The following is a 288358-nucleotide window of genomic DNA, read 5'->3' as shown; positions in this document are numbered from 1 at the left end:
ACAAAGCACTTGCTGCAAAAACAAGTTAGACGTCCTCTAATTGTTGTTGCAAGTTTTACGTGGCTGAAGTAGGGTTCTAGCAAAAACGTTTCCTTACCTACGTGAAAGCCACAACGTGATTTGTCAACTTCTATTTACCCTTCATAAGGACCCTTTTCATCGAATCCGCTCCAACTAAAGTAGGAGAGACAGACACCCGCCAGCCACCTTTATGCAACTTGTGCATGTCTAGTCGGTGGAACCGGTCTCACGTAAGCGTACGTGTAAGGTTGGTCCAGGCCGCTTCATCCCACAATACCGTTGAAGCAAGATAAGACTAGTAGCGGCAAGAAAGTTGACAACATCAACGCCCACAACAAATTGTGTTCTACTCGTGCAAGAGAACTACGCATAGACCTAGCTCTGATACCACTGTTGGGGAACGTTGCAGAAAACAAAAATTTTCCTACGGTTTCACCAAGATCCATCTATGAGTTCATCTAGCAACGAATGATCGGATGCATCTACATACCTTTGTAGATTGTGAGCGGAAGCGTTCAAAGAACGGGAATGAGGTAGTCGAACACGACGTGATCCAAATCACCGGAGATCCTAGCACCGAACGGACGGCACCTCCGCGTTCAACACACGTACGTCAGCGTAACGTCTCCTTCTTCTTGATCCAGCAAGAGGTAAGCAGAGGTTGAGGAAGATGGCTCCAGCAGCAGCACGACGGTGTGGTGGTGATGGAGTTGCAGTACTCCGTCAGGGCTTCGCCAAGCGCTATGGAGGAGGAGGAGGTGTTGGAGAGGGAGAAGGAGGCAACCAAAGGCGTGGATGAAGAAGCCCTCCTTCCCCCACTATATATAGGAGGGCCCGGGGGGGCGCCGGCCCTAGGAGATCCAATCTCCTAGGGGGGGCGGCGGCCAAGGGAGGTTTCCCTCCCCCCCCAAGGCACCTAGGAGGTGCCTTCCACTAGTGGGACTCTTCCCTTTTGTGAACCCTAGGCGCATGGGCCCCTTGGGGCTGGTGCCCTTGGCCCATGTAGGACAAGGCGCACCCCCTTACAGCCCATGTGGCCCCCGGGGCAGGTGGACCCACCCGGTGGACCCCCGGGACCCTTCCGGTGGTCCCGGTACAATACCGGTGACCCCGAAACTTGTCCCGATGGCCGAAACAGCACTTCCTATATATAATTCTTTACCTCCGGACCATTCCGGAATGCCTCGTGACGTCCGGGATCTCATCCGAGACTCCGAACAACATTCGGGTTACTGCATATACATATCCCTACAACCCTAGCATCACCGAACCTTAAGTGTGTAGACCCTACGGGTTCGGGAGATATGTAGACATGACCGAGACGACTCTCCGGTCAATAACCAACAGCGGGATCTGGATACCCATGTTGGCTCCCACATACTCCACGATGATCTCATCGGATGAACCACGATGTCGAGGATTCAAGCAACCCCGTATACAATTCCCTTTGTCAATCGATATGTTACTTGCCCGAGATTCGATCGTCGGTATCCCAATACCTCGTTCAATCTCGTTACCGGCAAGTCACTTTACTCGTACCGTAATGCATGATCCCGTGACCAGACACTTGGTCACTTTGAGCTCATAATGATGATGCATTACCGAGTGGGCCCAGTGATACCTCTCCGTCATACGGAGTGACAAATCCCAGTCTTGATCCGTGTCAACCCAACAGACACTTTCGGAGATACCTGTAGCATACCTTTATAGTCACCCAGTTACGTTGTGACGTTGATACACCCAAAGCACTCGTACGGTATCCGGGAGTTACACGATCTCATGGTCTAAGGAAAGGATACTTGACATTGGAAAACTCTAGCAAACGAACTATACGATCTTATGCTATGTTTAGGATTGGGTCTTGTCCATCACATCATTCTCCTAATGATGTGATCTCGTTATCAATGACATCCAATGTCCATAGTCAGGAAACCATGACTATCTGTTGATCAACGAGCTAGTCAACTAGAGGCTTACTAGGGACATGTTGGTGTCTATTATTCACACATGTATTACGATTTCCGGATAATACAATTATAGCATGAATAAAGACAATTATCATGAACAAGGAAATATAATAATAATGCTTTTATTATTGCCTCTAGGGCATATTTCCAACATATTGGAGGACAAAGCAAAACATGCAAGATCGATCTACGGATCACGAAGGCGTGCCACTATGCGAGACGATAATCGTCACGCCGGATACAGTAAAAGTAAGTCCGGCCGGGCCGAACACAGCGGGCAAGACTCATTTGAGCTGCGCCGCGATATAGCCCAGTACAGAGGCGCCGCACGCCCCTTATGCTTCACAGACGAAGTAATGGATCATCAAATCCCAGAGGGTTTCAAACCCGTAAATATAGAATCATATGACGGCACAACAGATCCCGCAGTATGGATCAAGGATTTCCTCCTGCACATACACATGGCCCATAGTGATGACCTACACGCCATCAAATACCTCCCACTCAAACTCAAAGGACCAGCTCGGCATTGGCTCAACAGCTTGCCAGCAGAGTCCATTGGCTGTTGGGAAGATCTGGAAGCCGCATTCCTCGACAACTTTCAGTGCACTTACGTGCGACCACCAGATGCCGATGACTTGAGCCACATAATTCAGCAGCCAAAGGAATCGGCCAGGCAATTCTAGACACGGTTCCTAATAAAGAAAAATCAAATCGTCGACTGTCCGGATGCAGAGGCCCTAGTAGCTTTCAAGCACAACATCCGCGACGAGTGGCTAGCCCGGCACCTTGGTCAGGAAAAGCCGAAATCTATGGCAGCCCTCACGACACTCATGACCCGCTTTTGTGTGGGAGAAGACAGCTGGCTGGCTCGCAGTAATAACATATCAAAGAACCATGGTACTTCGGATACCAAGGACGACAATGGCAGGTCACGTCGCAACAAACATAAGCGCCGCATTAACAGCGACAATACTGAGGATACGATAGTCAATGCCGGATTCAAAGGCTCTAAACCCGGTCAGCGGAAAAAGCCATTCAAAAGAAGCACTCCGGGCCTGTCCAGTTTGGACGGTATACTCGATCGCTCGTGCCAAATACACGACACCCCCGACAAGCCAGCCAACCACACCAACAGGGGTTGTTGGGTGTTCAAGAAGGCCGGCAAGTTAAATGCCGAAAATAAAGACAAGGGGTCACATAGCGTTGACGAGGAGGAGCCCCAGCAGCCGAACACCGGAGGACAGAAGAGGTTCCCCCCTCAAGTGCGGATGGTGAACATGATATACGCAACCCACATCCCCAAGAGGGAGCGGAAGCGTGCGCTCAGGGACGTATATGCGTTGGAGCCGGTCGCCCCAAAGTTCAACCCATGGTCTTCCTGTCTGATCACCTTCGACCACAGGGACCATCCCATTAGTATCCGTCATGGCGGATTCGCCGCATTGGTTCTAGACCCAATCATTGACGGATTTCACCTCACTCGAGTCCTTATGGATGGCGGTAGCAGCCTGAACCTGCTTTATCAGGACAGAGTGTGCAAAATGGGTATCAACCCCTCAAGGATCAAACCCACAAAAACGACCTTTAAACCAATGTCGGTGTCAAAAACGGCGGATCTCGGGTAGGGGGTCCTGAACTGTGCGTCTATGCCGGATGGTAACAGGAGGCAGGGGACACGAAGTTTTACCCAGGTTCGGGCCCTCTTGATGGAGGTAAACCGTACGTCCTGCTTGATTAATATTGATGATATGGGTAGTACAAGAGTAGATCTACCACGAGATCAGAGAGGCTAAACCCTAGAAGCTAGCCTATGGTATGATTGTATGTTGTGATTGTCGTCCTACGGACAAAAACTCTTCGGTTTATATAGACACCAGAGAGGGTTAGGGTTACACAAGGTCGGTTACAAAGGAGGAGATATCCATATACGTATCGCCTAGCTTGCCTTCCACGCCAAGTAGTGTCCCATCCGGACATGAGACGAAGTCTTCAATCTTGTATCTTCATAGTCTAATAGTCCGGCCAATGGTCTAGTGACGAGCTGGCCCTTTGAGCTTGAGGGGTAAGTACTTGATGGCGTGGAGATCATCTCCTCGAGCCATATGGATGTGGAGGATATAATCCTCAATCCAGACCCCAGGGTCTGTTGTTCCGCCGTATGCCTCTATGTTTACGGGTTTGAATCCCTCTGGAAATTCATGGTCCATCACCTCATCGGTGAAACATAGGGGATGTGCGGCACCCCTGTATCTGGGTGTACCGCATTGTTCGGATGTTTTTTGTGTTACATTGTATGCTGGGGCGCGCTTGCGTGGTCCATAGATGGATCTGGTTGTGCCGTCCTTTTGGTGCGAGCCCTCGCGTAGATCGCGTATTGGCTTGTGAGCGGCGTTCTTTGCTGCTCGATGTTGGCCGTGAGGTTGTGTATCCGGCCTGTTTTGATTTTTGGGTTTGGGGGGTCTGAGGCCTCCTCATCGAATTCAGGTAGCAACTTCCGCTTTGGGTAGCTCTTGGTGGGGCGATTGTTGCCGTACCTCGCTGCTGTTTTGAGTACTTTACTCCATCTGAGTTGGAGTGTGTCTTGCGCAGCCTTGAGCCTTTGCTTCTGCTTTTTCAGACTCCTCGCGGTGGCAACAAGCCTTTGACGGGCATTCTGCTGCTCCGGGTGCCTGTCCGGCGTTATGTCGCCCGGACTATTATCTTTAACAGAATTGGTTTGTTCGGTTTGATTCTCTGTATTGCCGTGGTCTGGTAGTGGTTCGCCCTGCTCCAACGCTGGGTCTGTATGATCGTTATTTCTGCCGAGGCGGGATTTGGGGCGGCGCTTGCGCCGCCTCTTTGACTGCTTCTCGAGGGAACAAGCCTTTGGTGCGTCCTCCCATTCCTCGTCGTCGTCTTCTTTTGGTGTGTCCACCATGTATACGTCATATGATGAAGTGGACGTCCAGCGCCCTATGGGCGGTGGTTCCTCTTCGCCTACCGCATCGTCGTCTATACCGTCGATGTCTTCGGAGTCGAAGTCGAGCATGTCGGTTGAGTCATCGACAGTGGCTATTAAGTGGGTGGTGGGTGGGCGTCGAATTTCTTCATCGTCCGCATCCCAATCCTGTTGGCCATAATCCGGCCAGGGCTCTCCTGACAAAGAGAGAGACCTTAGTGAATTTAGAATGTCGCCGAAGGGCGAGTGCTGAAAGATATCCGCGGTGGTGAATTCCATGATCGACGCCCAATCGGATTCGATTGACAGGGGCGCGGGCGGTTCGGAGTCAGAAAAAGAGTCCGGCACCTTGGAGTCACGGGCTGCGCAGAGGGGTATGCTGGTGTTCGGCTCGATCGCCGTTGAGACTGCAGCCCCTGAGGCGGTGTCTAACCACCCGTCCTCAATTGGCGCAGTTGCCTCCAAACTAAGGGTCGAAGCTGATGCGGGCGCGGCTACTGGGGTACTGTTCGGCGGCAGAGCTAGGTCATACCCATCGCGACAGTGCGGCGTGCCCGGCTGTGGCTCGAATCCGTCGAAGATCAAGTCTCCGCGGATGTCGGCCGTGTAGTTCAAACTTCAAAATCTGACCTGATGGCCAGGGGCGTAGCTTTCAATCTGCTCCAGATGGCAAGCGAATTAGCCCGCAGTGCAAAGCCGCCGAATACGAAGATCTGTCCGGGGAGAAAAGTCTCACCCTGGACCGCATCGCTATCGATGATAGTAGGAGCCATCAAGCCTAACAGCGACGACACAGAGGAACTCTCAATGAAAGCACCAATGTCGGTGTCAAAACCGGTGGATCTCGGGTAGGGGGTCCCGAACTGTGCGTCTAGGCCGGATGGTAACAGGAGGTAGGGGACACGAAGTGTTACCCAGGTTTGGGCCCTCTTGATGGAGGTAAAACCCTACGTCTTGCTTGATTAATATTGATGATATGGGTAGTACAAGAGTAGATCTACCACGAGATCAGAGAGGCTAAACCCTAGAAGCTAGCCTATGGTATGATTGTATGTTGTGATTGTCGTCCTACGGACTAAAACTCTTCGGTTTATATAGACACCGGAGAGGGTTAGGGTTACACAAGGTCGGTTACAAAGGAGGAGATATCCATATACGTATCGCCTAGCTTGCCTTCCACGCCAAGTAGAGTCCCATCCGGACATGAGACGAAGTCTTCAATCTTGTATCTTCATAGTCTAACAGTCCGGCCAATGGAGATAGTCCGGCTGTCCGGAGACCCCCTAATCCATGACTCCCACAGCGTCATACCAGGTGCAGAGGCCCATTGCACAGGCTCAGTCACATTGGAAGTGGTCTTCGGATCCCCGGATAACTTCCGAATTGAAGAGTTAATCTTTGACATAGTCCCATTCCGCAGTGGCTACCATGCACTGCTCGGGCGAACCACATTCGCAAGATTCAATGCGGTACCGCATTATGCACATCTCAAGCTCAAGATGCCAGGACCTCGGGGGGTCATCACAGTCAATGGAAACACAAAGCGCTCTCTCCGCACGGAGGAGCACACTGCGGCCCTCGCAGCAGAAGCACAAAGCAGCCTCTTAAGGCAATCCACTAGTTCGGCGATTAAGGACCCGCACACCTTCAAGCGCGCCCGGAGTAATCGGCAACAGGACCGCCTGGCACGTTCCGAGCTCGCATAGCAATGCGGCCCCCACCCCGGTCCCAGCCAAACAGCGAAATCCGTGCCACGCGTACATAATTATGCATTAAAAATACCATGGGCACAGGCGGGGAGGGGGGCACGACTACAGCACACCCCAAGTCACAGCTTAAACCGCACTAGGGGCTTCCCGCTTTGTTATTTTTCTCTTTTAGGACTTTAATCTCTGGAAACCCTGTCCGACAGCATGATTGCCGAACACATGATGCAGCAACCAAGGAGGCAGAAAGCTACGTCACACCACCGAACTCCCAGGTGGATTACGATAACGAGTGAAATATTTGCTTTAATACTATTCCTCAGCTTGCCCTTGGAAGGGACATGCCAAACAGTCCTACATTTTGCTTATCGCACTACTTGTATCATTCTGCTTTAACGCACCTTTTTGAATAAACAATGCATAGCATTAAGACTATTATTGCATTCTTCCTTTTTATATATATGTTCATTCACGACATCTAGCACCCGTACACTCTGGTACGGCCAATACGCTAGGGGCTTAAGCATACCCCATAATACGGCGTGAGAAGTCCGAACACTTTCGATAGTGCGGCACCCCGAACTTATAGCATTATATGCATCAGCTCCGAATCATGTCTTGGGTCAATAGTTGGGTTTGCCCGGCTCCCATGTTTTGGTACCTTACGTTCCGCTAGATCGGCTAAGGTAGCACTAGGAGAACTACTGCGATTGTGCCCCGGTTCTGCTGGGCTAAGCACCTCAGTAGAGAAAGCTAAAACTGATTGTCATGATAAGGTGAGAGACTGGTCGCTGTTCGAGAGGTTTCGAGTCCCTAAAGACTTATGCCGCTTAGAGCGAGGAGCCAGCTCTGTCCGGCTTAAGGCGTGTATCGCGCCCCAAATTTGGCCTTCCGAATACTAGGGGCTTCACCGAAATTTAAAATTATAGAATTCTATGGCTAAGTGAGAGTGATAACGCATTATAGTCTGATTGCCTTGTTCGTTGTGCCGAGCACCTCCCTCGAAGGACCCAACAATGGGAACAAGAGTGCTCAGGTTTATCCCGAATACCCCAGCACTCGTGGCGTGGGGGTAGAAGCCGATGACTAGCCATCTCTCAGATTTGATAAACAGCCGAACAGAAGGCAATATTTTAAATTCAGACAAGCGTTGCATAGCGCATATGGACAAGTTTTTCATAATACAGGATTACACGAGCAAGTTCATTCAAATATTACATCTTTTGCACACTCGTCTACTACAATACGGGCACCCTTCAGGACACCCTCATAGTACATCTCGGGGTGGCGATGCTCCTTGCCCTCCGGCGGCCCTTCCTTCACCAGCTTCACGGCGTCCATCTTGGCCCATTGCACCTTCACACGGGCGAAAGCCCAGCGTGCACCTTCGATGCAGACGGACCGCTTGATGACCTCCAGCCGTGGGCAGGCATCCATAAGCCGCCTCACCAGGCCGAAGTAGCTGTGAGGAAGGGCGTCGCCAGGCCACATCCGGACTATAAAGCCCTTCATGGCCTGTTCGGCCGCCTTGTGCAGCTCGACCAGTTGCTTCAACTGGTCGCTCAAAGGCATCGAGTGTTCCATCCCAGTATACTGAGACCAGAACAGCTTCTCTGTTGAGCTTCCCTCCTCGGCATGGTAAAACTGTGGGGCATCCGACACGCTGCGGGGTAAATCTGCGAATGCTCCTGGAGAGCTCCGGATTCGGGTAAGTAACAAGTAATTTACTTTCACATGCTTGCTTTGCATATAGAATGCCTTACCCGCTGCTATCTTCTTCATCGCATCATTCTCCTAGAGGGCCTTTTGGGCTTCGGCCTTGGCATTCTTTGCGATCTCGAGGGCCACGGCAAGCTCGGACTCTCGCATCTTCAAGTCAAGCTCCAACGCCTCGTTCTTCGTTACGAGAGCATGGAGCTCTTGCTGCACCTCACCAACCCGAGCCTCCTGCCTTTCCCGCTCAGTGCGCTCCTTGGCCGCTTTGTTTTCGGCCTCGGATAGCGCTTGCTTCAGGGTCGCCACCTCGGTCGTGGCCCCTGGCAAATTTACGATGATTTTGTCATTTTGCAATCGCATTCTTTTTATATATATCCATAGACTAGGTACTACTTACCTTTGTTCTCCTCGAGCTGCCTCTTGGCAAGGCCGAGCTCTTCCTTGGACCCTTTGAGGTCCTGCTTCAGTGCGGCGACTTCCGCAGTCAGTGCAGCAGAGGCCATTAGCGAAGCCTGCATACGCATATAGACATACTTATATTAGACTCCTGCGATATTGTTTGATCCTCTGTTTGGCTTTTCTTTGTGAACACCGAAAAGAGCATCAGGGGCTACTGTCTATGCAGTAATATTTTTCCTATATTTCAAAAACTTACCTCAAAGCCTGTTAGAAGGCTAGCACAGGCTTCAGTCAGTCCGCTCTTGGCGGACTGAACCTTCTGGACCACCGCACTCATAATAGTGCGGTGCTCTTCGTCGATGGAAGCGCTGCGAAGCGCTCCCAGCAGATTGTCCGGTGCCTCTAGATGGACAGAGGTCACCAGCACAGGCGTCTTGCCCCTTTTGGAAGGAGGCCGCCTGCCTGAGTCCGGAACCACTAGGGGTTCCGGCGTGGTGTTCGGCTGAGGGCCGAACTCGGAGCCCTCGGGAGCCTTGCTCCCTCTGCTCTCGGAGTCCGGAAGGTCCCCTTGAGGCACCTCCGGGACTGTCTCCCCTCGACCAGGTGCCTCTTGAGACAATACCTCGGCATTGTCCGTAGGGCAAGGGGAGGTGGCGGTCGGAAGTGGATCGCTATCCATATCCGACGAGCCCAGGGAGCCGTCCGACGAAGATACATCGATACGGGCTCGTGGCGGTCTGCATAATCATAATTCGGCATTAGGAGAAGCAGCGCGACAAAGGTATGCTATGAGTTACTCTGGCATCCGAATACTTACGACTTCGCCAGGGGCTTGGCCCCGAGCAGCCACTCGTCTTCGCCTTTGGCGGCGGTGGCGGAGTAGTCCGGAAGGAGAGTCCTTCCCTTCTTGGACCCTTCGCCCCCCGGTTGGGGCGGCCTTCCTTTTCTTGTCTCCCCCGTCTGGAGGGGGAGCATCTTCATCTTCCTCCTCGTCTTCGGGGGAGGAGTACATCACGGAGTTATCGGATGATGAGTCCGATAACACCTAGCGTCGGGAACTGTTTCGGGTTCCCTTGGCCTTCTTGGTCTTCTCCGGCACCTTGTAAGGAGCCGGAGTCAGCATCTCCGTCAGGAGAGCGTCCGCAGTGTCTTCGGGCAGAGGGGCCGGACAGTTAATCTACCCCGATGTCTCCACCCAGTCCTGTCAAAGGCATGGAGCTCAGACCCCGCACATGGTTAAGATAGGGGAAATAAATATCCTACCAGATGTATAAAACTCACCGAATGCGCTAGGCGCTTTGCGCTTAGCCCACGGTCCTCGGTGAGAGAGGGAGGGACCTCGGCGCCCTTGAACAGCACCCTCCAAACGTCCTTGTGCGTCGTGTCGAAGAGCTCGCTTAGAGTCTGGTGCTGGGCCGGGTCGAACTCCCACAAGTTGAAATCCCGTTGTTGACACGGGAGGATCCGGTGGATGAGCATGACCTGGACTATGTTGACAAGCTTGAGCTTCTTGCCTGCCATATTCCGGATACATTTCTGGAGTCCGTCCAGCTCCATCGATGAACCCCAGGACATGCCCTTCTCTTTCCAGGAGGTGAGCCGCATGGGGATTCTGGATCGAAACTCGGGGGCAGCCACCCAGTTGGTGTCGCGCGGCTCGGTGATGTAGAACCACGCCAATTGCCACCCCTTTATGGTCTCCACGAAGGAGCCTTCAAGCCATATAACATTGGGCATCTTGCCCACCATGGCTCCGCCGCATTCTGCTTGTTGGCCTCCCACCACCTTCGGCTTGATATTGAAGGTCTTTAACCACAGGCCGAAGTGGGGCCGGATGCGGAGGAAAGCCTCACACACGACGATGAACGCCGAAATGTTGAGGATGAAGTTCGGGGCCAGATCATGGGAGTCCAGCCCGTAGTAGAACATGAGACCACGGACGAATGGATGGAGGGGAAACCCCAGTCTGCGGAGGAAGTGGTGGAGGAAAACTACCCTCTCATGAGGTTCAGGGGTAGGAACGATCTGCCCCGCAACGGGCAGCCGATGCGCGATATTCACCGCTAAGTATCCAGCTCCGCGCTGCTTCTTGATGTTTTCCTCCATAACAGAGGAAGCCATCCATTTGCCTCCCACTCCGGACATGATTGGAGAAGGTTGAGGGGAAGGATGTGGACTTGGGCGTTGGAGCTCGAGTGCGCAAGAATGGATGAGCAAGGAGGAAGAAGGCGTGGGTAGAAAAAGGTTAAACCTTATCCGTTTATAAGGGCGGCCGAAACTATGCGCCCCACTAGCCTGGTAAAACTCGATTATCCCCCAAGCGCTGTAATCAATGGCGTGGTTGGGTTACCCACGCCCGTATTGATGAGAATCCCGTAATAAGGGGGACACGATCTCTGCTTTGACAATACGTGTCAAGAAACTGCCTCGCGTTATGTGCAGGGCTATTTAAAGGAAACGGTTCGAATAATCACCGGGCCATGGCATAATGTCATGTTGCCAAAACTTGTCAGCAGATTAGATTTGTGGAAATATTATTCTCTCTATGGTGGTATGTGGAACTTATTTTGCAGGGTCGGACACTATCCTTGTATTCAAATTCTTCCGTGGTGTATTCGGAGGAGGAACCCGCCTTGCAATGCCGAAGACAACACTACACGCCGGACTCATCGTCATTGAAGCCTGGTTCAGGGGCTACTGAGGGAGTCCTGGATTAGGGGGTATCCGGACAGCCGGATTATATCCTTTGACGGACTGTTGGACTATGAAGATACAAGATTGAAGACTTCGTCTCGTGTCCGGATGGGACTCTACTTGGCGTGGAAGGCAAGCTAGGCAATACGGATATGTATATCTCCTCCTTTGTAACCGACCTTGTGTAACCCTAGCCCCCTCTGGTGTCTATATAAACCAGAGGGTTTTAGTCCGTAGGACAACATACAATCATACCATAGGCTAGCTTCTAGGGTTTAGCTTCTCCGATCTCGTGGTAGATCAACTCTTGTAATACTCATATCATCAAGAATAAATCAAGCAGGACGTAGGGTTTTACCTCCATCAAGATGGCCCGAACCTGGGTAAAACAACGTGTCCCCTGCCTCCTGTTACCATCCGCCTTAGACGCATAGTTCAGGACCCCCTACCCGAGATCCGCCGGTTTTGACACCGACAGGCACCGAGGTGCTTACTTAAACAGGGATTTATTACTGCTTAGATCATAAAGTTTATAAGAGAGCTTAATCAAACCAAGGGAAAGGAAAATGTGTCTATCAAACTTAACAGACCAATGGAAAGGAAAATGTGTTTCACACAAGAATTGGGAGTATATCCTTCCCAAAGAAAAGCGGAGCATGATATACATGATAGGACATTAAGTGCAAAAGCATTTAAATAATGGGCAAGCGAAGAATTAGGATATTACCCATACAAGGGTGTTTGGATAATAGATCAAGAAGCATTTAGCATTTTGCTTCAAATGTTCGTGTTGATATTCGGAATACCACAGTCATTCTTCGAGATAGCACTGATATGGGTGTTTCAATTAAGGATTGGGTCTGTAGATCATAAGAGATTCAAAGGAACATTTCCAAGATTATCTTGGAACGTAAGGTATAACCAAACAAAATCAGGTCTGTGTTGGCAGGAAGTCAATGACGTTGTCGATGATAACACAATCGTCGAGGGGGAGGATGGTATTTCTCATCATGAATTCGATTGATAGCCTGAAACAAGTCAGTATATTGATGGGGATCACGACAAATTTTGTTGAGGTACTATGAAGAGGCCATCGAACAGCGACGACATCAAGCAAAAGGAATGATGAAGCGAAAGGTTATTGGAACCACAGGTGCGACACAAGCTCGAAATCAAGCTTGTTATTTGAGGTGAAATGATAAGATGAGGAGGATCGACGTAAGCTTAGCTCGTCGTCGGAAGTTGTGCTCCGAGAAGAAGGACCGATTAGCACAGTTAAAATTAGCTCGATAATGATATAGCTAATCAAGCTAGGAATGATGTGATGGAGTATCATTCCAATGAGAATTCACAAGAGGTAGTGCAATGACACAATATCCTCGAGATAACAAGGGGCAATACTCGAGGTAGATCAAAAATAGAGGTTGGACAGATGAAATGATCTGCAGAAGACAAGCATTTTAACTTGTCCGGGAAATAGAATCAAGGAGGAAATATGGTTGGAACCATGATTGCAAAGGATCAATTTACAGATGCAAGATGAGCTTATACCAAGGGAACATTTGATTATAATAGATGCTTCCATGATAAGATCTACATCGTGTCTATGGGCATGAACACAAATTTCAAGGTCGACTCCCACTTCAATGCATAACGTCTCATTTACTCTTGCTTTTGACGAAGTTGTAGTGTAGAAATTTTTATCCGGCATAACACCAGTAGAGTATGACCCATAGAAATTTCCAGGTTCACACAAATTAGGGAAATCATTAGTTCAACCCGTCGGGGCATCTTAGGAACATTTGCAAAAACTTCAAAGGTAATTAACTTAAGCTCGGAAGCAGAGCATGGTTGACAAAGCAGAGAATACAATTTACCAAAGGCAATATGTATCAGGGGAAGAGCGCACAAAATTTGAAAATGAAGGACACTAGCGGATCTGATGTGAGTATCAGTACTCAATCAGAAGGAGGAAATAATGCAAGGGAATTGGATTATAAAACATCTGAATAATTTGAAAGTTTAATTAACAAAGGAATTATGATTTCAAAAATGAAAGATCAGAAGCAGACGCTTTGATCAAATGATGGGCAAGTTGAATAAAATTAGAATGGCAATCAACCAAGGTTTGATTTACCGAGATCTAGCTCATATAAATAATGACGTCTAAGCCGGAAGGATGAATTCTAGGACTCGACTAATGATTGCAAGCATTCGCAACAGATTGAATCAAGGGACTCAAATGGCATCGGCAAAGGATGTCAACGAAGATTGCTAAACATATGGAATTAACCATTATGCAAGCAGCCAAGAATTTCAAGAGTGATAAGCTACGGAGGATTCTCGGGAGATCAGTTAGTATTTCAAAGTATTTTAGGAATCACATGAACCACTAAGGATGAACGAATCCCTGATAATCATGAGGAGTTATCCGCGGTGCGGAAAGAAACTACAAGGCAGTAGGCTCAAAGGATTCTCGGAGCAATGGAAGGTATTCTGGGGTATCTTGTGAAAACAAGGGTGACTGGGAATAAAGATACAAATGGCAAGGATGTGTAGTTATCCACGGGGATTTATCGGTGATAGGGAACTGCAAAAACAAGGGGCTCAAGGGTCTTGGGAACTTCAAGGAGTATCTTCGGGGGGGGGGGGCTCTCCGGGATAAAGTGGTTTCGAGAACCTAGGGTTAGAGTTAGTAAAATATTTAACTCGAATAGATGAGAGATCAGAGTCCCAGAGTATAGACAAGGAGTAAAAGATCCTAATACCATCCAATGGCAACGTGAGACCGTAATACACACAACCAATGTTAGTAAAAGTTTTTCAGTGACTAGACTCAACTTCGGCCAAGGAGTTGGAAAGGGGGCTACCTACAGGCAGTCGGCTCTCATACCAACTTGTGACGCCCCCGATTCAATCATACACTAATCATACACGCAAATGTGTACGATCAAGATTAGGGACTCACGGGAAGATACCACAACACAACTCTAGACACAAATTAAAATAATACAAGCTTTATATTAGAAGCCAGGGGCCTCGAGGGCTCGAATACATAAGCTCGAATACAAACGAGTCAGTGGAAGCAGCAATATCTGAGTACAGACATAAGTTAAACAAGGATGCCTTAAGAAGGCTAGCACAAAGCAACATCGATAAAAAAGGCAAGGCCTCCTGCCTGGGACCTCCTAACTACTCCTGGTCTTCGGCGGCATCCACGTAGGAGTAGGCACCCTCGGGGTAGTAGTAGTCGTCGGTGGGTTCATCTGGATCTTGGTCTCCACCATCTGGTTGCGACATCCGAGAAGAATGGAAAAGGGGAAAAGAGGGAGAAAAGCAACCGTGAGTACTCATCCAAAGTACTCGCAAGCAAGGATCTACACTACATATGCATCGGTGTCAATGAAAATGGGTAGTATCTGTTGACTGAACCGCAGATTGCCAGAAGAGAAGGGGAAAGCCTAGCCTATCGAAGACTAGCATCTTCAGCATCTTCAGCGGTCTTGCAGCATTAGAAGAGTGCATACTAGCATAAGTAGTAGTAGTGTTATCCTCCTCACCCAGAGATTCTTCCTAGACTCCCTGTGAGAAAGCAATCCCAGAGCCATACTATCCATTTCTCATCACAAGTATCCAGTTCTAGTTGTATCAATCGGGATACAACTCCGAGTGTCCGTTACCATAGATGTTTTCTTCCCTGCAGGGGTGCACCAACTTAGCCACCACGCTTGATTAACTCCGGCCGGACACACTTTCCTGGGTCTTGCCCGGCCTCGGCCAAACAATACGCCGCAACCTAACCTAGGATTAATAGAGAGGTCAGCCCGCCGGACTAAACCTATGGCCCCAGGGGTCTTGGGCCATCGCCCCGGGAACTCCTGCATCTTGCGTCGGCGGCCGGTGAGCAGAATGATGCGGAGCATCCCAAGATCATCCCCATGGACGCACCTACACCTCCAATGACACCACTTGGACCAATGACACGAGCCCGAGCCAAGGCTATCGAAGATAAGGTGAACTCACTCCTCTCCAAACTTCCACTTTCTATGCATGAGACATCGCTACTACCTAAGTCTGAGGTGTTGTGCATGATTAGGCACCAAGAGGACCCTCCCAAAGATGCGCATGAAGGTATACAAGTCCCCAAGTCCACGGATGAGGAGAACCAACGGAAGGAGCCAAGAACATCTCCCAGGCCCCGGACATCTGGCCAAGACCCCGGACATCCGGCCCCTGGAGTGTCATCCACTATAGCAGCACAGCCGCCAGAAGCTACAGGCCCCAGACATCTGGCCTCGACAGCCTGGACATCCAACCTCTCCCGAGCCCCCAGACATCCGGCCACTGATACGTCTCCATCGTATCTATATTTTTTGATTGTTCCATGCCAATATTCTATAACTTCCATATACTTTTTGGCAACTTTTTATACTATTTTTGGGACTAACATATTGATCCAGTGCCTAGTGCCAGTCCTATCTATTGCATATTTTTGGTTTTGCAGAATATCCATATCAAACGGAATCCAAACGGGATAAAAACGGACGGAGAATTATTTTGGAATATTTGTGATTTTTGGGAAGAAAATCAACACGATACGGTGCATGAGGTGGCCATGAGGGTGGGGCCCACGACCACTACATGCAGGCGCGCCCCACCCTCGTGGGCCCCTCATAAGGCGGTTGATGCTCTAATTTGGCCGCAAGAGAGATAATTTTTGGAAAAAGATCTGGGCGAAGGTTTCAATCCAATCAGAATTTCGGATCTCCAGATATAAAAGAAACAGTGAAAGGGCAACAGAATAGAACACAAAAATAGAGAGAGAGACAGAGAGACAGATCCAATCTCGGAGGGGCTCTCGCCCCTCCCATGCCATGGAGGACAAGGACCAGAGGGGAAACCCTTCTCCCATCTAGGGAGGAGGTCAAGGAAGAAGAAGACGAAGGGCCCCCCTCTCCCCTTCTCTTCCGGTGGCGCCGAAACGTTGCCGTGGCCATCATCATCACCGCAATCTTCACCAACAACTTCACCGCCATCATCACCAACTCTCCCCCCTGTATGCAGCGGTGTAACCTCTCTCTTACCCACTATAATCTCTACTTAAACATGGTGCTCAACGCTATATATTATTTCCCAATGATGTATGGCTATCCTACGATGTTTGAGTAGATCCGTTTTGTCCTATGGGCTATTTGATGATCAAGATTGGTTTGAGTTGCATGTTTTATTATTGGTGTTGTCCTATGGTGCTCTCCGTGTTGCGCAAGGTGAGGGATCCCCGCTATAGGGTGTTGCAATACGTTCATGATTCGCTTATAGTGGGTTGCGTGAGTGACTGAAACACAAACCCGACTAAGGGGTTGTTGCGTAAGGGATAAAGAGGACTTGATGCTTTAATGCTATGGTTGGGTTTTACCTTAATGATCTTTAGTAGTTGCGAATGCTTGCTAGAGTTCCAATCATAAGTGCAGATGATCCATGTAGAGAAAGTATGTTAGCTTATGCCTCTCCCTCATATAAAATTGCAATAATGATTACCGGTCTAGTTATCGATTGCCTAGGGACAAATAACTTTCTCGTAACAAAAAGCTCTTTAATTAAACTAATTTAGTTGTGTCTTTATCTAAACAGCCCCTACTTTTTATTTACGTAATCTTTATTATCTTGCAAACCTATCCAACAACACCTACAAAGTACTTCTAGTTTCATACTTGTTCTAGGTAAAGCGAACATCAAGCGTGCGTAGAGTTGTATCGGTGGTCGATAGAACTTGAGGGAATACTTGTTCTGCCTTTAGCTCCTCGTTGGGTTCTACACTCTTACTTATCGAAAACTGTTGTGATCCCCTATACTTGTGGGTTATCAAGACCTTTTTCTGGCGCCGTTGCCGGGGAGCAATAGCGTGGGGTGAATATTCTCGTGTGTGCTTGTTTGCTTTATCACTAAGTAATTTTTATTTGCTGTTCTTAGTTGTTCTTTATCTTTAGTTATGGATATGGAACACTGAATACCAAAAAAATTAGGTGTACTTGCTACTCATGGAGATGGGGAACCTCCTAAAACCCTCGATGCTGGTTATGTGAAAGATATTATGTACTACTTTAATAATCCTGAGAAAACCCCATTCAATTATGTAATGGGAGTAACGTTGGATCAACGCAAATACTTTAGGGATTATCGCTTGACACAAAAGGGAAACTATTATGGGATCAAATTCATATATTGAATTGGTATGCTAGGAAACTATGCTTCAGATATGATTATACTTGTTGCTCTAGGATGAAGGCTCCACACCTTCCCTTTTTATGAAAATTTAATGATAATAAAACCTTAGCTTCTTATGCTAATGGTATATATGATTACTATGATGTGGAACAAATATAAGAATTTGTTGCTTTTATGGGTGCTTATGAAATTGAATCTATGTTTAAAGAGTTTGAAGATTTTGATGATCCGGTTTATAGACCTGAAAATTTAGCTATCCTTAAATATTGCTATGAGAATTATGGATACAATTCCGATATTAATGCACTTATTGAGAAAGTCTCCGCTGTCCAAGAAGAGATTAATATTTTGCAGGAATCTATGGAAGAAGAAGTTGATGAAACTGTGAGCTCATTGGATGAAAAAGATGAGGAGGAGAGAGAAGAACAAAAGAAGGAAGAGCGGATTGATCATCCGTTCCCACCTTCTAATGAGAGTAACTCTTCAACTCATACATTGTTTAATTTCCCTTCGTGCTTATCGAAGGATGAATACTATGATAATTGCTATGACCCCGTTGATTCTTTTGAAATATCCCTTTTTGATGATGCTTGCTATGCTTGTGGCCAAGATACCAATATGAATTATGCTTATGGATATGAACTTGCTATAGTTCCTTATGTTAAACATGAAATTGTTGCTATTGCACCCACACATGATAGTCCTATTATCTTTTTGAATTCTCCAAACTACACTATATCGGAGAAGTTTGTGCTTATTAAGGATTATATTGATGGGTTGCCTTTTACTACTACACATGATGTTTTTGATGAGTATAATATGCATGTGCTTGCTGCTCCTATGTGCAATTATTATGAGAGAGGAACTATATCTCCACCTCTCTATGTTTCCAATACGATAAAATTGCAAGAAACTGCTTATACTATGCATTGGCCTTTACTAGGTGTGCATGAATTGTTCTTTTATGACATGCCGATGCATAGGAAGAGAGTTAGACTTCGTCATTGCTTGATATATGTTACTTTGTGCTCAGTACTAAATGCTAAATCATTGTTAATTAAAATTGGCTTTGATATACCTTGGGATCCGGGTGGATTCATTACTTGAGCACTATATGCCTAGCTTAATGGCTTTAAAGAAAGCGCTGCCAGGGAGACAACCCGAAAGTTTTAGAGAGTCATTTATTTCTGTTGAGTGCTTTTATATAGTTTAAAAACAACAAAAATAAAGAGGGGAACCCAAAACTTTTTCAAAAAGGAAAGTGAAAGTGAGAAAGACAAGCATTGTTGAAGTGGGAGAGCTCCTTGAACTTTGTTCATGCTCACTGAAAGTTGGTGAATCTTGATTATATAAACTTTTCAACAAAAATAATTATCCCCTTGTACAATTCCATCGTATTATAAAAATAATGTGCCAAGGTTTGCCTTTAGGATGTTTACAAAGCTTGTTGGTCTGTACGGTGCAGGACAGAAACTTTGGCTGTAGTGCGCGATTTTACATTTTTAGATGGACCGTCAAATGGTTCTGATTCTTTTTGCACTGTATTTATATACAAATTTTTTATTTTTACCAATTTTGGTAGAATTGTTCAAGTATCAGAGTATGGTGAATGTTCAGATTATTATAGACTGTTCTGTTTTAGACAGATTCTGTTTTTGATGCATAGTTTGCTTGTTTTGATGAAACTAACGATTTATATCAGTGGATTAAGCCATGGAAAAGTTATATTACAGTAGACAAAATTCAAAAACAAAATATGAATTGGTTTGCAACAGTACTTATAGTAGTGATTTGCTTTATTATACTAATGGATCTTACCGAGTTTTCTGTTGAAGTTTTGTGTGGATGAAGTGTTCGATGATCGAGAAGGTCTCGATGTGAGAAGAAGGAAGAGAGGCAAGAGCTCAAGCTTGGGGATGCCCGAGGCACGCCAAGTAAATATTCAAGGATACTCAAGTGTCTAAGCTTGGGGATGCCCCGGAAGGCATCCCCTCTTTCTTCAACAAGTATCGGTATGTTTTCGGATTCGTTTCGTTCATGCGATATGTGCAACCTTGGAGCGTATTTTGCATTTAGTTTTCATTTTTCTTTTATGCACCATGATGGTATGAGATAGTCCTTGGTTGATTTATAGAATGCTCTTTGCACTTCACTTATATCTTTTGAGTATGGCTTTATAGAATGCTTCAAGTGCTTCACTTATATCATTTGAAGTTTGGATTGCCTGTTTCTCTTTACATAGAAAACCACCATTTGTAGAATGATCTTTTGCTTCACTTATACTTGTTAGAGCATGGGCATATCTTTTGTAGAAATAATTATACTCTCTTGCTTCACTTATATCTATTTAGAGAGATGACAGGAACCGGTCATTCACATGGTTAGTCATAAAATCCTACATAAAACTTGTAGATCACTGAATATGATATGTTTGATTCTTGCAATAGTTTTGTGATATAAAGATGGTGATATTAGAGTCATGCTAGTGGGTAGTTGTGGATTGTAGAAATACTTGTGTTGAGGTTTGTGATTCCCGTAGCATGCACGTATGGTGAACTGTTATGTAACGAAGTCGGAGCATGATTTATTTATTGATTGTCTTCCTTATGAGTGGCGGTCGGGGATGAGCGATGGTCTTTTCCTACCAATCTATCCCCCTAGGAGCATGCACGTAGTACTTTGTTTCGATGACTAATAGATTTTTGCAATAAGTATGTGAGTTCTTTATGACTAATGTTGAGTCCATGGATTATACGCACTTTCACCCTTCCACCATTGCTAGCCTCTCTAGTACCGCGCAACTTTCGTCGATACCTTAAACCCACCATATACCTTCCTCAAAACAGCCACCATAACTACCTATCATGGCATCTCCATAGCCATTCCGAGATATATTTCCATGCATCTTCCATCATCATCATATACATGACTTGAGCATTCATTTTCATATTGCTTTGCATGATCGTAAGATAGCTAGCATGATGTTTTCATGGCTTGTCCGTTTTTGGATGTCATTGCTACACTAGATCATTGCACATCCCGGTACACCGCCGGAGGCATTCATATAGAGTCATATATTTGTTCTAGTATTGAGTTGTAATATTGAGTTGTAAGTAAATAAAAGTGTGATGATCATCATTATTAGAGCATTGCCCCAGTGAGGAAAGGCTGATGGAGACTATGATTCCCCCACAAGTCGGGATGAGACTCCGGACGAACAAAATAAAAAAAGAAAAAAAAGAGAAAGGACAAAAAAAGAGAAGGCCCAAAAACAATAAAAAATGAGAGAAAAGAGAGAAGGGGCAATGTTACTATCCTTTTACCACACTTGTGCTTCAAAGTAGCACCATGTTCTTCATATAGAGAGTCTCTTGAGTTATCACTTTCATATACTAGTGGGAATTTTCATTATAGAACTTGGCTTGTATACTCCGATGATGGGCTTCCTCAAACGCCCGAGGTCTTCATGAGCAAGCAAGTTGGATGCACACCCACTTAGTTTCAGTTTGAGCTTTCATACACTTATAGCTCTAGTGCATCCGTTGCATGGCAATCCGTACTCACTCACATTGATATCTATTGATGGGCATCTCTATAGCCCGTTGATACGCCTGGTTGATGTGAGACTATCTTCTCCTTTTGTCTCCTCCACAACCACCATTCTATTCCACCTATATTGCTATGTCCATGGCTCACGCTCATGTATTGCGTGGAAGTTGAAAAGGTTTGAGAACGTCATCGGGGTTGTGCATGATGTGAATATTTTGTGTGGTGAAGATGAAGCATAGCCAGACTATATGATTTTGTAGGGATAACATTCTTTGGCCATGTTATTTTGAAAAGACATGATTGCTTTATTAGTAGGCTTGAAGTATTATTATTTTTATGTCAAATGATAGACTATTGCTTTGAATCACTCGTGTCTTAATATTCTTGCCATGATTAGACATATGATCAAGATTATGCTAGGTAGCATTCCACATCAAAATATATCTTTTTTATCATTTACCTACTCGAGGACGACCAGGAATTAAGCTTGGGGATGCTGATAAGTCTCCATCGTATCTATAATTTTTGATTGTTCCATGCCAATATTCTACAACTTCCATATACTTTTTGGCAACTTTTTATACTATTTTTGGGACTAACATATTGATCCAGTGCCCAGTGCCAGTTCCTGTCAGTTGCATGTTTTTGGTTTCGCAGAATATCCATATCAAATGGAATCCAAACGGGACAAAAATGGATGGAGGATTATTTTGGAATATTTGTGATTTTTGGGAAGAAAATCAACGCGAGACGGTGCCCGAGGTGGCCATGAGGGTGGGGCCCACGACCACTACAGGCAGGCGCGCCCCCCACCCTCGTGGGCCCCTCGTAAGGCCGTTGATGATCTACTTTGGCCGCAAGAGAGCTAATTATTGGAAAAAGATCTAGGCGAAGGTTTCAACCCAATCGGAGTTACGGATCTCCGGATATAAAAGAAACGGTGAAAGGGCAACAGAACAGAACGCAGAAACAGAGAGGGACAGAGAGACAGATCTAATCTCGGAGGGGCTCTCGCCCCTCCCACGCCATGGAGGCCAAGGACCAGAGGGGAAACCCTTCTCCCATCTAGGGAGGAGTTCAAGGAAGAAGAAGACAAAGGGCCCCCCTCTCCAGTTCTCTTCCGGTGGCGCCGGAATGCTGCCGTGGCCATCATCATCACCGCAATCTTCACCAACAACTTCACCGCCATCATCACCAACTCTTCCCCCCTCTATGCAGCGGTGTAACCTCTCTATTACCCGCTGTAATCTCTACTTAAACATGGTGCTCAACGCTATATATTATTTCCCAATGATGTCTGGCTATCCTATGATGTTTGAGTAGATCCGTTTTGTCCTATGGGCTATTTGATGATCAAGATTGGTTTGAGTTGCATGTTTTATTATTTGTGTTGTCCTATGGTGCTCTCCGTGTCGCGCAAGCGTGAGGGATCCCCGCTGGAGGGTGTTGCAATACGTTTGATTCGCTTATAGTGGGTTGCATGTGTGACTGAAACACAAACCCGAGTAAGGAGGTTGTTGCGTATGGGATAAAGAGGACTTGATGCTTTAATGCTTTGGTTGGGTTTTACCTTAATGATCTTTAGTAGTTGCGGATGCTTGCTAGAGTTCCAATCATAAGTGCATATGATCCAAGTAGAGAAAGTACGTTAGCTTATGCCTCTCCCTCATATAAAATTGCAATAATGATTACCGGTCTAGTTATCGATTGCCTAGGGACAAATAACTTTCTCGTAACAAAAAGCTCTTTACTAAAACTAATTTAGTTGTGTCTTTATCTAAACAGCCCCTACTTTTTATTTACGTAATCTTTATTATCTTGCAAACCTATCCAACAACACCTACAAAGTACTTCTAGTTTCATACTAGTTCTAGGTAAAGCGAACATCAAACATGGTGGCTATCCTGTTCGCAAAAGAGAGCGAGAAGAGGAGGCAAAGAGCGAGCGAGAAACTAGAGAACAACCTGCGCAAGCATTACTCCAACACCGTGTCCACTTCCCGGGCTTCGCCGAGAAGAGGCCATCACGGCAACACACTCAGTTGATTCATTTTAATTAAGTTAAGGTTCAAGTTATCTACAACCGGACATTAACAAATTCCCATCTACCCATAACCGCGGGCACACCATTCGAAAGTTCAAATCCCTGCAAGGGAGTGCCAACTTAGCCCATGACTAGCTCTCATGGTCAACAAAGGAATAGACCTCCTCCCAAGACGTTCCGATCAGACTCGGTATCTCGGTTATTCAAGACACTTCGACAGGTTAAAACAAGACCAGCAACACCGCCCGAATGTGCCGACAAATCCCGATAGGAGCTGCACATATCTCTTTCTCAGGGCACACTCAGATGAGCGATCCATACAACTAAAACCAAACCTCAAGTTTCCCCGAGGGGGCGCTGCACAGGACTCTAGTTTGGACCAACACTCAGAGGAGCACTGGCCCGGGGGGGGGTTTAAAATAAGATGACCCTCGGGCTCCGGAAACCCAAGGGAAAAGAGGCTAGGTGGCAAATGGTAAAACCAAGGTTGGGCATTGCTGGAAAAGCTTTAATCAAGGCGAACTATCAAGGGGTTCCCATTATAACCCAACCACGTAAGGAACACAAAAATCCAGGAACATAACACCGATATGACGGTAACTAGGGCGGCAAGAGTGGAACAAAACACTAGGCGAGAGGCCGAGCCTTCCACCCTTTACCAAGTATATAGATGCATTAAAATAACATGGCAATATAATGATATCCCAACAAGCAAATAAATGTTCCAACAAGGAACGGCCTTCAATCTTCACCTGCAACTAGCAACGCTATAAGAAGGGCTGAGCAAAGCGGTAACATAGCCAATCAACGGTTTGCTAGGACATGGTGAGTTAGAGGTTTGACATGGCAATTTGGGAGGCTTGGAAGCAAGTGGTAGGCATCGTAGCATTGGCAAAGCAAAAGAGCGAGCAAATCTAGCATAGCAAAGATAGTAGTGATTTCGAGGGTATGATCATCTTGCCTGCACAGTTGTCAGAGTTGACTGGATCCTCGAAAGTAAACTCAAAGAGCTCCTCGTTAGCGAACTCGTCTCCCAGCTCTACCCAAACAAGACAAACAAACAACATGGACACAATCAACCACGTGCAAGGAACAAACGAAATGATGCAAAGATGGAATGCTATGCGGGATGCATATGCAAGATCTGACAAAGGATGCATGAACCTGGCCTCAACTTGGAAATACAAGTGTGCCACTGTAAAGATGAGATGAAATCGCTTGAAAACGATATAAAGAACGCCGGAATCGGAGTTACAATTTGGAAATGGCAAGCGATTCAAATATGACACCGGTCTGCGATTTACAGCAAGTAGCCATCTAAATGCAACGAGATGTACATGCTAAAGCACCCAAACATGACAAAAAAATACATGGAAGGGATGAATTCATGATGCTTAACAAAAGTCTAGCACTGAGCTATGGCCAATTCATCCATTAACAGGTTCAAACAAGCATGGCAAAAATGCATATGGTAAACAGATTTCAGACTTAGTGAAATTGACACTTGTCTGGAATTTCGGATCAGGTTGCACTCTTCGGAGCATCAAAACTACATGCTACAGGACCTGAACATGGCAAAGTAAAGCATGGCATGGAGCTACTCAAAGAGCTTAACAAAAGTCCCTTAGTGACCTTGAGCCAAAAGGGATCAGAAAATACAATTGCAAGCATGTGAACATGGAAAAAACATAACCAGTTTTCAGACTTAGTGAAAACTGGCACATGCTGAAACATATCTCAAGTAGGCATGTTTACGAGCTCGATGCACTCACTACGGAGCAAGTCATGACCAACTAAGCATACATCCATCAAGAATACACAAAATGCAAGTTAGACATGGCAAGAACAATAGCATAGCATGCACGGATCAACTACAACATCATGGGCAAAATTGCAAACAAGTTGACAATCTGCCTAGGTTCACAAAGTAGCAAAAGTAGAGCTCGATTGACTCAAGCTAGGGTGCTCCATAAATGCAAACAAAGGCATGGATGGATAGAGCACTACAATATTAACAAAACATCCTTACCGATCATCCTCAAAAGAGGCACGGATCACTAGGAAACAACATGAACATATGGCCATATGAGATAAACAGCTCAATGACTTAGTGGAATTGCTAAGTCCCTAAAATCAGAATTACCAAGTGCCTCATTTGGTAAGCTTGTGCTAGTCACCACACACATCACAAAAATATATGGGTTGCACCTCTGGAAAGATGACAAAACCCCTAACAAAACATATGTAGGACCCATGGTCATAACATGCACACAATAATCATGGCAAAAATGACAAAAAGCTAAATGGAGTAGCAGATCTGACAAATAACTCAAGTAGCACTCTTCTAACAGCATTTAGGGCGTCAAGATGAACTCAAATGAAAATGATGCAATGGAATGAAATGATGTACTCTCTGAGATGAGCATTTTGATATGCTATATGCCCAAAACGGAGCTACGGATGCAGAGTTATAGCATGATGAAGATGGGCAGATGGATTAGGGTTTCGAGAGAAAAAGTCAACCCGAGGAGACACTTTTAGATCTGGATTGCACGCGGATCGAGGTTCTACGGAGGAGTCGCCGGAGTTCTTGCCGGACTTGACGAAGGCGACGGCGGACCCGGGCGAGGAGGAGGGCGGCGGGCGGCCGGAGAGGTCGTTGGATGGCGGCGGTCACGGGGCGGCGGGGCGGCGCCCGGCGGAGGCGGCTGGAGGCGGCGGCGACCGGGCGGCGGGGCGGCGATGACGGCGCGGTGGCGGCGCAGTCCGGCCGGGCGGGGTCGGGCGCAGGGAGGCGAAGGGCGGCGGCGCGGGGAACGGGCTCAGGGGCCGGATCTGGGCTTCCCGGCGCACGGCGGCAGCAAGCGGCGGGCACCACGTGGCACGCTCGGAGTGGCTGCGGGCAACGGCGCGCAGGTCGGACACGTCCGACTCGGCGCGGACGTTGTCCGGCGGCGCGAGGAGGAGCAGATCTAGGGTTTTTGACAAGGGGGATCCGGAATTTCGGGGAGAGACCTATTTATAGGCATAGAGGGAGCTAGGAGAGTCCAAATGAGGTGCGGTTTTCGGCCACGCGATCGTGATCGAACGCTCTAGATGATGGAGCAGGTTTAGGTGGGTTTTGGGCCAAATTGGAGGGGTGTTGGGCTGCAACACGCACGATGCCTTTTCGGTCGCTTGGTTAACCGTTGGAGTATCAAACGAAGTCCAAATGATACGAAACTTGACAGGCGGTCTACCGGTAGTAAACCAAGGCCGCTTGTCAAGTCTCGGTCCAATCCGGAAATGTTTAATCTCCACACACGAAAGAAAGGTAGAAATGACCACCGGAGGAGAACGAAGCGCCGGAATGCAAAACGAACAACGGGGAAAATGCTCGAATGCATGAGAAGAACACGTATGCAAATGCAATGCACATGATGACATGATAAGAGATGCATGACAATGAAAACAACACACAAAGACAAAGACCCGAACCCGAGAAAAATAAAATAACTTAACGCCGGAAACGGCAAGAGTTGGAGTACAAATTGGGAAAGTTACATCCGGGGTGTTACAACACTCCACCACTACGAAAGGATCTCGTCCTGAGATCTAGGACTGAAAGAACGCCGGGTATTCAGAACGGAGGTGATCCTCACGTTCCCAGGTAGCTTCACGGTCGGAATGGTGTGACCACTTGACTTTGAGAAATTTGATTGACTTGTTGCGAGTCTTGCATTCCGTCTCTTCAAGAATAGCAACTAGGTGCTCACGATAGGAGAGATCTTCTTGGAGCTCAATGTCCTCGAAGTTGACGGTGCGGTCAGGAGTCTTGAAGCACTTTCGAAGCTGACAGACATGGAACACGTCATGAACATTTGCAAAGTTTGAAGGAAGCTCGAGTTGATAGGCGAGATCGCCTCTCTTGCTGACAATCTTGAAAGGTCCCACGTATCTAGGGGCAAGCTTCTCTTTGATACCGAAGCGACGAGTACCTTTCATAGGAGAGACACGGAGGTAAACATGATCTCCGATCTCAAAAGCCAAATCACGGTGCTTACTATCATAGTAGCTCTTCTGGCGGGATTGGGCTGCTTTGAGGTTATCTCGAATGACTTTGCACATCTCCTCTGCCTTTGTGATTAAGTCATTACCCAAAAGCTGACGTTCACCAGTTTCAGACCAGTTGAGAGGGGTACGACACTTCCTGCCATACAGAATTTCAAATGGGGCCTTGCCCGAACTTGCTTGAAAACTGTTGTTGTAGGAGAATTCAGCATAAGGAAGGACAATCCTCCCACTTCATGCCGAAGGAGATCACACAAGCCCTGAGCATATCTTCAAGAATCTGGTTGACACGCTCGACTTGACCGCTAGTTTGAGGATGGAAAGCTGTGCTGAAGCGGATGTTGGTGCCCATGGCCTTCTGAAAAGAATCCCAAAACTTGATGTAAAGATGCTGCCACGGTCTAAAGAGATCACTTGTGGAATACCGTGAAGAGAGACAATCCGAGAGGTATAGAGTTCCGCCAATTGAGCTGCAGTGATTGACTCTTTGATAGGCAGAAAATGAGCCACTTTGATGAGTTTGTCGATGACAATGAATATAGCATCGTTGCCACTCTTGGACTTTGGAAAACCAGTCACGAAGTCCATTTCAATGTGGTCAAACTTCCATTCTGGAATGGAAAGAGGTTGGAGGAGACCAGCTGGCCTTTGGTGTTCTGCCTTCACTCTTCTTCAGACATCACATTCATTCACGAACTGAGCAATCTCGTGCTTCATTCGAGTCCACCAATAAGCGTGCTTAAGGTCCTGATACATCTTCGTGCTCCCAGGCTGGATGGAGAGGAGAGAATTGTGAGCCTCATTCAAGATCACTTTACGAAGGTCACCTTTGGGTACAACAATACGATCCTCGAAGTAGAGAGTATCCTTGTCATCAAGGCGGTAGCACTTGTACATGGGTTGACTCTTGGCAATCCCAATCTTCACCTTTTTCACCATAGCATCAAGAAGCTGGGCTTGGCGAATCTGGTCTTCCAAGGTAGGAGAGACTTGAAGGTTGGCGAGGAAACCTTGAGGAACAATTTGCAGATTAAGTTTGCGGAAAGCTTCACAAAGCTCGGGTTGATAAGGCTTGAGAATCAGACTGTTGCAATAAGCCTTTCTGCTCAATGCGTCAGCAATCACATTGGCTTTGCCTGGAGTATACTCGATACTCGGATTATACTCTTGAATCATTTCGACCCATCGAGTTTGCCTGAGGTTGAGATTAGGCTGAGTGAAGATGTACTTGAGACTCTTGTGGTCAGTGAAAATGTCCACTTTTCTTCCCAATAGAAGATGTCTCCAAGTCAAAAGAGCATGCACAACTGTCGCCAATTCGAGATCATCAGTGGGGTAGTTTTTCTCATTAGGCTTCAACTGGTGAGAGGTATAAGCAACAACTTTCTTCTCTTGCATCAATACTGCGCCAAGACCTTGGAGAGAGGCATCACAAAAGACCTCATACGGCTTGGATTCATCAGGCGGAGTCAGAACTGGAGCAGTGATCAATTTCTCTTTCAAAGTGTTGAAAGCAATGTCACACTCCGAAGACCAAACGTACTTGACGTGCTTCTGGAGAATATTAGAGAGAGGCTTCGCGATCTTAGAAAAGGTTTCAACGAATCTTCGACAGTAGCTTGCGAGGCCGAGGAAGCTACGGAGTTGCTTCACGTTCTGAGGAGGTTCCCAATTCACAATTGCAGACACCTTCTCAGGATTCACGGCAATACCCTTGGCAGAGATGATATGACCAAGATAAAGAACCTCATCGAGCCAAAATTCACACTTGGAGAACTTGGCGTAGAACTGATGTTCCCTCAACTTATCGAGTACCAAACGCAAGTGCTTGGCATGATCTTACTTGTTTTTCGGGAAAACCAGAATGTCGTCGAGATAGACCAAAACAAAGTCATTGGTGTAGGCGTTGAAGATGAAGTTCATCATGCGAGAGAACGTCGGAGGAGCGTTGACGAGGCCAAAAGACATGACAGTGTATTCATATGAACCATAGCTTGTCCTGAAAGCCGTCTTTGGAATATCTTGCTCACGGATTCGAATCTGATGATAACCCATACGGAGATCGAGCTTGGAGAATACTTGGGCACCTTTGAGTTGTTCGAACAGCTCATTGATGTTGGGAAGTGGGTATTTGTTCTTGATGGTCTTCTTGTTCAATGGCCGGTAATCAACACAAAGTCGGTCCGTTCCATCCTTCTTCTTCACAAAAAGAACACCACAACCCCACGGAGAAGAACTAGGCCGGATGAGACCCATTTTCTCTTGAATATCGAGTTGCTTCTTCAGCTCCTTCAACTCTTCAGGTCCGAGCTTGTAAGGACGCTTGCACACAGGTTCCGTGCCAGGCTCAAGATCAATGACGAATTCAACTGGCCGGTGCGGAGGCATTCCTGGAAGCTCTTCTGGAAAGACGTCTTGATATTCGCAAACGACTGGAATTTGCGAGATAGCATCCAGTTCACCCTTCTCATTGAGAGAAAACAGATGGATGGTATTATCCCGAGCGGCAAAGACAATTACATCCTCAGACGAATGAGTCAATTGAATCTGCCTGGCAGCACAATCAAGATGTGCCTTGTGCTTAGAAAGCCAATCCATTCCGAGAATAAGATCAATATCCAAGTTACCAAGAACAATTGGGGAAGAAAGGAACTTGTAGTCACCCAATGTGATAGTAACCTCCGGGATGCAGGTGTTAGCTGTCATCTGCTTGCCCGGTGATGCAATTTGCAAGGAACTTTGCAGATACTGATAATCGCACTCATACTTTGATGAAAATGGTTTGGAAATGAAACAATGCGATGCTGTAGGATCTAGAGTAGATGTGTCTAGAAGGGGGGGGGTTAGACCACTTAATCTGCTAAAGTTGCATTTTTTAAGCTTTTTCGGTTTAAGTGGAGTTTAGGCACAATTTCAACACACACAATACATATCAAGCAAGCATGCAAAGAGTATATGAGCAGCGGAATGTAAAGCATGCAACTTGCAAGAATGTAAAGGGAAGGGTTTGGAGAATCAAACGCATTGGAGACACGGATGTTTTTTCCCGTGGTTCGGATAGGTGGTGCTATCCTACATCCACGTTGATGGAGACTTCAACCCACAAAGGGTAACGGTTGCGCGAGTCCACAAAGGGCTCCACCCACAAAGGATACGGTTGCGCGAGTCCACAAGGGCTCACCCACAAAGGGTCACGAAGAAGCAACCACCACAAAGGGTCCACGAAGAAGCAACCTTGTCTATCCCACCATGGCCATCGCCCACACAGGACTTGCCTCAACTAGCGTAGATCTTCACGAAGTAGGGCGATCTCCTTGCCCTTACAAACTCCTTGGTTCAACTCCACAATCTTGTCGGAGGCTCCCAAGTGACACCTAGCCAATCTAGGAGACACCACTCTCCAAGAAGTAACAAATGGTGTGTAGGTAATGAACTCCTTGCTCTTGTGCTTCAAATGATAGTCTCCCCAACACTCAACTCTCTCTCATAGGATTTGGATTTTGTGGAAAGAAGATTTGAGTGGAAAGCAACTTGGGAAGGCTAGAGATCAAGATTCGTATGGTAGGAATGGAATATCTTGGTCTCAACACATGAGTAGGTGGTTCTCTCTCAGAAATAGGATGCTGGAAGTGTAGGCTTAGTCTGATGGCTCTCTCCACGAATGAAGAGGAGGTGGAGGGGTATATATAGCCTCCACACAAAATCCAACCGTTACACACAGTTTTCCAATCTCGGTGGGACCGAATCAACAAACTCGGTTAGACCGAAAAGGTAAACCTAGTGACCGTTAGAGATTTCGGTGGGACCGACTGGATCAACTCGGTGGGACCGATGTGCTAGGGTTAGGGTAAATCCAAAACTCGGTTTGACCGATTACTCAAACTCGGTGGGACCGATTTGGGTAATAAGTGAAACTGAGATTTGGCCAAGCAAACTCGGTGGGACCGATTGCATATCTCGGTGGGACCGAGAATATTTCAATGGGTAACAGAGAGTTTGCAAGCCCATCTCGGTGAGACCGAACTGATTAGGGTTTGGCAGTGGCTTATGACAAGTGAAACTCGGTGGCGCCGGATAGGAAGAATCGGTAGGACCGAGTTTGGCTTAGGGTTTAGGTCATATGTGGAAGTGGGAAAGTAGCTGAGGATTTTGGAGCATATCATTAAGCACATGAAGCAAGAGGCTCATTAAGCAACACCTCATCCCTCCTTGATAGTATTGGCTTTTCCTATGGACTCAATGTGATCTTGGATCACTAAAATGTAAAATGAAGAGTCTTGAGCTTTAAGCTTTAGCCAATCCTTTGTCCTTAGCATCTTGAAGGAGTTCCCACAACCTTTAGTCCATGCCACTCCGTTTTTGAACTTATCTGAAACATGCTAGATAGAAATGTTAGTCCAACAAGAGATATGTTGTCATCAATTATCAAAACCACCTAGGGAGCACTTGTGCTTTCAATCTCCCCCTTTTTGGTAATTGATGGCAACATACATCAAAGCTTTAGATAAAGATATAAAGAATATCAAGTAAAGCTTTGGAAGGACATGTAACAAGCATAGGCTCCCCTACATGTATGCACTCATGTAAATATGAAATATAGAGACATGTGAGAGCATAACCATGAAAGAGTAGGCAATGTGTTACATGCATCTTGGCCATATGCATCAGAGCAAAAGATTATCAAGGAAAATACCTTCATACTCATGAGTCCTTCTTGCAAACAGTATGTACATAAGCAAGAACTCCTCATACTCATGATTTTGATGCATATACTTACCTTGTGGTCTTGAGTTGGCTTAGGATGGAATGAACCTGCACAAACAAGGTTAGATAACATAGGTACATCCACTAGCCAGAGCAAACAAAAGAAACCACAAGAATACCAAGACTGGGATGACATGTAGAGAGTGAGTACAAGGTACCACATTGAATTCAACATGTCCCCAAGAATAAAGATATGCAATGAATTTGACTGATTTATTTCCCTTAGGTGTCTTGCTCCCCCTGAATCTTACATGGGATATTGGGAGAAGATAGGGAACAGAAAATCAGAGCTGAAAGATACAAATGGATAGAACTTAATGCAAATACATGTCTTTCCCCCAAAAAGACATGTGACATCTCTCCTCTTGAACATCAAGCATCTGGGATCCTTGAGTATTTTCTCTCCCCCTTGAGCTTTGATGTGATCTCTTTCTCCCCCTTTGACATCAATTTCCAAGAAGGTTTTTCCTGGAATCTGTCGAATAGGTTTGGTCCTTGAGATTCAGCACAAAGCAGAGGATAAAATTGTGATGCTTGTAGAGGACAAGACTCATTGAGTGGAGCTGGATCAGAAGAAATGTAGAACAAGTGGAAAACTGTTTTTCTGATTGCAAAGTCGGTGGCACCAAGTGGCACATTTCGGTGGTACCGAAAAGATTTGGTTGGACCGAAAATTGCAAGTCGGGGAAACCGACTTTACACAGAGAAAAACACTTGTCACCTCAGCTCACTAGACATGTAGGATCTCACAAAGATTTGCAATGAATTTCCTGAAGGATTTGCAAGGAATTAAGTGCAGAAAATGCAGAACAAAAACAAAGAGAAAAGAGAAGAAACTGAAAGATCTAGATGAAGTTTTTTTTTGTTTTTGAAAGAGGGGAGAGAAAATAAACATGCATGAGACAAATGCAATAACACAAAGAAAGAACACAAGAGAGCTTCATCTAGAGTTGGGCGGTGACATAGTCACCTATGTTAGAGTATATTGACTTAGGAGTCAAGTGAGAACACTTGATCATAGGTCATACTCATTGTTTAAGCTCAAAATGGGGTTACCATTTTTCGTTTAAGCATCTTGATGTATTCACATCTTGTTGAGTTGCTTTGACTCATGTCTTGGAGTAAAGCTTCTCTAAGATGGAATAACATACCTTGGGTGGTGGTGTGGTTCTTGCTCATGTAGTTGAACTTGTGTGGGTGCTCAAGGTTGATGTAGCTCATCAAGAGTTGGGAGCACCACTTGGAGTTTGAGTTCACCTACCTACATGGGTTAGTTCTTGCAAGGAAGAGCACTTGTGTATCCAAAAATGACAATCATGAAGCTTAACATAGAATTTGTCAAAGGATATGTTTGAATGGTTTTGTGCTTCCTTGTCTTCAACCACTATTATGTAGAGTCTTGTGATGTAGAGATTGCTCAAGATGTGAGTGAGTCACAATCTCATGGAATTAGATTCAACCAAGCACCCACATGGGTTAGACAACATGCAAGGTGCAAATATATCCAAGACATAAGATAGTTAACATAAGAGATATATCATGGATTAGTCATAAGCTCATGTCTTGCATGTATCTAATGGAGTTTCTACTCCAAGTTCGAAGCATCAATGATGTTCAATTCTCCTCTCAACCTGCAAAACACTTTCTCATCAAGTGGTTTAGTGAATATATCCGCTAATTGCTTGTCGGTGCGAACATGCTTAAGATTGATGTCACCCTTAGCAACATGATCTCGAATGAAATGATGACGAACTTCAATATGCTTAGTTCGAGAATGTTGTACAGGATTATGACCAATTTTGATAGCACTTTCATTGTCACAAAGAAGTGGAACATGTTTCACATAAATTCCATAATCTTTAAGAGTTTGGGTCATCCAAAGTAATTGAGCACAACATGAACCAACGGCAATGTATTCTGCTTCGGCGGTGGATAAGGATACCGAGTTTTGTTTCTTGGAAGACCAAGACACAAGAGATCTACCAAGAAATTGACAAGTACCCGAAGTGGACTTTCTATCAACCTTGTCTCCGGCATAATCCGAGTCAGAATAGCCAACAAGATCAAGAGAAGACCTCTTAGGATACCAAATGCCAAAATTTGGTGTATGGATTAAATATCTCACTATCCTTTTCACAGCCTTAAGATGACAATCTTTATGAGTAGCTTGATATCGTGCACACATGCACACACTTAGCATAATACCGGGACGTGAAGCACATAGGTATAACAATGAACCAATCATAGAGCGATAAACCTTTTGATCAACCGGTTCACCATCTTTGGTTAAATCATTATGTCCACTAGTAGGCATGGGTGTAGACATACCTTTGCATTCTTGCATATTTAACTTCTTGAATAAGTCCTTGGTGTACTTTGTTTGAGAGACAAATGTACCTTCCTTAGTTTGCTTGATTTGCAACCCGAGAAAGAATTTGAGTTCACTCTTCATAGACATCTCAAACTTCTCTCACATTAGCTTTCCAAACTTTTCACTAAAGAGAGGGTTAGTTGAACCAAATATGATATCATCAACATAAATTTGGCATACAAATAGTTCTCCATTAACCCTTTTAGTAAAAAGAGTAGAATCAATTTTACCAATTTCAAAACCACTTGTAGTAAGGAACTTGGTCAAGCATTTATACCATGCTCTAGGAGCTTGTTTAAGACCATAAAGAGCTTTGTGAAGTTTGTAAATATGATTTGGTTTCTTAGGATTGATAAAGCCGGGAGGTTGTTTGACATAAACTTCCTCCTCTATTTCACCATTTAGAAAAGCACTTTTAATGTCCATTTGGTACAAGGTGATATTATGGTGATTAGCATAGGAAAGTAAGATGCGAATGGACTCAAGTCTAGCAACGGGAGCATACGTCTCACCATAGTCCATACCTTCGACTTGTGTGTACCCTTGGGCGACGAGACGTGCTTTGTTGCGAACCACTTGTCCATCTTCATCTTGCTTGTTGCGAAACACCCATTTGGTACCAATGATGTTGTGGTTGTTGTCAGGCTTCTCAACCAATGTCCAAACTTGGTTTCTCTCAAAATTATGTAGCTCTTCATGCATAGCATTTATCCAATCCGGATCTTCCAATGCTTCTTCAACCTTCATAGGTTCAATGCTAGAGATGAATGAATAGTTTTCACAAAAGTTAGCTAAACGAGTTTTTGAGCGAGTGATTCTCCCGGTTTGTATATCATTGAGGATTTGCTCGACGGGATGATCTTTGGCAATTCTTGCTCGAACTCGTGAGAGCTTTTGCTTGGGTCTTCGTTGAACATCTTCTTCATCTTGTTCTTCTTCTTGGCCTTCTTCATTGTTGACGTCATCGTTCTCTTGTCGTGGTGGAGAAGGAGGTTGTTGATGTTCATCTTGATGTATTTCCTCGTTTTCTTCATCTTGGTGTGTCCCACTTGTGGATGCTTCCGTGTCGATTCTTGGTTCACCTTGTCGTGAAGTAGAAGCTTCCACTTGGACGGATGAAGTACTCTCCTTCACCTCCGTTGGACGAATTTTGCCAATGGACATGTCTTGAATTGCTTCTGAAGGGTCTTTGTCTCCTACATCAATTGGCAATTGCTCTACTTGCGAGCCATTAGATTCATCAAACTTCACATCTACCGTCTCTTCAACCTTTCGGGTGAAATTGTTGTAGACACGGTAAGTGTGAGAGTTTGAGCCATAACCAAGTAGAAAACCTTCATGAGATTTAGGAGCAAACTTTGAACGATGATGCTTATCAAGAATGTAGCACTTTGAGCCGAATACTCGAAAGTATCCAACTTGGGGTTTGTTACCGGTGAGAAGCTCATATGCCGTCTTGCCGAGTAGCTTGTGAAGATATAAGCGATTTGTTGCGTGACAAGCTGTCTCAACCGCTTCTGCCCAAAAGTGCTTTGGCGTCTTGTATTCATCAAGCATCGTTCTTGCCATTTCAATCAGCGTCCGGTTCTTCCTCTCAACAACTCCATTTTGTTGAGGTGTGTATGTAGCCGAGAACTCGTGTGAAATCCCTTCTTCGTCAAGAAAGGTGTCCACATTTGCGTTCTTGAACTCCGTTCCGTTGTCACTCCGAACCTTCTTGATCTTCACATCAAACTGATTTTGGGCCTTCCTAGCGAAGTTTCTAAAGATCTTCTGGACCCGCGACTTGTCATTAAGAAAGAACACCCACGTAAATCTTGAAAAATCATCAACTATAACTAGACCAAAAGAATTTCCACCGAGACTCTTGTAGGCGTTGGGACCAAAAAGATCCATGTGAAGTAGCTCGAGTGGCCTCCTTGTGGTCATGATGTTCTTCACGGGATGTCTTCCTCCAACCTGTTTACCTGCTTGACAAGCACGGCAAAGTCTATCCTTATCAAATATGACATCGTTAACTCCAAGGATATGATTTCCTTTAATAAGCTTGTCAAGGTTTCTCATGCCAACGTGACCTAGTCGTCTATGCCACAACCAACCTTTTGAGGATTTAGTAACAAAGCAAGTTTTAGGTTGTGCCTTTTTAGAGAAATCGACAATGTAAAGATCACCTCTACGCATACCCTTAAAGACCATTTTATGATTGTCTCGACAAAATACTTGGCAATCTACCTCAGTAAATAGGACATTCAAACCGAAATCAGCAAGTCTAGATACTGAAAGTAAGTTGTAGCCAAGAGATTCAACGAGCATGATATTTTGAATGGAACTATCATGTGAGATGGCCACCTTACCAAGGCCAACCACTTTACCCTTTGAATTATCACCAAAGGTGACATATTTTTGAGGGCCGTCATTTTCAGCAAGCTCACGAAACATCTCTTCATCTCCGATCATATGATCAGTACATCCACTATCAAGAACCCATTCCTTTCCTCCTGATTCATATCCCCGAAGATTTGCCATAAGACCAAAATGTCTCATTGCATCATCAAGATCAAAGTCACTATCATCATCATCATCATAGTATCCATGTTCATCATGATCTTGTGACTCATCATTTCCTAGAGAGGGTAATTCATTAGATAAATGATCATCAAAGTGGTCATTTTTATGAATTCTTATAGCTTTGAGTATGATATCATTAATGATTCCAACATCTCCTTTAGCATGCTTAAGATTGGTAAGTTCAAATAGACAATTACCAAAACTAGGATCACTAGAGTTCATCTTACTCAAGGCAATAGATTTATGGAGAATTTCATCCAAAGTTTTCAAGGAATGATCGGGAAATCGTTCCTCAAGAAATTTCCATATAGTATAGGCACAATTTAGAGTAGGCAAACTAGCAATCAAATTTTTTGGCAATCCTCTAATGATGAGCTCAACAGTTCTAAGATTGCGAATCATGTCAATATCTTCATCTAGGGTAGGATGCAAAGGATCAATATGAGGTGCACAAGGGCTAGCAATATACTTGTTCAAATGATATTGATTGAAGATTACAAGCATCTCATTTTTCCACTCATGAAAATACTCTCCATCAAGAATAGGCACTCTATGTCTAACACTCCCTAAGGTAGACACATCCATCTTCCTCCAATGGTGATTAAACCAAGGCAATGGAGACCAATGCTCTGATACCACTTGTAGGATCTAGAAGTAGATGTGTCTAGAAGGGGGGGGGGTTAGACACTTAATGCTAAAGTTGCAATTTTTAAGCTTTTTCGGTTTAAGTGGAGTTTAGGCACAATTTCAACATACACAATACATATCGAGCAAGCATGCAAAGAGTATATGAGCAATGGAATGTAAAGCATGCAACTTGCAAGAATGTAAAGGGAAGGGTTTGGAGAATTCAAACGCAATTGGAGACACGGATGTTTTTCCCGTGGTTCGGATAGGTGGTGCTATCCTACATCCACGTTGATGGAGACTTCAACCCACAAAGGGTAACGGTTGCGCGAGTCCACAAAGGGCTCCACCCACAAAGGATGACGGTTGCGCGAGTCCACAAAGGGCTCCACCCACAAAGGGTCCACGAAGAAGCAACCACCCACAAAGGGTCCACGAAGAAGCAACCTTGTCTATCCCACCATGGCCATCGCCCACACAGGACTTGCCTCACTAGCGGTAGATCTTCACGAAGTAGGCGATCTCCTTGCCCTTACAAACTCCTTGGTTCAACTCCACAATCTTGTCGGAGGCTCCCAAGTGACACCTAGCCAATCTAGGAGACACCACTCTCCAAGAAGTAACAAATGGTGTGTAGGTAATGAACTCCTTGCTCTTGTGCTTCAAATGATAGTCTCCCCAACACTCAACTCTCTCTCATAGGATTTGGATTTTGTGGAAAGAAGATTTGAGTGGAAAGCAACTTGGGAAGGCTAGAGATCAAGATTCGTATGGTAGGAATGGAATATCTTGGTCTCAACACATGAGTAGGTGGTTCTCTCTCAGAAATAGGATGCTGGAAGTGTAGGCTTAGTCTGATGGCTCTCTCCACGAATGAAGAGGAGGTGGAGGGGTATATATAGCCTCCACACAAAATCCAACCGTTACACACAGTTTTCCAATCTCGGTGGGACCGAATCAACAAACTCGGTCAGACCGAAAAGGTAAACCTAGTGACCGTTAGAGATTTCGGTGGGACCGACTGGATCAACTCGGTGGGACCGATGTGCTAGGGTTAGGGTAAATCCAAAACTCGGTTTGACCGATTACTCAAACTCGGTGGGACCGATTTGGGTAATAAGTGAAACTGAGATTTGGCCAAGCAAACTCGGTGGGACCGATTGCATATCTCGGTGGGACCGAGAATATTTCAATGGGTAACAGAGAGTTTGCAAGCCCATCTCGGTGAGACCGAACTGATTAGGGTTTGGCAGTGGCTTATGACAAGTGAAACTCGGTGGCGCCGGATAGGAAGAATCGGTAGGACCGAGTTTGGCTTAGGGTTTAGGTCATATGTGGAAGTGGGAAAGTAGCTGAGGATTTTGGAGCATATCATTAAGCACATGAAGCAAGAGGCTCATTAAGCAACACCTCATCCCTCCTTGATAGTATTGGCTTTTCCTATGGACTCAATGTGATCTTGGATCACTAAAATGTAAAATGAAGAGTCTTGAGCTTGAAGCTTTAGCCAATCCTTTGTCCTTAGCATCTTGAAGGAGTTCCCACAACCTTTAGTCCATGCCACTCCATTGTTGAACTTATCTGAAACATGCTAGCTAGAAATGTTAGTCCAACAAGAGATATGTTGTCATCAATTATCAAAACCACCTAGGGAGCACTTGTGCTTTCAATGCACCAGTGTCAAAAAGAACTCTTGCAGGAATATCGTTAACAGGAAGGTTACCCATGATGACATCTGACGAGTCCTCTGCCTGAGCTGCGTTCATCAAATTGACCTTGGCGTGCTTGGGGTTATGCTTGACCACAGCTGTACTTGCCGATCTGACAGGAGGAGGAGGAAGACGCCTCTGGTTGAAACACTTGTTGGCATAGTGACCCTTCTGTTGGCACTTGTTGCACGTGACCTCTGAAAGCGGACGGTGATACGGAGCACTCGATCTTGGAGCTTGAGATGAAGTCTTGTTCTGAAAGCCAGGGTTGGGTGGGTGGGAAGAACCACTGCCACCTTTGCTCTTCTGCTGATACGGCTAACGGAACGGAGGAGGAGGAAGCCAATACTTCTGCTGCTTGGCCACTTGAGTAGAGGAAGAAGGAGTAACATCTCTGACTCGCTTCTTGGAAGCATCACACCTCAACTGAGCAGCCTCTTGCTTCAGTGCCATGTTGTAGAACTCATCGTATCTCAAGGGCTCGAAGAGAACAAGAGCTAGCTGGATTTCTTCTCTGAGACCACCCCCGAACTGGTATATCATGCTCTTCTCATCAGGCACGTCCTGCTTGGCAAAGCGGGCGAGCTTCTGGAACAACTTGTTGTAGTCATAGACAGACAAAGAGCCTTGCTTCAGGTTGCGGAATTCTTCACGCTTGCTTTCAACCACGCTCTGGGAATATGATGAGCTCGGAAATCTTGACGGAATTCATCCCAGGTGATAACACGTCCACCTCTGGAATCCTTGTATTGCTGGAACCATTCTGCAGCTTGATCTTTGAGTTGGAAGGAAGCGAACTTGACAAAGTCCTCAGGCCTGACGTTACTTCACTCGAAATGCTTGCACATATCCACAAGCCAATCGTCAGCATCAGTTGCCTCAACACAATTGCTGAAAGTCTTTGGCCCGTTAGCAAGGAACTGGTTGAGTGTAGCAAAGTGATTCTGATTGTTTCCTTGGTTCCCTTGGTTGCCTTGATTGCGCTCTTGAAGAATTTGCATGATCAACTGTGTGTTTGCATTGGTTGCGGCCATCACAGCTTGCCATGCCTCCGGAGGAGGGGGGGGGTGGTGGCAGATCCTGATTCTGATTCTGATTGGTGCTATTAGCGGGAGCCATCCTGAAGAGGTTGACCATCGTTAGCACATAGACAGATAAATGAAGCTGAATCCAACGGAATGAAAATTGCAACATATAGTCTTCATATCCGAACAAAATAAATGAATGCATTCCTCTTGAAATGGTCACATATCCATAAATTGAGAAGCCACGTAGAATTAAGGTAGAGAAATAAATCAACAAGGTACGGATCAAGAACGAATAATCAGTAAGAAATCCCAATCTCAAACCAATATCCGTGGAAGAAGAACTAGAGCTACTAGAATTCCCACCTATGAAACTCCCGAACCTTTCCGGTTATGCAATCAGGTGTTGGGGATACAGGGGAAGCATAATATCTCACCCAAACTAGCAAATCCTACATCCAGCTGTATCCATCCTTCAGCACATAACCGAGAAAAACTTCGGAAACCATCTACCTCAACCTTCAAAAAGCATCCGTTATACAAGTTATGGCGATACTCCCGAACTCCCGCCCCAGTACTGGGTGGCGTCGAGGTTATCTCACCAACAAACTGCATAAAAGAGATTTTCGATGTCGGCGTACTAAACTCAGGTATTCCAGAACTGCAACGATAAAATTATGACGACAACACCTCAGAGCTCAACTCCCCGGGACACTTCCACAAAAACCCCTGACAGGAGGCACCAAGACAATGTTCTCATCATAAAACCATCGGAACGATTCCAAGATACCCGCGTGATCCTAAATTTTTTTTAGTGAAATTGAGAAGAGAAGAGTCAAAACTCTACGTCAGGATGCCTTACCAGAGCGATGAGGAGACTGGGAAGTAAAAATAATTCCTAAACTCTCCGATATATAATTCCTAAATGACTCAAAACATTTTTCTAGACACAACTCGGTCGCTAAAAACGATCAAGCAACGGGGCTCCTAAGGTCGGGGAAGGCTCTGATTACCAACTTATAACACCCTCGATGCGACTATATCTCCCACGTGTCGAGGCACGACTTAGAGGCATAATCGCATTGAAGGCATATGTCGCAAGTTAGGCAATCTTCACAACATCCCATGTAATATATATAAATAAAAGGGGAGATAACATAGTTGGCTTACACTCGCCACGTCAATCAAGTACATAAATAACATTACATCATCCAAACACTCATGGCCTGTCTACGGCGCCAAAATAAAAGAGAACCCAACATGCGACCCGGTCCCGATCACCCCCAACTAGGCACCACTACTGATCATCAGGAAAGGAAACATAGTAACGTTGAGAGTCTTCGTCGAACTCCCATTTGAGCTCAAACGCGTCTCCTGGAGCGGAATCATCAGGCCCTGCATCTGGTGTAATGGTAATCTGTGAGCCACAGGGACTCAGCAATCTCGCACCCTCGCGATCAAGACTATTTAAGCTTATAGGTAAGGCAAGGTAAAAATATATGTGGAGCTGCAGCAAGCGACTAGCAAATATGGTGGCTATCCTATTCGCAAAAGAGAGTGAGAAGAGGAGGTAAAGCGCGAGCGACAAACTAGAGAACAACCTGCGCAAGCATTACTCCAACACCGTGTCCACTTCCCGGGCTCCGCCGAGAAGAGGCCATCACGGCAACACACTCAGTTGATTCATTTTAATTAAGTTAAGGTTCAAGTTATCTTCAACCGGACATTAACAAATTCCCATCTGTCCATAACCGCGGGCATAGCTTTCGAAAGTTCAAATCCCTGTAGGGGAGTCCCAACTTAGCCCATGACAAGCTCTCACGATCAACGAAGGAATAGACCTCCTCCCAAGACGTTCCGATCAGACTCGGTATCTCGGTTATTCAAGACACTTCGACAGGTTAAAACAAGACCAGCAACACCGCCCGAATGTGCCGACAAATCCTGATAGGAGCTGCACATATCTCTTTCTCAGGGCACACTCAGATGAGCGATCCATACAACTAAAACCAAACCTCGAGTTTCCCCGAGGGGGCGCTGCACAAGACTCTGGTTTGGACCAACACTCAGAGGAGCACTGGCCCGGGGGGGGGGGTTTAAAATAAGATGACCCTCGGGCTCCGGAAACCCAAGGGAAAAGAGGCTAGGTGGAAAATGGTAAAACCAAGGTTGGGCATTGCTGGAAAATCTTTAATCAAGGCGAACTATCAAGGGTTTCCCATTATAACCCAACCGCGTAAGGAACGCAAAAATTCGGGAACATAACACCGATATGACGGAAACTAGGGCGGAAAGAGTGGAACAAAACACTAGGCGAGAGGCCGAGCCTTCCACCCTTTACCAAGTATATAGATGCTTCCACCCTTTACCAAGTATATAGATGCATTAAAATAACATGGCATATAATGATATCCCCAACAAGCAAATAAATGTTCCAACAAGGAACGACCTTCAATCTTCACCTGCAACTAGCAACGCTATAAGAGGGGCTGAGAAAAGTGGTAACATAGCCAATCAACGGTTTGCTAGGACATGGTGGGTTAGTGGTTTGACATGGCAATTTGGGAGGCTTGGAAGCAAGTGGTAGGGATCATAGCATTGGCAAAGCAAAAGAGCGAGCAAATCTAGCATAGCAAAGATAGTAGTGATTTCGAGGGTATGATCATCTTGCCTGCACAATTGCCAGAGTTAACTGGATCCTCGAAAGCAAACTTAATGGGCTCCTCGTTAGCGAACTCGTCTCCCGGATCTATCCAAACAAGACAAACAAGCAACATGGACATAATCAACCACGTGCAAGGAACAAATGAAATGATGCAAAGATGGAATGCTATGCGGGATGCGATGCGGGATGCATATGCAAGATCTGACAAAGGATGCATGAACCTGGCCTCAACTTGAAATCCAAGTGTGCCACTGGAAAGATGAGATGAAATCGCTTGAAAACGATATAAAGAACGCCGGAATCGGAGTTACGGTTTGGAAATGGCAAGCGATTCAAATATGACACCGGTCTGCGATTTACAGCAAGTAGCCATCTAAATGCAATGAGATGAACATGCTACAGCACCCAAACATGACAACAAAATACATGGCAGGGATGCATTCATGATGCTTAACAAAAGTCTAGCACTGAGCTACGGCCAATTCATCCATTAACAGGTTCAAACAAGCATGGCAAAAATGCATATGGTAAACAGATTTCAGACTTAGTGAAATTAACACTTGTCTGGAATTTCAGATCAGGTAGCACTCTTCGGAGCATCAAAACTACATGCTACAGGACCTGAACATGGCAAAGTAAAGCATGGCATGGAGCTACTCAAAGAGCTTAACAAAAGTCCCTTAGTGACCTTGAGCCAAAAGGGATCAGAAAATACAATTGCAAGCATGTGAACATAGCAAAAACATAATCAGTTTTCAGACTTAGTGAAAACTGGCACATGCTGAAACATAACTCAAGTAGGCATGTTTACGAGCTCGATGCACTCACTACGGAGCAAGTCATGACAACTAAGCATACATCCATCAAGAATACACAAAATGCAAGCTAGACATGGCAAGAACAATAGCATAGCATGCACGGATCAACTACAACATCATCGGCAAAATTGCAAACAAGTTGACAATCTGCCCAGATTCACAAAGTAGCAAAAGTAGAGCTCGATTGACTCAAGCTAGGGTGCTCCATAATTGCAAACAAAGACATGGATGGATAGAGCACTAATTAACAAAACATCCTTACTGATCATCCTCAAAAGAGGCACGGATCACTAGGAAACAACATGAACATATGGCCATATGAGATAAACAGCTCAAGGACTTAGTGGAATTGCTAAGTCCCTGAAATCAGAATTACCAAGTGCCTACTTTGCAAGCTTGTGCTAGTCACCACACACATCACAAAAATACATGGGTTGCACCTCTGGAAAGATGACAAAACCCTTAACAAAACATATGTAGAGATCATGGGCATATCATGCACACAATAATCATGGCAAAAATGACAAAAAGCTAAATGGAGTAGCAGATCTGACAAATAACTCAAGTAGCCCTCTTCTAACAGCATTTCGGGCATCAAGATGAACTCAAATGAAAATGATGCAATGGGTAATGAAATGATGTACTCTCTGAGATGAACATTTTGATATGCTATATGCCCAAAATGGAGCTACGGATGCAGAGTTATAGCATGATGAAGATGGGCACATGGATTAGGGTTTCAAGGGAAAAAGTCAACCCGAGGAGATATTTTCAGATCCGGATCGCACGCGATCGAGGTTCGACGGAGGAGTCGCCGGAGTTCTTGCCGGACTTGACGAAGGCGATGGCGGACCTGGGCAAGGAGGAGGGCGGCGGGCGACCGGAGAGGTCGCCGGACGGCGGCGGTCACCGGGCGGCGGGGCGGCGCGCACCGGGCGGCGGAGGCGGCGGCCGGCGGCGGCGGCGGCGATGACGGCGCGGTGGCGGCAGCTCCGGCCGGGCGGGGTCGGGCGAGGAGGCGAAGGGCGGCGGCGCGGGGAACGGGCTCGGGGGCCGGATCTGGGCTTCCCGGCCCGCGGCGGCGGCGAGCGGCGGGCGCCACGTGGCACGCCCAGGTGGCTGCGGGCGGCGGCGCGCAGGTCGGACACGTCCGACTCGGCGCGGACGTTGTCCGGCGGCGCGAGGAGGAGCGGATCTAGGGTTTTTGACGAGGGGGATCCGGAATTTCGGGGAGAGACCTATTTATAGGCATAGAGGGAGCTAGGAGAGTCCAAATGAGGTGCGGTTTTCGGCCACGCGATCGTGATCGAACGCTCTAGATGATGGAGCAGGTTTAGGTGGGTTTTGGGCCAAATTGGAGGGGTGTGGCTGCAACACACATGAGGCCTTTTCGGTCCCTCGGTTAACCGTTGGAGTATCAAACGAAGTCCAAATGATACGAAACTTGACAGGCGGTCTACCGGAAGTAAACCAAGGCCGCTTGGCAAGTCTCGGTCCAATACGGAAATGTTTAATCTCCACACACGAAAGAAAGGAAGAAATGACCACCGGAGGAGAACGAAGCGCCGGAATGCAAAACGGACAACGGGGAAAATGCTCGAATGCATGAGAAGAACACGTATGCAAATGCAATGCACATGATGACATGATAAGAGATGCATGACAACGAAAACAACACACGGAGACAAAGACCCGAACCCGAGAAAAATAAAATAACTTAATGCCGGAAACGGCAAGAGTTGGAGTACAAATTGGGAAAGTTACATCCGGGGTGTTACACTGTTACACGAGAGCAACAAATGCCACCAGTCCAGCCCGGACATCCGGCCTCCCCAGCCCGGACATCCGGCGTCGCCTGAAAGCCCGGACATCCAGACCGACCAGCCCGGACATCCGGCCTCCCCTGTCTGCGCACAGTGAAGGGCCGAGGCCCGTGTATCCCTTCTCCCCCTAGACTATATATACTCCACCTCGCCCAACTTTCTAGGGTTATCAAAGGTTTAGCTCATGTTTGTGTGAGAGCTTTGCTCATCCACTTAGCTACCTTCTCCAGGGAGATTCGAGCCTCCACCGAAGAAGATCCCCCGAGCGGATTCAAGACCCCTTTTAGGGAAGAACTCAAGACCTCATTACGGAGAAGACCGGCTACCCTTGTATCGTCCTTAGTTGTCCATGGATCATGTATCTTTCCTTATGTACTCGAGGATCTAGCACATGTGTGACTATTTCTTGTTGGTTGAGTGATTCTCTCATGTTTCCCCTCGTGATTTCCCTTGTTTTCCCACTCGTGTTCCTCGTGTTCTTCGTGGGATCCGCTCCTTTCGTGAAAGATCGGCCGATTAGGGTTCTACCCCACATCATCTTTGTATCATGAGCCACGTGGATCACGATTTCAGAGCCTCCCCTTTGTGTTTCTAGCCTTGTTTTGTTGTTTTTCATCCTAATTCGGAAATTCCCCCCCAAAAAATAGCCCCAATTTTTTTGTGATTTGTTGGTGTGTTGAGATTTTGTTGATTTGGATCCGTGGATTTGCTTTGTTTTGAGTGGATCTAGCTTTCCATCCATTTTACCCCAATTTCCATCCGCAAATTCCTCCGAATTTTGCCCGATTTGACCTCTCCACGCGGTGTTCATCCCGTTCGTCCCCGGATCCAGAGCCCGGACATCCAACCCGTCAAGCCCGGACATCCGCCCCCCGGACATCCCGCCTCCCACCCGGACATCCGACCCCTGGCAGTAACATCTCCATCCACCGCCCCGTTTTCCGTCCATTTTTCACCAAATTTTGTTTCGGTGCCCACCATATACGACATATACTTCCGCATACCTCCACCACTTCCGCATAACCCAACCATTTTGGACCGTTTCGCTCTCTGACACATTTGCTACTTCGAGGTTTTGAGAATTTGAGTTGCGGTACCGTATCCTTTTGTGTTTCGGCTATATAGGTACGGTTCGACATCGACATCACCACCGCTCATTTTCGCCACGGACGCGTCCTACATCATCACCGCCGTCCTACATCATCATCAACAACGACCACCTCGACTACACCTTGGTATTCGTGCCACCATTTTGACACCATACCGGAAGCAAGACCGGTAACCTCATCTTGGTATTGGACATATCACTCTTGCCATTACATTGATAGCCATCATAGCCTTACTCCTTTGCGTTGATTACCCATCGAGACTAGCCATTGAGTATTGCCGGCAATGAGACTTGTGCACATTAGTGATCATACTTCTCATATCATCCATATATCATTGTTGCATATATTGGTATCATCTCTTGTGTCACAAAGTTGTCACCGCATACTCACTTGCTATATCGGTTCGTCAAGCATTGCATGAGAAAAGAGCTCAAACATCAAAGAGCCAAACAAGCTTTTAAGCAAAGAGGAAATATAAGAAAAGAGCTTGTAAGCAAGAACCATAACATCATACAACATTAAGATTGTCATACTCGATCATCTTGGATCATATCATAGCAACACCTTGCATAGAGCATACTTGGGATAGAAGTCGTTGCATTTTTGCTAAGTAGGTTGTGCACAAGTTCTTGTATCCGCCTATTGTGCAATCGTGCTAGCGTCTCTCTAGTGTTGTGCAACAAGAGCATTTTTTGTGGATTCCACATTTTGGCTCACCCTTGGTTGCACGACCCCACTCATCTTTTTGCGTGTGTGTTTCTGTGTACCTTATATGCTTGGTCTACTTGTTACATTGCATCTTGTGAATCTTTTCCAACATTATTGAAGCTCACTTACAATTGCATCAAATTTTGTGCCATCATCCTAACCAAGCTCCACCAAAAGCTTTTACTTGTGTAGGTGTGAGAAACCGACAAGAGCTAGTACCAATTGTGCTATTTCCTTGTCCTACATTGGAGTGATCCTCGATCCACTTTCAACTCCGGTCAAGGTACATTTGGTACTCGTTCTTCTCTTTCTACCACTCACATTTGTTTTGGAATGATGGATAGGCCAAGTACTTCTACCAACCCACTCTTCATGGAGCAAGACGACGACATGAACTCCTTCGTCACCAAGAGTCACCTCTTTGGTGCACAACGTGCTTTGCATCAAGAGCAACAAGCTATGAGTGAACGCATCGCAACCTTGCCACTGACTTGCGACTTTCCGAGCAACATACAAGGGACTACTTCGACCTCAAGCTCGACGATCACAAGCAAGAGAATGACGCAAGGATGGACGAGATTCGCGCTTTGTTGCTCAACCGCTCTTCTTCCACTTCAAGAAGGAGCCGTTCAAGCCGCCACTCCGACTTCACCCTCTCCGGCTCAAGTACACCGACATCAAACACCCTTTGCCGAGCCACGCGCAACGATCGTCAAGCAAGCCTCAATCCCCTATGTGACACCAACTCTCAAGAGCTCTGACAACGTCAAACTCAAGAGGCCTTTGCGCTAGCATGAGAACGGCAACGACAACACCAACATGAAGAGGAAGAGCGAGCGCGTCTACACCAAAATGCTCAAGATGCCGAAGCACAATGTCAAGAACAACAACTCTGTGACGCTCAAGCACTAGCGGCGCAACAAGCTCTACGCGATTCAAGTCGAGCCGTAGCCGATCGAGGCCGACAAGCCCGTGAACAAGAGGAAGCACTTCACGAAGAAATTCAAGAACGACGATTTCAAGCTCGCGTGCATCATAAAGTTCCTCCTCGAGCTCGACAAGCTCCTCCACAAGCACATCAAGAAAAACAAGTTCCTCAAGATCATGAAGACAATGGAGATCCTCCATGACAAGAGCAACATGAGGTTGACAACCCTCCACGCCAAGAGCACCACGAGTTGAACAATCATCAACAACATGGGCGTCATCATCCTCGACCCCAACACAATGAAGAACAACGCTATGACAAACTCAAGTTCACCATGCCCAAGTTCAACGGAAGCAACGATCTCGAAGAGTGCCTTTCATGGGCATTGAAAGTTGACAAGATCTTCCGTTTGCACAATTGTGAAGAAGAGAAGAAGATCACGATGGCATCCCTTGAGTTCCAAGACTATGTCCTCATTTTGTGGAAACAAATCATAGAGCGCCGAGAGGCAAGAGGTGAACCACCCATCACTACTTGGGCGCAAATGAAGGATGTCATGAGAGCACGCTTCGTACCTACCTACTACAACCGCGACCTCTTCAAGAAACTCCAATAACTCAAGCAAGGAACCAAGAGCGTTGAAGAGTACTACAAGGAGATGGAGATTGCAATAATATGAACCAATGTCACGGAAGATGATGAGAAAACAATGGCACGTTTCTTGAATGGACTCAATCATCCCATCAAGAATATCGCCGACTTCCAACCATACTCAAATCTCATTGAGCTAGTGCACCAAGCTACCAAAGCGGAACGCCAAGTGCAAGATGATTTCAAGTATGCCAAGTTCTCATCCAAGTCCTACGGCTTCTCCAACAACCGAGCTTCAACGACTCCAACATTGACTACAAAGCCTTCTACTACCAACATCGACAAGTCGAGTTCCAAGAAAGCTTCGTCAACTACAAGCCATCCTACTACGAGCAACTTCAAGCCGAGAGCTTCATCATCATCAACCCTAACTGATGAGACCGTCAAGATGAGTTCCTTCAAGTGTTTCACTTGCGGAGGCCGAGGCCACAAGTCCTATGAGTGCACCAACAAGCGAACCATGGTCTTCAACGACGATGGCACTTATGACTCCAAGAGTGAAGGAGAAATGGAAGCCCTTGAGCAAGTCGCCATGCACCGCCAAGTGAACAATGGAGAAGAACAAGTCTTTTGCGATGAAGACTCAAGTCCCGCCCTTGTTGTCTCAAAAGTCTTGACTCTCCAACATCACCAAGAAGAAGACCAAAGATGCCACATATTCCACACCAGGACGACATCAATGGATGATCCGTCAAGGTCATCATCGATGGAGGGAGTTGTCATAATCTCGCAAGTGAAGAACTTTTCTCCAAGCTCCAATTGCCCAAGACGAAGCATCCACATCCATACAAAGTGCAATGGCTTAGTGACTCCGGCACCATCCAAGTCGAGTACCGAGTACAAGTCTCCTTCAAAATCGGCGCCTACGAAGACACCTTGGAGTGCGACGTCGTTCCAATGACCATTTGTCATATTCTCCTTGAACGACCATGGCAATTCGATAGAGGAGTCGTCCACAACGGCTGAACGAACCACTACATCTTCAAGATGAAGGGTAAGCAGTACGTCCTCCGTCCAATGTCGCCAAGTCAAGTGATCGCCGACAAGCAAGCCACCTATCATGGATATCATAGTGAGAGAGCGAGCCACCAAAAAGAGAGTGAGCGCCACAAGCCCAAATTGAGTGCCTCCACGATGAGCGAAAACAAGAACCTAGTTCTATTTGCCACCAAACGTGAGATAAGAGAAGTGTGTGAGAACCCATCTAGTGTCCTACACTACGTCCTCATGTGCAAGGACAATGCACCACAAACAAACACTTCTCACACTCTTCCTCTAGTGTTGTCTTCTATTTTGCAGGAATTTCACGATGTTTTCCCCGATGAGCTACCTCCGGGTCTACCTCCTCTACGAGGCATTGAGCACTGAATCGACCTCATCCCCGGAGCACCTCTTCCGAGCAAAGCTCCATACCGCGTCAACCCTGAAGAAACCAACGAAATGCAAAGGCAAGTAAAGAATCTCATAGACCATGGACATGTGCGTGAAAGTTTGAGCCCTTGTGCCGTCTTGGTCATTCTTGTGCCAAAACATGACGGTAGCTTTCGCATGTGCTCCGATTGTAGACCTATCAATGCTTGATGAGCTTAGCGGTGCCACTATCTTTTCCAAAATTGATCTTAAGAGTGGTTACTATCAAATCTGCATACAAGAGGGTGATGAATGTAAAACCGCCTTCAAAACCAAGTTTGGTTTGTATGAGTGGTTAGTCATGCCTATGGGTCTCTCGGAGGCACCGGGCACTTTTATGCGCCTTATGAATCATGTCTTTCGCCCTTACATTGGTATATTTGTTGTGGTTTACTTCGATGACATTCTTGTGTTTAGAAAATCTATCAAAGAGCATGTCACCCATGTCCGCACCGTTTTGCAAACTCTTAGAAAAGAGCGCCTCTATGCTAACATGGAGAAATGCCTTTTTGGTGTTGATAAGCTCGTTTTCTTGGGTTTTGTTGTTTCTTCTAAGGGTGTTCATGTTGATGAGTCCAAGATCAATGCTATTAAGACTTGGCCGCAACCAACCAACTTGCATCAAGTGTGTAGTTTTCTTGGCCTTGTGGGTTTCTATCGTCGCTTTGTGAAGGATTTTAGCACCATTGCTTCGCCTTTGCATGCTTTGAGCAAGAAGAATGCGCCTTTTGTTTGGGGACCATCCCAAGATACCACATTCAATGAGCTTAAGAATTTGCTTACTCATGCTCCCGTGCTTGCTTTACCCAACTTTGAAAAGCCTTTTGAGATTCATTGCGATGCTCGTGGTAATGGCATAGGAGGTGTGTTAACGCAAGAGAAGCGCCCCATAGCTTACTTTAGTGAGAAACTTTCCGGAGCGCAACTCAATTACCCCATCTATGAAAAAGAGCTATATGCTTTAGTCCGCGTTTTGCATGAATGGGAACATTACCTTCATCCCCATGAGTTTATCATTCATAACGATCTTGAGACTCTCAAGTATCTTAAGGGTCAAACCAAGTTGAACAAGCGTCATGCTAAATGGAGTGAATTTATTGAGTATTTTCCTCATGTCATCAAGTACATCAAGGGTAAAGAAAACATCATAGCGGATGCTCTTTCCCGCATATGCATGCTTGTTACACAACTTGAGTTAGATGTCATTGGCTTCGAGCATATCAAAGACTTGTATGAGCATGATGCAACTTTTGCTACTCCTTATGCCAAGTGTTTGTCGCATACATCTTGGGAACGCTATTACATCAAAGATGGATATCTTATGCGAGCTAACAAACTTTGCATCCCCGAGTCTTCTCTTCGTTTGTTGCTTTTGCAGGAATCTAATGGAGGAGGCTTAATGGGACATTTCGGACACGACAAGACGTTCGCCACGCTCTCGAAGAACTACTTTTGGCCCAAGATGTTTCGGGACATCAATCGTTTCACCAACCGATGCTCTACATGTCGCAAAGCTAAGTCCAAATCTCAATCTCATGGCCTCTATATGCCTCTACCAATTCCATACCAACCATGGGAAGACATTAGCATGGACTTTGTACTTGGTTTGCCTAGGACCCGAAATGGGAAAGATTCAATATTTGTCGTTGTGGACCGTTTCTCAAAAATGACACATTTTATTCCTTGCAACAAGATAGACGATGCTTCACATGTTGCTAATATCTTTTGTAGGGAAATATTGCATCTACATGGAGTGCCAAAGACAATTGTCTCGGACCGCGACATCAAGTTCCTAAGCTTCTTTTGGAAGACCCTATGCGCCAAGCTCGGAATCAAGCTACTCTTCTCCACGGCATACCATCCTCAAACCGACGGCCAAACGGAGGTGACCAACCGCACACTCTCTGCTCTACTTCGAGTACTCATCAAGAAGAACATCAAGGAGTGGGAGGAGTGCCTACCTATCGCCGAGTTCGCCTACAACCGAGCAAGACACTCAACAATCGGCAAGTCCCCCTTCGAGGCCGTCTACGGATTCAACCCATTGTTACCATTGGACATTCTTCCTCTACCACTCCAAGAGCGCATAAATTTGGACGCAAGTGCACGAGCGACCCATATCAAGAAGGTGCATGAAGATACAAGAAACACCATCGAGCGCCAAGTACAACACCTTGCGACCAAGCTCAACGTCAACAAGCACCCTATGATATTCAACATTGGAGACCTCGTGTGGCTACACCTTCGCAAGGACCGCTTTCCCAAAGAACGCAAGTCCAAACTTCGACCACGCGTGGATGGACCATTCAAGGTGCTTGCACGCTACAACAACAACGCATACAAGATCGACATCCCTTGTGACAAGTACTCCGTGAGCGACATCTTCAACATCAAAGATCTCTCGCCCTACCATGGTGATGAGGATTTCGATCCGAGGACGGATCTTCCCCAAGGGAGGGGAGATGATGCGGAGCATCCCAAGATTATCCCCATGGACGCACCTACACCTCCAACGACACCACTTGGACCAATGACACGAGCCCGAGACAAGGCTATCGAAGATAAGGTGAAGTCACTCCTCTCTGAACTTCCACTTTCTATGCATGAGACATGGCTACTACCTAAGTCCGAGGTGTTGTGCATGATTAGGCACCAAGAGGACCCTCCCAAAGATGCGCATGAAGGTATACAAGTCCCCAAGTCCACGGATGAGGAGAACCAATGGAAGGAGCCAAGAACATCTCCCAGGCCCCGGACATCTGGCCAAGACCCCAGACATCCGGCCCCTGGAGTGTCATCCACTACAGCAGCACAGCCGCCAGAAGCTACAGGCCCCGGACATCCGGCCTCGACAGCCCGGACATCCAGCCTCGACAGCCCGGACATCCGGCCTCTTCCGAGCCCCCGAACATCCAGCCACCAGCCCGGAAATCCAGCCCCTCCGAACCCGAGAGCAACAAATGCCACCACTCCAGCCCGGACATCCGGCCTCCCCAGCCCGGACATCCGGCGTCGCCTGAAAGCCCGGACATCCGGCCTCCCCTGTCTGCGCACAGTGAAGGGCCGAGGCCCGTGTATCCCTTCTCCCCCCTAGACTATATATACTCCACCTCGCCCAACTTTCTAGGTTTAGCAAAGGTTTAGCTCATGTTTGTGTGAGAGCTTTGCTCATCCACTTGGTTACCTTCTCCATGGAGATTCGAGCCTCCACCGGAGAAGATCCCCAAAGCGGATTCAAGACCCCTTTTAGGGAAGAACTCAAGACCTCCTCACGGAGAAGACCGGCTACCCTTGTATCGTCCTTAGTTGTCCGTGGATCATGTATCTTTCCTTATGTACTCGAGGATCTAGCACATGTGTGACTATTTCTTGTTGGTTGAGTGATTCTCTTGTGTTCTTCGCGGGATCCGCTCCTTTCGTGAAAGATCGGCCGATTAGGGTTCTACCCTACATCATAGACCTAGCTACCTCCTTAAAAAGGCAGGAGCTTACCAGTCCAACCCGGTGCGCGCCGCTCAGTCGCTGACGTCTAATAAGCTTCGGCTGATGCATACGACACATAACGCCCATACAATGCCCACATGATGGTTAGTGCTATCAGTCCAGAGGCCCCTCGGATCAAATATCCAAATCATAGTGGATTAGGAACACGCAGTAACAAGCAGAGACTCACGAAAGATGTGACCCTGTCGCCGAGTCTCGAGTGCTTGCGGCAAGGGCTAAGAATGCCCGACCATGCCTCGTAAGTATCTCACGGGCACCTTCCAGGACAACCCAAGTCCACATCACTCGCAATTAAGCTCGCGCGGGTACCCCTTAGGGCTGACCCATCTTTAGTAACATGGTTCAGTGTAAAGTCATAGTAACCATAGGAACTGTGTGTCTAACACCAAGGGAAACCCTGAGGAACCACCCTCGGTGGATTCCACTCGATGTAATCATCAAGGTGAACATAAGAGGAACCACCCTCGAGGTTCACACTTGAGGGGTTGCACGACAGAGTCGTATTGGAAGTGGTTAAGGAGGAAATCACCCTCGATGACCACGACCGAATAGCTACACTACAGAGATCTCATCAGGAGTGATGTATGATGTTTCACCCTCGGCACTCGATAGTAACTCTATAGAGTCGTACAACTAGGGGGGTGATGTGCAGTGTCGGGGCCTGGATGTCGATCATGTTGATCGAGTCATCGAACATAAATTGGGGTAACACGGACAAGGTGGGGGTCACTGATGGATCACTAACCAACCTATTCTAAGAAGTTTAGGATAAGCAGGTAAGGTAACAATAAGCAGGTTACAAAAGCAGGCTATGCATCAGGATAGGAGCAAACAGTAACAGTAGCAAAATCTAATGCAAGCATGAGAGAATGGAATGGGTGATATCGGGATGATCAAAGAGGGGGCTTGTCTGGAAGCTCTGCTGAAAAGGAAGAAGGGTCGTCGTTGACGTAGTCGATCACAGGGACGTCATCAACGGTCTTGGGGTCTACCGAAGAACAAGAGAGGGAAGAAACAGTAAATACAGAGCAAACAGAGGCATGACATGACAATAGACAAAGCTAGGGTGTTCTAACACGGTGCTACATGATACCGGCGAAGGGGAAACATCCGGGAAAATTTTCCCGAAGTTTGGCATTTTCGGACAGATGAATCGGAGGGAGACGGTTGAATTTCGCTATGCTAGGGACATGTAACAGATGAATGGAGAGCGTATTCCGATTCATCTCATCGTTCTGAGCAACTTTCATGTAGAAAACTTTTGCATTCGAGTTACGGTTTATTTTATATTATTTTTCAAAGGTTTATAAGATTTTCTATTATTATTATTTCGAAAATAAACAGTAAATGCTACGGGTACACCGAAGTGTACCCAACATAATGGACATGTGGCTGACAGATGGGGCTAGAGGGCCCAGTTTGACCAAGTCAACATAGACTAGTCAAGCAGTGAATAGTAGAAGTGGGCCCGCATGTCATCCTCATAGTAGCTAATCTAACAGTTAAAATTATTCTAATTGTAATTAGGTTAATTAAACATTATTTTTATGTGTACTAGTATATTTATTTTTGTTTCTAGGGGCTGGGCCCCGCTTGTAAGTGGCCTAGGAGGCCAACTGGGGCGGGCGTAGCGGGGCGAAGGAGAGGCTAGCGCGGGCGCAGGCAGCGATGGCCTCGGCGAGGGGCGGCGAGTGGCGCCGGTAGCGGATGTAGCCGGCGAGCGAGGCAGCCACTGGACCGAGCAGTCAGGAGGTCGGAGCGCCATGGGGAGACGGCGGTAGCGGCAGCGGCCGGGGCCAAATGCGAGCAGGGCGCGAGGTGCAGCACGGGCAGCGCCGACCGGCACGTGCAGGGCGGCGATGGCCCGCGAGCGGGGATGCAGGGGAGGGGTAGCGTCGGCTGTGGCATAGGGCAGCATCAGTAATTAGCAAGGGAGCGGCGGCAGCTGTTCGCACATGAACACGTCACCGTGTACCCTCGACGCCGAGGGTGATGCACTGCAGCTCATGTCGAAGGAGACCCGGCCGAAAGCGCGGTACGCAGGCAATTCGGCGGGCGCTTTTGAAGACCCGAAACCCCGCACGCCCGGGAGGGACCCCGTCTGGACGCGCAACGGCTATGGGCTGCCCTAGGTCGACCTGATCGCCCCTAGGACCTCGAGGTTCGCCGCCCTACAAAGAAGGAGAATAGACGAAGAACGAGGAAGAAGAAGAACTAGGGTTGGTGAGAAAAGATAAAAGATAAAAAGTGCTAGATAATTTGATCGATTGTGTGTTGTTTAATCGGCCGTCACCCCTTAGATATATAAGAGGTGGCTGGACTTCCCATGCAAGGAAAAGGCTTGGATTCACGTCCAAAACCCTAATCGAATTCGGATTGGTTTTGTCCGAACTTTCCAAAACTGTTCGGTTTAAACTGGTTGCACCTTGCGGGTCCTTTTTGTGGTGGTAAACGATCTCAGATGGAAACGAGCCCAAAAGCAATCTTGACCGTTTCGACGAGACGAACAACTTTCATGTTGAACGTTTTTCGATTTGAGGCCATCTTCTCGGCCAAAACGGTCACGCAGAACACCTGTTCGCTCGCACTACCCATCAGACCTATGTGTGGTGGGGCGCGCCATATCTCGCCTCGTGAGAGGGCTGTACTCCAATAGCTCTAACTTTTGCATATGAACTCGGATTGGGATGATTTTTATATGAAATTCAACCGTTTCAACGAGATGAAGACAATTCGTGTTGATCATTTTTCCATATGAGGACATATTAATTGTGTTTCAAGCCATACTTTAATCTGGTGTCAACATGAGCATCTCTGAAGTTGTTATAACTTTTCCATCCGAACTCCATTTTAGACCATCTTCATATTCATCTTGATCTTCTCGAAGAGAGCCATCTCATAGTGACTTTCAATAGTAAGTTTGAATTACTCTTGACATGGCTTCAAGCCACTCTTTATAAACGTGCCACTTTTGAGCGTCAACACATGCCCCCCTGTTTGTCGGCAAAGCTAGCGTGCCGAAAAATAACTTGTACCAAGTTTGTTCTAAGGAAGATGTCAACACTCCATCAGCCATTTATATGTCCTTAGGACGATAAGTATATATCAACCATGTCTTGTGTGAACTTTCTGATGCAAACTTGGATGAAACCTTCTCAGCTTCATTTAACAATCCGGTGATAAAGTACCATAGATATGTATCTCAAGGTCATCCTCCGAACCATATTGTTCACCCTTTTGCTAGGATTTTGTAGATAATCAACAATACTTTCTCCAATCCTTACTTTCGCCTGATGACGAATTCCATGGCATATGCATTAATGGCATAGTTGAAGAATATGGATAATGTGTAGACCAAAGATGTTGAAACCTTCGGCTTGGTCCTTCATAGTTTTCACTCTTTTCCTTCTTCACCTTTTCCGCACTTCTTGTAATGGAAGCTTGCACATAATTCTTATTTTGAGCACTTCCTTTGGGAACCCATGCCATGTTCCTTTCTTCAAGTTCTTGTGCACTAAGTTTTTGTAATTTCTTCTTTTGCCAATACGATAAGCTGAGCAGGCATCTCGGTTGTGATTCTGTTTTGACCAGTGGCAATTCCTTTTTGGCCTTGTGCACTCTCAACTTCTTTTCTTCAGATTTGGCACTTCGACTCTCAGTAATTGGTTGCTTTGTCTCATTGTCTTTAGTAGCCAATGTCAACACATTAATTGGCTCTTTTTCATTTGAGATCAAATCTGAAGTTGCACTCTTATGGCCATCTCTTTTAACACGGTAAACTTGCTTGACCACCTCTTTCTTCTTCCTTGAGCTCTGCACCGATTCCTTATGATTGAAACGGTCTTTAACATGTGATTGTTCAAATGTTGATCTTCTTGGAGCTGCATAATATTGGTGAGATGGTCTAAAATAAGATGGAGAATGTGCCCTTATATCATACCTGTCCCATGAGGAATATGGATCTATATGAGCATAGGGAGGCATCCACGGCATTGGCATTGACGACCCAAAATAAGGATATGAATATGTTGCATTAAAATTCTCACTTTGCCAATACCGATCCTCATATTTGCGCCTTGGGGGTGATCTTGGTTTCTTTGCATGATTTGGCCGATAAGCATTCTTCTCTTCAATCTTCTTTTGATATTTATCCAATAGTTTAGCAAAGGTGATTTTTGATCTCTTACACTTGCGCTTATTTCGACCTTTGTTTTCTTTTGGTTTGCTTTCATCGATCATTGGATTTTCTTGCTGCCCCCTAGTCCTTGGCGTCTCCATTGTAGCTTCGATGGAATTCTCGCCCTTAAGATTATGCTCATTATGCTCTTCAACAACTTCTTTACTTGAAAGATTGATCCCATCACCTGGAGTTTTTACCTTCTCTTTAAATGGATTGGCTTGAAGCAGCCGATGCAAAAACTTTTTGCCATCGGGTCCAATCAGAATAGACTGTTCATCTCTTGGTATTTCAACAAACTTCAATCGTCCTTTTTCAATGGCCGATTTAACTATTTGACGAAACATGTTGCAATCCTCAAAATTATGCTTGGACGAATCATGCAACTTACAGTACATTCGTCCTTGGATTGATGGCTTAACATGGTGATCAAGAATTGTAATGTAATTATTTTTCAGCAACAAATCAAATATTTGACCACACATGCTTGAATTGAAGGTATACTTCTTGCTTTCTAGCCGATCGTGTTGTGAGAACAGCTTTGGAGTTAAGCAAACGAATGGTTCAGATTTTGCATCACCCCATTTGGCTATGCATTGTGTTTTGCACTCTATCTCCGATGTCTTTGGATAAGAAACTATACTGGCATCGGTTTGCTCAGAAGATTTTAACCTTGGCTTTAAATTTCTGAAACGAAAATAGCTAGAACACACATGTCTCAATTGAGACCAAGTGTAAGCCAAGTAAGAAATAAGCAGAGCTACCCAATTAGATATGAGCTTTAGATAAAGCAATGGGGAAAGCCTTGGCTGCAATAATTTTTCGCAATCGGTCTTTCTGAATGGTGCAATATGTTGACTGATATGCTTTGTGACAATCTTATTGCTAACCGATAAATTACCCTTCTTCATTGGTCTCTCAATATTTCTTATGAAGATTTTTCTAATATATGCATCAACAACTAAGTCATGACCAAATCTGAAAACAGGTAAATTAATTGCTAGACATACCTCTTCAAATATGTTGGGAGAGCATGATGGTGGTGTGACTTGAAGAATATCTTGCTCCGCCTTCGGATAGCTCCCCAGCGCCTTGTCATCATCTTTCTCTTGATTTCGTGCATCATTAGTTTGAAGAACTTCGTCCACCAAACTTTTTTCGGCCACTTGTTCTTGTTCTTGAAGCTCATCAATTTCTATGGCACGAAACTCATAGGGCAGGAAGTAGGTTCCATTAACTTCAGAAAAATCAAGTATGGCTGTCTTGCTATACTTTCCATGCCCTTTCTCAACAATGTTTGCCTCTTTGGATTTGTTGGATTTGGAATATATACTACTTGATTCGGCTTTTTCAACCAAAGCACTTTTAGTTTCCGAATCATCATTCTTTTCATCGGTTATATCAATTGGCAACACTTCTTTTCTTTGAGCTAATTCCCTATTAATTCTCTCTTGGCGAAGTACTTGCACCCTATGGCGCAAAGCTTTAACTCCCCTCTCAATCTTAGCCCGCTCTAGATTAGTTTGCCTCCCAATGCTTTTACAATCTTTCGGCAATGAAGTATTAGTGTTGCCGAAATTTTGCAATTGTGTAGGGGGTGTATAATATGCTACGGTACTAGGTGGAGGTGTATGCACTGCTGTATAACCATATGCTCTTTCGCCAATTCTATCAATGCATGTAGTTTCATCTTCTTGCAAAACTCTATCCTTTATTGCAGCATAATCAGGGAACAACCCCTTTTCATATTGTTCAAGGCAAAGAGCACTAATTTTCTTGTTTTGTGCCAAGCTCTTTTTTAACGCAGCCGCAAGTGCTTCCGGAAGGGATTGCTCCACAATACTTTCATATTCTTTCGGCAATGATTCGTGAGTGTTGCCGAAATTCTCGAATTGCATAGAGTATGCATTATATGCTACAGTATTTGATGACGGCACATGTGTTCCTGTAAAATTTTCTCTTATTCGGCTATGACCATGAAGATGTGGGGCCGAATTATGAAGATCTACAGTTGCATACGGTGCTGAAAAATTACTAAAATGAGGTGTAGCATATGATGGTTGAGAGTAACTGGCCAAATAGCTAGTAGTAGCATGGCCAATTCTCCCATCCATCGGCAAGGTTGGATTCACATACTGCAAATTAGTTGCCAATGAATAAAAAGGTGAAACACTTTCTTCTATGCTATTGGAAATTTTAACATGAGGTGTTTCAAGTTGATTAACCGAACCCATCTTGTTGTTCATCGGCATATGGATTCGTGGGGTTGCCGATGCATGAGAGTTAGGATACATGTGTTGTATGTTACTAGTTTCATAAGAAGTTGAAACATGTAAATTACTTTGAATCGGCCTATGCACGTAATTAGATGCATTATTGAAAAAACTAGGGCTGGCCCATAGAGTATAATCATTGAACGATCTAGTAACATCATATGAATTATCTGCATCTACAGTAGGGAATTGGGTATTCATATTACCTTTGTAGATTGCAAACCCTAGATGACGATCTCTTCGTAGCAAGAACGGGCCGGAGACCGTTCAAAGCTTCGTCCCCAGCGGAGTCGCCAAAAAGTGTGTTCGCACACGAACATGTCACCGTGTACCCTCGACGCCGAGGGTGATGCACCGCAGCTCATGTCGAAGGAGACCCGGCCGGAAGCGCGGTATGCAGGCAATCCGGCGGGCGCTTTTGAAGACCCGGAACCCCGCACGCCCGGTAGTGTTCGGCGACAATCGAGGTCAAGCCGTAAACACTTCGGCTAATGTTATGAATGGCCCATCATTTAATACAGTCATCGGATTGCTGACCAGTTTACACTTATTGTGACAGTCAGTTTTCGGCTTTCTCCACTGAGGTGCTTAACCAAGTGAGCTGGAAGCACAATCGCAGTGGTTCTCCCTGTGCAAACCTAGCCGAACAGAGCGGAACGTAGGAGGCAAGCGCAGGAGCCGGGCAACCCAACTATTGACCGAAGACACAATTCGACACCGATGCATATATAGCAATATCCGAGAATGTTTTTGCAGAATCTCTAAAGGTGTCCGGCGTTGCACTGCGAGACTTGTGCTGAAAAGACACAAAAAGTGCCAAAAGCTTGAAAAACCAAAAAACGTTAGTAAAAACATGACGTTCGAACAAGATCAAGTGTTCGGTGCCAATCCGAAAATTGGAAGAGAAAGAAAAAAATGTGCTTCTGTCGTGTTTTGACAACGACCAAGAAGAAAACACATTTACAGCTCATATATAAATATTAAGAGCCCCCAAGTGACTTGGGTAAGAATTTTATGTATAATGATTGTGTGTACCGAAGTACTTGCATCATATTTGTGTTCACCCGAACTTTAAACGCGTCTTAACCGACCGTCGGCTTCTCCCTCTTCGGCCAAGGGCCGAAAAGTGTCATGTACTCCGCCCGTCGAGAGTATCGACGGTGTTTCCGATGACCAGGCAATCAGGCCATGAGGCTGTAACAGACAAAGCGCGCTCAGGGAACTTATGCTATATTACTAACAAAGTGTAAGAAGCACCTTCGAAGAAAATAGTACCCCCACCGATACCTTTCTTCGGTGTTCATTATTACTATGAGACTTGTGCAATAGATTTTTTGTACTCATGAGTTCTGTTGTGTGCCGACCATGATTGAAAACAATAAGAGCGCTAGCTTTTGGCTTCACCCAGTCTGAGGTCAGAGCTCGGATGACCCGGTCGTAAGAATCACAGAGGTGCTCCCTTTACTCCCTAGCCGAACAATCGGGAACATAGGGGTAAGCACAGGAGCCAGGCAACCCAGCTTGCAAATCACTTATGTCAATATGGTGCATATTGTGGCGTAATACACGAACAAGGAACGAAGCCGTACAAGTATAATCATATGCAAGAGGAAAAGCTCCGTCAAGGGAGCCCCCAAATAAACGGGATATTTGAATTTGCATGTCACAAACAAAGTTTTGACAAGGAGATTTTTTACAAGCATCTTTTTTCCAAAAAAGTATAATGCTTGGTCGAACCGAACACAAGTTAAAAATTAAAACTTTGAGCATGAAAGCGACTTAGCTGGTTAATGTGTTCGGCATTGATGACACGGTCCGAGCTTGATGCGGGATAAGGTTCCATCCCCCAAGCCAGTCCCGAGGTGGCGGAGCGGAGAGCTCGACACGCCGAAGTGGTGACATAACACGGTCAATGCAGGCCGGCAGAGTGATGCCGAAGTCCCCGTCATGGGGTAATGAAGTGTTGACGAAGCCCCCCGTCTAGCCGAGGTGGCGTGGTATGTCAGTACTTCGAGTTGACGATACTGCCCAACCCGGATCATTTTCCTGTGCACAAAAAATAGTGCAAACCGGAGATAATAATAATAATGATAATAAAAAAATGTTGCATAATAAATAATTTATGCAAAGTGAGTAATAAAAGAAATATGGCCTGACGCCGAAGTCAATGTCGATGCAGGGCGTTGGCGTGATGCGGTAAAGGCGTGGCAAAGCCTGAATTCACAGGTCGGTCCAAGTTCCGGATGCGGCATTCGCCGGACTATGTACAGAGACTGACCGAACCACAATGCGACCGTCGCTAATGCGGCCACCATTTGATAGACCCGTGTACATATGATGGACAAGCCAGAGTAATAATTCCTTGAGAAAAATGAACCCAAACAAAAAATACTTGGATTAATAGCACCTGGTTTATTTGTTGTAGCAATCCGAAGGAAGGTGATTCCCGAAATTGGGACTCGATCCGCACACCCATTGCCTGATGGGCGATAAAACGACGACATGGCAATGCTGGCAAAGGTTGGCTCGCCGAGGCAAAGCCCTCGGTCCAGCTAACGTGACGGAGCTGGTCGGCTAGTGACGCCGAAGTGTCGGGAGTAGGTTGATGAAGAGATGGCGAAGCCCCCGGTCCAGTCGATATGTCGAAGCCTCGATGTCAGCTGATGAGTCGAAGTAGGTTGGTGTGATAGACACCAGCTTGAAGAAGCAATAGTGCGGCCCTGCCGATGCAGGTCGTGACGTGGTCGATGCCGGCTTGATGAAGCGACCATGCGACGATGCCGGTTATGCCCGCTCCGTGTAATCCGTGGGGCGGCGATGTTGGTGATGATTTATCCTTCGCAATCCCGGACTCTTGTTCGGCTTGCTGAAATGATGATCTGAAGAAGTTGAGTTCGGCTCAATAAAGTGACGACGTGTCTAGCGCAGGTCGGCAGCCGTGGAGCAATATTGCCGGACTGGTTTGACACCAGAATGATGTTGAAGATCATGTTCAAAAGATCTTAAAGTTGGTGGGATGTGTTCGGGAACAAAACACAATACCCCATACAAAACTTCCTTCAAAAGGGATGTCTGAAATCCCGTTCATAAAAAAGACGAACTCGGGTCGGATTCGTTTTCACGCAGAAAACAGATCCAAAAAGTGATGCACTAATTGGAAGGTTCCCAGAGTTTGGACGGTCGGATCAAGCTGAAATTTTGAGAGGTGGTAGATATAGGAATTCCGCAGCCGATCAACGGTTGGATTTTCCAAAGGACGTCCAAGATAGAATCTGGACACCACGCCCTAAACTCGTCAAGATTCTCGTCCAGATTTGACAGGGCTCCGGTATATCATGAATTGCCAGAGATTCCTCCATCGGAACTCGACGAAATTTTCCAGAGTTGTTGTAGACTCAATTCCGCACAATTCCACCGAAGTAATTGTTAAGAAGACATTTGAGGAGGCGGTGACGGCAGACACAAGTTTGCTGTCCAGAAAAACAGCATGGTCGCTCGAGGGCAATGTTGATGTTGAGCCCCCGGGCTCCCTGGATGATTCCTCCATGATCTTGATAGAGATCGGAGTTGATGTTTATAAAGGCCCTCATCCGAACATGATGATCGGAGGTAGGGCACAGTCCTTGGTCGAACCAAGGTGACCAGTCGAGCTGGTGACGAAGATGCCGAAGTCGCAGTTGATCTGCAGGCGAGCCATCAACCTTTTACCGAACACACAGCGGAACTCTCAATGAAAGCAACAATGTCGGTGTCAAAACCGGCAGATCTCGGGTAGGGGGTCCCGAACTATGCGTCTAAGGCGGATGGTAACAGGAGGCAGGGGACACGATGTTTTACCCAGGTTCGGGCCCTCTTGATGGAGGTAAAACCCTACATCGTTGATCTACCACGAGATCAGAGAGGCTAAACCCTAGAAGCTAGCCTATGGTATGGTTGTTGTATATCATCTATCAACTAGCCTGGCCTCAGTTTATATAATGCACCAGAGGCCTAGGATAACAAGAGGCCTAGCCGAATACACCGGTGGGGAGGAGTCCTTGTCTTGATCACCAAGTCTTGTGGAATGTTCCATGTATGCGGCAGCTGTCCAAACTGACCCATGAGTATACGACCATGGGGGTCCTCGGCCCAATCTAACAGATCGGGAGACGACGTGGTGAGTACCCCCTAGTCCACGACACCATCAACCCCGTCTGGACGCGCGGCAGCTATGGGCTGCCCTAGGTCGACCTGATCGTCCCTAGGGCCTCGAGGTTCGCCGCCCTGCAAAGAAGGAGAACAGACGAAGAACGAGGAAGAAGAAGAACTAGGATTAGGGAGAAAAGAAAAAGATAAAAAGTGCTAGATAATTTGATCGATTGTGTGTTGTTTAATCTGCCGTCACCCCTTAGAGATATAAGAGGTGGCTGGACTTCCCGTGCAAGGAAAAGTCTTGGATTCACGTCCAAAACCCTAATCGAATTCAGATTGGCTTTGTCCGAATTTTGCAAAACTGTTCGGTTTAAACTGGATGCACCTTGCGGGTCCTTTTTGTGGTGGTAAACAATCTCGGATGGAAACGAGCCCCAAAGCAATCTTGACCGTTTCGACGAGACAAACAACTTTCATGGTGAACATTTTTCGATTTGAGGCCATCTTCTGGACCAAAACGGTCACGCAGAACACCTGTTCGCTCGCGCTACCTATCAGACATATGTGTGGTGGGGTGCGCCACATCTCGCCTCGTGAGAGGGTTGTACTCCGATAGCTCTAACTTTTGCATATGAACTCGGATTGGGACGATTTCTATATCAAAATCGACCGTTTAAACGATATGAAGACAACTCGTGTTGATCATTTTTCCATATGAGGACATATTAATTGGGTTTCAAGCCATTCTTTAATCTGGTGTCAACATGAGCATCTCTGAAGTTGTTATAACTTTTCCATCCGAACTCCATTTTAGACCATCTTCATATTCATCTTGATCTTCTAGAAGAGATCCATCTCATAGTGACTTTCAATAGTAAGTTTGAATTACTCTTGACATACCTTCAAGCCACTCTTTATAAATGTGCCACTTTTGAGCTTCAACAACAGCGTAGCACCAACAGCGCAGCAACGACGACAGGCTCAGGGGCGAGCAGCAGGAACGCGGTGAGCGACGCGGGGGCAGGCATGACTGAGGGGAGGCAGGGCGCACTTCGGCGTGGCCACGAGCGACTCGTGTGGCTAGGCCGTGGCCCGGACGCGACCAGGGGCCGGGGATGCATGACCACAGGCGCGGCGCCCGTGAGCTGGGGCGCGGTGGTGATGGCGGCCTATGGCAACGGAAATGTACGAGAGAGGGAGGGGAAAGAAGCGGTGGCTCACCGGGAGCCGTAGGGAGGTGGCAATGTGCTCGAAGAGGCGCGGAGCGTCTGGAATCGACGGTGACAGACGGCAGCAATCTGAGGAAGGAGAAGAAGATAGCGGCAGTGTAGAGGCTACCCGGCTTGTTCCGTTCGGTGTAGTCGACGGAGTTGACGTCGGGGGAGGGGGGTGGGGGGGGGGCTTTCGAGCACGTCGGCGAGTCTAACGGGAGGCGGTGGCCGCGGAATCGACGCGGAGACAGTGACGATGGCGCTCGGCCGTTGTGGGGAAGATGGAGTGAGCGAGAGGAGGGAGAGAGCAGGCAAGAGGGCGAGTGGATGTGGCGGATGCGGGAGAAATATTTGGGGGGAGGCCTTATCCTCTCCGGGCGTCGCCGATGAGGTGGTCGGGGCAGCCATGCCCCTGTAGCGACCGAGACAGAGGAACAGGAAGGGAGGGGGGAGCGACCGAGAGGGCAAGGTGGGCCGGCTGGGTCGAGTCTACAGGGCTAGGCCCAGTGGGAGTCAAAGGGGGTTTTCTTTTTCTTTTGCTTCTTTTCTTTTTCTTTTAGCTAGCAAAAGTATTTTGTCCAAAGTGGGACTAGGCCAGATAAATACCTCGCATTTATTAGCACTGCCACAAAAAGTTTGGGAGGCTTTCGAGTTTCTTTGAAATTTTTCATAAATGGAAAGGCATTTAAATGATTGTTTAAGCCACTGTTATATTCAAAAAGGGATTTAAACACTTCACAAAAGTGTTGGGTCACCACCATAATTTGTTATGGAATATCAGCAACACTTTGAACATTTTAGTTTGCATGTTTGAGAAATTTGAATTTTGGACTTTAGTTTGAACTTGAATTAGAATTAAGATTTGGATCAAGCGAGGATTAGCAATAGTAATGTGATGACAAGGCACCATAGTAGAGGATTACTGTAGCTTAACTATCCGGGCGTCACACAACGGCAGGCCACGATGCAACAAACACAAGCGTCGAAGCAACAATGAAGATACTGAAGACACGATGGTCAACGCCGGATTTAGTGGTGCTAAATCCGTTCAGTGGAAGAAGCCATTCAAAGGAAATAAGGATGGCCCATCCAACTTGGACAAAATACTTGATCGGCCTTGCCAGATTCATGGCACCCCTGATAAGCCTGCCAACCACTCCAACAGAAATTGCCGCGTCTTTAAACAAGCCGGTAAGTTAAACACCAAACATAAGGGGAAAGGACCACCAAGCGAGGACGATGAAGAGCCCCGCCCACCGAACATAGGGGGGAAAAGAAATTTGCCCCTGAGGTGAAAATGATGGACATGATCTACATCACGCATATCCCCAAGAGGGAATGCAAACATGCGCTAAGGGACGTCTACGCCGTAGATCCTGTCGCCCCTAAATTCAACCCGTGGTCGGCTTGTTCGATCACCTTTGATCGCAGGGACCACCCGACCAGTATCCTCCATGGAGGTTCGGCAACTCTGGTCCTCGATCCAATAATTAACGGATACCATCTCACTAGAGTCCTCATGGACGGTGGGAGCAGTCTTAACTTGATTTATCAAGACACGATACGCAAAATGGGTATTGACCCATCAAGAATCAAGCCTACTAACACCACCTTTAAAGGAGTGATACCCGGCGTAGAAGCCCGCTGCACGGGCTCAATAACATTGGAAGTAGTCTTCGGTTCACCAGATAACTTCCGAAGCGAAGACTTGATCTTCGACGTCGTCCCCTTCCACAGTGGTTATCATGCACTGCTCGGATGAACCGCCTTCGCCCGCTTCAATGTGGTCCCGCATTATGCTTACATAAAGCTCAAAATGCCCGGTCCCCGCAGCGTTGATACATCTCCAACGTGTGTATAATTTTTTATTGTTCCATACTGTTATATTATCATTCTTGGATGTTTTATAATCATTTTGTATCATTCTTTGGGACTAAGCTACTAACATAGTGCCAAGTGCTAGTTGTTGTTTTTTGCATGTTTTTTATGGACCTGAACACACATGATGGGCCAGAGTAGCACCTGGGGGGTGCCCCGAGGGGGCACAACCCACCAGGGCGCGCCTGGGGGGCCCAGGCCCGCCCAGGTCGGTTGTGCCCACCTCGGTGGCCTCCCGCACACCCTCTTTACCCTATAAATTCCCAAATATTCCGAAAACCCTAGGGGTTAACCTAGATCAGAAGTTCCACCGCCACAAGGCTCTGTAGCCACCGGAAACCAATCTAGACCCCGTTCCGACACCCTGCCGGAGGGGGGAATCATCTCTGGTGGCCATCTTCATCATCTCGGCGGCCACCACGATGAGGAGGGAGTAGTCCACCCTCTGGGCTGAGGGTTTGTACCAGTAGCTATGTGTTTAATCTCTCTTTCTCTCTCTCTCTCTCATGTTCTTGAGATGTCACGATCTTGATGTATCGCGGGCTTGGTTAATATAGTCAGATCATATGGTGTTTTCCCCTCTCTATATTGTTGTGATGAATTGAGTTTTTCCCTTTGAGACTTTGTTGTTATCAGATTGAATACTTATATGGATTTGAGAACACTTGGTATATGTCTTGCAATTGAATATTCGTGGTGACAATGGGGTATCGTATTGGTTCACTTGATATATGTTTTGGCACTCAACTCCCAGATTCCCGAGGTGACATTGGGATAATCTATGCATAGGGGTTGATGCACATTCTTGTCCTTGTTTCTCTGGTAGAAATCTTGGGGCACTCTTTGAAGTTCTTTGTGTTGGATTGAATATTATGAATCTGAATTTGCTCTGGTGTTATTTTAGTACGAACTCTAGGATAGATCGAACGGAAAGAATAGCTTAGTGTTATTTTAGTACGGACTCTTGAATAGATTGATCGGAAAGAATAGCTTTGAGGTGGTTTCGTACCCTACAAACAATTATGTCTTATGTTCTCCGCTAGATAGGAACTTTGGAGTGATTCTTCGTTGCACGTTGAGGGACGGTTATATGATCCAATTATATTAGTATTGTTGAGAGGTTGCACTAGCGAAAGTACGGACCCTAGGCCTCATTTTCAAGCATTGCAATACCGTTTTGTGCCCGTTTACTATTTGCTACCTTGCTGTTTTTATTTATTCAGATTATAAAAAATATTTCTACCATCAATATTACACTTTTATCACCATCTCTTTGCCGAACTAGTGCACCTATACAATTTGCCATTGTATTGGGTGTGTTGGGGACACAAGAGATTTCTTGTATTTGGTTGCGGGATCGTTTGAGAGAGACCATCTTCATCCTACACCTCCCACAGAATGATAAACCTTAGGTTATACACTTGAGGGAAAATAGCTACTCTCCTACAAAACTCTGCGCTTGGAGGCCCAACACGAGTCTACAACAATAAAGTTGTGTAGTAGACATCAGGCGTTATCACAGTCAATGGAAACACGAAGCGCTCCCTCTGAACTGAGGAGCACACCGCGGCCCTCGCGGCTGAAGTGCAGAGCGGCCTCCCTAGGCCGAACACGTCATCGACCATCAAGCCCCCGGACACTGTTAAACGCGTCTGGTATACTATGCATGATGACAGCTCGGCGACTCTAGAGCTAGGCTAGCAGTTTTGCCTCCGTCGAGCGCCACACACATCCACGTCATATGTACTGCGTGTGCATAATTACGCACTCAAAATACCCTGGGCAACGACGGAGGCACAATACGGATAAGTCCATAGTGCGGCTCGACCCTATGTGACCTTGCCCCTTTTTTCCTTTGATCTTTTTTCTCTCAAATACCACATGTGCATTAAAGTCTAGCTACTTCACGGTCGTGCAGGGACTCTTTCCAGGCCCGTTTTTGTATAAACAACCATGGACCGTTCCTTTCAAGGAATCTTTTCCACAAGGATGAAAGCGACGCAGACGTGCGGCAGGGCATCAATGAGATCTTCAAGACCATCTTTTTTAGGCCCCATATATAGCTTTCCCTTGTGTACACATTTTGGCATGTAAAATACCCTTGGCACTATCTGTAATATCACGTCTTGACGTATCAAACAGATTACCAGGAAAACAAGTTTTCACCAACCCTCGTTCGGTCTTGGTTTGTTTCATAATCTGCATTCCTCGTTTGTGCTAAGATTGCCACATATACATTCTGGTATAGATTCAATACCAGGGGCTCTATTCAGCCACACATACGTTCAAGAAAGAAAAGTCTGAATAATTTTAGAAGTACACTTCCGCGTTCTGAATATTGCATTATATGCATCTGTAACAGCCCCAAAATTGGGTTATCAATTTTTGTGTTGTTATTCCTTCCTGGCACTCATGTTTCAAAATTTTCTCCTGAGTTTGCTAAGATGACTCTGACAATTCTTGTCATTTTCAACCTTTCAAAAACCTTGCTCATGTATTTGTCAATGGGCAAGCCCTCATCTGCATCATCCCAACTCTCTCAACCCCTAATTCCAAATTTTTGGAATTTGTATATGTCCTTTGTGGTTACAAAGGAGCCATCATTTTCTTTGATCTGTTGACCCTCCCTTTTGTTCCCAGAGATCCTCCTATCTTTCTGATCCTTGGATGTGCAACAATATTGCTAAGTCCCATGCAATATTCTTGACTCTGATTTATCCCTTTTCTTGCCTTTCTGAGGAATAAAATCCAAAGGCATAACTAGCCATCTCCTAAATTCATGAGAATTGGTGTAATTGATGCTTATGCCTAATCCAAGCTCTGGCAAATTTATTGGCCATAATTAAATAAGGAAAATTGTCTTTTCCTATTTAATGCCAATATTGCATTTCTGCCATTTTCCAAAGGAACTACTATTTTTATAGCAGAGAAAATTCCCACATAAATTGTGGAGCTTGTCCTTACTATATAATCACTAGTTCCATCCTTATCTCATGTTCCACAGATCAAAAATTGGGCACATGATACAATGCAGGTTTCTGCCTTCTTTGAAATTTTGCAAAGGGAGTGCTTTATTCCTAATTCTAATTGAGATGTAATTTGGCAGGGTGATTAACATTGTTAAATAATCCATGGATGCCAAATATGAGCTCAACCCATTCATCCTAGATCCCTATGCAATTTTTCAAAGTTTCTGACTAGAACACAACTTTGTGAAGGAAGTACCTTCATAGAGTTTCCAAATAGGATGAAACTTTTCCATACTCTCAAGTATCTCAAATAATTAGGCTCCACCTAAATTTAGTTCATTTCCTGGAACTATGTGAGCACAGGAGCAATTCTTGGGTTTTGTCAAAACTTTCAGTTTGTGAAGAAAGTATATTTTATCTTGCTCCATCTCGGCTGAAACTTTTTCCAGACCTTATACTATCCTTATGATCCATCTCCACAAAGTTTTGGCTCATTTCTATTAGCCATTTGTCCTGAGGATTTTTCTGAAGTTTTTGGACATAAATGATAGATCTGAAGGAAGTACCAGTTTGGTGAGTCCATTTGGTATGAAATTTTTACAGCACCATGGTATGTCCAAATCATAAGGCTTTGGCAAGTTTTAGCTTAATTCATCACTCCTAGTGAGTGCTCCTCCATGATTTAATTTTTGGGTAAGATTTAGCAATTGTACAACAACTATGGTAAATGGTTGTCCATTTTACCTCATAAATTACCAGGACCATAGTCCTTGTTACCCTAAGCCTACGAGACATCCATTTTACCATTTAACCTCTCTGGTTTTATCTCTAAGATGTTGCCATGTTTGCAACAACAAACTTGTGGAGCTTGGTTTACTCAGCTCAATTTGTCTTTGCCCGTTTCTTTACCGTAGTAACACTCAAGTTACGAAGGACTACGTGGTAGACATGAGCAGGCCTCAGTAAAAATTCCAGAGCGCGCCATGTTAATGGTGACTACGAGGGTAGCCACCCAAAACGGTGGTCTAGACACTGTTTGCGTCGGCATCGCTGCTCCGACCATCTCTGACCTCGCCATTAATGTCCTACAGCTCCCCCTCGACGTCGTATTCCCCCTGGACCACTGGCCCCCTTCGTTTTCTTCTCCGATGAGCCATGCCAGCGACCGAAATGGTGCGCTCCTGTGCATCGTCGCCTTCCTCCCCGGTGTCCTCTTCCTCCGTTCGTCCGCGAGCTTTGCTCGATTCCGTGAGCCTCTGGCGCTCGTCCGCTCCCTCCTCGTCGGCTTCCCCCTTCCCCCCGTGACTGCTGCGGCCGGCAAAGCCTTGGCTGGAAGTGCTCGGCGGAGACCAGCTCGGGTGCCTTTGCCCCGGCTATAAATAGCCCGCCCTCGAGCCTCTGGAGATCATTTGCAGCCTGTCCCCACCTCTCTACGCCTCCCCAATCCCTCCTCTCGTCCCCGGAGTCGCTCCTCAACCACCATCGCCGCCGTGGTCGCGACCTCGTGTCTCGCCGGATTCCGGTGATGCCATGCTTCCCTCTCTGTTCCTCCACCACCACCGCATCCCCATGCTCCAGAGAGCCACCCCATAGCCTCGGCCTCCTCTCTCCCTCCCTAGAACCCCGTGTCCACCCGAGCCCGAAGCCCCTCTCTGCTGCGTGCCCCGCTGTTTCTTCTCCCACGCTCCTCGCCGGCTACAGAGCCCACCATGAGATGCGCCTTGTCCTCCTGAGCTCGTGGGTAGGTCGGCCATCGCGAGAGGTGGCCGGACGCGCAGGCGGTCGTTGTCGGGGCGATTCCCTCCTGCTTCCTCGCACGACCCTGAGCGTGAGGAAGAAGAAGGCCAGGCGGACCCCGCCCCGCATTGACCCCGCCTCTTGGCCCCGCCTGTCGGCCTCTGCGCGCTGACCGGGCCGGCTCGCTGACCTGGCGTAAGTGGAGATGCCCCGTGAGAATGTGCTTTCGTTTTGCAAAAGCGTATTTCGTCGCGGCTTCAGAGAGAAAGGCGTTTTCGCTTTCTGAAAACGTACTTTCTGCCGCCTGCGGTCAGTAATGCGCTTTCCCTTCTCTGAAAACGTATTTTCCTTAGTGCGCTTTCTATTTTAACCGACAAGGGCCTGTCTGTGAATATTTATTTTACAGATTAGTCCCTGTCATTCAAACGACCGTATCTTTGCAACCACAACTCCGATTGAGGTGATTCCAACGCTCACGTTCTCTGTTCGTCGAGCTCTTTCTGTTGGTGTCATTTTCATAATGTTTTCACATAGTGAAAATGATAATTTTTCCCTTGTCCATAAACAGCCCCCTTCGAGGGAGAACTGTTCCGGCAAATCTTTCCGCAATCGTTCCACACTTCTTCCCGAAGTATTTGTCGACCCCAGGCAAGCCAACCTCTTATCATGAGCCCCGAACCTGCATGTTGACTTTGCTTGAACCTTGTGTGTGTGTAGTTGCAGTTGTTTCATATCATTTTCGTCTGCAGTTATTCCATTATGCCTGTCATGCATGCTTGTGTTTTCACGATATCGTTTGCCATGCTACTTAGAATGTTGTTATTGATAATGCCATGTCACTACTCTACTTTATTTGCATGTCATCATTATAAAATGTTATGAGGTTTGTAATGCACCATTGATATACTATTACTTGGTATTGTCATGTTCTTTATGCTATAGTTGTGCACTTGAGAAGTTCAATATTTTGTTCATGCATTTGTATGCTGCATGCTCATTGTTGCATTCGTGTTCATGATGATGGAGAAGGAATTAAAATGACTTAATAATAACAAACCTCCTCCGTTATCGATGGGATCGAGTCATAGTGCCACCAAATCGAACTTTTTTCAGTGTAGCCACATTTGCCTTTATGGGAAGGCCTTAATGCGATCTAATGTCGTGCCTCTCACCGGTGCCTCCAACTAGGGAAGGTTATGGGCGTGCTTACCCTGATCAGATAGGCGGACATAACCTTGTGTGCCCGTTGTTAAATTTTTTGGTACCGGTCCCCGTGAGGGACGTTTTGGCCACGACGGTGGTCATTGTGTCTTTGGTAGACACGGGTCCACCCAGGACTAGCCCAGTTGGTAGTGGGTCGGAGTGGCCGGGAGAGTGTCAAGGTAGTAGGTCGGTTTCGTCAGATTGCCGTTGGTCCACCCGAATGGGATGACGAGGCCATGGGTTCCGTGGTGTGGGGACAGTGTGCTACCTCTGTAGAGTGTATATAAAGTCTATCGATAGCAACACAGTTCGTAGTAGGTCACACTATCAGGTCTTGGTCAAAATGGAGGATAAACCTAAAAGAATTAAGTAAATTAATGTGATAACAAGAATATGGTGACTTGGACTATGAGATAGTCGTGAGAAGTCACGACAATGTTTTGATATGATCACGAGACGAGGTCTCGGTGAGTGTTGAAGACCAAGTGCTAGTCGTGGTTGTGATCACCGGAAAGATCCCTGTTTGGTTGCGAGGCAACCCGTTGGTAAGAGAGTCCGAGGGACTGAGTGCACCAGTTTGATTGCATTGCATGAGTAATTTGTTTCTATTTGCATTTAAAGAACCATGTCAGAACAGAAGATGGCTGTATAAAGTTAACATGTTATGTCTGCATTGAATATGATTAGTAGTTTATTTTCTGCATAGTTTCATGATGCCATGCCATGTTCGGATTGATTATGCCATTAGATGATATGCTATGTTTTTCTATTGCCATGTTAGAAGCCTATTTTGATATGCCATGTGATTGCCATGTTAGTAGATGCTATGATGTTGTTCATGCTTAGTTGATATTTTTATCCTGCCATCTTCAGTAATTGATATGAGATAAGTTGTTGCATGCGCTTGGTTCTTGCTTTGTCTTCTGCTTGTTTGGATGCTATATAATTGGTTGTCTTGCAAGTACATTCAATGTACTGACCTCGCGTGTCGTGCCAGTTTTGTAGGTCATACCCGGAGTGTTCGCTTTACCCGTCGTACTAGGCCGTAACCTTGCCAGTCCTGTGAGTCGTGGAGCCCAGCCAGAGTTGTTGTGCTGCCAACCCAAGACTTCCGCCTCCATTTAAATAAGTTTCCGCTGCCATTTATATAGCCTTAGGGCTATGCCAGATATTTGTATTCATCAATGATGTACTCTTCTATACATGTATTTGATGAATATTCTTGTACCTGGATTGCTGTATTATGGACCTGCCATGCGTCAGGTGTTATCCTAGGCTGACGTGCGAAGGCTCCCTGCTCCATGTGGATCGGGGTGCAACAGGACATGGCATCAGAGCCGCCAGGCTGGCATAGGTTATCCTAGTATTAGATCACCGCTACCATTAAACCGTGATAACCCTAAGGGATTTGACTCATCCCTGGCATCCGGCATGGCCACTGTTAATCCAAAGGTGGCGCAGTCGGGACCGACATGTCCTCACCCCGCTGTTCCCGCCTAGTTATATCCATGGAACGTATAGCAGCCACATCCTTTCTGGTCGGCCGCACCGCTTGCCCTTCGCCATTTAGGGAAAGGGGCCACACCTTGCGGGCATGTCCCGCATAGCTGCCTATAAAAGCCCCCTTTCCGCTAGCCGTATCGCTCGCTCCTCATTCAGCCATGTCCCTGCAGAGAAGCCTAGCTAGTAACACCCCAGTCATGGCTAGCACTCTCAAAACTACCAAGTTTCACAGCCGCACAAGCGCCGTCAACCATGCTGGCTTCCCACCCCTTCTTGCTGAGATGCTCACCCAAGCCTTTGACTATGATGCTAGTCCCGACTATCTGGTGTTCCAGTCAACACCCGTTCCTCACCTTCATCGCTATGATGCAAAGGCGAACATCATCCCCGGTTCTGCAGCAGATGGCCAGCCGTTGGTTTTTCAGGGTAGAGCCATGCCTACCACTGACTTGGCCATCCAGACCGCTACTGTGGAGGCAATCCTATACCTTCGAACCAAGTTCCCGCAAGTGGCAGATTGAAGGGAGTTCTGTTTCTTCCCCATTGCTACAGCGTCAGGAATTCAACCATCCCCCTCTATCCAAGGGAATGACCCCGCAATCGCTCACCTGGTGCAGTATATCACTGCCCAGGGAATGATGATTTCAAGGATGCTTGCCGAATTCAGAACCTTGGACAACGATGCGATGCGAGTTGTCAAGGAAGCTTATCGTGAGGCTCGTAAGTTCGCATCTCAAGCGGTTCACCCAACGCTCTCCGAGCCAGTGCTACCCTCTCAGCCGGTGTTATGGCCTCGGCCAAACATCATCACCCTCGACAAGACTCTTTTCCGGATCCACCAGCAGCATATGCTTGGATCAATTTCATCCACACCCCCAGTGGCCGAACCCCAACCCATAGTGATCTCGGACGATGAAGAAGGGAATTGGCTCAGTCTTCGTCCTCCCGGAGAACCCCAGCAAAGCAATCCCTTAGCTTGATCTCAGCCGCGCCACCAGTTGTTTCTGCAAGTAGGTCAGTCTGTCAGTTCATTCCCGATATGAGGATAGAACCATGTATCCCGAAGTGAGTAGTTTTGTTTAGCGCGTAGAGCGCTCATGCTTTGTTGTATGCTTGCACTGTATGATGTGTTTATGCTTGCTTTCTTGCTTTTGATTGTTGTGTTGGTTTGTCTCTCTGTCAAACAGAGATGTTTGACAGGGTTGGCAATGTGTGTTAACAAAATTTTAATCAGTAGAGCACATACACTAAAAACAACATTGACTCATCCCGAGTCTTTAATAAAATGTGCGCTGGTGTAGGTATATGTATGCCAGGAGTACATATACCCACTAGCATTAAAACACTCTAGTATGATTTGTCTATTGTGTTTCTCCGTTGCATGTTTATTGCATCTGTCTGTTTGCTAGTTTAGATTATTCTGCATACTGCACGCATACCCGGTTCACCCACGAGTACATTCAGGCAGTACTCGGGGGAATGCAAATTCACATGTCCCTATCTATCCGTGCATACTCTGTGTACCGGATTTCTAAACCAGAGCCTCGCAGAGGCATTTCCATATGGTAGTTCCTCGTCTCGAATTCTTTTCCCCGATTTCATTTCTGGGGGAAACACTACCCACTTTATTTCATTCGATCCAGTACAACTACCCTGATACAGATTTCAACTCCGATTCTACCTCGACACCTACTGTTCATGGAGCAATCCGCGAAATTTTCCCGTACCCCCAGTATGCTTCCGGAGCTGGCGCAACCACCTCTCCTGCACATGGACCCCACCCCCACCATCTTCTGTGCCTTGCGAGGCGCAAGCGAGTCGCCACCCCGCTCCACCGCCACACGCGGTTACTCCGCCGGCGCAAAGCGACGGAGGACCACGCAATGCACCATCTTCTCCCGCATCTCGAGCACCCGCACCTAGCCGCGTGTTCTCCTGAGCCCGATCATTCCTGATGAGTATCAGCAGGAGGATCGACGAGCCGATGAGCATTCCCAACAGCGCCGCGAGGAATAACCGCAGTGCTGCCAAGAACATTTCTTCGCCGAAGGAGCTCGGCTCGATCTCGTCCAAACCAAAGAGGTAGTAGAGCGGCATTGTGTTGGTGTGTTGGAGGAGAGCCGCGCTGCCATATTTTATAGCCCAACCCCGGTGTACGGTGAGCGAGGTCTAGGAGAACCTCTCGTCGCTCGATCACCGGCGTCCAGGAGGCGAATCCGTGAGTAGTGCCGACAAGGTGCTGGCCCGCAACGTGAGTGCTCGCTGCACCGGTGCCGTGCATTCCGCGCACTACGGCATTAGGGTCCTCATCGCCCTAGGAGCTAGATGCGTGCTGCACCAAGCCGCACGCGGAGCAGCGACGAAGAAGAAGAAGCAGCAAGCTGGAGGTAGAAGAAGGAGGCTGCCAGTGGGCCCTGGACACACGTGTCAGCAGGTGAAACCGCTGTTCATTGGGTGCATCCAGTATTTTTTGGGAGTCTGATCTCCAGTGCCCCTAGCAGTGGTTATATACAGGTTTGCCATATCCTTTCCCGAGTGTACCAATTATCGGTGCCCCTATCTCGTTTGAATTCGACCAAAGGGTTAAAATTAACCCCGAGGTTTTCCCCCGGAGTGGTTATTCTTTCATTTGTGCTGTAACCCTAGAAATCTCGGGGACGAGTGATACGTCTCCGTCCTATCTACTTTTCCAAACACTTTTGCCCTTGTTTTGGACTCTAACTTGTATGATTTGAATGGAACTAACCCGAGCTGACGCTGTTTTCAACAGAATTTCCATGATGTTGTTTTATGTGCAGAAAACAAATATTCTTGGAATGACCTGAAACTCCACGGAACATCTTAGAAAAAATAATAATAAATCCTCTCCAAAGATGAAGACCAGGGGGCCCACACTCTGTCCACGAGGGTGGGGGGCGCCCCCCCTTAGGGCGCGCCCCCTACCTCGTGGGCCTCCTGGATGCCCTCCGACGCCAACTCCAACTCTATATATTTGCTTTCAGAGAGAAAAAAATCAGAGAGAAGAAATCATCGTGTTTTACGATACTAAGCCGCCGCCAAGCCCTAAAACCTCTCGGGAGGGCTGATCTGGAGTCCGTTCGGGGCTCCGGAGAGGGGGATTCGTCGCCGTCATCACCATCAACCATCCTCCATCACCAATTTCATGATGCTCACCGCCGTGCGTGAGTAATTCCATCGTAGGCTTGCTGGACGGTGATGGGTTGGACAAGATTTATCATGTAATCGAGTTAGTTTTGTTAGGGTTTGATCCCTAGTATCCACTATGTTCTAAGATTGATGTTGCTATGACTTTGCTATGCTTAATGATTGTCACTAGGGCCCGAGTGCCATGATTTCAGATCTGAACCTATTATGTTTTCATGAATATATGTGAGTTCTTGATCCTATCTTGCAAGTCTATAGTCACCTACTATGTGTTATGATCCGGCAACCCCGAAGTGACAATAATCGGGACCACTCCCGGTGATGACCATAGTTTGAGGAGTTCATGTATTCACTATGTGCTAATTCTTTATTCCGGTTCTCTATTAAAAGGAGGCCTTAATATCCCTTAGTTTCTGATAGAACCCCGCTGCCACGGGATGGTAGGACAAAATATGTCATGCAAGTTCTTTTCCATAAGCACGTATGACTATATACGGAATACATGCCTACATTACATTGATGAATTGGAGCTAGTTCTGTGTCACCCTATGTTATGACTGTTACATGATGAACTGCATCCGGCATAATTATCCATCACTGATCCGGTGCCTACGAGTTTTCCATAAACTGGTTTACGCTTATTTACTTTCCCGCTGCTACTGTTACAACCACTACAAAATACCAAAAACATTACTTTTGCTATCTTTACTTTTGTTGCTATTACCACCACTATCATATTACTGTGCTACTAAACACTTTGCCGCAGATACTAAGTTTCCAGGTGTGGTTGAATTGACAACTCAAATGCTAATACTTGAGAATATTCTTTGGCTCCCCTTGTGTCAAATCAATAAATTTGGGTTGAATACTCTACCCTCGAAAGCTGTTGCGATCCCCTATACTTGTGGGTTATCAAGACTAGTTTATGGCGCCGTTGCCGGGGAGCATAGCTCTATTCTTTGAGTCACTTGGGATTTATATCTGCTGGACACTATGAAGAACTTGAAAGACGCTAAGACAACAATTTATCCCTCAACTACGAGGGGAGGTAAGGAACTGCCATCTAGATATGCACTTGATTCACCTTCTGTTATGAGTAAGCTAGCAACACCTAAACCTGCTTCTGCTATTCGTTCCGATATGCCGCATGTTATTGATGATGCCACTTCTGCTATGCATGATACTTATGATGAAACTGCTTCTATGCCTGATACTACTGTGCCCCTTGGTGAATTCTTGATGAACAAATTGCTAGGGCTAGAGAAAAAGAAATTATTGAATCTGAATACGATGATGATAGTGATGATGAAAATATGCCTGTTATTCCTGAGGGTTATGTTTTTGATAAAGAATCTTCTTTAGGTATTTTAGCTTGCAGGGATAGATATGAGCTTAAGAGGTTATTAGTTAAATGGAACAAAGAATCACTTACAGATAAAATGAAACCGACTCTGCTTTTGCTACTTCACCTATATGTGTTTTTGATAAGGATTATGAATTCTCTGTTGATCCTGATATAATTACTTTGGTTGAATCTGATCCGTTTTATGGCTATGAATCTGAAACTGTTGTGGCACATCTTACTAAGTTAAATGATATAGCCTCCCTGTTTACTAATGATGAGAGACTGCGTTACTTTTACATACTCAAAATATTTCCGTTCTCATTAAAGGGTGATCCTAAGATATGGTTTAATTCTCTTGATCCTGGTGGTGTGCGTAGTCCCCAGGATATGATGTATTACTTCTTTGCTAAATATTTCCTTGCTCATAAGAAACAAGCTGCTTTGAGGGAAATATACAACTTCGTGCAAATTAAAGAAGAGAGTCTCCCACAAGCTTGGGGGAGGCTTCTCAAGTTACTTAATGCTTTGCCTGATCATCCTCTTAAGAAACCTGAAATACTTGATATCTTTTATAATGGACTAACCGATGCTTCCAGAGATTACCTAGATAGTTGTGCTGGTTCTCTTTTCAGGGAAAGAACACCGGATGAAGCTGAAATTCTATTGAATAATATGTTGACAAATGAAAATAATTGGGCACCTCCTGAGCCAGCTCCTGCTCCAATTACTGAGTCTATTCCTAAACCAACTCTAAAGAAGAGAGGTGTTCTATTCCTCAGTCCCGAAGATATGCAAGAGGCAAAGAAATCTATGAAAGAAAAAGGTATTAAAGCTGAAGATGTTAAGAATTTACCTCCTATTGAAGAAATACATGGTCTTAATATACCGCCTGTTGAAGAAACATATGATCTCAATTCTTTATTTACTGAAGAACCTCCTGATCCCGATATCTCGGCACAGGTAGTAAAGGTAAATTCTCTCTATAGATATGATAAAGCTAAAGTCCCTCCTACTAAAATTGCTAGTCAGTGCTTGGATGAGTTTGATAACTTTATGTTTGAGCAAGACGACTCCAATGCTTATTTTGGTAGACAATTAAAAGAAAATGCTTCTATGATTAGACGCTTGGGTGATTATATGGCTAATATTAAAGGTGAACTTAAACTTGTTAGCAAACATGCTTCTATGGTTACCACTCAAGTAGAACAAGTACTTAAGGCTCAAAAAGAAGTGCTTGATGAAATGAATAGTAAGAAAAATGATTATGCTATTAGAGTGGCTACTAGAACTGGTAGAATGACTCATGAACCTTTGTATCCTGTAGGCCACCCTAAGAGAATCGAGCAAGATTCTCAAAGAAATAATATTGATGTTCCTAGTTCTTCTAAAAAGAAGAAGAAGAAAAATGATAGAACTGTGCAAACTTCTAGTGAACCTATTGCTGAACCACCTAATAATCCAAATGATATCTCTATGTTTGATGCTGAAACACAATCTGGTAATGAACATGAACCTAATGAAAATATTAATGATGATGTTCATGATGATGCTCAACCTAGTAATGATAATGATGTAGAAATTGAACCTGCTATTGATCTTGATAACCCACAATCAAAGAATCAAGTTATGATAAAAGAGACTTTGTTTCTAGGAAACATGGTAAAGAAAGGGAACCTTGGGTTCAGAAACCCATGCCTTTTCCTCCAAAACCATCCAAGAAAAAGGATGATGAGGATTTTGAGTGCTTTGCTGAAATGATTAGGCCTATCTTTTTGCGTATGCGATTAACTGATGTGCTCAAAACAAATCCTTATGCTAAATATTTGAAGGATATCATTACTAATAAAAGAAAGATACCGGAAGCTGAAATTTCCACCATGCTTGCTAATTATACTTTTAAGGGTGGAATACCAAAGAAACTTGGAGACCCCGGAGTACCTACTATACCTTGCTCCATTAAAAGAAATTATATTAAAACTGCTTTATGTGATCTTGGAGCCGGTGTTAGTGTTATGCCTCTCTCTTTATATCGTAGACTTGACTTGAATAAGATGACACCTACTGAAATATCTTTGCAAATGGATGATAAATCAACTACTATACCTGTCGGTATCTGTGAGGATGTGCCTGTTGTGGTTGCAAACGTTACTATTTTAACGAACTTTGTTATTCTTGATATTCCCGAGGATGACAATATGTCTATTATTCTTGGAAGACCTTTTTTTAATACTGCAGGGGCTGTTATTGATTGCAACAAAGGCAATGTCACTTTTCATGTTAATGGTAATGAGCATACGGTACACTTTCCGAGGAAACAACCTCAAGTTCATAGTATCAACTCCATTGGAAAAATTCCATCGATTTTAATTGGAGGTTTTGAATTTCCTCTTCCTACTGTCAAAAAGAAATATGATATACTTATTATTGGGGATGTGCATATCCCCGTTGAGGTAACTTAGTGTTATTCGAAATTTCTCCGGTTTCATGATTATCGGAATGAGTTTATTAACAAGACTTGATCAACCTTGTTAGTGGATTCTTTTTGATGAGCATGAGATGGATGAAACTAGAAGCACAAACTTCTGTACCCTCTCTATACTTTCTGTTAATTAGTAGAAATAAAGTAAAAATAGTATTTTTTCTGTCTGTTTCCTGGCTTATCCGTGCAATATAAAAATATCCCGAAAATAAAAGTCCTCAGAATGCCATGCCAATTTAATATGATTTTTCAGGAATATTTGAGGATTTATTGTGCAAAAATTACCGCGGGAGGAGCTGCCACCTGGCCACGAGGGTGGTGGGCGCCCCCCCCTTAGGGCGCGCCCCCTGCCTCGTGGGCCCACGGTGGCCCTCCTCCACTTATCCCAGCACCCATCTTCTTCCTCTCTCTGACACAAACCCGAAAAACCAACTCAAGCACGAGTTCCAGCCACTTTTGCTGTGATTTTCGATCTCCTTGCTCAAAGCACCTCTCACAAAACTGCTTGGGGATATTGTTCCTTGGTATGTGACTCCTCCATTGGTCCAACTAGTTTTTGTTCTAGTGCTTTATTCTTTGAAAATTTGTGTTGCATAGGTGACCATGTTCTTGAGCTTGCATGTCAAATTTATATGGTTCCAAGTAGTTCTAATGCTTGATATAGGCTCTAGGCACTTGTAGGAGTAGTTGCTATCAGTTTTATTGAAGTTGGTTCACTTTTGTTTAATGTTACTAAAAATTTCAGAATTTTTTAGAGAAAAACATTATGCTTAGGAAGATGTTCCAAGGTGGTTCCTCTAAGAAGCAAGGACCCAGGATTGCTATGCGCGATGCTGACGAGGATCCACGAAGAGACGCTCCAATACGGCCTTGCGAATGGCCGTCGGAAAATTTTATGGACCGTGCGGGAATTAAAGAAGAATTCAAAGCATATTTGCACAATGCCGGTCTTGAGGATTTTGAGGCTAACAAATTCCCCCAGTATCATGATCTCACAAGTTCCTTTGTGAGGAGGTTCGAGTATTCATCTTTGCGTAATTCTCCTTCAGTCATGTTTGATCTTTATGGCAAATCTTATACCATGGAACCAGAGGATTTCACTCTTGCTTGCAAACTTCCATAATGGGGTAGTATTAGGGATCCCCCTAAATCTGAATTTAGAAACTTTCTTGCTAGTATAACTGTAGGGGAATCCAGAGATATAACGCAGGCTACCATAGGGAGCATTCACTTTCCTGCTACACATTATTTTGCTCTCTTCATCAGTAGATGCATAAATGCGAAGGATGAAGCATGTCACATGTGTGTCCCTGACCTTAGCATTCTCAGGAGTGCTGTGTTAGGAGACCAATCTTATCATATGGGAGCCATTGTAGCTCGTAGGTTGCATTTATGCAACCCGCTTAGCTAATTTTCTTGAGATAGACATTCGTGAGAGTGATACAGAGTTGCCTCCTGCCTTTTTAGATTATAACTCTATGGTTTCGCACCAGTTTGTCGAGAGGCCTGAATCACCTCTCTTATATCGTTTAATTTTTAACAAACGACACGTTGTCCGTATTACTCTCCCTGCTCCTGCCTTCTTTGATGCTCAGGCAAAACGAAGATGCACTATCACCAAAGAGGAGGCAGATGAATACGAGAGGTGAGCGGAGGCAGCCCGACTCCACGCTGCAGCTCAGCAGGCGATAACCGCTGCACATAAGTATGGTCCCAACTACTCTTCGTTGCAGTACGACCCTAGTTACACTTAAGGGTATCCGCCAGGCTATCCCTGGCAATAGACCAACTTAGGCCAAAAGCCTAAGCTTGGGGGAGTACGTATTTCTCACCGACATTACATTTATGTTCACACACACTCATTGGTAGATGTCGGTGCTCATACTCTTTCACTGTAATGTCGATGCTAGTTTATTTTCTTTTTCCCACTTTCTTCTTGTGTGTTTGATAAACCTTAAGAAAAACAAAAAAATTAATAGTAGTTTATTTTTCTGCTGTAGTAGTAATAATTAAAAAGAAAACCCAAAAATATTTCCCGTTCTTCTTTTGCTTGTTGGGAGCTTTCCCGTGTAAATAGTTTTATTTCTTTTCTTTTCTTTGGGGTCAGTAGGAGAAGACCATAATTAAATTATTGAAGTGGCTCTTATATGCATTATTGTTGAATTAACCCAGAGCCCATATTGCCTTGTCTTCTCCTGTTTATTGAATGCTTGCAGATTCCAGCTTAGTCCAATGCATGTGCACTCTTATTATTATTCACATCGTTCGGTCATGCAAGTGAAAGGCAATTATGATGATATATGATGGGCTGACTGAGATGAGAAAAGCTGGTATGAACTCGAGCTCTTTTGTTTTTGTAAACATGATGAGCCCCTCGTTCTTGATTCAGCTTATTATGAATAAACATATTTGCAATGACAATTAGAGATCATAGTTGCTTGTGCCATGTTTGATTAGCTATGAGTTATAATGGTTTACCTTGCATGCCAACATGCTATTGAGATGGTTATGATGTGGTATGATGGGGTGGTATCCTCCTTTGAATGATTTAGGTGACTTGACTTGGCACATGTTCACGCATGTAGTTGAAACAAAATCAACATAGCCTTCACGATATTTATGTTCATGGTGGATTATATCCTACTCATGCTTGCATCCAATGTTTATTAATTTTAATGCATGTACATGGTTGTTGTCGCTCTCTGGTTGGTTGCTTCCCAGTCTTTTGCTAGCCTTCACTTGTACTAAGCTGGAATACTGCTTGTGCACCCAATCCCTTAAACCCCAAAGTTATTCCAGATGAGTCCACTATACCTTCCTATATGCGGTATCTACCTGCCGTTCCAAGTAAATGTGTATGTGCCAAACTCTAAACCTTCAAATAAACATTCTGTTTTGTATGCTCAAATAGCTCAGGTATCAACCAAGGTTGTCCTTATCTTCCGTGTTAGGCGGGTTATTCTCAAGAGGAGTGGACTCCGCTCCTCACTCACGAGAAAATGGCTGGTCACAGGGATGCCCAGTCCCATGCTTTATGCAAACTAAATCAAAATTAATTGCAAACAAAACTCCCCCTAGGAACTGATGTATGTTGGAGACACTCGTTGTTTCGAGCAAGTCATGGATTGATGCTTGTTGGTGGAGGGGGAGTATAAACTTTACCATTCTGTTTGGGAACCGCCTATAATGTGTTTAGCATGGAAGATATCGCCATCTCTTAGTTGTTACGTTGACAATGAAAGTAGACCGCTCAAAATACAATTTATCTCTATTTCAAAACCGAGCTCTGGCACCTCTACAAATCCCTGCTTCCCTCTGCGAAGGGCCTATCCATTTACTTTTATGTTGAGTCATCACCCTCTTATTAAAAAGCACTAGCTGGAGAGCACAGCTGTCATTTGCATTCATCACTATTAATCTATGTTGGGTGTGACTATGATTGGATCTCTTTTACCATGAATTACAATGTCTAGTCATTCCTTGATCTTTAAAGGTGCTCTGCATTTATGTTTTGCGGTCTCAGAAAGGGCTAGCGACATACCATCTTGTTATATCATATTATGATTGTTTCGAGAAAGTGTTGTCATCCGAGATTTATTATTATGGCTTGCTAGTTGATTATACTATTGAGATGAGTAATTATGAGACCTGAGAATTATTGAAAATGTGGTTAGTTATGATATATGCTGAAAACTTGAATACTGGCTTGACATAGTTACAACAACAAGAGCAAACAGAGTTCGTAAAAGTTTTTCTTTCTTTCTTTCAGTTTGTCAACTGAATTGCTTGAGGACAAGCAAGGGTTTAAGATTGGGGGAGTTGATACGTCTCCGTCGTATCTACTTTTCCAAACACTTTTGCCCTTGTTTTGGACTCTAACTTGTTTGATTTGAATGAAACTAACCCGGACTGACGCTGTTTTCAGCAGAATTGCCATGATGTTGTTTTATGTGCAGAAAACAAATATTCTCGGAATGACCTGAAACTCCACGGAACATCTTAGAAAAAATAATAAAAAATCCTCGCCAAAGATGAAGACCAGGGGGCCCACACCCTGTCCATGAGGGTGGGGGGCGCGCCCCCCTCTAGGGTGCCCCCTACCTCGTGGGCCCCCTGGATGCCCTCCGACGCCCACTCCAACTCTATATATTTGCTTTCGGAGAGAAAAAAATCAGAGAGAAGAAATCATCGTGTTTTACGATACGAAGCCGCCGCCAAGCCCTAAAACCTCTCGAGAGGGCTGATCTGGAGTCCGTTCGGGGCTCCGGAGAGGGGGATTCGTCGCCGTCATCATCATCAACGATCCTCCATCACCAATTTCATGATGCTCACCGCCGTGCGTGAGTAATTCCATCGTAGGCTTGCTGGATGGTGATGGGTTGGACGAGATTTATCATGTAATCGAGTTAGTTTTGTTAGGGTTTGATCCCTAGTATCCACTATGTTCTGAGATTGATGTTGCTATGACTTTGCTATGCTTAACGCTTGTCACTAGGGCCCGAGTGCCATGATTTCAGATCTGAACCTATTATGTTTTCATGAATATATGTGAGTTCTTGATCCTATCTTGCAAGTCTATAGTCACCTACTATGTGTTATGATCCGGCAACCCCGAAGTGACAATAATCGGGACCACTCCCGGTGATGACCATAGTTTGAGGAGTTCATGTATTCACTATGTGCTAATGTTTGTTCCGGTTCTCTATTAAAAGGAGGCCTTAATATCCCTTAGTTTCAGATAGGACCCCGCTGCCACGGGAGGGTAGGATAAAAGATGTCATGCAAGTTCTTTTCCATAAGCACATATGACTATATACAGAATACATGCCTACATTACATTGATGAATTGGAGCTAGTTCTGTGTCACCCTATGTTATGACTGTTACATGATGAACCGCATCCGGCATAATTATCCATCACTGATCCAGTGCCTACGAGTTTTCCATATACTGGTTTACGCTTATTTACTTTCCCGCTGCTACTGTTACAATCACTACAAAATACCAAGAACATTAGTTTTGCTGTCTTTACTTTGTTGCTTCTACCACCACTATCATATTACTGTGCTACTAAACACTTTGCTGCAGATACTAAGTTCCAGGTGTGGTTGAATTGACAACTCAGCTGCTAATACTTGAGAATATTCTTTGGCTCCCCTTGTGTCGAATCAATAAATTTGGGTTGAATACTCTACCCTCGAAAGCTGTTGCGATCCCCTATACTTGTGGGTTATCAACGAGACTCTTTTTAAGGGGGGAAGAGCTGTAACAGCCCCAAAATTGGGTTATCAATTTTTGTGTTGTTATTCCTTCCTGGCACTCATGTTTCAAAATTTTCTACTGAGTTTGCTAAGATGACTCTGACAATTCTTGTTATTTTCAACCTTTCAAAAACCTTGCTCATGGATTTGTCAGTGGGCAAGCCCTCATCTGCATCATCCCAACTCTCTCAAACCCCAATTCCAAATTTTTGAATTTGTATATGTCCTTTGTGGTTACAAAGGAGCCATCATTTTCTTTGATCTGTTGACCCTCCCTTTTGTTCCCAGAGATCCTCCTATCTTTCTGATCCTTGGATGTGCAAAAATATTGCTAAGTCCCATGCAATATTCTTGACTGTGTTTTATCCCTTTTCTTGCCTTTCTGAGGAATAAAATCCAAAGGCATAACTAGGCATCTCCTAAATTCACGAGAATTGGTGTAGTTGATGCTTAAGCCTAATCCAAGCTCTGGGAAATATATTGGCCATAATTAAATAAGGAAAATTGTCTTTTCCTATTTAATGCCAGTATTGCATTTCTGCCATTTTCCAAAGGAACTACTATTTTTATAGCAGAGAAAATTCCCACATAAATTGTGGAGCTTGTCCTTACTATATAATCACTAGTTCCATCCTTATCTCGTGTTCCACAGATCAAAAATTGGGCACATGATCCAATGCAGGTTTCTGCCTTCTCTGAAATTTTGCAAAGGGAGTGCTTTATTCCTAATTCTAGTTGAGCTGTAATTTGGCAGGGTGATTAACAATGTTAAATAATCCATGGATGCCAAATATGAGCTCAGTCCATTCATCCTAGCTCCCTGTGCAATTTTTCAAAGTTTCTGACCAGAACACAACTTTGTGAAGGAAGTACCTTCATAGAGTTTCCAAATAGGATGAAACTTTTCCATCCTCTCAAGTATCTCAAATAATTAGCCTCCACCTAAACTCAGTTCATTTCCTTGAACTATGTGAGCACAGTAGCAATTCTTGTGTTCTATCAAAATTTCAGTTTGTGAAGCAAGTATATTTTATCTTGCTCCATCTCGGCTGAAACTTTTTCCAGACCTTATCCTATCCTTATGATCCATCTCCACAAAGTTTTGGCTCATTTCTATTAGCCATTTGTCCTGAGGATTTTTATGAAGTTTTTGGACAGAAATGATAGTTGTGAAGGAAGTACCAGTTTGGTGAGTCCATTTGGTATGAACTTTTTACAGCACCATGGTATGTCCAAATCATCAGGCTTTGCCAAGTTTTAGCTTAATTCATCACTCCTAGTGAGTGCTCCTTCATGATTTAAGTTTTGGGTCAGATTTAGCAACTGTACAGCAACTATAGTAAATGGTTGTCCATTTTACCTCATAAATTACCAGGACCATAGTCCTTGTTACCATAAGCCTACCAACCATCCATTTTACCATTTAACCTCTCCGGTTTTATCTCTAAGATGTTGCCAAGTTTGCAACAACATTCTTGTGGAGCTTGGTTTACTCAGCTCAATTTGTCTCTGCCCGTTTCTTTACCATAGTAACACTCAAGTTACGAAGGACTACGCGGTAGACATGAGCTGGCCTCAGTAAAAACTCCAAAGCGAGCCATGTCAGTGGTGACTACGACGGCAGCCACCCAAAACGGTGCTCTAGCCACTGTTCGCGTCGGCATCGCTGCTCCGACCGTCTCTGACCTCGCCATTAATGTCCTAAAGCTCCCCCTCGACGTCGTATTCCCCCTGGACCTCTGGCCCCCTTCGTTTTCTTTTCCGGCGAGCCATGCCAACGACCAAAATAGTGCGCTCCTGTGGATCGTCGCCTTCCTCCCCGGTGTCCTCTTCCTCCGTTCGTCCGCGAGCTTTGCTCGATTCCATGAGCCTCTGGCGCTCGTCCGCTCCCTCCTCGTCAGCTTCCCCCTTCCCCCCATGACTGCTGCGGCCGGCAGAGCCTCGACCGGACGCGCTCGGCAGAGACCAGCTCGGGTGCCTTTGCCCCTGCTATAAATAGCCCGCCCTCGAGCCTCTGGAGATCATCAGCAGCCTCTCCCCACCTCTCTACGGCTCCCCAACCCCTCATCTCGTCCTCAGAGTCGCTCCTCGACCACCACCGCCGCCATGGTCGCCGCCTCGGGTCTCTCCCGATTCTCGTGATGCCGTGCTTCCCTCTCTGTTCCTCCACCACCACCGCATCCCCATGCTCCAGAGAGCCGCCCAATAGCCTTGGCCTCCTCTCTCCCTCCCTAGAACCCCGTGTCCACCCGAGCCCGAAGCCCCTCTCCGCCGCGTGCGCCGTTGTTTCTTCTCCCATGCTCCTCGCCGGCAACAGAGCCCACCACGAGATGTGCCTTGTCCTCCTGAGCTCGTGGGTAGGTCGGCCGTTGCGAGAGGTGGCCGGACGTGCCGGCGATCGCCGTCGGGGCGATCCCGTCCTGCTTCCTCGCTCGACCCCGAGCGTGAGGAAGAAGAAGGCCAGGTGGACCCCGCCCCGCATTGACCCTGCCTTTGGGCCCCGCCTGTCGGCCTCTGCGCGCTGACCGGGCCGGCTCGCTGACCTGGCGTAAGTGGAGATGCCCCGTGAGAATGTGCTTTCGTTTCGCGGAAGTGTATTTCGTCGCGGCTTCAGAGAGAAAGGCGTTTTCGCTTTCTGAAAACGTACTTTCTATCGCCTGCGGTCAGTAATGCGCTTTCCCTTCTCTGAAAACGTATTTTCCTTAGTGCGCTTTCTGTTTTAACCGACAAGGGCCTGTCTGTGAATATTTATTTTATAGATAAGTCCATGTCATTCAAACGGCCGTATCTTTGCAACCACAACTCCGATTGAGGTGATTCCAACGCTCACGTTCTCTGTTCGTCGAGCTCTTTCTGTTGGTGTCATTTTCATAATGTTTTCACATAGTGAAAATGACCATTTTGACCTTGTCCATAAACAACCCCCTCCGACGAAGAACTGTTCCAGCAAATCTTTCCGCAATCGTTCCACACTTCTTCCCGGAGTATTTGTCGACCCCAAGCAAGCCAACCTCTTATCATGAGCCCCGAACCTGCAGGTTGACTTTGCTTGCACCTTATGTGTGTGTGTAGTTGCAGTTGTTTCATACCATTTTCGTCTGCAGTTATTCCATTATGCCCGTCATGCATGCTTGTGTTTTCACGATATCATTTGCCATGCTACTTAGAATGTTGTTATTGATAATGCCATGTCACTACTCTACTTTATTTGCATGTCATCATTATAAAATGTTATGAGGTTTGTAGTGCATCATTGATATGCTATTACTTGGTATTGTCATGTTCTTTATGCTATAGTTGTGCACTTGAGAAGTTCAATATTTTGTTCATGCATTTGTATGCTGCATGCTCATTGTTTCATTCATGTTCATGATGATGGAGAAGGAATTAAAATGACTTAATAATAACAAACCTCCTCCATCATCGATGGGATCGAGTCATAGTGCCACTAAATCGAACTTTTTTCAGTGCAGCCACATTTGCCTTTATGGGAAGGCCTTAATGCGATCTATTGTCGTGGCTCTCGCCGGTGCCTCCAACTAGGGAAGGTTATGGGCATGCTTACCCTGATCAGGTAGGCGGACATAACCTTGTGTGCCCGTTATTAAATTTTTTGGTACCGGTCCCCGTGAGGGACGTTTTGGCCACGACGGTGGTCATTGTGCCTTTGGTAGACACGGGGCCACCCAGGACTAGCCCAATTGGGAGTGGGTTGGAGTGGCCGGGAGAGTGTCATGGTAGTAGGTCGGTGTCGGTGTCAAAACCGGCGGATCTCGGGTAGGGGGTCCCGAACTGTGCGTCTAAGGCGGATGGTAACAGGAGGCAGGGGACATGATGTTTACCCAGGTTCGGGCCCTCCCGATGGAGGTAATACCCTACATCCTGGTTGACGGATCTTGATGATATGAGTATTACAAGAGATGGTCTACCACGAGATTGTAGAGGCTAAACCCTAGAAGCTAGCCTATGGTATGATTGTATGGTGTCCTACCGACTAAACCCTCCGGTTTATATAGACACCGGAGGGGGCTAGGGTTACACAAAGTCGGTTACAAGGAAGGAGATCTACATATCCGTATTAGCAAGCTTGCTTTCCACGCCAAGGAGAGTCCCATCTGGACACGGGACGAAGTATTCAATCTTGTATATTCATTATCCAACAATCCGGCCAAAGGATATAGTTCGGCTGTCCGGAGACCCCCTAATCCAGGACTCCCTCAGTAGCCCCTGAACCAGGCTTCAATGATGATGAGTCCGGCGCATAGTTTTGTCTTCAGCATTGCAAGGCGGGTTCTTCTTTCGAATATTCCATAGAAGATTTTGAACACAAGGATTGTGTCCGGCTCTGCAAAACAAGTTCCACATACCACCGTAGAGAGAATAATATTTCCACAAATCTAATCTGCTGACATGTTTTGATAGCATGACATCATGTCATGGCTCGGTCATTATTCAAACCGTTTTTCTCAACCAGCACTGCACATATCGCGGGGCGATTTTCTTGACACGTCTTGTCAAAGCAGAGATCGTGTCCCCCTTATTACGATATTCTCATCAATACGGACGTGGGTAACCCAACCGCACCTTCAATTACGGCGCTTGGGGAATAAGCGATTTTACTAGGTAAGTGGGGAGGCGCATCGCCTCCTCTGCTCGTATAAACGGACAATGATTCACCCCTTTTACCCACGCCTTCTTCCTCCTTGCTTATCCATTCTCGCGCACTCGAGCTCCAGCGCCCAAGTTCGCGTCTTTCTTCTCAAACCACTCCAAGCATGTCCGGAGCGGGAGGCAAATGGATGGTCTCCTCCGTCATGGAGGAGCACATCGCAAAGCTACGGGAAGCCGGATATCTGGTCGCGGATATCGCGCACCGGCTACCAGATGTAGGGCAGATCATCCCTACACCCGAGCCCCATGAGAGGGTAGTTTTTCTTATCCACTTTGTCCGCAGACTTGGATTTCCCCTCCACCCGTTTGTCCGCGGGCTCATGTTCTACTACGGGCTGGATTTTCATGATCTGGCCCCCAATTTCATCCTCAACATCTCAGCGTTTATCGTCATGTGCGAGGCCTTCCTCCGCATCAGGCCCCACTTCGGCCTGTGGCTGAAGACCTTCATTATTAAACCAAAGGTGGTGGTCGGCCAGCAAGCAGAGTGCGGAGGCACCATGGTGGGCAAAATGCCTAATGTCACATGGCTCGAAGGCTCCTATGTGGAGACCATAAAGGGGTGGCAATCGGGGTGGTTCTACATCACCGAGCCACGCGACACCAACTTAGTGGCGGCCCCCAAATTTCGATCCGGAATCCCCACGCGGCTCACTTCCTGGAAAGAGAAGGGCCTGTCCTGGGGTTCCCCGGTAGAACTGACCGGACTCCAGACCTGTATCAGGAACATGATGAGCAAGAAAATCAAGCTCGTCAATGTGGTCCAGGTCATGCTCTTTCGTCGGATTCTCCCGTGTCAACAACGGGCATTCAATTTGTGGGAGTTCGACCCGGCCAAGCAGCAGACGCTGCGAGAGCTCTTCAACACGATGCAAGAGGACATCTGGAGGGTGCTGTTCAAGGGCACCGAGGTACCTCCTCCACTTACCGAGGACCGCGGACTGAGCGCAAAGCGCCATGCCAATCCGGTAAGTTTTTATATCTCACAGGATATTTATTTGCCCCAGTTTAATCATGTGTGGGATCTAAGCTCCCATGCCATTAACAGGACTGGGTAGAGACAGCGGAGCAGGTCGATTGCCCAGCCCCCCTGCCTGAAGATCCTGCAGATGCTCTCCAAACGGAGATGCTGGTTCCGACGCCTTATGAGGTGCCGGTGAAGAAGGCCCAGAAGAAGGCCACGGGGACCGGAAAGGGTCTCTGGTGCAAGGTTATATCAGATTCATCATCTGATAACTCCGACGCACACTCCTCCCACGAAAACGAGGAGGAGGAAGAAGAAAGTTCTCCCCCCAGTCGGGGGAGACAAGAAAGGAAGGCCGACCCAACCGGGGATGCCTAAGGGTCCAAGAAGGGAAGGAACCTCCTTCCAGACTGCTCCACGACAGCCGCCTACAGCGGCGACGAGTGGTTACCCAGGGAGAAGCCCTGGCGAAGTCGTAAGTATCCGGATACCATAGTAATTCATGGTATGTTTCATTGCACTGCTTCTCCTTTTGCCGAATATGATTATGCAGTCCGTCCCGAGCCTGTCTCGACGAATCTTCATCGGACGGTTCTTTGGACTCGTCGGATATGAACAGTGATTCACCTCCGACCGCCTCCACCCCTTGCCCTACGGACAACGTCGAGGTGTTTTCTCAAAAGGCACCGAGACGAGGGGAGGTAGTCCTGGGGGCACCTCGAGGCGACCTTCCGGACCCTGGGCACAAAGGGAGAAAGACTCCCACGGGCTCCAAGTTCGGCCCCCAGCTGAACACTGCGCCGGAACCTTCGGTGGTTCCGGACTCCGGCAGGCAATCCCCCATTAAGGGGGGCAAGCCGCCCATGCCGGTGGCCTCTGTCCATCCAGAGGCACCTGAAAACTTGTTGGAAGCGCTTCGCGGCGCTTCCATCGACGAAGAGCACCGCACTATCATGAGTGCGGTGATCGAGAAGGTTCAGTGCGCCAAAAATGGACTAACTGAAGCTTGTGCCAGCCTCCTAATAGGCCTTGAGGTAAGCAATCAAAATATAGGGAAAATATTACTGCATAGATAGTAGCCCCTGATGCTCTATTTGGCGTTCGCGAAGAAAGGCCGAATAGAGGATCAAATAATGACTCAGAGTCTAATCTGGACATGTCTATGTGCAAATGTAGGCTTCACTACTAGCCGCTGCCGCACGTACTGCGGAGGTCGCTGCACTGAAGCAGGACCTTGAGCGGTCCGAGGATGAGCTCGGCCTGACCAAGAGGCAGCTCGAGGAGAGCAAAGGTAAGCAATACTTTGTCTACATGTTAAAAAGAAATTCGGTTGTAAATTAATAGGAAAATCATGAATTTTTTCAGGGGCCACGACCCAGGTGGCGACCCTGAAGAAGGCGCTGTCCGAGGCCGAAGACAAAGCGGCCAAGGAGCGCATTGAGCGGGAAAATCAAGAAGCCCGGGTAGGCAAGGTGCAGCAAGAGCTCGAGGCTCTCGCCAAAAAACACGAGTCCTTGGAGCTTGACTCTAAGACGCGAGAGTCCGAGCTTGCGAAGGCGCTCGAAAGCACACGGAGCGCCAAGGCTGAAGCCCACAAGGCCCTCCAGGAGATGGATGCGGTGAAGAAGATAGCAGCGGGTAAGGCATTGATTATGCAAAGCAAGCATGTGAAGGAAACTTTCCTTTTACTTACCCGAGTTCAGAGCTCTCCAGGAGCGTTCGCAGATCTTCCCCGTAGTGTACTGGATGCCGCAGGGTTTTACCGAGCTGAGGAGGGGAGCTCAACAGAAAAGTTGTTCTGGTCTTAGTATACTGAGACCGAACACCCAATGCCCTTGAGCGACCAGCTGAAGCAATTGGTAGAGCTTCACAAGGCGGCCAAACAGGCCATGAAGGGTCTTATATCCGGATGTGGCCTGGCGAGCCCCTGCCCGGCAGCTACTTCAGTCTGGTGAGGCGGCTTGTGGATGCCTGTCCACGGCTTGAAGTCATAAAGTGGTCCGTCTGCATCGAGGGTGCGCGCAGGGCTTTTGCCCGGGCGAAGGTGCACTGGGCGAAGCTGGACGCCGTGAAGCTGGTGAAGGAGGGGCCGCCGGAGGGCAAGGAGCATCGTTGCCCCGAAATGTATTATGACAGTGTCCTGAAGGGTTCCCGCCTGGTGGCGGAGGAATGTGCCAGAGATGTAATTTTTGAATGAACATGCTCATGTGATCCTGTAATATGAAACGAGTTCATTTGCGCAATGCAACACTTTTTGCATTTAAAATATTACCTTCTGTGTGGCCGTTTATAAAATATGAGAGTTGGCCAGTCGTCAGCTTCTGCCCCCATGTATACTAGTACTTGGGTGTTCGGGATAAACCTAAGCACTCTTTATCCCAATTTTGGGTCCTTCGAGGGAGGTGTTCAGCACAATGAACCAGGCAATCGGACTATAAGGCTTTATCACTCTCACTTAGCCATAGAAGTCTACAATTTTAAATTTTGGCAAAGCCCCTAGTATTCGGAAGGCCAAATTTGGGGCGCTATATACGCCTAAGTCGGGCAAGGCCGACTCCTCGCCCGAAGCGGAAAAAGTCTTTAAGGACTTGAGACCTCTCGAACAGCGACCAGCTCTCGCCTTATCATGACAGTCAGTTTTCGGCTTTCTCTACTGAGGTGCTTGTCCGGAAGAACCGGGAGACAATCGCAATAGTTCTCCCAGCGCTACCTTAGGTGATATAGCGGAACATAAGGTACCAAAGCATGGGAGCCGGGCAAACCAAACTATTGACCCAAGACATGATTCGAAGCTGATGCATATAATGCTATAAGTTCGGGGTGCCGCACTGTCGAAAGTGTTCGGACTTCTCACGCCGTATTATGGGGTAAACGAAAGCCCCTGGCGTACTGACCGTACCAGAATGTACGGGTGCAAGTTGTTGTAAATGAACATATAAGAAAAAAGGGATGGGTAATGCAATAATAGACTAATGCTATGCATTTAAATAATACGTCGAAGCGTACTGATACAAGTAGTGCAATAAGCAAAAAATAGGACTATTTGACATGTCCTATCCAAGGGCAAGCTGCGTAAGGATAGTGAAAAGCGGGTATATCGATTATTGTTAGAGACCACCTAGGGGTTCCCTTGTACGTCTTAGTTTCTTGCCTCCTTGGTTGTTCCTTCCCGTAATGTGTCCGGTAATCCTACTGCCGGAAAGGGCTTCCAGAGAGTAAGGTCCTGAAAGAGAAAAATGGTAAAGGTATGCAGCCCCTAGGGCGGTTAAGCCGTATTGCCGGACGTGCCCTGATCGTACCCCCGCCTATGCCCATGGTATTTTTAGTGTGTAATTATGTACGCGCGGCACGGATTTTTTCGCTTGAGTGGGACTAGGACGGGTGCCGAATTGCTAGGCGAGCTCTGAACATGCCAGGCGATCTTGTTGCAGGTTACTCCGGACTCGCTTGACGGTGTCCGGGGGCTGTATCGCCGAATTGGCGGTTTGCCTTAGAAGGCTGCTTTGTGCTTCTACTGCGAGGGCCGCAGTGTGCTCTTCCATGCGGAGTGAGCGTTATGTATTTCCATTGACTGTTATGACCCCCTAGGTCCTGGCATCTTGAGCTTGAGGTATGCGTAATGCGGTACCACATTGAATTTTGCAAATGCAGCTCGCCCGAGCAGTGCGTGATAACCACTACGGAACGGGACGATACCGAAGATTAAATCCTCACTTCAAAAGTTGTCCGGAGATCCGAAGGCCACTTCCAGTATGATTGAGCCCGTGCAACGGGCCTCTACACCTGGGATGACGCTCTTAAAGGTGGTTTTGGTGGGTTTGATCCTCGAGGGATCTATACCCATTTTGCGCGCTGTATCATGATAAAGCAGGTTCGGGCTGCTGCTGCCGTCCATAAGGACTCGAGTGAGGTGAAATCCGTTGATGATGGGGTCTAGGACCAATGCGGCGGATCCGCCATAACAGATACTAGTGGGGTGGTACCTGCGATCGAAAGTGATCAGACAAGAGGACCATGGGTTGAACTTTGGGGCGACGGGCTCTATCGCATAGACGTCCCTTAGTGCACGCTTCCGTTCCCTCTTGGGAATGTGGGTTGCGTATATCATGTTCACCGTCTTCACTTGTGGGGGGAACCTCTTTTGTCCTCCAGTGTTCGGCGGCCGGGGTTCCTCCTCGTCATCACTATGTAGCCCCTTGTCCTTGTTTTCGGCATTCAACTTGCGGTCCTTCTTGAACACCCAGCATTCTCTGTTGGTGTGATTGGCTGGCTTATCGGGGGTGCCGTGGATTTGACACGAGCGATCGAGTATGCGGTCCAAACTGGACGGGCCCGGAGTACTTCTTTTGAATGGCTTTTTCCGCTGACCGGATCTAGAGCCTCTGAATCTGGCATTGACTGCCGTATTATCCGTGTTATCGCCGTTGTTGCGGCGCTTTTGTCTGTTATGACGTGGTATGTCGTTGGCATCTTTGGTATCCGAGGTGCCCGGATTCCTTGATGTGTTGTTGCTGCGAGCCAGCCAGCTATCCTCGCCCGCGCAAAAGCAGGTCATGAGTGTCGTGAGGGTTGCCATAGACTTCGGCTTCTCCTGGCCGAGGTGCCGGGTGAGCCACTCGTCACGGATGTTATGCTTGAATGCCGCTAAGGCCTCTGCATCTGGACAATCAACAATTTGGTTTTTCTTAGTTAGGAACCGTGTCCAGAATTGCCTGGCCGATTCCCCTGGCTGCTGAATTATATGGATCAAGTCATCAGCATCCGGTGGTCACACATAAGTGCCCTGGAAGTTGTCAAGGAATGCATCTTCCAAATCCTCCCAACTGCCGACGGAGTCCGCTGGCAAGCTATTCAGCCAATGCCGAGTTGGTCCTTTGAGTTTTAGTGGAGAGGAACTTGATGGCATGCAGATCATCACCGCGAGCCATGTGGATGTGAAGGAGGAAATCCTCAATCCATACAGCGGGATCTGTTGTACCATCATACGATTCGATATTTACGGGTTTGAAACCCTTCGGGAATTCGTGATCCATAACTTCATCAGTGAAGCATAGGGGGTGTGCGGCACCTCTGTGCCGGGCTATATCATGATGCAGTTCATATGAGTCTTGTCTGCTGTATTTGGCCCGGCTGGATTTACTTTTAGTGTATCCGGCGCGACGGTCATCGTCTCGCGTTGGCACGCGACCCCGTGGCCCGTATATCGACCTTGCATGTTTTGCCCTGCTGTCCAATACGTCTCGTAGGTCCCGTGTGTTGCCCCAGGCCTTGCTATTTTTGTTTGAGTGGCGGCGGGGTGCAGGCTGTACTTCAGGCTGAAACGCCTCTCTGGCTCGGCCACGAGGTGGCCGGTCAGCCGCATCGTATACTAGTGATGTAGGTTTCAATGCTTCCTCCTCGAGGTGAGGTAGCAACCTGCGCTTTGGGTAACTCTTGGAGGGGCGCTCGAGTTCGTATTCCTTGGCCGCAAGGACTTCGGTCCATCTGTCTGCTAGCAAGTCTTGATCAGCTTGAAGTTGTGGTTGCTTTTTCTTCAAGCTATTTGATGTGGCCATAAGCCGGCGCTTGAAGCGCTCCTGCTCGACAGGATCCTCAGGCACGATAAATTCTTTGTCGCTGAGGCTTACCTCGTCTTCAGAGAGAGGCATGTAATTGTCCTCCTCCGATTCTCCATCTACTGCCTGCTCTGGAGGGCTGGCTTGTTCACCCTTCCGCTCTAAATCGTGCTAGAGGGGATTGTTGTTGTCTTCGGCACTATCTAGAGTGTTATTGTCTCTTGTGCCGATATCACTACTTTTGCTATGGCGGTACTTAGAGTGGCTCCGCTGATGTCGGCGCTTGGGTTGCGTCTTGGAGGGGTCATCCTCCGTTGTCTCGTCGCCATTGCCTTCTTTGGGGGTGTCCACCATGTATATATCATATGATGAGGTGGCGGTCCAGCGCCCTGTGGGCGGTGGTTCCTGTTCGTCTCCTGCATCGTCGTCCATACCATCGATGTCTTCGGAGTTGAAGTCAAGCATGTAGGTTAAATCGTCGACAGTGGCTACTAAGTGGGTGGTGGGTGGGGAGCGAATTTCTTCGTCGTTCGCATCCCATTCTAGCCGGACATAGTTCGGCCAAGGGTCCCCTGACAAGGAGAGAGACCTTAATGAATTTAGCACATCGCCGAAAGGTGAGTGCTGAAAGATATCCGCGGAAGGAAACTCCATGATCAGTGCCCAATCGGATTCAATAGGCACGGGCGGTTCGGAGCCTATGGCCGGGGATGAATCCAATTGTTCGGCGCCATGGCTCTCGCAAGGGGTTAAGTCAGTATCCGGCTCCATCGCCACTGAGAGTGCGTCTTCCATGGCGGGGTCTATCCCTCCATCCTCGGATGGCGCAATTTTCTCCGGATTGAAGGCTGGAGTAGTTGTAGGTGTGATCTCCCGAACACTGTCCGACGGTAGAGCTAAATCATGCTCGTCGTGATCGTGCGGCGCACCTGACATGGGCTTGGATCCGTCGAAGATCAAGTCTCCGCAGATGTCGGCAGTGTAGTTTAGGTTTCTGAACCTGACCTAATGGCCAGGGGCGTAGCTCTCGATCTGCTCCAAATGGCCAACGCGAGTTGGCCCACAGTGCGAAGCCGCCGAATACAAAGATCTATCTGGGGAGGAAAACCTCGCCATGGACTGCATCGTTACCGATGATCGAAGGAGCCATCAAGCCTTACGGTGACGGCACAGTGGAACTCTCAATGAAAGCACCAATGCCGGTGTCAAAACCGGCAGATCTCGGGTAGGGGGTCCCGAACTGTGCGTCTAAGGCGGTTGGTAATAGGAGGCAGGGGACACAATGTTTACCCAGGTTCGGGCCCTCTCAATGGAGGTAATACCCTATGTCCTGCTTGATTGATCTTGATGATATGAGTATTACAAGAGTTGATCTACCACGAGATTGTAGAGGCTAAACCCTAGAAGCTAGCCTATGGTATGATTGTATGTTGTCCTACGGACTAAACCCTCCGGTTTATATAGACACCGAAGGGGGCTAGGGTTACACAAAGTCGGTTACAAGGGAGGAGATCTACATATCTGTATTGCCAAGCTTGACTTCCAGGCCAAGGAGAGTCCCATCGAGACACAGGACGAAGTCTTCAATCTTGTATCTTCATTATCCAACAGTCCAGCCAAAGGATATAGTCCGGCTGTCTGGAGACCCCCTAATCCAAGACTCCCTCAGTCGGTTTCGTCGGAATGCCGTTGGTCCACCCGAATGGGATGACGAGGCCATGGGTTCCGTGGTGTGGGGATAGTGTGCTACCTCTGCAGAGTGTATATAAAGTCTATCGATAGCAACACAATTCGTAGTGGGTCACACTATCAGGTCTTGGTCGAAATGGAGGATAAACCTAAAAGAATTAAATAAATTAATGTGATAACGAGAATATGGTGACTTGGACTATGAGATAGTCGTGAGAAGTCACGACGAAGTTTTGATATGATCACGAGATGAGGTCTCGGTGAGTGTTGAAGACCAAGTGCTGGTCATGGTTGTGATCACTGGAAAGATCCCCATTTGGTTGCGAGGCAACCCGTTGGTAAGAGAGTCCGAGGGACTCAGTGCACAAGTTTGATTGCATTGCATGAGTAATTTGTTGCTATTTGCATTTAAAGAACCATGACGGAACAGAAGATGGCTTTATAAAGTTAACATGTTATGTCTACATTGAATATGATCGGTAGTTTATTTTGAAAATAGTTTCATGATGCCATGCCATGTTCGGATTGATTATGCCATTAGATGATATGCTATGTTTTTCTATTGCCATGTTAGAAGCCTGTTTTGATATGCCATATAATTGCCATGTTAGTAGATGCTATGATGTTGTTCATGCTTAGTTGATATTTTTATCCTGCCATCTTTAGTAATTGATATGAGATAAGTTGTTGCATGCGCTTGGTTCTTGCTTTGTCTTCTAATTGTTTGGATGCTATATAATTGGTTGTCTTGCAAGTACATTCAATGTACTGACCTGGCGTGTCATGCCAGCTTTGTAGGTCATACCCGAAGTGTTCGCTTGACCCGTCGTACTAGGCCGTAACCTTGCGAGTCCTGTGAGTTGTGGAGCCTAGCCAGAGTTGTTGTGCTGCCAACCCCAGACATCCGCCGCCATTTAAATAAGTTTCCGCTGCCATTTATATAGCCTTAGGGCTATGCCAGATATTTGTATTCATCAATGATGTACTCTTCTATACATGTATTTGATGAATATTCTTGTACCTGGAGTGCTGTATTATGGACCTGCCATGCGTCAGGTGTTATCCTGGGCTGACGTGCGAAGGCCCCCTACTCCATGCAGATCGGGGTGCCACAACATCAGCTCTGAATCATGTCTTTGGTCAATAGTTGGGTTGCCCGGCTCCTGTGGGTGCTACCTTACGTTCCACTTGTTCGGCTAAGGTGGTAAAGGGAGAACTACTGCGATTGTGTTTCTGGCTCGTCCGGTCAAGCACCTTAGTAGAGAAAGCCGAAAACTGACTGACATGATACGGCGAGAGCTGGTCAGCGATTCGGCGATTCACCATAAAGTTGGTTGCGATTTCTTCCGTACTATACAAAGGACTGGCCTTCATCCAGTCATGCATCTAAGGCATCCAAGTTCAGATAGCCGCACACGCGCCAGGGTCTAGTTCCTAGTCCCATTGTCAAACTCCTATGGCTAATTAGTGAGAACGATAAAGCCACATAGTATGATTGCCTAGTTCGCTGCGCAGACACCTCCTTTATGGACCAAGACATTGGGTCAAGTGTGGTTGTGCGCTATACCGAACACCCTCATAACATCTACATGGGGGCTGAAGCCGGCGACTAGAAAACTCTCAGGCATAACAAACGGCCGCACAAGAGGAAAATAATTTCAAATCAAGGCATAAATATATTACAAAACCTTGGTTCATAAAACAACACCTGGACAGCTCGGATACATTCATACAAACATGATATCCTTCAAGCATTGGCCCTCTACTATCCGGGCACCCTCCAGGACGTCGTCAAAATACCGCTCCGGCTTGCGTTGGTCTTTGCCTTTGGGTGGGCCCTCGATCGCCAGGACGGTGGCCTTCATCTTTGCCCATTGCATCTTGACGCGGGCAAAGGCCATCCGTGCACCCTCGATGCACGCCGAGCGCTTGCGGCTTCATTTCAGGGCAGCGCGTCAGCAAGTTGCTTCACCAGGCCGAAGTAACTGCTAGATATGGGTTTGGTTGGCCAGAGTTGGACTATGACGTCCTTCATGGCCAAACCAGACATCCTATGCTACTCCGCCACCTGCATCATCTGGTTGTTCAGCAGCGCCGGACACTCTGGCGCCAGGTACTATGACCAGAAAACCTTCTCTGTGGTGTTCCCCTCCTGGGCCCAGAAAAATTGTGCAGCATCGGCCGCACTCCTCGGAAGATCCGCAAAGGCGTCTGGAGAACTCCATAGTCGATTGTGCAAGGCATATTTCTGACTGCCGAATTTACTCTGCAAAATAAAGGGCTTGCCAATCGCTATCTGTTCGGCCTGCTTGATCTCCACGCGAGCCGCCCGGGACTCGGTCCGCGCCTCCTTGGCCCCCCGAAGAGCCTTAGCGAGATCGGTCGCTTGGGCCTTATTCTTCTCTTCCAAGGCGCCTCGCACTTGCCGTCGGCATCCTTGAGCTCTTGCTCCACTTCAGTCACCCGCTGCTCATATCGGCGGCGGGCAACCTGCTCGACCTTTAAATCCACGGCCTCCTGGCTCACCAGTGCCTGCTCCTTCGCTTGGGCAAGGGCGCTCTTTAGAGTCTCGACCTCAGCCGCACTACCTGCAGTAACGATCAGGGTAACACAGGAGCTTAGACTCCGCATTGGCAAATTACTTCAAGTGTGTAAACAATTTTTCAAAACATACTTGCGCCTTGTTGAACCGCTTGTTAATGCGGATGATATCATCATCGGCCAGCTGCAGCTTCCGCTTGAGTTCGGAAACCTCAACGGCCTGGGCGGTCGCTGCCAATAGGGAAGCCTGTTTATCAATAGACCAGTATGTTACCTCCTGCGATTGTTATTTGTTATTTGATCCTCTGTTCGGTAGTTTTTTTAAACCGAACAGAGTCTCAGAGGCTACTATCTATACGCATGCATATTTTTATATGAAAAGAGGTTAAGAAAATTACATCTCATACCTCGAAGCCTGTTAGCAGGCTGGTGAAGACTTCGTTCAGCCCGCTCTTGGTGGACTGAACCTTCTCAACTACCGCACCCATCAGGGTGCAGTGCTCCTCGACGATGGAAGCATGTTGCAATGCCTCCATCAGAGTGTTCGGCGCCTCCGGATTAGTGGAGGTCGCCACCAAAGCTGGCGCTCCCCCTCCTTTGAAGGGGGTTTCTCACTCGATTCCGGAGCCACATGGGTCTCCAGAATGGTGTTCGGCTGCGGCCCGGACTGGTCAGGGCCCCTGTCGTCAGTCTCCATGGGGGTTGTGCCCCCATGTTCTCGGCAGCCGAGGCATTACCCTCTGCCACCGTCTTGGTGGCCTCCTGCACCTCTCCATGGCCCGGAGAGATCCTTTGGGATAACACCTCGGTGTCATCTGCGGCGGGTGGCAGGGAGGCTTGTGGAGGCGTCTCGCTCTCCACCATCTCCGGCGCCAGAGAGTTCCCCAAAGATGATGATAGTTGGGGGAGTTCACGGGCCGGACTGAAACACACAATATAATATGTTATCCTACAATCGTGAAAGCGCGGATATATGTAAAGGATCTTGGATACTCACGATGCAGTCTGGGGCTTCGCCCTAGGGAACCGCTCGGGGATGACTTCGACATCCGAATCTGAGCCGTCCGATAGGGATATTTTCCCTCTCTTGGACGTCCCCGCCTCCGGGTCTATGGAGGCCGCCCTCTTCTTCTTCCTCCCCTTAAGGGGAGAATCGCTCTCTGCCTCCGCCTCCTCTTCATCTTCATCTCCCTCGTGGGAGGAGGGAGTTTCAGTCTCTCCGGACACAATGTTTGAAGTACCTTTATGGCGGAGGCCACCTTTTGCCTCCTTGCTCTTCTTCTTGGCCTTCTTCTCTGGCGCCGAGACCAGCATCCTCTTTAGCAAGGGAATGGATGGGTCTTCGGGTAGCAGAGCCGGACACTTGATCAGCTCCGCCTTCTTTGTCCAGCCCCGATTGAAGGATGGAAGGCTCAACGTACCTTTTGATTTACGAACTGAGGTTATGTTCGGAAACTAAATTCTTACCGGGGTGGCCGGATGCGTGCTGTCGAGGCCGATGTCGTCGGTTGTATCGGGCCACATCTTCTGGGCCTTGAAGAGCAGCTTCCAGATCTCTTCGTGCATTGTGCCAAAGAATCGTTGCAGGGTCTGATGAAGCTATGTACCTAGGGTAGGGTCATGGACCTGTCCGACATACCCTCCACAAGGACATCTCTGCAAAGAATCAGAAGCAGTCGAAGAGAAACCATCATCCACTCGACCATGAAGATGCACTCACTCGACCAACTTGAAGACACTCGACCACCAGAAGATGAGAAACTCTCCACTCTGCAACGGTCAACACTTAAACCATAGTTTTATGGGCATTTATAGCACTTTACTGCAGGCGTTACTAGTAACGCCCCTCCTTTATGAACATTGAACACTGTTTAACAGAGGGGAGCTGGGGTCCTGGCGCACTCTATATAAGCCACCCTCCTCCTCTGGGACAAGGGTTCGCACTTTTGTAAACACACACTCATATAATCCAATCGACCGCCTCAGGGCATCGAGATGTAGGGCTGTTACTTCCTCCGAGAAGGGCCTGAACTCGTAAAACTCATGCGTACAACTCCTCCATAGCTAGGATCTTGCCTCCTCATACTTACCCCCCATTCTACTGTCAGTCTTAGATCCACGACAGTTGGCGCCCACCTTGGGGCAGGTGTCTTAGCGACTTATTGGAGAAGTTGCAATTTTTCCGATACCCTTCATCATGGTTCCAGGTGGAGGTTTGGCTGAGGGCCGCGAGATCCGTCTCGGCGCGCTCGTGTTTGTCGCCGACGACTCCGCTTGGCTCCAGGAGGCACCACTCGACGCCGACGCGCTCCCCGCCCGCGGGGCGGTGCACTTCTGCACGTGTGTCCGCGGCGTCCCCCTGCGGCTACCGTCGACCCAGTACCAGTCGACTCCAGCAGCTTTCCCCCTCCCTGCGACCCGCCGGAGCAAGCGCACCGGTCGGTCGAGGCTTCAGCGGTGGGTGAAGCATGCGGTGGCCCGCCAATGGGCCGCCCCTCAAGTCGCGGCGATCGAGCCCGACGAATCTCTCTACGGCCTGTTCGATCTGTCAACTGGCTCCGTAGAGACTGCATCCGAGTGCGGCAGTAGTGACTCGGCGGCGGAAGTCCTGATGGTCAATGGACCACGCAGTCCTCCTGGCTTCAATCGTGAAGACGGAGGTGACGGGAACGGCGAACCGTCGCGCATTCACGAGGAGTACCGCCCCGAACCTCTCTCCTCGCAGCAAAGGGAAGAACTTCGTCGCCGGAACATGGATGCCCTGCACACTCCTATAGTTGGAGAAACCCCCGAGGCCCAGGCCTTGGAGCAGGCGCGCTTGGCCAATCTGGCTGAGCGCACTGGACTGGAGAACCTCCAACGCGCCCTCGACGGTCGTTCTCGACAACGTGCTCCTGAATCCAGTCGACGCCAACTTTTTCCACCTCCAACTCAGGTATACCGAACCCCGATCCAGAATCTAGCTGCTACCCCCCGGATAGCGGAGTCGATCCAACCCTCCCAGTCAGAAGCTGGTCGAGGTCTGGTGCAGATCCGAGCCTTGCTTCGGGCGGCGGGGGAGCAGAATACAGTTGTATCTCAGTCGTGGGATAGGATCCACAGCAGATCCGTGATGGCAGACACAGTTCAGTCGGCCCATAGCCCAAGATCGCCTTCGAGGCGTGTGGGACATGGGGATCGACAAGATCAGTACAGAAATCGAGAGCAGTATGATCGCCGAGTCGATCGTGATGATCGCCATCGAGTGCCCACGCCTCCCCCGAGGAACGGGTCCTACGCGCCTCGGCAGCATGAAGACAGACGTCCTCACAGTGTTGGGCGAGGTATTCCAATCGACCCCAGGGAGCCAGGCTTTGATGCAAGATCTATTCTCGTGCAGGGCTTGGTCGACAGAAACAGAGCTCAACGGGAGGGCCATGATGGAGGTCCACAAATCAGCAACAGGGTGCATGTCTCTGGTCCAGAGTGCTTCAGCAGAGCTATCAGAGCTGCGGTGATTCCCCCCAACTTCAGGTTGGCGTCTGGAGTTAGTAAGTTCACCGGGGAGTCCAAGCCTGACACTTGGCTTGAAGACTACCGAGTGGCTGTCCAGATTGGTGGCGGTAATGATGAAGTGGCCATGAAACACCTTCCTCTGGTGTTAGAGGGCTCAACTAGAGCGTGGCTGAATCAGTTAGCACCTGGAAGCATCTATACTTGGGAAGATCTCGCCTGAGTGTTAGTCAGAACATTCGAGGGCACGTGCAAACGGCCGACAGGTTTGATAGAGTTGCAGTGTTGTGTTCAGAAACCGAATGAAACTTTGAGGGATTATATCCAGAGATGGATCACCCTACACCACACAGTAGAAGATGTGTCAGATCATCAGGCAATTTGTGCCTTTAAGGAAGGCGTCAGGTATCGAGAGTTGAATATGAAATTCGGCCGGACAGGGAATATGACCCTGGCTCGGATGATGGAAATTGCCACCAAGTATGCCAATGGTGAAGAAGAGCGGCTCCGGAGCGGCAAGCACAAAGCAGTCGCCCACGAAGCCGGAGGAGGAATCTCCGGTCGAAAACAGAAGCGCAAGGCCGAGCCAGCTGCTCCGGGTGAAGCCTTGGCTGTGGTTCAAGGAAAGTTCAAGGGGAAGCCCAAAGGGCCGTGGAACCCCAAGAAAGTAAAAGATCAAGATGGAAATGACGTGTTGGATCTGCCGTGCCATATCCACACCAAAAAAGATGAAGAAGGTAATTTCTTTACCCGAAGCACACCACTCGGCAGTGTCGGCTCCTAATCCAGCAGTTCCGAGAGAAACAACCCAAGGAAAAAGAGAAGGAGACAGACAAGGCTGAGGATGAGGAAGAGGATGACGATGGTTATCCCCACGTGAATTCCACTCTGATCATTTTTGCTGATGTCGAGAGCAAAAGTCAATTGAAAGTTATCAACAGGGAAGTGAACATGGTCGCTCCGGCGACACCCAGTTACTTGAAGTGGTCACAGAATACCATTACATTTGACCAGTCTGATCATCCAGCGCACATTGCCACCCCTGGGAGGCAAGCACTTGTAGTCGACCCGGTAGTCGAAGGCACTCGACTGACAAAGGTCCTGACGGATGGAGGCAGTGGCCTGAACATACTGTATGAAGAAACGTTGAAAGGAATGGGCATTCCGATGTCCAGGCTCAGTGAAAGCCATATGAGTTTCCATGGGGTCATTCCAGGCAAGAAGGCTGCATCCCTCGGTCAGATTGCACTCGACGTGGTTTTTGGATTCCAAAAATTACCGCAAAGAAAAGTTGACGTTTGAAGTTGTGGATTTTCAGAGTGCTTATCATGCAATTCTAGGCAGGCCAGCTTATGCACGATTTATGGTTCGACCATGTTACGTGTACCTCAAACTGAAGATGCAAGGTCCCAGAGGAGTGATTACTATCTCTGGTAATCGGAACAAGGCAGAAGAGTGCTTCCAGAAGGGCTCAAAGATCGCCGATGCCTAGATGGCCGTAGTAGAATTGCAAGAATACCAGAAAAATGCAGATCCGAGTGACTTGCTGCGAGCCAAGAAACCAGCCACAGATTGAACATTCCAGTCGTCTGGTGAAACGAAGTCGATTCATATTCACCCGGCAGATCCCAGTGCTTCTCCGACTCACATTTCAACCTCACTCGACTCCAAATAGGAAGAAGCGCTCATCCAGTCCCTCCGTGAGAACTGGGACATCTTTGCATGGAAGCCTTCTAACATGCCGGGTGTTCCCAGGGAACTGGCTGAGCATCATTTGCGAGTCGACCCGAAGGTGAAACCAGTCAAAGAACATCTTCGACGGTCCGCCGTCCAGAAAAGAAAGGCAATCAGGGAAGAGGTGGCTCGGCTTTTGGCAGCTGAGTTTATCCGAGAGATTTACCACTCCGAGTGGTTAGCCAATGTTGTCATGGTCCCAAAGAAAGACGACTCACTTCGCATGTGCATCGATTTCAAGCATATCAATCGGGCCTGCCCGAAAGATCACTTTCCTCTCCCTCGCATCGACCAGATAGTCGACTTGACTGCAGGGTGCGAGCGTTTGTCCTTTTTGGATGCCTACTCCGAGTACCACCAGATCCGTTTGTATGGACCCGATGAAATAAAGACAACATTTATCACCCCGTTTGGGTGGTTCTGTTATGTCACAATGTCATTCGGTTTGAAAAACGCCGGAGCCACATTCATGCAGATGATTCAGAAGTGCCTGCTCACTCAGATCAGTCGGAATGTGGAAGCATACATGGATGACATTGTGGTCAAGTCATGTAAAGGTTCCGACCTACTGACTGACCTTGCTGAAAGCTTTGCCAACCTCAGAAGGTATGATATCAAGCTCAATCCATCAAAGTGCACGTTTGGAGTTCCAAGAGGAAAGTTACTCGGTTTTCTTGTTTCTGAACGAGGAATCGATGCTAACCCAGAGAAAGTAGGCGCTATACTCCGAATGAAGCGCCATGTGCGTGTTGCACGATGTCTAGAAGCTTACTGGTTGCTTGGCCTCCCTAAGTCGATTCATTTCTTGCCTTGGTGAAAAGGCGCTGACTCTTTACCGACTGATGAAGAAATCAGACAAGTTCGAGTGGACCCTAGAAGCTGATGCAGCGTTTGCAGAGCTAAAAGCCCCGCTTTCCACCCAGCTAGTGCTTGCTGTTCCAATCAGCAAAGAGCCTCTACTGCTTTATATAGTAGCCACTGGACAAGTCGTCAGTACAATACTTACGGTCGAGCGGGAAGAAGAAGGAAAAGCTTATAAGGTTCAACGCCCAGTTTATTATATTTCTGAAGTCCTGACCCCGTCAAAGCAGAGATATCCTCATTATCAGAAGCTTGTCTATGGGATTTACATGACCACGAAGAAGGTTGCACACTATTTCTCAGATCACTCTGTTACAGTCATTAGCGACGCTCCATTGTCAGAGATTCTGCACAACAACATGCAACTGGTCGAGTGGCCAAATGGGCGATTGAACTCCTTCCCCTGGATATCAAGTTTGAGGCAAAGAAAGCTATCAAGTCCCAAGCAATAGCAGATTTCCTCGCTGAGTGGATCGAACAGCAACTGCCGACTCAAGTTCACTCTGAACACTGGACCATGTTCTTTGACGGATCCAAGATGCTGAACGGTTCTGGTGCTGGAGTAGTTCCGGTATCCCCCCGAGGAGATAGGCTCAGATATGTCCTCCAGATTCACTTTGATTCCTCCAACAACGAAGCAGAATATGAAGCACTCCTGTATGGGTTGCGCATGGCCATTTCACTCGGCGTCCGTCGCCTCATGGTCTATGGCGACTCAGATTTGGTAGTTAATCAAGTGATGAAGGAGTGGGACGTCAGAAGCCCAGCCATGACTGGTTACTGCAACACAGTGAGAAATCTCGAGAAGAAGTTTGAGGGATTAGAACTCCACCACATACCCCGACTGAAAATTCAAGCAGCCAACGATTTGGCAAAGATAGGTTCCAAGAGAGAAGCCATTCCCAGCAATGTATTTTTGGAGCATATCCCCTCGCCGACAGTTCAGGAAGATCCTTTTACTGAAGAGCCCCCGCAACCTAAGAGCGCCACAGATCCGACTGAAGTCGAGGTCCCAGTCGTGGTCGACCTGATCCTGGAGGTTATGACCATTACTCCCGACTGGACGGTGCCCTACATTGCGTACATCCTCAGGAAAGAACTCCCAGAGGATGAAGAAGAGGCTCGACAGATCGTCCGTCGATCCAAGGCCTTTACTATGATAAGAGGGTAGCTATTCAGGGAAAGCGTGACTGGAGTCGGTCAGAAATGCATAACACCATAAGAAGGTCAAATGATCCTCAATGACATCCACTCGGGGACCTGTGGTCATCATGCGACCTCCCGGGCCATCATGGCTAAAGCATACCGAGCTGGATTCTATTGGCCATGAGCAAATGAAATGGCGAAAGATATAGTTGACAGATGTGAAGGCTGCCAGTTTTACTCCGACATGTCCCACATGCCAGCGTCTGCTCTGAAGACCACCCCCCTCATCTGGCCCTTTGCTGTTTGGGGACTGGATATGGTTGGACCACTGAGAACTGGCAGGAGCGGCTTCACTCATGTGCTCGTTGCAGTCGACATGTTTACCAAATGGATCTAAGCTAAACCTATCAAGAACCTTGATGCTAGCACCACTGTCAGTTTTATCAGAGAATTGACGTTCAGATATGGAGTCCCATACAGCATCATCACGAACAACGGGTCGAACTTCGACTCCAATGAATTCAGAGCTTTCTGCACCTCTCAGGGCACTCGAGTCGACTATGCTTCGGTCGCTCACCCGCAGTCAAACGGACAAGCAGAAAGAGCCAATGGCCTAATTCTCAAAGGATTGAAACCCCGACTGATGCATGATCTCAATCACGCAGTAGGCGCTTGGGTTGATGAACTTCCGTCAGTTCTGTGGGGCTTGAGGACAACTCCTAATCGGTCGACCAGACGAACTCCTTTCTTTTTGGTTTACGGAGCCGAAGCAGTTTTGTCAAGTGACCTGCTCCACAAGGCACCCCAAGCCAAGCTCTTCTCTGAAGAGGAAGCAGAGCAGGCCCGGCAAGATTCGGTCGATCTCTTGGAGGAGGAAAGAGAGATGGCCTTGATCCGATCGACCATCTACCAGCAAGACTTGCGTCGATTCCACACCAGAAATGTGAGGGGTCGAGCCTTTCAAGAAGGAGACCTAGTTCTTCGAGTGGATCAACAGAAACCACACAAGATTTCTCCGACTTGGGAGGGCCCCTTCATCATCACCAAAGTTCTCCACAAGGGAGCATACCATCTTTACAGTATTGAGCATCAGAAAGACGAGCCACGAGCTTGGAACGCGGAGCTGCTCCGCCCCTTTTATACTTAAGCACTCGTTCGAATAAAATGTAAAGAGAAACATCGTTTGTAATTCGTTTATCAAAGACAAGAGCTTATGGTTCTCTCATTCGATTGTGTTGTTCTTATTTACTTCTGAAATCCCCCAGTGGGTGGCCTTAGTCGCGAATCCGTTTCGCCTAAGTTCGAAAAACTCCTACCGAGTGGAGAGCAATCCTCCCACTCGGGGGCTTAGCTACAGTCCAGCACTCGCCTAAGTTCTCTCACTAGGAGACTTAGTTGCAGTCCGGTACTCGCCTAAGTTTGAAAAAATCCTACCGAGTGGAGAGCAACCCTCCCACTCGGGGGCTTAGCTATAGTCCAACACTCGCCTAAGTTCTCTCACTAGGAGGCTTAGCTGCAGTCCGGTACTAGCCTAAGTTTGAAAAAATCCTACCGAGTGGAGAGAAACCCTCCCACTCGGGGGCTTAGCTGCAGTCTAGCACTCGCCTAAGTTCTCTCTCTAGGAGGCTTAGCTGCAGTCCGGTACTAGCCTAAGTTTGAAAAAATCCTACCGAGTGGACAGCAACCCTCCCACTCGGGGGCTTAGCTGCAGTCCAGCACTCGCCTAAGTTCTCTCACTAGGAGGTTGAGCTGCAGTCCGGTACTAGCCTAAGTTTGAAAAAACCCTACCGAGTGGAGAGCAACCCTCCCACTCGGGGGCTTAGCTGCAGTCCAGCACTCGCCTAAGTTCTCTCACTAGGAGGCTTAGCTGCAGTCCGGTACTAGCCTAAGTTTGAAAAAATCCTACCGAGTGGAGAGCAATCCTCCCACTCGGGGGCTTAGCTGCAATCCAGCACTCGCCTAAGTCCTCCCACTAGGAGACTTAGCTGCAGTCCAGTACTCGCCTAAGTTTGAAAAATCCTACCGAGTGGAGAGCGACCCTCCCACTCGGGGGCTTAGCTGCAGTCCAGCACTCGCGTAAGTCCTCCCACTAGGAGACTTAGCTGTAGTCCAGTACTCGCCCAAGTTTAAAAAAATCCTACCGAGTGGAGAGTAACCCTCCCACTCGGGGGCTTAGCTGCAGTCCAGCACTCGCCTAAGTTCTCTCACTAGGAGGCTTAGCTGCAGTCCATCACTCGCCTAAGTTTGAAAAAATCCTACCGAGTGGAGAGCGACCCTCCCACTCGGGGGCTTAGCTGCAGTCCAGCACTCGCCTAAGTCCTCCCACTAGGAGACTTAGCTGCAGTCCAGTACTCGCCTAAGTTTGAAAAAATCCTACCGAGTGGAGAGCAACCCTCCCACTCGGGGGCTTAGCTGCAGTCCAGCACTCGCCTAAGTTCTCTCACTAGGAGACTTAGCTGCAGTCCAGTACTCACCTAAGTTTGAAACATATCCCAATCCGCAAGGATGACGAGGTGCAGGTCGACTGCAACCTTCTCCTTCGGAGCTGCGGCACAAATACAACGTCTGGTCCATCCCTATCCACAAGGATGACGAGGTGCAGGTCGACTGCAACCTTCTCCTTCGGAGCTACGGCACAAGTACAACGTCCGGTCCATCCCTACCCGCAAGGACGACGAGGTGCAGGTCGACTGCAACCTTCTCCTTCGGAGCTGCGGCACAAATACAACATCCAGTCCATCCCTATCCGCAAGGATGACGAGGTGCAGGTCAACTGCAACCTTCTCCTTCGGAGCTGCTGCGTCTCCAGCGCAAAGACTATTCAAAGCAGTGAGTAAAGTCCATTCGAGGACAAACACAAGCACATTCAGAAATAAACCAAATTCAGATAAATCCTAAAGATTCCGAGCAGCAAATCAAAAGTACTCGGGCATCAAGCCCGAAGGAGTTCAATGGTTACAGCAATCACTCGGCATTCCGAGGCAAATTTAAAGCGTATTCAGGTTTCATGAGTCTGTTCACTTGGCCGGAAGAGGGCTGGCAGGCTCCACAAATGAGTCCAGGTCGATCCCATCAGCAATCCGAGTGGCAGCGTCGATGAAAGTCTCCATGAAGGACTGGAAGTCATGCTTTTTTGTGTTAGCGACTTTGATCGCAGCCAGCTTATCTTCACGAGCCTTCTTGCAATGGACTCGCACCAAGGATAGCTCAACGTCAGCACCGCACCGGGCAGAGGATTTCTTCCATTCTTGCACTTGGTCAGGGATCTCGTTCAGTCGAGTCATCAAGGATTCCAGGTCATTCTTAAGCGTCGCCCCCGGCCAAAGCGATGAGTCGATTCGAGAGACAACCTCCTTCAGGCGTGCGAGGTAGCTTGTGGCGCTGGTGATACGGGACTCCAGTCGGAGCACGTTCATCACAGTTTCGTCGCAGACTGGGGAAGCGATAGGGTCCAGACCCGTCTCGACCCTTCTAGTTTCTTCGTCGAAGTCTTGGTAGAGTTCTGCAGCCAAAAGTTAGTCAATCGACCGAGCAAGATCCGGTCGCAAGCATCAACACAGTCGGATTAAGGGAAATACCTTCCAGCGCGAGATAAAGCTTCTTGGTGAGAGTCCTTAGATAAGCTTCTGTGTCATTCCTCTTGCGGATTGCAGACTCCAACTTTTCATTCAGGACGACCTTGTCCTTCTTGAGACTGGTCACTTCGCGGTTAGCTTCATTAAGACAAGATTTCAGTTTGTTCACCTCTCCTTCAAGCGTTCCGATTGAAGCAAGCTTCTTGTCTGTGAGAGAAGTTTTGTCTTGGGCTACTTTCTGCGCGGCAGCGAGGTCTAAGTCTTTCTTCTCCAGAGCCAACTTCATTTTCTCTGCAAAAGAAGCAATCGAGTCAAAGAAGAGATCAAAGAGATATATTGAGAGTCAGTCGACAATCAGTTACCTTCCATACCAGCGGCCTCGTCTTGAGCTTTTTTCAGATTTTGCTGAGCCAATTCCAAGTCTAAGTTGAGTTGCCTCTGCTTCTCCTCGAGTTCAGCAAACTTGGAAATAAGAGTACAAGACTTTTGCAGAAGGCAAAAGACAAATCAATCAATAGGATCAAAGGTGGTTCACATCCGAGTGAATAAAACCTAAAGAAGCCCATTTAGACCCCAGTCGACTGCACACAGTCGACTGCGGTCTCAAGGGCTACACCCAGCGGGTGCACTTGGCGTGCCCCCGCTGACTAAGACTCAACTCGTCCGGTCCGCCCGGACCAGGTTAAAAAAAGGGGGCAGCAAGCTGTTAAGACCCCAGTCGACTGCCAGCAGTCGACTGCGATCTCGGGGACTACACCCAGTGGGTGCACATGGCGTGCCCCCACCGGTTTGGATCTTACTCGACCGGCCCGCCGGAGTCAAGTGTAAGGAGTAGAAAGAAAAGAACGAAGAACTCAGACCCCAGTCGACTGCCAGCAGGTGACCGTGGTCTCGGGGACTACACCCAGTGGGTGCACTTAGCGTGCCCCCACTGGTTCTGATCCCACTCGCCCAGACCGAGTGGAAGAGCGAAACTACCAAAAACAACAAAACACCCAGTGGGTGCTCTAATTCAATGCAAACAACATGAGATCATGCAGAAGACGATTTTTCAAGAACAAAAACAGTCGGAAAGTTTACTCACCTGGACATTGGCCCGAAGGGCGGCACTGGCGTCGTAGGCAGCCTAGCTGTTCTCGTGCACCGTCTTCACCCGATCCATCATCATGTCAGCCTGTCGAATGGCTTCCGCAGCCACTTCCGACTGGTTGTCCGGGACGGGGTAGCTGGTGAAAAAGTGTGCAGACGACCCAGGTGCGGTGGTTTGGAGCTCTGTGGCATGGAGTTGGACAGTTGAAGGAACCACAGGTGCAGTCGACGGTGCGGGAGGCCCACTCGACAAGGGTGCAGCGAATGTCACAGAGGCCCTTCCCGCGTCTTCAGCTTGATGGACAGTAGGTGTTGGAGTTGGTTCTTGCCGAGCCACCCTGTCAGCTACTACCTTCTTGCTCTTCCTGGGCTTAGGAGCCACATCTTCATCGTTATCTGGAAGATCAATGATGTTGGGTGGAGCTGCAAGGCAGATCATTCGACCCCAAGTGAACCACACAAATGTAGTCGACCAAAGAATCCAGAACAAGATCACAAGAGTTTATACCTGGGTTGGAGGTTACATCATCTTCAATTTCCTCGTCCCGGTACTGGAAAGAAGACGTTCCTGACGTAGCAGCACTGCAAAGACCCGTATTCAGTCGGTTACGTCTGGTTAATCAAGTCGACGAAAAAGACAAGTCAGATGGTTACCCGGAGATAGTAGGAACGGTCACTTTGATCCTGGGCAAAGCTTTTGGCAGTTTGGAAGAGCTGGCTTTCGGCGCTAGAGGCGGCGCAACTTTGGGCTGCTTTGGAGCCTTTTCAGCCGGCGTTGGGGAAGACGTCCTAGGACGCTTCGAAGTCTGACCAGTCAGCGCGGCCACTAAGTCCGGAGCACTCGCTGGGTCGTGGGCTTGTTTGGATCTCCTCTCCCTGCGAGGAGGCGAGTCGACTTCTTCGTCACCAGTCGATTCGTCGCTCTCCTCGTCTTCCTCGGCCTCCGAATGCTCCTCGCCGCTCTCGCCACCGCTCCCTTCTTCCTCAGCCTCTTGGTCCTGCACTCCGTTGGGCATTGGGTACATGTCGATGAGGGCCTGAAAGGACAATGATCAAAGGAAATTCAATCGACCATAAACAAGATGTCACTCGGTGAATCGAAAAGATACTCGATAAGACATGGTTGGTGTCGGTAATTTTTACTTGGCACACCTCGCACTCTGCATATATGCCGTTTCCATCCGTACATTTGTGCAGTTCCACCAAAATGCAGCTAAATAACCCTGTTTGCACAGATAATGAAAAAGCGTGATTACATTATAATGGCACTAGTTGATGAAACACGCAAAATAAATACAAGAAAATATTGCGATAGTATCATAGTATGCCATGCTGCGAGGGGGAGATGGGCCCTGCGACGCCTCATACGGTACGCCACGCCTCATACTGGAAATCGTCCCAAGTCTCCCCGATACACCTTCTGCCAGTGATGAACATCAGTGTATAGCGGTAGTACAAGGAGGGGCCTCGAGACATTCAAATCTCTATTTTGTGCAGATCAACTAAAGTTAAGAACCCCAGTTTGTAGAAACGCTTAAACATTAACAACGGGACTAGTTGATGAAACATACATTAACAAAGAGAAGCAATTTCTTTATACATTGGAAATGAAATGATAGAGAGGACACTTGCTCTATTTTAACTATATTATTACTTCATTTTATCAGTGACACTAGGATCGAACATGTGGCAAACGAGGTGTACCATGCGTCGCAAGGATGAAGGCCGGGGGTGCTTAGACTGGGATGCTGAAGCTGGCTCTTTCAGTCCCTATCTTCCCCCTGATGTTTCTATGGCAGCATTTGGGTTGTAATCCAAACTTGGTCGAGCTGGTGCTACGTCCCCCTACCTGCCTAGCTTATGTGGCGAACTTGTCTCCTGCTAGTACTCAGTCCGTTCTAGTAGTAGTTGCATAACTGCCGATTTGCACTAAGATGTTGTCGGATAATGGTTCTCTATGGTTGGGTTTCTTTAATGAAATCGGAGGGAACCCCCTCTTTCAATATATTAAAAAAAACAGTGGCACTAGCAGTGCAAAAACATTGCCTCAAATTAATAGTGCCACTAGATTAAGGTGCAAAATAATAACATTACTGCTTTATCATGGCAGTGCCAAAACAGTAGCACAAGAGCAGGATCAACATGCAGGATCTTTGGCAAACGGATAGACCAAAAAGGAACATATCTCGTGATGGGAACCATATCTGTAGTCAATGCCATCGTAGAAGGGATGACACCAGTCACCAACATGGATGATTCAATTCATGGGACCTTTTGGTGCAGTTCACCTAAAATGAAGCAATGTCCCATGAGATAGCAGCTTCTTCTTCTTCTTTTGTTAAGAAAAGGGCTCTAGCCCCAGTTCCATTTCCATCAGAAAACGAAACCCACAGAGCTTCTTCTTCATTAGTTGCAATAAAATTGAGCAACATCAAGGTTGGTCTTGAAGCTCCTGGAATGTTCAACTATAATTTGGATATCATTTGTGCTGTTCAACTAAGATCAAGCGTGAAATGTATATCTCTGTTTGCACAAAAAAGGTGGAAAGGAGGGTGACTAACAAGTGATGAAACATGCATCAAACGAAAAAAAGCATGTTCCTTATCTGAATGGCAATCATACAAGGACAGTAGAAATTTCTAGCAGCATTGCTAGATATTAGTGTGGGCATTAGGATTAACTATGACAACTGCTAAATACGACATTACTTTAATGTTGCCATTGCTTTATTTTACTAGCAACATTACATTAACAACTGCTACAGAGTCGGTATTTGGGCACAGGAGAGTAGGCGGACCAGGACAGTTGCATCTCTAATGAAAAGAAGCAACTTATCTTAATGGGAAATTTAGCAGGACATGAAAAAAGTGCCATTGATTCATATTACTGGAGGCATTACATTGTAAACAACATTGGTTTAACGTGTCCTTACTTTTAACAGTGCGACTGCTACATTTTACCAGTGGCATTACATAAGAGCGGCTCAGGGCAACAAACATCAGAAGAGGATATCTGGGTTGGTCCCATTTTTGTTCGGTATATAGCCACCTTATATTGTGTTAGGCTCCCATTTTTGTTCGGTTTATATTGAGTTTGTACTGCGTTCGCTTTATTTCCCTATTAGACCTAGAGACCAGTTGGATAGCCAGTCTCTGCTACTTTTCGCCCCCATTATTTCCTCTTTCGACCAAGTCCTAGATTCAGGTAACAAATCTTCCCCCCCCCCCCCCCCCCTTCTTCCTTTTTTTTACCAAGTACTACTAGATTCGAGTTCATGAACTAGTTTTACCTCTTAACAGTAAAAAATTAAGTGGTTTTCAAACAGCCGATCGATCCTATCTACGAGGGGGCCTGAGAAATAGTAAAAGATACAAATGCAGCGACGTCAGGAGCTCGGGAAGTAGAGCAAGGCCGGTTTCGAAGGAAGTTATACTTGAGGGTCGCCAGGATGTCGCTAGGTGGGCGGCGGGAGGCCGGATCTTCCCACACTACGGCAGTGAGGAAGAAAGGGTGGGAGGCCCTCCCTCTCCAGCGATGCTTGGGAGAGAACGGCAAGGCACGCTGATCGGGACACGTCGGCAGTGGGTAAGAGCCGTCGCCGAGGACGACCGCGTGAATGTTGCACCTTCTCACCTTCCCTGGTGGAGAGGATCCGGCTAGATCTGTGACCAGCGATGAGTAGAGAGAGAGAGTGTGTGTGGCCACCATTGTCGTGTTTAGATCTGGAGAGGACGAGACAGTGTGAAGAGAGCAACACTAGCAAGCAAGCGCGGAGGCTCCTGCCTATATAGTGGAGTACTAGTTTTCTTTTGTCTACCGGCCAGAGCCGGCTTGACCTCGGCAATGACTGTCGAGAATTCTTCATGCACGTGCCCCGGAGGCGCAGTTGCCGTCATTTTGATCTGTAGCACCGGATTATAACATATAACACAAAAAAATGCCACATGACAAGAAATCATAATCTCACTGCCCAAAGGAGACAAGATGAATCCCGACGGACAAACTAGACGAGGATCAAAGCTCAAATTAAAGATAAACTCATAGAAAAGGGGTTCGTCGATAGATGTCCTAATTAACATAGTCGGCTTGACCTAGATGGCAGCAGAGTAGTCTTCCTGCATGTGCCCCCAATGACTAGCCCAACTCAGTTGTCGCTGTTTAACCCTCGCAGTGATCCGAAGCACATGACACCTAATTTTGCGAGATGATAAGAAACCTTTTTTTAGATTTCTCACCAGAACTACAGCCTTGTACAACACAGCCTGCATGATATGTAGACGATAGCCAATCCAGGCATGTCTGCTGGAGTCTGGTCACATGCATGGATGAACTGATCTTCCGTGTCTTGCAGGGATCGTCCAGGTACCAATGTATGTACTCCTACAACACTTCTCTAGTAGTACTATCGCTCATCTCTCTCTTCTATTAACTCACCCGACTTGCGGGGCCGGGGAGTGTGCCTATGGTCGGTTCTCAATTGCAGTCCCACATGTGTGTGCAAACGCAATATGACGCGTGTTCCATTCAGAGAGCGGCGTGCCAGACCGACCGGCCGTCTGGGGTGAGACGCTAACGCGATGGGCATGCTGTATACTCCATACATGTGTATCACCGTTTTCTTGAGGCTTTTCTCCATGGCACAATCCATGGATACAAAATTAGTATACTGTATTATTTAAAAGTCGAGGGCGGGGCTTTTCTCGCGTGGTAGGCGGGGCAGTTTTGCCTAGTCGGTTCGACAGAGACGCGAGAAGATGAGGGAGTAGGCTGCTGCAAACGTAGGGCTGTGTGATTTGACAGTGAGTTACTTCTAGAAAGGTGGGGCCCGGTGATTTGACTTGCCATTATCATTTTAACTGCGGCGCTACGACCGGCGTGAGTCTCCCGATTCCTGACCACCTCCGTACAGGTGCCTCTCCTGATGCTCCACCATGTAGAGACTGGCTCTTGCTTAAGAGCCCACTCCTCCACTTTTTCCTTGCCTATTTCCCCTCACATATGCAAAAATGCTATGTAAAGCGGGCTTATAGCCCACTATTTTACTTGATCCTACAGGCGCTAAGCCTGCCACATAGGTATAAAGTCTGATGTGGCAAGTTAATTAAGAAGCGAGAGACTAGTTTGGTGACCCTGGGAAGAAATGGTGATAAGCGCGTGTATCTAGATGAAGCAAACTTGGCAACAAAAAACTAAGCACCTATGCATTGGGGACTTGAGTTGCTAAGCCATTTAATGCCCATAGCACCTCATCTAAGCACCATTTCATTGGAAGAGGTCACTCCTTGGCAAATGCAATAAATACTACAAAGAAATAGATAGAGAGAAGTAAACAAAAAAATACTCTTATAGCCAACCTTATAGCTAACCTTGTTGTATGAGTGACTAAGTGATGGCTATGTATGACATGCCAACATCAGATACCCTAACGCACTGTGTTAAATCTCCAAGGGCGCGACCGCGCGAGCGAGGCGACTGTCGTGGTAGGCGCGACCATGATACGGGCTGCTGGCAGCCCTTGGATCTGAGATCGAACGGTCGCATGCTAAGTTGCTGAAAAATTGCAGAATAACCCTCTAGGATAGGATATTCACCCATAGGTCTAGAATCACGCCATGCAACCATTCGATCTCAGATCCAAGGGCTCTTGGAAGCCCGTATCATGGGAGAATGGAAAGCTTCGTATCACCTGTAATTTTCCCGACGCTTGACATGACATCGAAAGCCATTTAATTGGGCATCGAGTAGACATGACATCTAATTGGGCCCCATAGTACTGTGCATGAATCCATTTATCCACCAAGAAAGCCACTACCCTGCCATTCGCAAGCGCCCCCCACTCGACATTTTTACAATCGATAAACCGCTCCTAGTCGTCCCGCCCTTTCACATTACGGCAGTTCCACTAATCCTAACCCTCCTCCCAAATCCATGGCATCCCAAATCTCCCTGATCGGCGGTGAGTACAAGGTTAGAACCATCACCGGCGATGAGTTCGACGTCATCTACACCCGTTCTTCCGCAATGGTGAAAGAATGCCTTGCTCTCTTCAAACGCATGTTCGAAAACTCAAATGATGAGTGGGTCGCTGGGCTAGATGTTGAGTACACCATAGTCCTGGGAAGCCAGAAAAATCTAAAGGAGGCACAGAAGAAGAAGCCCGCCGTGATCCAGGTTTGCGTGCATGACTTATGCTTGGTCTGCCACATGTGCCATGCCGACGTTGAGCGTGAGGAATTTAAGAAGTTCCTCAAGGGCGACCGAGTCAAATTCGTTACTGTAGACTTTAGGAACGACAAGGAAATCCTGGGTCGGATAGGCCTCGTTGTAGGCAACCCCTTCGACCTCCAGAAGGAAGGGCTGGTTCCCTCCCTTGATCAGCCTTCAACGCTGACCCTGGCAGGAGCCAGGTTCATCCTTTGTACGGTGAACTGAAGAAACCTCCGCACACGTTTCATCGTGCATGGCAGTGGACTGTACTAGATATAGACCACATCCACTACGCTACAATGGATGGCTACCTTTGTTTCAATATCTACAAGGGTTGGATGAAGAGCAAGAGCCAATTGTGCGGTTCAGACAAAGAAGTATCGCCCAAGAGGAAGAGGGACAAGGACGAAGTCGAGGACGTGGATGAGGACTCCGAGTAAGGTGGCAGTGTTGTTGCTCATGGTGGTTCTAATGCAGTGTCTACTGGATTAGTTGCTTAGTTTAATTTTTGGTGTGCTTAGTTTTATTTGAGGGATGTGTTGTGTTGAGCCCCCAGTAGAACTATGTTATGTTTCTTCTCGTTATATTTAGTACATTTCATCTTTTAGTTGGTATAGTACTACCACTCGTTTCCTCACATTATATACATACAATATATATGGCCAACATCATATATCCAGCAGTTTAGTTGTCAAAGAATTTCAGGGTGCCTAGTTTTGTCAAAGAATTCTAGGGTGCTTAGTTTTATTTGAGGGCTGGACACCATTAACTTATCATTGTTAGAATCGGCTTATTTTTGTCATGTAACATGGTCAACGGGTTTGACATGAAAATAACAATGTCCAATGGCATTTCTGAGCAAACATCTAACTTAATGATGGCATTTTTTAGATATCTAATTGCATTTTTGAGCAGGCATCTCATGGATCGATGGCATTTTTTAGTAGCTGTAACTTCTAATGGCAAAACTGAGTAGTGATGCACAACTAGTGGCATAAATAATAAGAACCCAAGAATTAAATAGGTATGCTAATTTCTTTATTTCTTTATAGCTTTGTGTGCGAAACAATATACGCTGCCTCGCCCCAAATTTTCTTTACAGAGGCAACATAGAACTATATGAGTGCCCTGTTAAATTTTGGAATTATTCCAAGTTCGTTTGGCCTTTTTATACATTAATTGAGTTTCTGGTCATTTAATGTGCATAATTCAAATTTGAACTACAAGAACATGCTCCCGTGCACCAAAGTTGATTGAAAAATCACATGTGTGTCCTCGAGTGAATTTCTAGGTCCCATGCAAGAATTGGGAATGAAATTCAAACATCTGGGCATCGTGGTTCGGCCGAGAACATTGGGAAGCTTGATTTTAAAATTCTTGTAAATCCAAAACGCACCTAGAAATCATGACACTTGGCATGGTGTCATGTCATGGTACTACCATGCTGTGGTAAAAAAAATTGCAGAATAGGAACAAGTTTTGGTATAAGTTTCTTGCAAACCAGAGCTTCTCTCAAGAAGGCTCGTGGTTCTAAGAGGGAACGTGTCACCTTTGTGTGCATAATTCAAATTTTAAATTCAAGCGCATGCTCCAGTGCACCAGAGTTGGTTGAAAAATCACATGTGTGTCCTCGGGTAAATTTCTAATTCCCATGCCAGAAATGGGAATGAAATTAAAACATCTGTGCATCATGCCTCGGCGGGAAACATTGAGAAACTTGGTTTTTTAATTCCTATAAATCCGAAACATGCATGAAAATCATGAAACTTGGCTTGGTGTCATGACATGGCACGAACATGTTGTCATAATTTTGTTGTTCGATTTGCGAAGGCGCACACATTAACAATCAACAAAGTCATTTTGGAACAAGTGCTATCACGTTACAATCGGAAACACAAGTATTATTGAAACCGTGGGCGTTCTATTTACCATTTGTGTGCCGCCACGCGCCCCCTTTTTTTGTTAGCTAGGAGGCGCCGTGTAGGGTAGCTATTTGAGTACGGGAGGCGTCCGAGCCATTTGACCTCCATCTGTCGTCCAACTCTCTCCCAAGGTCTCCATTAATGGTGCCTGTCATGGAGTTGACACGACAGATGTCCTAGAGCAAGGACTTAGTCGTAGGGCCATCACACTAGGAAGCTTAAAGGGGTTAATCGGGACAAAGGACACGAGAGAGGATTTTATACTAGTTCGTCCCCTTATGATGAAGGTAAAAGCCTATGTCTAGTTGGGATTGGTATTGCTGAGGTTTCGATCTCCAAGAGGCTCAACTCGTCGGCTTGGTGATCGACTTGATTGTTTCTTGCCCTAAGCCGCCACCGGGTCGCCCCCCTTATATACACAGGTTGACGCCTGGTGGCTTACAGAGTCCCGGCCGTCTCATAATCGTATCCGGCTCGGTGACTTCCTTTACATGCCTTTCTTTACAAGTCTTTCCGCCCATATGGCGGTTTACAATAACGGGCCTTAAGCCGGCTCGAAGCCTTTGGGCTTTGTATATATACTAATAAAGTATCATCTTGATTGTATATTGGGCTTCTTGTGTAACCCACCATTAAGGCTGACCCGGCCCCTCCTGGGCGGGTTTTAGCTGATAGTAATATCCCCAACATTAGGCCCCAGGTTCACTTTGAACTTTGTTCTTTGTCAATCTTCAATACTTAGGCAGAATCCATCCTTTGTCTGAAAACTTCCTTAACCCGTAGTGACATCATCTTTTTAAAACACAAAAAACTTTCATGACATCATCTTCCAATGGATCTTTCATTTTTAATGCCTTCCGGGAATCGAGGCGTCTATTTAGTTGGATAATCATTACTGGGTCTCCTTGATTTTCGTGCCCGCCTGTTCGCGCATTCCCTTATAAATAGGCATAACTTAGGTCTTTCTCATTCTCCTTTCTTCCTCATCTTCTTCCTCTCGCAACCTCCGTCGCTGCTTTAGCTCCGCCGTCGCCGGAACTCTCATCGTCGTCGTCAAGCTTCGTCATCACCCTGAGTTCGTCCAGAGAACGCGGCGACTCTTCGCGGCAGGCCTGCTTCTTGTAAGCTTTCTTCTCTCTCACGCACCTAGATGTGTTTCTAGGTTTACGAGTTCTTCAGTGTTCTTCATCTGTTCATCACGGGCCATCTTGTAGATCTTCTCCGCAACTTCTTTTGATCCAGAAAAGAGATATAACTCGCGCGGTAGCTGTTTGGCATTCGTTTTTTATATTAGTAGATCCCTTTTGCCTGTATAGATGCTTCATTATAGTTGACGAACTCCTCTGTACTATGTTTTTAGGTCTAGAATATTTCCCTTTTTGAAACATCCCTTTGAACCAAAATGATAATAATAACTTGGTGAAACTTGTTTATGCCAACACTTAACTGAATTCTGCCTTCTGAGAAAATCTGTAGTCATGGCGGCTTACCACTCCGGCTTTCTTTTCCTTATATGTCATTAGCCCTTAGTTAAACCGCCATTACTTGCTTTATAATTGAGCATAGACTGAACCGGCATATTATTATTTATTTTTCAGTTCGTTGCACATCATGCCGTCGAAGTCACCCACCGTCTGTAACTGGGTCCCTTCATCCGTAACTGAGCAACAGTTAAAAGAGTTCTTCATCGTTGGGTTTCTTCCTTCAAAGAATGTCATGTCTTATCGTGCTCCTGACCCGGAGGAAGAACTTCCCAATCCAAAAGACGGAGAAGTGATTATCTTCACTGACCACATGAACCGTGGATTTTCACCACCCGGTTCAAAATTCTTTAGAGAGGTCCTTCATTTTTTCAAACTCCATCCTCAGGACCTTGGACCCAACTCTATTTCCAATATTTGTAACTTCCAAGTGCTCTGTGAGGCATATCTTCAGCAAGAGCCCACTGTAGAGCTGTTTAGAGAGTACTTTTATCTGAATCGCCAGAATGAATGCACCAACGGTTCTAGCTTAGAACTTGGAGGCATCTCGATTCAGCGCCGTCAGGGTGCTATTTTTCCTCTCATTGAATTACCGAGCCACCCAAAAGACTGGAACCAAACTTGGTTTTATTGTCAGGATACTTCTCCAGCAAACGAGAAGCCTCTGCCGGGTTACCGCCCTAGTCGTCTTGACTCCAAGTTCACCCTTCTGGATAAGCTTACCATCACTGAGTGTAGGAAGCTTCTTCCCTCCATTAGAAGAATCAATGGCTTCTTGGGTAATGGTCTAACCGGAGTAGATCTGACCCGTTGCTGGATCTCATCGCGGGTTATCCCATTAAGTCGTCGAACTCAATTGATGTATGAATATGACGGAAGCCCAGACCACCCTCTTCATCACAGTCCAGTTGAACTCATCGAAGAAGACATTGTTTTGATGTCAACCCTTTTGGTAAATGGGAAGTACGAAGATTGTAGTATTGTTGGGTTAAGTCCCTTCTACAAGATTAATCCGGTGCCAGAAGTAAGTATATCTCTTTTTCTTTGTGTTTTCCCAGCTATCAGTACTTAATACTGATCTTTCTTCTTGTCTTTACAGGCCAATTCTGACTTCTGGAAGGTGAAATATGACCACGAAGCTGCCAAGAAGGCGAAAGCCGCCGCTATGAACACCAAGAAGACGACCCAGAAATCAAAGAAAAAGAAGAAAACAACTGCTGAAGATTTAATGAAGCTTGATGATTCGTCTGACTCGGAGGTAGCCCTTGATTCCCTTGGCCAATTTTTTAACAATCTTATTGACACTAATCCTTACCAGGATGACACTAGGGCCAGTCAGGCCGGGGAAGCAGAGGTAACTATCATTTCCTCCGACTCAGAGCCCTTATCAAGACACAAAGTTCGACGAGTGATCCGTAAAGTAAGGTTTTCTAACCCTTTAGCTCACCTGGATCCCAACTTTCATTTGAAAAAGCAGCAGCACAAAAGCCGCCGTGAAGCTGAGATTGAAGATGAACCGGCTGTTGATCTTCAACAAACCCCTCAAAAACGCCCGAACGAGGTTTACTTTTACTGTCTTTAACTTGTTTTAATGAATCCTTCTCATTGTATTCCTTTTAAACTCCTTTATTTACCTTTTTAGGAGGTGTCTCGCTCTTCAGGCGACTCTTCTCAAACACAATTCCCGGCATTCAAGACTGCCCCTGGGTAATCAAAAAATCTTCTTCTCTTCCGGACTGGTCAATTGTATCTTTGATGTTGACTGTCCTCTAATGTATATATATTTTTTCTTTAGTGGCCAGGTGAGATCCAGGAAAGCGAAGGTAACAAAGCCGGCGGAAGACCCGCCAGTACCAATGTCTAAGCTGGCTAGGCCGCCTTATCCACTAACTGCCACCCCAGAAGACCCGCCTATTAGCCATGAAGCGAATCCTTTGGAGCCATCCCTTGACCAAGCTACCATGAATCCTTCCACAGTCGGACCATCAAGTTCAACTGACCCGCCGTCTCCACATGCTCCAGACGTTCAAATTATTGGGAGCCGCTTTGTTGAGCCGGGGAATCCCACGGTGTTGGCTCGGTGCACAGCAAAGCAAGAAGCCTTGGAGCGGCAGAAGGTTCGCTTTGATATCGCCAATTATGACCATCTCAATGTCAGTGATATCTTATCTGGCTATCTTAGTCATGTACACTCCAGTCGTGAGTCTGAGATTGAGATGGCCAAGCAGCTTCAGTTGAAGTATGAGGTATGTTATTTCTGGTTTACCAATATTCCGTCAGCCTCCAAGTCTTCAGATTATAAGAGAAACGAAATGACCTATAGACTTAGAATATAAGCCGAAACATTTTATCTCTGAAGCTTTGCCGTGTACTGATAGAACAAAACTTCACCCATAGTCCCCAAGGACCGGTTCATTTTGATCAGTAATGAATCGGCACTTTAGAATTTAAAATTGTCTTTAAAGTATTTTAACACTCCGGCTTAACCTTGAAAAACTTTGCTGAACTGCGTACATTAGCCCCCAAGTGCCAAGTGTTGTTACTTTGTAAAGGACCTGGGACTTCAAATATGCTGGTAGAATTGAAAAAAATTTGATTTGGCATACATTAGCCCCCAAGTGCCAAGTGGTTTATTCGTAAAGTACTTGGGACTTGAATCTTGAATTTGGATGCTGGAATTTAAAACCAAGTCTTGACTTGTCTGAATATTGCATAGAATGCATTGTCTAAACTAAACTCTCAACTGAATGACGCGAAGACCCGGCTAGCGAGTCAGGAATCAGAACTGAAGTCTTCCACCTCCAAACTGGAAGTAAGCCTTTCTGAAACGGAGAATTTGAAGACCAACTTTGCTGCCAAAGAGAAAACTTGGGAAGATGAGAAAACACTTCTGACCCGGCGAGCTGAAACAGCCGAAACAACCCCGAAAGAAATATCAACCGAGCTGAAAGGTTTAAAGGGCCGGGTGTCTCAGATGGTCGCTGCTATCTTTGGTAAGCTGGCTAGCTTTGACCTTTCGTGTATGTTATGCTAAACCGGAGTATAAACCGCCCATTGACTCTGTTAAATATATGCAGGTCCGCGAAGCAAAAATCTGAGCCAAGACCCGTTGGTTAAACTGAAGGCCGTATACACCTTGGTTGAACAAATGTACATTGGTGCACAACGGGCTCTGGCCGCTATCTCTCCTGTAAACCAAGGATCCAACTGGCTTAGTGATGTCCTGAAGAAGCTTTCCATCCTTCCTGCTCAGTTCCAAGAGGTAAAACATTCCTGTGCGCGAGCCGGAGCTTTGACTGCTCTAAGCCGCTCCAAGGCTTGGGTGCCAGATTTGGACCCGGCGGACGTAGCAAGGGGCTATCCTACCGTGAAGGAGGACGGGTCTCTGTTTGACCAAGATGATTTTATAGCGTGTGTACGTGAAGTCCGGCCTTAGGCCACTAGTCTTGGAGAGGACACCAATGTGGACAAGTACCCGCCGGGTTTTGACAGTGAAAATAAGAAGATGGCCACTCCTTCCTATAAAGTAGCAGATCTAATCCCACCTGTGAGAGAAGATACCTTTGCTCCGGAAATTGACCCGGTCGGCCTGATTGACGATGAAGCCGAATTCATCGCCATGAACGGCTTTGATTGGTCAAAGTCTAACTTCCAGCAACCAGACGGTGGTGCACTGGTGAGGGAGGGACAGTGATCATCTTCACAAGTTTATAAAGCCTTGTAATAACTTTAGTAAAAACTCTGCCTGTTTGCTTATGCCATCGTGCATAAAATACTTCTTATGTGAATCTGTGCTTCCAGATGCCAATGTTTAATGCTTTTAATGCATCGTTTAATGCTTGTCTCTGCAATGTTTGAACTCTGTTCCTGTGAAAATAAGGAAAAAACCTGGCAAGGTGGTTTAGAACCAACTAGGCTTAAACACCTAATATACAATCCATAAATTTACCTCAATAAGCAAAAAAAAGACCAATGTAAATAAAGGATAAGGTTTAATACTAACTCTTGAGTTAACGCAGCAGGTAAGCGTGTATAAGTAAAAACCATACCTTATCCTTGTTGATCCTTAGATCTCCAGCTTAAGTAACCCGGGTGATGAATTGATAACTCCATATATATAAAAGTTCATATTACTTGAATATTCAATAATCATCATATCTCAGTAGCTCGTACCTTTGGTTCCTTAGACCACCGGCTTGAATAACCCGGGTGTTTGTGTTGTCCAATAATTGAGCCGACAAAGAAAAACAGGCTATCTCATTTGTAATATTGAAACAACAAAAACTCAAAGGCAAGCAACAGATAATAAACATAATTTTCACTATGTATTCAAAAGATTGGGGGTTTCTGATTCGAATACGATCAGTAAACCGGACCAAAGGGGTTAAGCTAAAGTTTGAATACGACCATATAGCCCCCAATGGCTATGGCATTGTGCCGATCAAAAGGGTACCGACAGCTATGTTCTCTTTTGTTCGAATACGACCTATGTTTGAACAGGAAGCCCCCAAATGACCTTTAGAGGTTTTTAACGACCCTGATTTGAATACGATCCAAGTCGGCTCAAAAGGGGTTAAGCTATGATTCGGATACGATCAAGAAGCCCCCAAGTGAGTTTGGCTTGGAGCCGATCAAGAGGGTTACGACAGCTATGTTCTCTTTGGTTCGAATAAGACCTATGTTTGAACAGGAAGCCCCCAAGTGACCATGAGATTTACAGCTAGATTTGAATATGATCATAAGCCAGACTAGAAAAGGTTAAACTTGATTCAAATATGATCAAATCCTTAATAGTCATTTGTGAAAAATAATAAAGATGCATAATCTTTGAAAAGAAAAGAGACCGATGGTCTTAATTTATTGCTTATCATCGTATATACAATGTGAACGTATGTACATGATGAGAGCCGGTGGCTCAGGTATAGTACGACCGAAGTTGAGCAATGTTCCACGGCCGGCGGGTCTCCTCTTCCGACTTACGCGAGTCTGCATGCTCTCGAATGTCAATGAGGTAGTAAGACCTGTTGTTTAAATTTTACTGACCACAAAGGGTCCTTCCCAAGGTGGGGATAAATTGTGTGCATCTGAAAGATCTTGGATGAGCCGGAGCACCAAGCCGCCTTCCTGAAAAGTCCTGGTCATAACCCGGCGGCTGTGATAACGACGCAGGTCCTGTTGATAGATTGCTGATCGTGCTGCTGCTAAGTCTCTTTCTTCATCCAATAAGTCAAGCGCATCCTATCTGGCTTTTTCATTGTTAGCTTCAACATAAGCCGCCACACGGGGCGAGTCATGACGGATGTCACTGGGCAATACTGCTTCTGCCCCATAAACCATGAAGAAGGGTGTTTAACCTGTAGACCTGTTGGGTGTAGTATTGATGCTCCATAACACTGAAGGCAACTCCTCTACCCAACAACCCAGCGTTCGCTGTAAAGGAACCATAAGCCGTGGCTTTAGCCCTTTCAGAATTTCCTGATTGGCTCTCTCAGCTTGACCATTGGATTGAGGATGATCTACAGAAGAAACATCAAGCCGGATGTGCTCTCGCTGACAAAACTCTTCCATAGCTCCTTGGGATAGATTAGTGCCATTGTCTGTGATAATACTGTGTGGAAAACCGAAACGGAAGATTATTTTCTTCATGAACTGAACCGCCGTGGCTACATCACACTTACTCACAGGCTCCGCCTCAACCCATTTAGTGAACTTATCAACAGCCACCAAGAGATGTGTCTTTTTATCTTTAGGCCTTTTGAAAGGTCCCACCATGTCAAGCCCCCAGACTGCAAATGGCCAAGCTATTGGAATCATCCGGAGCTCTTGAGCTGGCACATGCGCTCATCGTGTGAATTTCTGACAACCATCACATCTACTGACCAGATCTTCCGCATCAGCATGAGCCGTCAAGCAGTAAAAACCGTGACGAAACGCCTTGGCCACTAAGGATTTTGACCCAGCGTGATGACCACAATTGCCTTCATGGATCTCACAAAGGATTTCTTGACCTTCTTCGGGGGAGACACCATTGAAATGCTCCGGAAACACTGCGATGAAATAACTCTCCATCCAAAATCGTCATGGACTTAGACCGCCGGGTTATCTATCGAGCCAGGGTCTCATCCGTTGGCAATTCTCCCCAGGTCATGTAAGCCAAAAATGGCACCGTCCAATCTGGGATGACATGAAGAGCCGCCACCAACTTCGCCTCTAGGTCAGGAACAGCTAAATCTTCTTCTATGGGCAACTTGACAGAGGGGTGATGCAAAACATCTAAAAAGGTGTTGGGTGGTACCGGCTTACGTTGAGACCCCAGCCGACTTAAAGCATCAGCTGCTTCGTTTTTTTGACGGTCAATGTGTTCCACCTGATAACCTTTAAAATATCCCGCAACCGCATCGACCTCTCGGCGATAAGCCGCCATGAGAGGGTCTTTGGAATCCCACTTGCCAGACACCTGCTGAGCCACTAGATCTAAATCACCAAGACATCTAACCTGGCTCAAGCTAACCTCCTTTACCCACTCGAAGACCATGGAGCAATGCTTCATACTCTGCTGCGTTGTTAGTGCACGGAAACATCAATCGTAACACATAACAAAATTTATCACCTCGTGGGGAAGTTAATACAACTACAGCCCCCGAGCCTTCCAATTGCCTGGACCCATCAAAATGAATAGTCCAATATGTGTTGTCCGGCTTTTCTTCTGGCATCTGCATCTCTGTCCAGTCATTGATGAAGTCAACCAAAGCTTGAGACTTAATTATAGTGCGTGGAACATACTTCAGCCCATGAGACCCAAGTTCAATTGCCCACTTGGCAACTCGCCCTGTAGCTTCTCTGTTTTGAATAATGTCTCCCAAAGGAGCAGAGCTAACCACAGTGATTGGATGTCCCTGAAAGTAATGCTTAAGCTTCCGGCTTGCCATGAACACCCCATAAAAAAGTTTCTGCCAATGTGGATATCGTTGCTTAGACTCAATTAACACTTCACTGACATAATAAACCGGCCGCTGAACCGGATGCTCTTTGCCAGCCTCCTTGCGCTCTACCACCATAGCCACACTGACAGCCCGTGAGTTGGCAGCTACCAATAATAATAGCGGCTCTTTCTCAATTGGAGCAGCTAGGACCGGTGGCTCAACCAGTTGTGCCTTTAGATCCTCAAAAGCGGCGTTCGCAGCATCACTCCAAACAAACACATCCATTTTCTTCATCAACTGATACAGAGGCATAGCCTTTTCCCCTAACCGGCTTATGAACCGGCTCAACGCGGCCACACGACCCGCCAGTCGTTGAACATCATGGACGCAGGTTGGCTTGGCCAGAGATGTAATTGCCTTGATCTTCTCCGGGGTAGCTTCAATACCTCGGTTAGACACCAGAAAGCCCAAGAGTTTGCCGGCTGGTACTCCAAAAACACACTTGGCCGGGTTAAGCATCATCTTGTAAACCCGAAGATTATCAAAAGTCTCTTTCAGGTCTGTGACCAAGGTTTCCTCTTCTCTGGACTTCACCACTATATCATCCACATAGGCATGAACATTGCGCCTAATTTGATCATGAAGACAATTCTGCACACACCGTTGTTAAGTCGCCTGAGGACTCTTGAGCCCAAAAGGCATAGACACATAGCAGAACACCCCAAAAGGTGTTATAAACACTGTTTTCTCTTGATCCTTGACTGCCATCTTAATCTGATGATACCTGGAGTAAGCATTTAAGAAACTCAACCGCGCGCAACCCGTCGAGCATCAATGATCTGATCAATACGGGGAAGAGCAAACGGATCAGCCGGACAGGCCTTATTTAAATCTGTGTAATCCACACACATATGCCAGGTGCCATTCTTTTTTAGCATGAGCATCGGGTTAGCTAACCATTCTAGGTGAAAGACCTCCACAATGAACCAGGCCGCCAAGAGCCGGGCCACCTCTTCTCCAATGGCCTTGCGCCTTTCTTCATTAAACCGCCGAAGAAACTGTCTGACAGGTTTGAACTTTGGATCGATCTTAAGAGTGTGCTCAGCGAGTTCCCTCGGGACACCCGGCATGTCTGAAGGTTTCCATGCAAAGATGTCCCGGTTTTCACGGATGAACTCGATGAGAACGCTTTCCTATTTCAGATCCAAGTTAGCGCTGATGATGAACTGTTTGGATGAATCGCCGGGCACAAAGTCAATCATCTTAGTGTCATCATCTGACTTGAACTTTAACTCTGGCTCATGCTCTATTGTTGGTTTCTTTAATGACGTCATGTCCGCCGGGTCAACATGATCCTTGTAGAATTTCAACTCCTATGTCGCACAAACAGATTCAGCATAGGCTGCATCCCCTTCTTCACATTCCAAGGCTATCTTCCGGCTCCCATGGACTGTAATGGTGCCCTTGTGACCTGGCATCTTGAGCTGCAAATACACGTAACACGGCCGAGCTATGAACTTGGCATAAGTCGGCCGCCCAAACAGAGCATGATATGGGATTTTGATCTTAACCACTTCAAAGGTTAATTTTTCTGCTCTGGAGTCATATTCATCTCCAAAGGCTACTTCCAGCTCGATCTTACCAACTGGGTATGGCGATTTACCAGGCACCACACCATGAAAAACTGTGTTGGATTGTTTAAGATTCTTGTCCGTCAATCCCATCCGGCGAAACGTCTCATGATAAAGGATGTTGATGCTACTGCCTCCATCCATGAGTACTTTGGTAAACTTATACCCACCAACCTGAGGTGCCACTACTAACGCCAAGTGACCCGGATTATCAACCCGGGGCGGGTGGTCCTCTCTGCTCCATACAATGGGCTGCTCCGACCAACGTAAATAACGTGGAACTACCGGCTCAACGGCATTGACGGCCCTCTTGTGGAATTTTTGGTCTCTCTTACATAAACTGGTAGTGAAGACATGATACTATCCACTACTCAACTGCTTCGGGTTGCTCTGATAGCCGGATTGTTGCTATTGTTGATTCCCTTGGCTGTGTTGCTGATTATATCCTCCCTGGTGACCAGGATGACCATGAAAACCTCCTCCGTTTGAACCGCCGCCCGAGCCCTGAAAGCTGCCTGAGCCGCCACCCGGACCGTGACCCCCATCAAATGCATTTGAATTTTTAAACGCCTTCATGATCGTGCAATCCTTCCACAAGTGGGTAGCTGGCTTCTCCCTGGTGCCGTGTCTTGGACAAGGTTCATTCAACAGCTGCTCAAGGGTGGGGCCTGACCCGCCCGATCGAGGGGGCTGCCTGCCCTTGCGCCACTGATTACCACCCTGCGCATTAGTATTAGCAACAAACTCATCAGCCTTATGCTTATTACCTCCTTGATTTGCCGGGTTATGCCGGTGACCCTTGCCATTGCCGTTTTCTTTCCCTTCGTTGCCTTTTCTTCATCAGACGCCGGGTCTTTAGTGGTATCAGAATCGGCATACTTGACAAGAGCCTCCATCAACGTTCCCATGTCATTACAGTCTTGTTTAAGCCGCCCCAACTTCTGCTTCAGAGGTTCAAAACAGTAATTTTTCTCCAACATCAAAACTGCTGAGCCGGCATCCATTTTATCAGACGAAGGTATTATCTCCTTGACCCGGCGCACCCAATGGGTTGTAGATTCTCCATCCTCTTGCTTGCAATTATTCAGGTCCACAATTGACATTGGTTGCTTACACGTGTCTTTAAAGTTCTGGATGAACTGTGCCTTCAACTCTGCCCATGAGCCGATGGAATTGGGTGGTAATCCTTTCAACCAGGTCCGAGCCGTTCCATCCAACATCACGGTGAAGTACTTGGCCATTGCAGCATCACTAACCTCCAAAAGCTCCATAGCCATCTCATAACTCTCAATCCAAGCCCCCGGCTATAAGTTAGCCGTGTATTTAGGTACCTTACGAGGTCCCTTGAAATCCTTGGGCAACCGCTCATTGCATATGGCTGGGACTAGGTAAGGTACGCCTCTGGTTCTTGTAACCATTCCTGCCTCAACCGAGGTTGCTGGATAAGCCGGAAAGGTTTGGTGAGCTGCCTGCTCTGCTGCTATCTGAGCCGCCCGTTCCGCCTCTTGACGAATCCTCTCCTGATCCGCCAAGTTAAGGGCTCCAGCCCGCACTGGCTCATGCCTATATGGCCGATTGTGGCGTTGAGCGTTACTTGACATCTCTGCAGACTCCATGTGCCTACTGTAACTCAGGCTCCGGCTTGGGCGAGGAGTTGAATGAATCATGTCTCGACTGTAAGAGTATGCATCCTGCTGGGCCAAAGCTGTCTGAAGTAGTTCTCTTACCCTCTAGGTTTCAATTGCTGCTGGCGAGTCGCCTTCCATTAGGAGAGCTGCCAAATGAGCCGACGCCGCAATGAGGTTCTCCATGGGGTTGGAAAAGTGACCCGGGGCGTTGCTATATAACGAGGAGCTGTATTCATGCGCGGCGGCTCCATGGTGCGGTGCTGAACTGGTGCACCGAGCGTCGTGACCCGGTTTGCCTCTGGCGGGTCGCTCCCTCCAGCTCCGGGTGTATGGAACAGATTCCTCGGATCCAACATTAGAGGCAGATGCGACTGAGTTTTCTGACGCCTCCTCCTCATGACTTCGTTTGATGCATTAAGATCTTCCGAGAGCCGGAAGGTTTCTGCTTGAAGCTGCTGAGCACGAGCATCCAAAGCTGCTCGCTCTGCTGCCATCCGGGTTTCCTCCGTGGCTAAATTTTCCTTAGCTTGCACCATCTCCTCCCGTACGCGTGCCACTTCCGCGTCATGTTGGGCTTTATCCGCCGGCTCTACCGCAACGGTTAACAGAGTCGTCAGTTTACCCATGAGGTCCATGAAAACCTGAGCCGGGGGGCGCGCGGGGTCTCCTGACCCGGTGGCCGCCGCTGTCGCTGCGGTGGAGTTCTGCCCGGGCTGTGTCCCTGGCATGAAGACTCCTGCCCAATTTGGCGGCTCAAGGGGGTCCGGAATACTGCTGCCATCAAAACAGCCCCCGAGCACGCCATCTTGCAGTTGGTACAACGAGTCCGTCTCACCTATTGAGGATGCAGTATCAGAGCAGATGGCCGTCTCTCCGCCCTCCATCGATCCTTCAGAGTATTCACCGCCGTGGATGCAGCCTACGAAGGCATGCTTCACGACATATTTAACACGGGCGGACCTAGCGCGCTGAGCCGTTTCAATGAGGTCGGTGTGGACATCCCGCCCAGGGCCTGACTCGCCGATCCAGCTGATGAAGACGTGAATTCCGCCGAAGGGGACCTGGTACCCGTACTTAATTGAGCCAGCCTTGGGACCCCAGCCTTCGTCGTCGATGTAGATCTTGCCGCGACGACTCTTGATCATCTGGCCCACAGCATATCCCTTGAGCCCTTCGAAGTTTCCCTTCAAGAACTCAAATCCACCGTGCGCTGGCCCCACGGTGGGTGCCAACTATCGTGGAGTTGACACGGCAGATGTCCTAGAGCAACGACTTAGTCATAGGGCCATCGCACTAGGAAGCTTAAAGGGGTTAATCGGGACAAAGGACACGAGAGAGGATTTTATACTAGTTTGGCCCCTTACGATGAAGGTAAAAGCCTACGTCTAGTTGGGATTGGTATTGCTGAGGTTTCAATCTCCAAAAGGCTCAACTCGCTGGCTTGGTGATCGACTTGATTGTTTCTTGCCCTAAGCCACCACCGGGTCGTCCCCCTTATATACACGGGTTGACGCCTGGTAGCTTACAGAGTCCCGGCCGGCTCATAATCGTATCCGGCTCGGTGACTTCCTTTACATGCCTTTCTTTACAAGTCTTTCTGCCCATATGGCGGTTTACAATAATGGGCCTTAAGCCGGCCCGAAGCCTTTGGGCTTTCTATATATACTAATAAACTATCATCTTGACTGTATATTGGGCTTCTTACGTAACCCGCCATTAAGGCTGACCCGGCCCCTCCTGGGAGGGTTTTAGCTGATAGCAATATCCCCAACAGCGCCCGAGCCTCTGTTTAATATCATGGCAATGTCTCACTCGACTGAAATTTAAGAGAGTAAAAAGAAAATCTGACAAGAAAATTTTGCACGGATCTTGATGTAAGATCCAACGGACCTATATAGCATCTACTGCGACTTATAGCAAGACTGATGAATATATATAAGGACGACGAGAGTGGATAATAATTGTCTTACATAATTAGGAAGATAATTAAAAAAGACACATGCGGATACGCCCGAAATACACAAGGGCAAAAGAAGAAGGAAGACGCATACAATGATATGGCTCGCTGATCTCTACTTTCTTGATGCGCTGCTGAAAGTGCAACTATCCCTAGGTGGTTTTGGTAATTCATAACAACATATAGCTCATTGAGCTAATGCTATTCCAAGATGATTATTTTAGGAAAGCTCAATGATTGGCATGGCATGGATGTGAAAGTGGAACCCTCAAAATGCTAAGGACAAAGGATTGGCTCAAGCTCAAAAGCTCAAGACTCTTCATTTTATATTTTAGTGATCCAAGATCACATTGAGTCTTTAGGAAAAGCCAATACTATTAAGGAGGGATGAGGTGTTGCTTAATGAGCCTCTTGCTTCATGTGCTTAGTGATATGCTCCAAAACCCTCAACTACTTTCCCATATCCACATATGACCTAAACCCTAAGCCAAACTCGGTCCTACCAATTCTTCCTATCCGGCGCCACCGAGTTTCACTTGTCATTAGCCACTGCCAAACCCTAGCAATTCGGTTCTACCGATAAGGATCTCGGTCTCACCGAGATGGGGTTGCAAACTCTCTGTTTCCCTTTCATAACTTTTCGGTCTTACCGAAAGAGCGAATCGGTCCCACCGAGATTGCAATGTAAACTCAGTGTTTCCCCTTTGTAACTTTTCGGTCTCACCGAGTTCCACTCGGTCTCACCGAAAGAGCAAATCGGTCCCACCGAGTTTGCCTGACCAACTCTCTGGTTAGCTAATTACCAAATTCGGTCTCACCGAGTTTGTGTAATCGGTCTCACCGAGATTACGTTATGCCCAAACCCTAACCGAATCGGTCCTACCGAGTTGCATGTCAGTCCCACCGAAATTCCTAACGGTCACTAGGTTTACTATTTCGGTCAGACCGAGTTTGTTGATTCGGTCCCACCGAGATTGGAAAACTGTGTAACGGTTGGATTTAGTGTGGAGGCTATATATACCCCTCCACCTCTTTCTCATTCGGAGAGAGAGCCATCAGAACACACACACCATTCCAACTCATATGTTCTGAGAGAGAACCACCTACTCATGTGTTGAGATCAAGACATTCCATTCCTACCATATGAATCTTGATCTCTAGCCTTCCCAAGTTGCTTTCCACTAAAACCCTCTTTCCACCAAATCCAAATCCTATGAGAGAGAGTTGAGTGTTGGGGAGACTATCATTTGAAGCACAAGAGCAAGGAGTTCATTACCTACACACCATTTGTTACTTCTTGGAGAGTGGTGTCTCCTAGATTGGCTAGGTGTCACTTGGGAGCCTCCGACAAGATTGTGGAGTTGAACCAAGGAGTTTGTAAGGGCAAGGAGATCTCCTACTTTGTGAAGATCTACCGCTAGTGAGGCAAGTCCTTCGTGGGCGATGGCCATGGTGGGATAGACAAGGTTGCTTCTTCGTGGACCCTTCGTGGGTGGAGTCCTGTGTGGACTCGCGCAACCGTTACCCTTCGTGGGTTGAAGTCTCCATCAACGTGGATGTAGGATAGCACCACCTATCCGAACCACGGGAAAAACATCCGTGTCTCCAATAGCGTTTGAATTCTCCAAACCCTTCCCTTTACATTCTCGCAAGTTGCATGCTTTACTTTCCGCTGCCTATAAACTCTTTGCATGCTTGCTTGAATTATGTGATGATTGCTTGAATTGTCCTAAATTAGCTAAAATCTGCCAAGAACTAAAATTGGGAAAAGGTTAAGTTCTTATTTGGTCAAGTAGTCTAATCACCCCCCTCTAGACATACTTTCAATCCTACAAGTGGTATCAGAGCTTTGGTCTCCATTTGCTTGATCTCCATAGCTTTTGGTGGTCATAGCCTTGGTTTCACAACCTAGGAGAGTATGGCGTCTAGCGAGGGAAATTATCACCGTAGAGGTCCTTACTTTGATGGTACTAATTTTGCTAGTTGGAAGCATAAAATGAAAATGCATATTCTTGGACATAACCCCGCTGTTTGGGCTATTGTGTGTGTTGGTTTGCAAGGTGACTTCTTTGACGGGAGAGAACCAAACCGTGAAGCTACCACAGATGAGTTGAAGATGTTGCAATACAATGCTCAAGCTTGTGATATTCTCTTCAATGGATTGTGCCCCGAAGAATTCAACAAAATCAGCCGCCTTGAGAATGCAAAGGAAATTTGGGACACTTTGATTGATATGCACGAAGGTACCGACTCCGTCAAGGAATCCAAGTTGGATGTGCTTCAAAGCCAACTTGACAAGTTCAAGATGAAGGATGGTGAAGGTGTCGCTGAAATGTACTCTAGGCTTGCTCTCATCACAAATGAGATTGCCGGCTTAGGAAGTGAAGAGATGACCGATAGATTCATCATCAAGAAGATCCTAAGAGCCTTGGATGGAAAATATGATACCGTGTGCACATTGATCCAAATGATGCCCAGTTACAAAGATCTCAAGCCAACGGAGGTGATTGGAAGAATTGCTGCTCATGAGATGTCACTTAAGGATAAAGAGGAACTTCACAACAAATCAAGTGGTGCCTATAAAGCCTCATGTGAAGCCCCTACATCTTCAAGTGAGAAACAAGACTTCAATGAAGAATTGAGCTTAATGGTGAATAACTTCAACAAGTTCTACAAGAGTAGAAGCAAAGATAGAAGCTCCAAGTCAAGGTCCTACAATGACAAAAGATCTTCTAGTCGAAAGCAAAACTGTTACAATTGTGGAAGACCCGGACACTATTCCAATGAGTGTACGGCTCCCTACAAGAGAAGAGAAGATTCTCCAAAAAGAAGAAGCAAAGGATCACCACCAAGAGAGAGAAGGAGTAGAGATGATAGTTATGAACGAAGATACTCACGGAGAAGCAAGGATTCGGAAAGGAAGGAAAAATCATCAAGGAGCTACACAAGACGAAGACATCAAGCTCATGTTGGTGAATGGGTATCCGGCTCCGACTCCGACAGCCACTCCGAGAGAAGTTATCACTCCGACTCCGAAGATACTCAAGATGAAGGTGTTGCCGGTCTAGCACTTGTGTCAACCAACTCCTACGACATATTTGACTCACCAAATGAAGGAATTGGAAGATGCTTCATGGCCAAAGGTCCTAAGGTAACACACCCCGAGTATGTTGATTTCAATAGTGATGAAGATGACTTGTTAGGTGATGATTTGCTTGGTGACAACTCTAGTGATGAATACTATGATGAAAGACCAATTAATCATGCTAATCAAGATAAAACGAATGACAATGATAAGGAGAAGATTGAGGCTCTAACTAAAGAACTAAAAACTCTTAAGTTAGCTCATGACACTATCTTCGAAGATCATCGAGAACTTTTAAGAGCTCATGAGAAACTATGCTTTGAAAAGCTCAATATTGATCAAGAGCATGAGTTCTTAAAGGCAATCAATGATGATCTCCGCAAGAAAAGTTCTTCTTACATTGCCAAGCATTTACTCTTATCCACTTACATGCCTCAAGTCAAGTCTAACAAGAAAGATTCTTCCTCTAGTAGTAACAATGATCATGCTAAATCCAATATTATTGCTTCTAGTAGTTCTCTTGATTCCACTAATGATTCTCTTAGCCAAGTTACACTTGAGCAAGAAAATAGCTTATTGAAGGGAATTATAGAGAAAGGAGTGTACAAAAGCCTTGCCGGGAGTAAGCAATTCGAGGAAATTGTGCGCAAGCAAGGAATGCACCGGAAGAATCAAGGTGTTGGTTTTGAATGAAAGTTCAATGCCAATGGAGTTGAATGGGAAGAAGATCAATACCCCAAGACAAAGTTTGTCCCTCAACAAGAGAAGTATACTTCTTTCAAGGGGACACAAGCTCAAGATGATCTTCCACCACAAGACTACGAGCAAAAAGGCAAGGACAAGCTTCAAGAGGAAATTGGGACAAGCATCAGTCGTGGTCCTGCGTCTCCTCTCATTCATGTCCTCCTGGAGCTGCTCCACGGCAGTCTGTATCTCTGTCACCTTGATGTCCAAGTCATAGAACCTCTGTTCCATGATCCTCTCTAAAATCGCCTGGTTCTGAGTCAGGGTGGCTATACTCTGCTCAATCCGCAGGGTGGACGCAATCAGGTAACCAAGCTGCTCTTGTTTGGTTTTCAGGAAGTAATCAGATGCCTCCGCTTGAGTAGGCATCCTGGCAGCTTTCTCCTTCTTCGCCTTCTCCTTCTGAGCTTGTGCATGGGCAGATGATGGTTCATTCTCAGTCATAACAACTTGATTATCTTCGAAATCTGGACGGATGGGCAGGTGTTCCTTATCCAACAAATATACGCCCGTGCCCATCTTGGCGTTGATGAGCTCCTGAATCTGAGGGGCATATCCACAGCTCCTCTTCTGATCTGCCGCAGTCCTTTTGATTGTTTCCACTATGAGGCTCATGACTTCGAATTTTTGAGGCACGTCAAAGACATGAAGCAAATTGATAGCATGGCCTCTAATCATCTTGTGATCTCCAGATTTAGGCAATAATGTGTACCTTAGTATCCAATTGATCGTCGGGAGCCCTGACAGAAGGTAATGCACAGAGCCAAACTTGAAGGTATCAAGTGCTTCATTTGGGATCTCCTTGTACATATTGGACATTGAGTTGTGATCCATCTTCTTCTTGGCATAAATGTCCAAGTCATCTGCTTGCTCCTCTGGGGCATTGATCAGCTTCGCGCATTCCTCAACAGTAGAGTGGTACCTTGTACCCTCTGACATCCATGTGATCCTGCCATCTGGATAAAAGTGTGCTGTGGAGTAGAATTGCATGATTATCTCGTCGTTCCACTTTGTGAGCTTCTGCCCAACAAAGTCTGCAACTCCACACGCACTAAAGTTGTCAAATACTCCAGGGTAGTACTCTTCATTGTCCTTGATATAGGTCCAGTCGACCCATCTCATGTCACATACAATTGGCTTCTTGTCAAGTAGCACTGTCTCATAGAAATCCTGCTGCTCCTTGGTATGAAACCTGTAGTCCACTGCAGTCCTTCTCCTAGAAGCATATGGATCTGCTTCTCTCCATTTCCTCAGCCCAGAATCTCTTCTGAGCTTCATGTCCTCAGCCATAGGATGAGCATCGTTGTGGTCTGGGATCTTGGGCTTTAGCTTCCTTAGGACATTTTCTTCCTCATCCTCAGCAACAGTCTCAGGCACTGGGGCCTTGTTCTTCTCAGCTGCAGGAATGCTCCTTGTATTTCTCTTAGATTTTGGCTTGGAGGTAGCTTTGGGCTTAGATGCAGTAGCCCCTGACTTTATGGCATCACCCATTAGCTTGGGTGCCTTGGGCGCTGGTGCAGCAACCTCTTCTTCTTCCTCCTCATCTACCATGATGGAGGCCTTCCCAAGCACTCTGGCTACAGTCTTCTTCACTCTTTCTTTCCTCTTCTTGCCCTCAGCTGAAACTGGCTCTTGGGAAGTGGGCTTCTCAGTTGAGGCTCTAGCCTTTGACATGGGCTTCCTGCCTGCTGGCCTTTTGATTTTCAGACCTGGCTTAGTGCCTTGGGCTGGCTCAATTCTCTTGGAAGTGGCCTCTTCCTCTGCCACATAGTCCTCATCTTCAGAGTCTGAAGTTTTCTTCTTCCTTTGTCTCGTGGTAGCCTTTGGCAAATTGCTAGGAGTGCTCCTGCTGCCTTCATCAGATGAACTGGAGGGACTAGTGCCCTCACTCATCACCACTTGCTGCTCTGATAGATTCTGGCTATCACTCTGGTCTGACATGCTGCAAACTGACTGCTGACCCTGTGAATAGATTATAGAGGAGATAGAGTGGATGAGCATCACAAAATGCAAAGATTTTTGCAAAAAGAATGATCCAAAAACTTAGTTTTAGTTTCCCACTGAAATCATCTCGGATCTACCGATTTTCAAACTCGGTGATACCGAAGCAGTTTTGGAACCTAAACTAGTGAACTCGGTAGGACCGAGTCACAGTTCGGTGGCACCGAGACTGCTAGGGTTTCACTGAGTTCAAAAATCGGTCACACCGATAAGTAATTCTCGGTCAGACCGAGTCTCACTTGTGCAATGGCATAAGCCAAATCGGTGGGACCGAGTTTTTGAACTCGGTGGGTCCGAGATAGTTTCGGCGGAAACCTAAACCTAGAATTTTCGAATCAAACCTAATCTATGAGCGTTTTGACTGGATAGAAGTTTATCAAACGTGGCTAGAAACAATATGATCACAATGTGCTAGGAATCAGATTGAGGAATAGCACAAAGATCAAGTCCATACCCTAGTTCGGCGGGGACTTGCTACGGCGGCAACGGCGGGGCAGAATTCCCGTTGACGGCGACGGAGACCAGCGACTGGAGGCTGCTGGCGGCTAGAAGACGATCCAGAGACCTCGAGGGCAGAGTAGGCTATCGCGCGGGCGAAGGGGTTTGGAGAAATTTCCAAATTTTGCCCGTGACTATATATAGCCCGACCCTGTCGGTGTGACCGAGTGGAACAACTCGGTGGCACCGAGATTCATAACTGCGTGCAGTTACTGAAACTCGGTGTGACCGAAAGGTTCAAATCGGTTGCACCGAGATCGAAAACCTAGATCAACTTAATGATCTCGGTAGGACCGAAAGTGGAGTATCGGTCAGACCGAGAATCATAAAGAGGTTTTGGAAGTTTAAGTCTATGACGAATCGGGGACTCCGAGCGCTCCTCACACAGAGTGGTTCGAATCTGACTTGATCAAATTTTGTGATGCAGCATGAATAGAGTTTGAGACGAGAAAAGCATAGATAGCTAGAGGAGGTTCTTAGGCATTCTTGTCCATCCACTTGGCAAAAAGAAATAAAGCCGAACAATCAAAACAACAAGTGGATGTCCTTGAATGAGTAAAATATGCAACCAGCATGCTCACACAATAAGATGGCAAATGAAATATGTGACAAGGCATGCACAACCAATTCTAGCATCTATCAAGCAATTTGCGATGACTAGGTCATCTATATATGAGTATATTGACTTAGGAGTCAAGTGAGAACACTTGATCATAGGTCATACTCATCGTTTAAGCTCAAGTGGGGTTACCACTTTTACATAAAGCATTGTTTTGTTCACATCTTTAGAGTTGCTTTAGCTCAAGTCTTAGAGTAAAGCTCCCCCTAGATGTGATATCCCCCCTAAGAGGGATGAACTAACCTTGGGTTTTGTCGATGATGACTTCATGTAGATATTGAAGATGTGGATGCTCAATGTTGATGTAGATCTCTTGGAGCTATCCATTTGAGTGAATTGCACTTTCAATACCTACATGGGTTAGTCCCACAAGGAACAAACAAGGATATCCATAGACATAGAGTGATGCACACAAAAGATGATTTCCATGAAAACTTTTAGGTTACCTTGTCCCTTGTCTTACCAACAAGAGGGTTTGTGACTCCTTGAACTAGTGCAATATGTGGAAGTTGATTGCACTTGTTCTTGCCAAAATGATAAGAGTGAAGTATGTTGGCGGAGTCACCCTCAAGAACTCTCTAGTTCTTCTTCTTTTGGATCCACATCATCTTGATGGGAATCCTTGGAGTTGTAGTCGTACTTGATGAAGTGGAACTTGAAGTAGTCTTGGGAATCCACTTGACTAAGAACTTGAAGTAGACTATCATTTGAAGCACAAGAGCAAGGAGTTCATTACCTACACACCATTTGTTACTTCTTGGAGAGTGGTGTCTCCTAGATTGGCTAGGTGTCACTTGGGAGCCTCCACAAGATTGTGGAGTTGAACCAAGGAGTTTGTAAGGGCAAGGAGATCGCCTACTTCGTGAAGATCTACCGCTAGTGAGGCAAGTCCTTCGTGGGCGATGGCCATGGTGGGATAGACAAGGTTGCTTCTTCATGGACCCTTTGTGGGTGGTTGCTTCTTCGTGTACCCTTCGTGGGTGGAGTCCTGTGTGGACTCGCGCAACCGTTGCCCTTGGGTGGAGCCCTGTGTGGACTCGCGCAACCGTTACCCTTCGTGGGTTGAAGTCTCCATCAACGTGGATGTAGGATAGCACCACCTATATGAACCACGGGAAAAACATCCGTGTCTCCAATAGCGTTTGAATTCTCCAAACCCTTCCCTTTACATTCTCGCAAGTTGCATGCTTTACTTTCCGCTGCCTATAAACTCTTTGCATGCTTGCTTGAATTATGTGATGATTGCTTGACTTGTCCTAAATTAGCTAAAATCTGCCAAGAACTAAAATTGGGAAAAGGTTAAGTTTTTATTTGGTCAAGTAGTCTAATCACCCCCCTCTAGACATACTTTCGATCCTACAGCTGCAGGTCACGGAGACTAGTTCTCGCGGCGGGCGATGATCTCTTTCATCAGTTTCATGTCCTTAATACGCTACTTGGCAGCATCCATGGATTCCTCCACCAGCCTGTTGCGCTCGATGCGGAGAATGGCATTCTCGTCCATAAGTTTCTTGACGATGACGCCCGTCCTCTGCAACAAGGCAGCGGTCTCCTCCTCCTGCTTCGCCCTCAGCAGGTCGCGCTCACCCCAGAGCTTCGCATTACCCTCCCCTAGTTGTCGGATGACGCCAGTAGCCTCGTCCTGCAACCTCGCCCAGTCGGAGATCTGATCCATCTGGCTATGGACCATCGCATGCATGCGCCTGTAAGAGTCCTCGCCTGCCCGCGAGAAATTTTCCCAGGCCGTCGCGGTGCGGCGGGACCACCGTGCTGCTTCGGCGGCATGGCGGGACATCTCTGCTGCTTCTGTGGCATGGCCGGACCAATCTGCTACATCGACGGCGCGGCGAGACCTCCGTGCTGCTACTGCTGCGCAGCTGGACATGTCGGCTGCTTTCACGGCAAGGCGGGACATCTCTCGTGCTTCCTCTTCCATGCTCACCTCTCCCTGGTGGAAATCTCTCGACCCAGAACTCATGCTGGCTATGGCTTGATTGACTTGATTGTTTTTTGTGGATGAGGAGTTGAGGAGGAATGTGCAGTCATCTTAGCATAATAGTATTTATAACCGAGTACTACTAATACGTTCCTAAGTGGGAAACCGTTTAGGTTGTGATCGGTGTGAACAGGTTTGCAATTAAATATAGCATGGTGGTGGTAGTAATTTGGAATGTGACGAGACATGCTCAAAATTTATTGACGGTTCTAGTTTCGAAGCGCGGCACTATTCCCGGATGGCGTAACATTGACACGTTTTCTCGGCCGTGGTGTAGCATATTCCATGGTACTAGTTCTTTTTCTACTGCTGTGTACGTGCAAAAACTGGCACTGTCAGATACATATCTTACGTTTGGCGTTCAACAGGAATAGCCTCGTGGCGAGCTATAGACTAGTCTTTTTTCAGACGCATTACACCTATCTCTCGGGACTTCTCGCACACACCATCATTGCTCCCTAGGTCGATGCCACCCACATACACTTGTACTCTGAGAAGAGGTGCATGCACGCACTCGTCCTCTCTCACACATGCATCTGTAGCTACGAATTGTAGTGTTCTCAACCATCCGATTGGCTCTATCATAGGTTTCACGTTGCTCCTTGGCCTTGAGATGGAGGCACGAGGTTTTGGTTAATGTGCGGGCCACACACAGCACCAACACGACATGAGCTTCGTCTGCCTGGTGCGCATGCAGTCGGGTGAGTTGTCCAATTATAGACACAACCAGGCCCTTGTTGGTATCTGCGCCTCGACTTTGGATGGTCATAGTGGAGAGTAATATAGACTAGTTACTAGTCTATGTTACTAGTACCTTCATAGTGGGTAGTGTCATATAGTATATGCATAATTTGGAGACGAGCGCTCTCTATATGTACCACCTTTTTTCTTTAATTTCATTGTCGGGGGTTGGGTGCGACATATGCCAATGGATGGCTTATCATGGTGGCGGCGAGTAGAACGTCGCTAGTGCCTGGAAACAGGATGAGGCGTAGACACGAACGTCGGCATGCTTTACCCAGGTTCGGGGCTCTCCTAGGAGATAACACCCCTAGTCCTGCTCTGCGGGGTCTCCGCATGATCACTAAGGCAAAGTGAGTACAAAGGCGCTCCTCGAGTTGTATCTGTGGACAGGAGAAGGCAGGGCTAGCTCTCTCCTTTCTCTATGGTCTGGTCTAGTTCTAACGAATCGGAACCCTTTGCATGGGTGTCCTGGGGGGTTTATATAAGCCTACCCCCCAGGGGTACAAGGGTAAACTGTATGGACATAGGGACTAGCTGTCAGTCTCCTCGCCTGCGGGCCCTCCGGCCGAATGCCGGGGTCCACTGATTGGTGGGCCCAATCGACTGGTCTGGTACGGAGCCGACAGGCCGCACCCGCTGCTGGCGGGTCCTGCCGGCTGCTGATTACTGTAGCCGTGCCTCTAATGACGCAGGCTTGGTCATGGGGTCGTGGCTACAGGCCTGCCGCCTGGCATCCGATTAATGTAGCCACTCCCCGTCTCGTCTGGTTAATGGCGCGGGGGACCCATGGGAGGGGCAGGCCGACTTCCACGGGCCGGCTCCCTACGGGTCCGACTGGTGGCGCCCTTGCCGTCTTCCGGACTCTCACTAACTAGTAGGGCCCGTCTTCCGTGGATCGTACTGTCAGACCATCGTGGGTACAGGACTCCGCCCACTGTTGCTGACGTCAGGGATGGCATGGCAACAGTGCTGCACCAGGCGGAGATCTCCGCTGGTACAATGCACTGTGCCCTGGCCATCCCCCGGAAAAGGGGAGGGAGTGGGCTTTACTGTCGCCACTCCCTGTCCCATCCCCCCTGATGAGGGCATGGGCTTTGCTGGTGTCGTGGGCCGACTCCCCGTGGCCGGCTTCTCTGGAAGCCGCCAGTCGGAGTCAGCCGATCTTGATCTCTTCTCTAGGGCTCGGACGCATATGGGCTGCCTGCTGTTCCTCCAGCCGCCCTCCTGAAGTCGTCTCTCTGTCCGTTGTTTTGAGGGGCGCAGTCAGCCCCGATGTCTTGAAAGGTTATGGTTCTCGGGTTAGCCTACCCGCGGCCCATTTCTCCGACATTCCTCTTGTTAGTTTTGCTCCATGGTGTAATCCATCGATACTACTACTATACAAATGTATACATTTTTTTAAAAGGCTAGAGGGTGGGGCAATCTAGCTTGGTCCTTTTTCACGAGAGGCGAGGGCCTTTGTGATTTGACGGCTCATTACTGCTGGAAGGCGGGGCCTTGTGATTTGACTGCTCGTATAAATGTGTTGACGACCTGAGGAGGAGCAAAGAACCGTGTGGTATACTCAAGTTTTCCACTGGAGTAGTACTACGACGGAGGAGCACGAAACACGGCAGCCCAGTGTCATATGGCGATAAAAAATGATCTAATTTGCTAGTCATCTCATTGTTAGCATTGTTCTATTCATGCCTCGTAGAGAACATGACACGTGCACCGAAACACCCGAAGCAAATGAAGAAACAAATGAGCAAAAGAAGAAGGAAGATTATCACCCCAAATGATCTAATTCGCTGCGGAGTCATAACTGCTTCTTCATCGCCTCCACGACCTCCATCTCCTTGCGCGTCTCCTTCGCCATCTTCTTCATTCTGTCCATGGCGCGGGATTTCTCGACGCGAGCCTTCATCATCTGTTCCATGGCCACATTACGTACCTAGACAGCAGCCGGGTGCTTGATGCGGAGCTTCGCGAACTCCTCCTTCTATTCCATGACGAGGGCCTACAGCATCTTCATGGAGGAACTACTACTCTCATCCAGCTTCTTCCAATCGGCGTTCTTCTCCTTCAGCAGGTCGAGCTCGTGGCAGAGCTTCACCTTGTCCTCCTGAAGTTGTAGGATTTCGCCGGTCGCCTTCTTCTCCAAGGCAATGCTCTTCTTCAGCAGTAGCACCAAGCCGGTGGTCAACTCCCCTTGCTTATTGAGCTCAGCGGGCATGTCATCGAGGCTCTCCTTCAACAGCTCCACCAAGCCGTGGATGAACTCCTTCTGCTTATTGAGGTGCTTATTGAGCTGATCGGGCATGCCGTCGAGGGATAACGACTCTAGCGCCGCCATCTCGGCATGTTCGCCTCCGTGGCTAGGGCGCTCCTAGGAGCCATCGCCAGCCCGTGAGAGATCTTTCGAGGTCTCTACGTGGTGGTGAGCCCTCTCTTTTTTTTGCAGCCTTAGTTGCCGCTCCCTTGTTACAGGTATTTCTCGACCTAGAGCTTTGCGCACCATACATGGCAAGGATGGACGAAGAAGAAGCACTTATGAGGAGGAAAGGTAGAGTAATTTTCGGTTAGGTAGTTCCCCTTTTTATAACCTAAGTACTAGCACTAGTACTAATACCTGCATAGTGGCAACACGTTCAGGTTTGTTACGTACTAGTAGGTGTGAGCAGGCTTGCACTTAATTATAGCACTAGTACTTTCGAATGTGATGGGAACAAGGTAAAGATAAATTGACGGGTTTTGGTTTCGAGGCCCAAAACGGCTCCCGATGAGTTTAGTGGAGCATAAATTTCAAGTACTCTACACTGCTCAGATGCGTAAATATTATGTTACTGTCAAAAATTGGCACAAAATATGAAGGATACCAATGGAAGTACTGCCACGTCGGTGGAGTAGAAATGTCTTTCTTCCGCCCTCACGTCCACTCAATTTGCATGCGCTGTATTAATTGACCATCAATGAAGTGAAGGACTTTACACGCGTCAAATTATCACATGGGGTGGATCTTGGTACAAAATTGCGTCCGCCCATGTACCTGCGTGTGCGTGCGAGGGAATGACTGTGTGCATGGCGTGCGTGCACATCTTCGCTTCGTGCATGTACCGCCAGTGTGGCCCAGGGAGGACGAGCACATTCTTATGGAACCAGCAGCACGTCACTATGATCAATCCACACAAGGATGTCACGACAACGCCTCCGCATGTGCCACGTGGCTTCATGAACTGTAAGAGAGATAATGTGTAGCGTGCCATTGTTTTTTGCACATACTCGGAGTACTAGTAAGGTACACGTGCATTGCACGCATCAGATTTTGCAACCAAATTATGAATAATTACCACACTATAGCATGTAAGCTCTGAGTCATATATGCATGATCTAGACCTTCATTTAATTCTTATAGTTCATCTCATTCAAAATCAATTAGTTTTTATAAAAAACCTAGGGCCTCTTTGATTCGTAGGATTTCCAAAAACGCGGGAATAGGAAGAACATGGGATTAGAGTGGAATGTCGTCTTGAATCCTACAGGATTGTACGAGTGTTCGATTGTGCATAGAAAAAACACAGAATTCTTTCAAAGAGGTTTGAGTGGATGGGATGTTTCCTATGAAATCTAGTGCAAATGAATGATATGGAAAAATTCCTATGGTTTACAATCCTACGAATCAAACAACCAAGATAGGAAAAATTCCGAAGGATTAGAATCCTCCAAAATTCCTTTGAGAATCCTTTGAATCAAAGAAGCCCTTAATCTATCTTATGATTCATGGAATTGTGAGTTATAAAGCATAAAGTACAAACAAATAATGGCAATTCAACTAGAAAAAAGTTTGGGCGGTTATGATACGGAAGATTCTAGAACAAATGAGAACCACTGTTGTTTTGAGATTTGTGCATTATGCTTAAGTGCAACCATGGAGTCTGCTAGATTATACATGTGGCAAACTCCGGTGGGGGCCTAGAAGATGGTGCGAGTGGCCGAGTGGAGGGAGACTATGAAGGAGTGCACAACTGCGAGATCGATATTTAGACAGAGGGGGCGAGAACATGCGCTGTTGCGTGCAGTGGCGGAGCCATGAAAAATGTCCCATGAGCTAGGGGGCCAAGCATTGCTAATCCTTTACAAGGAGGGCCAATTCATTAACTTAAACCATTTTTACCAGCAATTGTCTAATGATCACATTCATATTATCCTTGATATATAGTGATGTTAGGGGCGGACAGGGCCCTTGCTGCCCACTGTCTTCACCATTGTGCGCGCGTTTGAGAGATGAAGTGGAAGGCATGGATGATGAGAAGGGGCGTTGGATATATAATTAATGTGGGTGTATTAGCTATATATGTAATCCTATATAGAGAGGTATAGATTGATCGATGTGGACGTGGGAAAGAGGGTGCGACCTCACTAGATATATAGATTGATCGGTTTATGTGGAAAACTATGAAAGACCTAGCTATATACACACACATAGAGGAACATCGATCGTTGCGCATGCACGTGAAAGATAAAGAATGCCCGATATGATGGAGAGGGGGATGTGTGCGTGCCTTCATGGGAGACTGACTTGAAGAAAAAGATTGCATGTGTGCGATGGATAATGCCGACTGGTAGTGTGTGTGCATGCATGCATGAGAGAAAGTTAGTGGTACAATTATAAAGAGAAGACCAATGTGTGGGTGTAAAAGACTAGGTGAGGTCATAATCAATGTAAAGTTGAATTCACATATTTGAATAAGAGATCATGATGTTTGAAACCCATGCATGCATGAATATATTGGAGATCTGCACGGTGTGGTTTGGAAACGAGCATGTTGTAATGTATACACATTGAGCAAGGTCAGACTGGTTTGAATTTGAGATACCGATGGCAGACATCATTTGGTCACATTGCATCCGTGCATGGACACACTGTTCTAATTGGAGATGATGGGGGGGCTTTTGCATCACATATCTATATCTATACCCCTATATATATATTATATTTTTTATATAGTGTGCGGATAACTTTAACTTTGAAAGATGGTCGTTGGATGAGGCCAATCCGATGGTGCAGAGCTGGCAAATTTGAGCACTATTGGCCATTGGATATCATCTAGATTCCATCAGATTTTGCCACATGTGCAATCTAGAAGACTCTATGGTTGAACTTAAGCATAATGCACAAACCTCAAAACACAAGCACTTCTTCTTTGTTCTAGAATCTTCTGTATTAGAATTGCCCAAATGTTTTTCTACATGATTTGTTTTTACTTTATGCCTTACAACGCACAATTCCATGAATCTTAAAATAGATTAATTTTCTTATAAAAACTAGATGATTTTGTATGAAATGAACTATAAGAATTAAACGAACATCTACATCATGCATATATGACTCAAAGCTTACATGCTATAATGTGTTATTTATTCATAATTTGGTTGCCAAATCTCATGCGTGCAATGCACGTGTACCTTACTAGTCTAAATGGTGTCTGTGTGTGTGTTGTGCGTGTTAAACACATTGTACGTAGTATATCATACTAGTCTAAATTGTCTTTTTTGGGTACATGTTAAGATTGTTCTCCCGGAATTTCAAGTCGCGCCTTGTTATGCCGAAATTTCAAGCTAGCGTCTCTCCCTGTCGTGCTGCGAAATTCCCGCCTCTTCAACCCGCACCTTGTTACCCCGAAATATTTAAGATAAATCTTTGTCTCGTTGTGCTCCGACAACTCCCTCCATCTCAACCCGCGCCTTGCTATTCCAAAATTACAACGCGCGCGAAAACTCCCACCTCCTGTGAAATCCCGACACGTGAAATGCCCATGATACCCCTGAACCGAAAGAACCACCTCAAATCGGTGGGGGTACTTTCATAACTTACCCCACATTTCGGACAAGCGCATCCCTAAGCAATGGTTCCCCACTCCCATCCCATCTGCCCACCCATTCGTACACCGAGGCCGGGAAAACCCGCGAAGCCCCACACCCTCCTCCGTCCGCCACCCTGCCGGAGCCTCTTCCCCGATGACGTCGTCCACAGCAACACCATAACGTCCCTCATCCATCATACCGGATGAGGATCCGTTGTCGATCTGGTCGTCCCGCCGGTTCAGCCACCCCATCCTCCACCTCCAAGGAGCTGCTCCGATGTTCCCCTCGTCTTTTGCGCCACCTCCATTCCCACACTGCCGTCTTCACCTGCACCACCGAAAGAGCATCATCATCACCGTTTCCTCGGATGAAGCTACGGCCTAATCGGCGCCACCAAAGAGGTTGTACACTAATCGCCGCATTTTCTTCTTGATTCGATCTCACGGTGATGCCGGCGCTCGGTCCCGAGCCGACAGGGCACGGCTCCATCCACGGCAGCGTCGCCGGCGACTTCCTCCATGGTGTCGCTCCCTCAGCGGCGACATCCACATTAGTAGGAGCTGCTGCTGCTTTAGCTCTCGCTCACGCCGCTGCTCTGCTCTTGCTCTTGGTCCCCTGCCTTGTCTTCTCTTTCTCTTGCTCGCGGTGCTGCTCTCGCTCTTGCTCTTGCTTGCGATGCTGCTCCGATTTAGCTACACTTTAGTCGACTGAATCTACTTTTGGGTCAGTCAATTTTCAGGGGGTGGGGGGCTCGCCGGAGTTAAGGAAGAACCAGCCGCAGCGGGTGGGGGGCTCTCCGGAGAGGTACCCCACTATCTATCTTAGGGTTCAGGGTGGGGGCGGTGGTCTCCGGCGGTGGTGGGATGGTGGCGTGGGGATCGCCGGAGAAAAAGCTCGGAACAGGGGGGCCTAGAGGGATGGCCGGCCCGGCGGCGGATCAGTGGTGGGGAGTGTTTTTGGGGCGGGCGGGGCGGCGCACCACCGGCCGCGGGCGGCTGTTTGGCCGGTGGTGGCTGGCGGCTCAGGGGGGTGGAGGTTGAAGATGAACTGCAGGCCCTTGATTTCGTATCCAACGGCTGCAAAATCGACAGACAAGAGATGAAAAGTCAGTCGACTGACGTGTAGCCTCACCTCTAGTGCGTTCAGTTTCGACAGTAAAATTCAGTTTCGACAGTCAAGTTCAGTTTCGACAGTTAAATTCAGTTTCAACAGTTAAGTTCAGATATGAGCGGCTGATGTATTTTACATCTAGCACTTTGTGGTTATGTATTTTACGTCATCTATTGGAGATGCTATTAGAATTCCACTCGGGTTAACGTTGTATCTCTTGTCCTGCTTCAGCCTCGGCGTCGTACAACTCACTGGAGCTGCTCTAACGACGAAACCCTCCATCATAGCGGAGCAGTACCTCGAGCTCCATCTCCAGATGCCTAAGATCTTCTTCCCCTCCTCCGACAGCCAAGTCAGCCGGAGCATCCTCACCGGCCAACCCAATCACGATGAGGTCGACATGGCTTCGCCAAAGAGGATGTACACTTGTTGCATATCTTTTTTACTCTACATGTTATATATATATTGTCCACTCAGCACACGGAGTAACGGGAAATACGATTATTTTATCCTACTATATGACAAGCAGTGAGGTACCAGGCAACTTAGCTATCCGTGATCGACTCTCTTGAACGCCATCACTATTTATCTCTGCGTGTTTGAGCTGTGCATTTGTCGATGGCCCTGGGAATTGAGCTAGTAGGGCAGTGGCCTGGGTCCAAAGTAATACAAGTAGCACAAAAACATTTTTTTAGTGTAGGCTTTTCCTTGCTCAAGCCTGCCTACTAGAATTGCTAGTGCTTGAAAGGAAAAGTGAATGAAAAACTTAGGAATTCGAAAGTTTCCTATGGTACTACTTTTCATGAATTTGGTGCAAAGGAATGGAGCAAAGGAAAAATGTAGGATTTGTTCCTTTAGTGTCTCCTTGAAAGAAAAACCGTAGGAAGTTTAATTTCCACTTGTCCTCCTTTTCAAATTCCTATTCATGAAGCACAAGACTAAGAGATAGTAGCATAATAGCATTATAACCGTACATTTTCTTGTGGTTTGACTTAATCTCACCATGCTTCTTTGCATCCTGTGATCTTCCAATTCTTGTGAACCAAACACCCAGATTGGCAGAAATCCTGTGTTTTTAAATTCTCCGTTTTGCACGTGCATTCCTATCCTATTCCTGTCTATTTCCTATCCCTGCATTGTTAGAATCCTCAAATTTAAACAAGCCCTTACACAATTACTTCTGTTACAGGTATGTGTCAAAGAAAACCTTGTGTGGTTTGTCCAACTCCTGCGGTGTTGTGTTCCACCCCAGCTCAGCTGCTCCAACGACGGAAGGGTTCACCACAGCAGGGATCCACTCTCCAGACTGTCTTTCGCTGCCTCAGATCTTCTTCCCCGCCACCGGCAGCCATGACAACTGCATTACCATCATCAACTGAGTAGATGACCTTGAGGACTACACGGGTCCGCTAGAGAGGTCGCACTCTTCCATGTCTGCTTAAGTTATGCATCGCTTAATATGATGAGATGCTACTTTATCGTCGTGTTCACCTATTAGACATCAAGTCAGGTCCAAACTTATGCTGAAACTTGAGTTTTTATATGGTTGTGGGGTACATATTGGGGCAGCAATAAGTACTATCTGTCTACTATTTGGTTAATCTCGGGTGTCTACTATGAGTTTCATGTTCGGTGCAAACAAACTTTAGAGGAGCCATTATCTGTATTTTTTTACTAAGCTATTATCTGCCTACTATCATTGGTTTTGGGTCGATCCACAGTTTGCTACCATCACTCTGGATTTGTGCATGCACTCCTTACATAATCTCACTATGTTTTATTCCTATGCATGTCAGTTATTGTACACAACGGAACTGAACATATAGAGCAAAAGGGACGAGACTTGCGTGGCAATAAAAATTCATGCAGACATCGCTCCATGGTGGTCGCAAAGGCAGCCCCCCCTCCACCCATTTCGAATCGTAATCAAGAGGAAGATAATTGTTCTGAGGGGGATTCAGAAGCAGAAGACCACTCCTATTTACTCCATGAGGTCTTCGCTCTAACTTGGCATGCTGATGTTGGTAATATCATGCATATGGTGCCTTGCATTGCTTACTATATACATCAAAGATGTCATCTGCTTAGTTTAGACATGCTTTGTGTCAATGCCATCTGTTTAGTTTCTTTATCGTATATGTGAATCATGCAATGCCATCTTGTTTAGCCAGGCATCATATATGTGAATTTTGCAATGCCACCCCGGTTAGCCAGTCATCTTATATGTGAATTATATCATGACATCATTTTTTATTACGTGTTAAATTTGTCAACAATTTTAGTACATTCAATTACTCTTCTTGTGCATCAGCCATTCGGCACGGTCATGGAAAAATCTGGAGTGGAAACAAGGTCTTCAGAGCAGACAATGCTATCTGATGAAGCGCATGTCTTGCTGGTTATAGATAGCTCCTCAGAGGAGGATACAGAGATAGATGACCAGTCCTATCCCCCCCCCCCCGAGGTGCAAGCTCTAACTTGGCAGGGTTATGTTGCTCATATCGTGTGTATGGTATCTTGCATTGCTATGTCATTTTCTTAGTTTAGACATGCTTTGTGTGAATGCCACCTGTTTAGTGTCTAATTACCATATATGTGAATTATGCAATGCCATCTTGTTGCAAGACATTATATATGTGAATTATGCAATGCTATCTTGTTGCAAGGCATTATATATGTGAATTATGCAGTGCCATGCTGTTTAGCCAAGCGTCATATATGTGAATTATATCATGACATCCTTTTTTGTATTTCTCATTGCTTTTGTCGACAAAGTTTGTATATTTAACTGATCTTCCTGTGCAACAGCCATTTGAATTGGTGATGGAGAAATCTAGAGTGAAAACAAGGTCTTCAGAGCAGACAATGCTACCTGCTGAAGCAGATATATTGCTCGTTATAGATAGATCTTCAGAGGAGGATTCAGAGGCAGATGACCAGTCCTATTATCCCCCTGAGGTGTATGCTCAAACTTGGTAGGGTTATATTACTCATATCATGCATATGTTGTATTGCAATGCTTAGTTTTAACATCATATACACGATATTGAATGCCATCTCCTTAGTTGACACATCATATATGCGATTGCCCTCTGCTCACTTCCTTAGTATATAAATCGTATATTTGAATTATATCATGCCATGATGTTTACATAGACACCATGTATCTGAATTATGGCATGCCAACCCATTTCCTAAAGACATAATATAGTTATATCATCTCATCATTTTCACATAGCCATCATATTTTGAATTATGTCATTCTATCCGTGAATTATATCATGCCATCATGTTTCCATCGATGGCATGTTTGTGATTTATGGCATGCCAACCACTTTAATAGACACATCGTATAGTTATATCATGTCATCATGTTTACATAGTCATCATATTTTGAAGTATGTCATTCTATCATGTTTAGTTAGCCATCATACATGTGAAATTGTGTCATGCTATCCTGTTTAATTAGCCATCATATATGTGAAATTATGTCCTGCTATTCTGTTTGGTTAGACAACATAAATGTGAATTATTGCATGCCCTGTTTTCTTCCCTACTATCCATTGCACCTGTCTATCTTACAATGTATGTACATTCAATTACTTTTCTTGTTTATCAGCCATTTCAATTGGAGGGGGTGATGGCAGTATATGTGGGAGTAAAAACACGGTCTTCAGAAAAGATCGTGCTACCTGTCGATGGAGATAGAACCACGGTTGTACTTGCCCAAGAACCAGCCCCACCACACATAAGCCAGACTCATGCAGATTGTACCCCTTCCCAATTGGACAGAGAACCAGCTACACCCCTTCTAACCCCAACCCCAGCAGATAGTAACCCAGTTCCCATTGACACAACACCGTCTCCACCACAGAGCACGCAAACACGAGCAGTTAGTAAGGCAACTGTAGTGCCCAAAGCACGAGGACCACCACTCCGAACCCAAAGTCAATGCTTAAAGCAGAAGAAGAATTGTTCTCAGGTCAGGTTCCATAGCTATGGTTCATACTACTTTGCTCTTGCATCACTGTATTTACTCATACCGACTAATTTCAAATTTGAAGGATGCAATTGAAACTCCAATGGCGCAACAGGTATGTTTTAAACCTGTTTCTTTAACGTGTTTGCTGCTGTGACTTGCTCTATGTTGATTTCAGTTTCAATTGAATAAATAGTTGCGTTCTCATGCCATGCACATTACAAGTGTTGTTATTGCTGTGTAGTTTCCCACACTTATATTCTGTCTATGCTGCTTTGTCTTAAATAGATATGATTCGAACTGTGTCTATCTTGATTTGGCAACATAAACTAGAATTATATAGTGTAATGCCCCGAGACCGATGTGCCAGGTGTCCTCCAGTTTATTTCGTTGTTGTTGCCTTGTCATTGCTTGTGTGTCATGCATTGCACATCATGTCATCATGTGCATTTCATTTGCATACATGTTCGTCTCAAGCATCCGAGCATTTTCCCCGTTGTCCGTTTTGCTTTCCGGCGCTCCTATCTCCTCCGGTGGTCATTTCTACCTTTCTTTCGTGTATGGGGGTTAAACATTTCCGGATTGTACCGAGACTTGCCAAGCGGCCTTGGTTTACTACCGGTAGACCGCCTGTCAAGTTTCGTACCATTTGGACTTCGTTTGATACTCCAACGGTTAACCGAGGGACCGAAAAGGCCTCGTGTGTGTTGCAGCCCAACACCCTTCCATTTTTGCCCAAAACCCACCTAAACCCCTTCTATCATCTAGAGCGTTTGATCACGATCGCGTGGCCGAAAACCGCACCTCATTTGGAGCTTCCTAGCTCCCTCTACCTCTATAAATAGACCCCTTCATTTTCGTTTTCGGATCTTTTCCCCGAAACCCTAAAACTCCTCCCTCAGCGCAGCCGGACATGTCCGTCTCGCCGCCGGACGCGTCCACCCAGCCGCCACGTCGCCCAGCCAATGAGAGTGCGACACGTCAGCCTCTCCGCCTCCCGCGTCCAACCGCATGGCGCCACCTGTCCCACCGCCCTCTCGCCGCCGCACCGGCCCGCAGCGGCCCATCGCGGGCCCGCGTGAGCCCGTCTGCGCGCCGCCGCGGCTCGAGCACGTCTCCCTCACCGTGCGTCCCCTTCGCCGGCGTTGACCGCCCCACGCCGCCGCCTGGGAGCCGTCCCGCCGCCCGTTCACCGGCGTCGCCCTAACCGGAGTACCCCGCCGCCGTTTTCCTCCGATGCCCGCGGCCGCCCCGGTTCCGGCCTCCTCCTCCACTCCGGCAAGCCGGCGAGCACCTCCCCGCTCCGGCCGACTCTTCCTCCGGCGACCTTGATTTCTCTGGCGAACCTCGGGAAGCGCGCGTGAACAGTAACTGGATCCAGATCCAGATCCAAAACTCGGTTGACTTTTCGTCCCTAACCCTAATTATATTGCCATGTTCATCGTGCTGTAACTTTGCATCCGCAGATCCGTTTTGCGCGTTTAGCGTATCAAAATGTTCGTCTCAGAGAGTACATCATTTCATCTCATTGCATCATTTTCATTTGAGTTCATCTTGATTCCCGAAATGCTATTGGAAGAGAGCTATTTGAGTTAATTGTCAGATCTGCTGCACCAAATAGCTATTTGTCATTTTTGCCATGATTAATGTGTGCATGATATGCCCCTGAGCTCTACATGAGTTTTGTTACATGCTTTGCCATCTTTCCAGAGGTGCTATCCATGTATTTTTGTGATGTGTGTGGTGACTAGCACAAGCTTGCAAAGTAGTGCATTCGTTAATGCTGATTTCAGGGACTTAGCAATTCCCACTAAGTCCTTGATCTGTTCTTATCAATATGCCATATGTTCATGTTGTTTCCTAGAGATCCGTGCCTTTTTTGAGGATGATCAGTAAGGATGTTTTGTTAATATTATGGTGCTTTATACATCCATGTCTTTGTTTGCAATTATGGAGCACCCTAGCTTGAGTCAATCGAGCTCTACTTTTACTATTTCGTGAATCTGGGAAGATTGTCTACTTGTTAGTGATTTTGCCGAAGATGTTGTAGTTGATCCGTGCATGCTATGTTGTTGTTCTTTCCATGTATAGTTTACATAATATGTATTCTTGATGGGTGTATGCTTATTTTGTCATGCCTTGCTTTGTAGTGAGTGCATCGAGCTCGTGAACATGCCTACTTGCTATCATATTCGCATGCTCCAGTTTTTCACTAAGTCTGTGATCTGATTATATTTTTGCCATGTTCACATGCTTGCAATTGTATTTTCTGATCCCTTTTGGCTCAAGGTCACTAAGGGACTTCTGTTAACTCTTTGAGTAGCTCCATGCCATTCCTTACTTTGCCATGTTAAGTTGCTGTAGCATATAATTTTCTTGCTCCAAAGTGTGCTACCTGATCTGAAATTCCAGACTGTTTATCAATTGCACTTTTGCCATGCTTGTTTGAACCTGTTAATGGATGAATTAGCCGTAGCTCAGTGTTCATCTTTTGTCAAGCATTATGAGTGGATCCCTGCCATGTATTTTTTTGCCATGTTTGAGTGCCGTAGCATATTTATCTTGATGCATTTAGATGGCTACTTGCTGTTTATCGCAGACCGGTGCCATATTTGTTTTGCTTGCCATTTCCAAACCGTGCATCCGATTCCGGTGATCTTTATATCGATTTCAACCAAAATCACTTCACCTTTCCAGTGGCAATCTTGGATTTCCATGTTGAGTCCAGGTTCAATCATTCCTTTCCAAATCATGCATATGCATCGCATACCGCATCCCGCATATCATACCATGTTCATGTGTTGGTTGTTTACTATGTTGTGTGCTTCTTTCTGGTGTTTGCTTCTTCGGGTTGGTTCCTGTAACGTCGCGTTTGTGAGAACCCGTTCGACTATGTCCGTTTGTCTTCTTCATGGACTCGTTCTTCTTCCTTGCGGGAAATCACTTCTATCTTTGCTTGCTAGTTGCTCGCTCTTTTGCTATGCCTATGCTGCGATACCTACCACTTGCTTATCATGCCTCCCATATTGTTGAACCAAGCCTCTAACCCACCTTGTCCTAGCAAACCGTTGATTGGCTATGTTACCGCTTTGCTCAGCCCCTCTTATAGCGTTGTTAGTTGCAGGTGAAGATTGAAGTTTGTTCCTTGTTGGAACATGGAGATGTCGTTCCTTGTTGGGACATGTTTACTTGTTGGGATATCACTATATACCTTATTTAATTAATGCATCTATATACTTGGTAAAGGGTGGAAGGCTCGGCCTTATGCCTGGTGTTTTGTTCCACTCTTGCCGCCCTAGTTTCCGTCATATCGGTGTTATGTTCCTGGATTTTGCGTTCCTTACGCGGTTGGGTTATAATGGGAACCCCTTGACAGTTCGCCTTGAATAAAACTCCTCCAGCAATGCCCAACATTGGTTTTACCATTCGCCACCTAGCCTTTTCTTTCCCTTGGGTTCTACAGAATCAAGGGTCATCATTATTTTAACCCCCCGGGCCAGTGCTCCTCTAAGTGTTGGTCCAAATGAGCGATGTCCGAGGCTACCAGGGGCAACTCTAGGCTGGCTTACCCGACGTCTTGCTCATCCGGTGTGCCCTGTGAACGAGATATGTGCAGCTCCTATCGGGATTTGTTCGCACATTCGGGCGGTGTTGCTGGATTTGTTTTACCATTGTCGAAATGTCTTGTAACCAGGATTCTGAGTCTGATCGGGTCTTCCCGCTAGAAGGAATATCCTTCGTTGACCGTGAGAGCTTGTAATGGGCTAAGTTGGGACACCCCTGCAGGGATTTGAACTTTCGAAAGCCGTGCCCATGGTTATGGGCAGATGGGAATTTGTTAATGTCCGGTTGTAGAAAACCTGAAGTTGACCTTAATTAAAATACATCAACCGCGTGTGTTACCGTGATGGTCTCTTCCCGGCGGAGTTCGGGAAGTGAACACAGTGTTGGAGTTATGCTAGACGTAGGTTGTTCTAGGATCACTTCTTGATCATAGTTTCTCGATCGTGCTTTGCCTTCTCTTCTCACTCTCTTTTGCGTATGTTTAGCCACCATATATGCTAGTCGCTTGCTGCAGCTCCACCTCATACCTTTACCTTTCCCATAAGCTTAAATAGTCTTGATCGCGAGGGTGCGAGATTGCTGAGTCCCCGTGACTCACAGATACTTCCAAAACCAGCTTGCAGGTGCCGATGAGTCCTTGCAGATGACGCAACCAAGCTCAAGAGGAGCTCGATGAAGATCTTGTCCTTTGTGTTGTTTCGTTCTAGTCGATCAGTAGTGGAGCCCAGTTGGGGTCGATCATGGACCTTGTCGCATTTGGGGTTCTTCTTTCATTTTGGTTCCGTAGTCGGACCTTGATTGTATTTGGATGATGTAATTCTTTATTCATGTAATTGTGTGAAGTGGCGATTGTAAGCCAACTATGTATCTCTTTCCCTTATGTATTACATGGGTTGTGTGAAGATTACCTCACTTGCGACATTGCTTTCAATGCGGTTATGCCTCTAAGTCGTGCTTCGACACGTGGGAGATATAGCCGCATCGAGGGCGTTACATATAGACCATAAAATTACCATACTACATAGATATATGTTTGTTTCATGCTGTTATCCTGTCCACCTTACTACCGAACTGGTTTACCAAAATGAGTTTCATATACTACATTGTAAACCTGTGATTTGTTTGTTTGTTTCTCTTTTAGAACGCGGATAAAATATTGGAGAAGAGTACCCCGTTATGCAATGGTAAAGGAAGTAATGCAGATAAGGTTCAAGATAGTGAGACATCCCTATTGGTCTCCAAGAAAGCTGATAAAAACTATATTGAAGACACTGAGACAACCCCAAAGTCCTATCTTGATGTAGTGTTCGAGTTACTGGCTACTACTGTTGGCAGCACCTCTTCGAACTCGCTGCCTGAATTAGTACGGCTTCTTGAGTCTCAACTTCAAGTTGAAAGACATCGATCAGATGTTATGCGTCAGGAAGCCAAAGGACTGAGGAAGTCCCTGCAGAATTCAGACGCATACTTTCTGGTGCAACACCAAGTGCTGGAGGATTTAAGCGCCAAACAAGAGAAAGTTAATAAGCTTGCTAAGCATCTTGCCAGCATTATGGGTACCCAGGATATTGTTTCTTGAGCTCTTCTGAAGTGGTTTCAATTCTGGACTTGTTTTGCTGCGGCGTTTATATGCTGCTTTGTTCCCTATATTTGCACTGGTGGCGAACTTTGATGCCCAGTGGATGTAATATGTGTAATAGCTGTGATAGCCTAGCATAAGTTGCTTGCTTATTTATTTCCTTATTGTCTTGTTTATTTGTTTTCTTGTAGTTAGTGCAGTTCTTTTTCCATGATTTGCTAGTGGCCGCAATAACCTATTTTTTAAAACTAGGCCACATTAACCATGGGCTGCATATTTACTGTAGTTAACATGGGCCTCCTATGGGCCGTAGAAACAATGGGCCTTCTAAGGGTCGTAGAAACAATGGGCCTTCTACGGGGCGTAGAAACAATGGGCCTTATACGGGCCGTAGACACAATGGGCCTTCTACGGGCCGTATCATTAATTGAACTTCTACAGGCCGTATAATCGGTTGGCCAAACATGGGCCAATAACAGACCACATTATGGTCGTAAATCGGCCGTATTTGATGGCGCTATGAAAACGGCCTAGCATATTAACGTTCCACAAAGGGGCCGACTGTAACCACGGGCTGAATTTGGGCCACAGGCAGAAAATGACAGTAGCGGGCCGAAAGTAAACAAATGCTGGAAATGAGCCCAAGAATAAATGTGCCCCGATATTGCCAAAAGATAACATGGGTTGGAAACGGCTGTCCGCATTCTGGGAACGGGGGTCCCCAGACTTGCCTGCCTGCGGCCTGAAGCGTGGCTCAAGTGGGGGCCCAGTGCGGCCCACCTTCATCAGCTCAAGCTCAAGACCCTCGCGAGGGGCCAAGCCTCACGGAGCGGACGACCGGAAGCTTCCTCAGAGGCAGCCTCATCAGGCAAGCTCACGAGGAGGCGGAGAGATCAAGGCAGGGGTACCTCGCGAGGAGCCCGTGACGCAAGCCATGACGATCGAGACCAGGCGGGCGCCGGCCAGCGCAGTGTCCTTGTTTCCCCTTTGGTGCAAAGGGGGCAAGCACAGGCCAAGGCATCGGGCAAAGGTTGCCATTCCGGTGCAATGAGACCAAGACCAGCACAGCGGCAGGACGGAGGTCACCATGGAGCCCAAGACGGCGTCATCACCAGTAATTTTGGCAGCCGAAGACCACCTTTGGTCAGGATAAGTTGTACTAGATGTTCCCCTTCAAAATAGCCAATTGTTGGCGCCCTTCCCGCTCGTTATTTGGGGAGAGGCCCAGGGCCTCTATAAATAGAGCTAGCCATCACAGAGTAGAGAGACGGCTAGAGATCTGGTAGAACCCTAGCAGAGAGAGAGAGAGGCGACTGAACTCACCCTAGCAGTTCATCGCACCAGCTCAAGAACACCTCTCGCGAGGCTGCTCTTCCCTCGTACTGTTCATCATCAGCCCCTGAGGCAATCCACCACACCACACACTGGAGTATGGTATTACACCACAATGGTGGCCCGAACAAGTATAAACCTCGTGTCCCTTGTGTTGTTTGTTGTTTCCATCTTGGATCACGTGAGGAGATTGGGCGTAGAGCGGTAGGGGAGAGATCTCCGTGCGCACCCTAGTGTTCGAACCTCAAGGGTCTGCGGGAACCTGAAATCCGACATTTGGCGTGCCAGGTATGGGTGCGCCGGAGTCCTCCCTCCTGACAACCCGCTCTCCTCCGACATCGCATCCCGCCCTCATGGCGGACAACTCCGGGCCCGGTCAGCGGAAAAAGCCATTCAAAAGAACTACTCCGGGCCCGTCCAGTTTGGACCGAATACTCGACCGCTCATGCTAGATACATGGCACCCCCGAAAAACCAGCCAATCACACCAACAGGTATTGTTTGGTGTTCAAGCAGGCAGGCAAGTTAAATGCCGAAAGCAGAGACAAGGGGCTGCATAGCGATGACGAGGAGGAGCCCCGGCCGTTGAACAACAGTGGACAGAAAGGTTTTCCCCCACAAGTGCGGACGGTGAACATGATATACGCAACCCACGTCCCCAAGAGGGAGCGGAAGAGTGTGCTAAGGGACGTATACGCGATGGAGCCAGTCGCCCCAAAGTTCAACCCATGGTCTTCCTGCCCGATCACTTTTGATCGAAGGGACCACCCCCGCTAGCATCCGTCATGGCGGATTCGCCGCATTGGTGTAAGACCCAATTATTGATGGATTTCACCTCACTAGAGTCCTTATGGACGGCGGCAGCAATCTGAACCTACTTTATCAGGATACAGTGCGGAAAATGGGCATCGATCCTTTGAGGATTAAACCCACCAGAACGACCTTTAAAGCCGTCATACCAGGTGTAGAAGCCAATTGTACAGGCTCCGTTACACTTGAAGTGGTCTTCGGATCTCCAGATAATTTCCGAAGCGAGGAGTTAATCTTCGACATAGTCCCGTTCCGCAGTGGCTATCACGCACTGCTCGGGCGAACCACATTTTCCAAGTTCAATGCGGTGCCGCACTACGCATACCTCAAGCTCAAGATGCCAGGCCCTCGAGGCATCATCACGGTCAATGGAAACACCGAATGCTCTCTCCGAACGGAGGAGCATACGGCGGCTATCGCAGCGGAAGTACAAAGTAGCCTCTCAAGGCAATTCTCCAGTCCGGCCATTAAACGTCCGGACACCATCAAGCGCGCCCGGAGTAACCTACAACAAGACCACCTGGCACGTTCAGAGCAAGCGTAGCAATGCGACCCCAACCCCAGCCTTCGTGAACTTGCGAAACCAGTGTTGCACGTACATAACTACGCTCTAGAAATACCATGGGCACAGGGGGAGGGGCACCATCACGGCACGCCCGAAACGCGGCTTAAACCGCACTAGGGGCTGCCGATTTCTTAATTTTCTCTTATTTTCAGGACTCCATTCTTCGTAAGGCTTGTCCCGCAGTACAATTGCCGCACAAACGATACAACCAGGGAAGCAGAACGCTACGCCGCACTACGGAACTCTAAGGTGGTCTCTATAACGAGCAGTATACCTGTTTCGCATAAAATTCCGCAGCTCGCCCCTGGAAAGGACATATTTGATAGTCCCATCTTTTTCTTATCGCACTATTTGTATCGTTCTGCTTTGATTGCAGCTTTTTTAAATAAACAATGCATAGCTTCCGTCTATTATTGCATTACCTCTTTTTTACAAATATATGTTCATTAATGACATGTTGCACCCATACACTTTGGTATGGCCAATACGCCAGGGGCTTAAGTACCCCACAACATGGTGTGAAAAGTCCGAACACTTTCACAAGTGCGGCACCCCGAACTTATAGCATTATACGCATCGGCTCCGAATCATGTCTTGGGTCAAATGTTGGGTTTTCCCGGCTCCTATGTTTTGGTACCTTACGTTCCGTTATATTGGCTAAGGTAGCACTAGGAGAACTACTGCGATTGTGCCCCAGTTGAGCTGGGCTAAGCACCTCAGTAGAGAAAGCTAAAACTGACCGTCATGATGAGGTGAGAGCTGGTCGATGTTCGAGAGGTTTTCGAGTCCCTAAAGACTTATGCCGCTTAGAGCGAGGAGTCGGCTTCGTCCGTCCAAGGCGTGGATAGCGCCCCGAACTTGGTCTTCCGAACACTAGGGGCTTTGCCGAAATTTAAAATTATAGAATTCTATGGCTAAGTGAGAGTGTTCAAGCATTATAGTCCGATTGCCTTGTTCGTTGTGTTGAGCGCCTCCCTCGAAGGACCCAAGAATGGGAAAAAGAGCGCTCATGTTTATCCCGAACACCCCAGCACTCGTGGCATGGGGGCAGAAGCCGACGACTCGCCATCTCTCAAATTTGATAAACAGCCGCATAGAAGGTAATATTTTAAATTCAAAAGCGTTGCTTAGCGCATATGAACAAGTTTTTAGCGCACAAGATCACAAATGCAAGTTTACTCAAAAATTACATCTTTGGAGCATTCATCCGCTATAAGGCGGGCACCCTTCAGGACGCCCTCATAATACATCTCGGGCTTGTGATGCTCCTTGCCTGACGGTGGCCCGTCCTTAACAAGCTTCTCAGCATCCAGCTTGCCCCAGTGTACCTTCGCACGGGCAAGCGCCCTATGGCACCCTCGATGCATACGGAGCGCTTGATGACTTCGAGCCTTGGAAAGGCTCCACCAGCCCGAAGTAGCTCCCAGACATGGCCTCTTCAGGCCACAGCCAGACTATGAGGCCCTTCATGGCATGTTCGGCCACCTTATGGAGCTCAACCAGCTGTTTCAGCTGGTCGCTTAAGGGCACCGGGTGTTCGGCCTCAGCATACTCAGACCAGAACACCTTCTTCGTCGAGCTTCCCTCCTCGGCGCGGTAGAAGGCGGCGGCATCCGACATGCTACGGGGCAAATCTGCGAATGCTCCTGGAGAGCTCCGGATTTAGGTAAGTGACAAGTAATTCACTTTTACATGCTTGCTTTGCATAAAGAATGCCTTACCCGCCGCTATCTTTTTTATTGCCTCAACCTCCTGGAGGGCCTTCTGGGCTTCGGCCTTGGCAGACTTGGCATCTTCAGTGGCCGCCGCGAGCTCAGACTCTCGCGTCTTCGAGTCAAGCTCCAAACTCTCATGTTTTTTCATGAGAGCTTGGAGCTCTTGCCGCACCTCGCCAACCTGCGTCTCATGCTTCTCCCGCTCGGTGCGCTCCATGGCCGCCCTCTTTTCGGCCTCGGATAGCGCTTGCTTAAGGGTCGCCACCTCAGTTATGGCCCCTACAATAGCCGCGTTAATCTTGCCACCTTTTGCAATTGCACCTTTCACATATTTCAATAAGGTATTTCTTACCTTCCTTCTCCTCGAGCTGCTGCTTGGCTAGGCCGAGCTCTTGCTCGGACCGCTCGAGGTTTTGCTTCAGTGTATCCACCTCCACAATCAGTGCGACGGAGGCCAGCAGCGAAGCCTGCATACGCATATTGACTTGATTATGTTAGACTCCTGCGATTATTTGATCCTCTATTCGGCTTTTCTTTCCGAACGTCGAACAGAGCATCACGGGCTACTGTCTATGCGGTAATATTTTTTACATATTCTTTAATTACCTCAAAGCCTGTTAGAAGGTTGGCATAGGCTTCAGTCAGTCCGCTCTTGGCGGACCGAACCTTCTAGATCACCACACTCATAACAGTGCAGTGCTCCTCGTCGATGGAGGCGCCGTTAAGCGTCTCCAGCAAATTGTCCGGTGCCTCCGGTTGGATGGAGGTCACCGGCTCGGTAGGCTTGCTCCTCTTGGAAGGAGGCTGCCTACCGGAGTCCGGAACCATTGAAGGTTCCGGCGCGATGTCCGGCCAAGGCCAGACTTGGAGCCCTTGGGGGTTCTATCCCCTTTACGCCTGGAGTCTGGGAGGTTGCCTTGCGGCACCTCCAGGACCACCTCCTCCTGGCTTGCAACCTGTTGGGATGCCACCTCGGCGCCATCCGTAGGGTGGGGGAGGAAGCCGTCGGAAGCGAATTCACATCCAACGAGTCCACGGAGCCGCTCGACGACTCGTCGAGCCCGACCTTGGGCGGACTGCACAATAAAGTTTGACGTAAGGAAACGTTGTGCAATGTGGGAATACTATGAATCACTCTGGTATCCGGATACTTACGATTTCGCCAGGGGCTTGGCCCTGTGCGGCCACTCCTCTTCGCCGTCGTCGGCGTTGGTGGAGTAGTCCGGAGGAGGGGTCTTCCCCCTATTGGACCCTTCGGCCTCCCCGGTTGGGGCGGCCTTCCTTTTCTTCCCTCCCCCCACTGGGGGGAGAGGTTTCTTCTTCCTCCTCCTTGTCTTCATGGGAGGAGTGCGCCTTGGAGTCGTCGGATGGTGAATCCGACACCTCCTGGCGCCGGGCACTCTTTCAAGTCCCCGTGGCCTTCTTCTTGGCCTTCTTCTCCGGCACCACGTAAGGTGCCGGAACCAGCAGCTTTGCCAAGCGAGCATCCGCTGGGCCTTCGGGCAAAGGAGCCGGACAGTTGATCTGTCCGGACGTCTCCTGCCAATCCTGTCAAAGGTAAGGGAACTTAGATCCCGCATGGAGTCAAACTATGAAAAACTAATACCCAGTAAAAGGTGAAAACAGCTTACCGCACGAGCGTGACGCTGCGTGCGGAATCCGCGATCCTCGGTAGCGGATGTGGGGGCCTCAGAGCCCTTGAAAAGCACCTTCCAGCATCTTCGTACGTCGTGTCGAAGAGCCTGCTCAGAGTTTGGTGCCGTGCCGGGTCGAACTCCCACAGGTTGAAAGCCCGTTGTTGACACGGGAGGATCCGACGGATGAGCATAACCTGGACTACGTTGACAAGTTTGAGATTCCTGTCCACTAGGGTTTGGACGCATGTTTGGAGTCCGGTCAGCTCTCCTTTTTTACCCCACGACAGGCCCGTCTCTTTCTAGGAGGCGAGCCGCATAGGGGGTCTGGATCGGAACTCGGGGGCTGCGACCCATTCAGGGTCGCGCGGCTCGGTGATGTAAAACCACCCCGACTGCCACCCCTTTAGGGACTCCACGAAGGAGCCCTCGAACCATAGGATGTTGGGAATCTTGCCCACCATGGCGCCTCCGCACTCTACTTGGGTGCCGCGCACCACCTTCAGCTTGACATTGAAAGTCTTGAGCCATAGGCCGAAATGGGGGCGGATGCGGAAGAAAGCCTCACACACGACGATAAACGCCGAGATGTTGAGGACGAAATTCGGGGCCAGATCGTGGAAATCCAGGCCATAGTAGAACATGATCCCCTGGACAAATGGGTGGAGAGGGAAGCCCAGACCGCGGAGGAAATGGGGGAGGAACACCACCCTCTCATGGGGCCTAGGGGTGGGGATGAGCTGCGCCTCTTCAGGAAGTCGGTGCGCAATGTCGTTAGACAAGTATCTGGCCTGCCTCAGTCTTTTCATGTCTCCCTCCGTGACGGAGGAGACCATCCACTTGCCTCCCGCTCCGGACATGGCTGGAGAAGGTTGAGGTGGGGTGTGCGGACTTGGGCGCTGGAGCTCGAGTGCGCGGAAATGGATATGCAAAGGAGGAAGAAGGCGTGGATGAAAAGGTGGATCCTTAACCCCTTATATGGGCGGACGCGACTATGCGTCCCCACTAGCATGGTAAAACTCGCTTATCTCCCAAGCGCCGTAGTCAATGGTGCGGTTGGGTTACCCACACCCGTATTGATGAGGATCCCAGAATAAGGGGACACGATCTCTGCTTTAACAAGACGTGCCAAGGAAACCGCCTCGCTAAACACGCTGAGGTGGGACGATGAAACGATTCGAATAAAGACTTGGCCGTGGTGTGATGTCACGCCACAGAATACGTCAGAAGATTAGATTTGTGTAAATATTATTCTCTCTACGGCAATATGTGGAAACTTATTTTGCAGAGCCGGACCCTACCTTTGTGTTCAAAATCTTCTATGAAGTACTTGGAGGAGGAACCCGCCTTGCAATGCAGAAGACAATCTGCGCGCTAGACTCATCGTCATTGAAGCCTGGTTCAGGGGCTACTAAGCTACTGAGGGAGTCCTGGATTAGGGGGTGTCCGGATGGCCAGACTATACCTTCGGCTGGACTCCTGGACTATGAAGATACAAGATTGAAGACTTCGTCCCGTGTCCAGAAGGAACTTTCCTTGGCGTGGAAGGCAAGCTTGGCGATACGGATATGTAGATCTCTTACCATTGTAACCGACTCTGTGTAACCCTAGCCCTCTCCGGTGTCTATATAAACCGGAGAGTTTTAGTCCGTAGGACGAACAACAATCATACCATAGGCTAGCTTCTAGGGTTTAGCCTCTCTGATCTCGTGGTAGATCTACTCTTGTACTACCCATATCATCAATATCAATCAAGCAGGACGTAGGGTTTTACCTCCATCAAGAGGGCCCGAACCTGGGTAAAACATCGTGTCCCCTGCCTCCTGTTACCATCCGGCCTAGACGCACAGTTCGGGACCCCCTACCCGAGATCCACCGGTTTTGACACCGACAACGCCCTTCCCGCTCGTTATTTGGGGAGAGGCCCAGGGCCTCTATAAATAGAGCTAGCCATCACAGAGTAGAGAGACGGCTATAGATGTGGTAGAACCCTAGCAGAGAGAGAGAGAGAGGCAACTGAACTCACCCTAGCAGTTCATCGCACCAGCTTAAGAACACCTCTCACGAGGTTGTTCTTCCCTTGTACTGTTCATCATCAGCCCCTGAGGCAATCCACCACACCACACACTAGAGTAGGGTATTACACCACAACGGTGGCCCGAACCAGTATAAACCTCATGTCCCTTGTGTTGTTCGTTGTTTCCAGCTTGGATCACGCGAGGAGATTGGGCGTAGATCGGTAGGGGAGAGATCTCCGTGCGCACCCCAGTGTTCGAACCTCAAGGGTCTGCCGGAACCTGAAATCCGACAACGGCCCAACGGAATACTGGGCCGTTAATGGGTATAAAGTGATACACTGTTCATTATGGGCAAGTTTTACCATGGACCGTTAATGGGATGAGGGTTACTAAGGGCCTCATATCGGCTGAAAGACGTCATGGGCCATACATGGGCCGGAAGTTAAAACGGGCTGGAATTATATTGGACGTCCCAGATGACGCTACTGGGCCTAATTCGGGTATGCCGTAAACGGGCCCTAGGTTAGCGGGCTAAATGGGCTATATGCGAACAGGCCGTTAATAGGCTTGCCGTGGGCCGGCCCGCCACCTTTTGACCAAGTCAAACGGGCTGGCCTTTTCACATGAATGGGCCTTTGTTGGGCCGTGCCACATGTCGACGTATCATAGGCACTTTGGGTCCAATGAGTGGATGACATCTATCCCAATGGTGAGCCGACACATGTTTCCTCTAGCCAATGATGATTTTACATGTGGAAAATCCCCATTGGTCGGGACTGTTAACGGGTTATCAGATCCAAAACTGGACCTGATAGCTTAACATCGTTCTGTTATGGTGGATGCCATGTGTCGGTCACCCTTAACGAAAGCACTTCTGTGAAACGCGATTTATCGTCATGGAAGTGGACACTTCCGTGATGATAATTTTGGTAATGTCATGGAACGCTTCTACGACAGCACAAGTATGACTATCTTGATTCTGTCATAAAATTGTCATGGATGTACATGCATGACAGAAAACGTGACCTACTGTGACAAACACGTATCATCAGGGAAGTGTATTTTTTTGTAGTGTGTGTTGTTGCCATCGAGGATAGAAAGATGGGGTTTTCATCATATTGCTTGAGTTAATTCCTCTACATCATGTCATCTTGCTTAAGGCGTTACTCCGTTCTTCATGAACTTAATACTCTAGATGCATGCTGGATAGCGGTCGATGTGTGGAGTAATAGTAGTAGCTGCAGAATCGTTTCAGTCTACTTGACACGGACATGATGCCTATATTCATGATCACTGCCTTAGATATCATCATAACTTTGCATGTTTCTATCAATTACTCGGCAGTAATTTGTTCACCCACAATAATATCTACTATCTTGAGAGAAGCCTCTAGTGAAACCTATGGCCCCTGGGTCTATTTTCCATCATATAAGTTTCCGATCTACAATTCTCGTTTCCTATTTACTTTCTTTTGCAATCTTTTACTTTCCGTTCCATAAACCAAAAATACCAAAAATATTACTTTACCATTTATCCATCTCCATCAGATCTCACGTTGCAAATAATCGTGAAGGGATTGACAACCCCTTTATCGCGTTGGGTGCAAGGTTGGTGTTTGTTTGTGCAGGTATTTGGTAGCTTGCACGTTGTCTCCTACTGGATTGATACCTTGGTTCTCAAAAATGAGGGAAATACTTACGCTACTTTGCTGCATCACCCTTTCCTCTTCAAGGGAAAAATCAACGCAAGCTCAAGAGGTAGCACAGAATTAAGGTAATAAGTCTATAGTGTCTCATTCAGTCGGTTGGCACTGCAGGAATCCACTTTCTTAAAGATTAAGAAATCATCGGTAAACGGAAACTCTGAAATCCATGGAGCACTAGACCGAGCTCGAATTCCTTTGTTAACCCATCCACCATCATAATTTTTCAACATGCACCACAACCCTTCCCCACACAATAAAAATAAAATACCAGGAGGTGGGTGTTGGGGAACGTAGCAGAATTTTAAAATTTTCTACGCATCACCAAGATCAATCTATGGATTCATCAAGCAACAAGGGAGAGGGGAGTGCATCTACATACCCTTGTAGATCGCGAGCGGAAGCTTTCAAGAGAACGGGGTTGATGGAGTCGTACTCGTCGTCATCCAAATCACTGATGACCTAGCGCCGAACAAACGGCACCTCCGCGTTCAACACACGTACGGTTGGGAAGACGTCTCCTCCAACTTGATCCAGCAAGGGGGAAGGAGAGGTTGATGGAGATCCAGCAGCACGACGGCGTGGTGGTGGAAGCAACGGCGATCTCGGCAGGGCTTCGCCAAGCTTAGCAAGAGGGAGAGGTGTCACGGGAGGGAGAGGGAGGCGCCAGGGGCATGGGTGCGGCTGCCCTCCCCCCCCCCCCCCCCACTATATATAGGACCCCTAAGGGGGGGCGCCGGCCCTAGGAGATGGGATCTCCAAGGGGGGGCGGCGGCCAAGGGGGGTGGCTTGCCCCCCAAGCCAAGTGGGGCGCCCCCCACCCCTAGGGTTTCCAACCCTAGGCGCAGGGGGAGGCCCATGGGGGCACACCAGCCCACCAGGGGCTGGTTCCCCTCCCACTTCAGCCCATGGGGCCCTCCGGGATAGGTGGCCCCACCCGGTTGACCCCCGGGACCCTTCCGGTGGTCCCGGTACAATACCGATTACCCCCGAAACTTTCCCGATGGCCAAAACTTGACTTTCTATATATAAATCTTCACCTCCAGACCATTCCGGAACTCCTCGTGACGTCCGAGATCTCATCCGGTACTCCGAAAAACTTTCGGGTTACCGTATACTAATATCTCAACAACCCTAGCGTCACCGAACCTTAAGTGTGTAGACCCTACGGGATCGGGAGACATGCAGACATGACCGAGACGACTCTCCGGTCAATAACCAACAGCGGGATCTGGATACCCATGTTGGCTCCCACATGCTCCTCGATGATCTCATCGGATGAACCACGATGTCGAGGATTCAATCAATCCCGTATACAATTCCCTTTATCAATCGGTACGTTACTTGCCCGAGACTCGATCATCGGTATCCCAATACCTCGTTCAATCTCGTTACCGGCAAGTCACTTTACTCGTACCGTAATGCATGATCCCGTGATGAACCACTTGGTCACATTGAGCTCATTATGATGATGCATTACCGAGTGGGCCCAGAGATACCTCTCCGTCATACGGAGTGACAAATCCCAGTCTCGATTTGTGCCAACCCAACAGACACTTTCGTAGATACCCGTAGTGCACCTTTATAGTCAACCAGTTATGGTGTGACGTTTGGCACACCCAAAGCACTCCTACGGTATCCGGGAGTTGCACAATCTCATGGTCTAAGGAAATGATACTTGACATTTGGGAAAGCTCTAGCAAACGAACTACACGATCTTTGAGCTATGCTTAGGATTGGGTCTTGTCCATCACATCATTCTCCTAATGATGTGATCCCGCTATCAATGACATCCAATGTCCATAGTCAGGAAACCATGACTATCTTTTGATCAACAAGCTAGTCAACTAGAAGCTCACTAGGGACGTGTTGTGGTCTATGTATTCACACATGTATTATGATTTCTGGATAACACAATTATAGCATGAACAATAGACAATTATCATGAACAAGGAAATATAATAATAACCATTTTATTATTGCCTCTAGGGCATATTTCCAACAGTCTCCCACTTGCACTAGAGTCAATAGTCTAGTTACATTGTGATGAATCGAACACCCATAGAGTTCTGGTGTTGATCATGTTTTGCTCTAGGGAGAGGTTTAGTCAACGGATCTGCTACATTCAGGTCCGTATGTACTTTACAAGTATCTATGTCTCCATTTTGAACACTTTCACGAATGGAGTTGAAGCAACGCTTGATATGCCTGGTCTTCCTGTGAAACCTGGGCTCCTTGGCAAGGGCAATAGCTCCAGTGTTGTCACAGAAGAGAGTCATCGGGCCCGACACATTGGGTATGACTCCTAGGTCGGTAATGAACTCCTTCACCCAGATTGCTTCTTGTGCTGCCTCCGAGGCTGCCATGTACTCCGCTTCACATGTAGATCCCGCCACAACGCTTTGCTTGCAACTGCACCAGCTTACTGCCCCACCATTCAAAATATACACGTATCCGGTTTGTGACTTAGAGTCATCCAGATCTGTGTCGAAGCTAGCATCAACGTAACCCTTTACGACGAGCTCTTCGTCACCTCCATAAACGAGAAACATATCCTTAGTCCTCTTATGGTACTTCAGGATATTCTTGACTGCTGTCCAGTGTTCCATGTCGGGATTACTTTGGTACCTTCCTACCAAACTTACGGCAAGGTTTACATCAGGTCTGGTACACAGCATAGCATACATGATAGACCATATGGCCGAGGCATAGGGGACGACACTCATCTTTTCTCTATCTTCTGTCATGGTCGGGCATTGAGCCGTGCTCAATCTCGTACCTTGCAACACAGGAAATAACCCCTTCTTTGACTGATCCATATTGAACTTCTTCAATATCTTGTCAAGGTACGTACTCTGTGAAAGACCAATGAGGCGTCTCGATCTATCTCTATAGATCTCGATGCCTAATATGTAAGCAGCTTCACCAAGATCCTTCATTGAAAAACACTTTTTCAAGTAGGGCTTTATGCTTTCCAAGAATTCTATATCATTTCCCATCAATAGTATGTCATCCACATACAATATGAGAAATGCTACAGAGCTCCCACTCACTTTCTTGTAAATGCAGGCTTCTCCATAAGTCTGCGTAAACCCAAACGCTTTGATCATCTCATCAAAACGAATGTTCCAACTCCGAGATGCTTGCACCAGCCCATAGATCGAGCGTTGGATCTTGCACACCTTGTTAGCATTCTTAGGATCGACAAAACCTTCCGGCAGCATCGTATACAATTCTTCCTTAAGGAAACCATTAAGGAATGTCGTTTTGACGTCCATTTGCCATATCTCATAATCATAGAATGCGGCAATTGCTAACATGATTCGGATGGACTTCAGCTTCGCTACGGGTGAGAAAGTCTCATCGTAGTCAACCCCTTGAACTTGTCGATAACCCTTAGCAAAAAGCCGAGCTTTATAGATGGTTACATTACCATCTGCTTCTGTCTTCTTCTTAAAGATCCATTTATTTTCTATGGCTCGCCGATCATCGGGCAAGTCAGTCAAAGTCCATACTTCGTTTTCATACATGGATCCTATCTCGGATTTCATGGCTTCCAGCCATTTGTCGGAATCTGGGCCCCCCATCACTTCTTCATAGTTCGAAGGTTCACCGTTGTCTAACAACATGATTTCCAAGACAGGGTTGCCGTACCACTTTGGTGCGGAACGTGTCCTTGTGGACCTATGAAGTTCAGTAGCAACTTGATCTGAAGTTTCATGATCATCATCATTAACTTCCTCTCTAGTCGGTGCAGGCACCTCGGGAACAATTTCCTGAGCTGCGCCACTCTCCGGTTCAAGAGGCAATACTTCATCAAGTTCTACTTTCCTCCCACTTACTTCTTTCGAGAGAAACTCTTTCTCTAGAAAGGATCCATTCTTGGCAACAAAGATCTTGCCTTCGGATCTGAGGTAGAAGGTATACCCAATAGTTTCTTTAGGGTATCCTATGAAGACGCATTTTTCCGATTTGGGTTCGAGCTTTTGAGGTTGAAGTTTCTTGACATAAGCATCGCATCCCCAAACTTTTAGAAACGACAGCTTAGGTTTCTTCCCAAACCATAATTCATACGGTGTTGTCTCAACGGATTTCAACGGAGCCCTATTTAAAGTGAATGCGGCAGTCTCTAAAGCATAGCCCCAAAATGACAGCGGTAGATCGGTAAGATACATCATAGATCGCACCATATCCAATAGAGTGCGATTACGACGTTCGGACACAACATTACGCTGAGGTGTTCCAGGCGGCGTGAGTTGTGAAACTATTCCACATTTCCTTAAGTGTGAGACAAATTCGTGACTCAAGTATTCCCCCCATGATCTGATCGCAAGAACTTGATTTTCCTGTCATGTTGATTCTCAACCTCACTCTGAAATTCCTTGAACTTTTCAAAGGTCTCAGACTTGTGTTTCATTAAGTAGACATACCCATATCTACTCAAGTCATCAGTGAGGGTGAGAACATAACGATAGCCATCGCGGGCCTCAACACTCATTGGACCGCACACATCAGTATGTATGATTTGCAATAAGTTGGTTGCTCGCTCCATTGTTCCTGAGAACGGAGTCTTGGTCATTTTACCCATGAGGCATGGTTTGCACGTGTCAAATGATTCGTAATCAAGAGACTCCAAAAGTCCATCTACATGGAGCTTCTTCATGCGTTTGACACCTATGTGACCAAGGCGGCAGTGCCACAAGTATGTGGGACTATTATTATCAACCTTACATCTTTTGGTATTCACACTATGAATATGTGTAACATTACGCTCGAGATTCATTAAGAATAAACCATTCACCAGCGGAGCATGACCATAAAACATATCTCTCAGATAAATAGAACAACCATTATTCTCGGATTTAAATGAGTAGCCATCTCGAATTAAACGAGATCCTGATACAATGTTCATGCTCAAAGCTGGCACTAAATAACAATTATTGAGGTTTAAAACTAATCTCGTAGGTAAATGTAGAGGTAGCGTGCCGACGACGATCACATCGACCTTGGAACCATTCCTGACGCGCATCGTCATCTCGTCCTTCGCCAGTCTCCACTTATTCCGCAGCTCCTGCTTTGAGTTACAAATGTGAGCAACCGCACCGGTATCAAAGACCCAGGAGCTACTACGAGTACTGGTAAGGTACACATCAATTACATGTATATCACATATACCTTTATTGTTGCCGGCCTTCTTGTCCGCTAAGTATTTGGGGCAGTTCCGCTTCCAGTGACCACTTCCCTTGCAATAAAAACACTCAGTCTCAGGCTTGGGTCCATTCTTTGACTTCTTCCCGGCAGCTTGCTTACCGGGCGCGGCAACTCCCTTGCATCCTTCTTGAAGTTCCTTTTACCCTTGCCTTTCTTGAACTTAGTGGTTTTATTCACCATCAACACTTGATGTTCCTTTTTGATTTCCACCTTTGCTGATTTCAGCATTCAATATACCTCAGGAATGGTCTTTTCCATCCCCTGCATATTGAAGTTCATCACAAAGCTCTTGTAGCTCGGTGGAAGCGACTGAAGGATTCTGTCAATGACTGTGTCATCCGGGAGATTAACTCCCAGCTGAGTCAAGCGGTTATGCAACCCATACATTTTGAGTATGTGCTCACTGACAGAACTATTTTCCTCCATCTTACAACTGAAGAACTTGTCGGAGACTTCATATCTCTCGACCCGGGCATGAGCTTGGAAAACCATTTTCAGCTCTTCGAACATCTCATATGCTCCGTGTTGCTCAAAACGCTTTTGAAGCCCCGGTTCTAAGCTGTAAAGCATGCCGCATTGAACGAGGGAGTAATCATCAGCACATGACTGCCAAGCGTTCATAACGTCTTGGTTCTCTGGGATGGGTGCGTCACCTAGCGGTGCTTCTAGGACATAATCTTTCTTGGCAGCTATGAGGATGATCCTCAGGTTCCGGACCCAGTCCGTATAGTTGCTGCCATCATCTTTCAGCTTGGTTTTCTCTAGGAACGCGTTGAAGTTGAGGACAACATGGGCCATTTGATCTACAAGACATATTGTAAAGATTTTAGACTAAGTTCATGATAATTAAGTTCATCTAATCAAATTATTCAATGAACTCCCACTCAGATAGACATCCCTCTAGTCATCTAAGTGATTACATGATCCGAGTCAACTAGGCCGTGTCCGATCATCACGTGAGACGGACTAGTCATCATCGGTGAACATCTTCATGTTGATCGTATCTTCTATACGACTCATGCTCGACCTTTCGGTCTTCCGTGTTCCGAGGCCATGTCTGTACATGCTAGGCTCATCAAGTCAACCTAAGTGTATTGCATGTGTAAATCTGGCTTACACCCGTGGTATTCGAACATTAGAATCTAACACCCGATCATCACGTGGTGCTTCGAAACAACGAACCTTCGCAATGGTGCACAGTTAGGGGGAACACTTTCTTGAAATTATTACAAGGGATCATCTTATTTAAGCTACCATCGTTCTAAGCAAATAAGATGTAAAACATGATAAACATCACATGAAATCAAATAGTGACATGATATGGCCAATATCATTTGCTCCTTTTGATCTCCATCTTCGGGGCTCCATGATCATCGTTGTCACCGGCATGACACCATGATCTCCATCATCATGATCTCCATCATCGTGTCTTCTTGAAGTTGTCTCGTCATCTATTACTTCTACTACTATGGCCAACGCTTTAGCAATAAGGTAAAGTAATTACATGATATTTATGTTGACACGCAGGTCATAAATAAATTAAGACAACTCCTATGGCTCCTGCCGGTTGTCATACTCATCGACATGCAAGTCGTGATTCCTATTACAAGAACATGATCAATCTCATACATCACATATATCATTCATCACATCCTTTTGGCCATATCACATCACACGGCACCTGCCGCAAAAACAAGTTAGACGTCCTCTAATTGTTGTTGCAAGTTTTTACGTGGCTGCTATAGGTTTCTAGCAAGAACGTTTCTTACCTACGCCAAAACCACAACGTGATATGCCAATTTCTGTTTACCCTTCATAAGGACCCATTTCATCAAATCCGACCCGACTAAAGTGGGAGAGACAGACACCCGCTAGCCACCTTATGCAACTAGTGCATGTCAGTCTGTGGAACCAGTCTCACGTAATCGTACGTGTAAGGTCGGTCCGGGCCGCTTCATCCCATGATGCCGCCAAATCAAGATAAGACTAGTAACGGCAAGTAAATTGACAATATCGACGCCCACAACTGCTTTGTGTTCTACTCGTGCATAGAAACTACGTGTAGACCTAGCTCATGATGCCACTGTTGGGGAACGTAGCAGAATTTTAAAATTTTCTATGCATCACCAAGATCAATCTATGGAGTCATCTAGCAACGAGGGAGATGGGAGTGCATCTACATACCCTTGTAGATCGCGAGCGGAAGCGTTCAAGAGAACGGGGTTGATGGAGTCGTACTCGTCGTGATCCAAATCACCGATGACCTAGCGCCGAACGGACGACACCTCCGCGTTCAACACACGTACGGTTGGGAAGACGTCTCCTCCAACTTGATCCAGCAAGGGGGAAGGAGAGGTTGATGGAGATCCAGCAGCACGACGGCGTGGTGGTGGAAGCAATGGCGATCTCGGCAGGGCTTCGCCAAGCTTAGCGAGAGGGAGAGGTGTCACGGGAGGGAGAGGGAGGCGCCAGGGGCATTGGTGCGGCTGCCCTCCCTCCCCCCACTATATATAGGACCCCTAAGGGGGGCGCCGGCCCTAGGAGATGGGTTCTCCAAGGGGGGCGGCGGCCAAGGGGGGTGGCTTGCCCCCCAAGCCAAGTGGGGCGCCCCCCACCCCTAGGGTTTCCAACCCTAGGCGCAGGGGGAGGCCCATGGGGGGCACACTAGCCAACCAGGGGCTGGTTCCCCTCCCACTTCAGCCCATGGGGCCCTCCGCGATAGGTGGCCCCACCCGGTGGACCCCCGGGACCCTTCCGGTGGTCCCGGTACAATACCGATTACCCCCGAAACTTTCCCGATGGCCGAGACTTGACTTCCTATATATAAATCTTCACCTCCGGACCATTAAGAAACTCCTCGTGATGTCCGGGATCTCATCCGGGACTCTGAACAACTTTTGGGTTACCGTATACTAATATCTCAACAACCCTAGCGTCACCGAACCTTAAGTGTGTAGACCCTGCGGGTTCAGGAGACATGCAGACATGACCGAGACGACTCTCTGGTCAATAACCAACAGTGGGATCTGGATACCCATGTTGGCTCCCACATGCTCCTTGATGATCTCATCGGATGAACCACGATGTCGAGGATTCAATCAATCCCGTATACAATTCCCTTTGTCAATCGGTACGTTACTTGCCCGAGACTCGATCGTCGGTATCCCAATACCTCGTTCAATCTCGTTACCGGCAAGTCACTTTACTCATACCATAATGCATGATCCCGTGATCAACCACTTGGTCACATTGATCTCATTATGATGATGCATTACCGAGTGGGCCCAGAGATACCTCTCCGTCATACGGAGTGACAAATCCCAGTCTCGATTCGTGCCAACCCAACAGACACTTTCGGAGATACCCGTAGTGCACCTTTATAGTCACCCAGTTACGTTGTGACGTTTGGCACACCCAAAGCACTCCTACGGTATCCGGGAGTTGCACAATCTCATGGTCTAAGGAAATGATACTTGACATTTGGAAAAGCTCTAGCAAACGAACACGATCTTTGAGCTATGCTTAGGATTGGGTCTTGTCCATCACATCATTCTCCTAACGATGTGATCCCATTATCAATGACATCCAATGTCCATTGTCAGGAAACCATGACTATGTTTTGATCAACGAGCTAGTCAACTAGAGGCTCACTAGGGACGTGTTGTCGTCTATGTATTCACACATGTATTACGATTTCCGGATAACACTATTATAGCATGAACAATAGACAATTATCATGAACAAGGAAATATAATAATAACCATTTTATTATTGCCTCTAGGGCATATTTCCAATAGTGGGGTCCCATTGTCGGATACCTCTAGATGGGCATAATGATGGCGGTAGCTGCCCATTAACCTTCACCTGAAAGCTCACATAGGCTACACACCTCATTACAAATGAAACCCACCCATCCTGCAAAGCCAAGTTACTGCATGATGCCCTAAAGGTAAACCACCCAATGCAGTTAGACGCCATCGTGTCTATTTTTGCTGCACACCAGCCTTGCTTTCCTTTCTTCCTTACTATAGAATGGACGCAATCATAAGTATTTAAAACATTACCGATATTGGCCTTTCTAGCAAAAAATTAATCTGCTCTTCTGCTATAAGCTCATCAAGTATTTCACGTTGACGATTAGCAAAGGACTTTAGAGCGTAACTTATAAATCAAATTGCATAATGAAATCCACCTAAATTGAGTAATGTTCCTAGGGTTTTTGACCTTCGGAATTAAGTAAGTTGTCATGTAAGACACATGTTCCCGTGAATAAAATTGAGAACCGTCATAGTCACATCATCCTTGAACAATGGCCATTGACCTTGAAAAACCAGCATTGAAGACATCAAGTCCCGCCGCCTTAGACAGACTAATGATGAACAATGCTTGTTTAATTCCAGTGTTATAAATAGCATGGTCAGGGACTCATTCATTTCTTGAATAATTTTTGCACACACATTATGCAGAACTGCATGAACGTCTCCTCTAGAGCCGTATACAAGCCAATATTGAAGTTATGCACCTTGACATGAACTTGTTGCTTAATCTTGAACACTACCCCAGCCACATTCTTGAACATAATTATTCTGTTTTGGTTGTGTCCCATAGTTGCACATGCATGGAAAAAATTCATATTGTGATCTCCCACGTGCAACCACGCCACTTGTACCACTAGCGGGCCATGACTTCCTCTTTGTGCAAGAAAATGTTTAGTTGCCCGACAATTCTCTGTCCCTTGGAGACACAACACAGTACATAAAGTTGGCACACTCCCACTAAAAATCTCTTCTCGCCTTTTTAATCCTCCTCCCAACATCACGAAATATAAGTGTTTTCCAGCTAGTTAAGTGAACTTGTGTATCAAGGAATGCATCGTTCAATCCAACGATTCAGTCACACCCGCAACCAACTTTTCATCCTTGTAACACATCATCATCATTATATGATTCCTCTCATTGACAAGCTTACTCATGCATGAACCTCCTAGGAACATTATCACCATACTACTCTAATAGCCGAGAAATTTGGCCACTAACATGCAAGAATCCGACATCCGAGATGGCATATCTTTACCAATTGTTGCCAAGAAATTCATAAACTCTAGAACTACTAGAAAACAATCTAACCGAACCTTGAAATTAGCTATGCCCTCTTGCCTATTCCATGTGAAGGGAATGCAATAGTAGCCAACATCATGAAAGTTAGAAAAATCAACAACCTCTCTGAAACCTCCCATTTGCCAATCTGGTCTCTCACTACTACCAGAATACTCTGAATTATCCAGGATCTCATTAAAATCACCCCACATAAACCATGGTAGGTCACTCTTGTCCTCTGGGCCACTTCAACAGACCCCAACTTAGGGAACGCTCACTCCAAGCCTTGGCATAAAAGATAGTAAAATGTCAGGTCTTCATATCAACCCCGACATATTGTATATTAGGATCAATATGATGATCTTAGACATTATTAATCGTTACATCAACCTCCTTTTGCCAAAACAAAGCTAAATCACCACTTAAGCCTTCACTTCTTATGGACATACAACTAGCAAATCCCAACCTCGTGATAGGTTGGAAACTCTCTTCCCCTCAACCTTCGTCACACACACACACAAAACCAACATGAAATCTCACGAACTATCTTCAATTTCCCTAGCCCACAATAGTTCCATGCTAAGAAACTCATTAGTGTTGACGGGGCTACTCCGCGACCACTGCCAAATCCATATCTACATTCTCTCTATATTCCCTCTTCTTCTTTGAGTCCCTACTACATTGATTCAAGTATTTTTAGGAGTCCCCTTCTTTCTTCCTATTTTTGTTAAAAGTTTATTGATCAGCCAACATCAAAACATTACTTGCTCCAGCTTGGCCATGCCCATTCTTCCCTTCCATATTCACTGGCCGGTACACATCACTTTTTCCTTGTCCTCGGCCTGGCCCCCTGTACCCCTGAAAGCCACGACCATTTGTTTCTTGATTGGTCACTTCTCAATCTTTTGCTAGCCTTCATTTTGTACTAAGTATGATCACTATTTGTGCATCCAAAATCCTTTAAACCAGTTTTGCCACATGAGTCTGCTATACCTACCTATATGCGGTATTCTTTTGCCATTCTAAGCAAATTTGTATGTGCCATATCTAATATTCAAAATAAATTTCTCTTTTGTGTGCTCGTACCACTCACGAGGCAGTGAGGGGTGGCCAGTATTTTCCATGCTAGACGTGTTATTCTCACGATGAGTGTTTATTCACTTATCATTGCACAAGAGTAAGGCAAAGGTATTAGGGATGCACAGTCCCGAAATAAAAAATAAATTTAATTTATATTGTCAAATAATAAATTACTTGGAAAGTGTTGGTATGGAAGGCACCCGTGGATACAGTTAGCCATGGAAAGTGAAAGCATGGTGGAAAAAGGAATAAACTTTAATTTCTGTTTGGGAACCACCTATGATATATCTAGCATGAAAAGTGTTGGGAACTCTAAGTCGTTTTCGTTGGTGGGAAAAGTATGCCTCTCAAAATGTTTTTATCTCTAAATTTACGCTTTGAGCTCTGGCACCTCTACAAATCCCTACTTCCCTCCATGAAGGGCCTTTCTTTTTACTTTATGCAATTTTTATTTTTGAATTTGAGTCTCCATCTTCTCTTATAAATCACCAACTAGGGGGCACTATGATCATACTTGAGCATTGGGTGTAGCTAATATGCGAGTGTGTTTCATGAATGGATCAATGATTGAGCATGATGGGCTAGGGATAACTTATTTTGGCGTTGATGTTTTGAAAGACTTGGTTGCTCGTTCATATGCTTGAGTATTTAAGTTATCATGTCAAAACTAGACTATTGCTTTGAACAATATAAAAGTCCAAATGTCCACGCTATAAAGTAAAGAATATGAGATGACATGTTAGGCAGCATTCCACATCAAAAAAAATCTGTTTTTGTCATTTACCTACTCGAGGACGAGCAGGAATTAAGCTTGGGGATGCTGATACGTCTCCAACATATCTATAATTTTTCATTCTTCCATGCCGTTATATTATCATCCTTGGATGTTTTATAATCATTTTATAGTCATTTTATATCATTTTTTTGGTACTAACCTATTGACATAGTGCCAAGTGCCAGTTGCATTTTTTGCATGTTTTTACTCCCTCCATTCCAAAATAGATGACTCAACTTTGTACTAGAGTTAGTACAAAGTTGAGTCATCTATTTTGGAATGGAGGGAGTGCATCGCAGGTAATCAATATCAAACAGAGTCCAAATGCAACGAAACTTTTTGTGGATTTTTTGGGACCAGAAGACACCCAATGGGCCGGAGAAGCGCTTGGGTGGTGCTCTGAGGGGAGCACAACCTACCAGGGCGTGCCTGGGGGCCCAGGCGCTCCCTGGTGGGTTGTGCCCACCTCGAGTGTCGGCAGACCACCTCTTTACTCTATAAATACCCCAATATTCCAGAAACCCTAGGGGAGTTGACGAAAATCAATTCTAGCCGCCGTAGAGTCCAGAACCACCAGATCCAATCTAGACACTATCACGGAGGGGTTCACCACTTTCACTGGTGCCTCTCTGATGATGCGTGAGTAGTTCTTTGTAGACCTTCGGGGTCCGTAGTTAGTAGCTAGATGGCTTACTCTCTCTCTCTCTTTTATTATCAATACAATGTCCTCTTGGAGATCCATATGATGTAAATATTTTTGCGGTGTGTTTGTTGGGATCGGATGAACTTTGAGTTTATGATCAGATCTATCTTTTTATCCATGAAAGTTATTTGAGTTTCTTTGATCTCTTATATGCAAGATTGCTTATTGCCCCGTATTTCTTCTCCAGTATTTGGGTTTTGTTTGGCCAACTTGATCTATTTATCCTACAATGGGAAGAGGTGCTTTGTAGTGGGTTCGATCTTATGGTGCTTGATCCCAGTGATAGAAGGGGAATCGACACGTATGTATCGTTGCTAATAAGGATAAAACGATGGGGTCTATTTCTACATAATTAGAACTTGTCTACATCATATCATCGTTCTTATTGCATTACTCCGTTTCTCCATGAACTTTATACACTAGATGCATGCTGGATTGCGGTCGATGTGTGGAGTAATAGTAGTAGATGCAGGCAGGAGTCGGTCTACTAATATTGGACATGATGCCTTTATAATGATCATTGCGTGGATATCGTCATGATTATTTGAAGTTCTATCAATTTCCCAACAATAATTTGTTTACCCACCATTTGCTATTTTTCTCGAGAGAAGTCACTAGTGAAACCTACGGCCCCAGCGTCTCTTTCTCATATTATTTGCCTTTGCGATCTATTTTACTTGCCTTTTATTTTCAATCTATTAATACATAAATACAAAAATACCTTGCTGCAATTTATTCTTATTTATTTTATTTGGCGTTCGATCCATCAATCTACTACAATTTATTCATGTCTGTTTGCCAATTTCTAGCGTCTTTACCCGAAAGGGATTGACAACCCCTTTAATACGTTGGGTTGCGAGTATTTGTTATTTGTGTGTAGGGGCTGTTTACGTTGTGTTGCTTGGTTCTCCTACTGGTTCGATAGCCTTGGTTTCATCACTGAGGGAAATACCTACCGTCACTTTGCTCCATCATCCCTTCCTCTTTGGGGAAATACCGATGTAGCTTCAAGCCACATCAAAAGGGATTTCTGGCGCCGTTGCCAGGGAGGATCATCAACATATACCAGGTTGCTAGTCACAAATCTCATCTCCTCACAATTTAGATTATTTGCCATTTGCCTCTCATTTTTCTCTCCCCCACTTCACAAAAATTTGTCATTCTATTCGCCCTCTTTTTCATTCGTCGTTTTCTTGCCGGATATGTTTTTGAGTGCAATCTTGTTGCATAGTCATCATGGCTCAAGAGAACACCAAGTTGTGTGATTTCTCAAATACCAACAACAATGATTTTATTGGCACTTCGATTGCTCCTGCCACTATTGCGGAGTTGTGGCACCCCGGCTCAGAGCGATCGGTTTACCCTGCATTGCTAGCCTAGAGACCATGTCTTCTGGCAACACACAACATCTTGGTACAGAAAGACAACCGCTTTGTTGATGCTAGCGGCTCAGATTTTATATTACAACAGATGTCGAGGCTGAGCAGCACGCACGGTGCGGCTGAACAATATGTACATTTATTTAGTGAACATAAAGGGGGCCTTGATCATAACAACTACGCTGCAGTGGAACGTCGTAGCGGAAACTCCATATCACAGGGACACCGATGTAGGCACGATCTAGACTCGAGCAGCGCTGCTTTCCAACGCGACTTTCCTGAGATCTGGCATGACACGCCAGGTCAGTACATTGAATGTACTTGCAAGCTCACAACAGGCATAATCATAATGACAAACAATATCATGATATTTAACCAATTAATAATGCAATAATGTTCCAACATGATGTGCTCATGCTCCTGGGATAAACATCCCTCGGTACCACCTTACCAATCGTGATCGTTCTCGGATCACCACCAAACCACCATCGTGGTTTTAACCAGAGTAACTTGTGATCCTTACGGCGATCACCACCAAAGTAACTCGTGATCCTTACGGCGATCACCACCAAAGTAACTAGTGATCCTTACGGCGATCACCACCAAAGTAACTCGTGATCCTTACGGCGATCACCACCAAATTAACTCGTGATCCCTACGGTGATCACCACCAAATTAACTTGTGATCCTTACGGCGATCACCACCAAACCACCATCGTGGTCTCGAACATCTTGATGGCATTTCAGCCCTCAACATCAGTGCAATGATCATAACTTAGTGTGCATCTTTATTAAACGTTGACTCATGGTGGGACCTACTACGAGTTGTCCGTAACCGTGGACTCGGCTATCGATAGATTATACACTCTGTAGAGGTAGCACACTGTACCCACACCTCAGAACCCATGGTCTCGCACTCCCATTCGGGTGGACCAATGGCATTCCGACGAAACCCTTCCATTGCCATGACACTCTCTCGGTCACTCCGACCCAATCCCCAACAGGCTAGTCCTGGGTGGCCCCGTGTCTACCAAAGACACACCGAACATCGTCGTGGCCAAAACTTCCCTCATGGGGACTGAGGGAGTCCTGGATTAGGGGGTCTCCGGATAGCCGGACTATATCCTTTGGCCGGACTGTTAGACTACGAAGATACAAGATTGAAGACTTCGTCTCATGTCCGGATGGGACTCTACTTGGCGTGGAAGGCAAGCTAGGAAATACATATGTGGATATCTCCTCCTTTGTAACCGACCTTGTGTAACCCGAACCCTCTCCGGTGTCTATATAAACCGAAGGGTTTTAGTCCGTAGGACAACAATCACAACATACAATCATACCATAGGCTAGCTTCTAGGGTTTAGCCTCTCTGATCTCGTGGTAGATCTACTCTTGTACTACCCATATCATCAATATTAATCAAGAAGGACGTAGGGTTTTACCTCCATCAAGAGGGCCCGAACCTGGGTAAAACATCATGTCCCCTGCCTCCTATTACCATCTAGCCTAGACGCACAGTTCGGGACCCCCTACCCAAGATCCACCGGTTTTGACACCGACATTGGTGCTTTCATTGAGAGTTCCTCTGTGTCGTTGTCGTTAGGTTTGATGGCTCCTACTATCATCGATAGCGATGCGGTCCAGGGTGAGACTTTTCTCCCCGGACAGATCTTCGTATTCGGTGGCTTTACACTGCAGGCTAATTCGCTTGGCCATCTGGAGCAGATTGAAAGCTACGCCCCTGGCCGTCTGGGCAGATTTGGAAGTTTGAATTACATGGCCAAAAACCGCGGAGACTTGATCTTCGACGGGTTCAAGCCACAACCGGGCGCGCCGCACTATCGCGATGGGTATGACCTAGCTGTGCCGCCGAACAGTACCCCAGAAGCCGCGCCCGCATCAGCTCCGACCCTTACCTCGGAGCCAACTACGCCAATCGAGGATGGGTGGTTAGACACCGCCTCAGGGGCTGCAGTCTCAACGGCGGTCGAGCCGAACACCTGCCTAACCCTCTGCGCAGCCCGTGACTCCAAGGTGTCGAACTCTTTTTCTGACTCTGAACCGCCCGCGCCCCTGCCAATCGAATCCGATTGGGCGCTGATCATGGAATTCACCGCCGCGGATATCTTTCAGCACTCACCCTTCGGCGACATCCGGAATTCACTAAAAACTCTCTCTTTGTCAGGAGAGCCCTGGCCGGACTATGGCCAACAGGATTGGGATGCGGACAACGAAGCAATTCGACGCCCACCCACCACCCACTTTGTATCCACTGTCGATGATTTAACCGACATGCTCGACTTCGACTCCGAAGACATCGACGGTATGGACGACGATGTAGGAGACGAACATGAACCAGCGCCTATAGGGCACTGGAAAGCCACCTCGTCATATGACATATACATGGTGGATACACCCAACGAAGGCAATGGCGACGAGATAGCGGAGGATGACCCCTCCAAGAAGCAACCCAAGCGTCAACGTCAGTGGCGCCGCTCTAAGTCCCGCCAAAGCAAAAGTGGTGATACCGGCACAGGAGATAATAACACTCCGGATAGTGCCGAAGACAACAACAATCCCCTCCAGCAAGATTTAGAGCAGGAGGATGAAGGAGCCTGCTCTCCTGAGAGAGCGGCAGACGGAGAGGAGGAGGATGACAATTACATCCCCCCTCCAAAGACGAGGCAAGCCTCGGCGATGGTGAATTTGCCGTACCAGAGGATCCCGTCAAACAAGAGTGCTTCAAGTGCCGGCTTATGGCCACGACAAATAGCCTGAAGAAAAAGCAGCAGCAGCTTCAAGCTGATCAAGATCTGCTAGCTGACAGATGGACTGAAGTCCTCGCGGCCGAGGAATATAAACTCGAGCGCCCCTCCAAGAACTACCCAAAGTGCAGGTTACTACCCCGACTGGAGGAAGAAGCGTATGATACGGCTGAGCGGCCACCTCATGGCCGCGATAGAGAGGCATTCCAGCCAAAAGCTCAGCCTCCATCCCGACGCCATTCAAATAAAAAGGCATGGGGAGATATGCTAGACCTACGAGACATATTGGAGGACAAAGCAAAGCATGCAAGATCGATCTACGGATCACGACGGCGCACCACTCTGCGAGACGATAAACGTCACGCCGGATACAGTAAAAGCAAATCCGGCCGGGCCGAACATAGCGGGCAAGACCCATTCGAGCTGCGTCGCGATATAGCCCAATACAGAGGCGCCGCACACCCCTTATGCTTCACAGACGAAGTAATGGAACATCAATTCCCAGAAGGTTTCAAACCTGTAAATATTGAATCATACGACGGCACAACAGATCCCGCAGTATGGATTGAGGACTTCCTCCTCCACATCCACATGGCCCGCGGTGATGGCTTACACACCATCAAATACCTCCCACTAAAGCTCAAAGGACCAGCGCGGCATTGGCTTAACAGCTTGCCAGCGGACTCCATTAGCTATTGGGAATATCTGGAAGCCGCATTCCTCGACAACTTTCAGGGAACCTATGTGCGACCACCAGACGCCGATGACTTGAGCCACATAATTCAGCAGCCAGAAGAGTCGGCCAGGCAATTCTGGACTCGGTTTCTTACAAAGAAAAATCAAATCGTCGACTGTCCGGATGCGGAGGCCTTAGCAGCTTTCAAGCACAACATCCAAGACGAGTGGCTAGCCCGACACCTTCGTCAGGAAAAGCCGAAATCTATGGCAGCTCTCACAACACTCATGACCCACTTTTGTGCGGGAGAAGACAGCTGGCTGGCTCGCAGTAATAACAAAATCAAAGAACCATGGTACCTCAGATACCAAGGACGGCAATAGCAGATCACGTCGCAACAAACATAAGCGCCGCATTAACAGCAAAAATACTGAGGATACGGCAGTCAATGCCGGATTCGAATGCTCTAAACCCGGTCAGCGGAAAAAGCCATTCAAACAAAGTACGCTGGGTCCGTCCAGCTTGGACCGTATACTCGATCGCTCGTGTCAAATACACGGCACCCTAGACAAGCTAGCCAATCACACCAACAGGGATTGTTGGGTGTTCAAGCAGGACGGCAAGTTAATTACCGAAAACAAGGACAAGGGGCCGCATAGCGATGACGAGGAGGAGCCCCGGCAGCCGCACACTGGAGGACAGAAGAGGTTTCCCCGGCAAGTGCGGACAGTGAATATGATATACGCAACCCACATCCCCAAGAGGGAGCAGAAGCATGCGCTCAGGGACGTATATGTGCTGGAGCCAGTCGCCCCAAAATTCAACCCTTGGTCCTCCTGTCCGACCACCTTCGATCGCAGGGACCATCCCACTAGTATCCGTCATGGCGGATTCGCCGCACTAGTCCTAGACCCAATCATTGATGGATTTCACCTCACTTGAGTCCTTATGGATGGCGGCAGCAACCTGAACCTGCTTTATCAGGACACAGTGCGCAAAATGGGTATAGAACCCTCAAGGATCAAACCCACAAAAACGACCTTTAAGGGCGTCATTCCAGGTGTTGAAGCCCATTGCACAGGCTCAATTACACTGGAAGTGGTCTTCGGATCCCAGGATAACTTCCGAAGCGAAGAGTTAATCTTCGATATAGTCCCGTTCCGCAGTGGTTATCACGCGCTGCTCGGGCGAACCGCATTTGCTAGATTCAATGCGGTACCGCATTATGCATACCTCAAGCTCAAGATGCCAGGACCTCGCGGAGTTATTACTGTCAATGGAAACACAGAGCGCTCTCTCCGAACATAGGAGCACACCGTGGCCCTTGCAGTAGAAGCGCAAAACAGCCTTTCAAGGCAATCCACCAGTTCGGCGTTTCAAAACCCGGACACCTTCAAGCTCGCTCGAAGCAACCGGAAAATAGTTCACCTGGGGAAATCTGAGCTCGCGTAGCAATGCGGCCCCCACCCCAGCCCAAGCCAAACGGCGAAACTCATGCCGCGCGTACATAATTACGCATTAAAAATACCATGGGCACGGGTGGGGAGGAGGGCACAACTGCGACACGCCCCAAGACGCGGCTTAAACCGCACTAGGGGCTTCCCTTTTGTTTTTTTTTGTTTTTTTTCAGGACCTTAATCTCTGGAAACACTGTCCGCCAGCACTATTGTCAAACACATGATGCAGCAACCAAGGAGGCAGACAACTACGTCATACCACGGAATTCCCAGGTTGATTACATTAACAAGTGAAATATTCGATTTAATATCATTCCTCAGCTCACGCTTGGAAGGGACATAGTCCTACTCTTTGCTTATCGCACTATCTGTATCACTCTGCTTTAGCGCAATTTTTTAATAAACAATGCATGACATTACAACTATTATTGCATTCTTGTTATATATATATGTGTGTGTGTGTGTGTGCTCATTAACGACGCCTTGCAACCATACACTTTGGTACAGCCAATACACCAGGGGCTTACGTACCCCACAATATGGTGTGGAAAGTCCGAACACTTTCACAAGTGCGGCATCCCGAACTTATAGCATTATATGCATCAGCTCCGAATCATGTCTTTGGTCAAATGTTGGGTTTGCGCGGCTCCTATGTTTTGGTACCTTACATTCCTCTCTATCGGCTAAGGTAGCGCTAGGAGAACTACTACGATTGTGCCCCGGTTCTGCCGGGCTTAGCACCTCAATAGAGAAAGCTAAAACTGACTGTCATGATAAGGCGAGAGACTGGTCGCTGTTCGGCGAGGTTTTTTGAGTCCCTAAAGACTTATGCCGCTTAGGGCGAGGGGCCGGCCTTGTCCGGCTTACAGGCGTGTATTGCGCCCCGAATTCGGCCTTCCGAATTCCAGGGGCTTCGCCGAAATTTAAAATTATAGAATTCTATGGCTAAGTGAGAGTGATAAAGCATTATTAGTCCAGTTCCCTTGTTCGTTGTGCTGAGCACCTCCCTCGAAGGACCCAAATATGGGAACAAGAGTGCTCAGGCTTATCCCGAACACCCCAGCACTCGTGGCATGGGGGCAGAGGCCGAGGACTAGCCATCTCTCAGATTGGATAAACGGCCAAACAGAAGGTAATATTTTAAATTCACACAAGCGTTGCATAGCGCATATGAAACAAGTTTTCATCATATAGGATCACACGAGCAAGTTTACTCAAATATTACATCCTTCGAACATTCGTCCGCTACAAGACGGGCACCCTTCGGGACACCCTCATAATAAATTTCGGGGGTGCGATGCTCCTTGCCCTGCGGTGGCCCTTCCTTGATCAGCTTCACAGCGTCTAGCTTGGCCCACTTCACCTTCACACGGGCGAAAGCCCGGCGTGCACCTTCCATGCAGACGGACCGCTTGATGACCTCCAGCCGTGGGCAGGCATCCACAAGCCGCCTCACCAGGCTGAAGTAGCTGTTCAGAAGGACGTCGCCAGGCCACAGCCGGACTATAAGGCCCTTCATGGCCTGTTCGGCCGCCTTGTGCAACTTGACCAGCTGCTTTAGCTTGTCGCTCAGAGGCATTGGGTGTTCGGTCCCAGTATACTGAGACCAGAACAGCTTCTCCGTTGAGCTTCCCTCCTCGGCCTGGTAAAACTGCGCGGCATCCGATACGCTGCGGGGCAAATCTGCGAATGCTCCTGGAGAGCTCCGAATTCGGGTAAGTAATCGGTAATTTACTTTTACATGCTTGCTCTGCATATAGAATGCCTTACCCGCCGCTATCTTCTTCATCGCGTCAATCTCCTAGGGGGCCTTCTGGGCCTCGGCCTTGGCACTCTTTGCGCTCTCAAGGGCCGCGGCAAGCTCAGACTCTCGCGTCTTCGAGTCAAGCTCCAACGCCTCGTGCTTCGTCATGAGAGCCTGGAGCTCTTGCTGCACCTCGCCCACCCGAGCCTCGTGCTTCTCTAGCTCGGTGCGCTCCTTGGCCGCTGTATCTACGGCCTTGGTTAGCGCTTGCTTCAGGGTCGCCACCTCGGTCGTGGCCCCTAGCAAACATACGATGATCCTGTCATTTTGCAATCGCATCCTCTTTTATATATATATATATACATAAGACAGGGTGTTACTTACCCTTGTTCTCCTCGAGCTGCCTCTTGGCAAGGACGATCTCTTTCCTGGACCCGTCGAGGTCCTGCTTCAGTACGGCGACCTCCGCAGTTAGTGCGGCGGACGCCAGCAGCGAAGCCTGCATATGCATATTGACATACTTATATTAGACTCCTGCGATATTATTTGATCCTCTGTTCGGCATTTCTTTGTGAACACCGAATAAAGCATCAGGGGCTACTGTCTATGCGGTAATATTTCTACTACATTTTAAAACACTTACCTCGAAGCCTGTTAGAAGGCTGGCACAGGCTTCAGTCAATCCGCTCTTGGCGGACTGAACCTTCTGGATCACCGTACTCATGATAGTGCGGTGCTCCTCGTCGATGGAAGCGCTACGAAGCGCTTCCAGCAGATTGTCCGGCGCCTCTGGATGGACAGAGGTCACCGGCACAGGCGTCTTTCCCCTCTTACAAGGAGGCCGCCTGCCCGATCCTGGAACCGCTAGAGGTTCCGGCGCGGTGTTCGGCTGAGGGCCGAACTCGGAGCTCTCAGGGGGCCCGTCCCCTCGGCTCCTGGAGTCCGGAAGGTCGCCTTGAGGCGCCTCCGGGACTGTCTCCCCTCGATCCGGTGCCTCTTGAGACAACACCTCGGCGTTGTCAGCAGGATGAGGGGAGGTGGCGGTCGGGACTGGATCGCTATCCATGTCCGACAAGCCCAAGGAGCCGTCCGATGATACATCGATACTGGATCGTGGCGGCCTGCATAATTGCGTTCGGCGTTAGGGAAAGCAGTGCGACAAAGGAATCCTATGAGTTACTCTGTATCCGAATACTTACGATCTCCCCGGGGGCTTGACCCTGGGCAACCACTCATCTTCGCCTTTGTCGGCGGCAGTGGAACCGTCCGGAAGGAGAGTCATTCCCTTCTTGGACCCTCCGGCCTCCCCGGTTGGGGCGGCCTTCCTTTTCTTGTCTCCCCCAGTCGGTGGGGGAGCATCTTCTTCTTCTTCCTCTTCTTTGAGGAAGATTGCGCTGCAGAGTCATCGGACGGTGAGTCCGACAACGCCTGGCGTCGGGAACTCTTTCGGGTTCCCTTGGCCTTCTTGGTCTTCTCCGGCACCGTATAAGGGGCCGGAGTCAACATCTTCGCCAGAAGATCGTATGCGGGGCCTTCGGGCAAAGGAGCCGGACAGTCGATCTGTCCAGCCATCTTCTGCCAGTCCTGTCAAAGGTACGGGAGTTTAGATCCCACATAGAGTCAATCTATATAAAAAATAATTATCCTTAGAAAGGTAAAGCAGCTTACCGCACTGGCTTGGCGCTTCGCGCTGAATCCGCGATCCTCAGTAATAGGGGGGGGACCTCGACACTTTTGAACAGCACCCTCCAGGCATCTTCATGAGTCGTGTCGAAGAGCCCGTTCAGAGTTTGGTGCTGCGCTGGATTGAACTCCCATAAGTTGAACTCCCGTTGTTGGCACGGGAGTATCCAGCGGATGAGCATAACTTGGACTATGTTGACAAGCTTGAGCTTCTTGTCCACCATGTTTTGAATACATGTTTGGAGTCCGATCAGCTCTTTCAAACTACCCCAGGATAGGCCCTTCTCTTTCCAGGAGGTGAGCCGCGTGGGGATGCCAGATCGGAACTCGGGCCGCTGCCCATGCAGGGTCGCGCGGCTCGGTGATATAGAACCACCCCGATTGCCACCCCTTTATGGTTTCCACAAAGGAGCCCTCGAGCCATGCTACGTTGGGCATCTTGCCCACCATGGCGCCTCCGCACTCCGCCAGGCGGCCGCCCACCACCTTTGGCTTGACATTGAAGGTCTTCAACCATAAGCTGAAGTGGGGCTTGATGCGGAGTAAGGCCTCGCACACGACGATAAACGCCGAGATGTTGAGGATGAAGTTTGGGGCCAGATCATGGAAATCCAAGCCATAATAAAACATGAGCCCTCGGACGAAGGGATGGAGAGGGAATCCCAGTCCGCGGAGGAAATGGGTGAGGAATACTACCCTCTCATGGGGCCTGGGAGTGGGGATGAGCTGCCCCTCATCTGGGAGCCGGTGCGCGATGTCGTCGGGCAGGTATCCGGCTCCCCTCAGTTTCTTGATGTCTCACTCCATGATGGAGGAGACCATCCACCTGCCTCCTGCTCCAGACATGATTGGAGAAGGTCGAGGTGGGAAGTGCGGACTGGGGCGCTAGAGCCCGAGTGTGCGAAAACGGATGGGTAAGGGAGGAAGAAGGCGTGGATAGAAAGGTGAATCCTTATCCCTTTATATGGGCGGACGAAACTAAGCGTCCCCACTTGCCTGGTAAAACTCTCTTATCCCCCAAGCGCCGCAATTGATGGCGCGGTTGGGTTACCCACGCCCGTATTGATGAGGATCCTGTAATAAGGGGACACGATCTCTGCCTTGACAAGACGTGTCGAAAAACTGCCTCGCGTTATGTGCGGGGCTGGTTAAAAGAAACGGTTCGAATAATCACCGGGCCATGACATAACGTCATGCTACCAAAACAAGCCAGCAAATTAGATCTGCGGAAATATTATTCTCTCTACGGTGGAATGTGGAACTTATTTTGCAGGGTCGAACACTATCCTCGTATTCAAATTCTTCTGTGATGTATTTGGAGAAGGAACCCGCCTTGCAATGCCGAAGACAATACTGCGCGCCGGACTCATCGTCATTGAAGCCTGGTTTAGGGGCTACTGAGGGAGTCCTGGATTAGGGGGTCTCCGGACAGCCGGACTATATCCTTTGGCCGGACTGTTAGACTACGAAGATACAAGATTGAAGACTTTGTCTCGTGTCTGGATGGGACTCTACTTGGCGTGGAAGGCAAGCTTGGCAATACGTATATGGATATCTCCTCCTTTGTAACCGACCTTGTGTAACCCTAACCCTCTCCGGTGTCTATATAAACCGAAGGGTTTTAGTCCGTAGCACAACAATCACAACATACAATCATACCATAGGCTAGCTTCTAGGGTTTAGCCTCTCTGATCTCGTGGTAGATCTACTCTTGTACTACCCATATCATCAATATTAATCAAGAAGGACGTAGGGTTTTACCTCCATCAAGAGGGCCCAAACCTGGGTAAAACATCGTGTCCCCTGCCTCCTGTTACCATCTGGCCTAGACGCACAGTTCGGGACCCCCTACCCGAGATCCGCCGGTTTTGACACCGACAGGGACCGGTACCAAAAATCTCAAACAGGGGCACATAAGGTTATGCCTGCTTACCGGGCCAGGGTAAGCACGCCCATAACCTTCCCTAGTTGGAGGCACCGACCAGAGGCATGTCAATGGAATAAATCAAGGCCTTCCCACAAAGGCAAATGTGGTTGCACTGGGAAAATCTCGATTCAGCGGCACGATGACCCAGTCAACGATATATTTAGGTCAAGTTATATTCAGGTTCAACTTAAAAGGAGAATGAGTAATGTCATAGCATGCCATGAAATGCAATACTACACATGCATCACATAATACGAAAATGACTCATGTCAACCATATTTACACTAAACATAAGCATCAACAACTTATATTACTTTTCTGGTCTTACTTTAACCATTTATTTTGCAGAAAGCAATATTATTTACTCAAGCAAGAAAATAACTCCGATTAATTCCTCAAAGCTTCTAATATCATCATCGCAAGCAAATCCTAATTTCTTTAACAATCAAGTTAGGTCCAAACATTCTGTAAATTAGGTAAATTAGCTAAACAAGCAGTTAACAGGATATTTTCTAGCAAATTTAACCTTTTTTGTTTATGTAAGAAAATAACTTTAATACATTATCCATATGCATAACAAATCATTTTATCATTACCACAATTATATCTTAGCTTCTTTACCAACTAAGCTATTTTCAAGGTTCTGTAAATCAAGAATAATACGAACACACACTTAACAGAATATAAATAACATAATAGTTATTTTAATGCATGGATTAATCATATCATTCAAGTAAGAAAATCATCAATATTGAAAATGGCACCATGAAAATGTTGTTGTGGCTCACCTTAGTGCAGATGAGGTTCACAAGCCTTCTGGTGATCCTCAAGACAAGCCTCACCCTCTGAAAATAATTGTAAACACAAGAAGAAAATATCAAGAACTCTTCTGAAAATCACCAAAAATTCTAAACAGCTCAGAAAAATCTCATGTTTGGTGAGTTGTTAGATTTATTTGCAAAGAACAAGATGCAAAAAGAATCAATTCATTTGGACTTATGGTTAAAAAGTTATGGCTGTTTGAAGCTCTCTGGAATTGAATTAAGTTTGAATTTAAATAAACAGACTGGGGGGACGTCGAAGGCGTAAAGCCTCAGGGCGCCACCACTCATACCGCTTCACGCGCATACAGAGTGGCTGACTAGCGGGCCCTGCTAGTCTGGTGAGAAGGAGGGGAAGAAGGAAACAGAGGGAGTCGCAGCTCCGCCGGAGCTCTCGCCGGTGACGAGGACTCCTTGGCCAAAACGAGAGGGAGGGATGGAGAGAGGGACGGCGGCACACCTGCCCGTACCCGTAGCGTGGCTAGGGGTGGTCGGACGGCGTCGGAATCAACCTCGCAAGCGGAGGCAGAACGCGGTGGTTGCCGGAGATGAAGAAGACGGCGAGCAGAGGCAACTCCAGGGGCTTCAGGTGGACGGGATGGCTTCACCGGAGAGAGGCGGAGGCCCTGGAAGTGTTGCCCTGGCCTGGGATGGGATGGAGCTACCGCGGCAACTAGAGGGGATCGCCGGTTAGCTCGAGCTCGAGGACGATGGCCCGCGGCCTGCCCGGCCGGGCTACGGCTTCCTACTCGCTTGTGGGTTGTGTGGGAGTGGTGGACGGTGCTCGAGGAGGCTGGGGGCGGCTCCATTTATAGGCGAGCGGAGAGGGGGGTTCGGGCTCCGCCGGTGGACACCTGTCCACGGCGCCCGGCGACGAGCGGCGTCAGTGAGACGGGGAGAAGGCAACACAGCTCACACGGGAACTGTGGGCGAGCGGGGACGAGCACAGGAGCGAGGGGAAGGCGACGAGCACAGTGCACACCGCACTGTTGGGTTGGCCGGACCGTGCTCGTGCTCACTGCGGTGAGCTCCGGCGTCGGCGAGCGCCAGGGATGAGTTAAGGACGTTGAGATGAAGATGGTGGCGAAGTTTGGCGCGCTATAGCAGGCGGGGGAAGTGAGCACGCGCGAACAGAGCGTTCGGCGGCACCCAGAGCGCGTCGACACGCATGCCAGCACCCCTGGACGAACGCGGTCACCGCATGGACTATGACATTAGGCCGAGCTAAGCCTAAACTTCATGTCTGGCGTGTTGTCCATGGTAGATTGAGAGGTTACCACGCTTTGGTTTGGATCCAGGTGCAGTAGAGAAGTTTTTACATGCCAGGTAAGTTTCTGGTCAGTAACTTTGAGAGGTTACTGAGGTCAAATGGCTGGGAGTTGGAGGCTGTGCTTTGGAGGTTAGCCATGAGTTACTATGGTGAAGATGCACAAGAAAAACCATGCACAATGGAGCAAGTAAAATGGTAGTTGCTATAGAAACCACCATTTCTGTCCAGAACAGAAAATATTTTCTGTAGCAAAAATATTCCAAAAAGTGATGAAATATTTTTGCTCAGGAAGGTGCTCTAGGGTTCAAAGAATATTTGTGAATTATCTCAGATTTTTCTGAGCCATAAAAATTAGGGTTGCTTTGGAGCATAGTGATCTAGCTAGGGTTTTTGAGAGAGAAATGAATAATTTTCATTTAAGAAAAATATTCCAAAGATTATTTTGGGGTGGATTAGAAGGGGAATGATTATAAGGGAGGGAAACGAAGCACTTGGGTGAAAGCCAAGGGTACCCAAGTGTTTAAGTCCATATGAAAAGATTCAAAAACTCCAGGTTTCAAATTGAACCCAAAAGAAAATCAAGCAAATGAGAGAGGGCAAAAACCAGGCTGTCACAAACCTCCCCCACTTAGAATGAATCTCGTCCTCGAGATTCAGTTGCTTGGGAAAACCACTCTGGATAATGAGTCCTTAGGGATTCTTCCCGCTCCCAAGTTGATTCTGACTCTGTGTGATGCTCCCACTGAACTTTATAAAAGTTTCTTACTTTACTGCGAGTGGCCCTTTCCATCTGATCCAAAATTCTAAACGGTCTCTCTTCATAAGTTAAATCATTTGCCAACACTACCTCGGCCATAGCGGTCCTTTTCTCAGGAGGGGATATGCATCGTGTCAATTGTGAAACATGAAACACGTTGTGCACGTCTGCCAATTCAGCGGGTAGTTCCAATTGATATGCAACAGTGCCCACTCGAGACATAACCGGGAATGGACCAATAAATCTGGGTGCCAACTTTCCACGGGTCTGAAATCTCTTGACTCCTTTCGTAGGAGTGAATCGGAGGTATACGTGCTCTCCGGGTTCAAAACTGAACTATCGGTGCTTTGCATCATAATAACTTTTCTGTCGAGATTTGGCCAATTGCAATCTGTCTCTGATTTCCTTAACTTGTTTCTCAGCTTCCATCATGAGATTTGTTCTGAAAATACAGCTATCTCCAGTTTGAGACCAATTTAAAGGAGTGCGGCACTTACGGCCATACAGAGCTTCATACGGTGACATCTTTAGACTGGTCTGGAAGCTGTTGTTATAGGAAAACTCAGCATATGGAAGCAGTCTTCCCATTTAGGTCCTTGAGCTAATGCACAGGCTCGAAACATATCTTTGAGTATTTGATTTACCCGCTCTATCGGTCCATCGGTCTGAGGATGATAAGCAGTACTATATTTCAGTGTTGTCCCCAAGGCGTGATGGAGACGGGACAAAAAAGCGGAGGTGAACAGGGAACCTCGGTCGGAAGTGATAGTTCGGGGTACTCCATGCAGACTGACGATTCTGGATACATACAGCTGTGCAAGTTGATCTGCTCGATATCTGGTGCTGATCAGAATGAAGTGAGCAACCTTGGTTAAGGTGTCCACTATGACCTAGATTGCATCATTTCCTCGCTGAGTCTTAGGCAATCCCGTAATAAAATCCATACAAACGTCATCCCATTTCCATTGCGAAACTGGCAGCGGTTGGAGGAGTCCGGCTGGCTTCTGATGCTCTGCCTTGACCTTGTTGCATATGTCGCAACAGGCCACAAAATAGGCAATATCTTTCTTCATTCCCTCCCACCAGAATATTTGTCTAAGGTCCTCATACATTTTTGTACCTCCCAGGTGAATGGAATATGAGGATTCGTGTGCTTCTGACAGGATTTTCTTCTTTAATTCCGGCTGGTTGGGTACAAAAATTCGTCCACGGAATCGGAGGGTACTGAAATTTTCCTTGGAGAAATTTGGGGTCTTCCCTGCCATCGGGCTCTTGGAACGCTTCTGTAGTTTGATGTCAGATGTCTGGGCCTTGCGGATCTCTTCCTCAAGTGTGGGGGTAACTTCCAAAGTATTAGCGAGGCCAGCATCCACTATGACCAGGTTGAGCTGAGCAATCTCCTCTTGGAGTTTGAGGGGAAAGGATTTCAATATGGCATTTAAGCTGACAGGCTTTCGACTGAGGGCATCGGCAACCACGTTGGCCTTACCCGGGTGATAATTTATTCCAAGATCATAATCCTTGACCAACTCTAGCCATCTTCGTTGACGGAGATTTAAATCCAGTTGAGTAAATATGTATTTAAGGCTCTTGTGATCGGTAAAAATTTGGCACCTTTTTCCAATGAGGTAGTGTCTCCAATTTTTTAGCGCATGAACCACCGCAGCCAATTCCAAATCATGAGTAGGATAATTTCCCTCGTGAGGTCGTAGCTGTCGCGATGCATATGCTACTACCTTGTTGTCCTACAAAAGTACGCAACCAAGGCCTTTCCTGGAGGCGTCACAATACACATCAAAGCAGCGATAAATGTCTGGGAGAGTCAACACAGGTGCGTTTGTCAGCCGTATCTTTAGCTCATTGAAACTTTTCTCACAGTCCTCCGTCCATTCAATCTTCTTATCCTTTTTTAGCAGCTTCGTCATGGGTTTAGCAATCTTGGAAAACCCTTCGATGAAACGACGGTAATATCCAGCTAATCCGAGAAAACTCCGGATCTGTGTCACTGTCGTGGGCGGCAGCCAGTCGAGCACATCCTTTACTTTGCTCGGGTCCACGGCTATACCTTCGGCGGATAGTACATGTTCGAGAAACCCAACTTGCTTGAGCCAAAACTCACATTTACTGAATTTGGCTTAAAGCTGATGGTCGCGGAGTCATTGTAGCACTGCTCGAAGGTGACCCTTGTGCTCGTCTTCACCCTTGCAGTAAATGAGGATGTCATCTATGAAGACTACCAAAAATTTGTCAAGGAAGTCCATGAATACTTTGTTCATCATATGCATGAAGAAAGCAGGGGCATTGGTGAGACCAAAGGACATCACGGTATATTCAGAAAGACCGTACCGAGTAGTGAATGCGGTCTTAGGAATATCTTCCTTTTTAATCTTGAGTTGATGATATCCGGTCCGTAAATCGATCTTAGAGAATACTTTAGCCCCACTGAGCTAATCAAACAAATCATCAATCCTTGGCAGTGGGTATTTATTTTTGATGGTGACCTCATTCAGCTGGCGGTAATCTACGCACATGCGGAGACTGCCATCCTTTTTGTCCACAAAAATAGCAGGTGATCCCCATGGTGAAGAGATGGGACGAATACATCCTTTCTGGAGCACTTCATCAAGCTGTTTCTTTAGCTCCACTAATTCTGATGAGGGCATTTGGTAATACTTCTTGTATAACGGTGTAGTTCCGGGCACAAGATCTATTGCAAATTCTAGTTCTCGGTCTGGTGGCATGCCTGGAAGTTCTTATGGAAATACATCAGGGTACTCGCTCACCACAGGAATTCTTGCTTGGGTATTTTCTTGTGAGCATAGAATTTGGTAGTCTGCCCATTCAGACTGGTCAAAGTGACTTCTCGTGTTGCACAGTTTATACAAACTTGATATTGGGTCAACCAATTCATACCCAATATAATATCCAACTTTTTAGACTCAATAATTATTAGAGAGGTTGGAAAGTAGACTCCGTTGATATTGATTTCCAAATTGCGGCTGACCATGTTGCTCTTGATTAGAGATCCCGGGGTTTGTACCAGCATATTTTTGCCCAAAAGTGTACAAGGAAATTTGTTTTGGGCAGCAAAACTCCGAGAAATAAAATAATGGGAAGCCCAGAGTCAAATAAAATTACTGCAGGTATGACATTAACAAAAAACATACCAATGACAACTTCGGGGTTCTCTTGTGCTTCATCGGCTGAGAGATGATGCACGTACCTAGTAATGTTGTGCTGGGTCGGGCATGACTCTATAAAGTTGACTTGTGGCCTGAATGGGGCATTCGCCTTGTTGTTCTTGGGGCACTGTTTGGCATAATGCCCGTTCTGCCCACAATTGAAGCACGAGTTATTGCACTGACGCTCATCCCGTATTGGGTTGGGCACAACATTCTTGACTTGAGTGGTGGTCTTGTTAACATTCTGTTGCCAATTGGGCTTGTATTCCACCTGAGTCTGTTGCCTGGTTCGAGCCTTTTGTACTGGTTGCCCATCCTTCTTTGGCTCAAACTTACGCTTGTTCTCATTGTTGTTGGCAGGCCTATTATCTGATACAAGCTTGTGCTCCCGTTCAGCAATGAAAGCCTTGTTCACCAGAGTTTGGAAATCTGGGAAATCAAACATACTGAGAGTACACCGAGTTGCGGATTTAAGCCTCCAAGAAATCTGTCGATCTTCCTTTCCTCGGTGGCCATGTCATAAAGGGAGTAACGGGCCAGATGATTAAATTTTTGCAAATATTCCCCCACAGACTGGTTTCCTTGGACGAGTGCGAGAAATTCACGCTGCTTAACCTTCATAACTCCAGTAGGGATATGATATTTCCGAAACTAATCCTTAAATTTTTCCCGGGTGATTTCTTCATCGGCAGGCCACATGGCCTTCACATTTTCCCACCATATGGCAGCAGTTCCTTCAAGGTAATGAGTTGAAAATGGAACTTTATCATTTTCTTCAGTACGCGCAATCTCAAGCTTTTTCTCAATGGTATGCAACCAATCGTCGGCATCCAATGGGTCAACAATTTGACTGAAACTGGGTGGCTTGGTCCTTTGAAAATCTGACAGATTTGAGTAATGACCATTCTGATTTCCATTCTGTCCAACCATAGCTTGCACACTTCTTAACATTTCAAGAAGATCATTGTTCCTTCTTTCATCAAACATACGCAGAATTTGCTCGGTGGAGGGTGGATTTGGCGGTGGAGGCGGTGGCGGAACGTACGGCTCGGGAGAATGTCCTGCCTGTCGTGCGGAACGACGAACAGGAGTTCCCTCACGGACGTTGCTATTGTTGCCTCCCCGTGTCATCCTATTGTGGATTTTTCCCAAGACAATGCAATCGAGATGAGAAACATCCAAGAGTAAATTTGGGGAAAAGCCAGCAACAAATCCCAGAAGAAAACAAAAGAGCGAAGAAAATACGGTGAATAAAGTCCCAACATAATTATACATAGACTCATACATGAAAGATAAACAACATGACAGGTTCAACTACTCTCATACATGCAACGAAACATCATGACTCGTACGGCTACATTTGTACATTATCCTGACGACTGCGAATACTCCGAGGTACTACTGCTCTGCTGGTGCTGTGATGTCCTCCCCTGAAGCAGACTTGGATCCTAAACTGACGTGGTTAACGGTAACCACCGGGTTAAAGGTAACATGACGACGCTGCCTTGAGTGCTCTCCCTCTAGGGAAGGGGCGGGATGAAGCATCGGAGCTACAGGAGTAGAGACAAGTGAAACCCACTCGGCAGGAGTACGGAGAGGGCTCACCGTCGAAATGCCTGAGCTACTCGGGGGAGTAACCGGTGAAACAGGGGAACTAGAACTTGCTGGAATATAGGGAGTAAATCCCAGAGAAGATGGAGTAGTGGCAGATCTAGTAGTGACCAAAGCAGCGGCTAAAGCAGTACGGGCACAAGTCAGCTCTCGAGCCAGCTCGTGGATCATAAGATAGCTAGCACTGACATAACGAGCAAGGTGTCTAGCAACGCTATCAGACTCCGGATCAATGATCTGGAAACGGACACTACCATTATCGTGCAGAGAAGGGTAGTAAAAGAAACCTACATTGTTCTGCATTCGGATCTCGTTGTAGCGAAGCTTAGCAAGGACCTTGAATGCAACAAACTGTTGGGGAACGTAGAAGAATTTAAAAGTTTTCTACGCATCACCAAGATCAATCTATGGAGTCATCTAGCAACGAGGGAGAGAGGAGTGCATCTACATACCCTTGTAGATCGCGTGTGGAAGCGTTTAATAGAACGGGGTTGATGGAGTCGTACTCGACGTGATCCAAATCACCGATGACCAAGTGCCGAACGGATGGCACCTCCGCGTTCAACACACGTACGATTGGGAAGACATCTCCTCCAACTTGATCCAGCAAGGGGGAAGGAGAGGTTGATGAAGATCCAGCAGCACGACGGCGTGGTGGTGGAAGCAACGGTGATCTCGGCAGGGCTTCGCCAAGCGCAGGGAGACGGAGGAGTGTCACGGGAGGGAGAGGGAGAGGCTAGGGGCTTGGGTGCGGCTGCCCTCCCTCCACCCCACTATATATAGAGTGCCTAGGGAGGCGCCGGCCCTAGGAGATCCAATCTCCTAAGGGGGGCGGCGGCCAAGGGGGTGCCTTGCCCCCCAAGGCAAGGGTGGCGCCCCCCACCCCTAGGGTTTCCAACCCTAGCCGCAGGGGGAGGCCCAAGGGGGGCGCACCAGCCCACTAGGGGCTGGTTCCCCTCCCACTTCAGCCCAAGGGGCCCTCCAGGATAGGTGGCCCCACCCGGTGGACCCCCGGGACCCTTTCGGTGGTCCCGGTACAATACCGATTACCCCCGAAACTTTCCCGATGGCCGAAACTTGATTCCTATATATAAATCTTCACCTCCGGACCATTCCGGAACTCCTCGTGACGTCCGGGATCTCATCTGAGACTCCGAACAACTTTCGGGTTACCGTATGCTAATATCTGTACAACCCTGGCGTCACCGAACCTTAAGTGTGTAGACCCTACGGGTTCGGGAGACATGCAGACATGACCGAGACGCCTCTCCGGTCAATAACCAACAGCGGGATCTGGATACCCATGTTGGCTCCCACATTCTCCACGATGATCTCATCGGATGAACCACGATGTTGAGGATTCAATCAATCCGTATACAATTCCCTTTGTCAATCGGTATGTTACTTGCCCGAGACTCGATCGTCGGTATCCCAATACCTAGTTCAATCTCGTTACCGGCAAGTCACTTTACTCGTGATGTAATGCATGATCCCGTGATCAACCACTTGGTCACATTGAGCTCATTATGATGATGCATTACCGAGTGGGCCCAGAGATACCTCTTCGTCATACGGAGTGACAAATCCCAGTCTCGATTCGTGCCAACAAAACAGACACTTTCGAAGATACCTGTAATGTACCTTTATAGTCACCCAGTTACGTTGTGACGTTTGGCACACCCAAGGCACTCCTACGGTATCCGGGAGTTGCACAATCTCATGGTCTAAGGAAATGATACTTGACATTCAGAAAAGCTACAACAAACGAACTACACGATCTTTGAGCTAAGCTTAGGATTGGGTCTTGTCCATCACATCATTCTCCTAATGATGTGATCCCGTTATCAATGACATCCAATGTCCATAGTCAGGAAACCATGACTATCTTTTGATCAACGAGCTAGTCAACTAGAGGCTCACTAGGGACGTGTTGTGGTCTATGTATTCACACATGTATTACGATTTCCGGATAACACAATTATAGCATGAACAATAGACAATTATCATGAACAAAGAAATATAATAATAACCATTTTATTATTGCCTCTAGGGCATATTTCCAACACAAACTGGACAGCCTGAGAAGCGGTAGAGGCGTAACCACTCCGAGAGGTACGAGTGTAAGAGCCGGAATCGGAACTAGTGCGTAGAGTAACCACTACATGATACTCATACACTGAATCAGCTAAACGCTCCCGATAAACACGATAGACTGGATCGTCTTCGAGGGGGTACAGCCGATGCCACATGTTGCGAAGAAGGTGCGGTGATGTGTACGGCATCAGCTGCAGCTGGCACGGATCCGGCACTGGAGCCATCTACACTCACAACCATTAGCAGGTTAGCATAAAAATATAAATCAAGTGCATGCAATGCAACAACCAGCTACAATTCCTACCGACACTAACCTTAAGATCGTATCTAACATCCAGTTAACACGTCGTAGTCAAGCGTGGCCTACAATCAACGCGACTCTGATACCAAGCGTTGTGGCACCCCGGCTTAGAGCGAGCGGTTTACCCTGCATTGCCAACCCAGAGACCATGTCTTCTGGCAACACACAACATCTTGGTACAGAAAGACAACCGCTTTATTGATGCTAGCGGCTCAGAGTTCATATTACAACAGATGTCAAGGCTGAGCAGCACGCACGGTGTGGCTGAACAATATGTACATTATTTAGTGAACATAAAGGGGGCCTCGATCATAACAACTACATGGCAGCGGAACAACATCGTAGCGGAAACTCCATATCACAGGGACACCGATGTGGGCACGATCTAGACTCGAGCAGCACTCCTTTCCAACGCGACTTTCCTGAAATCTGGCATGACACGCCAAGTCATTACATTGAATGTACTTGCAAGCTCACAACAGGCATAATCATAATGACAAACAATATCATGATATTTAACCAATTAATAATGCAATAATGTTCCAACATGTTGTGCTCATGCTCCTGGGATAAACATCCCTCGGTACCTCCTTACCAATCATGATCGTTCTCGGATCACCACCAAACCACCATCGTGGTTTTAACCAGGGTAACTTGTGATCCTTACGGCGATCACCACCAAAGTAACTCGTGATCCTTACAGCGATCACCACCAAAGTAACTAGTGATCGTTACGGCGATCACCACCAAAGTAACTCGTAATCCTTACGGCGATCACCACCAAATTAACTCGTGATCCTTACGGCGATCACTACCAAATTAACTCATGATCCTTACGGCGATCACCACCAAACCACCATCATGGTCTCGAACATCTCGATGGCATTTCAGCCCTCAACATCAGTGCAATGATCATAACTTAGTGTGCATGTTTATTAAATGTTGACTCATGGTGGGACCTACTACGAGTTTTCCGTTACCGTGGACTCGGCTATCGATAGATTATACACTCTGCAGAGGTAGCACAATGTACCCACACCTCGGAACCCATGGCCTCGCACTCCCATTCGGGTGGACCAACGGCATTCCGACGAAACCCTTACATTTCCATGACACTCTCCCGGCCACTCCGACCCAATCCCCAACGGGCTAGTCCTAGGTGGCCCCGTGTCTACCAAAGACACACCGACCACCATCGTGGCCAAAACTTCCCTTACGGGGACGGGTACCAAAAATCTCAAACAGGGGCACACAAGGTTATGCCTGCTTACCGGACCAGGGTAAGCACGCCCATAACCTTCCCTAGTTGGAGGCACCGACCAGAGGCATGTCAATGGAACAAATCAAGGCCTTCCCACAAAGGCAAATGTGGTTGCACTGGGAAAATCTCGATTCAGCGGCACCATGACCCAGTCAACGATATATTTAGGTTGAGTTATATTCAGGTTCAACTTGAAAGGACAATGTCGGGTGTCATAGCATGACATGAAATGCAATACTACACATGCATTACATAATACGAAAATGACTGATGTCAACCATATTTACACTAAACATAAGCATCAACAACTTATATTACTTTTCTGGTCTTACTTTAACCATTTATTTTGCATCAAGCAATATTATTTACTCAAGCAAGAAAATAACTCCGATTAATTCCTCAAAGCTTCTACTATCATCATCGCAAGCAAATCCTAATTTCTTTAACAATCAAGTTAGGTCCAAACATTCTGTAAATTAGGTAAATTGGCTAAACAAGCACTTAACAAGATATTTTCTAGCAAATTTAACCATTTTTTATTTATGTAAGAAAATAACTTTAATCCATTATCGATATGCATAACAAATCATTTTATCATTACCACAATTATATCTTAGCTTCTTTACCAACTAAGCTATTTTCAATGTTCTGTAAATCAAGCATAATACCAACACACACTTAACAAAAAATAAATAACATAATAGTTATTTAAATGCATGGATTAATCATATCATTCAAGTAAGAAAATCATCAATATTGAAAATGGCACCATGAAAATGTTGTTGTGGCTTGCCTTAGTGGAGATGAGGTTCACAAGCCTTCTGGTGATCCTTAAGACAAGCCTCACCCTCTGAAAATAATTTTAAACACAAGAAGAAAATATCAAGAACTCTTCTAAAAATCACCAAAAATTCTAAACAGCTCCGACAAATCTCATTTTTCGTGAGCTGTTAGATTTCTTTGCAAAGAACAAGATGCAAAAAGAATCAATTCATTTAGACTTATGGTTAAAAATTTATGGCTGTTTGAAGCTCTCTGGAATTGAATTAAGTTTGAATTTAAATAAACAGACTGGGGGTGACGTCGAAGGCGTAAAGCATCAGGGCGCCACCACTCGTACCGCTTCGCGCGCGTACAAAGTGGCTGACTAGCGGGCCCTGCTAGTCAGGTGAGAAGAAGGGGAAGAAGGAAACAGAGGGAGTCGCAGCTCCGCCAGAGCTCTCGCCGGCGACGAGGACTCCTTGGCCAAAATGAGAGGGAGGGATGGAGAGAGGGGACGGTGGCGCACATGCCCGTACACATAGCGTGGCTAGGGGTGGTCGAACGGAGTCGGAATCAACCTCGCAAGCGGAGGCAGAACGCGGTGGTCGCCGGAGATGAAGAAGACGGCGAGCAGAGGCAACTCCAGGGGCTCCAGGTGGACGAAATGGCTTCACCGGAGAGAGGCGGAGGCCCTGGAAGTGTTGCCCTGGCCTGGGATGGGCTGGAGCTACCACAGCGACAAGAGGGGATCACCGGCGAGCTCGAGCTCGAGGATGGCGGCCCGCGGCCTGCCCGGCCGGGCTACAGCTTCCTACTCGCTTGTGGGTTGTGCTGGAGTGGTGGATGGTGCTCGAGGAGGCTGGGGGCGGCTCCATTTATAGGCGAGCGGAGAGGGGGGTTCGGGCTCCGCCGGTGGACACCTGTCCACGGCGCCCAGCGACGAGCGCCGTCAGTGAGAGGGGGAGAAGGCGACGCAGCTCACGCGGGAACTGTGGGCGAGCAGGGACGAGCACAGGAGCGAGGGGAAGGCGACGAGCACAGTGTGAACCGCACTGTTGGGTTGGCCGTACCGCGCCCGTGCTCGCTCCGGCGAGCTCCAGCGTCGGCGAGCGCCAGGGAGGAGTTAAGGACGTTGAGACGAAGATAGTGGCGAAGTTTGGCGCTACGGCAGGCGGGGGAAGCGAGCACGCGCGAACAGAGCGTTCGGCAGCACCCAAAGCGCGTCGACACGCATGCCAGCACCCCTGGACGAATGCGGTCACCGCGTGGACTATGGCATTGATACGTCTTTGTCGTATCTACTTTTCCAAACACTTTTACCCTTGTTTTGGACTCTAACTTGCATGATTTGAATGGAACTAACCCAGACTGGCGATGTTTTCAGCAGAATTACCATGGTGTTATTTATGTGCAGAAACAAACGTTCTCGGAATGACTTGAAACTTCACGGAGCAACTTTTCAGAAAATATAAAAAATACCTGCAAAAGATGAAGGCCAGGGGGCCCACCACCTGTCCACGAGGGTTGGGGCCGCGCCTGCCCCCCTAGGGCGCGCCCCCTACCTCGTGGTCCCCCTGGAGCTCCTCCGACTCCAACTCCAACTCTATATATTGTGTTTCGGGGAGAAAAATATTAGAGAGAAGAATTCATCGTGTTTTATGATACGGAGCCGCCGCCAAGCCCTGAAACCTCTCGGGATGGCTGATCAGAAGTCCGTTCGGGGCTCCGGAGAGGGAAATCCGTCGCCATCATCATCATCAACCATCCTCCATCACCAATTTCATGATGCTCACCGTCGTGCGTGAGTAATTCCATCATAGGCATGCTGGACGGTGATGGGTTGGATGGGATCTATCATGTAATCGAGTTAGTTTTGTTAGGGTTTGATCCCTAGTATCCACTATGTTCTGAGATTGATGTTGCTATGACTTTGCTATGCTTAATGCTTGTCACTAGGGCCCGAGTGCCATGATTTCAGATCTGAACCTATTATGTTTTCATGAATATATGTGAGTTCTTGATCCTATCTTGCAAGTCTATAGTCACCTACTATGTGTTATGATCCGGCAACCCCGAAGTGACAATAATCGGGACCACTACCGGTGATGACCATAGTTTGAGGAGTTCATGTATTCACTATGTGTTAATGCTTTGTTCTGGTACTCTATTAAAAGGAGGCCTTAATATCCCTTAGTTTCCGTAAGGACCCCACTGCCACGGGAGGGTAGGACAAAAGATGTCATGCAAGTTCTTTTCCATAAGCACGTATGACTATATTCGGAATACATGCCTACATTCCATTGATGAACTGGAGCTAGTTCTGTGTCACCCTAGGTTATGACTGTTACATGATGAACCGCGTCCGGCATAATTCTCCATCGTCGATCCATTGCCTACGAGCTTTCCATATATTGTTCTTCGCTTATTTACTTTCCCGTTGCTATTGCTATCATCACTACAAAATACCAAAAACATTACTTTTACTATTGTTACCTTTTGCTACCGTTACCACTACTATCATATTACTTTGCTACTAAACACTTTGCTGCAGATATTAAGTTTCCAGGTGTGGTTGAATTGACAACTCAGCTACTAATACTTGAGAGTATTCTTTGGCTCCCCTTGTGTCGATCAATAAATTTGGGTTGAATACTTTACCATCGAAAACTGTTGCGATCCCCTATACTTGTGGGTTATCAAGACTATTTTCTGGCGCCGTTGCCGGGGAGCATAGCTCTATTATTTGAGTCACTTGGGATTTATATCTATTTATCATTATGAAGAACTTGAAAGATCCAAGAACCAAGATTTATCCCTCAACTATGAGGGGAGGTAAGGAACTGCCATCTAGCTCTGCACTTGATTCACCTTTTGTTTTGAGTAAGCTTGCGACACCTAAACCTGCTTTTGCTATTCGTTCTGATATGTCGCATGTTATTGATGATGCCACTTCTGCTATATATGATACTTATGATGAAACTACTTCCATGCTTGATACTACTATGCCACTTGGTGAATTTCTTGATGAACAACTTGCTAGGGCTAGAGAGATTGAAAATATTGAATCTGATAATACTGATGAAATTGATGATGAAGACTTGCGTGTTATTCCAGGGTTATGTTTTTTATAAAGAAGCTTCTTTAGCTATTTTAGCTTGCAAGGATAGACACGAACTTAAGAGGTTATTAGCTAAATGGATTAAGCAATCTCTAAATGCTAGAATGAAACCTGACCCTGCTTTTGCTAGTTCACCTATTTGTGTTACTGATAAGGATTATGAATTCTCTGTTGATCCTAATATAATTACTTTGGTTGAATCGGATCCTTTTCATGGCTATGAATCTGAAATTGTTGTGGCACATCTTACTAAATTAAATGATATAGCCACCCTGTTCACTACTGATGAGAGAACTCGTTACTTTTATATCCTTAAAATATTTATGTTCTCATTAAAGGGTGATGCTAAGATATGGTTTAATTCTCTTGATCCTGGTTGTGTGCGTAGTCCCCAGGATATGATTTATTACTTCTCTGCTAAATATTTCCCTGCTCATAAGAAACAAGCTGCTTTAAGGGATATATATAACTTTGTGCAAATTGAAGAAGAGAGTCTCCCACAAGCTTAGGGGAGGCTTCTCCAATTACTTAATGCTTTGCCTGATCATCCTCTTAAGAAAAATGAAATACTTGATATCTTTTATAATGGACTAACCGATGCTTCCAGAGATTACCTGGATAGTTGTGTTGGTTCTATTTTCAGGGAAAGAACACCGGATGAAGCTGAAATTGTATTGAATAATATGTTGACAAATGAAAATAATTGGACACCTCTGGAGCCAATTCCTGAGCCTATTCCTAAACCCACTCCGAAGAAGAGGGGTATTCTATTTCTCAGTCCTGAAGATATGCAAGAGGCAAAGAAATCTATGAAAGAAAAAGGTATTAAAGCTGAAGATGTTAAGAATTTACCTCGTATTGAAGAAATACATGGCCTTAATCTACCGCCTGTTGAACAAACATATGATCTTAACCCTTTACCTATTGAAGAAACTCGTGGTCTTGATAAACCGACACAGGTAGTAAAGGTAAATTCTCTCTATAGATATGATAAAGCTGAAATACCATTTACTAAATTTACTAGCCCATGCTTAGATGAGTTTGATAAATTCATGGCTAAGCAAGAAAACTTTAATGCTTATTTTCGTAGACAATTGAAATACAATTCAAATATGCTTGAACACTTGGGTGATTATATGGATAATGTTAAAAGTGAACTTAAACTTATTAGTAAACATGCTTCTATGGTTACCACTCAAGTAGAACAAGTACTTAAAGCTAAAAATGATTTGCTCAACGAATTGAATAGTAAGAATAATGATAATGTTGTTAGAGTTATGACTAGAGGTGGCAGAATGACTCAGGAACCTTTGTATCCTGAAGGCCACCCTAAGAGAATTGAGCAAGATTCTTAGAGAAATAATATAGATGCACCTAGTCCTTCTAAAAAGAAGAAAAAGAAAAATGATAGGACTTTGCATGCTTCTAGTAAACCTATCACTGAAACACCTGAGAATCCAGATGATATTTCTATTTCTGATGCTGAAACACAATCTGGTAATGAACCTGAAACTAGTGATAATGTTAATAATAATGTTTATGATGATTCTCAACCTAGTAATGATAATGATATAGAAATTGAACCTGTTGTTGATCTTGATAACCCACAATCAAAGAATCAACGTTATGATAAGAAAGACTTTGTTGCTAGGAAACACGGTAAAGAAAGAGAGCCTTGGGTTCAGAAACCCATGCCTTTTCCTCCCAAACCATCCAAGAAAAAGGATGATGAGGATTTTGAGCGCTTTTCTGAAATGATTAGACCTATCCTTTTGCGTATGCGATTAACTGATATGCTCGAAATGTGCTAAGTATATGAAAGACATTGTTACAAATAAGAGAAAGATACCAGAAGCTGAAATTTCCACCATGCTTCCTAATTATACTTTTAAGGGTGGAATACCAAAGAAACTTGGAGATCCAGGAGTACCCACTATACCATGCTCCATTAAAAGAAACTATGTTAAAACTGCTTTATGTGATCTTGGAGCCGGTGCTAGTGTTATGCCTCTCTCTTTATATCATTGACTTGATTTGAATAAGTTGACACCTACTGAAATATCTTTGCAAATGGCTGATAAATCAAGTGCTATACCTGTCGGTATTTGTGAGGATGTGCCTGTTGTAGTTGCAAACGTTACTATTTTAATGGACTTTGTTATTCTTGATATTCCCGAGGACGATAGTATGTCTATTATTCTTGGAAGACCCTTTTTGAATACTGCAGGGGCTATTATTGATTGCACTAAAGGCAATGTCACTTTTCATGTTAATGGTAATGAGCATACGGTACACTTTTTGAGGAAACAACCTCAAGTTCATAGTATCAATTCTATTGGAAAAATTTCATCGATTATATTTGGAGGTTTTGAATTTCCTCTTCCTACTGTCAAGAAGAAATATGATATTCTTATTATTGGGGATGTGCATATCCCCATTGAGGTAACATAGTGTTATTCGAAATTTCTCCGGTTCTATGTTATTCGGAATGAGTTCGTTAACAACATCTGATCAACCTTGTTAGTGGATTCCTTTTGATGATCATGAGACGGATGAAACTAGAAGGCACAACCTTCTATACCCCACTTTTACTTTCTGTTATTTATATTAAATAAAATAAAAATAAATATTTTTCTGTCTGTTATCTGATTATCCGTGCAATATAAAAATACCCCGAAAATAAAAGTTCTCCAAATTCCCTGAAATTTAAATATGATTTTTTCTAGAATATTTGAGAATATTTGGCACTGACAACACAGCAGGGGGGTCAACCACCTGCCCACGAGGGTGGAGGGCGCGCCCTACACCCCTGGGCGCGCCCCCCTGCCTCGTGGGCCCACGGTGGCCCTCCTCCACTTATCCTTTCACCCACACACTCCTTCCTCCCACAAACACGAACAACCAGCTCAAACCCGAGTCCAAGCTCGTTTTGCTGCCATTTTTTATCTCCTTGCTCAAAGCACCTCTCACAAAACTACTTGGGGAGATTGTTCCTTGGTATGTGACTCCTCCATTGGTCCAATTAGTTTTTGTTCTAGTGCTTTATTCATTGCAAATTTTTGCTGCCTAGGTGACCATGTTCTTGAGCTTGCATGTCAAATTTATATGGTTCCAAGTAGTTTTGATGCATGATATAGGCTCTAGGCACTTGTAGGAGTAGTTCTATCAATATTATTGAGTTTGGTTTACTTTTATTTTGAAGTTACTAAAAATTTCAGAATTTTTCAGAAAATAATGAAAAGACTTTTGAGGGGCTCATCGAGCCGAAGCTTGAAGGAAAAGGCACAGAAGCCTAAGTATAATCTGCCTCGCACCGCGGAGGTTCGGTCGTGTGAATGGCCTTCCGATGATTTCTAGAGAGCAGCCGGGATTTATGAAGATTTTTATGAATTGGATAAGAATGTAGGCCTCACCGCTTTCCTCCACGACCAACGCAATCAGTATCTCTTACTCACAAATATCTTTGTGCAAAACTTTCATTTCCATTCTAGGAGCTCACCACCTACGGTGGAGTTTCATTTATATGATGAGCACAAGGAGATTTCACTTTATGATTTTTGTCGGGTTTGTTTAGTCCCTTTTGAGGGCAAGACAGAGGAACCACATCGCGAGGATGTGGATGGGTTTATTGATACTATCACTGTAGGGGAAACAAGGAAGGTTTCCGATGCACGAACCACTAGCATACATTTTCCTGTTTTACGCTATTTTGTTTCCTGTTTTACGCTATTTTGCATTATTTGCTAGCCATTGTTTAATTAGTCGCGGAAACTGTGGAAACCTTAGTGTCCCTGATATTATTATTTTGCTCCACGGTTTATACGGTGATAACTATGTTAGTATGGGTGGCATTATTGCTAAACGGTTAAGTCTGAACCGTACAAAGGGGCCCATCTTTGGAGGCATCTATGCTTCACGCCTAGCTACACATTTTAACATACCTAGTAGGCATTATGAGAAGGAAGAAAAAGTGTTGCCACATGTTTATTTAGATTATAAAAGTATGGTGGCACATGATTTTATTGTTAAGAATAGGGAAGGAGAGCTTAAATACAAATTGTTCTTTGATAAACATCATCCTGAGACTATTACCCTGCCTGCTCCTTCTTTGTTTGATTTATCTGCAGGCCAGTACCTTGTTCTGTTAAAGGCTATTCACGCCTACCGGAACCCTGCACCAGACATGGAGCCAGAGCCGGAACCACAAGTTGATCCTTCACGACAGTCTAATTACCAGTGGGATACGGAGATGATGGCCAGCCAGTGGCAATCGGAGTCTTCTTCTTCTTCTCAGTATGACCCCAACTATTATTATGGATTTCCGCCAGGCCAGCCGTGGCCATAGACCAACTTAGGCCAAAAGCCTAAGCTTGGGGGAGTACGTATTTCCCACCGACATTATATTTATGTTCACACACTCATTGCTAGATGTCGGTGCTCATACTTTTTCATTGTATCATCCATGCTAGTTTAATTTCCTTTTTATGCTTTATTCTTGTGTGTTTGATAAACCTTAAGAAAAACCAAAAAAATTAGTTGTAGCTTTTAATTAGTTTACTTTCCATGCTTGTAGCAGTAACTAAAAAAAACCCAATAATATTTCCTGTTCTTCTTTTGCTTGTTGGGAGCTCTCCCGTGTAAATAGTTTTATTTATTTTCTTTTCTTTGAGGGTCGATAGGAGAAGACCATAATTAAATTGTTGAAGTGGCTATTGTATGCATAATTTTTGATCTGACAAAAAGAGCCCATATTGCCTTGTCTTCTCCTGTTTATTGAATGCTTGCAGATTCCAGCTTAGTCCATTGCACGTGCACTATTATTATTATTCACATCGTTCGGTCGTGCAAGTGAAAGGCAATTATGACGATATATGATGGACTGACTGAGATGAGAAAATCTGGTATGAACTCGACCTCTTTTGTTTTTGTAAATATGATTAGTTCATCGTTCCTGATTCAGCCTATTATGAATAAACATGTTTGCAATGACAACTAGAGATCATAGTTTCTTATGCCATGCTTGATTAGCTATGAGTTATAATGGTTTACCTTGCGTGCCAACATGCTATTAAAATGGTTGTGATGTGGTATGATAGGGTGGTATCCTCCACTGAATGATTTAAGTGACTTGACTTGGCGCATGTTCACGCATGTAGTTGAAACAAAATCAACATAGCCTTCATGATATTTATGTTCATGGTGGACTATATCCTACTCATGCTTGCATTCGGTGTTGATTAATTTTAATGCATTTTCATGACTGTTGTCGCTCTCTAGCCGGTCACTTCCCAGTCTTTCGCTAGCCTTCACCTTTACTAAGTGGGAATACTACTTGTGCATCCAAACTCCTTAAACCCCAAAGTTATTCCACATGAGTCCACTATACCTACCTATATACGGTATCTACCTACCATTCCAAGTAAATTTGTATGTGCCAAACTCTAAACCTTCAAATAATATCCTATTTTGTATGCTCGAATAGCTCATGAATCAACTAGGGATGTCCGTATCTTTGATACGTCTCCAACGTATCTATAATTTTTGATTGCTCCATGCTATATTATCTACTATTTTGGACATTATTGGGCTTTATTATATACTTTTATATTATTTTTGGGACTAACCTATTAACCAGAGGCCCAGCCCAGAATTGCTGTTTTTTGCCTATTTTAGGGTTTTGAAGAAAAGGAATATCAAACGGAGTCCAAACGGAATGAAACCTTCGGGAACGTGATTTTCTCAACGAACAAGACCCGGGAGACTTGGACCCTACGTCAAGAAAGAAAAGAGGAGGCCACAAGGTAGGGGGGCGCGCCTCCCCCCCAGGCGCGCCCTCCACCCTCGTGGGCCCCCTGTTGCTCCACCGACGTACTCCTTCCTCCTATATATACCTATGTACCCCCAAACGATCAGATACGGAGCCAAAAACCTAATTCCACTGCCGCAACCTTCTGTATCCATGAGATCCCATCTTGGGGCCTGTTCCGGAGCTCCGCCAGAGGGGGCATCAATCACGGAGGGCTTCTACATCAACACCATAGCCCCTCGGATGAAGTGTGAGTAGTTTACCTCAGACCTATGGGGCCATAGTTAGTAGCTAGATGGCTTCTTCTCTCTTTTTGGATCTCAATACAATGTTCTCCCTCTCTTGTGGAGATCTATTCGATGTAATCTTCTTTTTGCGGTGTGTTTGTTGAGACCGATGAATTGTGGGTTTATGATCAAGTCTATCTATGAATAATATTTGAATCTTCTAAGAATTCTTTTATGTATGATTGGTTATCTTTGCAAGTCTCTTTGAATTATCAGTTTGGTTTGGCCTACTAGATTGATCTTTCTTGCAATGGGAAAAGTGCTTAGCTTTAGGCTCAATCTTGCGGTGTCCTTTCCCAGTGACCGTAGGGGCAGCAAGGCACATATTGTATTGTTGCCATCGAGGATACCAAGATGGGGTTTTGTTCATCTTACATGAGTCTATCCCTCTACATCACGTCATCTTGCTTAAGGCGTTACTCTGTTTTTAACTTAATACTCTAGATGCATGCTGGATAGCGGTCGATGAGTGGAGTAATAGTAGTAGATGCAGGCAGGAGTCGGTCTACTTGTCTCGGACATGATGCCTATATACATGGTCATACCTAGATATTCTCATAACTATGCTCAGTTCTGTCAATTGCTCAACAGTAATTTGTTCACCCACCGTAGAATACTTATGCTCTCGAGAGAAGCCACTAGTGAAACCTATGGCCCCGGGGTCTATCTTCATCATATTAATCTCCTACTACTTAGTTATTTCCTTTTGCTTTTACTTTTCCTTTATTATACTTTGCATCTTTATCATAAAAATACCAAAAATATCATCTTGTCATATCCATCAGATCTCACTCTCGTAAGTGGCCTTATAGGGATTGATAACCCCTATTTGCGTTGGTTGCGAGGATTTATTTGTTTTGTGTATGTACAAGGGACTCACGCGTAGCCTCCTACTGGATTGATACCTTGGTTCTCAAAAACTGATGGAAATACTTACGCTACTTTGCTGCATCATCCTTTCCTCTTCGGGGAAAACCAATGCAGTGCTCAAGAGGTAGCAATCTTCCATGTTAGGCGGGTTATTCTCAAGAGGAGTGGACTCCGCTCCTCACTCACGAGATAAATGGCTGGTCACCGGGATGCCCAGTCCCATGCTTTATGCAAACTAAATCAAAATAATTGCAAACAAAACTCCCCCTGGGACTCTTGTTAGTTGGAGGCACTTGTTGTTTCGAGCAAGCCATGGATTGATGCTTGTTGGTGGAAGGGGGAGTATAAACTTTACCATTCTGTTTGGGAACCGCCTATAATGTGTGTAGCATGGAAGATATTGCCATCTCTTGGTTTCTATGTTGATAATGAAAGTATACCGCTTAAAATATTATTCACCTCTATTTCAAAACCGAGATCTGGCACCTCTACAAATCCCTGCTTCCCTCTGCGAAGGGCCTATCTATTTACTTTTATGTTGAGTCATCATCCTCTTATTAAAAAAGCACCAGTTGGAGAGCACCGCTATCATTTGCATTCATTACTGTTAGTTTACATTGAGTATGACTTGACTGGATCTCTTTTACCATGAATTACAATGTCTAGTCAGTCCTTGGTCTTTAAAGGTGCTCTGCATTTATGTTTTGAGGTCTCAGAAAGGGCTAGCGAGATACCATCTTGTTATATCATATTATGATTGTTTTGAGAAAGTGTTGTCATCCGAGATTTATTATTATTGCTCGCTGGTTGATTATGCTATTGATATTAGTAAACTTGAGACCTAAGAGTTATTGCGAATGTGGTTAGTTATAATCTTTGCTGAAAACTTGAATGCTGGCTTTACATATTTACAACAACAAGAGCAAACAGAGTTTGTAAAAGTTTTTCTTTATCACTTTCAGTTTGTCAACTGAATTGCTTGAGGACAAGGAAAGGTTTAAGCTTGGGGGAGTTGATACGTCTCTGTCGTATCTACTTTTCCAAACACTTTTGCCCTTGTTTTGGACTCTAATTTGCATGATTTGAATGGAACTAACCCGGACTGACGCTGTTTTCAGCAGAATTACCATGGTGGTATTTATGTGCAGAAACAAACATTCTCGGAATGACCTGAAACTTCACGGAGCAACTTTTTTGAAAAATATAAAAAATACCTGCAAAAGATGAAGGCCAGGGGGCCCACCACCTGTCCACGAGGGTTGGGGGCGCGCCTTCCCCCCTAGGGCGTGCCCCCTACCTCGTGGGCCCCCTGAAGCTCCTCCGAGACCAACTCCAACTCTATATATTGTGTTTCAGGGAGAAAAAATCAGAGAGAAGAATTCATCGTGTTTTACGATACGGAGCCGTCGCCAAGCCCTAAAACCTTTCGAGAGGGCTGATCTGGAGTCCGTTCGGGGCTCCAGGGAGGGGAATCCGTCGCCATCATCATCATCAACCATCCTCCGTCACCAATTTCATGATGCTCATCACTGTGCGTGAGTAATTCCATCGTAGGCTTGCTGGACGGTGATGGGTTGGATGGGATCTATCATGTAATCGAGTTAGTTTTGTTAGGGTTTTATCCCTAGTATCCACTATGTTCTGAGATTGATGTTGCTATGACTTTGCTATGCTTAATGCTTGTCAATAGGGCCCGAGTGCCATGATTTCAGATCTGAACCTATTATGTTTTCATCAATATATGAGTGTTCTTGATCCTATCTTGCAAGTCTATAGTCACCTATTATGTGTTATGATCTGTTAACCCCGAAGTGACAATAATAGGGATACTTACCGGTGATGACCGTAGTTTGAGGAGTTCATGTATTCACTATGTGTTAATGCTTTGTTCTGGTACTCTATTAAAAGGAGGCCTTAATATCCCATAGTTTCCGTAAGGACCCCGCTGCCACGGGAGGGTAGGACAAAAGATGTCATGCAAGTTCTTTTCCATAAGCACGTATGACTATATTTGGAATACATGCCTACATTACATTGATGAACTGGAGCTAGTTCTGTGTCACCCTAGGTTATGATTGTTACATGATGAACCGCATCCAGCATAATTCTCCATCACTGATCCATTGCCTACGAGCTTTCCATATATTGTTCTTCACTTATTTACTTTCCCGTCATTATTGCTATCATCACTACAAAATACCAAAAACATTACTTTTACTATTGTTACCTTTTGCTACCGTTACCACTACTATCATATTACTTTGCTACTAAACACTTTGCTGCAGATATTAAGTTTCCAGGTGTGGTTGAATTGACAACTCAGCTGCTAATACCTGAGAGTATTCTTTGGCTCCCCTTATGTCGAATCAATAAATTTGGGTTGAATACTTTACCCTCGAAAACTGTTGCGATCCCCTATACTTGTGGGTTATCAGACATCAGGCCGAGCTAAGCCTAAACTTCATGTCTGGTATGTTGTCCGTGGTAGATTGAGAGGTTACCATGCTTTGGTTTGGATCCAGGTGCAGTAGAGAAGTTTTTACATGCTAGGTAAGTTTCTGGTTAGTAACTTTGAGAGGTTACTGAGGTCAAATGGCTATGAGTTGGAGGTTGTGCTTTGGAGGTTAGCCATGAGTTACTAAGGTGAAGATGCACAAGAAAAAACAGGCACAATGGAGCAAGTAAAATGGTAGTTGCTGTAGAAACCACCAATTCTATCCAGAACAGAAAATATTTTCTGTAGCAAAAATATTCCAAAAAGTGATGAAATATTTTTGCTCAGGAAGGTGCTCTAGGGTTCAAAGAATATATTTGAATTATCTCAGATTTTTCTGAGCCATAAAAATTAGGGTTGCTTTGGAGCATAGTGATCTAGCTAGGGTTTTTGAGAGAGAAATGGATATTTTTCATTTAAGAAAAATATTCCAAAGATTATTTTGGGGTGGATCAGAAGGGCAATGATGATAAGGGAGGGAAATGAAGCACTTGGGTGAAAGCCAAGGGTACCCAAGTGTTTAAGTCCATATGAAAAGATTCAAAAACTCCAGGTTTCAAATTGAACCCAAAAGAAAATCAAGCAAATGAGAGAGGGCACAACTAGGCTGTCACAGGAGTCTTGTGATATTAATACTGCTTTGCTGAATCTTGTTATGGAAGATCAATTTTTTAGTACTCCTAATGAGGATGCCGCGTCCCATCTTAATACCTTCGTGAAATTGTGCGTTATGAAAAAGAAAAAAGATGTGGACAATGATATTGTGAATACGAAATTATTTCCGTTTTCTTTGCGTGATTTTGCAAAAATTTGGTTTTCTTCTTTGCCTCATAATAGTATCGATTCTTGGAATAAGTGCAAAGATGCTTTTATCACTAAGTATTTTTTGCCCGCAAAAATTATTTCCCTTAGAACCCAGATCATGAATTTCAAGCAACTTGAACATGAGCATGTTGCACAATCTTGGTAAAGGATGAAAATGATGCTAAGGAATTGCCCAGCTCATGGGTAAAATCATTGGATGATCATACAAAATTTATATGCGGGGTTGAATTTATTTCTCGTAACCTTTTAGACTCTGCCGCGGGTGGTACTTTTATGGAAATTACTTTGGGTGAAGCCACCAAATTGCTTGATAATATCATGGCAAATTATTCACAATGGCATACCAAAAGAACTCCTACTAGTAGAAAAGTTAATTCGGTTGAAGAAATTTCTTCTTTGAGTGAAAAAGTTTATGCTCTTATGAAATTGGTTGCTAGTAAAAGTGCTCCTATTGATTTCAATGATATGCCTTTGTCTACTTTGATTGAGCAAAATAGTGATGTTGTAGATGTGAATTTTATCTCGCAAAACAATTTCAATAACAATGCTTATAGAGGTAATTTTAATCCTATGCCTTTTCCTAGTAATTCCTCTAATAATTATGGTAATTCCTATGGAAATCCTTCTTATAATAATAATAGGAACACCTCTGATCTTGAGAATAATATTAAAGAATTTAATAATTTATCAACACACAAAAGGTTTTCAACACTACCATAGAAGAAAACTTGAATAAGATTGATGATTTGTCTAGAAGTGTTGATAGAATTTCTCATGATGTAGAAAATCTCAAGATGAAATTTTTTGTGCCTAAAGTTGAGGAATCAATTAAAGCTCTTTATGTTTCTATGGATGAAAGTAAGAAAAGAATCGTTATGCTTAGAGCTTGAAGAGAAGTTTTAGAAAAGGCGTTTTCTAGTGATTACTTTCATAAAAGTGATGAAGATCTTAAAATGATTGGTGTTTCATCTATTGGTTCCTTGTTTAGTAAAGTCAAGATTGATGAAAAGGGGACTGGAGAAGAGTCAACTTTAGTTAGAAGGCCCCGATTTTTCGGAGGGTGAAAATCTTGTTGAGAAAATTGATAAAAGTGGGTTTGAAGAGGTCAACACTTTAACTAGTGATGTACCCACTCTTTTGGATTACAAAGACTTTAATTATGATAGTTTATCTTTGATTGATTGTATTTCTTTGTTGCAATCCATGATAAATTCACCCAATGCTTATGAACAAAATAATGCTTTTACTAAACATATTGTTGATGCTACGATGAAAGCTTTAGAGGAAAAGTTGGAATTAGAAGTTTCAATTCCTAGAAAATTACATGATGAATGGGAACCTACTATCGAAGTTAAGATTAAAATTTTTGAGTGTTTTGCTTTGTGTGACTTGGGTGCTAGTGTTTCTACAATTCCGAAATCTTTATGTGATGTGCTTGGTCTTATCGATATTGAAGAGTGTTCTTTAAATTTGCACTTGGCGGATTCTACTATTAAAAATCCTATGGGAAGAATTAATGATGTTCTTATTCTTGCAAATAGGAATTATGTTCCCATATATTTTATTGTTCTTGATATTGATTGCAATCCGTCTTGTCCAATTATTCTTGGTAGATCGTTTTTACGCACTATCGGTGCCGTGATTGATATGAAAGAAGGCAATATTAAGTTTCAATTTCCACTAAGGAATGGTATGGAACACTTCCCTAGAAAAATAATTAGGCCACCATATGAATCAATCATCAGGGCATATTATGGATCTCAATACAAAGATGACAAAACTTAGATCCTTGCTTTATGCCTAGGTAGGGGCGTAAAACAATAGCGCTTGTTGGGAGGCAACCCAATGCATTTTTTTTGGTTTTTTGCTTTCTTTTATTGAGTATTAGCACAATTATGCTACTGTTAAGATTGTGTTTTTTGTGTTTTAATGAGTGTTTGTGCCAAGTAAAGCCTTTAGGATTTTCTTGGGTGATAGTTGTTTGATCTTGCTGAAAAAGAGAAACTTTCGCGCTCACGGAAATAATTCTCATTTTTACCAGAGAGCGATAAATTACCAATTCGTTTTGTAGAAGATTAATATACAAATTGCCCAGGTCTTCCTAATTTTTCAGAGTTTTTGGAGTTACAGAAGTATTCGAAATATCCAGATTGCTACAGACTGTTCTGTTTTTGACAGATTCTGTTTTCTTTGCGTTGTGTGCTTGTTTTGATGATTCTATGGTTTTCTTTGATGCGTTTTTTCCATAGAAAAGTTGGAATATAGTAGATATAATGCAAGGATAAAATATGAATTGGTTTGATATAGTACTTGTAGTAGTGATTTGTTTTCTTATACTAACGGATCTCACGAAGGTTTTGTTGAGTTTTGTGTGATTGAAGTTTTCAAGTTTTGGTTTTTCTTGCGATGGATGAAGGAATAAGGAGTAAGAATAGCCTAAGATTGGGGATGCCCCGGCATCCCAAGCTATTATCCAAATAGAGCAAGAACTAAGCTTGGGGACGCCCCGAGTGGCATCCCCTCTTTCTTCTAGCGACCATCGGTATTTTACTCGAAGCTATATTTTTATTCGTCACATACTATGTGTTTTGCTTGGAGCGTCTTGTATGATATTAGTCTTTGCTTGTTTTATTTTGTGTTTTAAGTCTTGATTCCTTGCTGGACACACCTATTTGAGAGAGCCAAAATTATGCCATGACTCGTTAGAATTGCTCTCTATGCTTCACTTAATTTTTTTATGATCTATGGATTTGCTCTAGTGCTTCACTTATATCTTTTTGAGCATGGTGTGCTTTAGTATTTTTGAAGAAATGCTCTCCTGATTCACTTAGATTTATTTGAGAGTTAGTAAAATTTTCAAGAAATTCTCTCTTGCTTCACTTAAATTAATTTGAGAGAGAAATTTTATGCTCATGATCTTCACTTATATTTGTTTGAGATTGTCAAAAGCAACACATGAAAATTAGTTCCAAAGTGATAGATATCCAAGAAGGATATAATAAAAACTTTCATGAAGATCATTGGACAAAATAAACTTGATTCTTAGTTATAGTTTTGAGATATGATGATGTGATATGTGAGTCATCTTGATAAGTAATTATGCTTTAGTAACAATATTGGTGTTAAGGTTTGTGATTCCCTATGCAAGCACGAAAGTCAATAATTATGCAATGAAATTATATCCTACTTGTGGTGCGTTATTCGGTGTTAATTATGCTCAATGCTCGCTTATGAGATTATTCGTTTCTTGGTTGGTCGCTTCTCAATCTTTTGCTAGCCTTCATTTTGCACTAAGTATGATCACTACTTGTGCATCCAAAATCCTTTAAACCAGTTTTGCCACATGAGTCCACTATACCTACCTATATGCGGTATTCTTTTGCCGTTCTAAGAAAATTTGTATGTGCCATCTCTAATATTCAAAATAAATTTCTCTTTTGTGTGCTCATACCGCTCGCGAGGCGGTGAGGGGTGGCTAATATTTTCCATGCGAGATGTGTTATTCTCACGATGAGTGTTTATTCACTTATCATTGCGCAAGAATAAGGCAAAGATATTAGGGATGCCCAGTCCCGAAATGAAAAATGAATTTACTTAATGTTATCAAATAATAAATTCCTTGGAAAGTGTTGGTATGGAAGGCACCCGTGGATACGGTTAGCCATGGAAAGTGAAAGTATGGTGGAAAAAGGAATAAACTTTAATTTCTGTTTGGGAACCGCCTATGATATATCTAGCATGGAAAGTGTTGGGAACTCTAAGTCGTTTTCCTTGGTGGGAAAAGTATGCCTTTCAAAAAAAATTATCTCTAAATTTTCGCTTTGAGCTCTGGCACCTCTACAAATCCCTACTTCCCTCCGTGAAGGGCCTTTCTTTTTACTATATGCACTTTTTATTTTTGAATTTGAGTCTCCATCTTCTCTTATAAAGCACCAACTAGGGGGCACTATGATTGTACTTGAGCATTGGGTGTAGCTAATATGCGAGTGTGTTTCATGAATGGATCAATGATTGAGCATGATGGTCTAGGGATAACTTATTTTAGCGTTGATATTTTGAAAGACTTGGTTGCTTGTTGATATGCTTGAGTATTTAAGCTATCATGTCAAAACTAGACTATTGCTTTGAACAATATAAAAGTCCAAATGTCCATGCTATAAAGAAAATAATATGAGATGACATGTTAGGCAGCATTCCACATAAAAAATTCTGTTTTTATCATTTACCTACTCTAGGACGAGCAAGAATTAAGCTTGGGGGTGCTGATACGTCTCCAACGTATCTATAATTTTTGATTGTTCCATCTGGTTATATTATCATTCTCAGATGTTTTATAATCATTTTATAGTCATTTTATATCATTTTTTGGTACTAACCTATTGACATAGTGCCAAGTGCTAGTTGCTGTTTTTTTTTTGCATGTTTGTTACATCAGAGGTAATCAATATCAAACGGAGTCCAAACACAGCGAAACTTTTTGTGGATTTTTTTGGACCAGAAGACACTCAATGGGCTGGAGAAGCGCCTGGGGGTGCTCTGAGGGGATCACAACCCACCAGGGTGTGCCTGGGGGCCCAGGCGCGCCCTGGTGGGTTGTGCCCACCTCGGGTGCACCCCAGACCGCCTCTTTACTCTATAAATACCCCAATATTCCATAAACCCTAGGGGAGTCGATGAAAATGAATTCCAGTCGCCGCAGAGTCCAGAACCACCAGATCCAATCTAGACACCATCACGGAGGGGTTCACCACTTCCATTGGTGCCTCTCTGATGATGCATGAGTAGTTCTTTGTAGACCTTCGGGTCTGTAGTTAGTAGCTGGATGGATTCCTCTCTCTCTTTTGATTATCAATACAATGGTCTCTCGGAGATCCATATGATGTAACTCTTTTTGCGGTGTGTTTGTTGGGATCAGATGAACTTTGAGTTTATGATCAGATCTATCTTTTTATCTATGAAAGTTATTTTAGTTTCTTTGATCTCTTATATGCATGATTGCTTATAGCCTCGTATTTCTTCTCCGATATTTGGGTTTTGTTTGGCCAACTTGATCTATTTATCTTGCAATGGGAATAGGTGCTTTGTAGTGGGTTCGATCTTACTGTGCTCGATCCCAGTGACAGAAGGGGAACCGACACGTATGTATCATTGCTACTAAGGATAAAATGATGGGGTCTATTTCTACATAAATAGATCTTGTCTACATCATGTCATCGTTCTTATTGCATTACTCCGTTTCTCCATGAACATAATACGCTAGATGCATGCTGGATAGCAGTCGATGTGTGGAGTAATAGTAGTAGATGCAGGAAGGAGTCGGTATACTAATCTTGGACGTGACGCCTATGTAATGATCATTGCCTGGATATCATCATGATTATTTGAAGTTCTATCAATTGCCCAACAGTAATTTGTTTACCCACCATTTGCTATTTTTCTTGAGAGAAGCCACTAGTGAAACCTACGCCCCCGGGTCTCTTTCTCATATTATTTGCCTTTGCGATATATTTTATTTGCCTTTTATTTTCAGATCTATTAAATCAAAAATACAAAAAATACCTTGCTACAATTTATTCTTATTTATATTATTTAGCGTTCGATCTATCAATCTACTACAATTTATTCAGGTCCGTTTGCCAATTTCTGGTGCCGTTACCCGAAAGAGATTGACAACCCCTTTAATACGTCAGGTTACGAGTATTTGTTATTTGTGTGCAGGTGCTTTTTACGTAGTGTAGCTTGGTTCTCCTACTGGTTTGATAACCTTGGTTTCATCACTGAGGGAAATACCTACCATCACTGTGATGCATCATCCCTTCCTCTTTGGGGAAATTCCGATGTAGCTTCCAGCCGCATCATGATGATAAATGTTTATTATTCATGCTAGAATTGTATTAACCGAAAATTTGATACATGTGTGGATACATAGACAAAACACTGTGTCCCTATTAAGCCTCTACTAGACTAGCTCATTAATCAATGATGGTTAAGTTTCCTAACCATCGACATGTGTTGTTATTTGATGAAAGGGATCATAGGACAAGACCCACCTATTAGCTTAGCATATTGATCATTCAGTTTTATTGCTATTGCTTTCTTCATGTCATATACTCCGGTATTCGGTAATGCACGTCATAAGAAGCCTTGCAAGCAATGTGACTAATAAGTTAGTTGCGGGATGATGTATTATGAAACGAGTAAAGAGACCTGCCAGTAACGAGATTTAACTAGGTATGAAGATACCGATGATCGATTCTCAGGCAAGTAACATACCGATGACAAAGGGAATAACGTTTGTTGTCATTACGGTTCGACCGATAAAGATCTCCGTAGTATATGTAGGAGCCAATATGAGCATCCAGGTTCCGCTATTGGTTATTAACCAGAGAGGTGTCTCGGTCATGTCTACATAGTTCACAAACCCGTAGGGTCCGCACGCTTAACATTCGATGACGATTTTGTATTATATGAGTTATATGTTTTGGTGACCGAATGTTGTTCAGAGTCCCGGATGAGATCACGGACATGACGAGGAGTCTTGAAATGATCGAGAGGTAAAGATTGATATATAGGACGATGGTATTGGATACTAGAAGTGTTCCGGGGGTACCGGGTACATATCGGGTCACCGGAAAGGGGTTTCGGGCACCCGCAGCAAAGATATGGGCCTTATGGGCCAAGAGGGGAAATGCAACAGCTATTAGGGGCTGCTACGCCCCCCATATGGGCCGCACTAGAGGGGAAAGGAAAGGGGGAAGAGAGAAGGAAGGGGGGATTCGGCCTCCCCCTTCCTTCCCTCCTCCCTCCTCTTTACTTCCCCCTCCGGAAAACATGGTAGGGGGGCGAATTGGACAAGGCCCCCAAGTAGGATTTCTCCTACTTGGGGCGCCCCCTTGGCTACCCCCTCTCCCTCCCACCTATTTATATGAGGGAGGCGCCTAGAACACACACCAACATCTATTAGCCCTGTGCGGCGCCTCCCTCCACAGATTACACCCTCGGTCATATTCTCGTAGTGCTTAGGCGAAGCCCTACGCGGATCATTTCACCATCACCATCACCCCGCTGTCGTGCTGACGGAACTCATCTACTTCCTCGACACTTTGCTGGATCAAGAGTTTGAGGGACGCCATCGAGCTGAACGTGTGCAGAATTCGGTGGTGCCGTACGATCGGTGCTTGATCGGTCAGAACTAGTAGAAGTTTGACTACATCAACCGCGTTGTCAAACGCTTCCACTTTCGATCTACGAGGGTACATAGACACACTCTGCCACTGTCATTGCGATGCATCTCCTAGATAGATCTTGGGTGAGCGTAGGAACTTTTTTGAAATTGCATGCTACATTTCCCAACAATTAGCACCACCACCCTATACATTAAATTAGTACACTCACTGACTTTATTGTGTCCCGACTTTTCTAGAGATGTCACCTCCTCACCCCTCTCAACCTCATCATCTTCCTACTCCTCATTGATTTTTCTAGCCCCATAGGGCCCTCTCTGATTGCTTCATGGCATACTCCCTTAGCTTTTCTTCCTCAATAGCATTCGTAGGTTCTCGTCATACAGGAGATGGCCATAAACATGAGAAACAGAAGTACAATATATTTTATTATTGAATATCATAAAACTCCTCCTTTGTTCCTATCGACTCCAAATGCACCAATCTCATTAGCGGTTCATTCACATATATTGAAATTATTGCTCCAATGCTTCACCCCATGCAAAACATTTTGCATCAATATTGAGCCTAATCACCTTACCCGTCATCTTGACGGTCTTGTATGGACATGGCAGGCAACTAAGATTGGAAGACAAGTTAATGACACAAGCCCAAATCTACATCATGTCAAACTTCAGACCAACTGGCTTTGATCTACCATAAAAAAATGTAAGAACCACCTGCATTATTGCCTGCCATCGAGGGGCCTCCTTCCTAAATTCTATCATTTTCGTGTTGTCCTTCCAGATGTGCAAAAAACATATTATCATCTATCGAGCTAAAATTTAGTACCCTTGGGTTACCCCAGGCGGAACAAAGAGCTTCTACAATTTTATTAAAGCGCATAACCCTACAATTGTATTCCTCCTACTTGGGGCGCCCCTTGGCTGACCCCTCTCCCTCCCACCTATATGTATGAGGGGGGAGGCGCCTAGAACACACACCAACATCTGTTAGCCGTGTGCGGTGCCTCCCTCCATAGATTACACCCTCGGTCGTATTCTCGTAGTGCTTAGGCGAAGCCCTGCGCGGATCACTTCACCATCACCGTCACCATGCTGTTGTGCTGACGGAACTCTTCTACTTCCTCGACACTTTGTTGGATCAAGAGTTCGAGGGACGTCATCGAGTTGAACGTGTGCAGAACTCAGAGGTGTCGTATGATCGGTGCTTCATCAGTCGGAATGAGAAGAAGTTCGACTACATCAACCATGTTGTCAAATGCTTCCGCTTTCGGTCTACGAGGGTACGTAGACACACTCTTCCCCTCTTGTTGCTATGCATCTCCTAGATAGCTTGCATGAGCATAGGAATTTTTTTGAAATTGCATGCTACATTTCCCAACAGTGGCATCCGAGCCAGGTCTATGCATAGATGATATGCACGGGTAAAACACAAAGATTTGTGGGAGGTGATCGTCATACTGCTTACCACCAACGTCTTATTTTGATTCAGTGGTATTGTTGGATGAAGTAGCCTGGACCAACCTTACATGACCACGTTCATGAGACCGGTTCCACCGACAGACATGCAACTAGTTTTGCATAAAGGTGGTTGGCGGGTGTCTGTTTCTCCAACTTTAGTTGAATCGAATTTGACTGTGGCTGGTCCTTGTTGAAGGTTAAAACAGCAAACTTGATAAATCACCGTTGTGGTTTTAATGCGTAGGTAAGAACGGTTCTTGCTAGAAACCCGTAGCAGCCACGTAAAATTTGCAACAACAAAGTAGAGGACGTCTAACTTGTTTTTGCAGGGAATGTTGTGATGTGATATGGTCAAGACATGATGTGATATATGTTTGTGTATGAGATGATCATGTTTTGTAAAAGTTACTTGCAACCGGCAAGAGCCTTATGGTTGTCTCTTTATTGTATGAAATGCAAACACCATGTATTTGCCTTACTTTATCACTATGTGTTAGCGATAGTTGTAGAAGCAATAGTTGGCGAGACGACCACGATGCTATGATGGAGATCAAGGTGTCAAGCTAGTGACGATGGAGATCATGATGATGCTTTGGAGATGGAGATCAAAGGAACAAGTTGATGCTGGCCATATCATGTCACATATTATGATTGCGTATGATGTTTATATTTTATGCATCTTATTTTGCTTAGTACAGCGGTAGCATTATAAGATGATCCCTTAACTAAAATTTCAAGGTATAAGTGTTCTCCCTAAGTATGCACCGTTGCGACATTTTGTCGTGCTGAGACACCACGTGATGATCGGGTGTGATAGGCTCTATGTTCACATACAACAGGTGCAAGACAGTTTTGCACATGCGGAATACTTGGGTTAAACTTGACGAGCCTAGCGTGTATAGACATGGCCTTGGAACACTAGAGACCGAAAGGTTGAACATGAATCATGTAGTAGATATGATCAACATAAAGATGTTCACCATTGATGAATACTCCATCTCACATGATGATCGAACATGGTGTAGTTGATTTGGATCACGTATCATTTAGATGACTTGAGGGATGTCAATCTAAGTGGGAGTTCTTAAGTAATATGATTAATTAAACTTAATTTATCACAAACTTAGTCCTGATAGTATTTACAAATTATGTTGTAGATCAATAGGTCGCGTTGTAGCTCCCCTATGTTTTTGATATGTTCCTAGAGAAAAATAAGCTGAAAGAAGATAGTAGCAATGATGCGGACTAGGTCTGTGATCTGAGGATTATCCTCATTTCTGCATAGAAGAATTATGTCCTTAATGCACCGCTAGGTGACAGACCTATTGTAGGAGAAAATGCAGACGTTATGAACGTTTGACAATCTCAGTATGATGACTACTTGATAGTTTAGTGTGCCATGCTTTACGTCTTAGAACTGGGACTTCAAAAACGTTTTGAACTTCACCAAGCATATGAGATGTTCCAAGAGCTGAAATTGGTATTTCAGACTCATGCCCGTGTCGAGAGGTATGAGACCTCTGACAGGTACTTTTCCTACAAGATGGAGGAGAATAGTTCAGCTAGTGAGCATGTGCTCAGATGTCTGGGTACTACAATCGCTTGAATCAAGTGGGAGTTAATCTTCCAGATAAGATAGTGATTGACAGAGTTCTCTAGTCACTATCACCAAGTTACTAGAACTTCATGATGAACTATAATATGCAAGGGATGACGAAAATGATTCCCAAGCTCTTTGCGATGCTGAAATTGGCGAAGGTAGAAATCAAGAAAAAGCATCAAGTGTTGATGATTAAACAATACCACTAGTTTCAAGAAAAAGGGCAAGGGAAAGATAGGAAACTTCAAGAATAATGGCAAGTTGTCACTCTCGGGAAGAAGCCCAAACTGGACCCAAGTCTGGAACTGAGTGCTTCTACTGCAAGGGAATGTTCACTAGAAGCGGAACTACCCCATGTATTTGGCGGATAAGAAGGATGGCAAAGTGAACAAAGGTATATTTGATATACATGATTATTGATGTGTACTTTACTAGTGTTCATAGTAACCCCAGGGTATTTGATACCGGTTAAGTTGCTAAGATTAGTAACTCAAAACAGGAGTTGCAAAATGAATAGAGACTAGTTGAGGGCGAGGTGACGATGTGTGTTGGAAATGATTCCAAGGTTGATAAGATCACCATCGCACGCTCCCTCTACCTTCGGGATTAGTGTTGGACCTAAATAAATGTTATTTGGTGTTTGTGTTGAGCATGAATATGATTGGATCATGTTTATTGTGATATGGTTATTCATTTAAGTCAGGAAATAACTGTTGTTCTGTTTACATGAATAAAACATTTTGTGGTCATACACCCAATATAAATGGTTTATTGAATCTCGATCATAGTGATACACATATTCATAATATTGATGCCAAAAGATGCAAAGTTGATAATAGTGCAACATATTTGTGTCACTGCCGTTTAGGTCATATTGGTGTAAAGCGCATGAAGAAACTCCATACAGATGGATTTTTGGAATCACTTGATTATGAATCATTTGATACTTACGAACCATGCCTCATGGGAAAGATGACTAAAACTCTGTTCTCCGGAACAATGGCGTGAGCCAATGACTTATTGGAAATAATACATACCGATGTATGCGGTCCAATGAGTGTTGAGGCACGTGGCGGGTATCATTATTTTCTGACCTTCACGGATGATTTGATCAAATATGGGTATATCTACTTAATGAAACACAAGTCTAAAACATTCGAAAAGTTCAAAGAATTTCAGAGTGAAGTAGAGAATCATCGTAACAAGAAAATAAAGTTTCTACGATCTGATCGTGGAGGCGGATATATGAGTTACGAGTTTGGCCATCATTTAAAACAATGTGGAATTGTTTCACAACTCACGCCACCTGGAACACTACAACATAATGGTGTGTCCGAACATCTTAACCGTACTTTATTACATATGGTGTGATCTATGATGTCTCTTACTGATCTACCACTATCGTTTTGGGGTTATGCATTAGAGACAGCTGCATTCACATTAAATAGGGCACCATGTAAATACGTTGAGACGACACCATATGAACTATGGTTTGGCAAGAAACCTAAGCTATTGTTTCTTAAAGTTTGGGGTTGCGACACTTATGTCAAAAGGCTTCAGCCTGATAAGCTCGAACCCAAATCGGAGAAGTGCGTCTTCATAGGATACCCAAAATAAATTGTGGGGTACACCTTGTACCATAGATCCGAAGGCAAGATCTTTGTTTCTAAGAATGGATCCTTTCTAGAGAAGGAGTTTCTCTTGAAAGAAGTGAGTGGGAGGAAAGTAGAACTTGATGAGGTAATTGTACCTTCTCTCAAATTGGAAAGTAACTCATCAAAGAAATTCGTTCCCGTAATGCCTACACCTACTAGAGAGGAAGCTAATGATAATGATCATGGAACTTCAGATCAATTTACTATTGAACCTCGTAGGTCGAACAGAGCATGTTCCACACTAGAGTGGTACGGTAACCCTGTTCTAGAAGTCATGTTACTAGACCATGACAAACCTACAAACTATGAAGAAGCTATGATGAGCCCAAATTCTGATAGATGGCTTGAGGCCATGAAATCTGAGATAGGATCCATGTATGAGAACAATGTGTGGACTTTGGTGGACTTTCCCGATGATCGTCAAGCCATTGAGAATAAATGGATCTTCAAGAAGAAGACTGACGTTGATAGTAATGTCACTATCTACAAAGCTCGACTTCTCGCAAAAGGTTTTCGACAAGTTCAAAGAGTTGACTACGATGAGATTTTCTCATTTGTAGCGATGCTTAAGTCTGTCCGAATTATGTTAGCAATTGCCACATTTTATGAAATCTGGCAAATGGACATCAAAACTGCATTCCTTAATGGATATCTTAAAGAAAAGTTGTATATGATGCAACCATAAGGTTTTGTCGATCCTAAAGGTGCTGACAAAGTGTGCAAGCTCCAGCGATCCATCTATGGACTGGTGCAAGCATCTCAGAGTTGGAATATACGCTTTGATGAGGTGATCAAAGCATATGGTTTTATACAAACTTACGGTGAAGCATGTATTTACAAGAAAGTGAGTGGGATCTTTGTAGCATTTATGATATTATATGTGGATGACATATTGCTGATTGGAAATGATATAGAGATAGATCAATATGCTTGATAAGATTTTCAATGAGTACATACCTTGACAAGATTTTGAAGGAGTTCAAAATGGACCAGTCAAAGAAAAAGTTCTAGCCTATATTACAACGTGTGAAGATGAGCAAGACTTAAAGCCCGACCACAGCAGAAGATAGAGAGAGAATGGAAGTCATTCCCTATGCCCCGGCCATAGGCTCTATACGATATGCCATGCTGTGTACCACACCTAATGTGTGTCTTGCCACTTATCTGGCAAAGAGGGTACAAGAGTGATGCAGGAGTGGACCACTAGACAGGGGCCAAAATTATCCTTAGGTACCTAAAGAGGACTAAGGAAATATTTCTCGGTTATGGAGATGACAAAGAGTTCGTCTTAAAGGGTTACGTCGATGCAAGCTTTGACACCGATTTAGATGACTCTGAGTCTCGATCTGGATACATATTGAAAGTGGGAGAAATTAGCTAGAGTAGCTCCATGCAGAGCATTGTAAACATAGAAATTTGCAAAATACATATGGATCTGAATGTGACAGACCCATTGACTAAACCTCTCTCACAAGCAAAACATGATCACACCTTAGTACTCTTTGGGTATTAATCACATGGGAATGTGAACTAGATTATTGACTCTAGTAAACTCTTTGGGTGTTGGTCACATGGCGATGTGAACTATGGGTGTTAATCACATGGCGATGTGAACTATTGGTGTTAATCATATGGCGATGTGAACTAGATTATTGACTCTAGTGCAAGTGGGAGACTGAAGGAAATATGCCCTAGAGACAATAACAAAGTTGTTATTTTATATTTCCTTATATCATGATAAATGTTTATTATTCATGCTAGAATTGTATTAACCGGAAACTTGATACATGTGTGGATACATAGACAAAACACTGTGTCCCTAGTAAGCATCTACTAGACTAGCTCTTAATCAAAGATGGTTAAGTTTCCTAACCATAGACATGTGTTGTTATTTGATGAATGGGATCACATCACTAGGAGAATGGTGTGATGGACAAGACCCATCCGTTAGCTTAGCATGTTGATCGTTTAGTTTTATTGCTATTGCTTTCTTCATGTCATATACATATTCCTTTGACTATGAGATTATGCAACTCCCGGATACCGGAGGAATGCCTTGTGTGCTATCAAACGTCACAACGTAACTGGGTGATTATAAAGATGCTCTACAGGTATTTCCGAAGGTGTTTGTTAGGTTGGCATAGATCGAGATTAGGATTTGTCACTCCGAGTATTGGAGAGGCATCTCTGGGCCCTCTCGGTAATGCACATCATAAGAAGCCTTGCAAGCAATGTGCCTAATGAGTTAGTTGTAGGATGATGTATTACGGAACAAGTAAATAGACTTGATAGTAACGAGATTGAACTAGGTATGAAGATACCGAAGATCGAATCTCGGGCAAGTAACATACCGATGACAAAGGGAATAACATATGTTGTCATTACGGTTCAACTGGTAAAGATCTTTGTAGAATATGTAGGATCCAATATGAGCATCCAGGTTCCCCTATTGGTTATTGACCGGAGAGGTGTCTCGGTCATGTCTACATAGTTCTCGAACCCGTAGGGTTCGCATGCTTAACGTACGATGACGATTTTGTATTATATGAGTTATGTGTTTTGGTGACCGAATGTTGTTCGGAGTCCCGGATGAGATCACAGACATGACGAGGAGTATCTAAATAATCAAGAGGTAAATATTGTCAATCCTAAAGGTGCTAACAAAATATGCAAGCTCCAGCGATCCATCTATGGACTGGTGCAAGCATCTCGGAGTTGGAATATACGCTTTGATAAGTTGATCAAAGCATATAGTTTTATACAGACTTGCGATGAAGCCTATATTTACAAGAAAGTGAGTGGGAGCACTACATCATTCCTGATAAGTATATGTGAATGACATATTGTTGATCAAAAATAATGTCGAACTATTCTGCAAAGCATAAGGGAATGTTTGAAAGGAGTTTTTCAAAGAAAGACCTCGGTGAAGCTGCTTACATATTGAGCATCAAGATCTATAGAGATAGATCAAGATGCTTGATAAGTTTTTTCAATGAGTACATACCTTGACAAGATTTTGAAGTAGTTCAAAATGGAACGGTCAAAGAAGGAGTTCTTGCCTGTGTTACAAGGTGTGAAGTTGAGTAAGACTCAAAACCCGACCACGGCAGAAGATAGAGAGAGAATGAAAGTCATTCCCTATGCCTCAGCCATAGGTCCTATAAAGTATGCCATGCGGTGTACCAAACCTATTGTATACTCTACCCTGAGTTTGACAAGAGAGTACAATAGTGATCTAGGAGTAGATCACTAGACATTGGTCAAAATTATCCTTAGTGGAATAAGGATATGTTTCTCGATTCTGGAGGTGACAAAAGATTCGTCGTAAAGGGTTACGTCGATGCAAGTTTTGACACTAATCCAGATGACTCAAAGTCTCAATCTGGATAAATATTAAAAGTGGGAGCAATTAGCTAGAGTAGCTCCGTGCAGAGCATTGTTGACATAGAAATTTGCAAAATACTTACGGATCTGAATGTGGCAGATCCATTGACTAAACTTCTCTCACAAGCAAAACATGATCACACCTTAGTACTCTTTGGGTATTAATCACATAGCGATGTGGACTAGATTATTGACTCTAGTAAACCCTTTGGGTATTGGTCACATGTCGATGTGAAGTATGGGTGTTAATCACATGATGATGTGAACTATTGGTATTAAATCACATGGCGATGTGAACTAGATTATTGACTCTAGTGCAAGTGGGAGATGAAGGAAATATGCCCTAGAGGCAATAATAAAGTTATTATTTATTTCCTTATATCATGATAAATGTTTATTATTCATGCTAGAATTGTATTAACCGGAAACATAATACATGTGTGAATACATAGACAAACAGAGTGTCACTAGTATGCCTCTACTTGACTAGCTCGTTGATCAAAGATGGTTATGTTTCCTAACCATAGACATGAGTTGTCATTTGATTAACGGGATCACATCATTAGGAGAATGATGTGATTGACTTGACCCATTCCGTTAGCTTAGCACTCCATCATTTAGTATGTTGCTATTGCTTTCTTCGTGACTTATACATGTTCCTATGACTATGAGATTATGCAACTCCTGTTTACCGGAGGAACACTTTGTGTGCTACCAAACGTCACAACGTAACTGGGTGATTATAAAGGTGCTCTACAGGTGTCTCCGAAGGTACTTGTTGGGTTGGCGTATTTCGAGATTAGGATTTGTCACTTCGATTGTCGGAGAGGTATCTCTGGGCCCACTCGGTAATACACATCACTTAAGCCTTGCAAGCATTGCAACTAATGAGTTAGTTGTGGGATGAGGTATTACGGAACGAGTAAAGAGACTTGCCAGTAACGAGATTGAACTAGGTATTGAGATACCGACGATCGAATCTCGGGCAAGTAACATACCGATTGCAAAGGGAACAACGTATCTTGTTATGCGGTTTGACCGATAAAGATCTTCATAGAATATGTGGGAGCCAATATGAGCATCCAGGTTCCGCTATTGGTTATTGACCGGAGACGTGTCTCGGTCATGTCTACATAGTTCTCGAACCCGTAGGGTCCGCACGCTTAAAGTTCGATGACGGTTGTATTATGAGTTTATGTGTTTTGATGTACCGAAGGAGTTCGGAGTCCCGTATGAGATCGGGGACATGACGAGGAGTCTCGAAATGGTCGAGACGTAAAGATCTATATATTGGACGACTATATTCGGACTTCGGAAAGGTTCCGAGTGATTCGGGTATTTTTCGGAGTACCGGAGAGTTACGGGAATTCGCCGGGGAGTATATGGGCCTTATTGGGCCATACGGGAATAGAGGAGAGAGGCCAAAAGGAAGGAGGCCTGCTCCCCCCCTCTGGTCCGAATTGGACAAGGGGTGCAGCCCCCTTTTCCTTCTCCCTCTCCTCCTCTTTCCTTCCTCCTACTCCAACAAGGAAAGGAGGAGTCCTACTCCCGGTAGGAGTAGGACTCCCCCCTTGGTGCGCCCTCCTCCTAGGCCGACCGCCTCCCCCCTTGCTCCTTTATATATAGGGGCAGGGGGGCACCTCTAGACACACAAGTTGATCAAGTTGATTGTCTCTTAGTCGTGTGCGGTGCCCCCCTCCACCATAGTCCACCTCGATAATACTGTAGCGGTGCTTAGGCGAAGCCCTGCGTCGGTAGAACATCAACATCATCACCACAGCGTCGTGCTGACAAAACTCTCCCTCAACACTCGGCTGGATCGGAGTTCGAGGGATGTCATCGAGTTGAACGTGTGCAGAACTCGGAGGTGTCGTGTGTTCGGTACTTGATCGGTCGGATGATGAAGACGTACGACTACATCAACCGCATTGTGCTAACGCTTCCGCTTTCGGTCTACGAGGGTACGTGGACAACACTCTCCCCTCTTGTTGCTATGCATCACCATGATCTTGCGTGTGCGTAGGAAAATTTTGAAATTACTACGTTCCCCAATAGTCACCTCCTCACCCCTCTCAACCTCATCATCTTCCTACTCCTCATCGATTTTTCTAGCCCCATAGGACCCTCTCTGATTGCTTCTTGGCATACTCCCTTAGCTTTTCTTCCTCAATAGCATTCGTAGGTTCTCGTTATACAGGAGATGTCCATAAACATGAGAAACAAAAGTACAAGAGATTTTATTATTGAATATCATAAAACTCCTCCTTTGTTCCTATTAACTCCAAATGCACCAATGTCATTAGGGGTTCATTCACATATATTGAAATTATTGCTCCAATGCTTCACCCCATGCAAAAACATTTTGCATCAATATTGAGCCTAATCACCTTACCCGTCATCTTCACGGTCTTGTATGGACATGGCGGGCAACTAATATTGGAAGACGAGTTAATGACACAAGCCCAAATCTACATCATGTCAAATTTCAGACCAAATGGCTTTGATCTACCATAAAAAATGTAAGCACCACTGGTATGATTGCCTGCCATCGAGGGGCCTCCTTCCTAAATTCTATCGTTTTCGTGTTGTCCTTCCAGATGTGCAAAAAACATATTATCACCCATCGTGCTAAAATTTAGTACCCTCGGGTTACCCCAGGCGGGATGAAGAGATTCTACAATTGTATTAAAGTGCATAACCCTCCTATGTAGAATCTTCCCTATCACCTCCCACATAGGAGCTCCTCCATCCTCCTCAATGTCATCAACAACCAGCTTGGTGCTCTCCCCATTTGGCAGGTTCATCCTCTCCGGCATCTTTTACATCCTTTCCCAAGCTTTCTCGGTGTCGCTGAATTCACCATCTCCGGTGCTCCTTGCCCTAACCTTATCATGTGCACCAAGGATGGGAAGGGTCATAAGGACCCCCCCCCTTGTCACCCTGAGTGCAGCAAATGGACGAAGATAAGGGATTGGGGCAGGAAGATGGATATTGCGGAAGAAGTCACGATCATGGCCCAGAGATTGGAATCATGCATGATCTTTATTTACTTGCATGTTAGAACTCCATATCGTAGTGTTTATTGGCAGTCATGAGCGACTCTCGAGAAAATAACACCATTCCAGCCTAACAGACGTGCTCGGTCTCCTCTCATTATTTATTCAGTTTAGCCCTTTCTCCTACACCCAACACACCTCCTCCATGTTCATCAAAATCCGATCGAATCCACCACCATGACCTCACCACCACCTCCTGTTCCCCTTCTTCCTACTTGCGATCCTCCTATGGTATTTGCAAGGACGATGACAAGGAGGAAGACACTATCGTCTACTCTTCTCCGCGGCAACGAGGACCTGACCATCATCTTAGTATTTGCATTTTCAGAGTAAACATGCATTTTACGTAAAAAATTCAAGAACATTTGGGACAAAGTTTTACCATAGAAGATGACATGTGCGAGAATATAGGCACATTAACTCCTAGGGTTTATCCCCTTTATCCCCATGGCTCAGAAATACCCCGAATCTCAACTCGGAATTATCGTGCAATATTCCGCTGCCGCGACTTCATGATCTGAGGAAAAAATCCCATCTACAACCATGTTCTCATACTCTATCAGACTGGGTCGCCTTCTTCACCAGCATTGATCTTCAACGTCCACGATGAGGTGTGAGTAGTCTATCCCCTCGACTACTAGTTCATAGCAATATCTATGTAGCATATTTTCTTCCATGGCTCAATACAATGATGGGCTGCCTAACATGATTGGTGATATATCCGGTATAATATGCGATGAATCTTTATGCTATGTAGTGAATTATTTAATTTATGATCATGTAATACATCTTGTGTTTTGATGAGTTATAGATGTATATTTGCTCTTTGATTTTTAATCTAATCATTGGCCAGTTTAGATACAAAAGAATAGAGGGAGTGACGATGGAGTAGATCCATATTCATGAAATAATTCAATGACTTCAGAGAGAAAAGCTCATGTGGATATACCTAACTAAGGATTAAAAGATAGTTGATCCGTTGTCCCGATGATGAGTGCAAGGTGAGGGAAATATGATTACCAAATTATGTTCTTACTTGATGACATGCATTGTTTCATTACTTAACACTTGTGATGCCAATGGATGTCTACCAACTAAGTGGAGCATTAGCCATAGATGCAGATGCTTTTTTGGTTTATGAATTCACGAACTTACTACCCATGTAATATTATAAAAAAATGCTATTCATTGTGACAAATTGTTTGATTGCTCACTACACATGTAGATACTTATATTTATGTGTCACTGTTGTTTGTAGATAGACTAGTATTGAGAGTATAAACCCTGATCCAATTCTGTCCATAAGAATACACATTTTTTACTTCCATGTGCACTTTTATTTTACACAATTAATTATTATGAAGATACATAAATACTCACAACCACATTAGACACTCATAACTTATTGCAAAGCAAAACTCAACAACCTCGCTAAAATAGTCAGGGGTGCTCATTGAAAGGCAAAACTAGTTAGATCAACAACCTCATTAGAATCGTTGGGGGCGGGGAGGGGGGGTTCTTAATTTGTGTTGCAGGATTGCTTGACTAAGACCGGAGGTGTTATTTGTATGAATTGATACCTTGGTTCTCAACTAAGGGAAAGGTTGCCCATTGCAAACCCTTACAATTGGAGCCCAACAACTTATATTTTAATACAGAGGTGGAAGCTAGCAATCGTGTTCAACACTTGTTACATACGATTTGGTATGTACTTATTGAATGGTTCTTAAAGGCTCCTACAAGGACAATAATGTGCATTTTTTTACTCTTAGAATCATATAAGGACAATCACCTATAGTTTTTTCCTTTGAATATGTTTATGCAAGGGCAGTGGAATAGTTGTCTTCCAGATAAACTAACCATTTGATCAAACTGTCCAGTCGACCACCATGATAATCTTTTCATATTGAGAAGGTAGGGGTTGAAGGTTGGTCTATCTCCATGTGCATGATAAGTGGAATGATTTACTTCTCTCATAATCATTTGCATGCTTGCATTCATATGTGTTTGATAAAGACATCCCCATTGTATTCTTTTTCGCCAACCATGATATGTGATAATTATTGCATCTGTCATTATCTGTTGAAGCCCATGGTGAGCTGCAGATCGTTGAACAGTTGCCCTATTCATCTATATCCATGGTCGACAAGGACCTATGGGATTATGATTGGGGGCAGAAGTAGTTCTTTAGGGAAGTCCTTCAAATTTTGTTTCGATAACATCTCATCGTAGCAACTTTACTTGTGGATATAGAAATCTAGCATGCCAGTAAAGCTTAAAGTTTTACCATGGTTGTTGCTCTTGATAGCCTATACAAGCAACACATGTTGAAAAGACGTTACCCTAATGTTGGCGCAAACTTCTCATGCTTTATTTGCTCATCTGCTACTTAGGAAACCATAATCTTTTCATCTTTGGACACCCTTCAACATTTTGTGTTCATCATGGCTTCATATTCACTGGTCTCCGAATTCTACTCGGATTGCTCTCACTATTCCATGTTCTCCGAAATCTATGCGGATTGATCTCATTATTCCGTGATCTCCGAGTTCTATGCGGATTGCTATCAATGAACAAACTTCGTGTTTGTCGAAATTGTGATATAGTAACCATTAACTCGTTACTCGTAGGTCACCCGCAAAATTGTCGGGATCACAAAGATGACCGTCGTAGCTAATCGGGTTTGCAACAACACAACATACAAGAACCCCACATAACATTGCCAACAACATGCGATCACAATTCACAAACACCTCTGGTTGGAACCATTCAATGTCTCTTGCGAGTCCGCCACGTCGTGTGTGGTTCGTTCTTGCGGCCTCTTGCTTGGCAAGATTTCGAAAACACAAGACTATGAAAAACTCAAGACTAGAATGGCACTCCCATGTTCGGTACCACATGAATGAAGGGTCATTTGAGTGTGCACGGGGAGCATGTAGGATTCCTATGGAAAAAAACCATAGTAGTACTACAAAAGAATCCTATAAGAAAATGCCCATGGTTTGCAACCACCGTATCAATCAGACAACCAGCATAAAAGCCTTTCTGCCTAGCACTGTTTTACACACACTGCCATGCTAAATACTAGTACTAGTACGAGGTATATCGCTTTGGATGTACGCTGAGCATAAAGCCTTTTTTTGCCTAGACTAGATAGAGAAAATCCCGAATCCTTGCACCCGGAAAATTGGTGCCCCTACCACCGAGTGCTACACACAGCAGTTGGTTTACGCAGCAGCAGCACCACGTGCTCCGCTCCACAGCCGTACTAGTCCTCCCCTGCTCGCAGCAGTCAAGTAAAGATTCAGCCCTCAACTGGCTCCTCGCAGACGGCCGTCGTGTCCTGCAACCACAATCCTAGCCTGCCTATCCTAGCAATACTAGGATGTTCCTCCGGCCGTTATCTTTCTTTCACAATCCATGAATCGAGCCCAAAGTGAGCCAGGAGGACGAGCAGAGCGAGGTCGGGCGCGATCGAACGCCAGGAAAAACAAGCAAAAGAATTGCAAGGGCAAGGGGGGACACGGCCGAGCCGACGGCCCCGACACGCGGCTGCCAGTACGAGTACGAGTAGTCGCCACTTCGCATATCTCCTCCCCCACATGGACGGGTACGGACCTGCAGGCATGTATATGTAGGGCTTCTTTGATTCAAAGAATTTTATAGAATTTCTAGAGGATTGAAATCTTTAGGATTTTTTTCTATATTGGTCCTTTGATTCATAAGATTGGATTTCATAAGAATTTTTCCTATGAAATCTTTTGTACTACATTTCATAGAAAATTTAACATCCATTCTAACCTTTTTTTTTACAATTCCTTTATTTTTCCTGTGGCATCAAACAATCATTGCTAATTTTATAGAATTGAAATAGGCATGCCACTCCAACCCTACACTTTTCTTATTCCTACGTTTTCAAAATCCTACGAATCAAAGAGGCCCGTAACTTGGATACTGAAAGAAAAAGAAAGAGGAAGCAGAGCCGTCAAAATCACACTACGCTGAACGCAAACAGACATCAGAACATACACACACCAACTGATGAACATGACAAGCGAGTGCTCCATTTCAAGACAACGCAGATATGCAATGGTTTATCATCAAGGTATCGGCAGCAGAGTTGCACGGGATGGTGATGGATGTCTGCCTGCTCTGCTAATAAGTTTTTCGGTTCCGCTAGCTTGACTCGACGAACTCGACTAAGACGACTGACGACCGGAAGAGGCTGACTGCCTGACTGACTGACTGACTGACCCATGGGTGTCAAGAGCAGCTAGATTGATTGCTGGCTGCTCTTAAACCCCCAACTAATCCTAAAGGGCAGTCCCTATGACATGACAAAATGGAAATTCGACACGAAAATCACGGATGAAGAAGCCGACGGCGACGCTAATCACGGATATGATCTCTAATTTAATCTACCAGCTCCATGGCCTGGCTATCGATGATGCTCGCTCCTACGGCAGCGCCGCCTGGGCAGGGGCTGGGGCTGGGGCCGGGGCCGGGGCAGGGGCGCCGCCGTCTTTCTTGGCGGCGAGGCGCGCCGCCGCGCGCTCGGCGCGGCGGGCCTTGGCGTTGGCGCGGACGGCGGGGGAGGCGCCCTCGCCCTCGCCCTCGCTCTCGCTCCGGAGCCGAATCTGCATGACGCGGCGGTGGGAGTTGGAGTGCAGCAGCGGGGAGAAGGTGGGGCTGTTGGCCGGCCGGTACTCCGGGAGCAGCCGCCCCGTCTTGTACCGCACGCCGCACGCGTTGCACAGCGAGCGGGGCCCCAGCGGCCCCTGCCGCCACTGCGGGGTCACCTCCGACGCGCAGTGCGTGCACCGCCGCGCCGCCGGGAGCGGCGGCGGCAGCGTGGGCGGCTGCGCCAGGTTCCAAGGCGCCGTCACCCGGCGCCGACGCCCCTTGGTCCTCGGCCCCACCGCCGGCCGCCCCGAGGGGGCCGCCGGCGCCGGCTCCGGCACCTCCTCCACCGCCTCCACCGCCATGGTCTCCACCGAAGGGAACGCGTCCTTGTTCGACAGCCACTCCAGCTCCTCCAAATCCTCCTCCCCCGCCGCCGCCCCGGCCGCCAGTCCCCCTTCCCCCGCCGCCACCGCCGCCGCCACCTCCAGCCCCTACAGAGAAAAAAAAAACTTTGTTTAGCCCCTCTATCTAACCAAACCCTCAGCCAGAGTCACGAGGGGGGGATGGGAGAAGCAGCCACCGTCTGGTCAAAGAAGCTATTGAAGCTGGGCAGGTCCTGGGCCAGCGCCGCCGCCGCCGCCTGCTTGTCAACATCGCCGCCGCCCGCCATGGTCGCCGCCGCCGCGAGAACGCACGCGCACACAGGGATGGATGGAAAGAAATGGAAAACAAAAGCGGCTCGATTGCTCCGGCGCTCCGACTGTTCGATCGATCCGGTGGCCTTTTTATCGTCAGCGCCTCCACCCCTTTCCTGGCGGATTTTTGTTGCTATCTTTGCTCAAGCGGGAGCGGAGTGATTAATTTTTGTCTCGTTTCTTGGTGATGATGCGAGGGAAAACCATCGGTGTTAACGAGGGTAAATTACCCATGGCGTTCACGTGGCCGCGCCTCCCCTCTCTCTACCGCGTCCAGGGGCTATACGCGATTTGGATTCTTTAGCTGGTCACTAAATACGGGAGATTTATTACTCGCCAAAATGCGATATACGCTGGGATTATTTGTTATTAATTCGCAATATACGCTGGAGATTATTTGCAGTGGCAAAGGATAGAAACGGAAGGTCAGCAAATTTCCATTTCTGCCGGTGTGAATACAGCGAATCTGCCAGCTCGCGCTTTGCAAATTCATTAAAGATTGCATTGCGTGAGTATTGCGGGAATACAGCTGTTCTAGAAGGATCCAGGGGTAATTAACCTCGGAGATTTGAAATCCAAATTTGCTAGGTTTTGTGCTTGTTAGGGCATCTACAGCCGGGTAAATTTGACCCCTCAAACGTTCATAGACACGTCTGACCAATGTCCGGTCGTGTTCGTTTTGACTCCCTATGTTTTCATCTATGCAGCCATGTCCCTGACTTATTTTCCTATACATTCGGTCACATGCATGTGACTGGTGAAGAAGAAGAGAGAAAAAAATAAAGAAAAAATGCTTTGTGGTGGGCCATATCCTTTGTGGCGGACACAAGACCACTCACCATACATGCCCGATCACTCCTCATACCCATCTCATATATGAGGGGTGGCGGACAGGCCTGACATTTAAGGAGGCTTTGAGGGATCTGGTTTGGTCAACTTTTTATTCTCTCTTCTATCCGGCCCGGTGGCCTTGCGTTCGCCCGGGCAATTTGGAGAGTCTGGCTACATATGCTCTTAAAATGAATGGAAATTGTGTGTGGAGATTGATGGTTGATGTCCGCGCGATGTGATTTTTGTTGTTAGGAGTAATGGGAGAAGTATGGATTTTGTCGATGTGAGTTTTTCATGTAAGAAAACATAACTGGTGTTCTCGATAATAATTCATGAAAACATGAAAGCACTGCCTTAAGTGCTTAGAAAACAGAAGTGCACCAAGATGGGTTCCTTTGATGATGGAATGTGTATCATCTGTAAAGTATCTTGTTCGGTTTAATGACCCACTCATGATATGTGCGTATCACCTCGTTATCTTAAAGGTTACACTCACAACGGTAATTGTCGTGCATGGAGGACAGTTAATTACATTTATGATGGATTATTCTTGTCGGAAAGAATGTCACACTTAATGTCCGTTATAAAGATATGAGTATTGATGTTGTTTGTCGTTTTTAGATACTCCGGTTTAATAGAAAACACAGCGAAACCATGTTATGCAGATGTGATAATATATGAGAGACAAAGCAACACACGCCAGTTAATGTTTTCCTCTTGAAAAAATGACATTACCATTGGATATCAGATAATGGTAACTTTTATGCCATTTGTCAACTCACTCAAGATCTTTATGAATTTAGTATAGAGTTTTGCTTGAATATTGTGGAAACTAATGGGCGTTCTAGAAAAATGTGGAGCAATTGACCTCGAAGACGACAAATTCATGTTTTGATAGATTTTGTTGTGGATACGGTTTTTACATCTTAGGTTGGAACAAGATTGTGTGTGGAGATCGACAATTCATGTCGACACGGACAAGGAGAGTTTGACCTCAGAGATTGCAAATCCAAGTTTTGATAAGTTCTGCTATGGGTGCCTTGATCGGCTTTGCTATGAGTATAATTCTTACTTGTTAACCTGATGAAGATTGTGTGTTTAGATCAACGATTCATTTCCCATGATAAGAATTTTGTTATTAGATCTAATGGAAGGCGTATGCCTTGTCGATGTGAGTTTTACATTGAAGAAAATAACCGGTGTTTGCTATGATGTTTGTGCTAAAGGGAACACACATGAAAACATGAATGCACTACTTTAAGTGCTTAGTACACGGAACTATGTTTGCGTGCGTATCACCTCGTTATCTTACACGGTACACCCAAAAGGGTAATTTGTTATACGCAGAGTAGGGTTAATTACAGTGATAATGGATTGTTCTTTTCGGAAGTAATGCGCCAAGTTGATATTGCTTGTAGCTTCAATGATAACTGATTACACATAATATGCGCTATAGTGATATGGTAATGATGTTGCTTGTCGTTTTCTGATACTTCGGCTCAATAGGAAACATTGCAAAATCATGCTATGTAAAGGAGACAATCTAAAGCAACACACGCTATATAGTGTTTCTACCGAACAAAATGAGGACAACATTCGGTATTAACAATAAGTTTTTGATAATGGTGATTCACATACATGGAGTATAATAAATTATACAATTATAACATAGTCGTATTAATTGTGCGAAATCATGTCCCAACATACTATTGCTCGTATGCCAGTGCATTGCACGTGATGTCTGTTACATTGATATGAGTAATGATGTTGCTTGTAATTTTCTGATACTTTAGGTGAATAGAAAATACATTTTTTGGAAAAATAAAGGCGAAACCATGTCATGGAAAGACAACAACCCATAGGACAAAACAACACACATTATTTACCGGTTTCCTCCTAGACAATTAGTAGATACAATGTTAGCATTGTATGTTAATAATAGTAATTTGTTCCATAACGGTAATTTGTCATACATGGAGTACAATAGGTTATGCAATTATAATTGAGTTATCCTATTGGAATGAATGTCACAACCTGCTATTGCTTGTAGGTCCAGTCCCAACTGCTTGCACGTGATGTCCATTGCAATGATATGGGTAATGACATCGCTTATCATTTTTTGGATACTTGAATTGGCTAGTTTATGAGGTTAATTGACTGATGCATTTAGAGATATTAAAATTGTGCACTTTTTTAGCCATATTAGGCCATGAATGTTTCTAACCATTGGATCATGTGTTGTGATCGATTTTGCCTTCAGATGCACTTAGTAGCACACAATGGATTAGATGCCACATGGGCTGCTACTCCTAGAACAAAATTGGTGGTTTATGGTTAATCAAGTCTCCTCTCGTGAAAGTAGCCCGTCTAGGATCATCGCTCCAACATATATGTTTCCCAGCAATGTCGACCCACTGACCTCAACAAATATCGCACAAGAAAGAGTGGCTGCTTCGGAAGCAACTGTGTGCAGGCGATGCTAAGATCACGATGATACGCTTGTGCGGGGAGACATTAAAGGGGGGCACCAGGTAACCTATGTGGCATCTCTACCAGTGTAGATTCACCAGTGTTCAAGCGAGGGGTAATGTTTCCATTACTAAAAAGCCATTAACACCAATGGAGTGCACCACTCACCGGTCTACTCCTCACCCCCTCCTTTATTTAGCACACCCGGGGGCACCCCTCCCACCTCCCTTGACCTGAAGCGGCGTCGCCCACTGCAACTCCCTAGCTCTCCCACCGCCATCAACATTGAAAGGGTCAAAACAATCAACTAGAGTGGGAGAGGGTGAATAAGCGACTTCAAATTTTAACTCAATTGCCAATTTTAGGATAAATTTCATAAAGTATGTTATGTAGATATGCAACTAGGTTAGAACAACACATATGGTAAGAAAGCAAGCAACAATGTAAGCAAGGCAGCTAGTTAAATAGCATTGCAACACACAAGTAAAGGTGTGGGAAAGGGTTAATCACAAGTGAGTGAAGGACGAGGAATTTATCCCCAAGTTCACACTCTTTGGGGAGTGCTAATCTCTGTTGAAGAGGTACTAAATCCAAGGCTCCAGGGTGCCACCAAGTGGTTCACCTTATTCTCCCTTTGAGGGACCCCCAATGGATGAGCCACAAATCACTCTAGGTTTGTCTTAAAGGCGACCACCGCACCTTTATAAACTTTTTGAAGCATACCATAAGCAAGGAAGAATCCATACCTTAACTGCTATCTCCTAGGATCACAAATCTCCTAGAGTGACAAATTCTCAGTGAAATCAACATGAACTATAATCAGTTTGGTGGAAGTATCTATTAGGGATCCTCTTCCTTTTCCTCATAGGTGTGGAGTGATTTGACGAAGGGAAGTGGAGTAGATTGAGCTTTTGACCTTTCAAGAAATGGAAAAGGAGAGAGAAAAAGCTCATCTCAAAATAATGGGGAAGGATACCCCTTGGGTATAATGAAGTAGGCTTTATGCAATCCCACATAGAAATCTTCAAATCTTCGTGTTGGGGCATCATGACACCCCCCCCCCCCGAAAGTTTTGGACTGAACCTCCGCCGTGTCCCAAATTTTGGTGTCACTTCTGGAGCACACCTTTCGACTAACATCACTGGCTCTAGTGTCAAGCCGGAAAACATGTTGGAGGTAACATTGGATTCCATGGCTGCAGGATTCTGAAGCAACTTCTGGGGGCTCCAGAATTCGGAGGTGACTCCATGACATTTTGGCTGGATTACATAGGCTCTGTAGTCACCCGGAAACCTATGTCGTGGGCAACAACGAATTCAAGAAACTCCTAGAAGATAGCTTCAGAGATTTCGAGACCAACGCCCGGAGGGTGAAAAGGAAGCCCAAAATGAACATCTTGAAGTGTGCATTTTAGCTTTCTTTGGGGAATATATGGTGGAGAATGAGATGATGCAAAGGTAAGTGAGTTCCACCATAGATCCACTTAGAGACCCTTCTTAATAGTGTAGTTGTTCTATGACTCAAATAACACCCAAAACTTTTGAGTCTTTGGAGAACCGACACCTTTCCCCTTTTTTGATTAGGGGGTCAACTCCGTCCGTAGATGAACACTGAGAGACCAATGCCATGAGATAAACTTGATAACTGACATTAATCCTCACAAACCCATATTGGCATCAACACAAAAATACCATGAGTGATATAATGCACTTTCAAACATCATAGCACATTGACGTCCAGGGTAGCCGCTGACATCCCTCCATGTCAGCAATGGAATGTGATTTCTTTATAGCACCATGGCGGGTTGCAAGAGTGCACTGCCATGACACCAAGATTTGCCACTTCTACTTGTGAGCTGCGTTGGGATTTTCTCGAAGAGGAGGGGATGATGTAGTACAGTAGCGATAAGTATTCCCCTCAGTTAAAAACTAAGGTTATCAATCCAGTAGGAGAATCACACAACTCGTTAGCAGTACCTGCAGACAAAATAACAAATACATGCACCCAACGCAAACAAGGGGTTGTCAATCCCTTGACGATTACTTGCAAGATTAAATTTTGTAGTGATAGATAGATTGATAAAACACAAAATAAAACAAATAAAGAAAAATTGCAGCAAGGTATTTTTGGATTTTAATATATGATAAAAGTAGAGCCGGGGGCCATAGTTTTCACTAGAGGATTCTCTCTTGAAAATAGCATACGCTGGGTAAACAAATTACTGTTGGGCAATTGATAGAAAAGCGAATAATCATGACGATATCCAATGCAATGATCATGTATATATGCATCACGTCCGATACAACTAGACTGACTCCTGCCTGCATCTAGTACTATTACTCTCCACATCGACCGCTCTTGAGCATGCATCTAGAGTATTAAGTTCATAAAGAACGGTGTAACGCCTTAAGCAAGATGACATGATGTAGACAAAGTAAACTCACACATGAATAAACCCCATCTTTTATCCTTAATGGCAATGATACAAATACGTGGCATGTCCCTTTCTGTCATTGGGATTGCGCACCGCAAGATCGAACCCATTAGAAAGCACCTCTCCCATTGCAAGAAAAATCAATTTAGTTGGCCAAACCAAATCAATAGATCAAAGAGAAATATGAAGCTATAATAATCATGCATAAAAGAGTTCAGACAAGATTCAAATAATATTCATGGATAATCTGATCATAAACTCACAATTCATTGGATCCCAACAAACACACCGCAAAAAGTGATTACATCGAATAGAACACCAAGAACATCGATGAGAACATTGTATTGAAGATCAAAGAGAGAGAAGAAGCCATCTAGCTACTAACTATGGACCCGTAGGGCAGCAAGGTTGAAGTAGAGCCCTTCTATGATTGATCCGTCCTCCAGCAAAGTGCCAGAAAAGGCCTCCAGATGGGATCTCTCAAGAACAGGAACTTGCGGCGACGGAAAAAGGGTTTATGGTGGCTCTATGTTGGTTTCCTGATTTTAGAGAATTTATAGAGGCAGAATTAGGTCAAACAGAGCAAAGGTGGGCCCATGAGGCGCCAGGGCACGACCACCCCCTGGGCGCGCCCTGGTGGCTCGTGGCCACCTCCTTCGTCTTCTGACTTCCTCCCAAACACTACAAAAAATAGACTCCAGTGATGATACGTGTTTGTCACAGTAGGTCACGTTTTCTGTCATGCATGTACATCCATGACGGTTTTATGACAGAATCAGGATAGTCATACCTGTGCTATCGTAGAAGTGTTCCATGACAATACCAAAATTATCATCACGAAAGTGTCCACTTCCATGACGATAAATGGCGCGTCATAGAAGTGCTTTAGTCAAGTGTAACCGACACATGGCATCCATCGTAATGGGTCGCTGTTAAGCTATCGGGTTCTGGTTTGGATCCGATAACCCGTTAACAGCCCCGACCAATTGGGATTTTCCACGTGTAAAATTCTAATTCGCCGACGATCCACGTGTCAGTTCAGTGTTGGGACAGATTGTTGTGGAACGTAGCATGCAATTTCGAAAAATTTCCTATGCTCACGCAAGATCTATCTAGGATATGCACATCAACGAGAGGGGAAGAGTGTGTCCACATACCCTCGTAGACCGAAAGCGGAAGCGTTTGACAACGCGGTTGATGTAGTCGAACTTTTCTCGTTCCGACTGATCAGGCACCAAACGCATGACACCTCCGAGTTCTACACACGTTCAACTCGATGACGTCCCTCGAAGTCTTGATCCAGCAAAGTGTCATTTGAGATCTTCGTCAACACGACGGTGTGGTGACAGTGATGGTGAAGTGATCCGTGCAGGGCTTCGCCTAAGCACTACGTGAATATGACCGGAGGCGTAAGCTGTGGAGGGGGGCGCCGTACATGGCTAACAATGTTTGTTTTGTGTTCTAGCAATGCCCCCCTCCACAGCTTATGCCTCCGGTCATATTCACGTAGTGCTTAGGCGAAGCCCTGCGGAGATCACTTCACCATCACTGTCACCACGCCGTCGGCTTAATAGCGACCTGTTACGGTGGATGCCACGTGTCGGTTACACTTGACTAAAGCACTTCTATGACACGCCATTTATCGTCATGGAAGTGGAAACTTCCGTGATGATAATTTTGGTATTGTCATGGAACACTTCTACGGCAACACATGTATGACTATCTTGATTCTGTCATAAAATCGTCATGGAAGTGTATTTTTTGTAGTGTTTGGGAGGAAGTCAGAAGACGAATGAGGTGGCCACGAGCCACCAGGGCACGCCCAGGGGGGTGGTCGTGCCCTGGTGCCAAATATATAGGTTGGAGGGGAGGAGAGGTAGCCAAGGGGGCGCCCCAAGTAGGAGGAATCCTACTTGGGGTCCTCCCAATTCGGCCTCCCCCCTTTCCTATTCCTATTCTGAGAAGGAAGGGAAGAGGGGGAAGGGGGGACCCTATTCCTTTTTTTCCTTTCCTCCTTCCCCTTTTCTACACTAATTTGGCCAGCCCATATGGGAGGGGCGCACCAGCCCCTTAGGGGCTGGTCTGTCCCCCTCTTGGCCCATTAAGGCCCATGTAGTTGCCAGGGGGACGCCCGGAACCCCTTCCGGTGACCTGATATGTACCCGGTACCCCCGGAACACTTCCGGTGTCTGGATATCATCGTCCAATATATGAATCTTTACCTCTCAACCATTTCGAGACTCCTCGTCATGTCTGTGATCTCATCATGGGACTCCAACAACATTCGGTCACCAAATCACATAACTCATATAATACAAAATCGTCATCGAACGTGAAGCGTGCGGACCCTACGGGTTCGAGAACTATGTAGACATGACCGAGACATCTCTCCGGTCAATAACCAACAGTGGAACCTGGATGCACATATTGGTTCCCACATATTCTACGAAGATCTTTATCGGTCTTACTGTAATGACAACATACGTTATTCCCTTTGTCGTCGGTATGGTACTTGCCCGAGATTTGATCATCGGTATCTTCATACCTAGTTCAATCTCATTACCGGCAAGTCTCTTTACTTGTTCTATATTGCATCATCCGTAACTAACTCATTAGTCACATTGCTTGCAAGGCCTATTATGATGTGCATTACCGAGAGGGCCCAGAGATACCTCTCTGATACTCAGAGTGGCAAATCCTAATCTCGATCTATGCCAACCCAACAAACTCCTTCAGAGATACCTGTAGAGCATCTTTATAATCACCTAATTACGTTGTAACGTTTGATAGCACATAAGGTATTCCTCCGGTATTCGGGAGTTGCATAATCTCATAGTCAAAGGAATATGTATAAGTCATGAAGAAAGCAATAGCAATAAAACTTAATGATCATTATGCTAAGCTAATGGATGGGTCCTGTCCATCACATCATTCTCCCAATGATGTGATCTTGTTCATCAAATGACAACACATTTCTATGGTTAGAAAACTTAACCAACTTTGATTAATGAGCTAGTCTAGTAGAGGCTTACTAGGGACACTCTGTTTTGTCTATGTATCCACACATGTATCAAGTTTCCGGTTAATACAATTCTAGCATGAATAATAAACATTTATCATGATATAAGGAAATATAAATAACAACTTTATTATTGCCTCTAGGGCATATTTCCTTTAGTTTCCCACTTGCACTAGAGTCAATAATCTAGTTCACATCGCCATGTGATTAACACCAATAGTTCACATCTTTATCTGATTAACACCCATAGTTCACATCGCCATGTGACCAACACCCAAAGGGTTTACTAGAGTCAATAATCTAGTTCACATCGCTATGTGATTAACACCCAAAGAGTACTAAGGTGTGATCATGTTTTTCTTGTGAGAGAAGTTTAGTCAACGGGTTTGCCACATTCATATCCGTATGTATTTTGCAAATTTCTATGTCTACAATGCTCTCCATGGAGCTACTCTAGCTAATTGCTCCCAGTTTCAATATGTATCCAGATTGAGACTCAGAGTCATCTGGATCGGTGTAAAAGCTTGCATCGACATAACTCTTTACGATGAACTCTTTATCACGTCCATAACCGAGAAATATTTCCTTAGTCCTCTAAGGATAATTTTGACCGCTGTCCAGTGATCTACTCCTGGATCACTATTGTACCCCCTTGCCAAACTCATGGAAAAGTACATAATAGGTCTGGTACACAACATGGCATATCGTATAGAACCTATGGCCGAGGCATAGGGAATGACTTTCATTCTCTCTCTATCTTCTGCCGTGGTCGGGCTTTGAGTCTTACTCAACTTCACACCTTGTAATACAGGCAAGAACCCTTTCTTTGACTGATCCATTTTGAACTTCTTCAAAACTTTATCAAGGTATGTGCTTTGTGAAAGTACAATTAAGCGTCTTGATCTATCTCTGTAGATCTGGATGCCTAATATATAAGCAGATTTATCGAGGTATTTCATTGGAAGACTTTTGTTCAAGTATCCTTTTATGCTTTCTAGAAATTCTACATCATTTCCAATCAACAAAATGTCATCCACATATAATATTAGAAATGCTACTGAGCTCCCACTCACTTTCTTGTAAATACATGCTTCTCCGAAAGTCTGTATAAAACCATATGCTTTGACCACATTATCAAAGCGTATATTCCAACTCCGAGATGCTTGCACCAGTCCATAAATGGATCACTGGAGCTTGCACACTTTGTTAGCACCTTTAGGATCGACAAAACCTTCTAGTTGCATCATATACAACTCTTCTTTGAGAAATCCATTAAGGAATGCAGTTTTGACGTCCATTTGACAGATTTCATAATTATAAAATGCGGCAATTGCTAACATGATTCGGATAGACTTAAGCATCGCTATGGGTGAGAAGGTCTCATCGTGGTTAACTCCTTGAACTTGTCGAAAACCTTTTGCAACAAGTTGAGCTTTGTAGACAGTAACATTACCATCAGCGTCAGTCTTCTTCTTGAAGATCCATTTATTCTCTATGGCTCGCCGATCATCGGGCAAGTCAACCAAAGTCCACACTTCGTTCTCATACATGGATCCTCTCTCGATTTGATGGCCTCAAGCCATTTATCAGAATCTGCACTCATCATCGCTTCCTCATAGTTTGTAGGTTCGTCATGGTCTAGTAACATGAATTCTAGAACAACATTACCATACCACTCTGGTGCGGAACGTGCTCTGGTTAACCAACGAGGTTCGGTAGTAACTTGATCTGAAGTTTCATGATTATTATCATTAGCTTCCTCTCTAGTTGGTGTAGGCATCACTGGAACTGATTTCTGTGATGAGCTACTTTCCAATTCGAGAGAAGGTACAATTACCTCATCAAGTTCTACTTTCCTCCCACTCACTTCTTTCAAGAGAAACTCCTTCTCTAGAAAGGATCCATTCTTAGCAACAAAAATCTTGCCTTCGGATCTGTGATAGAAGGAGTACCCAACAGTTTCTTTTGGGTATCCTATGAAGAAGCACTTCTCCGATTTGGGTTTGAGCTTATCAGTTTGAAACTTTTTCACATAAGCACCGCAACCCCAAACTTTCAGAAACGACATCTTTGGTTTCTTGCGAAACCATAGTTCATACGATGTTGCCTCAATGGATTTAGATAGTGCCCTATTTAACGTGAATGTAGTTGTCTCTAATGCATGACCCTAAAATGCTAGTGGTAAATCGGTAAGAGACATCATAGATCGCACCATATCTAATAAAGTACGGTTACGACGTTCGGACACACCATTATGCTGTGGTGTTCTAGGTGGCATGAGTTGTGAAAATATTCCACATTGTTTTTAAATGAAGGCCAAACTCATGGCAAGGTACACAATAGGTTTGGTACACAACATAGCAAACTTTATAGAACTTATGGCCAAGGCATAGGGAATGACTTTCATTCTCTTTCTATTTTCTTCCGTGGTTGTGGTTTGAGTCTTACTCAACTTTACACCTTACAATACAGGAACGAACTCCTTCTTTGACTATTCCATTTTGAACTACTTCAAAATCTTGTCAAGGTATGTACTCATTGAAAAATCTTATCAAGCGTCTTGATCTATCTCTATAGATCTTGATGCGCAATATGTAAGCAGCTTCACCGAGGTCTTTCTTTGAAAAACTCCTTTCAAACACTCTTTTATGCTTTCCAGAAAATTTTACATCATTTCCGATCAACAATATGTCATTCACATATACTTATCAGAAAGGTTGTAGTGCTCCCACTCAATTTCTTGTAAATACAGGCTTCACTGCAAGTCTGTATAAAACTATATGCTTTGATCAACTCACTAAAGAGTATATTCCAACTCCGAGATGCTTGCACCAGTCCATAGATGGATCGCTGGAGCTTGCACATTTTGTTAGCACCTTTAGGATTGACAAAACCTTATGGTTGTATCATATACAACTCTTATTTAATAAATCCATTAAGGAATGCAGTTTCGACATCCATTTGTCAGATTTCATAAAATGTGGCAATTTCTAACATGATTCGGACAGACTTTAAGCATCGATACGAGTGAGAAAAATCTCATCGTAGTCAACACCTTGAACTTGTCAAAAACCCTTTTCGACAAGTCGAGCTTTGTAGATAGTAACACTACTATCAGCGTCCATCTTCCTCTGAAGATCCATTTATTCTGAATGGCTTGCCGATCATCGGGCAAGTCCACCAAAGTCCACACTTTGTTCTCATACATGGATTCTATCTCAGATTTCATGGCCTCAAGGCATTTGTCGGAGTCTAGGCTCATCATCGCTTCCTCATAGTTCGTAGGTTCATCATGGTCTAGTGACATGACTTCCAGAACAGGATTACCGTACCATTCTAGCGCAGATCGTACTCTGGTTGACCTACGAGGTTCGGTAGTAACTTGATCTGAAGTTTCATGATCATCATCATTAGCTTCCTCACTAATTGGTGTAGGAATCACTGGAACTGATTTCTGTGATGAACTACTTTCCAATTTGGGAGAAGGTACAATTACCTCATCAAGTTCTACTTTCCTCCCACTCACTTCTTTCGAGAGAAACTCCTGCTCTAGAAAGGATCCACTCTTAGCAACGAATATCTTGCCTTCAGATCTATGATAGAAGGTGTACCCAACAATCTCCTTTGGGTATCATATGAAGACACATTTCTCCGATTTGGGTTCGAGCTTATCAGGTTGAAGCTTTTTCACATAAGCATCACAGCCCCAAACTTTAAGAAACGACAGCTTAGGTTTCTTGCCAAACCACAGTTCATATGGTGTCGTGTCAACGGACTTAGATGGTGCCCTATTTAACATGAATGTAGCTGTCTCTAATGCATAAGCCCAAAACGATAATGGTAAATCGGTAAGAGACATCATAGATCGCACCATATCCAATATAGTACGGTTACGATGTTCGGACACACCATTACACCGTGGTGTTCCAGGTAGTGTGAGTTGTGAAACTATTCCACATTGTTTTAAATGAAGGCCAAAACTCGTAACTCAAATATTCGCCTCTGCGATCAGATTGCAGAAACTTTATTTTCTTGTTACGATGATTCTCCACTTCACTCTGAAATTCTTTGAACTTTTCAAAATGATTCAGACTTGTGTTTCATTAAGTAGATATACCTATATCTGCTCAAGTCAACTATGAAGGTTAGAAAATAACGATACCCGCCATGAGCCTCAACACTCATCGGACCGCATACATCGGTATGTATTATTTCCAATAAGTCAGTGGCTCGCTCCATTGTTCCGGAGAACGGAGTTTTAGTCATCTTGCTTATGAGGCATGGCTCGCAAGTATTAAATGATTCATAATCAAGTGATTCCAAAAGCCCATCTGCATGGAGTTTCTTCATGCGCTTTACACCAATATGATCAAAATGGCAGTGCCACAAATATGTTGCACTATCATTATCAACTTTGCATCTTTTGGCATCAATATTATGAATATATGTATCACTATGATCGAGATTCAATAAACCATTTACATTGGGTGTATGACCATAGAAGGTTTTATTCATGTAAATAGAACAACAATTATTCTCTGATAAATGAATAATCGTATCGCAATAAACATGATCCAATCATATTCATGCTCAACACAAACACCAAATAACATTTATTTAGGTCCAACACTAATCCCGAAGATAGAGGGAGTGTGCGATGGTGATCTTACCAACCTTGGAATCACTTCCAACACACATCGTCACCTCACCCTTAACTAGTCTCTGTTCATTTTGCAACTCCTGTTTCGAGTTACTAATCTTAGGAACTGAACCGGTATCAAATACCCTGGGGTTACTATGAACACTAGTAAAGTACACATCAATAACATGTATATCAAATATACCTTTCACTTTGCCATCCTTCTTATCCACCAAGTATTTGGGGTAGTTCCGCTTCTAGTGACCATTCCCTTTGCAATAGAAGCACTCAGTTTCAGGCTTAGGTCTATCTTTGGGCTTCTTCACGTGAGTGGTAACTTGCTAGTCATTCGTCTTGAAGTTCCCTTTCTTTTCTTTTGCCCTTTTTCTTGAAACTAGTGGTCTTGTCAACCATTAACACTTGATGCTTTTTCTTGATTTCTACCTTCGTCGATTTCAGCATCACGAAGAGCTCGGGAATCGTTTTTGTCGTCCCTTGCATATTATAGTTTATCACGAAGTTCTAGTAGCTTGGTTCTAGTGACTAGAGAAGTTTGTCAATCACTCTCTTTATTAGGAAGAATAAATCCCGCTTGATTCAAGCGATTCTACTACCCAGACATTCTGAGTACATGCTCATTGGCTGAGCCATTCACCTCCATCTTGTAGGCAAAGTACTTGTCAGAGGTCTCATACCTCTTAACACAGGCATGAGTCTAGAATATCATTTTCAGTTCTTGGAACATCTCATATGCTCCATGGAATTCAAAACATTTTTCCGATTAAGGATTTAGGGGCTGGTCTGTCCCCCTCGTGGCCCATTAAGGCCCATGTAGTTGTCGTGGGGATGCCCGGAACCCCTTCCGGTGACCTGATATGCACCCGGTTCCCCCGAAACACTTCCGGTGTCCGAATATCATCGTCCAATATATGAATCTTTACCTCTCGACCATTTTGAGACTCCTCGTCATGTCCATCTCATCCGGGATTCCAACAACACTCACCAAATCATATAACTCACATAATACAAAATCGTCATCGAACGTTAAGCGTGTGGATCCTATGGGTTCGAGAACTAAGTAGACATGACCGAGACACCTCTCCAGTCAATAACCAATAGCAGAACCTGGATGCTCATATTGGTTCCCACATATTCTATGAAGATCTTTATCGGTCGTACCGTAATGACAACATACATTATTCCCTTTGTCATCAGTATGTTACTTGCCCGAGATTCGATCGTAGGTATCTTCATACATAGTTCAATATCGTTACCGGCAAGTCTCTTTACTCATTCCGTAATGCATCATACCATAACTAACTCATTGGTCACATTGCTTGCAAGGCTTATTATGATGTGCATTACCAAGAGGGCCCAGAGATACCTCTCCGATACTCGGAGTGGCAAATCCTAATCTCGATCTATGCCAACCCAACAAACACCTTCGGATATACCTGTAGATCATCTTTATAATCACCCAGTTACGTTATGACGTTTGATAGCACACAAGGTATTCCTTCGGTATTCGGGAGTTGCATAATCTCATAGTCAAAGGAATATGTATAAGTCATGAAGAAAGCAATAGCAATAAAACTTAATGATCATTGTGCTAAGCTAACGGGCGAGTCTTGTCCATCACATCATTCTCCTAATGATGTGTTCCCATTCATCAAATGACAACACATGTCTATGGTTAGGAAACTTAACCATCTTTGATTAACAAGCTAGTTTAGTAGAGGCTTACTAGGGACACTGTGTTTTGTCTATGTATCCACACATGTATCAAGTTTCTGGTTAATACAATTCTAGCATGAATAATAAACATTTATCATGATATAAGGAAATATAAATAACAACTTTATTATTGCCTCTAGGGCATATTTCCTTCACAGATGTCAACCATCCACTGGACATGAGTCGCCAATGAAACGTTGACACGTGGGATGGCCCAATAGAGGCCCATATAGGTTTAAAAGCTGGCCCAGGAACATGCCCACAAGATTTCGTTAGATCTAATGGGCCAAACCGTTAGCAACCTAACATTCTCTAGACCAAATTATGGCCCACATCAGATACGACCCATTAAAGGACTGCAATATTTTGGGCCAGTGTACAGCCCATATCAGATCCGGCCCGTTAACAACATGCAATAGTTTTGGCCAAATTACGGTCCATATCTTATCCAGCCCATTAACTGAATTTCATATCTTGTGCCAAATTACGGCCCATAACAGATACGGCCCTTTAACAGTTACTGTGCCATTGGGCCCATTGAGGGCCTGATTTGCTCTTCGGCTTCTTAAAGGCCTGTTTAACAGTTCAGCCCGATATTAGTTTCGGCCTGTCAACGACCCTGTCTACATATGGGCCTCTTTCGTCCTTGTTTCACTTTTGGCCATTTAAAGGCCCGAGTTCCAGCTGGGCTTAATTCTGGTTCGTAGTTACTATCGGCCTCTTAATGACCCATAGTCTTCATGGATACATTCTTGGCCAAACTGCCCATCAGCCCGTTAAAGGCCCTTGATAGTGTTGGGCCTAATTTTGGCCCATTATACATCCGACCTGCTTCCAGCCCGTCATGTAATTGGGTCAGCCAAGGCCCAAAAACATTTCAGCCTGTCAATGGCCTGTCATACCAATGGGCCAATAATGGGCCGTTGTATATTACAGCCTGTTGTCGTCCCATGATTTGTTCGCCACAATTAAGGCTCAATCTAGATCTCAGCCTGTTAAAAGCCTATTTATTTTTTTGGCCCAATTAAGGCAAGCGGTTTACTCGGCCTTTTAAAGGCCCGAAACTAATAGTGGGCTAGACTAAGTCTAGAGCTAACTAATGGCCCAAGATGATTGTAGGCCCATGGTTCAACCCATACTAGTGATTGGCGACCGGCCAGTTTTAGTACCGAAATTATTTTTATATAAACCTAACCTATTGTCTCATTGCGCTTCGATCGAAGATTATGACCTTTTCTTAGAGCGATGAAAGCATAAACATCAAATAAATTACAACATCGTGACAAAGAATAAACCTAGACTATACAACAAAGGAATTACATCATATTACATCCCCTGGGCATCAAAGTTTGCCACCAATGATAATAAAGGGCAGCCATACAGTAGATTCCATACACTAGGCAGGTCGCCACTAGTGGAAGTAAACATGCCTACAAAATAATAGACAAAAACGACATCAGTTCAACACAATTGAAGAAAGGTTAGCCCTGCCCAAGAGCTGCAGTGCAAACAGCTTAGCAACCTGATGAGACTACGCTTGTTTGACGCTTAAATCCACCAACTCAAGTTGCATAGCATCAATATACGTCCTGTACTTATGGTTAATCTTGCATAGAGATTGGAGTCCCAATCAGATTTCAGCGGAAGCATGTCTTTCTGCTTGAATTTCAGACTGAAGAAGTCGAACAGATTCAGGCGATGACTTCATTGAGCTTGTGTCACTGAGTAAGTTTGACACTACATCAAGACATAACTTTGGGGTTGTATCGCTACCCTCAAGATGTGTTGCCTTCTTCTCTGGAATATATGTTAGAGGGACAAACAATGGGTTCGTCTCACTATCATTGTGGTACTTCTTCCTAGCATCAGTGCTGTCACCCTGAAAGAGAAACAAGTAGGTAGATAACATGTTTTGCACGTAGACGCATCAGCGTTGTCAATTCATCTCATTTCTTTGTCAGAAATAAAGAGACATGATTTAAAATAGCATTAACATAATAGTCATTGTTAATAGTTAAGACGGCAGGAAATGACATTGTGCAGGAGCGCCCGACTTCACCATACCATTGGATTATAGATCAAGAAGACAAGCATACATGTAGTGCTAAACAACATATAAGCATAAATGGTGAGTGTACTGTCAATTTATACCATTTTCAGATTGGTAAATAAAGAGATGTGATTTAAATAACATTAATATAATATGGCATTGTTCATAGTTAAGACATAGCAGGATATGACATTGTGCTAGAGTTGGTAGTTTCACCACACCACTGGATTACAGATCAAGAACACAAGCATACACGCAGTGCTAAAGAAGATAACTTGATATGTTTAGTTTAATTTACATGGTATGAAGAAGGAACTAGGTTGTACAACTAAAGACTGAAATTGAGAAGGACAAACTTATGTTTATGTACTTCTTTGTTATAAACTTTGAACAAGCAATTTGGTGCATGCGACAAAAATAAATGACATTTGCACTCATAGCTACCCAAATATACACAACAAAGTTTGAAGGCTCGAGGAGGACAAACTTACATTAGTAGTGAAGACCGGCTCTATAAAGCCCTTGTCCATATTGATGGGGGGAAATTCAAGAAGTTTACTGCAGACTCTTCTTCAAGTGCATTGCCTTTATTCTACATTTTGTTAAGAGTAAATATAGATGTGAAAAATATAGAAACAAATGGAGATTATTTAACCTAAGATGTAGAGTACAAATGTAAATACAACATATAGGAAAAAGGCACTGACAAGAGCAATGCAAAGCTAAGGGATTTGCTATCTAATTTCTCTAGTAACACCACCTTTTTCAAGGACTTTGCTTGTACTCCTTCAGGTTCTGCAATCACCCTCTTCCTTTTGGATGTCTGAAACACAAGAACAACATTTGAATGGAAAAACATGGTATGACGACAAATGGAATAGGTATTGATAATGGATGAGCATGGCATATTCACACATATCATGAGTAAACTAAGCAGATGGCAGTGCAACGAAGCAAAAGAAATGCAAGACACCTTATGAAAGATACGTGCAACCAATAAAACCTTGCCAAATTAGAACAGGCACCTTATTGGGTGAACAGGATAGCCATCTGCCTTTGACTCCTTGAGCTCAGAATAGTCATTAGGATCATATCCTCAATACAAATCTATAGGTCGGGAGCATTTGGGTTTCATTGCATCCACAATGGACCCGAATCCCTTGATGCAAAGTTTGTTACCCATTGAACTGTTCCGCAATATTCTTCTGATGTGCGCATTCTTATATTCATTGTGATTACATACAATATCTGAGAAGCATGAAAACATAAATAGTAGTGAGATTATGTTTGTAATGCAAAGGATATTATAATATAATAGGGGCTCCTTGTAAACCCTTGGGTGCTATCACTGGATTCTGATGAGAGAGTCCATGTGTGCTGTAATATGTTGAGTAGATTAATATAATCTAGCACAACTACACAAAAAATAGGCTCCCTGTTGGGAGCTCCAGATGTAAGGATAGTTGGTAGATGATAGGTTCATAATATACCATATAGAAAGTTTATTGCCAAACCATAATAACGAGAGCGCACAGCCACTAGGCAGATCATAGTGTAGATAAAAGGGGGTACACCATAACCAACATAAATAAATCAGGAAAGCAGAACTGACTGGAAAATACAGGGTTGTATTGCCGCTACTAATATGCAACCTATCGATCACCGACAGGCCAGCTCTATTCATCTGAAGGCGCACTGTTGTTACTATCAGTCTAGTCTATCAAAGACCGCGCAGCTCCCACCATTTCTGGGATATTTTGAAGCATGTCATTCTATCCTGTTTAGTTAGCCATAATATATGTGAAATTGCGTCATGATATCCTATTTAATTAGCCATCATATATGTGAAATTATGTCATGCTATCCTTTTTGGTTAGACAACATAAATGTGAATTATTTCATGGCCTGTTTTCTTCCCCACTATCCATTGCACCTATCTATCATACAATGTCTGTACATTCAATTACTTTTCTTGTTTATCAGCCATTTGAATTGGAGGGGGTGATGGCAGTATCTGTAGGAGTAAAAACATGGTCTTTAGAAAAGATCGTGCTACCCGTCGATGCAGATAGAACCACGGTTGTACTTGCCCAAGAACCAGCCCCACCAGACATAACCCAGCCTTACGCAGATTGTACCCCTACCTAGTTGGACAGAGAACCAGCTACACCCTTTTTAACCCCAATCCCAGCAGATAGTAACCCAGTTCCAGTTGACACAACACCGTCTCCACCACAGAGCACCTAAACACGAGCAGTTAGTAAGGCAACTGCAGTTAGCAAACATCTGCAAGCTTCATCCATAAGACCTTTGACCCAATTCCATATCAAACATCTGCAATTTTCAAGTTCTCTGCGAGGTTTATCTTCAAGAAGAACCTAACTGTTGAACTCTTCAGAGAGTATTTCTATTTGAACCGCCAGAATGAATGCACCAATGGCCCCAGTTTGGAACTTGGTGGAATTTCGATTCAGCGCCGACAGGGTGCTGTCTTTCCCTTAGTAGTCTTACCAAGCCATCCCAAGGATTGGAACCAAACTTGGTTTTATTGCAAAGACACGTCGCCAGCTGATGAAAAACCAATGCTGGGTTATCGCACGGAGCGTCTTGACTCTAAGTTTTTACTCCCTGACAAGCTTACTGCCGCTGAACGTAAGAAACTCATCCCAACCATCAAAAGGATTCAAGCCTTGTTGGGAAACGGCTTAACTGGAGTTGACTTGATCCGTTGTTGGATCGCATGGAGGGTCATCCCTCTGAGCCGCCGCTCTGACTTGATGTATAACTATGCCGGAGGACCAGATGACCCTCTGCGTCATAGTTCTCTACAACTGACTGAAGAGGCCATTGTTGAAATGTCAACCACCCTCGTAAACAGTAAATACGAGGACTGCAGTAAAGTTGGATTGAATCCTTTCTGCAAACTTAACCCGGCACCAGAGGTAAATCCCCTTGACCCCCTTTTCCTTCAGTAGCTAAGTACTTGCATGACTTTTAACCTGTTATTTTCCTACAGGCCAAATCTGACTTTTGGAAGGCCAAATATGACCATGAAGCTGCCAAGAAGGCTAGAGCCGCCGCCATAGCCGCTAAGAAGACAACCCAAAAATCCAAGAAGAAAATAACTGCTTCTGATATGTTCAAGCTGGATGATGTTTCTGAGTCGGAGGTAGCCCTTGACTCTCTTTGCCTGGTTTTTAACAACCTTATTGACACTGACTATTGCCAGGATGACACGGGGGCCAGCCAGGCAGTAGAAGAAGAGGTAACTATTTCCTTCGACTCAGAACCTTTGCCAAGATAGAAACCTCGACTGGTAACTCAGAAAGCAAGGTTTTCACACCCTTTGGCTTATTTGGATTCTCATTTTCTTTTGAAAAAACAACAACATGAGAGCCGCCGTCAGGCCCGGACCAGTGACGACAATGAACTGCCCTCCGGCTTACCCAAAACTCCTCGGAAACGCCAGAATGAGGTTTATTTCACTTTTGACTTTTGCTTTTGTCAATGAATCTACTTCCTTGCTCTTTTAAATTGTGATTTCACTTTTGCAAGAGGTCTCTCATTCTTCTGGTGATTCCTCACAAACCCAACTTCCGGCTTTCAAGACTGCCCCTGGGTAAAGATAATTATCTTTCTTTTGTATCTTTGTGTCCATATCATTATACTGACTCATCCAATTCCTCTTAGTGGTCAAGCAAAACCCAAGAAAGCCAGGGTGATTAATCCGACCAAAAACCCGGACGCCGCTAAACCGGCACTACCAACTCCTACCGCGGGACAACTTGAAACACCAGAAGACCCTGCTGTCAATGTTCGAATAGATCCTCCTGAGTCGTCTGTTGACAAAACTGTTCTCAACCCATCTACTGTTGAACCATCAAGCTCAGCTAACCCGCCGGTGACTTACGACAGCGATGTTTTAATCATTGGTAGTAGATTTGTTGAACCGGGCAATCCAACGGTACTGTCCAGACACTCCGCCAAGCAAGAGGCTTTGGAAAAGCAGAAAGTTCGCTTTGACATCTCTCACTATGCGCACCTGAGCATTAGTGATGTGCTATCTGGCTATCTTAGTCACGTGCATTCTAGCCGTGACTCTGAAATTGAGATGGTCAAACAGCTACAATTGAAATATGAGGTATGATCTCCAGCTTTCATTAACTTATATGCTCTGCCAGCCCCCAAGTCTCCTGATTATGATAAACTTGAATGATCTGTAGACTTGTGATATATGTTGACGTTCTGACCTAGATTTTTCCAAGTCCGGTTTAGAATGTTTAACCGGAGTTATCTGATTAACATAATTTCACCTGTAGTCCCCAAGGGCCGGCTTAATTCATCATGAATGAGCCGGTACTTAACTTCATAACTGTCTTGAATCAGTCCAAACAAATATTGTTATCCGGCTCAAGATGAAAGACTTTATGAATATCATGCATTAGCCCCCAAGTGCCAAGCGTTGTTACTTGTAAAACACTTGGGACTTTAATCATAGAAGAGTCATTTTTGCATTTAAAAATTGCTTTGGCAGACATTAGCCCCCAAGTGTCGAGTGGTGTTGCGTTGCAAAGCACTTGGGACTTTAATCATTATGACCTTTATTGGAATAAATTTTTGACACACCTGTGCATGTCTGTAGACCGCCATAACTGAATTGGATTCTCAACTAACTGATGCGAAAACCCGGTTGGCGGCTCAAGAGACTGAGATAAAGAGTGCTAACTCCAAACTCCAGTTGAGCCTATCTGAAGCAGAGAAACTGAAGACCATTTTTGATGTAGAGAAAAAATCTTGGGCTGATGAAAAAAACTTGCTGATACAGCGTGCTGAGACAGCCGAGGCGGCTCTCAAGGAGGTTACCACGGAGCTCACCGGTTTAAAGAAGCGTGTGTCTCAGATGGTCTCTGCAATTTTTGGTGAGTCTTTGTATTATTTACTTAAACTCTATTTTTACCATAAATATAAGACGCCTGCTTAACCTCTTAAAATACTCATAGGTCCACGGAGCAACAATCTGAGCCAAAATAGCTTGATAAAACTCAAGGCGGTTTACACCATGGTGGAGCAATTGTACACTGGAACTCAATGGGTGCTTGATATTATTTCCCCAGCCAACCAAGGACCAAACCTCTTGAGTGATGTCTTGAAGAAGTTATCTATCTTACCCGCCAGATTCCAAGAGGTCAAGCGGTCTTGTGCAAGAGCCGGAGCTCTAACTGCTCTAAGCCGCTCCAAAGCCTGGGTGCCGGAGCTAGACCCGACGGATGTAGCCAAGGGGTATCCCAGTTTTAAGGAAGACGGGACTCCGTTTGATCAAGAAGATTCTTGTGTGAGGGGAGTTTGTCTTCATGCTACCATCCTTGGCGACGAGACCAATATTGATAAGTATCAGCCGGGGTTTGACGTTGAGAATAAAAAGATGGCGACTCCTTCATATAAAGTGACAGATCTCATCCCGCCGGTTCGCCAACACACCTTTGCCCTAGAAATTGACCCATCTGGTCTAATTGATGATGAAGCTGAGTTTGTTGTTCTTCATGGCTTTGATTGGTCCAAGCCTAGTTTCCAACCAGTGGAGGAAGATGAACCGGCGAGGGAGGAGTCGTAACCATCCAAATAATCCGGCTAAGATTTAATGAACCGGCCTTAGCTTAACATCTGCTTAGAAGAAAAACAATTTTAACCTTTTGGGCTCCCAACGCCTTGTAATAGGCTAGCTTAAAACTGCATGTTCTGCCTATGTCATCATGCATATCATACTGTGTACGACATTTTTATCCGTCATGTCAATATATGCTTTATATCCTTTATCATATCTGTAGTGTTTAAATCTGTTCCTGTATGTAAAAGATGAGAAACTGTCCTGGCGGTCTGTCGCTGGACGGGTCAAAACACCCAATACATAACTATGAAATTACCATAACGTTATAATCAGGGCTGGATGTAAAGATAAATAAGGCTGGAAAGCCTTTGATTAAAGAAAAAACACAGATAAGTCTGTTTATGAATGTCAATGTCATACCTATGTTCTTTGATTCTGGACTGCCGGCTTATGTGACCCAGACAGTAAGGGTGACAACCCAATCTTTTTAGAAGTCAATACTTCCATATGCCTGATGACTATCATACATTGGCAACTTATTATCAAAGAACCAAGCCGCTTTAAATTGAAACCATACTTACAGTTAGATTCTAGACAACAAAAACTAGTAAAACAAAAGAGTATCTTTCAAACAATGTAAATCAAGCATCAAGAAAAATTTGGAGGCTTCTGATTCGAATACGATCAGTAAACCGGCCCAAAGGGGTTAAGCTAGGATTTGAATACGATCATGTAGCCCCCGATGGCTTTGGCGTTGCACCGATCAAGAGGGTACCGATAGCCATGTTCTCTTTGGTTCGAATATGACCTATGTTTGAAGAGGAAGCCCCCAAATGACCTTGAGATGTTTTTAACGACTCTGATTCGAATATGATCCAAGTCGGACTCAAAAGGGGTTAAGCTATGATTCGGATACGATCAAGAAGCCCCCTAGTGAGTTTGGCTTTGCACCGATCAAGAGGGTAACGACAGCTATGTTCTCTTTGGTTCGAATATGACCTATGTTTGAACAGGAAGCCCCCAAATGACCTTGAGAGGTTTTAACGGCTAGATTCGAATATGATCATGAGCCGTACCAAGAGGGTTAAGCTAGATTCGAATACGATCTACCTCCAATTTGTCATCTTATACTTAAGATAACAAAGACATTTGATCATCAAGGAAAAAAGGACAGAGGTCCTGCTTTATTACTTATCATAATTTATACAACGTCAAAGTATGTACATTATGAGAGCCGGTGTCTCAAGTGTAGTAAGGCCGAAGATGAGCAATATTCCACGGCCGGCGGGTCTCTTCCTCCGACTTACGTGAGTCTTTGTGCTCTCGAACATCGATAAGGTAGTATGACCCATTATTCAAGTTCTTGCTGGCCACAAAGGGTCCTTCCCAAGGTGGGGATAGCTTGTGCGCATCAGACTGATCCTGGATGAGCCGGAGCACCAAATCACCTTCTTGAAAGGTTCTTGACTTAACCCGGCGGCTATGATAACGGCGCAGGTCCTGTTGGTAAATCGCTGAGCGGGCTGCTGCTAAGTCACGCTCTTCATCTAATAGGTCAAGTGCATCATGACAGGCTTGTTCGTTATCTGCTTCAACGTAAGCCGCTACTCGGGTCGAGTCATGACGGATGTCACTAGGCAAGACTGCCTGTGCTCCATAAACCATGAAGAAAGGCGTATAACCCGTAGACCTGTTAGGGGTAGTATTGATGCTCCATATCACAGAAGGTAACTCTTCCACCCAACAACCCGACGTCCGTTGTAAAGGAACCATAAGCCGAGGTTTTAGACCTTTCAGGATTTCCTGATTGGCTCTTTCAGCTTGACCATTGGATTGGTGGTGAGCTACGGATGAAACATCAAGCCAGATATGTTCCCGTTGACTGAATTCTTCCATACCTCCTTGGGACAGGTTAGTGCCATTGTCAGTGATAATGCTGTGTGGAAAACCAAAACGAAAGATCACTTTCTTCATGAATTGAACCGCCGTGTGGCCGCATCACACTTACTAACTGCCTCTGCCTCAACCCACTTTGTGAATTTGTCTACTGCCAGCAAAAGGTGTGTCTTTTTATCTTTGGATCTTTTGAAAGGTCCAACCATATCAAGCCCCCAGACTGCAAACGGCCAAGTAACTGGAATCATCCGTAATTCCTGAGCCGGCACGTGCGCCCGTCGTGCAAATTTTTGACACCCATCGCACCTACTGACCAGATCCTCTGCATCGGCGTGAGCCGTTACCCAGTAAAAACCATGAAGGAAAGCCTTGGCCACAAGAGATTTTGAACTGACATGATGGCCACAATCTCCTTCATGGATCTCACGGAGAATTTCTTGACCTTCTTCAGAAGAGACACAACGTTGAAATGCTCCGGTGACACTGCAATGATACAACTCACCATTGGAAATTGTCATTGACTTAGACCGCCGGGTTATCTGTCTAGCCAAGGTCTCATCCTCTGGCAACTCGCCCCGGGTCATGTAAGCCAAATACGACATTGTCCAATCTGGAATGACATGAAGAGCCGCCACCAAATGTGCTTCCGGGTCTGGAACAGCCAAGTCTTCCTCTGTAGGCAACTTGACAGATGGGTGATGCAGGATATCTAAAAAAGTGTTAGGCGGCACTGGCTTATGCTGAGATCTCAACTGGCTTAAAGCATCGACTGCTTCATTCTTTCTACGGTCAATGTGCTCCACTTGATAACCCTTGAAGTGTCCAGCAACAGTGTCAACCTCACGGCGATAAGCCACCATGAGAGGATCCTTGGAATCCCAATTGCCTGATACTTGCTGAGCCACCAAATCTGAGTCGCCAAGGCACCGTACCCAGCTTAAACTCATTTCTTTAGCCATTCGAAGACCATGGAGCAAGGCCTCATACTCAGCTGCGTTGTTAGTACAAGGAAACATCAATCGCAACACATAACAAAATTTTTCACCTCGAGGAGAAGTTAAAACAACTCCAGCCCCTGAGCCTTCCAATTGTCTGGACCCATCAAAATGAATCGTCCAATATGTGTTGTTTGGCTTCTCTTCAGGTATCTGAAACTCCATCCAATCGTTAATGAAGTCCACCAGTGCTTGAGATTTGATGGCGGTACATGGCACATACTTTAAACCATGAGACCCAAGTTCAATGGCCCACTTGGCGACTCGTCCTATGGCTTCTCTATTTTCAATAATATCTGCTAGAGGAGCAGAGCTAACCACAGTGATAGGATGACCCTGAAAGTAATGCTTAAGCTTCCGGCTTGCCATGAAGACCCCATAAACAAGTTTCTGCCAATGTGGATATATCTGTTTTGACTCAATGAGCACCTCACTGACATAGTAAACCAGCCGTTGAACCAGATATTCCTTGCCAGCCTCTTTTCGCTCTACAACAATGGCCGCACTGACAACAGTGTGTTAGCAGCCACATATAACAAAAGTGGCTCCTTATCAACAGGAGTAGCAAGAACCGGTGGCTCAGCGAGCTGTCTTTTCAGATCTTCAAAGGCAGAGTTAGCAGCATCAGTCTAGAAAAAATCATCCGTCTTCTTCATCATTTGATATAACATCATAGCCTTCTCACCTAATCGGCTTATAAAACGTCTTAAAGCTGCAACACGACCCGCCAGCCGCTGAACGTCATTGATGCACGCTGGCTTAGCCAACGACGTAGTCGCCTTTATTTTCTCCGGGTTAGCTTCAATGCCTCTGTTAGACACCAAAAACCCAAAAGCTTACCCTCCGGTACTCCAAAAACGCACTTGGCCGGGTTAAGCATCATCTTGTAGACCCGGAGGTTATCAAAGGTTTCCTTCAGATCATCTACCAAGGTTTCCTTCTCTCTGGATTTCACCACTATATCATCCACATAAGCATGAACATTACGCCCAATCTGATTATGAAGACAGTTCTGCAGACACCGCTGATAAGTCGCCTGGGCACTCTTAAGCCCAAAGGGCATGGACACATAGCAAAAGGCTCCAAATGGAGCAATGAAAGCTGTCTTCTCCTGGTCTTTAACCGCCATCTTGATCTGATAGTAACCAGAATAAGCATCCAAAAAGCTCAAACGCTCACAACCTGCCGTAGCATCAATGATTTGATCAATACGAGGGAGAGCAAAAGGATCAGCCGGACAAGCTTTGTTTAAGTTCGTATAATCCACACACATACGCCAGGTGCCGTTCTTTTTAAGCACGAGCACCGGGTTAGCCAACCACTCTAGATGAAAAACTTCAATAATGAACCTGGCTGTCAAAAGCCGGGCCACCTCTTCTCCAATAGCCTTGCGCCTTTCCTCGTTGAACCGCCAAAGAAACTGCCTGACCGGTTTAAACTTTGGATCAATATTGAGAGTGTGCTCAGTGAGTTCTCTTGGTACACCTAGCATGTCAGAAGGCTTCCATGCAAAGATGTCCTAGTTCTCACGGATGAACTCGATGAGCGCGCCTTCCTATTTGGGATCCAAATTAGCACTGATAATAAATTGTTTGGATGCATCACCAGGCACAAAATCAATCATCTTGGTATCGTCAGCTGACTTAAACTTCAGCGCCGGCTCATGCTCCGTAGTTGGCTTCTTCAAAGATGTCATGTCTGTCGGGTCAACATTGTCTTTGTAGAACTTTAACTCCTCCGTCATGCAAACATATTCCGCGTAAGTAGCATTGCCTTCCTCACACTCTAAGGCTATCTTCCGACTTCCATGTACTGTGATAGTACCTTTATAACCCGGCATCTTGAGCTGCAGATAAACATAACATGGCCACGCCATGAATTTTGCATAAGCCAGTCATCCAAACAGGGCGTGATATGGGATCTTGATTTTAACTACCTCAAAGGTTAATTTCTCAGCCCTGAAATCATGTTCATCTCCAAAAGCTACCTCCAGCTCAATCTTGCCCACTGGATACGCCGACTTACCAGGCACCACTCCATGAAAAACAGTGTTGGACGTCTTAAGACTTTTGTCAGTCAACCCCATGCGACGGAATGTCTCATAATAGAGGATGTTGATGCTAGTGCCTCCATCCATGAGTACTTTAGTGAATTTATATCCACCAACCTGAGGCGCCACCACCAAAGACAGATGATCTGGATTGTCAACCCGGGGAGGGTGATCCTCCCTACTCTACAAAATAGTCTGCTCAGACCATCTCAAATAACGAGGAACCACTGGCTCAACAGCGTTGACCGCTCTCTTATGAAGTTTCTGGTCCCTTTTGCATAAACTGGTGGTGAACACATGATACTGTCCACTACTTAGTTGCTTTGGGTTACTCTGAAACCCGGATTGCTGCTGCTGACCTCCTTGGCTAGATTGCTGATTATAACCACTTTGATTTCCTTGAGGGCCCTGGCCATGAAAACCGCCACCGCCTGAATTGCCGCCCGGGCCATGAAAGCCGCCACTGCCTGAGCCGCTGCCAGGTCCATGATTACTGTCGAACATGTTAGAATTCTTGAAAGCCTTCATGATCGTACAGTCTTTCCATAGATGGGTGGCCGGCTTCTCCCGGGTGCCGTGTCTTGGACAGGGTTCATTTAGCAACTACTCGAGGGTGGGACCTGACCCGCCTGACTGAGGAGGTGGCCTCCCCTTACGCCGTTGATTGTTGCCTTGTGTATTCGCTACAAACCCCGAGCTGCTATCAGCCTTACGTTTATTATTACCTCCTTGATTCGCCAGTTATGCTGAAGGCCCTTAGCGTTGCCGTTCTTCTTTCCCTTCCCTGTCTTCTCTTCATCCGACGCGGGATCTTTGGTACTATCCGAATCGGCATATTTGACTAGAGCTGCCATCAGATGGCCCATGTCATTACAATCGCGTTTGAGTCGCCCTAGCTTCTGTTTCAGAGGTTCAAAACGGAAATTTTTCTCCAACATTAAGACCGCAGAGCCGGCATCCATCTTATCAGATGAATGTATTATTTCCTTTACCCGGTGCACCCAATGGTTCGTGGACTCACCTTCCTCTTGCTTGCAATTAGTCAAGTCCAGAATCGACATGGGTTGCTTGCATGTATCTTTAAAGTTCTGAATAAAACATGCCTTTAACTCGGCCCAGGAACTAATGGAATTAGGTGGCAGTCCCTTTAACCAAGTGCGGGCTGTTCCATCCAGCATCATAGTGAAGTATTTAGCCATTGCTGCGTCACTGACCTCCAGCAATTCCATGGCCATCTCATAACTTTCAATCCATGCCCCGGGCTGTAAGTCAGCCGTGTAATTAGGCACCTTCCGAGGCCCCTTGAAATCCTTTGGCAAATGCTCATTACATAGAGCCGACACCAAGCAAGGGACACCTCCTGTCCTTGTGGCTATACCTGGTTCAACAGAGGTCGTCGGATAAACTAGAAAAGCTTGGTGAGCCACCTGCTTAGCTGCATGTTGAACCACTCGCTCTGCCTCTTGGCGGATCCTATCCTGGTCAACCAAGTTAAGAGCTCCATCACGCGTCGGGTCATGCCTGCGTAGCTAGTTACGATGCTGGGCGTTGCTTGACACGGCTGCTGAATCCATATGCCTACTATAGCTCGGGCTCTAGCTTGGGCGAGGGGTTGAATGAATCCTGTCTCGACTATAAGAGTATGACTCCTGCTGTGCCACAGTCGTCCGAAGAAGTTCTCCGACCCTTCGGATTTCGATCGCCGTCGGGGAGTCGCCTTCCATCGGGAGAGCCGCCAAATGTGCCGATGCAGCGATCAAATTCTCCAAAGGGTTAGAAAAATGACCCAATGGTGTTGGTGTATAATGAGGCGGAGCAGTATTAACATGAGGGGTTCCATAGCCCTCGGCTGAACCGGCGCCCCAGCCTCGGGTGTTGCAATCCGGTTTGCCTCCGGCGGGTTACTAGGACCGGCCCCGGGTGTGTGGAAGAGATTCCTAGGATCATAAGTCAGAGGCAGACGTGATTGAGTCTTCTGGTGCCTTCTCCTCATGACCTCGTTTGATGCGTTCAGATCCATCATCAGCCGAAAAGCCTCTGATTGAAGATGCTGAGCCCGGGCGTCCAAAGCCGCCCGCTCTGCAGCCATCCTGACATCCTCCGCCGCCAAGTTTTCCTTGGCTTGAGCTACCTCCCCACGTAACCGTGCCACCTCTGCATCATGCTGAGCCTTATCCGCCGGTTCGACCACGGCAGTCAACAGGGTCGTCATCCTATCCATGAGGTCCATCAGCACCTGAGCCGGTGGTCACGCGGTGTCTCCTGACCCGGCTGCTGCCGACCCGGTGGCTATCGCTGCCGCAGCCATAGAGTTTTGAGCGGGCTGTGTACCAGTCATGAAGATCCCCCCTCTGTTCGGCAGCTCAAAGGGGTCCGGAATACTGCTGCCATCGGAACAGCCCCCAAGCCCTCCATCTTGTAGTTGATACAATGAACCCGTCTCACCTGTGGATGACTCACCGTCAGAGTAGACGACCGTCTCACCGCCATCCACAGATCCTTCAGAAAACTCCCCTCCATGGATGCAACCCACGAAGGCATGCCTCACGGCGGGCTGATTCCGGGCGGGTCTCGCACGCTGAGCCGTTTCGATGCGGTCGGTGCAGATGTCTGGCTCAGGTACCGGCTCGCTGATCCGACCGATGAAGACGTGGATTCCACCCAAGGGGACCCGGTACTCGTACTCAATTGAGCCAGCGTCGGGGCCCCAGCCTGCGTCGTCGATGTAGATCTTGCCGCGACGACTCTTGGTCATCCGGCCCACAGCGTATCCCTTGAGCCCTTTGAAGCTGCCCTTCAAGAACTCAAATCCACCATGCGCTGGTCCCATGGTGGGCGCCAACTATCATGGAATTGTCACGGTAGATGTCCTAGAGAAAGGACTTAGTCGTGGAGCCATCGCAACTAGGAAGCTTAAAGGGGTTAATCGGGACAAAGGACATGAGAGGTTTATACTGGTTCGGCCCCTTGCGGTGAAGGTAAAGCCTAGTCCAGTTGATGTGGTATTGCTAGGTTTCGATGACCAAGGAGCGAATACACTAGCTTGGCTCTCGATCTGTTGTTTTTTTCCTAAGCCGCCGCCGGGTCGTCCCCTTATATACACGGGTTGACGCCCTGCGGCTTACAGAGTCCCGGCCGGCTCATACAACGTGTCCGGCTCGGTGACGTATCTTGCATGCCTTGCATTACAAGTCTATTCATACATGACGGTTTATACATATGGGCCATAAGCCGCCTCCTGGCTTGGGCCTATTATAAGCCTAATCGTAAACCGTCATCTTGTATATTCTTGGGCTTTATTCTTTTAAACCGCCATTGTAGTTGACCCGGCCCCTCTTGGGCGGGTCATTCCTGGTAGTCATATCCTGAATAGCAGTGCGCAAAGCACGAGGACCACCACTCCGAACCCCAAGTCAATGCTTAAAGCAGAAGAAGAATTGTACTCAGGTCAGGTTCTGTAGATATGGTTCATACTCCTTTGCTCTTGCATCACTGTATTTACTCATACCAACTAATTTCAAATTTGAACGATGCAATTGAAACTCCAATGGCGCAACAAGTATGTTTTAAACCTATTTCTTTAACATGTTTGCTATTGTAACTTGCTCTATGTTGATTTTAGTTCCAATTGAATAAACAGTTATGTTCTCATGCCATGCACATTACAAGTGTTGTTTGTGTTGTGTAGTTTCCCACACTTATATCTGTCTGTGCTGCTTTGTCTTAAACAGATATGATTTGAATTGCCTCTATCTTGATTTGGCAATATAAACTAGGATGATATAGACCATACAATGACCATACTACATAGATATATGTTTGTTTCATGCTGTTATCCTGTCCACCTTATTACTGAACTGGTTAACAAAAATGAGTTTCATATACAAAATGGTAAACCTGTGATATGTCTTCTTGTTTCTCTTTTAGAATGCAGACAAAATATTGGAGAAGAGTACCCCATTATGCAATGGTAAAGGAAGGATATAAGGTTCAAGATAGTGAGACATCCTTGCTGGTCTCCAAGAAAGCTGATAAAAACTATCTTGAAGACAGTGAGACAACCCCAAAGTCATGTCTTGATGTAGTGTTCGAGTTACTGGACACTACTGCTGGCACCAACTCTTTGAACTCGCTGCCTGAATCAGTTCGGCTTCTTGAGTCTCAACTTCAAGTTGAAAGACATCGATCAGATGTGCTGCGACACACTACTGCAGGATGCTGCTAATGCGACACATTCAGATTTTAGTTGCATGTGCGATACAGGGCATACGGTTCAGCCCAATGAACTATTTGCGATGAGGCAGAACAAAAGAAATGGGCAGCCTGATGAAGGCGTGTGCGATATAGAGCATACGGTTCACTCGGTTGAACTGTTTGTGATTAGGCAACACAAAAGAAACGGGCAACCAGATGATGGTGTGTGCGATATACATCATACGGTTCACTCGGATGAACTGTTTGTGATTAGGCAACACAAAAGAAATGGTCAGCCAGATCAAGGTGTGTGTGTGATTGAGGGCATATGCTTCAGAAGGATTAACTGTTTGCGATTAGGCAACAGAACAGAAACGGGTAAGCCAGATCAAAGTGTCTGCGATTGATGGCATACAGTTCACATGGATGAACTGTTTGCGATTAGCCGCAACAAACTGAAATAGTTAGATAGATCAACGTGTGTGCACTAGACCGACACACCCATTCTAATTAAAAGAAGCGTGCGGGATGGTAATAACAAGCACGCACGATTGTTGGAACAAGACGTGTGCTGACATTGCCTATTGCGGTGCACCCTATGGTGCAAACGCCACATATGCGGCCGAGAAGGCGTACGTGCCTATGTTACGCCTTCCAGGAATAGTGCCGCACTTATAACCGTCAGTAAATTTTGAGCATTCGTCCCGTCACATTCCAAATTGCAAACCTGTTCACACCGATCAAAACCTAAACGGTTTCCCACTTAGGAGCGTATTACTACTCGGTTATAAATACTACTACTCCAAGATGACTGCACATTCCTCCTCAACTCCTCATCCACAAAAAGTCAAAAACAAACAAGTCATTCGTCATCATTCCCTTGCGTCCGCCAAGGCCAGCGTGAGTTCTGGGTCGAGATATTGCCACCAAGGAGAGGCGAGCCTGGAAGCGGAAGCACGAGAGATGTACCGCCTCACCGTGAAAGCATCCAACATGTCCCGCCGCACGACCGTAGCAGCAGAGAGGTCCCGCCGTGCCGCCGAAGCAGCACGGAGGACCCGCCGCGCCGTTGATGCATCAGACTGGTCCGGTCGCACCGCGGAAGCAGAAGAGATGTCCCGCTACGTCGCAAATCCAGAAAAGGTGTCCTCCCGCGCCGCGGTGGCTTGGGAAAATGTCTCGCAGGCAGGCGATGACTCTTACAAGCGCATGCGTGTCCTTGTCCTTAGGCAGATGGATCAGATCTCCAGGTGGGCGAGGTTAGAGGATGACCTGAAAGCCTCATTTGAACAGTCTACCAACGTCATCCGGCAACTAAATGAGAGCAATGTGAAGCTCCGGGCCGAGCGCGACCTGCCGAGGGCGGAGATCATCGGAAGTGCGGAGCAGCAGGAGCAGACCACTGCCTTGTTGAAGAGGACCGGCGTCATCATCGAGAAACTTATGGACGAGAATGCCATGCTGCGCATCGAGCGCAGAAGGGTGGTGGAGGAATCTGTGGATGCTCTCAACCAGCATCTTGAGTTCAAGAAAGAGCTCATCGCCGCCCGCCGTGGAGACTAGTTCCCGCGACTTGCAGCAATGCATCAAGAAAGTAGAGATCAGTGAGCCAGATCGTTGTCTTCCTTCTTCTTTTGCCCTTGTGTATATCGGGCGTTGCCGCATGTGGCTTTTTTAACTATGTTTATAAATATGTAAGACAATTATTATCTAATGTCATTGTCCTTATATTCATCATGCTTGCTATAAGTCACAGTCGATGCTATATAGGTCCGTCGGATCTTACATCAAGATCCATGCAGAACTTTCTTTTCAGATTTTCATTTTTCTCTCTTAAATATCAGTCCAATGAGACATATAGCCACGCCGTAGAACAAGTGCTCGAGCGCCATTAATGGAGACGTTGGGAGGGAGGTGCATGGCGGGTAGCAGTCAAAGGGCTCTCCTCCCGATGAGCACGTGCAGGGGTCTGATCGCACGCCTCCCGTACTCAAATAGCTACCCCGCATGACACCTCCCAGCCAATAAAAAAAGGGGACGCGTGGCCGCACGTCATTGGTAAGTCGAACGCCCACGGTTTCAATAATACTTGTGTTTCTGATTTGTAACATGATAGCACTTGTTCCAAAATGACTATGTTGATTGTTAATGTGTGCGCCTTCGCAAATCGGACAGAAAAATTACCACAACATGTTGGTGCCATGTCATGAGACCATGCCAAGTTTCATGATTTTCAGGCATGTTTTGGAATTGCAGGAATTAAAAAACCAAGTTTCTCAATCTTTCCGGCCAAGCCATGACGCCCAGATGTTTGAATTTCACTCCCATCTCTTGCATGGGACCTAGAAATTCACCCAAGGACACACATGTGATTTTTCAAACAACTTTGGTGCACTGGAGCATGTGCTTGTAGTTCAAATTTGAATTATGCACATTAAATGCCTAGAAACTCAATTAATATATAAAAAAGGCCAAACAAACCTGGAATAATTCCAAAATTTAGCATGATATTTCTATTTGGTCTAATCTGGTTGCGTAAAAAAATTAAGGTGGGAGAAGGCAGTGTACGTATGTTGTTTCGCACACGGAGGTGACACGTTCCCTCTCTGAACCACGAGCCTTCTTGAGAAAAGCTCCGGTTTGCAAGAAGCTTACACCAAAGCTTGTCCCAATTTGGCCAAAAAAATTACTGCAGCATGTTGGTGCCATGTCATGACACCATGCCAAGTTTCATGAGTTTCAGGCGTGTTTCGGAATTACAGGAATTAAAAAACCAAGTTTCTCAATCTTTCCGGCCGAGCCACGACACCCAGATGTTTGAATTTCACTCCAATCTCTTTCATGGGACCTAGAAATTCACCCAAGGACACACATGTGATTTTTCAAACAACTTTGGTGCACTGGAGCCTGTGCTTGTAGTTCAAATTTGAATTATGCACATTAAATGCCCAGAAGCTCAATTAATGTATAAAAGAGGTGAAACGAACCTAGAATAATTCCAAAATTTAGCATGGTACTTCTATTTGGTCTCATATGGCTGTGTAAAAAAATTAAGGCGGGAGAAGGCAGTGTACGTATGTCGTTTCGCACACAGAGGTGACACATTCCCTCTTGGAACCACGAGCCTTCTTGAGGGAAGCTCCGATTTGTAAGAAGCTTACACCAAAGCTTGTCCCAATTCAGTCAAAAAATTTACCGCAACATGTTGGTGCCATGTCATGAGACCATGCCAAGTTTCATGATTTCCACGCGTGTTTTGGAATTAGCGGAATTAAAAAACCAAGTTTCTCAATCTTTCCGCCGAGCCACGACGCTCAAATGTTTTAATTTCACTCCCATCTCTTGCATGGGACCTAGAAATTCACCCAAGGAATCACATGTGATTTTTCAAACAACTTTGGTGCACTGGAGCATGTGCTTGTAGTTCAAATTTGAATTATGCACATTAAATGCCTAGAAACTCAATAAATATATAAAAAGGGCCGAACGAATCCGGAATAATTCCAAAATTTAGCATGGTACTTCTATTTGGCCTAATCTAGCTGTCTAAAAAATTAAGGCGGGAGAAGTCAGTGTACGTATGTCGTTTCGCACACGGAGGTGACACGTTCCCTCTCGGAACCACGAGCCTTCTTGAGGGAAGCTCCGGTTTGCAAGAAGCTTGCACCAGAGCTTGTCCCAATTCGGCCAAAAAAATACCGCAACATGTTGGTGCCATGTCATGAGACCATGCCAAGTTTCATGATTTTCAGGCGTGTTTTGGAATTACAGGAATTAAAAAACCAAGTTTCTCAATCTTTCCGGCCGAGCCACGACACCCAGATGTTTGAATTTCACTCCCATCTCTTGCATGGGACCTAGAAATTCACCCAAGGACACACATGTGATTTTTCAAACAACTTTGGTGCACTGGAGCATGTGCTTGTAGTTCAAATTTGAATTATGCACATTAAATGCCTAGAAACTCAATAAATATATAAAAAGGGCCGAACGAATCCGGAATAATTCCAAAATTTAGCATGGTACTTCTATTTGGCCTAATCTAGCTGTCTAAAAAATTAAGGCGGGAGAAGTCAGTGTACGTATGTCGTTTCGCACACGGAGGTGACACGTTCCCTCTCGGAACCACGAGCCTTCTTGAGGGAAGCTCCGGTTTGCAAGAAGCTTGCACCAGAGCTTGTCCCAATTCGGCCAAAAAAATACCGCAACATGTTGGTGCCATGTCATGAGACCATGCCAAGTTTCATGATTTTCAGGCGTGTTTTGGAATTACAGGAATTAAAAAACCAAGTTTCTCAATCTTTCCGGCCGAGCCACGACACCCAGATGTTTGAATTTCACTCCCATCTCTTGCATTGGACCTATAAATTCACCCAAGGACACAAATGTGATTTTTAAACAACTTTGGTCCACAGGAGCACATGCTTGTAGTTCAAATTTGAATTATACACATTAAATGCGCAGAAACTCAATTAATGTATAAAAAAGGCCAAACAAACACGAAATAATTCCAATATTTAGCACGATACTTCTATTTGTTCTAATCTGTGTGTGTAAAAAAATTAAAGCGGGAGAAGGAAGTGTACGCATGTCGTTTCGCACACAGTGGTGACACGTTCCCTCTCGGAACCAGGAGCCTTCTTGAGGGAAGCTCCAGTTTGCAATAAGCCTACACCAAAGCTTGTCCCAATTCGGCCAAAGAAATTACCGCAGCATGTTGGTGCCATGTCATGACACCATGTCACAACCCTAGATTGATGCTTGTAATTAGTTGCATTGATGACCTTCATGTCATCATTTTTAATCTTAGTGAAAATGGAAATGAGGAAATTTGAAGGCTCTAAATTTTAATAAAAGGGCAAGAACCGAAAAATTTCAATCAGTGAATCCAAAATGCCCTAGAAATATTTCTGATAATTTTGGCAAGAGTTATAAATCAAACCAAAATTTTGGATCATTTCTAAGGAATTATTTGGGCTCTGATTTTAAATCAATACTATATTTGAATTTGGAGATATACTCATATTATGTAAAGTTTATATCTCCAAATAATCTGAAACATTTTATGAGCATTTGGATTTTCCCATTGTACAATATAAAAATATTCATAGGAATGTTGCCACTGTTTTCAATTTGTTTGGAGTTTAAAACAATGGAAAAATGAATTAATAAAAGAAAAACAGAACAGAAATAAAACAAAGCAGAGAAAACCTGCCTGGCACTTTTGGCCCAGCTCCTGTGCGGCCCAACAGGCCCAGCCCACTGGCCCCTGCCAGTCACCTGCTACCTCCCGCCAGGAGGACAGGAGCGCGTGGCCGCGGCGCGCTGGCACACGCCTCGCCAGCTCCTGCTTGCCGTCGAGGGCCTGGACGCCTCCACGAGTGCCATGCCACCTCCCCGACCCCCCTCTCACTTCTCCCTCGCTCTCTGGACCTCCCTTCCCATTCAGCTCCTCTGATTTCCCCCCATGGCCGAGCATGCCCGTCGCCGCCGCTGCACTGTTGCCACGGCCACTGGCCCTCCTCGCCCATCCAACGTGCTCGGGAGCTCCGCCACGCCGTCCCCATATACCCCACCGAGCCACGTGAGCTGGGAAGCACCGCAACACCCTTGACATCATCGTCTTCTACCTCGGGCCACCGATATTGCCGGCAATGCCACGACGCCGTCCGTGCTTCCCCGAGCCCACTTCGACGCCCCCTACAACCGCCGTGAGCCACTACACCGAACCCCTCTCTCCCCGTGCTCGTTTGCCCCCTCTGTCTATCGCTTTCATCAAGCCCGAGACCTCACCGCCGTCGGCCATGGCACCACCGCGGCTACTGACGCCATAGCTCGCGTCTGAGCGTGTCCCCGTGTTCAGTACTTCCCCAGGAGCACGGAGCACCCATCAGTTCCTCCCCTAGTGCACCGTAGCGCCGAGTCAGTCGGCGCCCGAGCTCCGGCCGCCGCTGTTGAGGTTGCCGCCGCCGTTTCCGGCCACTGCAGCCACTGACTTTGGTCCCATTGGATGCGAAAGAGCGCCAGCTACGCATAGAACCTCTCCGGCGCTTGTTTGGTCACCGGACGGCAAGACCCGATGCCCTCCGCCGCGTCTGTCGACGCCGGCATCGAGCAGTGGACCAAGTCCGGTAGGTTTGATCCGCTGACCAGGGGTTTGACCTCCCCTGGCTGACTAACGTGTGGGCCAGGCCCCTTTTTTTAATTAGTGTTAGATTTAGTTAGTACTAATTAACTTAGTTAAGTAGATTAGACACTGACATGCGGGCCCAGGCTCTAGTTAAATTAGGTTAGTTAGTTAGTCACTGACCAGTGGGCCCCACTAGTCAGGTTTGACCTGGACCGGCCCTGTTGACCTGCTGACGTCATAATGACGCAGTGCTGACGCAATAAGCTATTTTTTGGGTTTAATTTAATTCAGAAAATTCCAGAAAATTGCCTAAACTTCTAAAAATCATAGAAATTCAACCGTAACTCCAAATGAAATAAATTATATATGAAAAATGATCAGAAAAATCCAATCTATCCATATGTACCATTTTCATGCATGTTAGAACAACTTATGGCTGGTGTTTAGGCCAAATCATATAAATGGCATTTAAACCCTCACATATGGAGTTTGAATTTGAACCTAGGGTTCAAACCAACTCCATTTAACATGTTGCTAGTTGCATTAGCTCAAAACACACCATATTGACATGTCATTATCATGCATCATAATTGTTGCATTGCATTGTTTGTGTTCCTCTTTGTTGCCGGTATTTGTCCCCTCTCGATAGACGTGGTTCCGACTCATTGAGTTCGATGACACCGATGAAGAACTATACTATCTTCAGAAGTGCCAGGCAAGCAAAACCCTTGTTCATTCCGATACAATCCCACTCTCTCGCTCCTGCTCTCTTTTACTGCATTAGGACAACACGATTCCTCTGTTACTTGCTGCGGTAGTTGAACCCCTTATCCTCTGCATGACCTGTCATTGCCACAGTAAATAGATGAAACCCACTAGCGTGAGTAGGAGTTGTTTGAGCCCTGATGTGCCTACTCATTCATGATTGTTTGTCATGCCTGCTACTGTTTAGAGTTGAGTCAGGTCTGATTCATCGGGGATGAATCGGAGGTGTGTAAACATGTCCTACTGTTGAGAGCTAAGTGTGTGAACACGATTTGGTAAAGGTAGCGGTGAGAGGCCATGTAGGAGTACATGGTGGGTTGTCTCATTGAAACCTTTCTTAGGAACTGAGTTCTGTGCTGTGATCCATGAATCTACTACCACTCATTGGGATCCTTAATTGACCCTCTCGGCTTCTTAATCACCCTAGTCCTCTGTCCAGGAGTTGCAACTAGTTTCTGGTGTTTGTAGGATATGTGTTGGGGGCCGTGCGTAGCGCTGACCCCAGGGGTGGGCTATGTTGCGGTAGATACACCATGGCCAGGCATTGCCGGGCGCCCGTTTGGTGTCTCGGAACCTGTACACATCGTTCGGGGCCGTATGTGGAAACCTCGGCCGGACTCCCTGCGGATGGAACCTGGATAGGCGATAAACCTGGACTAGAGACTTGAGTGTTTAGGTAGGCCGTGGCCGACACCCTCGTTGGGCTTCCGCTTGAAGGTTGCCGAGTACATGTCGTGTAAACGACGGTAAGTGGTGGGAGCGTGTGTGAAGAAGTACACCCCTGCAGGGTTATCATTATCTATTCGAATAGCCGGATTCCTCGGATATGGAAACTTGGACCCCTTGCATAGTTCATAGACAAGTGAAAGTGGATACTCTAAAACTCGCAAGATAAGTGTGAGTGCTATGGATGGCCTTCTCGTAGGGAGACGGGAGCGGATCCATAGTGGTGTATTGAATGGTGAATATGTGGACTCGTGTGCGCCACCTCAAAAGAGTTGCTTGCAGTCGTAGTTCAGGTTAGCCACTGAGTCAAAGCTGGCTTGCTGCAGTTAAACTCCACCACCCCCCTTGTTGATACCGATGCATATGTAGCTAGTTCTGATGTAAGTCTTGCTGAGTACCTTTGTACTCACGTTTGCTTAATTTATGTTTTGCAGAGAGACTTCAGTCTCGCTAGTAGTTCCGCGTGGACTTCGACGTTTAGCTTGATACCTCAGCTACGATCTTGTGCCCTCGGCAGGATCTGGTAGATAGTCAGGCTTCTTAGCCTTTTTCATTTGTAGATGTCTGTTCTCAGAACATGTTAAGCTTCCGCATGTGCTTTGACTTGTATGCTATGATTGTTGGGTCATGAGACCCATGTTTGTAATATCTCGCTCCTCGGAGCCTAATGAATAAATACTTGAGTTGTAGAGTTATGTTGTGATGCCATGTTGTATTTACACATATCGAGCATATTGTGTGTATGATTGAAATGCTTGGTATGTGTGGGATCCGACAATCTAGTTGTTTATCCTTGGCAGCCTCTCTTATGGGGAAATGTAGTCTAGTGCTTCCATGAGCCATAGTAGTCCGCTACAGCCCGGTTCACCGGAGTCCTGCTAGCCCAGCACTACTGCTCAGGACACTTGACTGGCCGGCATGTGTTTCACTTTGTTCCTGTGTCTGTCCCTTCGGGGAAATGTCACGCGGTGACATCCGGAGTCCTGCCTAGCCTGCTACAGCCCGGGTTCCCGGAGTCCTGTTAGCCCAGTGCTACAGCCCGGATTCACACGCTGCTGACCGACATGCTCGATGTGATTCATGTATGCCTGTCCCCATAGGTTAGTGCCGCTTTGGGTTCACGACTAGCCATGTCGGCCCGGGTTCTCTGTCATATGGATGCTAGCGACACTATCATATACGTGAGCCAAAAGGCGCAAACGGTCCCGGGCCATGGTAAGGCGACACCCGTGGGAATACCGTGCGTGAGGCCGCAAAGTGATATGAGGTGTTACCGGCTAGATCGATGTGACTTGGAATCAGGGTCCTGACAGCTTTGCTATCAGAGCCTGACTGCCTGTAGGATTACCAAGCCAAACCGGTCGAAGTTGTGTCTAGAAATGCTTTAGTTATGTAGGGGAATTGATTGTGGAAGGGAACGTAAGGCTCTTTTTACTCCTTTACCTTATGGCCTTCTGATGTGAGTCATCCTCTTCTCTTCTACGGGGTTTAAGAACTAGGCCTTCTAATCTATCTATCAGGATTGCGTGTTACTAATCCATAGACTTATAGGATTGATGGATTCAATTCTTAGTTTAGTTCCTACTATTTCTGTGTGTTGACAGTTGATCTCGAAACCTTGATATTGTGTTGTTGAGCGGTTATGCCACCATTTTACAGGATGCCTCAAATCTTTTAAGCATTTATAGCTGTTATGCTATCCGAGTCATCCCAGGTTTCTAAATAGTCTGATGCATTTGCAAATCCTTCCTCCCAGTTCCCGATGTCCTTTTGGGCCAGTTTAAGCACACTAATCCGTCTGTTGAGGTACTCCGCTGCCTCGGCATTTATGTTGGAGCTATTATTATGACCCTAGGTGTCTAGAGTATCACCTGGTAATCTAGCAATGCTTTGCATCCCCAGTGTGATGATTCTGGCCACCATTCTCGAAAGCATCCCGTGATGCCATTTAGTTAGTAGGCATTCTATTCCTGGGTTCTTGGCCCAAGATTCACTCTACTTATCTTGTGTTGATAGTGTTGCTAGTTTCTTTAGGATATTAGTAACCTTGCGATAGTCCTCGAGGTCCGTGGTATTTCCTTCTTCCAAATACCATGAACCATTAAGGCATAAGTTCTTTGAACCAAAAGATCACAATAAGAGTGCTCTTAATGGGTTCTCCATTCAAGAATTGTGAATCTGCCAGTCCTACCTTTCTGCATGGATTATCCGGAAGAAACCTGTTGAACTTGTTCAACATACTAATCTATGCATCCACAACTCAGAAAGATATATGTTCCTTTGAGTCGTTCCTCTTTAGTTGTTTTTTGACCTTTGTCTATCAATTGATAGTCAAGAGTATGTGTGCATTCGTGCTCATCGATGCCTATTATTCTTGTGGTCCGTCAAGCCATTCTATTCCGAAATGACTAGGAGAAACAAGCTCCAGTACCTCATCCATCTCTGGGATTGGGTCAAAGCAGTTGTATTCCGCAGATCAGAATGCCAATCCAGCTTTTGTTCTGTTCTACCTTGGAGTGTTGCCTCCTTATGTTAGGATCGTCATGAGAATTGCACCACCTCTTATGAACTCTGGATACAGTGATACTTCTCACCATCATTATTCATTCCTCGGTTCCGTGCTATTGTAACCGGAACGCCGACAAGTGAGTCGTGATGTGTGAAATCAATACTCCTAGCAACTCCGTTGCTTGGTAGTTAATGGACAATATTCTCATTCTTAGCGTGTTGGTTATTAAATCATCATTCTAAGATTGATCGTGCTACCTAGTCCATTTCCCTGGTGCACTCTTCGATCAAGAGTTGGGACTGTGTCTATCCTTGCTTATTTGATCATATCGTCTTGCCCTGAAAAGCAAGATTTTTCTCGAGCTTAGTAACATATCGGTGGTTCGTGATTTCCGAAGATCTTCTCAGAAGTATTACCTGGTTGTCACCTGACCGGTATGTTGAGTTCGTGATTAAATGGGTTTTCTTATAAATCACCCCTTCTCCAAGAATCTGTGTTGGATATCCCTGAGCTAGTTGGTTGAGCAAAACAACAACTTGGAGAGTTGGAAGATAAAGCTTGTCTGACTTAGTTCATGTTAAGGGATATCTTTTTGTGTGTGTGCGTGTTGAAGAAAGATGATATCTCCATCGATTGGTCCTCGTGATCAGTTGTTGGATCTATTGCCTTGTCAAAATCTTGACTTGAGTATGGGCTATCGTCAAGTCAAATCAGAACCAACGATGTTCATAATGTTGTCTTACTCGTGGTTGATCCCTCGAGTATACACCA

The 288358-nt window shown here is 45.9% G+C and overlaps 1 protein-coding gene across 1 annotated transcript; it reads right to left on the bottom strand.

The window, feature by feature from the left end:
• Nucleotides 1–244265: 244265 nt before the first annotated feature.
• Nucleotides 244266–245815, bottom strand: LOC125554291 (GATA transcription factor 4-like). The gene is made up of 2 exons (XM_048717867.1): nucleotides 245427–245815; nucleotides 244266–245337 (listed from the first exon to the last, which is right to left on the bottom strand). The coding sequence occupies exons 1-2, from the start codon at nucleotides 245514–245516 to the stop codon at nucleotides 244681–244683; spliced, it is 747 nt and encodes a 248-aa protein (XP_048573824.1). The 5' UTR covers nucleotides 245517–245815; the 3' UTR covers nucleotides 244266–244680.
• Between the last annotated feature and the right edge of the window lie 42543 nt (nucleotides 245816–288358).

This window comes from Triticum urartu, chromosome 4, assembly GCF_003073215.2.
Source record: "Triticum urartu cultivar G1812 chromosome 4, Tu2.1, whole genome shotgun sequence".
In the NCBI taxonomy this organism is placed as follows: domain Eukaryota; kingdom Viridiplantae; phylum Streptophyta; class Magnoliopsida; order Poales; family Poaceae; genus Triticum; species Triticum urartu.
This window is presented reverse-complemented; position numbering and strand designations above follow the sequence as displayed.

What these genes read in the sequence shown, in the direction of transcription:
- LOC125554291 (XM_048717867.1), bottom strand. Translation starts at nt 245,516, where the DNA reads ATGGCGGGCGGCGGCGATGTTGACAAGCAGGCGGCGGCGGCGGCGCTG. An exon ending in ATAGCTTCTTTGACCAGACG is followed by an intron (nt 245,338 to 245,426) that starts GTGGCTGCTTCT and finishes TTTTCTCTGTAG; the next exon opens with GGGCTGGAGGTGGCGGCGGC.